Below are 288,358 nucleotides of genomic sequence, written 5' to 3' on the forward strand. Positions count from 1 at the left end.
ATTTACACCTGGGTGTACGAAAAGGCAATGGAGCAACCCAGCTGTGGCTGTCATCTTGATAGGTGTCTTTGTCCATGATCTGAAGAAACACTTGATCTTCTATGGATAGAGCTTGCTTGTCATCATTCTTTGATTTTTGAAACACTGTTGTTCCTAGCTTATCAGTCTCTGGATTGAAGCTGATGTCTTCTTGGCTGCACACAGAAGAGTCACTGAAATGCGTTAGGTTATCAAAACTTTCTTTGACTGTGAACCTGTTCTGACATGGGTTCAACAAGGTGGTACGCCCATTCGGCAACACAGATGTTCTCAAGGTACTGACTCTATTAGTCTGGTGTGTAGATCCCAGGCAAACTTCTCCTACTATTACCCATCCTAATTCAAGTCTTTGTGTGTAAGGGGCATTAAAGGGACCATTGATTTTCTCGTGCACCTTGTGTGCTTGTAAAATGTCTCTTCCTAAGAGCAAAAGTATGGAAGCCTCAGGATCAATAGCTGGTATGAGGTTAGCAATTGGACGGAGGTGGAGATGGTAATAAGCTACTTCTGGAGAAGGGATTTCTTCCTTGTCATCTGGTAACATATCACATTCTATTAATGCTGGTAAAGGGAGCTGTGTTTTCCCGTCAAAGGATTCAACAATGAAATTTGTGGCTCTTCTGCCTGCAGTCTCTGTAACGCCTGCACAAGTCTTTAAAGTGTATGGAGCAACAGTAGTTTTAATGTTGAAGATGTTGAAAAAGTCTGACTTTGCAAGAGATCGGTTGCTTTGTTCATCGAGGACTGCGTACATTTTCACTGCTCGCTTTCTTTGTCCAGAGGGGAACACAGTCACTAAACATATTTTAGAGCATGATCGGAAGCTCTTGCCTGTGCCACAGATTTCAGTGCACTTAGACATTACTGGAGGAGGTGAGCTGTCACTAAGCTCCCTGCCGTGATCTGTCCTGGCTTGTACAGTCTCTGCTGGTGGCGCAGGTAAGTCAGGATGTAAAGCTGCAATATGTTTCTCACTGCCACATTCTGAGCACTTCACTGATATTTTACAGTCTCTGGCTATGTGTTTGGTGGTTTCACAGCACTTGAAGCAGATGCCATTCTGTCTGAGAAAATACATTCTTTCACCTATAGGTTTGCCTCTGAATCCTTTACACCTTTTTAAAGGATGGGGCTTTTGGTGAATTGGACATTGTCTATCAGGGCTCTCTATACTGCCCTCCTTGCTGCTGGCTTGAGAGTGTGAGGTTTCTGTAGGGACAAATGTTTTGTGTGTGGACACAGAGGTCTTACCGTGGTATCTGTAAGGCCTTTCAGGTTTAGGTGATTGATCTCGGTTGCTGTAAAAGGCAAAGCTGGGGTCATTCTTCATCTGTGCTTGTTGCTGCACAAACCTGGAAAACACAAAGAAAGGGGGAAAATCTTCTCCTGTTTCTGCTTTATACTTGGTTCCGACAGATGCCCACTTTAATTGCATGTGGTATGGTAGCTTCTCCACCGTGGGATTAAGACCAATAGCATTGTCCAAGTATGTTAAACCTCTCAGATATCCCTCTTCTTTGGCACACTCTATCTCCAGAAGAAGATCTCCCAATTGTTCTAGTTTTTTGGCATCTTTGTTGGTCAGCTTGGGGAAGGCATCTAACCTTTTTTGTAATGTTCGCTGAATTACTTCAGGTGAGCCATATTTTTTCTCTAGTCTCTGCCAAGCCATATCAAGTCCTGCTGAAGGGTTGAACAAATGCACTCTGCGCATACTTTTTGCATGTTCGGCTGACTCTGTGCCTAGCCATTTTATCATCAGGTCAAGCATCTCTGAGGCTGAAAGGTTCAAATCTTTGATTGCATTCTGGAAGGAGGACTTCCAGGCCCAGTAATTTTCAGGGGAGTCATCAAACTTGATGAAGCTTGAGTTAACTGCTTCTTTGCGTAGCAGATATTTAGTGATATCTTGTATGCATTGTTGCTCAGGCGCACAATCTTTAGGCTGAGGCAATGGGAAACTCTGAATTCTGTCTCTTGGGTATTCTGCTGGATATTTTATAGCTGGTTTGACGTCACTGGCGCTGTAGTGCTGCCTTGGTGTACTTGTAACTGCTGCCGGCTTAGGCCTATATACTTCTGCTGGCTCAGTTTTAATCGACCGTTCAGTGGTTGGCATACTAGAAACCCACTGAATGTACTCACTTGCACGTTCTGCAGGGGAAAGAGGTTTCTCCGGCATTTCTGGGCCTTCATGGGTTCCCTCACTTTCTGATGAATATGTTTCTATGTAGACCGCAGCTTCAGCTGCTGCTGCGGCAGCTTCTCTCTGACACTGCAGAATTTGCAGCTCTGCTTCTGCTTCTGCCATTTCTCTATTCATGCTAGCCTGTTTTTCTGCGATTTCTCTTTTCACGTTAGCTTCTTTTTCTGCAAAGGCTAGCTGTACACGTGTGGCCTCTGCCTTCGCTCGTGTTTTGAGTGCTAGGGAACTCGCTGCAGACATCTTGCTAGACCTAGATGATTTGGACACATGTGACCGTAACTCATCTTGCTGGGCGCTAGCTTTCTCCCTGCCATGCTGTCTCATGGGGGGCCCATCCTCAGGTATATACTTCTTCCCCGATCTCAGACTCATGTTTAGGATGCAGTCGCTTCTGTATACAGGTCTGCTGCAACCGTCTTTTTACTGTACTGTTTCCACACTATACTGTGCCTTGCGTAATATAGGTTAACCAGCCAGCTTAACACACTCCACATAAGACTCAGCAAAGAATACTCAGACTGCTCTGTGAGTTGAATAACTTGAAAGCTTTATCCTTATGAAGAGTTTATTTTGTAAAACTGTAAAACAATATAATAACATTGCATCACAACCTGTACAACATATTTACACATGTAAACACATACAGGAAACCTAGCATCTTACTTACAGACGGTTATGTAACCAGGGCCTGTGTAAGGGTGAAGGATCCTAGGGTCTGTCCCTCTTCTTGTGAGCTGCCTGTGTGTGCTCAAAATGGATGCTCTTCCACTTCCTGTGAACTTTAGGGGGAGGTTTAACCTTGAATGATGTGTATAATTAACATATGGACAACTATCCCAAAGAGGGTCACTAGGTGGCAGCACATAACAGCTGAACTAATATTAATGCATTCAATTCTAACATTAAATTGCATCAGATAAGATATAAACAGCACAAGGAGTAAGGTTATACATTGTAAATACTAATTTTGCATTATGCATAAATAAATATATATGTAGCTACTCTTTAAAAACAATTATTGAAATGTTGTGTTACATAAGCATTGTACATTCAAAACATGGATAATAGAAAACGACCTTTATAATTGCATATTTAATTGTTTTGTATGAAAGTTTAAGTCCATTTAATATGAAAAAAACTATTAAATCTCTTACCAAAACACGTTCTTGCAGGAACTGAAGACATGGATATCCAAAATGACACCCAAGAAAGGACAACAAGCAAGGCAGAGGGAATATAAGTCTCTAAAATAAAGTAGACAACGTTCCGTCGCAGTATGAAACACAGTGCAAGCCTTGGGTAATTACCTTTTAAAACAAAAAATATTTTAAACTTTAACCATATTATTATTCTCATATCATTATGTTTATACTAATGTAAAGCAAGATAAAGATATAGATCTAATGTCTAGAAAAGGATGGCACTTATATTGTAGTGTCACCCACTGTGACCTACAGCACTTATATTTGCCTATTTGTGTCTGTAAGTTACCCTCCCATATAGATTGTAAGCTCTACGGGGCAGGGACCTCCTTCCTCTTGTGTCCTCGACTCTTAACTTATTGCAGCTGTATTTATCTGTATTTATTGTTATACTTTGTATTTATCTATTATTATCTTATTAACACCCTGTTTGTATTAATGTATGCTACTGTACAGCGCTGCGTACATAAGTAACGCTTTATAAATAAAGATATACATACATACATACATACATGTAAATGTAATTCTAAGGTAAAGATTGTTACACTTACCTTTCAAGGTGCTCAACTGATTTTGGGGCTCCTGCAAATACATTGCCTGTGTTTTATGTGTTATAAAATCCCCTAAATAATAAGGACCCCAGAAAACCACATTCTGCACTGTCTGTAAAAGTGTATATATATTTATATGTACACAGAACTACCCAACCACAAATCCTATGCCAATACTATTAACTTTATAAGCATGGAATTCTCTTCTAATTCAGTTCTCTTCTAAGAGAACTTTTATTTTTTTGCAAGGAAGGCAATCATGTAATATCTGTATTACCTACACTTGTTATAATATATGGCCTTGTTACAATATATGGCGTTAGAAAAGGTGCTTTGTTATGTAGTCTAACATTATAATAAAATACATGTGAAATAAAAATATTAGAAAACAATATTAGCAACAAATATGTGTTTGCCTGTATACTTTGAATGGATGTTAATATGCACATGTTTTAGTGTGTTTAGAACCAGGGACCGTATGTATCCTGGCTGCTGCTCCGCCAAGCTGTGCTACAGGAGGCACTGTGCTTTTGGCCTGGAGGATAATATCAATTACTTTTTTCCCCCTGTGTTTGTTTCTGGCTAACCACCTGGGATCCAGCTGCAGGCAATGGTCAAATTAAGAGGCTATTTATGCCTGCCTCTCCTATGACCTGGTGTCGAATCATTAACATTTCTGCTGTGACTAAGCCATCCTTCTTCTAGATCCCAAGATCCTGTGTTCCTGTATCCTGAAAACCTTGCTCCTGTCCTCTCTGTTCTTGCCCTGCCCTTTTCCTTCATGTTTTGATCCACTGATTTTGACCTTTCTCTGATATTTGGATTCTGATTTTCTGCTGCCTGCCTCAGACTGTATATGCCTTGCTGCCTGCCCTGACCCTGTGCCTGAACTTGAACATAGCTTTCTGCCAGTTTCTTACAAACTTCTGATGACATTGGTGTTATTCTTTATTAAATTTTTGTAAAACCTAAGTATGTTTGGTAGTAGTTAGCACACTGGCTCCTGCTGGCTAACTCAGTGGATAGCTCTAATATAGCATCAAAGTAGGTCAACTGAGGCCTAGATGTGAGGTGCACCAGAATCCAAAATTCTACGCCTAATCTTAACCAGGTTCAGGAATCGCATTGCATAAAAATGTAAGGCATGTAAAAGGAATTGTGTGCAACACCATTATCAGTGGTGAATGGTACAGTATGTGACATTTACAAATAGATTCATAAATTGGACCTATAAAAGTTGTGCAAAATGTGTGGCAGCAGCTAGAATTCTGCATTGTAAATAGTGAATAGTAAATAGTGCATAAAAAATGATGCTCGTAAAAAAAAAGTTGCAACAAATTTTTTTTGACATTTGACATTTTCACCCTCTCACGAATCTTTTAAAAGATTTGCCGAATTTTTCAGCGAAACGGGACAGATTCACTCATCACTAATTGTAAGTAAAGCGAAACTCCAAGGGGCTGATTTACTAATCCACAAATCCGAATGGGAAAAAATCGGATTGGAAATGAACATTTTGTGACTTTTTCGTATTTTTTGCGATTTTTTTCGTCGCCGTCGCGATTTTTTCGTAGCTGTTACGACTTGCGCGAATTGTCACGACTTTTTCGTATTGAGCACTAGTAAACGGCGGGCAAACCTTTCCGATTTTTTCGCATCGGCTACGAAAAAGTCGTGACAATTCGCACAAGTCGTAACGTCTACGAAAAAGCCGCAACAATTTACGAAAAAATCGCGAAGGCGATGAAAAAAATCACAAAATACCGATCATTATGAAAAAAACGCATTTGGACGCTTTCGATCCATTCGTGGATTAGTAAATCGGCCCCCAAATGACCAAATGTTTGTTCTGAGCATGTTCAATCTTACTTAATGAGCCCAGAGTGAATACAAGAAGTATATGTACAGGTATGGAATCCCTTATCTTTGAATCTGTTATCAAGAAATCTCAGAATTACGGAAAGGCCGTCTCCCATAGAGTCCATTTTAAGCAAATCTAATTTTTTTTAAAATGATTTCCTTTTTCTCTGTAATAATAAAACAGTACCTTGTACTTGATGGTAACTAATCTGCATGAATCCATATTGGGGGCAAAACATTCCTACTGGGTTTATTTAATGTTTAATGATGTTTAGTAGACTTTAGGTTGGTTAATAGCATACTACAAAGACACCTGAGATGACATTATTCTGGATTTTATTTACCAATCTCTCTTACTGAAAACTAAAACTAAGAAAATAATGTTATGGAATACATAGGTTAGAGTAACACAAGGCATACGTTTGTACTGAAATCTGTCCCGAGTGTGCACTAATGGATGCGGTGTCTGTTTATACTAAAGGCACTTTTTCCATCAGAAAACACCATACCTAGCCTTAAGCTGGAGAAATATAACAGAGAGTCTTACCAGTTTCATCTTTTCCTATAGAGTTTGTAGTGTAATACTGTTCAACAGTGTACTGAGCAAGCTGTAAATGATCCATTCCACGTACAGAGTCATTGGCCCTCATCCAGACATATGTGAGATCTTTTTCACTATAACCCCCTAAAAAAGAAAAGAAAATATAAAAAAGAAATCAAAATCTATTCCATATATCAGTTATTTTTGTATAGGTGCATAACACATTCAGTCTCAGTTTTTTTTTCTTGTTTATTAAACAGTGTGACATATAAACTGATTTTCCTTCAACTGTCAACCAATTTTTCCAAGCAGTTTTTCAACATGTTGTGGTCTTTTTATTTTTCTTTTTAAATATAGAAAATGAGCACACTAAGGCGCTTACTTCATATATTAAACATTTCACAGGAAGAAGTGTGGGAGTAAAAGACAAAACTTTATCCATTCATTGGCTGATGGGGCCTAGCAGTATGTGTGCCTTGGCTTGTTTGTGTACACTGTGAATCCTATGATCCCAGGGAGCAGCCATTATAGCAATTTTCAGTTTAGGACTACCCAATGGCACATATTATTAAATTGGCAATTTTTAAAAATTGTTTATTTACATAAAGCAAGTTTTTACATATGAGCAGTTTTATGCAATTGCTTTGGGGTATGGATTTCCTTTAAGATTGCTTTAAGCTGGATAATACTTCTATAAGAATATAGAGTATGTGCAGACATATCAGCTTTTTTGGGGAGTAGCCCCATTTTTCCTCTTTATTTTACCAGCCCAATGTCTCATTCCTGTGTAAAAACTCTGCTTTTAAAAAGGCATAAAATGCACCCTTAATGACATTAGGCACTGAGCTTGGAATGGGATTGGGGCTGTAAAAGAGCGTAGTAAGATGGCTGCAATACCTTAATTTTTACTGCATACTTATATTGATATGGAAAATATATCCTGTAATTTTTGTGTTTCAGGTGATTCTATAGAAGGAAAATAGCTAGTTTTCTGCCATATTTTCCTTATGGCAATCTATGCAGCTACCCAAGATGAACACCCCAAAAGCCAGTCATTCTGGCTTAATATATTAAGCCAGAATTAAGTGAATTTAATTTATACATTAAGGTTCAACAGCACATGGAATTCAAATACTGATCAGGCCTATTAATTATGCTGGTGAAATACTAATAACTTAACAATCTAATAAATATGTAATAAAAATAGCTCTCTGCGCTACTTTATTATTACATACAGTACAAAACAGCATTCACAGTAACAGACTATGGGCCTGATTCACTAAAGGGCGATAAAAATTATCGCACGCTTTTTCGCGTTAAAAAACGCAAAATAACTTGCGTGCGATTCACCATAGTATTATCTCGTGCGAAAAATCGCCATTTTCGCATGGGGTATTTCTCGCACTAGTTTTACCGTTTTGCGTTAATTTCCGCGCTGAAAAGAATACGATCGCATGATTCACTATAACTTTTGCGTGCTAAATATCGCATTCGGCTATACGAAAATTAACACCTACTACAGGCAGTCGAAAAATTATACAAAAGTACAGTAAATGATTTTTTTGCAATAAAATATGGGCTTACAGTGTTATTTATTCAAGTCTGTGTTTCCCCCAGAGTGACGCAGCCGCCAGTTTGCAGCGAAATGTTCATTTTTAATACAGTAATTTTCTGCAAGTATTGGCGTGTATGGCTAACATGGCGTGCGTTTATTTGCGCAACTATTTCTATTTGGCTACAAGTGATGAAATGTTTCGCCAGGCATGGATTCGCAGCAAATTTTTGGACGTGCGTTGAATTTTTTTCGCGGCGGATTTTTTCATGCATTTCTCAAAACAATCTGCCAATGGCAAAACGCATGAAAAAATTCGCCACGCAAAAATTCACCGCACATCCAAAAATTGATACAAGTGTCAAAAAATAATAGTAACGGGCAACAATTTTCGTCATGGTTCTAATGATTGATTAGTACTGCAGAATATAAAAGTATAAATAATAGTAACTCGATTTATTAAAAACGGGCGTTAATACTTACAGCTTTCTAGTTGTAGTTTACATGTCTGTCTGTCCATAGGGTATTTGGTCAAATCCATTTTACATGCCACAGTGGTAGTAATCCTACAAAAAAAAGAAAACAATATATCCAGAATAGTAAATTGGCATGGAACCAGCAGCAAAGCTATAACCATGAAATTTGTTATGCAAATAAAGGAAAACCCCAGGTCCAAAGCATTCTGGATAACATACATACCTGTATTAAAGTTTTGAGTTCAAAATATAATAAAACTGTATCTTTTTAAAAAATTGCTCTTTTAGGGGAAAACACTACATTTTAGACTGTTAGGCTTATTTGGAAATGCAATGCATGGTGCTAACTGCACTTTTTGGACACAAATCAGCATGTTTTCCCCCCACAATTCAGTGTTTTTTCCCTGTCAGTTCCACTGTTATTGCAGTGGGGCTCAATATTCACCTAACACAATTGCACATGGTGCATCAAAATGTGTACTAATTACCCTGTATGTTTTCATAAATTGTGAGCAAGTTTGGTGTGACTTTCACTGTGCATGGTGTAAGGAACAGCATTAAAATAGGGTTTGCTTGCCAGTAGACACTTGTGGCTATTGATGCACAAACTTTGTATGCACTTTAGAGCCCTTGTATTTCCTTTCAAGGCTGAAATATTTATATTTCTTTTCTAAACTTAACTTACTAAAATATAACTAAGCAGTACCTGATAGCATACAATACAGTGCCATTAGCAAAAAGCCTTACAAGGCGGTTTTCCACAGTCACATCATGTAAAAATGACTTTTTAGAGTCTACTATGTATGTGTCTGGGACCCAAAGGGATTCTACCAGCCGGGCATCCAAAGTAATGCTTCTGTTGCCTTCAAACACAAGGCGCTCATCTGTCCACCTTTGCCGTAGATTAATTGTCGCTGTGTAATCCTGTTAAAATCAGATTGAAAAATTGTTTAGGTTTACAGATAAATTAATTATTTTGTATTATTTACAGCAGAAAATCCCTTGTACGTATCCTCCATGGTAATTACTACATATATAGACAGATGGATAGAAAAAACAGCAATAAAATATAAGTAAAAACATATTGCATGCGTATGGTTCTCTTCTTATAATTACCATGAGAGGGGTAACCCAACTAATTCAAGATGACATTTCTGGGTGAGAATAGAAGATCACACCTGTTAGGAGTTTCCCCATCCCACACAACCTCCACTTACCTCTCACCTATGTGTTCTTCTCCTGTTTCCCATATAAGAAGCTATAGAAACCATGACATTTTCAGGTTCCCCATGTTTACTTTAATACAAATAAATATGGACTCTCTTGTTCTCCACAACTGCCCTTATAAACCATTTTGGTAGCGTTAACTCTCTCCAGGCAAATACCTGTATCAAAACTTTATGAGATTATATCTTCTTGATGTACCAAAGCGGAACCTATAACAGGGTAACCCTCCTCATCCATTCCAAACGTATTCATTAGTATGACCCCCGTGTCCCACAGCTGTCCCATCATATCTTGTAGTAGGCCTAATCTTTTCCAGTCTTATGAATACCATACCATTAATCACCATGTTCAACAGTTGTCTCAGCTTCTACTGATGAGCAAAATTCTTTGTCAAGGATTCGCTGGGAAACTTTGCATTTCCCCATCAGCAGTATCCACATTTTGTGAATTTTCCACCCTTTTGCTGATTTTCCAGCAGATTCACTCATCACTATCAGCTTTGTTCATGCCCTGATCCTAAATGTTCCAGTTTTCTCATGCCACATAAGGATTTACTGGTTTCCTAACCATCTTGCCAATACTGCTTGAGGGCTATAGGTGTAACGAAGGCCTGCAAGATATGTTGATTTTACAGTAAATCTGCTTTATTACCTCCTCATGGAAACCAAGCTGCTTCTGTGACCTAGAACATGAGCTCATTCTACAACTTTTCCTGGGCAACAATCAATTATGTTATTTGGTGGACATCCTACTGATGGAATTATCCAAATGGATAGCTGGCAGAAAGAAGCCATGTTCAAAGCTCCTTGACATGTTTATTGCCTATATTTTTCACCCTGAAGTTATAGTAAAACATTATTACTGGCAGTTCTTGATGTCCTTCTCTGAGGAAACTGTGTCTTGTCCTGCACCTTATGACCATTATGCCATTAAAACTTAATGACAACTATATTGAAAAAGAATATATAATAAGAGCTTAATCTCATGAAAATAAGGAAATTTCTAAATATAATCAATTAAACATTCTGTATCCTTTCTGAAATAATAAAATTACTCTTCACTCTCCCCGTCTCAGTGACCTATCTTTATGCAGCTTTTGTGTCAGAGTTGGCTGTTTTGGTTCATTGTCTAGGCAAAGGGAGCACATATCAATGTATTTGACTTACCTGTCAATCAAAATCTGACTCCTGCATTAGAAGGTAATGCTAAAGAATAACTTGATTTAAAGGACAAGGAAAGGTTAATATAAATTAAAAGTAAGTCTAAAGGCATTCTTTTTAAGTACTTACTGCATATCTAAATTCCCAGATCCCTGCTTGCTTCTCTGAGATATGGTGCTGGCAGCCTACAGCAGTGTGAAGACTACAGTGACATCACTGAAATCTCTCTCCCCTTCCTGTAGGTGCCAGCGGCAGCCTTCCTATTCTCTGAGCATGTGTAACTTGATCCTGTCTCCTGTTCTGAGCTACACATGCCCACCAGCCAATCAGAAGCGGATCTGGCAGATGGGAGGGGGGGAGGGAATGAAACACATGTGCAGTATGAAGCAAGGAGGGAAAGGCAGGGAGAATACCTTTTTAGAGATGGCTGCCTGTTCTAGAAAATGTGAAGTAAGTGTGACTGAGTAAATATTTGATTAGGTGAGCCAAAAGTGTGGCGTTTTTACTAAACAATAGGAGGACTTTTGGGCAGTATGCTTTTTAAAGTTTGACTTGCATTCTCCTTTAAGAAGAGACATAGGGCCCGATTCACTAAAGTCCGAAATAAGGAGTGCTATTTATAGCATGCGTTAAAAATCTTATCACTTCTTATTTTTCACTTGATTCACTAAAAGGACACTTGCAGAGCGCAATATATTACGCACGTAACCATTACTTTCTGAAAACCACCATTTCCCTGAAAACTGGAGGATGCATCACTCTAGGGCCAACATATACTTGAAAAAATACGACTGCAAACTCCATGTTGTGTTGCCAATAGCTCACGAACCGCAATTTTCTTTAAGTACCGCCTGCCCCAAGTAGGGTTAATATTCACACAGATTAACACGATATTTTGCACGTTTAACGCTTCATATGTGTTTGTGAATCATGCGTTAGTACTATTTCTATTCGCTAATTAACGCAATGCGTTTTTTTTGTGCATGCGATATGCGGATTAACACATGCGAAATGACTTTGATGAATCGGTACTTAATTATCGCATGCTTTTTAATTAAAAAAACTATGCGATAAGCGTTATTGACCTTTAGTGAATCGGCCACTATAACGCTTATCGCATAGTTTTTTTCATTAAAATATGTCATTGTAAGATAAATAACGCCAAGAACATCGCTTCTTAATTATGACAAGTATCCTTTTAGTGAATCGAGTGAAAAATAAGAAGTGATAAGATTTTTAACGCATGCTATAAATAGCACTCCTTATTTCGGACTTTAGTGAATCGGGCCCATAATATTTAATTGATTCTATTTAGAAATTGTTCCATGAGTTCCATGAGATGAAGCACATATTAATTTCTTTTCCAATAGTTCCCCTTCAGAGTTCAGACAATACTGGTGACATACAGCCTTGTAGGTTCACCCTCCCCCAATATCCTGTGTTCCCCAATAATAAATTCTTACAGTACTCCATATGCCAGATGCCTGCTGAAAACTCAACAACAGATTAATTGGAAGGGAAGCTGGCACAAGATGAAATATATGTGTATTTGAGCCATTAGCACATGTTCCAGTTTACTGGCAGACAGCAGGATTGCTCTTCCTTTCAGCAGGAAATCAGTATAGCCCTTGCTATAAAGAAAAAAACATTTATTCCTTTATATAAGAAATATGCATAGGCTTTAATGGACATTTATATCGTAATATTTTTTCACATTTTCATTCGTTTTATATTAATTAAAAAAATACTTTCTTTTAATTGCTCACCATATTTTCTTCTGAAACCGCATCAATGCTCGCCACTTCAAGACTTACTGCTATTTCAATAGGCTTTTCTGAAGGAGAGAGAAATCCATCTTATAGTTTAATTCGAAGGTCTATTGGTAAGTAGGGTAGCGGTAATTAAATGTGCGTATAACTGATCTGTATTTTATTTCTACAGGATTAAACTCATTGCATTATTGACAGCCTTGGTGTTCTAATTCAGTTAAAAATGTATGAATGAGAGGAGCATCTTGAGAAGCCGCCATTCATATGCTGAATTTGTATTTACTGCTTCTGTTTGCTGCTAAAGAAAGTGACTGCCAGCAGCCAGGATTCCTGTTGTAGCAAATAAACGGGTGATACACTGTATGAGAAACAACTGGCACACTGGCACAAAGCAAGGTACAAAGCCAATAGAATAACCAAAAGGGAAACACTTCTCAAATTATATTTTACCAGAATTTAATTTCCTTTGAGAAGCGTTTTTTTGTGCAAAAGATGTAGGTTATTATTAAGTGCTGTATTTCCAAAAAAAGTCACTCTGCTGGATTTAGTTGGTAAGTATCCAGTGACAATAAGGGAAAACATTTTTTTGGCGGACATTTTTATTTACCTTATTGGCACCTAAGGCCCCCTACCACTGCAGTCACTCTAGGAATGGGCCCTTGAGTGCCTATATTGTAAATACGGCCCTGAATCATTTATGAATAGAGTGCAAAATTCATACCAGATTCCCAATTATGGCAAGACATGTACCGTATATACTCGAGTATAAGCCGATCCGAATATAAGCCGAGGTACCTAATTTTACCTAATTTTAAGAAAACTGGAAAAACGTATTGACTCGAGTATAAGCCTAGGGTGGGAAATGCAGCAGCTACTTCTAAGTTTTAAAAATCAAAATAAATACCCCACGCTCATTGCACATTGGCAAACTGGCAGCAGACCCAGTCCCGGAGGGATGTAAGGGGAAATAAGTATTGCTAGTGGGAGCCTAGGCCAGGGCACTGGAGGGTCTGGTTGCGGGGGGCCTAATTTGTACACAAAGGAGACAGGGTGCTAGTCTAGAGGGACCCATGGCACCCGACTCGAGTATAAGCCGAGGGTGACTTTTTCTGCACATTTTGGGTGCTGAAAAACTAGGCTTATACTCGAATATATACAGTAATTCTTTCATTTAAAAGTTTCCTGTATTTGATGCGGAGCTATAAAGTGATAAATTACTATAGGACTCCAGGCTGTATTTAGGTTGGACTTCAGTCCAACTCTTCTGTTGGCCATCAGCTCACGTGCAGATCGTCCTGCTAAACTGCCCATGCACTGATCAGAGATGAAAGGGGCACCACCAGATTTAGATGCAAGTATCCAGTGGCATGCTGGGTTTTTTTTTTTGCAAACTTTTTTAATGGCCCTGAAAAGCCACACAGAGTAAGTTGACCCCAGAAACCCTTATATTTTGTACAAATTAAATTTGTTTCAGAGTTTGTACATTATAGTCTCTTATCTCAACATATCCTTACCTAAATAAAGAAATACACTATCATACATACAAATGTCATGGTCCTTTTAAACATTTGCATTAGAATGAATCCCATAAACCATATATTTTGTCCATGGTCACATTCTGACAAATTCCAGGCAAGGAAATGTGTTATTCTACACCAAACAACCAAACTTCGAAGCTTTGTAGCAGTTTTTATGACATTTCCTCAATTTTTAGCATTTTATCTCCCACGTTTTAGGTACTAACATAAGACTTCTTAAATATAAATGCCAGGGGTCTGCCGAACAGTTTATGTATGAGGCATGAAGTGACCCCAAAATGAAAATAATGGATAAGAATGTCGCTTAAGACTGTGGAGACTTGTTCCCTCCCTATCCCACTCTTGCCCCGATGCGCCTAGCTGACAAAAGACACCATGACACCGTTGTGTGGGTGGAGTTCGGCCACAGCTTTATTATAGAATACAACCTCAAAAAATAGTCCTTGCCATGTATTTCAACTTTTCCAAACATCTTAAAGAACTTTATAGCTGTTTTGTTAATGAATGCCGGCCACTGCAAACGCAGTGGGCATGTAGAAGCCATAAAACAACACCAGAACTTAAATGGCCAAGGACTACCCCCCCGCCATTTGCTGTGACAAATTAAATATATATATTTATATGATAATTTTTTTTTTGATCAGCATGAAACAGAGCTGTAACAAACTTACATCACATAACCGACAGCACTTCTGTACTTACAGCTCATAAAGTGAAATGTGCTTAAACAGGGAGGGGGGGAGGGGGATGCTGCTCAGTGGAAGCAGGAAGCGCGAATGGGCAGTAGCGCGGGAGATGCAGGGGGGAGGGAGGAGTGAGTGAGGAGGCTGCTCTTTCCCTGCCTGAACTAATTGGGTGAGTTAACCCCTTACAAGCACAGAGGGAACTGAGCCACAGCTGGCTCCACAGTCTCTCCGCGCTTTCATTAGTTATTTCAGCGCTCTCTAAAATGAGCACCCAGCATGCAATTTATGTATCATAAGAGCTCCTATGTGTAAGCAAACCCAAAAAAACACATATTCTCAGGAAAGTGCACATTCTGATAAATTCAAAATTGCTAAATATGTCTTTCTACTAGTGATGTCCCACGTAACGTGAAAAATGGTGTATGCAATTTTGACATCAAAAAGATTTGTTGCAAACAAATTTTTCCACTGCGAATTTATGCATTTTTTGAAAGTTGGTTTAAAGCTTGAATTTGAGAACACCATATCTCCATAACCTTTGGCCTGCAGCTTCAAGAATGGCATTTGCATGTGATTATGTGTATAGTGGCGCACTAAGGGAATCCCATAATTACAGGCTGCTCAAGGCAGTTGTTAAATGGGAACATATAATGCAATAGAAATTCCCCTGGCAAATCTTTACATGAATATAATCTTAATTTTGAGCTCCATGCAGATCCTCTATCCTTGTGCTGAAAAGGGTACTGGGTACATATTTGACACAGTTCAAGTAAGATGTCTTCACAAGTGATGCCAATGACAAGTGATGCCAATAGAACACTCCCCATGTCTACTATGTGTGCAGCATAATGTGCTCCCGTCACTTACAGTAATGCAACTAAGGGAGGATCCAAAATGAAAATACAGCACATGGCTAACACTTTTCCTATTGCAAAACCAACGCATAGCCTGTGTTTAAGTAAGTTGACCCCATAAAGCCATATGTTTGTCTATAGCCACATTCTAACAAATAGTGAGAAACAAAATATGTCTTCCACATTATGAGCTGCTAGTATAAAATATCTTAAAAATGAATGCTCTGGGTCATCTCCACAGTTTGATATATGAGGCATGTAGAGACTTTTAGATGATTTTAGATGAATTTCATATCTTAATTTTAAGCCCTGTGCAGATCCTCTCTCCTTTGTCCCTGTGTTGAAATAAGTGCTGGCTGTGTGTTTGACACAGTTCCAATAAGAGGTCTTCACTTGTGAGTGATAGTTGATGCCAGTGAAACACCCCCCATGTTGTGGGGAATCGGCAACCCCAACTTACAGTAATGTAACTATGGCAGCCCACAACTGACCTCACCCCCTTATCTGCATCCTATAATTCCCTGTGGCAACCCATTTCAGAAGGGCTCACCCCTACTCTCCCCTTGCACACAACCCCTTGCCCATTGTGCTACACTCCCTGCATGACTGACATTGTGCTACACTCCCTGCATGACTGACATTGTGCTACACTCCCTGCATTTCATATAGGGCACTTGTGCCGAGGGGGAGCAGCAGTGCAGGGACAACAGGTGTGTGCGACAGGTCCTTCTTTATATATTCCTAGGTTGCAGAGCAAGACAGAAAAAGTGAGGTGAAAAAATGTATAACTGGCATTTCTTCTACAGGTATGAGATCCCTTATCCGGAAACCCATTATCCAGAAAGCTCCAAATTACGGAAAGCCCGTCTCCAATAGACTCCATTTTAATAAAATAATATAGAATTTTAAAACTGATTTCCTTTTTCTCTGTAATAATAAAACAGTACCAGTAACTGATCCCAGCTAAGATATAATTAATCCTTATTGGATGCAAAACAATCCTATAGGGTTTAATTAATGTTTTATTGATTTTTTAGTAAACTTAAGCTATGGAGATCCAAATTACGGAAAGATCCCTTATCCGGAATACCCTTGGTCCCGAGCATTCTGGATAATGGGTCCTATACTTGTAGACAGCAGTTGATTGATGATTTAGGAGAAGCAGTGAACAAGGTTTATTTTTTGCTCTGTTTTATTCCGTGCTTATCAATGGCGCACACTTGTTTTTACCCTATATGTCCCCTTTAGTTCCCTTGAGTCCTTGCACCCTCTACTTTGTGGCTTGTGTGCATTTGTATTCACTAGAATGGGTTCACCAAAAAACTGTAAAGGAGCATGTATATGTGCAAGTGAATTGCATTAAAGTGCAAAAAAATTGGCATCTATTTTATAGGACTTTGCACTTTCATAAATGAGCCGTAACGACCTAATGAGGTAAACAGAAACAGGAAACAAAATGAAGAGAAGAAAGGGGTCAGCAACACAAGAAACAGAAAGGAATCAGCAACAGAAGCCTAATACATGAAAAACACACCGCACAGCATAAGATGAATGGACTCATTAAAAAAGGAGACAGCAGGAGGGGCAATCATCCCAAATAAAACTAACAGTAGGAGGACAATGTAGTGATAAAAAAGAGAAACAGCAGGAGAGAGATACGTCTAGTATAAAAAAAAAAGAAAAGAAACAACTGCAGGCAGAATATGCACTGTGACTAAAGCATTCGCACAAAGGACATACTGTATATACTCATATACAACACATACTGGGAAATGCTGCACAGCAACATAATATCAACAAGACAGTTATAACACAAACACAAAACAAGTAAATATGCTGCAAAAAGGCAAGGTAATGTTTGGGAACAATTCTTCAATCAACAGCCACCAGTTTGACTTAAAAAAAGGAAAAAAAAGTATACTTTAAAATCAGTCTTTCTAATAATGACCACAAGATGGAGACATTAAACCAGTAATCCAGTTTAGTCCTTTTTCAATTTATAGGAAACAGTTGTTAAATAAAGCTCAGCATGGGCAGAATCCCAGTTATTTCATTGTCAGGTTTTCAACTGGTTCATAAAACAAAATATATAAAATATACACTTATCATAAATGGATAGAAAAAGCAAGTGGGTCCAAAAACAAAGAAGGTCTCTGTAAACCTGATACCCGTAACATGTCCAGTAAAGGAGATATAAAACCGCGTTAAGAATAATGATCTTACAATGGTGGTTTCATGCGCTTTGTTAAACTTGGGCTTCTAAAAAAAAAATTCAACATCATTTTCTATCAAGGAGGATTCACAATAACTTAGTCAACTGGACTGGACAAGTAACACAAGTGCCACCAATATATATATATATAAGGAGCTGCACTCACAGGTCTTGTGCAAACTAAGGATGTTTATTGAAATGTGAGACTGACGTTACGGCTGCTCCCACAGAAGCCGAAACATTTTTCATTATTCACTATTTTATTTGATAAATGAACACATGTAAATAAGTCAATACCATTAAACTTCGGCCTCAGATATTTATTGTAGTCTTTCATAATAGCTTGAGATCCAGTTAGCGCTGCCATGTCCTCTCCATTAAGCAGAAGCATATTACTAGAAACAAAGGGAAGTAGGAAAGTGTTTAGCTGAAGGTTTCTTAAAAAACAAACAAAACAAAAAACTAGCAGTATCCCTCTGTATAACGCCATACCTGTAAGCAGGTTGTTCAAACCCATTATCCAGAATTATCCGAATTATGTCAAGGCCATCTCCTATAGACTCTATCAAATTATTAAAATTTTAAAAAATTATTTCCTTTTTCTCTGTAATAATAACACAGATCCTTGTACATGATCCCAACTTATACATAAATAATCCTGGAGACAAAACAATCCTATTGGGTTTATTTAATTTTAAATACATTTATAGCAGACTTGAGGTATGGAGATCCAAATTACTGAAAGACCCCTTTTCCCGAGAATTGGAAACCCCCGGGTCCCGAGAATTCTGGATAACGGGTCTCATAACAGTATAAGCAATTTTAAACAGCAAATATAATTTGAAACAATGTCGCCACCTGCTGTTTATTTCAGACAACAGACTACTGCTCCCATTGGTAAGCTAGCTACAGTTGGTTGAAATTGAATTTTGTGAGAAACATGATGTGATGTTGCTACATTTAGAAAATAAAGTGAGCAAACACAAAACATCTGACATTTCTCTGGTCAGTTCTAGGCAAAGCGGAGATGTTCCTTTTCTCAGAAAATTCATTTTCAAACAACTGCAGTTAACCAAAATGACCAGCAGGTGGTGATATTGTTTTTAACATTATTTTAGTACAGTTATGGGATGTGTTATTCAAAACTCTTGGGACAGATAACAGGTCTTTCCATAATTTGGATCACTGTACTTAAAGCTTAATAAAAACAATTTAAAAATAAATTAAACCCAATAGATGGAGCTTTCTGGATAACAGGTTTTCAGATAACAGACCCCATTTAATGTAAAAATTGTTAATATCTCAGAAAGTAGAAAAATAATTAATGTAAATTGCAAAATTGCTTAGAAGAACACTCAGAGCAGGACAGCCAGCCCTGGAGAAGGTTCTAGAGCAGGCGATTCTCTACAAAAGAAATGTGTTGGAATAAGCTATAAATCCCTGGTGAAGTGTATTTCCACGAAGGAAAAAAAAACCCCATAGGGTTCATCAAAAAAAGGACTCCTCATCTATGGCCTGCTCTGCCCAGTTCAGAGCTTCAGCATCCAAAAGAAATAGATTGATCAGCCTGCTCATGTTCTCATGTTCTGCTTAGAAATGATTTAGTAGCGAGACCTTTGAACAGGACCAGAGAGCCAGCGGACAAGTTTTTTTTGAAGGAGTCGCTGCCAGTAAACATAGGGTACTTGGTTCTAGCCCAGGGAGTTCCTAACACAATAGTATATAAAGTCCAAAATGAAATATCAAAAATAAAATATTCTAGACCGCCATAGGATGATTATTCCACCACTGTTCCTTTCCCCCCATTATCCAGAAAGTTCCGAATTAAGGAAAGGCCTCTCCTATAGACTCCATTATAAGCAAATAATTTAGATTTTTGAAAATGATTCCCTTTTTCTCTGTAATAATAAAACAGTACCTTGTAAAGGGTGCTGTTTTATTTCTACAGAGAAAAAGGAAATCAGTTTTAAAAATCTGAATTATTTGATTAAAATGGAGTCTATGGGAGACAGGCTTTCCGTAATTCGGAGCTTTCTGGATAATGGGTTTCCGGATAAGGGATCCCATACCTGACCTGTACTTGATCACAACTAAGATATAATTAATCCTTACTGGGGGCAAAACAATCCTATTGGGTTTTCAATATTTAAATGATTTTTAGCAGACTCAAGTTATGGAGATCCAAATCACGGAAGATCCCTTATCCGGAATACCCCAGGTCCCAAGCATTCTGGATAACAGGTCCCATACCTGTACTGCCTTTTTTATCTTCCCAAGTTGTTAATTATTAGTGAACTAAGGGCCAGTAATGGTTGTCTTTAATACCATTGCTTTCTATTCAGACCCTCCCCTATTCATATTCCAGTTTCTCTTTCAAACCACTGCCGGGTTGCTAGGGTAATTTGGACCCTAGCAACCATATAGCTACTAAAATTAAAGAGTTGCTGAATATAAAGCTAAATAATTAAAAAATTGCAAATAATAAAAAATGAAGACCGTTGTCTCAGAACAGCACTCTCTACAACATTCTAAAGGCTAATTTAAGGCGAACAACCCCTAAATAAAGTAAATACCATCTTTTGCCTTTTGGGAGAGGAAATATTTTAATCTTAGCCATATACTAATGTATGAGTGCCTTACATTATGTCACTAATCTTAATATAAAGGATTCTGACAATAACATATTTGCTGGGTTTATAGGCTTACCTTTGTAACTGAAAAGACCACAATAACAACATATAACTGGATCTCCAGAACATTTTAAAGTTCCTGTATCTGTAAATGGTCGATCTGAAGTTCAGTTGGCAGCGTGACACCAAGAGGATTTGCACTCCCAAACTGAAAGCCTTCGAGTGGCTGCACCGATTCTGTCCATCCCATTTATGATAATTCAGTTAATACCTTGCACTTTCGTGCCAAGTATGATCAGTTCCTTGCCTTGTTATCTATTGTCATTGGAATATTTAGGATCAGTATCATACATACATTGTGTAGCAAAAGCAACAGGTTATATAGTATAGAAGGTGCTCCAAGCAGGGTAAAACATGTGTATTAGCTTGAATCACACACACATATATATATGGTATATCTATTCCCAAGAATAGATTGCCCCTGGGAATAGCCACATTTAAGGGGCAGCATGTGTTAAAGTACTATTTATGGGGCATTATACATATACATATTCTCAACTCCATCAAAACATAGAGGACTGGTGTTGACTTAATTACTAAAAAAAAGTGTTATGCTGTACCCCAAAGGGGTCTTACACGTCAAACAGATTTTGTACCAACTGAAAGAAAATATAATTTGAAGCAACTTTGCAGTATACATTCTATGAATCATTTTTAGTGGTGTTAAATTGATTGGTAAATATAATTGCAGTTGAAAACAGTGTTTGTTTATCCATTTCTGTTTTGACTCTTGGAACAATGTAACAGAAGGCAGTTCTCCCCTAGGCAGCATCAGACTGGAGATTCTGACTTGCAACATCAAGGGCCCCCTCTCCATGTACACCCCCTGCCGCAGTTGTTGCTCCATATATGTTTCACTTTGCTTGCAGTTGTGAGGGGGGAGGAGCATCTGCAGTGCCACGGGGGACCAAGCCTGGATTGGTGGCGGCCAAGGAGGCCAGGGCCCACCATGTTTTTTCCTGTTGTCTCGTGGCTGCCCTGCCACTAGTTCTATTAATCCCCTGACTTGCACTTTTCTTCTTAGTTGTACTGGCCTGAGGGGTGGGCCTGAGGGAGCTGCAGTTGTGACATGAGGGGTGGGGCTGGGCCATAAATGGACAAAGTGGGTCAGATTTGGTGAGTAGGAGAGGTTTAAGGTCATAGAAGGGGGGCTGAGAGAAGGGGATCAAGAGTGGGCTGAAGGCTTATATTTTCTTTCATTCCACACAAAAAAAACCAAAACAGTTTTTTGGTGGAGGGTCCATTAAAATAAACAATGAGAGCTGTATAAACAAACCCCACTGGTCACATCAGCTACCAATGAGAATCTGAACCCACAAAAACATTTGCAAGTGTATGGCCTAATGGTAAATACAAATAAATCTTAGTTAGAGACTGTCTCAAACAAATATGAGGAAATGTGGGGTCCATGGATAGAAACACAGAGTGAATCACCTTCCTTGGGTAGCCTTGGGTGCAGCGGTCATGGTTTTACAAAATACTAGAAAGCAGAAACCTTGTTCAGCAGCCCAGTAACACTGGAAGTCTATAGTACGTGTGTTATTTCAAATGTAGGAAGTCTGAGATTCAGTACAGGCCAGATGAAGCAAGCCTTCTTTGTTAATGGCACTAATGATTAGTAAAACCATAGGGATAGCACAATCCAAGGTATTGAAACACTGTTGTGCCCACACCCACGTTGCGCAAGTGAATCCTTTCCTTCCTGTAGAAAGCAAGTTCATACATGAATACATTATCTGACTGAGCCAAAACACCCGTCAAAGGGAAGACATCATATAATTAATCAAGTTATGTATTTTACCTGCTTTTATTCAGTCTAAAAATAACCGATAAACAAGTTAAAGAAACAATGAGCTCTGATGTAGTTACAATTAGCAGCAAAACAGTTTGTCATGATGAGATTGTAGTCATCTGGTTTAGAAAAGCTTGTTTCTCCACCCTGTAATGCTGAGTGACACCATGATGCTTTTGCAGTCCTATAGATACAATCATCAACAATTACGTTCACACATTATTGGTGACGTCCTGTGAAAGTTCTTAGCACCTAATGTCTATCGGTTTCCTACAAAGGTACCAATCAGGTCAACAGGATCGCCATAGGTAAATGAGAGCAGTTCAGTTGTACTCAGGCTTCTATCCTGAACGGAACTTTGAACCAAACTAACCTTGAATTGTTCTACCCTGCAATGTCTCTCATTGATTAATGGCAAGCTCCATGAATAAGCTACTAGCTATTTCTTGAAATGGGCAGCAGCTGTGGGAAAGTGGCTGGTCAGGGGGAAGACTGTGGAGGCTTGTTCCCTCCCATTCTCACACTTGCCCCGTTGCACCTAGCTGACAAAAGACGCAATCACACCAGAGTTCGGCCACAGCTTTATTATAAAATACAACCTCCAAAATTAGTCCTTGCCATGTATATTCAACTTTTCCAAACATCTTAAACCATTTTGTTAACGAATGCCGGCCACTGTGAACGCAGTGGGCATGTAGAAGCCATAAGACAACATCAGAGCTTAAATGGCCAAGGACTACCCCACGCCATTTGCTGTGACAAACCAAAAATTTATATTGATATGATAACTTTTTTTTTTTTTTAAACAAAGTGTGCTTAAACAGGGTGGGTGGGAGGGGGATGCCGCTCGGTCGGATCCAGGAAGCAGAGTGGCAGCAGCATGGGAGATGCAGGCACAGAGGGGGAGGGAGGAGGAGTGAGCAAGGGGGCTGCACTTTCCTGCCTGCCTAGCTGGTGAGTTAACCCCTTACAAGCACGGAGGGAACTGGGCCACAGCTGGCTCCACAATTCATTATTTATTTCAGCGCTCTCTAGGAACACACAGTGAACATTTTAGCTGATAAAATCGCATATCCCATAGATCTTAAATAGAAACTCTGGGTTCCGAACCAGAATTTGTTAAAGAGCAACACACAACACAGAAACCCCTAATAACACCTATCACTGTAATCTGTACTTTTAAAATGTATGAATAAATACCATTTTTATATGCTGAAATCCAGCTGCAAAACAACTTCTCCCACAGCTTACAGACAACATGCAGGAACTACACAACCCACAATGCATTACACTGTGATGTTCCTTTCCTTATTGACATCACGTGTGCAGGGAATTGTGGGATTTGGAGGACGCGGTGTAAAGGCAGGTTGAGGAGCGTCAGATATTATGACCAAAAGCATTAATTCAGTCTAATGGGTGAGGTTTTGAGTCTGCTGTTCTCACTTGAAACCCTACTGCTTAGGGAAAAGACAGAGAGGGCACATTGCCACCTTATGCATTTTTGTGAGATTATTTGGGATTGCTCACTGCATATACTGTAAAGTGTTTTACATGTGGCAACTCCAATGAATACAAAGGTGTCGGTATTTTTAAGGTACTGTCACCCACGGGAGAGAAGATTTCATTCGGGTGACAAAGTGTGTCACTGACAGTTGTGCCCCTAAACTCTTTGACTTCTGTCCTGTTACAGAACTCGTAGTTGTGTTAGATGTGTCAGAAGAAACATGTGGCATCAGACTAGGAGCTGGGGTGCTGGGTTTGCTGGTAGGGCACAGTATGTCAGTGCTATACAATATAAGGGGTGGGCTGAATTAGGCTTTGATCATTTGGCTCCATCTTTAGAAAAAACATGTTCTCCTTTTGCAAAACCTTAGTGACACTTTCAGACGGCTTTCTGCCTTAGTTTTATAGCTACTTGTCATTTGTATGAGGGAAGGGCAGCAGTATTATTTTCCATGTTACCATGTATTGTCATTTTTGGTTTGTAAGAAGGCCTTCCTATATTTTCAATTTTAACTTGTTGTACAATCTTCAAGCTTCAATGAAGCATGACAGGGGCATACAATCCAGGTTGTACTTTATGAGCCATATGCTGTTATGCAGAACAAGGGATTTAAAGGAGAAGGAAAGGTAAAAACTAAGTATGTTTTATTAGAAAGGTCTATGTAAATACAGCCATAAGCACTCACAGAAAAGCTATCAAAAGAAACACAGGATTTCTTGTATTCTTTTGTGTATACATGTATTTTGGTATCTGACTTCCTCTCTCAGAAAAATCCTTCATTCCTGGGGTGGAGACTGCACAGCTCTCTGCTCTCTCCCTTCTCCTGCTCTCCCCTCCCAAAAGAATTCATAAGAATTCACTCCCCCTCCCATCAGATTGTGTGATCTGAGATACCAGCCCCTAGAGCTACAGCATGGAAGCTATCGAGACCAAGCTAAAATGGCAGCTGCTATCTTAAACAAAGGGATGTAGCTTCTAGGGCTCTTTACTCAGGTATGTTAATGGTTTCTGCAAAATAAATATATCGTTCTAGGTGGCACTAATGTGGCGAATCTATTGGCAGTAAAATGCCAAAATGACTTTCCTTCTCCTTTAATACAATTCATGATGTCTGGTCCCATACTGAAGTATCTGAGGCAATGAGAAACTATATATTTTGTCTAGCATAGGACTACTTAGGGAGGGAATTTAATCATTAAACTTTCTTTCTGTTTACTAGGGTTGACTTTGTGTCTCTTGTGTAAACAATAAGTTGCTCTAATGCAAATATTACTGGATCATCCTGTTCTGATTGGAAGAGTTCTGTACTCCTCCAGTCAGTGCGTAGGCGTGCCAGTAGCAGATGTACTAAGAGTGATCTAACTGTGAAATAAAATATTATTTTAATTATGCTTGGCATGCAGAGCTACAGCATTCCTATGTTTACACCTCAGACACATTGCTAATTACATGCTTAAAAACTTTTATATTATAATCTTACAGTCACAACAAGGGGGGGAATAGTCCTAAAGCCAAGTGTTGTCAAACAAATAGCTTTTAAACATCTATCCATCTATCTATCATTTATCTATCTACTGTATCTATCATCTATCTATCTATCTATCTATCTATCATCTATCTATCTATCTATCTATCTATCTATCTATCTATCTATCTATCTATCTATCTACTGTAGCTATCTATCTATCTATCTATCTATCCATCCATCCATCCATCCATCCATCTATCTATATATCATCTATCTATCGCTATCCACTCACACACATTTAACTCCTTGGACATTACCCTGGGGTTCTTTGAGATCTATCAGAATATTACATACCTTGTTCTTGGTGTGATCTTTGTTGGGTGACCACTCCTGGAAAGGGTAAAAATGGTGTTGAATTGCCTCTATTCTCTATCTACCTGACAGTGGACTGGTGGAAGGCAAAAAAACTGTTTGTTGGAGGTCCTCAGATATAATTTTTGAGCCATGACACTCGCCACAAACCTGTGTTGGTAATATCAGACTTGGATAGTGAGCTACTTACACCTGTTTACAGACATTTCTCTTCCCTTTCTGTACTATTTCTGTGTTGTTCCTGTGTAGCCCTGAGGAAGTGAGGCATGTATCATGATACACGCTGGGAGCATTTTATGTGGATTTTAAGCTATGTTTATCTCTAATAAATGAGTTGCTAATAGACTACTTTGCCTACATGCCTGCTTGCTTTGTGCTTTGCTGACTTTATTGTTTAACACAAGTTGGGTAGGGCTTGTGAAGACACTTTTCCCTTCTGGTTAAAACTTCAGACATCTATGTTTTTCTGTTATTTCATGCACTAAACAAGAAAATGAAACCACTTTCTGCTTTCTCCAAGTCACTGCAGAGGAGAAGTTAATGAAACAACATAACATTTCACAGATGAGTTCACTGTATAATGACCTACTCCTTATTTCAAACCCTAACAAAGGCTGCAGTCCTGGGTTTCTTTATACAAAGTGTGTCATCTTGCTTTTTGTAAATTGCTTATTCACTTGGGGAGACTGGTTTCAGGGAAAAGCAAAAAGGTTTTCATTGCTGCTTTATAATGGCAAAAAAAAAATAAAAATGAATAAACTGATAGTATTGAAGTAATACATTTTCAAGTAAAATTCAATGTTTTCATGTTTAGCAAAGATTATGAGATAAGAGGGTTCCTCGAAGAGCAGAACATTAGACATTTTCTTGTTTTGGCAAGAAGCCATAAGAGTGAGCAACCTCACTTACCCACCAGCAGGTTGAAGACGTGCAATTAATTCCCATCCACCTAAATCCAAGGAATTCCACATCAGTGCTTATGCTAAGGTGCTTTTTTCCCCATTTATTTGAACTCCACTCTGTTTCCTTGGTTCACTGCCATTAAATTGTCTTACTGAATCATAAATCTTTATCTAATTTTAATTCCAATGAGACCAAATGAACTTCTCTGGGTTCCTGAAAGTTTGACCTCTCTCTCCTGGACCACTTGCCTTGTACCAGGGGTCTTCTGCTCTCTGTAGCTTCTAGACACTCTCTAGAACTCTTCTAGAACATCAGTTCTCCGTTGTTTTACTATTACTATTCATACCATTTAAAAAAACGTTTTGACTTAAGCTTTATGTTGTGCTTTATTTGAAAATAAAATATCTGTTCATCATACAGTACAAAGGGCAATGAAACAAAACACTTTTTAAAGATAACAATGACTGTACATATTATGGGAAGATTTTACAATAAAATGTCAAATGATTGTATTTTATTAATGAAGCTCCATTTTTAAAATAATTAAGGAAAGACAGACACACGCGTGTCCCCTAATTACAGTAAAATGTCGATGCAAGCAATGACTTTATCAATTTTTGCTTTTGTAACCAATTTTTATTCGATTCCGCTGGCAGAAGCATTTACAGCTGACAAGCAAAATATTTATTTAGTGTCTTTTAAAATAAAAGCAACTTTTTTTTTCATTTGGCAAATTTTTAAAGGCATGCATGAAAAAGGATATAAAATCTAATGGTTTTATTAACTTTTATACCAGGGAAATTTTTGAGACTCTTCCCTATTCGGATACATACAAAACTCTTAAATCCTTTAATAATGGCTGAGATCCAAAATCCCCTTGTGTTAAAGAGAGCTGGATTATTTTCTTTTTCCATATTGTGGCTTCAGTTTTATGATATTCACAATAAATAACAAGTGTCTCCATGGCGCTACATCACATTTTCAAAAAGTTGTAATGATCTCATAATGTTGTCATCCTGCAATAAAGGAAACGTAAACATTAGAAGAATTAAGCAAAAGTAATAAGAACTATCAGAATAAGCATGTTTAAACTAGTACAGGTATAGGACCCATTATCCAGAATGCTTGGGACCAAGGGTATTCCGGATAAGGGGTCTTTCTGTTATTTGGATCTCCATACCTTAAGTCTACTAAAAAATCAATAAAACATTAATTAAACCCAATAGGATTGTTTTGCATCCAATAAGGATTATTTATATCTTAATTGGGATCCATTACAAGGTACAGTTTTATTTCTACATAGAAAAAGCAAATCAGTTTTAAAATTCTGAATTATTTGCTTATAATGGAGTCTATGGGAGACAGGCTTTCCATAATTCGGAACTTTCTGGATAACGGGTTTCCGGATAAGGGGTCCGATACCTGTACCTGTGTGTGTGTGTGGATATAATCAATAAATATTGCCCTTTTGCATCTTTTCACATCACATGGCCAGAAATAATGCAGCTCTAACTGTAACAGGAAGTAGTGTGGGAGTAAAAGACAGAATTCATTGGCTGATGGGGCCTAGCCTGTATGTGTGCCTTGGCTTGTTTGTGTGCACTGTGAATCCTATGATCCCAGGAAGCAGGGTTTTACATATGAGCTCTTTTCTGCAATATATTTTTATAGAGACCTACATTGTTTGGGGTATAGTTCTCCTTTAATATTTGACATTCTTAAATTAAAGTTACCTTTATAAAACTTAAAGGTCCATTTTTGCAAATTACATTGCAAGATTGAAAAAAAAGTATGTTTATCTTAATTTAAGATCAAATCTATAGATATAAAATTGCCTTGTATCCAGGACCATATTTATTTTATATAGGTACCGGATGGCCAGGTCCTAGGATGGCAGTTTTAGAGAAAACATTTAAAAAGAATACAATACTACCACCTGCCACTTGCAGCTAAATTCATTGGCAGAGCTAAGGTGAAGCCGAGTATCCATCTGTTCCGAGATTAGCAAATGCGCAGTCTGTAGTGGAAAGGGGTAGTTGGAGGTACAATTGGGAATGCAACATTGACTGTATCTATTTTAATATCTATTTCATATCTGTTGATCTATATGCATATATATATATTTTGCACACTCGGGATCTAATTATTTGGGCTTCTGTACCAGCCCCAATGCATGTTCTGGGCAGCAGTCAGTTACTTGAGCTTAGGGACCAATTCACAATGCTAAACTGATTACGAACTAACTGTCACATTACACAGAATGTGTAGCCAAGTTCATGAATTGTTCCGTATGGTAAAACACAGGCATTCTTTGATCAGATGATTGAGAAGATCATACTGCTGTTATCAGTGGGACTGGCACAACGGGCAGAGACATGTCCTTGGTGTGGCCAGGGGTGGCCTATGTTAGACTTAATGGAACCCTGATGCTCATATTTTATAAATGTGTTCTGCAACACATCATGTGACTGAGGGTTGGTCTGTCTAGGGGACCGTGCCACCCACAACGGTGAAGTTAATCTTTCATTGCCTTTTTTCTATTTTTCTCTGTTTTTTCATTACTAACATTTTATTTTTGGACTGTAGGTAAATCCCCAGACAATACTGTTCTCTAGCTCTGTACACTGTTATATCATTTATTCATAATATGTGTTTCTTGACACATTTCACGCTTATGAGTTCTATTTGTTTATGAGCTTTTTTTTCAAGCACCGCAAAGTGGATAGTAGTTTCCCTCTCAACTCTTATTGATGGCACCTTTCGCGGCACAGAAGGGAATGGGGTGTGTGTGTTCCTGTAGGGTTGGGAACCATGTTTGTTTGTCCCTGAGGAAGGCAAGCTGAAAGTTGTTTTTTCCTTCAATAATTTCTGCACCAATAACAAACTTCTGAGTGTGCAGCACAGTTATTGTTGCAGTTAATGTGCACAAACACACACATATTTTTTTAAAGCACAATTAAAGGAACAGTTCAGTGTTAAAATGAAACTGGGTAAAATGGATAGACTGAGCAAAATAAAAATGTTTCTTATATAGTTAGGCAAAAATGTAATCTATAAAGGCTGGAGTGGGCAAATGTCTAACACAATAGCCAGAACTCTACTTCCTGGTTACAGCTCTCTAGCGCCTCTTAGTTAGTCAGTGACTGGGGGGGGGGGGGGGGCACATGGGACATAACTGTTCAGTTAGTTTATGAGCATTTAGTTCAGATTCAAAAGGAAACTAACTGAACAGTTTTGTCCCATATGGCCCCCCCTCAAGTCATTGATTGGTTACTGACTGCTAACAGCTTAGAGAGCTGTAAAGCAGGAAGTAGAGTTCTGGCTATTATGTTAGACATTTATCCACTCCAGCCCTTATAGATTCCATTACTGGCTAACTAACTAACATTTTTTTATTTTGCGCAGTCTATCACTTTTATCCAGTTTCATTTTTACACTAAACTGCTCCTTTAAAGCTTTTTATTAGGCTACAAAACACCTCAAACTGTGCTGTTAAGGTTGCACGTAAGTCACATGAAAGATGACATAAGTGATGGTGTCACAGATGACATCAGACATACAGTATGGCTTAATTTACAGTACAAATATTGATGTCTGTTTGCCCCTACTCTGTGTCTGGTGTTTGTATGATCCTGTTCTAAAGGATTGTGGGGTTCAATTATTCTACATTTACAGTGTGAAATTGACAAACGTCTAAGAGAAGTGGATCATTTTACAAAATGTTAAATTCCAGAACTTGGTTCCTTTATTGTACTGAAGTACAGTGTAAACACTGTGCCAGCATAGACATATGCACTGTAGTGTGATGCAGATAATTCCACAATTCTGTACCTAACTAGGAACAAAACAAATTACCTCTTGGCAAGATTCAATGAACTCATCTAATGTTACAACGCCATCTTTGTTTTTGTCCATTTTCTGAAATATAAAATGCTGCCGGTGAATATTACAGATCTCCTGCTAAAAACATTAGTAAGAATACACACGCATAAAGAGTATAGTAATAAATAACACTTTTATAATTCATAACCTCTATCACTTTCCATTAACAAAATTATTTGGTTTTAGTTTTTCAAAACTTAGGAGCAGGTTTATCAAAATGTGAGTGTAGAGCTTAATACATAAAAACTCGCCCACTTTCTGTTCATTCCTATGGGATTTTCAGAAGAGTATTTAGCAATGGGTGAAAGTTATCCATTGATAAATACACTTCTAAAAATCCCATAGGAATAAATAGTATGTGGACACAAAGACTATTCTGGCTAGAAGCACTGTGTCAGCGTGGAAGCCTTATTAGTAACATCTCCCTTACAGGGAGAGCTGGACAAGCCAGCAGACAGGGCAGTTAAGTGGCAGATGAGATTCAGTGTTGATAGGTGTAAACACATGCACCTGGGATTTAAAAATATGCCAACCATGTATGGCCTTAATTGGACTAAGTTAGCCAAATCCATGATGGAGAAGGACTTGTAGATATTAAATTAGTTGTAACAATATACTGTACCTGAAAAAATACTTCTACGTGTTGTTTTGGAGCATCTTCTTTAAGGACTGGGTAGGTGTACTTCCCCATCATATCATATATGGCTTTTACTATATCCATCATTTCCTAAGTAAGAACCAAAAGAGTAAAACAACTAACTGTAACAGGAGCAAGTGTGAGAGTAAAACATAACTTTGGGGGTTATGTATTAAAAGGCACTAAGTAGTAGTAACCCATAGCAACCAATAAGATGCTGGTGACCAGAAACTTCTACCTGTATGGGTTATTGCATCTGGGCAAACTTAGTACCTTTTATTACATATAAAATACAGGTATGGGATATGTTATCCGGAAACCCGTTATCCATAAAACTATTATTGAAAGACCTCTTATTTAAAAAAACCCATGTCCCAAGCATTCTGGATAACAGGTCCCATACCTGTATATTAAAGAGCCTTGTTACTGGCATCAAGTAAACTTGATGTCAGTAACACAGTGCAGGGTTGTAACGCTTCAATAGAGATGTAGCGAACTGTTCGCCGGAGAACTAATTCGCACGAAAATCGGGTGTTCGCAAGTTCGCAAGTTCGCAAACTTTTAGCGATGTTCGCAATTTTGGGTTCGCCTTAGCTGGAGCCAAATTTTGACCTCTCACCCCAGAGCCAGCAGATACATGGCAGCCAATCAGGCAGCTCTCCCTCCTGGACCACCCCCGGACCACTCCCTTCCATATATAAACCGAAGCCCAGCAGCCATTTTACATTCTGCCTGTGTGTGCTTGATGAGTTAGCATAGGGAGAGAGCTGTGCAGGGGTTTGAGGGACAGTTTAGGTAGCTTTGCTGACTAGTAATCTACTTTCTACTGCTCTGTATGTAGCTGCTGTGGGCAGCTGTCCTTCTGATCTCATCTGCGGTAACCCAATATTCCTTGTAAGGACTGCTTTTATTTTCTGATTACTGATTACAACAACGTATTTTTCAGAGAAATTTTTGCCCTTGATCCCCCTCCTGCATGCCACTGTCCAGGTCGTGGCACCCTTTAAACAACTTTAAAATTAGTTTTCTGGCCATAAATGGCTTTTCTAGGTTTCAAAGTTCGCCTTCTCATTGAAGTCTATGGGGTTCGCAAAGTTCGCAAAAGTTCGCACTTTTTGGCAGAAGTTCGCAAACGGGTTCGCGAACTTTTTTTGTGAGGTTCGCTACATCCCTACGCTTCAATCTACTTTCCAAATCACATACCATATTTTCGATGAAACCTCAACTTAATTTAAGTAGCAAATGGGACCATTTTAAAAGCTGCCAAATATGGTACAGGTATTGGACCCCTTATCCAGAAACCCATTATCCTATAGACTCCATTTTAATCAAATAATTCACATTTCCTTTTTCTTTCTAATAATAAAACAGTACCTTGTACTTGATCCCAACTAAGATATAATTAATTCTAATTGGAGCCAAAACAATCCTATTGGGTTTAATTACTGTTTAAATAATTTTATTAGCAGTCTTAAGGTAGGAGGTCCAAATTACAGAAAGATCCCATATCCGTAAAACCCCAGGTCCCGAGCATTCTGGATAACGGGTCCCACACCTGTACTTGATTATGGGTACACGCCTGGATATACTTTGCCTCTTTCTTTCCTATATAAACTTACGAAAATAGGTTTGAAGTTTACACCAATGTATGACAAAAGTCCAACAATAATATTCATTTGATGATGTTAGATGATGTTAGAATTACTTCTGATCGCAGTAGCTAAAGGTTGAATGCTAATGGCATAAAGCAGGTGGAAGGGTGGTCCTATCTGAGGTAATGAAGGTATAGCTGTACAAGGTTGCCCAGGTAGTTTCAGCGCTTTCATGGGGTTGTTATACCAATGACCTACCACCATAGACATATAAGCACCTCTTCCCATAGTGGCTGCTGGTCACAGATACCAAAATACAGATATTTTAAAAATAAACTCTTGGAATAGTATCCATTTAAAGTCACGTGAACATTCAATATTTATTTTATAGCCATATACTTAATAACCTGTTTCTGTTTGCCTGCTACCTGTTAAATACTATGTTCATTAGTAATCATACAACAAACAGCTGTTAAAAGGATTAAACATACATTAACTATATAATTATAATTACAATAACTCATCCAATGAAATGCATATAACAAACTTAAAGAATGAATATATTCCTAATCCCATATAATTACTGTGTATGTTTACCTCTTTGTTTATATTTCCATCTTTGTTTATGTCGTAGAGGTTGAAAGTCCACCTCAGTTTTTCATGAATAGATCCTCTTAACAATACTGACAATGCAGCGACAAAATCCTGTTAACAAAAGAAACAGCTATAATTAACCTCCTAAATTCACTCACACCTGATCTATACAAAATTTTACAAATGTCTATATGTATAAAGAGAGAAAGCGTGCTAAAGTGAATTAACTTCTAAATAAAGCAGGAAACTGAGCAGTTAGAGGGATAGTGACACATTCCAAGTTTTTGGGTATATATGCCTATAAACACCCTAGTGCTGCAATCTTATCTACTGAAAATGTCTCCTTACCACCCCAGCTCACCCCTTATTAACTTGTGCCACTCTCCAACACACCTTGAAATAGAACAGCTTTTTCAGTGACTGCACACTTTGGGGCGGGGCAATGTTCTGATAGGCTGGAGGACAAACTCAGAACATTCCCCCCTCCCAAAGCAGGATGTAGCTCAGAAAGCTGCTCTAATTCAAGCCATGTTAGATAGAAAAAGTGGTTAGTAAACAGTCAACTGAAGGGACTAGAGAGAGGGCTGACTACCATGTAGTAGACCCTGTCCTATCCCTGGGCCCCCTGTGGACATTGGGTCTGCTGTATGGTTACACCACTAATAATAGGGTGGGGGTTCAGGGAGACCCTAAGACAGGTGTCGGGGAAAAGTAAAATGGCGGCATGGCATTGCATTTATTTTTTTTCTCTGTGCCAGTGCATGTTTTTCCTAAAAGGATCATCAGCCTTAAGAAAAAACTTTATATTTACTAAGCTATTATATTTACTGTCTCCAGTGTCCTTGTCCTTTAAGGTAACATGTTCTAGGAAGAAAATGGAGCTATGAACAACAGGACATCACAAAATCACAGGAGAGGGATACAAGGAGGGCATAAAAGGAAAAGAGGAATGGATCAGAAGAGGGAAATAAGGAGTAGGAGGAGATGAGGAGTGGAGAAATAAATAGAAGAACAGAAACTGAAAAGGACAGAAATAGGGGATGGGGCACTTAATATAAAAGGGAGAGAAGATGGACCATATGAAAAGTGAAGGGAAAAGAAAGGAAGGCAAAAAAGACTTAGAAAGGATGAAAAAAAGACTACAGAAATGCATTAAAAGAGAAAAGGATAAAAGAAGGGAAAACAAATGAGAGGAGAGAGAATTAAAAAGAAACTGGAGCATGAGAAAGGGAAGGGACATAATACAGGGACAAAGATACATGGTACATTATATTATTATATATAATATAATATATAATAATAATTACTATTATATATATATATATATTATTTGTATCTCAGAAATTGGACAACATTGCTTTAAATCACCTAGAATCTAGGTAGGAATTATGTAAGCAAGGCGACCTCAGCTACAATGTGACTATGTAACACATTCCAATGCTTGGGCGCTGGTTACTAAGGAGATCTGACAATTGACTAGATAGTGGTTACATTTATTTTTCTTGGAATGCTAGCACTTTCAAGCAAAAGACTCAAATGACTGAGTGAAATCAATTACAAATGAAAATCCCACAAAACTAAAATAAAATATGCAATGAAGTTCCTTGAATGCTGAAGACACGCTTCTGAGTTTTCAATTTGAGTATTCTAGATTTTTAATTTAAAGTTATTTTCTCAAAATGCAGCAAAATTGTGCTCTTAAATATTACTGACCACCCCACCTGAAGTGTTGAATGGCAGCTGGACTTTATTGCTATTAGTTATTTATTTTGGCCAAACTTGTCTCCTAGCTTATGTACCTAACTGGTATGTAACAGTCTGTGTTCCAAGAGATCACTGAACTTCAGCATTATACAACATTATTCATTAATGCTACAGTATTTACAGAATATAAACATTTAACAAAATACATGCATACATATATAGAAACATATAAAAAGTATATTATTTAAGAAGGTACCTCAAATTTTACTGATCCTGATTGTGCAGCATCAAATGCATTGAAGAGATAGTGTGCGTACATACTGGCATCTGTGGGAAATAAGGCAACAGGTGATTATAATCCTGGAGAGATTATCTTGCTGCTTAGTAAGGCAATGGAACAAAGCCATTTGATTATACTTTACTGTACCAGTACAATATGACTTTTTTTAAAAAAACCAAACATGTCAATAATAATAATCAATTGAATACATAAATTATTCCCAAATGCTTACCTGCTGGCAGGCAATGGCTCTAACTGACAGTAATGTTCGAGATATGTTCAGTGGCAGGAGCAATAACAAGCCACTCGGCAACAAGCTAATGGGGCTGTCACACTGGTGTAGTGATGAAATCGCCACTAGACTGACCCACAAACAGCAGACATGTTGACAACCACACTTGCATTATGCATTTTAGTATAGCCCCAGTACTTCCTGCAGGGTCCTCCACTGCTGCCAGCACCCCCTTTTGCTCTAAGAAAACTAAAGCATACATTTACATGCAAACAAATACATTTTTACACAAGCAGCACAGATTTTACTAAAATATTAGCTTTTTTTTTTAATCCTGCACACTTTTGCACACTCACATACTGTACATAACTTGCTATTTATCCATTTTTACCTTATAAGCTGTTATTCTAAAGTATTATCAGTGACCCAGGTATTTTGACCACCAATTACACTCTTAGATCAGTTATTTTGTAATTTCATTTCATTTGAATGATTTTTTTTATTGTATTTTCATTCCTGCATTAGTAATGGTTACTTGTTTTTTGTTTAACTAGGTTGTAGTTCTGTAGTTTGGTGTGAAAAGACATATTTGCCCATTTTGGATTTACCAGAATGAGTCTTCATTTTATGGTTCCTACAGGCTACATAATTTAGTAAATTTATACATATTGGGCATTACGCTGTCAGTTTATATTTAGGATTTTTACCTTTGCCCAATTGCAAATTTTCAGCATTTATATATTTCTACCCCAAACCACGCAAAAGGAATTCTGGGAATGAATACCAAAGAGCTCCAAGAAAATCCCATTTACATGGGTTTATCCTATAGACTAAAGCTCACCCACTGGGTTTTTAAAGCAGGAGCCAGGATAATAGCTGATTATCTCATCAGTGCAGTGTTTTCTGATTAGCTTAGGTAGAGCAAAGGAGTGTGGATTCACAAACAAATCATTGCAGTAATTGCTGGTTAGATCCATATATTTTGCCACATACACATTCTTCTGAATCCAAAATGGGTAAATATATATTTCTACTCCAAGCTACCAAACTTTAAAACTTTCCTAAAGTTAGTGGGTTTTACAGACTCTTTTTCCCACATCTCCTTAGGTACCTTTGTAGCCGTTTCTGAAAATTGCCCAAAAAGAATTTACCATAAAGCTTGCAATTAACAGCACCTTATCTTCCACAAATTATTATGTACCAAGAGTCCGTAAAATCTGTAAACCACTAACTTTAGGAAAGTTTGGTAGTTTTTTTTATTTTGTAGGTATTTAGAAGCCTAAAAAGATAATTCATGACCATGGAAGAGGGGCGCACACTGCCCTATGGAGTGAGCAAAGTGGAAAAGTGCAAAATTTGATTGCAGACTTCTTTTGCACTTTGCACACTATGTGGGGCATTGTAAATGAGCAACCTGGATACCACAGCACTACCTAAAACACAAACTCTTTAAATCACATTGTCTGTATGTATGCCATATCTTCACTAGTCCCTCAGATTTTACTCCCATTAACAACACTACCTTATAATAAATCACACAGGTTGACTGCCTTGGAATATTTCTTTTACTTTGCTTTATTTGTAGAACCCCTCCCACAGACTTGATTTAAATTCTGTCACTCTTTCTGAATTTCAACTTTAACTTGGCTTATAAACAGTCAAACATATACACACTCTCTTATTTCCAAACTAGATCCCTGCATCTTACTCTGTGATCGCTCACATTACTATTTTTCAGAATAGTATTTTTGAAGGCTATCACTGTCACTATATGGGCTGCTCCCTTATGTAGATTCCTTAACTGGCTCATCTCACAATAAATCCACACACTTAATTCAAACCCCTTAAGGCCTATATCTTAGCATTTATCTTACAATAAACTTCTTCATGCTCCATATCTACTGCTTCTGACCTTCAACTCAATACTTCTTCTCTTAGAACCTTATACTTCAAAGGCCACAAAACAAAAAAGTTGCGCAATATGGGAAAAGTTACTGCAAAAAAAAAAACGCTCATTGACAGATTCGCTCATCACTATGTTCCTACACTCCCTGAAGACTAACCTGTTTAAAGAAGCATATTTGATGCACCTGGAACCTGTGGGCTATAAGCCGGCAGGGTCATGGGAGAGTGACAGGCAACAGTGGGTTAACATTAAGTAGCAGTACAGTATAGTGTGGGGGAGGGGGAGCATAGTGTAAGGGCACGCTATTTACAGTAATTTTATTGGTAGTTAGTAGGGTCAGGTGTTGACAACGGGAAAAGCCCGGGAAAAGAAGAGGTATAAAAAGAGAATTCCTGTGGGTTACCTGTCATTCGGCGTGGGACAGCCTTGTGAAGAGCCGGAGAGGTGTCCAACCCGCCCACCCACCCTATCATTGTTAATTTTGCTTTAATGTTTAATAAAGATTAATAAAAAAAATGGGTTCTTGTATCTGAAGTTTGTGTTTGGAGGGAAATTTTGCATGGTTACAAGGCGGCCGCCTTGCTGTGTTTATTGGTTATCAGGGGCTGGCTGTTTCAATGGATGGTTTAATATGAATAGTTATATTCATTGTTATACATTTAAATCAATAAAGCTGCTTTGGCCTTTTATCCCCACCATATAAGTTTGTGTGGTCTCCATTTAATTGTGTTGTCTCCATTTATGGTTTATTATAAAGTGCTGTCTATGCTTCCCATTGTCTTTTCAGAAGTCCCCATGGTACAAGGAATAAACACCAGTTCTGTCCAACAACCTTATGTTCCAACTGATCATGTGAGCGGGTCCTCTTAACGTCCTTTGTAATTCTGTAACCATTTAATTATAATATTGTAAAGCCATGTGTAACTTGCTCGATGATATTGACGATGATATGGAGCAGGTGTGTCTGTATGGCTAACACTATTTGAATCCTAGTAAAAAGGATGAAGAAGAACCAAGAATTAATGATAAGGCTGATGCAAACTTATGTGCCAACAGATCTTGTTAGCAGGGCTCTAAACTTCCTTTTCATTCTGTAACCCTATTTGTTATATTATTGTAAAGTCATGCAAAACTAGTTGGAGCTTTATAAATAAATTACAATGATGATAATAATGATAATGATAGGGAGCAGGTGTGTGCCTGTACCTTAAACACTATTTGAAGAGCAGTAAAAAGAATTGAGTAATAGCAGGACTTAATGATAAGATGGAAGCCATAAGCACAATTTGCAAGTTATTTGTAGGAGTACGGAATATGCTGCAGTCCATTTAATAGAATTTCCTGCATGAAAATTGCATGTCACAAAATGTTATGTCTCCATGCCAAAGTTTTGCTATAGTAACTAAATTGTAAAAGGAATAAAAAAATTAAACCATGAGGAAAGTCCTTGGGTTGGGTTTGTTTTCTCTAAAGAAGAGACATTTGCGAGGGACCATGATTTCTCTTTACATGAGTATTAGAAGACATTATAGATAGCTGGGGATTTTTTTTTACACCTAAAAGCAACACAAATGTAGATGAATAAGTGAGGAAGCCTTTCCTTTTGTTATTAACACATTCATACTTATTATAAAGTCATTTAAAAATCTCAGCTGTCAATCATGTATTGCTTGCCCCACCCCTATGCCTTAGGCACAGAGGTGTTACCCTTCAGCACTTCCTAGATGTCACTGCACTCCTTCATTTTCCCCTCCCTCCTAACCATCTAATTGTGTGGCCTGCGCATGGGCATCAGGTCCCCCATTTTTCCATATAAACAACATTTTGGCATGATGTCATGTCTATTAACCCTTGTATACAGACCTGTACAAAGTTACCTCACATCTACTGACATGTTTAATGTCCCTATAGAAGCCTTGCGGGTAGCTAACAATGTGGGTTTCAACTGTCTGTTTCTCAGGAAACAGCAGCAGCACTGCCTTCTGTGAGTGCCTCTACTACTTCAGTACAAAATCTGTTTGATGTCCTTGTGTGTCCTGGTTCAAGTAAGCTTCCTAACCATAGACAGGAACACAATCCCCACTGGTAACAGCCTGGTGGAAAAATCTTTCTCCCTTCCCATTGTTCTGCTGATCAGCTGCTGGGGGGCGGGTGATATCACTCCAACTTGCAGCTCAGCAGTAAAGTGTGACTGAAGTTTATCAGAGCACAGGTCACATGGCTGTGGCACCCTGGGAAATGAAGAATATGGCTAGTCCCATGTGAAATTTTAAAATTAAATATAAAAAAAAATCTGTTTGTGTTTTTAAAAATTGATTTGAATGCAGGATTCTGTTGGAGAAGCTCTATTAACTGATGCGTTTTGAAAAAAACATGTTTTCCCATAACTGTATTCCTTTAAAGATGTGGCCACAGGCCAACCTGTGTATCACCTGGAAGGTAAAGTCAGTCATCTGGGTGAAGAACTGAAATGTATACATTTGTTTTCTTTTATTCTTAACTCTTATAATTATCTCTTTAAACTATTATACTTACCCCCATGAGGGAAGAACTGTGAATATATCAGTTTGAAGGTATCTTCATTAACAACTCCACTTGGACATTCCTTGGTGCAAACAATAAAACAAAGATAAAATGCACTGAAAAACTGTAACAGCTAAAAAAAATCCTCAATTCAAACATTATATGGCATACAGATCTGTTAAAGGAAGATAATGGCCTGCTGGTCATTTCGGCCAACTGGCAACAGTCAGCTAAAAATGTTTTCCTGAGAAGAGTCCAACTCTAGCCAAAATGACCAGCAGGTGACCTTATTGTCCATTATATTAGCAGTTTAAAAACTGCTAATATCCTGAAAACTAGAAAAAGAAATAATTTATATATACTGTGAAAGTGCTTAGAAGAGATCTCAGAGCAATTCAGTGCATGGATGTGTTTTGGAGGTTTACAATTCATTTACTTTATGTAAGAAATCATAAAATATTAACATTATAATACAAAAGATCTATCTTGTGTTTCACCAAGGCTGAGTGCTTTCTATTCATATTGTATATATTTTAGCTCCTGGGTGACCAGGTTCTGTCCCTGGTATATACTAACGTCAGATTTTTGGTTGACTTTTGTAGGGAATTTGGGGGCAGATGCTTGCCATGCAATAATTTAGTGTGGGCCATAGCCTCCCACCATCAGGAAATGAAAGGGGTAAGTCCATACATTTTTAAAATAAACACTGGTCACACCAATCATTGCCAGAAGGGCTCAGTAAAAGAGTGATGTGCAAAGGTAACATGTTTACGTAATGTTCAGATTAACTGAAGGCTTAAAACCAATGTTAACAAACACATTAAAACCATACAAAACTCTGGTATATATGTTTAGACACACACACACACACACACACACACATTATATATACAGTGGTGTGAAAAACTATTTGCCCCCTTCCTGATTTCTTATTCTTTTGCATGTTTGTCACACTTAAATGTTTCTGCTCATCAAAAACCGTTAACTATTAGTCAAAGATAACATAATTGAACACAAAATGCAGTTTTTAAATGAAGGTTTACGTTATTAAGGGAGAAAAAAAACTCCAAATCTACATGGCCCTGTGTGAAAAAGTGATTGCCCCCCTTGTTAAAAAATAACTTAACTGTGGTTTATCACACCTGAGTTCAATTTCTGTAGTCACCCCCAGGCCTGATTACTGCCACACCTGTTTCAATCAAGAAATCACTTAAATAGGAGCTACCTGACACAGAGAAGTAGAACAAAAGCACCTCAAAAGCTAGACATCATGCCAAGATCCAAAGAAATTCAGGAACAAATGAGAACAAAAGTAATTGAGATCTATCAGTCTGGTAAAGGTTATGAAGCCATTTCTAAAGCTTTGGGACTCCAGCGAACCACAGTGAGAGCCATTATCCACAAATGGCAAAAACATGGAACAGTGGTGAACCTTCCCAGGAGTGGCCGGCCGACCAAAATTACCCCAAGAGCGCAGAGACAACAAAAGACCCCAGGACAACATCTAAAGAACTGCAGGCCTCACTTGCCTCAATTAAGGTCAGTGTTCACGACTCCACCATAAGAAAGAGACTGGGCAAAAACGGCCTGCATGGCAGATTTCCAAGGCGCAAACCACTTTTAAGCAAAAAGAACATTATGGCTCGTCTCAATTTTGCTAAAAAACATCTCAATGATTGCCAAGACTTTTGGGAAAATACCTTGTGGACCGACGAGACAAAAGTTGAACTTTTTGGAAGGTGCGTGTCCCGTTACATCTGGCGTAAAAGTAACACAGCATTTCAGAAAAAGAACATCATACCAACAGTAAAATATGGTGGTGGTAGTGTGATGGTCTGGGGTTGTTTTGCTGCTTCAGGACCTGGAAGGCTTGCTGTGATAGATGGAACCATGAATTCTACTGTCTACCAAAAAATCCTGAAGGAGAATGTCCGGCCATCTGTTCGTCAACTCAAGCTGAAGCGATCTTGGGTGCTGCAGCAGGACAATGACCCAAAACACACCAGCAAATCCACCTCTGAATGGCTGAAGAAAAACAAAATGAAGACTTTGGAGTGGCCTAGTCAAAGTCCTGACCTGAATCCTATTGAGATGTTGTGGCATGACCTTAAAAAGGCGGTTCATGCTAGAAAACCCTCAAATAAAGCTGAATTACAACAATTCTGCAAAGATGAGTGGGCCAAAATTCCTCCAGAGCGCTGTAAAAGACTCGTTGCAAGTTATCGCAAACGCTTAATTGCAGTTATTGCTGCTAAGGGTGGCCCAACCAGTTATTAGGTTCAGGGGGCAATTACTTTTTCACACAGGGCCATGTAGGTTTGGATTTTTTTTCTCCCTAAATAATAAAAACCCTCATTTAAAAACTGCATTTTGTGTTTACTTGTGTTATCTTTGACTAATAGTTAAATGTGTTTGATGATCAGAAACATTTTGTGTGACAAACATGCAAAAGAATAAGAAATCAGGAAGGGGGCAAATAGTTTTTCACACCACTGTATATGTATACATGTATAACATATAGTAACCTTCCTAGTTCCTACAACAAACTATTTTGACACCAAATTCACTTAGAAATATATTCCTCCCATTCACCACTAGATGGCAACATTACAGTGTGAATACAAAGAAAACACAGTAAAGGAGATTATAGTCTTCATTGCACACCTTTGCCTAGGTTTAATGTCTCTAGAAGCAAAGTTCTAAATCAAATTCTCATATTTAATTAAATACACTTTAACAACTCTGGAGATTTGATTCACATATTTCATATCAGATAGACATACAAGAGGTCATTTATTATGCATAGGGCAAAGCACAAGTACAAAAACAGGCAGAAGCTACCATGCTTTTCACACTTTACAACCTGCCCTTTGGGTGAGGAGCATGTAGGCATCCCTTTTCACTCCCCCCCCCCCATTTGCAAGTCATTCAGACACAAATTAGGAAGGTGGGGGCTAAGGCTGCAAAGGGTCACTGTTGGTAAGGGACACCACGGCATCTTGTGACAGATTTTTTAATCAGCAGTAATAAATAAGCCCTAGAATAAGATAGACTACCTCCTTGCTATCATATGAATGAAACCTTTAAATGTCATATTTTTTGCACTACTCCCTTTCAGATAAAATACTGGCAGTTTAAATGAGGCAAGATACCATTTTTCCTGGCTAGTCCTGATAGTTAGTACAAATTGGTTTCTTCCTGTAATTTAGAGCTTTCTGGATAATAGGTTTCAGGATAATAATTTTCTACATACGGGATCCCATACTTGTGCAATAAGAGGCAGCAGTGCTGGGCCAACCCGGCCAGCTTGGCCCCCCCTTGTGCCGACAGATACACACACATAGGGGGGCCGGGATTCTTGGGCCGCTGCAGTGGGGTCACCTGGTGGGGGAAAAGTTCTAGCCCTGAGGGGCAGGTGCTTTGTGTATGGTGAAAAAATGCCAGTAGTTTTCAACTCTACTATACATTTAGAAAGCCTTACTTATGAATATAGTCACAAAAATAAATACTATATTATCCTGCTTGTTTTATTTTTAGCCAGTGGCAATATTCTTGTCAAAGCTACCAACCTCACTTCTTATATATAGTAATTATTTTACCCTTCACACAATGCATCTGCCATCGGAAGCTACTGTATGACATAGCATAGAATGTTTCTGAGGATTTTATCCCACACATTCCTGTCAACTGACTGATTCTGCTAGTTTAAAGAGATTCTCTCATGATTTTTATGGTATACTTTTTATTTCTTAACTACATGGTTTATAATGCAAATAATTCTCTCTACCATTTAACATGTTATTCTTTTTTATTCTTGAACCAATAAATGTATTTGTTTTAAGCTGTAATATTGGATATTGGTATGTAGGAAGCCATCACCATGCATTATTCTTGATTCTGAGCTTTTCATGAGCACAGCACAGTAGAACTGCTTTCAGATAAGCTATGGTTTTCTCTACTCAGTGTACTTTCCCAAGTCAAGTTGTGACCTGGTTCTATTATTTCTCCTGTTGGGGTGCTATTACCATGTCTACCACTAGGGGTGCACGTTTAGCAATGCAAACGATTTCTTAATTTGTTAATTCCATCCAGGATGTGTCATCCTTTCAATGGGATCTGACAAACTGGCATTCTGGGTAGCTAAGTGGCAGATGAGAGTCAAAGAAGATAAATCCTTGGTGAAAAAGGATCTGGGGGTACTTATGGGTAATAAATCTAGCTGGTTTAAGGAATGGCCAGTAAGGTATTGTGTTGTGTTATAAGGAATGTAGATGTATGGGAAGATAGGAGCAAAAGCTAGCCAGGTGGGAATTGTTTACACTAAAGGAAAGGCGCATAAAGGGGGAATTGGTTTTTTCTCCCTGGTTTTCAGAATGGTGAAAACTAGGCATAACGTTGTCCAGTTCTGGTTTGGTTCAAACCAGATGGATGGCAACAATACTGGGCTTCTAGAAAGTGAGAAACAAACTGAAATTAACTCTTAGCCCAAAGTCCACGGACTGGGCCAATTGCCCTCTTACAGTCAGGAATATTTTTTTTTTTTTACCTTCTGCAAACTGGAGAAACTTCTGGATCAGCTAGCAGGCACATTTCAGTTGGGCAATATACTAATTGTATTCCTGGTTCTTTAGGTACATTTTCACACCAAAAGTCAATTAATCTGTCTCTGGGATCTCTTGGTTCTTGTTTACTTAATTCAAATCTAATTCATATCATGTGACTAAACAGCCCTTTATTGTAGCTTCTCAGTGTTCGCTTGACTTTGCAAGCCAGGAAAAATTATGTATTTTGCATTCTTGAACTTTGGTAAAAAAACAACATGAATGCTAGGTATACACTACATTGAATTCTATTGGGGCAAGATTTGGAGGTTATTGATATTAGATAATGGACATTCAATCTCTAGGTAGTTTCAGTTGGTAGGGGTCATTTACTACTACTCACTATCTATAGGGCAGGATGCAAAGTGCAAAAAATGGATGCAATCGGCCATTTTTTCTCAATCTTAGCATTGCATGTAGAAGAATTGTCTGTGCTTGCCCAATGAATAGATCACTGCCTGTGTTTGGAAGTGCTGTATTCACAAGCAGCAGGCGGAGGGAAGCAAGTAGGCGCCCCCCTCTCCCCATCCCCTAACTTTATTATCATGTGCCCAGGTTAGTTGGCTGTCTTTTTAAGTGAGCATAAAGGGGGGTGTTTTTACAACCATTAAAGGGGAACTTGCGTCCAGGATCTCAGTACTTGACCCCCAGCATTTGCTAAAGGTCATTTTAATAAGGAAATATTTTGTATACAAAGGGGTGCCAACTCAAGGTATAAAGGTATATTTTTTATAGATGCATGGCTTTTTGGGGCACTGACCTTATTCCTATTGGGTACTGAAACTCCTAGCTCTAAATGTGCAAAAAAGGTACAGCTAGACTGGGAGAAGGGACAAATGTTATAAAGAAAGACTGTAAAACTGGGTTTTGTTTCTTGTGTGGAGGCATAATAACTCTTAGTTTGAGGGCAATATAGACAATTAATGAGGGATATTTTTCCACACACACAGTACATGAAGAAAGGACATGAGGCCAGTCATTTAGACTGGAGAAAATGCATTTTCATCTAAAGCAATGAAAAGAGGTTCTTTACAATGAGGGCAGTGCAGCATTCTCTGCCTGGCGATGTGAGTCTCTTAATGCCTTTCATCTTTCTTTACTGCCTGACAGTTTTGTACTAACTGCCAAGCTATTATTTAGGTATTTTGAGCTCTTTTATTTTGGGGGATTTCATGGGGTGACATTTTAAATGAATCTATTTTTTTTTCAGGACATCAGCTTTTAAAATATGTCTCCCTCTGTGTGAAATCCCACAACATCTATATCGCTAAATATCTAACAATGAGAAAGGCACATATTATACATACTACTAAGAAATATCATATAATTCACTCTGAAAGCTCATATTCTCCAAGCCTGCCACTATAAATATATGTAGCTTTATGGAGCAGCGGCTGATATAGATGAAAAAACCCACAGCAGTACAAATGTGAATACCCAAGGCACTGCCCCATAAATAAGCATACTTTAGAGTTAAAAACGCATTATCAGTTACAAAATATGTCCCTACAATTTGTTTTGTAAATGTATATCTCCAAGTGAATTTAAAATGCCATTTTATACCTGTGCAAAAAGAAATCTCTTACCAGACATATAGACATGTAGACATTTTAATTTCAGGTTTACTGCATTATTTGCATGTTCGTTATCATAAAAGCCCCTAGCATTGAGTTAGCATCAGATGGGAAGGGGAGAGAACCCTGGAGCTGCCACCTGGTCAGGAGATGGTGGTGGCTGCAGGGTTCCCCTGAGTCAATAGGCGCACACAGGGGGACGGAAGGCAGGAATGACTGCAAGCCATTCCTATTCTTACTATGCAGAGGAGCATTTTGTCACAAATACCTTTAATGTAAGTGGTTTTATGAGCAAATGAATGTGGACTGCAACATACTTGCAAACCTCAAACCTTAGTTTCCAAATGTTCCAATTTGCACATTGCCGTTACAGACAAAGCACAGCAAACATATCACATCAGAGTATACACCACTCACTTTACTACTGTAATAATTTGACAAGCAATACTGGCTAACTGGCAATATTACCTTATGGGTTATAGGGCTCATTTACATCCACAAGTGCAGTTGCGGTCACCATCATTTCACCTGCAGTCAGTTACATGCACAACCACTTTCATTAAAGGTACTTATGCCAAAATGCTTTCTTTGCATTTCCATATAGTTACGCTCTGCATCACTCACATGGCAAACACTAGAAATGATGCTAGCTGGATTTCCGCGTAATGTGTTAATTTGGGCGAATCAGACTTAATCCCACAATTATCTGATATAATAGGATGTGATATGATATACCATGCCTGAGACAGCAACCTAAATAGTCCTAAAAGCATGTGCTTTACTTCTACCAAATAAGCCACTTTGCAGTTACTTCGGAATCGTGGAAAATATGTCAGTGTAGGTTAAAAAATTAAATTGCATCGGAAATTACACTTTGCACACTGAACATGTGTTTGTAAATAAGCCCTATAGTATTTTTAACATAAACCCCTTGTTTAGGTGTTACCCTCTTCTACCTCCCAAATACTTTTAGTTAGTTGGTGCTCCCCCAACAGTGTACCAGCTGGCAGGTCAGGCACTAGTGTTACATCCCCTCTCAGGGACTTCCACATGTGATATAATACATAACAGTCCCAAAAAGGATAATGCAATTAAGCTGGTTACATTTATGGAAAGTCTCTGTTATGAAGACATGCTGGCCAAGTTGGGGTTGTTCATACTAGAGAAAAAGTCACTTATGAAAAAGTGGGGATATGATAACTATGTATAAATATATAAGGGGATCATATAATAATCTCTCAAATGTTTAATTTACAAGTAGGTCCTTTCAGCAGATACGACACAAGGGCATCCAATCCAATTAGATGAATGAAGGTTCCCTCACATTATTTGAAAAAGGGTATTTTACAGTGAGAGCTGTGAAGTTGTGCAATTCTCTCCCTGAATCAGTCATATTGGCAGATACATTATATAGCTTCAAGAAAGGGTTGGATGGCTTTTTAGCAAGCGAGGAAAAACAAGGTTATAGAAGAAAGTGTTTAGTCCAAGTTGATTCAAGGACTGGTCTGATTGCCATCCTGGGGTCAGGAAGGAATGATTCCCCCTTGAAGACTTCAGATGGGGTTTTCCACTTTCCTCTGGATCAACTAGCGGTTAGGCAGGTTTTCACTTAGACAAAAAGGTTGAACTCAATAGACATGTGTCTCCTTTCAACCTTATTACTAGGTTACTATGTTTAAATCCGTTGGAGGTTTAAGATCCCCCTTAAAAATTATATGTTTGTGTGTATCAGTGTGAAAGATAATATATATAGAGGTGTCCATTTTAGAACCGTAGCATGTATAAATAAGGCTGTGCATGATTAACTGGGAATGCCCAACCTGCTTCCTACTAGCTCCCAAAAAGTGAAGTGATACAGGTAGGACACTTATGGTTTATAGTTTTGGCTAATTGAAGTATTGTTTCCGGTGGGAAAGCATATCGGGAGAGATTTGTCACCCAGAGTAGCCCAGATTTCCCCATAATGCTTTCCCATCGGCAATAAAATAAATCGATGATGGGAAAGCATATGCGGTACTTCATCTTCCAAAGTCATCTGAAGTTTCTTGGTAAGACAACTGCCTGTACCTTATGTTGTTAATTGGTTTCTAGAGCAAAGTTATTTATTTGAGCCAAGTGTTTTATTTTAGATTGGTTTCTTTTTCTGTGCCAAATACTTGCACTTCATAGTTTACCCCACAACCAACAACCGACCTATATCAACCTATACTACAAGATAATAAATACATTAATAAAACACTCTGCTGGGATGTGGGGGAAACTGGGATAGGGGAGGGCAAAGAGAAGTGGAGAGCAGAAGAACAGGATTTGAAAGAAGGGGAAAGATGGAGAAAGTATAGGAAAAAAGTTGAGAGAAGGGGACAGGAGAAGATAAAGGTGGAATTGGGGGAAAGAAGAGAGACTTAATCACATTTCAATATGTACATAATATTTACTTAATTTGCACACTTACATTTTTGAATCCTCTGTATAGAACTTGTAATTCCCTTTTGTTAAAGTTAGTCTGTGCTTCAAGCTGTTCGAGTCCTTCTGGTCGATAACAAACTGTTGTCATCTCCAACTCATCTTCTACTTTGTCTAAAACAGACAGCATGTCATATTTTAACTGTTTGGTTCTTTTTAATCTTTTTTAATCTCCTTAAAAAAAAATACAAAGCATGATTTATTCTTATTCGTTATATGATAGGCATTAGGTTACGACTTCTGTTTTAAAAATGGGTCAGTTCTGTAAAACCTTGACTTATGAACATTGCTGATTATAAAGCACATATTTTGAAAAAAAAAAATTCCAATATATTTCAATATATTTTTCCTAAGTTTACACTTAAACCATATTTTATTAGTTCAGTTTTAAAGAATTTCAGCAAATTTAGTATCACATTTCTAATCACTCATTAGGGCTCATTTTCTTTCACAAGTGCAGTGAGCAAAGTGCAATTTTGAGTGCAATTGGCATGTTTTTTTTTTACGATGCAGCGAGTTCCCAGGCGATTCTCTTGGTGCAATTGCTCTGCACCTCCTGCAGTTTGCCAAAATGGCAAAAATTGATGCAGGATGCAGTGTCATTAGACACAGCACCGCACGATTAGGAACAGAAGGCAGAAAGGACAGAGCAGAGCCTAGTGCAACTATAAAGAGGAGCACATTTTGGCGCTACTACATAATAAAAAAAAAGGGCAAGTTGCCCACTGCGCTTGTGGATGTAAATAAGCCTCTATTATCTTGTGTAGGTAAAAATCTGTTATTTGTAAAGTTGGAAAAATAAGTTGCAGTAACCTATAGCAACAAATCAGTAGGTAGCATTTAGGGCCGTGGCAGGCGGGGAGATTAGTTGCCGCGCGACAAATCTCCCCAATATGCCATCCCACTGGCTAGAATGTAAATTTCCGGTGGGATGGCATATGCGGCACCAAAATGACAGAAGTTTCCTCTCATGGCAATTTCGACGATTTCAGCAAATCGTTGTGCCGCGCCGCGTATGCCACCTCACTGGCAATTTACACTCTCGCCGGTGGGATGGCATATCGGGGAGATTAGACGCCCGCGACAATTGAGATTTGTCGAGGGCGACTAATCTCCCCATCTGTCACGGCCCTTACTGGTCACCTCTTTAAAAGCAAACATCTTATTAGTTGTAATTGGTTACTGCACCTGGGCAAACTTAGTGCCTTTTATTACATATTGGGGTTAGTTGGACGGTTAGATACAGCTGAATCCTTTAAACAACTGAAAGCAAACTTAGTTCCAGATAATGCAATCTTTTTGTTAAAGGGGTAGTTCACCAGTAGTTTAAATAGCTAAAATGGCCTATTTTTAGCAAGTTTTCAATTGTTCTTTATATTTTAGTATTTGAATTATTTCCTTCCTCATTTGCCTCTTTACAGCTTTCAAAATGGGGATCACTGACTCCGGCAGGAAAAATAAACTCTTGTCTTGTAACTTTGCACCATTAATATTGTTGATACTTTTTATTGCTTATATCTCCTGCTCCTATGCATATTCCAGTCTTTTATTTATACCACCAGTTGCTATGGTAAATTGGACACTAGCAAATAGATAGCTGGAGAAATTCTCCAAACTAGAGAGCTGCTGAACAAGAAACTAAATAATTCAAATTTAAACCAATTGCAAGTTGTCTCAGAATAACACTGTCTACATGTACATTGTCTACATCATTAATCTAAAGGTGAACTATCCCTTTAACTGTGATCTTTTGTGTAAGGGTTTTCTTTTACCTTATATATCTCTGCATGGTGAAGCAACCAAGCCAGTGGTGTAACTATAGAGGAATCAGTCCCCATGGGGTCCCCATGTAGGAATCCCCCCCCCCCCTTGCTGCTCTCCTACATGAGAGTGAGTGGGGAGCAGTGGGTGGCAGGTAGGGCAGGTAGGAATGGCAGTATGCACTGGACCGGTGCTGGTGCAGTGTAGGCATACCATTGAACCAAGCCTTATTATTGGCTGCTCAAGTGAACATTGCTTTTTAAAAGCATTATAAAGCTAACAGTTTGCTGCATTTAAAGCAACAGTAACAACAAATTGTGCCAAAGCCTGTAAGCCTGTGCTGCACCCCAGCTAATAAAAAAGTAGTGCCAGCGCTACACAAACAAATCTATTTCTAATGTCTATATAAGCAACACATTTCTTCAGCAAATCTATCATAATACATGAATAGTAACTGAGAATCTCAACTCAAAAGCCAGACTTGTTCCCCCCCAGCAAAACCAGAAGCATTACTCTGATTAACATCTCCACACTGTGACTGGCCATGTTTTTGCCATAAAGTAAGGTGGCACGTTACAAGGGGCAGCAATAGTGACGCTATCAAATATATAAAACTCATAAAGCAGTTCCTCAATCCTGTAAAAGATAAGATCCTTTAGTAAGTCATAAGAGCCATGGTTCAGAAACTTCTACATTACCATTGCAGAATTAAAAAAGTAAGATGGAATGAAATGCAAGATTTTATTTTACTCCTATTCATATTACATTGTAATAAAAGATCGATCAGTTACCAGCAGATATGGGAGATCTGTCTTGTAAAAAAGTATGCAATTTATGAATAGAATAACCTAATGATTAAATTGGTCTCTTTTTTATTATAGGTTAAGGAGATATATGGAAATAAGACGAAATGCCTGGATAAAGGGCTATACTGTTTTCTGGTAAAAGAGGTAAATTATATAGTGAATAAAGTGCCCTCTATTGTAAAATATATGGATATTATAAGTCACTGAGGAAATCCATGAGCATATAAAGGCACAAGGCTGAAGGCTAAGTTCTTTTATACAGGTAATTAAACTCTAGGTGACTTCTAACGTTGGTTTCAACAGGGGGGTACTATTTATTATAATACAAAAGTTTTGGTGAGTCATGACTGAAATTATATCAATACGCACGATAGCAAACAAGGGAAAGTTGTGCTCACAACTAAATTTTTAAACATTAGGAGGGGTGCATTGAGGCTGTGACCACTAACTTCATACAGACAGTAACAAGAGGTCCTCTGCAATTACCTATCATCAATATATATATACAGGAGCAGTGGCCAGCTCCATGTTGTAGCTTCTACCCTTCCCAGCTACAGTCAGGTGATCCCAGTAGAGCCAATAAAATGGCAATCATTAGGGGGTTTTAACTTCGAAAGCAAGTAAGTTGCAGGTAAAACTTAGTCCCTTTGTTAAATGTATAATGAAGCAGTAGAATTCTTAATGAATTATGCACTATCATGAATGCAGCTAATCAGCTAATGTGGCAGGCAAGAGGCAGAAATGACATCAAATGGAACATTATTTTAAAGTTAAAATCATTTTTCTTGCAATTATAATAGAACATTTATTATAAAAATGGGTAATATAATTAGAAATACTGTTACTCCAGGGTAATCATACAGTTTACCCCAGTTTAATTCCAAATTCAAGCTAATTAAACTTGTATAAATTCTGTTTGTATTTTAATAAAATAAATCCCAATATGTCCCACTGAAGAGTTCAGTTTGTCACCTTACCTCTGTAATACAGTTCATATTCTGCATGGCTGAATTGTAGTGAGTACACATACTCCAAATGCACAAATGTTCAGCAGCCATCTAGCATGTACTTCCCTTATATATACATAGCATGGATATTTTAGGTGCCTGGTATTGCATGGGTGAGATGGTAACCCTTCTGCAGCATTCCTAATGATCTCCGATATGCAGCGTTGATTGCACATCAAGCCACAGGACGCACCCCCAATGCCACAGCTCCGCCCTCTGATGCCACCACTGCACCTCTCTAACATCATCACCGGCCCCTTTGTCCGGATTTTGATGTCAGCAACCCTATTTCCAGTCCAGTGAAACAGAATTGAAATTGTCACTCAGAATGTGATCAAACTGATCAAAAACAGCTAAATATTGTGGAGAAATTGCAACTTTAGCGAATGCAAGATATGTGCAAAATGCCCATGGGTGTGAATGAAAAACCTATGATGTGACTTTTCAAAATCAGAGCAATCACATACAAGCATGAAGACAGCTACTATCAACATTTAATTTACCCAGGAAACATGCATATATTTTTTTAGGGCAATATAAACTTTTTAGATGTCTAAATTTGTGAGCAAGTTTACGTTAAATGACATATAGTTAAAAATTGAAAAGAAAGGTAATGCACTTTCCATAATATACAGAAATATTATGAAAAAATCCTGAGGTCATTTATCAACACTGGGCAAATTTGCCCATGGGCAGTAAACCATGATGCACTAATTGTTCTACCTGCAGCTGGCTGAAAAATGCCAGTCGCTGATTGGTTGCTACAGGTTACTGCCCACGCACAAATTAGCCTGCTCTTCATAAATGAGCCCCAGGCTCCATTCTATTCATGAAAAACAACAATTTAAATACCCAACTACCCCAAATATGCCACTACTAAATATGTATAGTTTTACTGAGATTCCTGTATAGATTGAATTAGTGCAAAGGCTGAACACATGGTGCTTTCCAAAATGTGCTCACAACTAGAATGTGTGTTAAATTAATATTTTTTTTTCATAGTATAGTCATAGTATAAAGCACTATAGGGTTAATTTACTGATGCCACTAACAAGAGCACTGAGGGACCAAAAATCTGGCACAAATTGCAGAACAACACATGCTTAAACGTAGACAGCAATGTAATTATGGGGAAGCGCAGGTCTTCATGCTCCAAGCAAAGACTGTGATTAGGGTGCAAAGTGCGGATCAGGGAACAAAAATTAGTGCTTTGCACATTTATTTTGCAATTTAAACCCTCTGCTGCACTTTGTAAATAAGCTTTTGTTTTTCTCACATGCTCTTGAATACAAAGACAAATGTATCACATATTTGGGTATCAGGTATCAAAGGGTATCAAAAATATGTAGCTTCTAGAGTCCCCAACATTTAGGTCTCTGCCCTAAAACAAATCTCACTGATGTATGACTGATAAACACGCTGCAGCTCTCCGATTATGTGTGAAAAGTGTGTTTCAGGCACCAGCCCTTTCTCCTGAAAGGAGATGTATGACTACATGACTAACGTTCCAGCAATAAAACCCTTTTAAACCATATATTTTTCTAAAGTACAAATTCGAAATGTTTGAAATGGGTAAATTAATCTTTCAATTCCAAAAAGAAAACACAAATATTAAATTTCTGAAAAACTCAAATTTCTTATGGGTCATTATTGTCCACAAGTTCAAGTTCAACCCTTCCCAATGAACTCCAGATATATACACACACTCATACCAACCTATCTACAAACTTACATACATACAATATACACCAACATCAATACTAACTGTAGATTTTAGTGTCACAATAGCCTTGGATACTATGCTTGTTCATCAATGCCACTCTTAAAGACATTTATAGAATTTGCCATCACAACATGTCAAGCTCAATTTCCATTTTTCCCATAATGCATCATCCCCCCCCCCAGAATTCCAACATCGTTACAGTTGCAAGGAAGTGTTGCTCCTGATGCAATGTGTTTGAACTTTGATATAAATTGGAAGCAATTGTGCTGGTAGTTTTCCAAGTCAGTTGGCATCATTTCTGGTCTTCAGTACAAGAGTGTTGCATTCTTCTGATTCTTTAGATGCAAGTGCACTGCGCCTATTGATGCATGGCACCAAGGGAACCCTGGAGTTACCGCCTGGTCTCGAGGTGGTGGTAGGTCCAGGGTTTGTCTGTGTCAGTAGGTGTAACTGCACTCAGTTTGAGAAGGGAGGCAAAGGGTTGAGTGGCTCCGAGCAAAAAAATATGGCAAAGCAAAGAGCACATTTCGATACAAATACCTTTAATGAATGGGGTTTAACAGCTGACTGTAGGGAAAGTTGTGCAAGTGAGCTTGCTGTTGTAAATGACTCCTCTTAATTCCTGCATTCTTTGGGAAAAAAACATAATAAATATGATTACCACAAACCTTATATATAGTTAAAATATAAATAAAATATAAACAGTGCGTACAAATTTTCATGGATGCCACTTTAGCTCCTGCAAACAGAACACAAAACACATTTTTTATGTCTCAATAGCACCCAATAAAATGCATAATGGATAAATATAGGGGTTATTTTTAACGCAAAAGCGGGGTGCAGTGTTGAGAGCTATCCTGGTTTAAAGGGCAAAGGCCTGTCCAATATTTGAGAAGTTATGGATTATAATAAATGGCACCCTGGAATTGAAGTCGGGGTATAATCTCCCCTCTGACCTCAAAGAAATATCAACAAAAGCAGTGAATAACTGACGCATCTTGGACTATTCCCTATATAAAGGTGCAGCACACCAAACTCATCAAGGTATAATATTAATCGCTACTTTTAAATTTCATACAAACAAATACATGAACTCCGCTGGGTCATCCTGGCCAAGTGGCAGGCATATAAACAAAAATGTGATTTGCGTTTGACCAATTTTGTAATATCAAAAAAGCCTATTAAATAGCAAGGTGAAATGATTCTCTATATTTCAATAGATGCCCCCCAGTTTAGATTGCTTGTTGTAATTTTTTTGTTGTTCATAATCCAATAGATATTTCTATAGCAGAAAAGTCTTCTGAACTGTTTGATGCCACATATGAATATGATGTAAGTAATGCGACCCACTGTCTGAAAAATATTGGTGCTTCTGCTGTTAGACAAACACTGAAAATTCTGTTCTTTTAGAGACCCATTTATCAACATTCTCAATTTCGTGGTTTTAGAGGTTTTTGAAACCAGGACTAAACTCATTTACACTAAAACCACACATGTCTAGTTATTTATTAGAAGATCCTAATTGAAAAAGCACAAACGAAAAAAGAAGTGGAAAAAAACACGAAAACGTTTCCGTATTGTTGCACAAATGCAAGCGTAAAAAAACCCTGAAAATCTCTTCCCCCCGTCCCCTCCCCATGCCTCAACTTAATTTCCATTATTAAAGCAATACCCTAAAGCTGCCACATCGTAAACTAAATGGTACCCGGTGTAACCAGCAAGCACTAACTGAGATGCCAGATATGAGCAGAATTACCGATACGCGTTGTGCTACACTGTTTGTAGTCTGCTTTGTGATAACTATTTACCTAAAATGTAATTCTATCAAACCTATTGTTTACTATTCTCTTCTTTTCTAAGGAAAACTTAAACTTTAAATTAAAAAAAAAATATCTAAAACCACAAAGCAAAAAAAAAAAAAAAAAGATCTTCCAGTTGTAAAAAGTACACCTGCCATTGACTTCTACATGATCTTGACAGGTTTTAGATGGCGGCGTGTATTTGTTTCGAATTTTTCACGGTTTTGTCGCATAATAAATTGCTAAAGAAATCACAGGTTTTCCACAAATCAGATTTTAAACGAATAAATATGAATTGTGGAAAACAAAAATGAACGTTAGTAAAGCAGTGTGTAACTGTGCTTTCTACACCAGAAATCCACCCCCAGTTTGGGTAGCAAATGTTAATTAGCGTGCGTTGCGTCAAATACCGCACAAAAATAGTCTTCGCAACTTAAATAACGCAAACAGCATCGCGTCTAAATTAACGCAAGTATCCTTTTAGTGAATCGTGCGTTAAGACGTAAAGTAAATAGCGCTTGTTTTATCGCACTTTAGGGAATCAACCCTAATGTCATTCTGGATTTTCACCAATCCAAGTCAAGTCTGTATTCATGACAAACACAGATCCCTTTTTATTGTGTACCATGAACTTGGCGTCAGAGGTTGAGGAAGGAGAAATAAGTACATTGGATTTGGGTATGATTTCCCTTGTATTTTAAAGACACAGCGGCCCAGTTATATGGAAACTTTGAAACCACTTGGTTAACTGAGACCTGTTAGACACGGATATTAATCAAGCACTTGTAATTGTTCAGTTGGATCTTGTTGTTGGATATGATTTAAACATCCCATTTTTTTTCTTAACAGAGCATTAGTTAGCTAGCAATAGACTTTCCAAATGTATTACGTACATGGACTTTTCTAATCTGCTCAACCAGTTTACACGACTCTTGACCTAACCATTTTAACAGTAATCAAATTCCTCCTCTGTAGCGATGGCCAAGCTTTTTTTATTGTTGCTTTTAAAGGAAGTCTCATGTCATGGAGTTTTTCTTTAGGATAATCAACAGATCAAGTACTTGGCAAAGTCAGGCATCTCAAACTTTTCTGTTCTGATAAACAGAGGATTTTGTTGGGCCTGGTGCTTAGGACCTACAAGTTTCAGGAATGTATGGAGATATGTATGTGTTCTGTCTTCAAGGGGATCTGGGATACGATGCTCTTACTTGCCCTTTCCTGCTATAAAGATGTCACATAGTGGGTCATTTATCAGAATTTTTATTTTTGTAATTTTCACATTTTTTCTACTTTTAAAAACCTGAACGTTACCTTATTTATTAAAAAAACAGAATTGAAAAAATTGGATAAACCATGAAAAAAATAAACCTTGAATACCTGAAATTTGTGTTTTACTTATGAATTGTCATTGGGCAGACAAGCTCAAAAAAAAAAATATTGAAAAACTTGAATTGATTACGGTAGATAGTTTTTTGCCCGGGACAGCTCCCACAGCACTTCTACATGGCCTTAAAAACTTACATTTTTTGCATTTTTTCTCTAATAAATAAAGATTTTTTTTCTTAAACCGTAATACTTAATACATAAATTTGCGGAAAAAAATCTGAACATTGATAACCCCCCTAGTGTATTCACATTTGCTTTGCCAGTCTGTTGCCATGCATCCATCTGTGGCACTGTAGCACACTGAAAGCTTCTAACATTTAGGGCACAGTCACAAAAATAGAGAGAGATTAATTATCCATAGTCACAAACATAAATCCAATTCAATCCCAACCCCAGTATCCACATTCCATTTTTGGTGAAAGTTACAAGAAACCTTTCCATCATTTCCGAATGCTGTAAAGCTCCCTGACTTTTCCCCTTGTGGCACCTCAGCTCTCAGCTCTTCTGCTTGTTTCACTCATCATTTCACACCTCTTGCAGTTGCAGTATTAATGGCAAAAAGCCTATTCTCAGGGTACAAGCCCTAGTTTCTGTCTAATCCTAGAAAAGTATGTGAAGCTTTGTTGGCATTTTTATAAACACTGAATACACAGAAACATACTTTATTTCATTTCATTTCATATATAAAAAAGTACCTTCATACCAACCTACTATAGATCATAATAACACAAGTTTTCAACTTATATTAGCATTATTTGACATTTTTCTCATTCCAAGCAAGAAGGCAAGAATAATGAGTAAAAATATTTTATAAATTGTTATTTAAAGGGTAAGTAAAGCCTCTTGTAATATGTGTCAATCTGTGATCAAATAATTCTCAAATGTCTTGTAATAATGATTGTATCTTTTGGACAAAAGACTCACTGTCTCTCCCTGGCCAATATGGAATGGAAGTTGCAATTGACACAATTTTTTGTGATTTGTTCTGCGTTTTGCGAATTTTACGCTGTTTTGCGAACCTTTCAAAAGATTCCCAACATTTAGGATGAACCGAAACGGGACAGATTCGCTCATCACTAGGAATGATACTATATTGGATCTACTGATCCCTAACAAGCCAGAACAAATTACACATATGTTAGTACTAGAACTCCTGGGTAATAGTTACCATAATATTATCTAATTTAATATTTATTGCAAATAGTTGCAAAAAAAACAAAAAACATTGGGTCAACAACACCTCTATATTTCAGGAAAGCCAATTTTAGCTTCCTGACGTCATTACTTCAACGGGTAGATTGGAATATATGGTTTTCAGCCAAAAACACAGAACACAGAAATGGTTGTCACTTCGAGGAATTGTAAAGCAGAAATCATTGTGGAGTTGAAGAAAAGGCGAATGTGTTAATCAGTTCTTTTCCTCAGTTTACACATTAGAAGAATCAGAGTTACACAGCCGACTGTGTACATTTACACATGGTTCAGCTCAAACAAGTTGACAGTGGCTAACACAAAATATGACATTTAACTGTTTAACTGTTTTAAAGTGTACACCCTAAAAATACCTTTGCTAAAATAAGCACTATAAATAGGACTTGTGTTGAAATACATTTCATTCATATAAAGCAGTAATTTAAAAGTTGGGCTACTTTTTTTTTTTACTAAACTTAGCCCCTCCTTCCTTTCTAAACAGGGAAATTTGTTCAGAGCCCTCCATATCTACCTTTAAACAAACAAACAAACAAACCCTCCCTTCTCTAAGCAGGAGCCTTTAGTAGCTCATTATCAGGGGTTTCTCAGTAGGCTGGTAATTTATGTTATCAGATTCTCTGAAGTTCTGTGGGACAGGAAATGCCAGGAAGTGCTAAAGTGTAACTGGTTTCATATTCTTGTTTAGTGACAGAAATATCAGCAACCATAGATATTTCTTAATTTAAACAATATGCAAAAAGTATGTTCAGTACCTGCCTTATTCATTGCATTAATTTAGAAAAGGGGTGTATATTGTCTCTTTAGGCAATGTTAATGTTCAGTTTTAGCCATAGTCATAGTTTAAGCCATAGTTCAGTTTTAGCAGTAAATGTTTAGTTTTTAATAGTTTTTGTGTACAGGTATTCACTTTAATTCAGCTTGTTCTTTAAGGGAGACATATTGGATAAATAGAAAAAAAAACTAATTTTGTAGGCAACTATGAAAAATATATGGTGCTGGTTTCACTTTGGGCTAAACATTAATCCTATCTCTAAAAATGGCCCCTTTATTGAAGCGTGTGTTCTAACAGTCCCTGCCAGAAGCACAGTAGGAGGGGGAGAGCCAATCACAGCCTTGCACTCACACAAGCAAAGACAGGCTTCAGTTCCCTATCAGGTCTGCCTAGCTGCTGATTGGTTCCTATGCTACAGTGAGGTGTACTGAGAGCCGCCGGCTCCCCTGCACATCCAAATAATTCAGCCAGCAGGAAGTGGAACAGATGGGCAGGGCTAGTGGGGTTTTGGTGGAATTTCTCAATAAATCAGTCGGAAACTGATTGAGAGGTGTGTCCTTTTGTATAACAAACTTAGCTGTAGCAAGCAATGCCAGTTAGTATCAGAAGAGGAAAGCAAAGTATTGTCCTGTAGATACAGAGGAGGAGAGGAGCATTCTTTACCTTTACAGTTAGTCACTATCAAGTTCTGTAGTTCTAAAATGTCTCGACGGTGCTTTTATTGTTCGTATGAAAATATCGCAATTGCGTTCCAAAAGTCACAACATTTTTGGGCAGAAAAGTTCGTAAATGCCACGAAAACAGTTCTGGTTTTGAAGCCTTTCATAGGACTCAATGGCACTCGACAGATCAAACCTGGCGAAAATATAGTCCCAACGAAATTCCAAAATGTTTTGGAATTTTCGCATACATTCTGACACATTCTATGATTTAGAAAAAATACAAATTTATCTCAAAATTGTTTAGTAAATAGCCCCTAAGAGTATACCAACATGGCTAAAACACACAAACCAATCATTGCATTTTATATCTCAAAATCTAGTTTCCAAAAGGTATGGGGTTTTGCACATTTTTGCTACAGCCAAGGCACTGTAAACATGTCCTCTGGGAACATAAGACTGGTGCCATTTGATTGTGGAAATAACAATGCTGCTTACATTGGCCATATGCTACCGCAGCTGGCACAATGTGTCATTCCTTGAACCTTACCACCCAGCGATGTTACATTGTGGTGTTGGCTTAGGCTATTATTAGCTGGGATCATCTTTTTGCTGCTAATATTAGTGACAAGCATCTGTTCCCGACCACAATGTAATGTCACTTGGGCTACACACACACTGGCAATTTACCGCACTTGACATTCAAGGTACACTGCATGGAGCACACTTGGATTGCCCTTACTATCAGTGATAAATGTTGGACATATTGTTCATACAGTAAATACTGTACATACATCAAACCCATTTGAAAGCTTATATGAAGAATATGACGAGATCAAGCTATTCATTATATACTAAATATGTAGAATACCAGCACGGTTTACAGGTGAAGGATACCCCATAGACTTTAACTATAAAAAAAAAGAAGTATTCTCCGCTAATACATCTACCACTACATTCATTTCTGCATGACCCCTATTGCTTGCTTTTCTATCCATGAATATATGCCCTATTGTATCTTGATAAATTCTTATAAAATCTTTTGGAGAACTATTTAAAACAACTACTTTAGAAATGACTATATTTATACATTGATTGTTTATTAAGAGGTTGATTTAAGCATAGCACAATTGTTTTAATATGATTGAGTATGCTGGCCAACTACTATTCATTGCTCTTACGTTGTAACAAATGAATGTTTAGGAGACTACAGAACCACAAAGCTACTATATTTTTTTTACTTGTTAGGTTACCATCTCATTACTTTTCTTATTTGAAGTTCCTATGCAGGGGTCCATTTTTAGCAGAGAATATAGGTTAAGAATATATAGAGAATAATGTATCCCCTATTGTAGAATATAAGGATATTATAAGTCACTAAGGAGTGTTTATGTCTATATTAATGCACTAGGCTGCAGGCCAACATGCCAGGAAATTTGCAGTGACTTAAAATATCCTCAAATTTAGTAGATGTTACATTATTTCAATAGATCACGCCACATAAGAGATATCACTAGGCACCATTTATAACTGATAATATCAAACATACAGACCATACAGGTTTTTAGTTTATTTACAGGTTGTTAATGACTCTTGTGTATAATATACCTGTATATTCAGGGGTATGGGATATCTTATTTGGAAACCCAATATCATTAAAACTCAATTTAGGGGAAGGCCATCTCCTATAGAGTCTATGCTAACCAAATAATTCTGTTTTTGTTTAAAGGAAAAGTAACACAAAAGAAAGTAATATGTAAACCAATTGAAACATTCTTAGGAGGCTGCCGTATACCCCATATTTATGTCATTTTAAGATTAACAGCTGCTTTAAGAAATACATCCTTCTGTAAGTGGTGAATAAATAGCTTGCAGTTTTAGTCTTTCTTAGTCATTTATTGCCTCAGTCTGTTTGGTTGGAACTTTCATTTTTCTTCCCTTAGGCCTTATATTGTATCACAGTTCCTAACAAGAAGGTAGAAAGTGGCATTGTCTAATGTGAGTGGGAATAACTGGGCCTCAACTCGAACTTTCTGAATTCACCATTATTTTTATTATAAGCTGTACAGAGAGATACCACAATATGCCATCACAATTATTTCCCTCTGCTAAACAGAAGTTTTGGAAACCTCTTCTATATGTGTGTCACATATAGAAAAACATTACAAGCTGTGCATTTTTGTACCAGTTCCAACTTGAATTCATTTCACACAACCAAGCCATTATTGCTTCTTTTTATAACAAGGTCTAGGGTCTGTAAGGGCCAACATATGCCTTAACTTACATTTACATCTATGAGCAAATTTTCGTGTAGGTTATGTAAGGAATTTATTGCTTTCATTAGATCCTTACTCCAATGAGAGCAAGTAGAAAATAAGGTCTTTCCACTGATGATGTATCCTAATTGATCCTTTCAAAATCCTGCAACAACTTGAGTTGAGGCAACTGTTTAACAATAGCAAGATGCGTAACCCATAAAAACTGTCCCTTAGGAATATATTTTAGCATTGAAGTTGGGTGGCAGCTGTCTGCTCTCAATAACAAGTATCTGAAATCTCTAATATGGTTGGTAGAATCATGTAAGTAAGATGACATAGAATGTACTAATAGCTGTAGACCCCTCTTTGGCTAACAATATATTCCCTCCACCAGGAGGGTGGCACAAGTATCTAATATGTATTGACTTTGCAAACCCGGTATAGGGCATCACACTGGTAGTCGTCGCAATTACAGTATATATAGAGATATAACCACCAATTTGTTGTCAATAAAGGAGGCTCCCAACACAATTTCTTTTTGTGTATAACATTCATTTGTTTTTGTCCAAGTGCCCTTTCCTGCTCCCCACATGGGGCTTTTTAGCTGTTTAGCTGTTCAGTAACTTCCATATCCTGCAAGGGATCTCTACCATTAGCACTACCTGTTCAGCCCAATGAGAAACAGTCTCCTCTAAAGTGTTTCGATCTTATCAGCAATGAAATTTGAAGCTCTAAATCTGGATTGTGAGATTCAAGATTGGCCACTCACTCCACTACAACAGTAAACATAAAATCCCTATTGCAAATGTACAAACTGTGCACTGAATTTATTACTACTACTATTAAATTACAAAGAAGACACAGATTAACACTACTGTTCTTGCATTCCTCTCCATATTATGCTATCCATATATTTATGTTGGTCCCTGCCCCAGTTATTTATTGTTATCGGTGGTTTGTTGCAGTTAATACAGATAAAGGAACATTTCTGTTTCACCCTATGAAGCAAAGTGGCTCTAAGTGGTAGACTGCAGTAATTTCCAATGTTCTACTGACAAACAGCTAGGGTTATAAGACAAAAAAATCAGTTGGTATACTAATAAACCAAAGATTAAAAAACTATACGAAAACATATCAAACTACCATAAAACAAGTCAAGGAAAACTTAAAAACATATCATGGCCATGTTAGGTAAAAGGTTAAGCCAAAAGGTTAAGACCTAAGGGAAAAGGGTAGCGGGAGATTAAAATAGACAAGGGAAATCAATAAGGACAAATAGGTAGCATTTATCCTATTAAAGATTCCTTTTATTGAAATGCCATCATTTATCCTGCTGCTAATGTTGTCATTTTAATTTTAAACCATTTCAGTCTAAGGGGTATTTGTACAAAGGTCAAACCACTGAAGCAGGAATAGTAAACCTTGTAAACCATCTGATAAAGGTTTACTTTATGTTGATAGAGATTGGCTTTGATGGTCAGACCAATGAACAACAAGACTAATATAAATGTAAGCATTGGGTTTGCTTTTAGAAATAAAGCCTAAAACCTAAATATGTCTAAAAATCTTGTATATATTATGAATGTACTGTACCACCCCAGAGGTTGAACAGCCATATAGCAGTAATAATCCAGATGTGTCCATATTGTCCACATTAACAGCAACTGAGGTTACATCTGCCATTGACACTGATGCTATAGACTCCTCATTCTTGTCACACAAATGCTATATTGCAAGTATATTGCAAATTGTGAGTCTTCCCTTAGCTCAGGTACCTAATAGTCTAGAGGAGATGGTGTGAATTGTCAGAAAAGTAAATGGGGGTGTCAATTGAGGTGCAGATTTTCACTTTGTAGCATTTCTAGCCTCACTGTTTGTTAAGCTATAGTTCTCTTGTAAGGACATGGATTAATCAGTGTTGGTTCTTTATTAATTAATGTTAATGATTAAAAAAAAAAAAATTTTGATGGAAAAAACTTTTGATGGAAGGAGTTCTTCCTTGTAAGTCTTTACATGAAAATTGTATTCAACTGACCTTATTCTGGCCCTAAACCACACAAACCCGTAGAATTATTTGGATAGGCTACTATGTTCCTACAAATGTAAAGGATTTTCTGGAAAACTATGAAGAGAGGTTTATGTACCAGTCTTATTTTATAGTTCAATAAATATGGTCAATAAATTAAATGACAACACCTCTTTGGACAGGGTCTGCCTGATAAAATGTGAGGAAAACCGAAACATCAGAGATAGAATTATTGGGTTGACACCACATTGATGCGCTAGTGAAATATCATCTTGGATGTACTAGTTCAAATCAAATCAGATAAATTTGTTACAAGGATCTATAGAAAAAGTACTGACCGTAAAACAATACTGCATGCAAACAGCTTCAATCCTTCTGAAAGAACTTCCTTTTTCTCAAATGATCAGTGTACAGAGAATCACCTCTGAGGAGGAATCCCATAAACCTCTCTGGAAGAGATGGGAAAAAGATTTCTTGAAAGGGCATATGTGGAAGAAATGGCGGAGGAAGCTCAGCATAAGGTTATGCATCCTAAGGACACTAAATTGAAATCATGACTGTCAGTAGGTTTACTAAACATACTACAACATTGTACTATTGTATTTTGGAGAGTCACTATTTGTGCAAAAATCCTTACAAAAGCAACAATCTCAAGTATATTCTGATTCCAACAGAAAAAAAATAACTTCTCTAATGCTGAATGCTATAGGGGCAGGCGAAGTTATGCAGGCGACCAAGGCAACTCGATCGTGCATGTCCCTTCCCCCTTCCATGTGTGAGCGTGCACTTGCTGATATTTGGGGGGTCAGAGAGAGCAAGAGAGTCCCTAAAACTGAGATCCTCCTGAAGTAGCGGAGCGTAGGCACAAGAGGTATGTACCCCAAGCCCCCCACCACTTTTCACTTCTGCCTAACCCTAGTTCTGACCCAGGCTTGGTGTACCGTTCTGACTAAACATAAAAATGCCCAGCAAGCAGGACACTAGTCTCCAATATCAACATTAGAGACACCACAAAAAAACACCATAGCTCAACCAGTAGGGGCCAAGAAAAGGGGCAGTAGCTGCTGAGAGATGGGGTTGGTTGTAAGTAACCTTTAAAGGGATTCTGACATGATTTTTATGGTGTAATTTTCATTTCTAAATTACACTGTTTACATAGCAAATAATTCCCTTAACACATTTAAAATTTTATTCTTGAACCAACAAATGTATTTTGTCTAGTTGTAATATTGGTGTGTAGGTGCCATCTCAGTGCTTTGTGCCTGAGTCTGAGCTTTTCAGAAGCCAGCGCTACACATTAGAACTGCTTTCAGGTAACCTATTGTTTCTCCTACTCCCATGTAACTGGAGGAGTCCCAAGCTGGACTTGGATTTCTGATACCTACTGGGAGCTGCTATCTTGCTACCTTCCCATTGTTCTGCTGATCTTCTGCAGTAAAGTGTGACTGAAGTTTTTCAGAGCACAAGTCACATGACTGTAGGACCCTGGGAAATGAAGAATATGGCAAGCCCCATGTGAAATTTCAAAACTAAATAAAAAAAATCAACCCTGTATTTCTTAAATATCTGTAAAACAGTAATAGATATTTCAGTTCAGACAACATGCTGCACTGATCAAAGAGAATGTACAGCCATGGCACACTGGCACTTTGTGTCACTGCCATAGGTTCTACATTGAATAAAACATCAAATGATGAACTGCCTCTTCTATCAAATATAATATTGCTCTTATAGCCCAAAGTGCACCTAGATGGACACAGACTACATTCTCTAGTAATGACTTTTGTCAAACATATCCTTCTTCTGACACCAGCCTGACTGACACCCCAGAACAAACTTATCCTCAGCAATGAAGAATAAGATAAAACCTTATTTTATGGAAGGCACTCAAAAAGCAGTTGCACAACATGTAAAAAAAACTTTCAAAGGGTGCCACATTTTTGCAGGAATCATGAGCACTTTAATTAGCTTTGTATTTTGTAACAGTAATTTAGGTTAAAAAAGACACATCCATCAAGTTCAGTTGTTTTGCCTAAATAAAACTTGCCTAACTACTAGGTGACATTTTTGTGTCCTGACACAAATCAAGCACCACAATAAAGGTCAAGCACCACTTGTTTGGCATGTACTTATGTGTATTTTTTGCCCGCTACTTTTTTTCAGTTAGGCCCTAATGTATCTATGTATACACATTGATAGGTATAAATATATATAATATATAAGGGACCATATGCTTTGTTTACAAGTAGGTGCTTCTAGCAGACATGAGGACACCCATTCCGACTAGAAGAAAGGAGATTCCATCTTAATATTCCGAAAGGCTTGTAAAATTCTCTCCTTGAATCAGTTGTACTGGCAGATGCATTAGATAGCTTCAAGAAGTGGTTGGATGGCTTTATTTGAAAATAGCTCTTTCCCATATTGGAATCAGGAAGGAACTTTAAGGAAAATTGGAGAGGCTTCACATGTTTTTTTTTGGATCAACTAGCAATTAGGCAGGTTTCATATAGACATAAAGTTTGAACTTCATGGATGGAGACATGTTTTTCAGCCAAACCTCACTATGTTGCAATAAAGCGAGAGTAAGCAAGCATTGAGTTGAAAAAAGAAGAGTGCCCTGGTATATTTATTTTTGTCCTTCACACAGTGGAGGAAAGTACAGCTGCTATGTACTTGCAAATTTGCTAGGCAAAGAAGTGAAAGTAAATGCAAGCCTTTGCAACTTAATATTGTTCATTCAACACTAGAGCAATATTTAAGTAAAATAAAAATAAATTAGAAACAGAAGCAATTGTTTTATGTATCGATATGATGTAATGCAAGCTTGTCATATATTGTTTGTGTAATATGGGCTGACCACTCATGAGAACAGACATGTGAAACCAAAGAGGACTGATAAGCTCTGCAGACTTCACCAAAAAGTAGAGGATCTCCAGAACCCCAGAATACCACCAACACAAATAAAGAAACAGCTACATTTTCTGCTGTACACTGAATTACTAATAATACTGAATTTATTTCCAACAAAATTGGGAATTTAGGGATTAGTGATCATAATACGGTCTTTGTTGAGATGATGTTTCAGAGGCAGCTGCATAAGACAGTGATTAAGACACTAAGTACAAACTTATAAGGGCAGTTTAAGGGCATCTCTGCAATATATCACAAGGTTAAACACAGCAGGGAAATGGAATGTCTTAAAATGCCACTTAATAAATATACTTGTCAGTATATTCCCCTTGTAAGCAAGGAAAGACATAGCAAAGCAAAACCATCGTGGTTTGGTAAAAAGGTTAACATTGAGGCTGCTAAGAATAATGCGCATTTAAGGGCCATGGCCCACGGGGAGATTAGTCACCCACGGTTAATAACGGGTACTGCAGCCAGAAATGCCTTCCTACCAGCAATAAAATTAATCACTGTATTGCCGGTGGGAAGGCATTTCAGGGACATTAGTTGCCCGCAGTAGCTGAGATTAAACCGCAGACAACTAATCTCCCCATGGGCCATGGCCCTTAGGGGAAAGGAAATAATCACTTAGCTGATACACCAGGGTAATTTACAGTGAACACCACACAGCAAATGTGCAGTAGAGTCAAAAGCCGAACTTTAACAGAAAAAGCTGACTTTTTTTTTACTCTGCTGTGCATGAATCACCCCAGGGTATAAAAGAAAGAAGAAGCTGAAGAAGAAGAGGATTGCTTCATGGTGGATTGCACAGGCCCAGGCTATCAGGTAAGTGATTACAATTACATGGGGATGCCTAACATATTATCAACCCCCTCCCCCCCCCCGTGATTGAGGCTTTTCTTCTCCTTTAGGAGACATCCAAGTTAGCTGGGTGAAACTTTTATGAGGTACAAAGAGACCAGTAGAGGTACTGCTGTGAAGATTAAAACAATTCCCAAGTATTTTTTTTTTTTTTTAAATATATAGATAGTAAAAATACATAAGTAAGAGAGTTTGGGTCTGGTTGTATCAGAAGGAGGCAAATTGGTTGATGAAAGAAGGGAAAAAGGAGAATAAGCAAACAATTATGAATCTCTAAACCATATTATTTGGGACATGTATATGTTTTATGCTGTGTCCACTTCATATATGACACATGGGAATAGCACAGTTATTTACTTTATTGTAACGGATGTTATGACCACATGATGTATTGTATCTATCTATCTATCTATCTAATCTATCTATCTAATCTATCTAATCTATCTTTCTCTCCTGGAGATAATTTCCTGGAATGTCTTCAAGTTGATGGACACTTGCTTTTTTTTTTAACCCAGATTTTATAAGCGACTATGTAACCAAAGTGGTGCCTGTACAGTAGCCCAGAGCCTAAATGAATAGAAACAGAAAACAGGCTGACACTTTAGAGCAATTATTTGCCCCAATTATAGTTACAATGTGCATATTACTCTGTAACACTCTGCCAGGTTTCAAACCAAGAACTACCTGGTTACTGGCTGTCCTGCCTTTACCACTAAGATGAGTCTATGATTAAGTTCCCATTTTTGGCACGAAACGCATCAGGCTGTTTTTTGTTTGAGATGCTTTTTCTTTGAATAAAAAATGAGCCACATGTTTCCTGATTATTCTGATCCTTTTCTATGCCTTTCCCATTATCTCACAGAAGCATATTGCTTATTTAGGACCAGCCAATTGCAGCTGGGTATGCCCTATTTAAGCACTTCTATCATACAATTTCTTTGTCTAAGCATCGTTGTAGCTTGAGCTTTTTGGCTTCTTCCTGGCTCTTGCCCTGCCTTTTCCTACCTGGTGCTCCAATCTATGAATGCTGTATTCCGCACCAGGTTGTTCTGATTTTTCACTTGCTTTGTCCTGTCTTCTTCTAGATCTTTGTCCTCACCTCTTCTCTAATCCCTGGGCAAGACTGAAGGGACTCAGAATCCTATTAGTCTACTGGGGGGAAATTCCTCCAAAATGCCTTACCTACTCTGCACACAACATACTTAAAGGAACAGTAACACCAAAAAAATGAAAGTGTTTTAAAGTAATTGAAATATAACGTACTGTTGCCCTGCAATGGTAAAACTTGGGTGTTTGCTTCAGAAACACTACTATAATTTATATAAATTCGCAGCTGTGGAGCCATGGGGGCAGCCATTAAAGCTGGTAAAAAGGAGAAAAGGCACAGGTTACATAGCAAATAACAGATAAGACACCATTGTATTCTACAGGGTTTATCTGTTTGCCGCTATATAACCTGTGCCTTTTCTTCTTTTGAATGGCTGCCCCCATGGCTACACAGCAGGGTTTATATAATCTCTAGTAATGTTTCTGAAGCAAACACACAATTTTTACCAGTGCAGGGCAACAGTGCATTATAGTTTAATTTCTTTAAAATATATACATTTTTTGGTGTTACTGTTCCTTTAAAGGAAAAGGAAAGCTACTGGAGCAGTTTATTGCCAATAGATTAGTCACAATAGTGCAAGCTAAAATGCTATATTTATTCTGCATTAAGCTTTACCAAACCTAAGTAAACAGCCCTAGAAGCTCTCTCCCTGTTTAAGATAGCAGCTGCCATTTTAGTTTGTTCTGAGATTTTGCGCCTACATCTCTGTGCTCTGGGGTCAGATTACAGCTTAGAAAATTTAGCAGGTTTGTGCGTGCCCTGAAGGATTTTTCTGATAGAAGGGATTCTAACACAAAAGATCATGTGTACAGAACAGAAGGAAAAAAACGTGGTGTTTCTTTTTAACTGAGGACTCGGAGCAGCAGTTCTGTAAGTGTTTATGGCTGTATTTACATAGACCTTTCTGATAAATCTTACTTAGTTTTTACCTTTCCTTCTCCTTTAAATCCAAAATAGATGCCCTTTAACAAATAAAAATTCTTCCACAGACCGCAGAGCTGTCAACCTGAAGACAAGTGAACCTGGGGAACCCTGCAGCGGAAATTTTTACTTGTCTACATGCACATAAGCAAATGCCCAGCTGAATACGAAAAAAATGTCTACCTGCACATGTGCAAATGCTTTGGATGCTGTCACTGGTTACTTACTGAGCATGCACGTGCCACATTTGATGCAAACATAGGGGGATAGCCAAAAATCATGAAAATACAACTGCTGGGGGAGAGAAGGCAAAATCGGGTAACTCCTGAAAAAACAGGTGGGGGGGGGGGAGGTGGGGGTTTGACAGCTATGAGACTGCCTGAAACTTAAGTATAGCAGCTTAATAAAGTAAAATGTAAAATTGTGGAAATACAGAACTGAGCTTTCTGTAGACTGCCAGTCCACATAGGGGCTATTAAGTAGTCAATAATAGCTCTTATTGGCACCCCAGGAACATGTTTCATGCTTGTGTTGCTCCCCAACACTTTATCCATTTGAATGTGGCTCACGGGTATAAAAGGTTGGGGATCCCTGGTCTAGAGGCTAACAGACAGATGGATGTCATCAGTACTAAAGGTCCAAAAAAGAGAATTATTAGACTGGACCCCAGGCTTGCCTAGGACGGATAAGCTCAAGCAAAGAACAACACTCTCTCCAAATTTAGAGCTAAACAAACACTTTCAGTTGATAATCTTTTTTTTAACATAGAAGTTTATTTTTCTACCCCTACTTTGCATTACCATTACCTTTTTGTATTCAAATTGCTATTGGTAGCAATTTTACTCCACCCCAGTCCTCCTGCACCAAAGTTGGGCCAGCCATTTGCAAAATTAGAGCCACTCCCTATATGGCTCCCACAAAAAAATAATAAAACCACTCCTATAGGTTTATACGGTAGCACTCCTCTATCACGTAAGAAATGCCAGGGCACCCTGGATTTTATAAAATAATGATGAAAGGAGCTCTGAGGAAGGGATATAGTCTTGCAGTGGAATGTAAGCATTACAATAATTTTTATGTCTAAAAGATTCTTTCAAAATTTGTTTTTGAATAATAAATCAGAAATAGAAATGTGGAACTGGCTACTCCTGTCTAGTGATGTGCCAGCTGAGTATTATTTCCATTTATTGAATGCTGAGTACATGCCTAAGTATGATTCTACCACCTACAGATGCAGCCAAGTTCCTTTACCATGTTATGTCTCTTCCAGTTAAAAAATACCAAAATTTGCCATCGGGTGGTGCATGGTCTATGGCGTTTTCTATTGTGTTTAGCTGGCAAGTCTTTGCACTATAGCACCATTAGAGGCAGGATTTGACAATCAAACAATGTTGTCTGGACAGGGTGAGACAAAATGTGAAAACTTGCTGGCTGCATCTGCATTAGAAATAAACTAAATTCTTTAAAATTCTAGTGCTACCAGATTTTAAAAAGTATCATCAAACCACCCACATAGAGCAAACCCTAAAACTGACTTTACGTACATTGGTCCAGAAGATAAAGACCCAGCATTTCCCACCATAAAGGGATACTGATGTATAATTTACGTTCTAACATTTACATTTTTAGTTTTAATAATGGTGTGGGCAGCAATTTCAGTTCATTATTCATGTAGAAACTGTTCATTAAAGCAGCTACCTGCCTCAGTTATTCTTTTTTATCTTCCTGTCGTATATGACAGAGCATTTTCTTCTACTGACTTGCCACCATTCTGACATCTGCCGCTGACACATTAATGCATAATTAGCAGTGCAGATGATTTCTAAATTCATTCTTTAGGATGTCAAAACCTGCTCCAGCCATCAGGTAAACTGAGTGTCACGGCTCATTAGCCTTTACTGTATATGATATAATTGAAGCTAAAGTTCCCACAGTCTCTCCCTATATTTAATGTATTTGGGGTGTCAGTGCCCTCTTCATTTCACAAAATAATGTATTTAGATGTGGTGATAATGTTCTTTGAAGTCACTGTATCATTATGTACAAGTGTATGTATGGCCTTTACTGTACAAGCTGATTCAGAAGCTAAAGCTGGCCATACACGCACCAATAATATCGTACGAAACCTCGTTTTGTACGATATTCGGTGCGTGTATGGCATGTCGGCGAGTCGATCGATATCGCAGGAAGCTGCTGAAATCGGTCGACTCGCCGATCGGCCAGGTTAGAAAATTTTGATCGGGCGCCATAGAAGGAGCCTGACCAAAATCTGCCGTCAGGGCTGAATCGGCCTATGGTCGCATGAAACATCGTCCAATCGCCACATGTGTGGCCACCTTAAGACCTACAGTGTTTTTTTGACAGCTCCTAAAACCACCCATTACTTTTCCTATTGAAGCAAACTGAAACTCCCTGATACATTGAAATAATCACCAGCAGTAGTAGTGTTTCAATTAGGGCATAAATGGTGTTTTGTTCACCAGCATTTAGTTGCAACTAAATAACATTGTCACTATTCCTGATATATATAAGAAAAACACAAAAATATATAAAGCCTTTTGCCATGGAACATTTGAAAACATGAAATTTATGGCAGACAGTATCAGCAGTTCTGCCCATTTCTCTACTAGTACATGCTATTAGTATAAAGCAGAGCACTGGTAGCAGCATTTTTTCTTGTTTTCCTGTTATCTGTTCATTGTTCTAAGGCCAGGCTGAACAGGTAACAGGTTATGGTTTGATATCTTGGTTATAAGTTAAATATGAAAAAAAAGTTGCTTTTTTTAACAAAATGTATTTAGTACAGGATTATGTTGAAGTACCACTATTTAAATGGATACTGTCATGATTTTTATGGTGTACATTGAAAATATACATCTGTTTACATAGAAAATAATTCACTCTATTATTTAAAATGTTATTCTTGAACCAACTAATGTATTTTTTTTTGTAATATTGGTGTGTAGGCGCCATCTCAGTGCATTGTGCCTGACTCTGAGCTTTCAGAAGGAGCCAGCGCTACACATTAGAACTGCTTTCAGGTAACCTATTGTTTCTCCTACTCCCATGTAACTGGAGGAGTCCCAAGCCAGACTTGGATTTCTTACTATCGAATGCTATTTTGATATCTACTGGGAGCTGCTATCTTGCTCCCTTCCCATTGTTCTGCTGATCGGCTGCTGGGAGGGGGGATATCACTCCAACTTGCAGCTCCGCAATAAAGTGTGAGTGAAGTTTATAAGAGCACAGGTCACATGGCTGTGGTGCCCTGGGAAATGAAGAATATGGCCAGCCCCATGTGAAATTTCAAAATTAAATATAAAAAAAAAATCTGTTTGTGTTTTGAAAAAACAGATTACAATGCAGGATTCTGCTAGAGAAGCTCTATTAACTGATGCATTTTGAAAAAAAAACATGTTTTCCCATGACAGTATTCCTTTAAATGCAATCTCCACAACAGTACCCCATTAAATACTTTCGCCACTTAAGTTCCCCTAAGGACTACATCCAAATAATTTATTTTATCGGTTACAAATATTGATCCTAGACCTTTGATAAAAGAAGACGACTCAGCAATATTAGACATTTAATTTTACTGCCATTTGACGATCTTGAAGTAATACTTGAAATACCCTTCACTATTGTCATAGCTACAAATTCACAGCTATTATAGGTTCAACTCCTTCTTCAGAGCCAGATATTCCACCAAACTTTAGCAACATATGGTATTCCTGCAAAAACCCATACTCCATAAGTACTATACTTTATAAGTTACTAAATCAAGCTGAAACTAATTACTGAAAACAGAAAGCAAGAAGTTCTAAATCAGGTGATGTATCCCTTAAGAATAGACAAAAGGTTTTTCTTTAAAGTCAGCCAATCAACCAACCTTTCAGCAATAAGTATCGCACGCATGTACAGATAGTACTTCATGCCCACAAAAACTTGCTACAGTGCCCTTACATACTAGAGAGTGCATATTTTGTTCCAATCTCCCTACAGGGATAGCAAGTCTTGGATGGATTTAATTGATTTAATTTAAAGAACAAAGCATCTAAAACAGAAGCTTAGGGGCACATTTACTAACCCACGAACGGGCCGAATGCGTCCGGTTGCGTTTTTTTCGTAATGATCGGTATTTTGCGATTTTTTCGGAAAATTATCGCGACTTTTTCGTTACAAATACGATTTGCGCGAAAAAACGCGAGTTTTTCGTAGCCATTCCGAAAGTTCCGCAAAATCTGGCGATTTTTTCGTAGCGTTAAAACTTGCGCGAAAAGGCGCGATTTTTTCGTAGCTTTTAAACTTGCGCGAAACGTTGCGCCTTTTAAGTTTTAACGCTACGAAAAAGGTGCGATTTTTCGCGCAAGTTTTAACGCTACGAAAAAATCGCCAGATTTTGCGCAACTTTCGGAATGGCTACGAAAAACTCGCGTTTTTTCGCACAAGTCGAAATGGCTACGAAAAACTCGCGTTTTTTCGCGCAAATCGTATTGGTAACGAAAAAGTCGCGATAATTTCCGAAAAGTCGTAAAGGCGCCGAAAAAATCGCAAAAAATACGAAAAAGTCGCAAAATGTTCGTTTTCCAATCGGAATTCTTCCAATTCGGATTCGAATTCGTGTCTTAGTAAATCAGCCCCTTAGTGTAGAAAGCAATGGTTTATGTGGCACATACTGATTAATTCTTAAAACTAATGTTACAGAACATAATCTTGAATGTGATCCTTCAATACACTTTCATAAAATTTGCCTGCTCCACATGTCAGTATTGCAGAGATTTAATCACCAGGTTATGATTGCACATTATGCACTGTGGCTGCAGGTGGGGCGGAGAGGAAAAATGGTACTGAGCCAAGTACTATTATGCTTCTGTGTTCTTTACATCGCCTTCTTTGAAAGTTAGATGAGTGCCACATACACTACATGGCCAAACATATATTTTGCAAAACATATCTGGACTCTCCATCTAAAGTATAAACCAACACTGATTGCTGAGTTCCAGTCTCTTTAGGGTGCTTGTGCTTTTTATGTCAACTTTTTACAGTTTTGCAGTGTGAAGGAAAATTCTGGGTTTGGTAGATATCAGAAATTTATTTTGGTAGAGATGGAATAATGGACTGGGGCAGTTTTTTATGGTTTAATCTGTAGTCCATGAAAGCAAAACATAAGACAACAGTGCACTGACATTTTTGATCATTTTCTGCTTTTTAGTTTGTGGCAGCGGTCTGCAGAGGCTCCTTCCCGTTTCCACTGCTCCCCATGCACAAAGTCATGCATAGTGGGTTGCTAAGGGTGGAGAGGAAGAAGAGGACAGGATTACTCCAGTCCATCCATAGTTTCATAAGCTATTACCTTCAAGGATAAAGACACCTTATACTTCAGGGATACTTCAAAACCTCATAAGCTCATTTGGGAACCTTTAATTCCCCAGGATATGCAAGTTGGCTGGTTGAAATAGTGGTCTGAGAGAGACCTTGTTCAAATTAGCATTTTTACACACAGAGTTACACCAGTTAAACTTTTCCACCATCAACAAATAATGCCCTGTTTTAAATCCCCCTGGAAACGTAATATTTACTCTAGATGTAAACATCTGCATAACCTTCTTTAAAACATGGTGTTTTATATTTCTTTTGATGATGTTCATATTCAATAACTTTGACTCATGGTAAGAGCCTGGGCACTTGGCCTATGTCTTAACATATTAAAACGAGATGGGAACCCACAGTGATTTTGGAAGTGTGGGAAGTTTGGTGCTACATGAGTTGGTCCTGTTTAAGGATCTGGAGCTTCTAAACCAAGGTCTAAAACAGGATACAATCTTTAATTCATTTATTGTGACTTGCAAAGAATCCAGCTACAGAAAGTCTATAAAGTCAGGGTTTCACTAATGGTAAGCTTAAACCACTAAAGCCTCATTTATCAACACTGGGGCCAGTGCAAAAAAGCACCATTGATTTGTCCAATGGGATTTGGTCAAGATGAAGAGCTCTTTAAAAATTTGTTGAAATCATTCAAGGTACAACCCACATTTTTTTTTTTAACTAACAAGATTTGATTTTTATTTTTCTTTACCTTTCTTCACACACTGTTTGTTTTGGCATAACCCCACACACTTGCTAAACCTTGTATAACCCAAATGTTTGGCCTGTGTGTCAAATGATGAATTTGGAAAGCAAAACACTTCCCATAGAAATATTTAATAATTAACAAATACTTCATTTTTGGCACCATTTACAAGGGATTTCAATCACTAAAGGGAAAACATACCCTCTATTTTGACATAAACTCATTTAGTTGAGCTTGCATAGAAAACTTTCAGATATAAATATAAATAAGTGTTTGTTGCCTGTGTGTTTGCCAGTGCCCTCCTAGAGTCTTTCTGTAATACAACCCGTCCCTTATCTTGTTCCACTGTGAAGTGATGGACTTGAAGTCCCCTTTTAGAGAGCATGTGCACCACCCAATATGTTAAGCTGAGAAACTTCACCCCAGAACTGATCACTTCTTAATGGAACAACGTAAGGGAGGGGGTTGCACTACAAACTCAGCATTAGAGGAAATAGCTTGTGTCTTTCAAACTGTAGAATCAGGCATGTTTGTGTAAAACAAATACACAGTTATAGTTACATCTGCAGTTCATAAGCCCAACTGATACCAAGAGGTATATTTTCTCTATACGCAATGAACCTGACACTCAATGTACACTGATGATTTACAAGGTACAGTGTGTCAACTACAATTCATAAATCCAGATTGCTCATATCAAACATATCCAATTATTTATCCAGACTCACAGCTCACAGCTCTGTTCCACTTAAAGATATATGACAAAGGGAAAAAAACATGCAAGGATACTCACAGTCAGAACAGAAAAGTCTTGTGTAATCTTAACTCTCTGTGCCATTCTACACATCCACTCCAGATAGGTGAGACACTTAGCCAATTCAAATCTGGAAAGTTCAAGATGCTCTCTTTTTAATTTAATGTTCATATATTACCCCACTTCTGAAAGACTAGACCAGGGGTCGGGAACTTTTTGGCTGAGAGAGCCATAAACACCACATATTTTAAAATGCTGCGGGGCAAGGTAGGGTGGGTCCCAAGGATGCCGGATGCGGATATGATGCAGAGGAGGGCGTGGCCTGTGCTCGGTGGATAGAAGACGTGTTCCGCCGAGCGCAGGCCATGCCCCCCGTTATTTTTTTTATTAAAGATTTGGCAGCGAGCCAGATGCAGCCATCAAAAGAGCCACATCTGGCTCCCGAGCCATAGGTTCCTTACCCCTGGACTAGACTATAAGCAATTTCACCACACTCTTGGATCATCATATTGCACTTATTATTATAAAGTAACCAATGACTTTTCTTGGTTGCTGATAGTCCTTAACATAGGCCAGCAAAAGCCATGGACTTATTATTTTGGACATTCTTCTTCACCATTATAGAAAGCATCTTAATGTGCACTAATAATCACAAATATATTTCTTACAAAAAGCAGAATGGATAAATTATAAGACAGAGCAAATTTCTTTATTTAGCTGTTAATCCTATTATTGTTATTGACTCTATCTCATCTGTCTAATATTTAAATGTATTAAATTTCAACAGACTCAAAATATCAAAAACATTAACAGAAAAGAGAGAAAAGAAACAAAGCCTCCAGAATTGTCATCCACAAAATATATCTTTACAATATATTTCCATGTAAAGATGGAGCTTCCATAATACAATTAAAAAATTTTTAAACATTCTCCCTCTTATCCCAAATAACCCTAATATTTGTACTGCAATAGGTTTGCATTCCTTTGGCCTTATTTTATTTTTTTATTCTTTTTTTATGGTTTTGGATAGAGTGTTTTTCAACATGTTAATTATACTATTCATGAATAATGAACTCACACAATTCAGCACTTGAAGAGTTATTATGGCAAGATAATATACATTTTCCATACTATCAGTTTTATGAGGCTTTTCTCTTTTATAAATCTCTCTTTCTATCTCCATTAAGATGAGATAATATACTATACGAACTAACTAATTTTCCCTATGAACAGTGCAGTATTTTATTTTATCCTATGAGCAGTTATTTAAACTGAACAACACTTTAAAAGTTCCCATTAACATATTTCAAATTTGTATGTAATTAGAGCTGTGAGATAAATAACAAACATATAAGTAAGATTTTTATTTAATGTGAATTCTATCATAAGTATGATATAGGAAGTGCTCTCCTAAGACAATCTGCAATTGGTCTTCATTTTTTATTATTTGCATTATTTTACTTTTTTTTGCAGCTCTTTAGTTTGGAGTTTCAGAAGCTATCTGGTTGCTAGGGTACAAATTACCCTAGCAACCAGAGAGTGGTTTAAATGAGAGACTGGAAAATGAACAGGAGAGGGCCTGAATAGAAAAAACAAGTATAAAAAGTAACAATAACTAAAAAACTGTAGCCTCACAGAGCAATAGTTTTTTTGGCTGCTGGGGTCAGTGACCCCCAGAAAGCTGCAAAGAGTCTGACAAAAATGCATAGTATTCAAAAACTATGGAAAATAAATAATGAAGAGCAACTGAAAAGTTGCTGTTGGCTGTTCTATAACATACTAAAAGTTAACTTAAAGGGAAACAACCCCTTTAAGGCATGGAGATACAAATTATGGAAAGATCCCTTATCCGGAAAACCCCAGATCCCGAGCATTCTGGATAACTGCTATCATACCTGTATCATCATCACCCGCCTGACATCCTGACAATGCGTCAAGGGAGGCCACCGGCGGCCAGGGGAGCGGTAAAAGGGATTGAGTATCCCGGCTTCCCAGTCCGACCCTGATCTTAGCTCATGTTTGCACTACATTGTATCTGTTATTTATGGCATTTCCTCTGACTTGCAGTTGTGAAGTTTAATTATAAAAGAACATGTTACTATTGAATTTGAATGCAATACTTTAACCACTGTTCTATATACAAATAACTCACAGTTATATAATTTACCCCATTACATTTACATTACAATAAAGTTACATCAATTTTCTGGCCACGTATATTTCCTGTCTTCCATTTTCCTGTACATCTAAACATGAAACAAATTCTCCAGTTATAATGTGCGTAAAAAGCCCCAGATCTTTATGTGAGAGAAACAGGGAGACAAAAACAGCAACAAACTACAATTTTTATTAAAGTCTAATACCATTTTATTATTTGGAAATCTGGTAACATCAAAGAATATTTAATTTTCTGGAAAATTCTCCATTATTTGAGCCCCATCAAATGTTAATCTTTTCACACCTACACATTAAATGAGCCATTAACCAACTCACTTGTCAGTACATGACAGATTTACTAGTCGCTATCTAAGTTTGAATCCATATTTGTGCATGTAATATCTTACATAAGTGCAAAAATGATTATCGTTTTACAGCACTGACAGCATTAATGGGTGCCTTGCATGGTGTGTAGCCATTCCTGTCAGGGCAACAATGTAGGGCAGCGTTGAGGTTTGTTCATTCTCTTAATAATATCTGCAACTCTTACACTATAACTGATGACATGGATCAAATTTCTACATCATTTTTCATGTCTACTTTCTACTAACATTAAAGGAGAAGGAAAGTCATTTTGGCATTTTACTGCCAATAGATTCGCCACATTAGTGCCACCTAGAACGCTATATTTATTCTGCAGAAACCATTACCATACCTGAGTAAAGAGCCCTAGAAGTTTTCTGTTTGCTTAGGATAGCAGCTGCCATTTAATTTGGTCTTCCTAGCTTGCTGCTGTAGCTCTAGCCGTTATAGCTCAGGTCACACATTCCAAAGGGTGGGGAGAGTGAGTTTTATGCATTTTTATTGGAGGGGGAGCAGGAGAGGGGAGAGAACTGTACAGACTCTGACCCGGGAATGAAGGATTTTTCTGAGAGAGGAAGTCAGATACATATATAGTTACATAGTTACATTGGGTTGAAAAAAGACCATCAAGTTCATCCCTTCCAAATAAACATACATACATAAACCGTATATACTCGAGTATAAGCCGATCCGAATATAAGCCGAGGTACCTAATTTTACCTAAGAAAACTGGAAAAACTACTGACTTGAGTATAAGCCTAGGGTGGGAAATGCAGCCGCTACTGCTAAGTTTTAATAATCAAAATAAATACCAATAAAATTACATTAATTGAGGCATCAGTGGGGTATTTGTTTTTCAATATTTATTTAAAAGAAAAACAGTAAATTAGCTCTGTAAGCGGAGAAGAGGGTAATGTATGTATAGGGAATGTACTTGTACAGAGTATCATGTCATGTTTTCCAGAGAAAACAACCCCAACCTCGACAGTCTAACCTCATAGCTTAAATCTTCCATCCCCTTTACCAGTTTAGTTGCACGTCTCTGCACTCTCTCCAGCTCATTAAGAAGAAGAACATGTTTCAAAAAAGGAGACAAATCCTGTGTTTCCTTTGATAGAGGACTCAGTGCTGTGAGTTCTGTGAGTGCTTATGGCTGTATTTACATAAACCTTTCTGATAAAGCTTAGTTTTTACCTTTCCTTCTCCTTTAAGGGTTTCCACCATTGACCCAATTTGACATATTTCTGTGGAGGTGAATGAAATGGATACAAATATTTTGAGAACTATCTAATTGCTTTGCATGTCACTAATGTTGATAAATGAAAGTCTTACTACTGCATTTAGCTTCATATACTCTATGAAATATATACAGTATGAAATGTAAATATGCTCACACACAACACACAGTCTGATGAAACTCTGGATTCATATCACACCGGATTAGGTCACACAGACAGGTCACATGCTCCCCACAAAAACTGTGGTGGCTCTTACTCATATACAGGATTATGTCCAGGAAAAGGGCCAAATTCAGCGCATATGGGAAAATGGATATTTTTGCAAGACTGAAACTACGTAATAGTCACATTCACCAAGGAACAGTAAATAACCATATGCACATTCAAAGACAGAGGTCAGGGTCTCATCAAGCTCAGAAATGCAGTCTCAGCTACCTCACATTCTGTAGCAGATCAGTTAATGTTGTAGAATCCTCATTTATTTGAGAGAATAGGGGAAAAGGCTTTGAGGTACAACTGCCATGAAACACAGCTGTATTGGAAAGTTTTGTTTCATTTAAGGCAAAATGTAGAAACAAACTTGACTCAGTATTCAATGTGGAAAAGAAAAACTGTAGTACCGTGTTAGCCAGTGTCAAAAATAATAATAATAAAAAAAAACAACAACAAAACTGCATGTTGCCTGATGAAGGGGCCTTAGAGCTCCGAAAGCTTGCAATGTATTTTTATTGTTAGCCAATATAGGTATCATTTCTACAATACTCTTGTATTTGTGTTTTTATTTTATTATTATTAATGTGGAAAAGAGAAATTCTTGGCTCTTCCAAATAGATATGTGAAAAGCCAACACTGCTATCCTCAAAGAAACAGAGTAATGTCACTACAACTACAAATGATACTATCCATGACTTCAACCAGGCAAAAAAACATTTTTCAAAATTGGACTTCAAAGCAGGTTATCATCAACTTGAACTGCTTCCAAACCACATTGGGCTGAGGAGAAACAAATAAAGTATCTTCTGCTTCTTACATAACACAATGCAATTCCTGTTCAACAAACGTTCTCTGGGCTTAAAAGTATGAAAAACACCAGTGATGACATTTTAATTTATGGAGCAACCCAGGTTAAGCAAGGCAAAACAAGTTGCTTCTGAAAATGTCACAGGGACCCAGGTGCATGAACCCTCAGTCTTTTGGGCAGTCGAGCAACGATACAAGATCTATCAGAAAGCGGTTTTACTCACCAGCTTACTCAGGTGGCCCAAATGCAGATCCCCCAGATGCCACATGTCCAGACGGAACCAGGAAACAGCACTAATCAAGCCGGAGTAGTCAATTTGTTTATTACATATTAAAAGGTTAAAAAACATAAAGCCAGATGTGTTTCTTACTCACAGGTAAGTAATAAAACAAGTTTACAGTAAAAAATGAGTCAGGCTTTTATTTATTTTATTTTTTACACCTTAGATATGTAATATACAAGTTTTTTAGGATTACTTCTGCTTGACTAGTGGTGTTTCCTAGCCCAGTGTGTGAAAGCCTTGAAGGAGCAGTTCAGTGTAAAAATGAAAATGGGCAAAACTGATGGACTGTGCAAGAAAAAAAATGTTTTCAATATAGTTAATTAAGCAAAAATGTAATCTATAAAGGCTGGAGTGGCCAGATGTCTAACATAATAACCAGAACACTACTTGCTCCTTTACAGCTCTCTAAGCTGTTAGCAGTCATTAACCAAATTGAACTTATTGTAGACATGAGTCCAGTTGGTTTTGGTGCTGTTCTAACACAGAAACCCAAAGTTAAACAGTATGTGTTTTGGCAGTGTAGTATTTTATAAGCAGATATTTTTAAGCAAAGAATTGTGACAAATTATGACAAATCTGCGTAGAGGAAAGCTTTGTTTCCCATGCATAGACCAGCGAGATGACATGGTGGTGTCAGCCTACATTGCACATTAGGTGCCAGGTGCATGTAAGGAACTTTTCGATATATCTTTTTTACTAGTACTGTAGTACCATGGTGTAATGTTAGCATTGACCTAAAAAGGCTATTTTATATTGGAGAGATGGTTACTCCAGCTACCCCAGTGGTTGCAATTGTTAGATAAACTCCTTTTTTTCAACAAAGGTTTCTCCCTGCTGTGAATCCCACTGGCAACAGATTATTGCCACCTTGATTATTGCCAACAATGCATACCAATTCAGAAGCTTTGCTTTGTACCTCAGATTTAAACAGACTTTTTTTTCTCAAAATCAACAATAAAAGTGACGCACATAATCACACCAGACTTTGTAGTTTGGCAGTGGGAGTCTGGGTCTGATATAAAAAAACAGAAGGGGTCCAAACTAGATCCTTTGTATGATGGGCACAGTCATCAAGGGCTCCACGGTCACAGTAGAAAATGCTGAGCAAAATCTTATTCAATCTGCCCCTTATTTGAAAAGGATTCTTGAGAATCAGTTGATACTGATAATTACAGTTTGTATTTACAAATAATGATTGGTTCACAGAGAGAAGATCTGTAGAGGAAAATGCATAAGAAATACAACCACAGTGCTCACCATCAGATACCCAATGAGAGTGAAGATAAACATATTACATTAAATACACTGTATTTAATTTTTCATTTTGTTAATATTTGCCTATAGCAGCCTTTCCTGGATATATTGTTCATGTTTTTTGTGCTTTGCTTATTGCTGTAGTGCACTGCTGACATTAGATGGCTATATGGCAAGAAATCTATGTGTGAAGCCATTCTAATGAAGGCATGTAGAGCCGAAACTAGGTTCCTTAATCCTGGTGATAAACTGTTCAATCCAACCCGCATATGGAACAAAAGGGATAAAGTTTGCCCAGGAGCAGTAACCAATAGCAACCAATGAGATATTTGCTTTTAAGGGAGAAGGAAAGGCTAATAAAGAGTTAATCTCAAGCATATCTTCAGTTGTCTCAATAGTGCCCTTAAGTCTCCCCATACTTCTCCCGTTCAGATGATCAGAAGCCAAACAGGAAGAAAAAACACTGAGCTGTGTAAAGAAAGTTCCCATAATGCCTCACTCCTGCACCAAAAGCAAGACCGGTGTACATGCTCAGTTAGTTAGACTATGAGGAAGCTTCTTGCTGATTGGCTCAGATCCACATTCCTAAGGGGGGGGAGTGAGTTCTTAGCATTCTTGAGGGAGGGGGGAGCAGGAAAGGGGAGAGAGCAGAGAGCTGCGTGACACAACAAATCTTTTGACAGATAACTCAGTGCAGTGTTTCTGTGAGTGCTTATGGCTGTATTTACATAGACCTTTCTGATAAAGCTTACTTAGTTTTTACCTTTCTTTCTCCTTTAAACAAGTGACCAGTAAATATTACATGCTGATTGGTTTCTATGGGTTACTGCTCCTGGGCAAATTTAGTGCTATTTATTACATAACCCCAACATTCTTTTGTTTGTTCCTGGGTCAGGACATTGCACACATTATAACATATGTTTTTTTTTAATGTATACATTTCCACAATTCAAGAAACATACTTTTTTGTAATCAAAATACAAAACAATAATTAAAAAAACTTTTCTTGATTTTTGATAAAACGAAATACATTGCTCACTTATTAGGGTAATTCTCTCTTGGCAGTCTGGGGAAAAGTACAGCTCTGGATTTATGATCGCATTTTTTCAGAGAGATCAGGTTTGATGTTCTGCTGTTGTTTTTTCTTGTTTCCTTTAACATACACAACTGCTTTCTGACTTATTCAAACCTCTAGGATAGCTTCCTTGGTGGCCTATTCCTGCTGCTTCAAAATACTGTAGAAGTGGATGATTGGCATCAGTAATATTAAAGGGGATGTAAAGGTGAAACACAATATTGCAAGCACTGCATGTAAACCTAAATAGCATATTTGCAATGTACTTCAATTAGAAATGTTGTACTGTTTCTTTAACTGATTCTGTGCAGCTAAATTCACTGCTTGTCTCCTCTCCCTCCTGAAGCTGCGCACAGGAATCCTTTTCCGGTTGGCCGGCCAGAATAATAAGGAAAAGATCAGCGCTGCTCTGCATTCTGAACGGCAGAGAAGCAGAGTGGGGTTGTGTCATTTGTTTATTTATCATTGAGGCTAATCTCAGTAAGAAACAACCCCGCTCTGCTTCCATGCCCTTCGGAATGCAGAACTGTGCTGATCATTTTCTCACTACTCGGCTGGGAAAAGGATTCAGGAGGGAGAGGAGCAGTAAATTCAGCTGCACAGAATTGGTTGCTTTAACCAACGTTTCCAACTGAAGCAGTACAGGCGATATTGTTTTTGCCTTTACATCCCCTTTAAGTTAATAGTAGAGGACAAAATACGGTGCAGGTTCTCACAATGTTTTTCGGTGCGGAATTGTTAAATCCTCTTTATGATTCCAAAATATGCAGTAATGACCAAGAATGGTAAATTAAAATCGGACTTTACACTTACAAAGTCATAAACTAAACTTTTCATGGATTTTACTTCTTCCTGGTGAAAAATTATATTAGCAGCAATCAATAATCCAATATAATTTCAAATTATTATATATATAAAACACAGTTTTTATAGCACATATGCATATGCTTCCATGCATTAAAACATGAAGAGAAGCAATGAAAACATATGGTAAATAGCAAGCCATTTATTAGTTGTATATATAAAACGTGACATGTATCCACCACCAAGCCATGATCCCATGCAATATAAAGAATTCTGGATTTAAAGTCACTGAGAAAAAAGACTAGCATGTTACAGAACCTAATTTACAGTCTTTATGAATCATTTATTACACATTTGCATAGAACACATTTATGTTTTCTCAGATATTTGGAGCATTGAACGTATTACAAATTCCCCATGCAGAATAACCTAGCAGAGTACATAAGAGGAAAAACACAATGACTGTTTTTGACAGCCATGTAACAAGGCAAAACATGAGAAGCTGACAAACTGCTATGAACAAATGCAAATGGTATCTTTATTTCATGGGGTGATTCTGATGCCAATGCAAAAAGCCAGCCAGAAGTACAGAAATTCAATACCTGACTTATTTTGGGGGATGTAATCCATAACATACAGTTGACCTGTAAAAGAAATAATTTATAGTGGAAGATAATTTTAATTTGGGACCAGAGCCAAATTTAATCCATTGCTGTGCGGATGCCGTGGCCTGTACAGACTTGTGAAACCAGATGTGCAGTCACTACTATAATTATGGCTATACCAGTGTAAGCTAAATTATACCCAAAACCTGTTTTAGGTGGCCTATAGAACTAGGATATGTCTCATAGAGCCCATAAGATTTTGAGATGTGTTAATATCTTTAGTAACCAGATGGTCTCCCTGCGTAAATTTGTAGTATAACTTTCCCTTAGTATTTGTGCAGCAAATAGTCACCATTTTAAGCATGAAACAGGAGTATAGTTGATATGGCTTGTACAGTAGAACTGTTGGAAAATTTGGAAAAATTGAAAATTTGAACATGGCAGTAAGAGTAGAAAGTTTGTGTAGTTAGGAGCATGGTTCTCACACTGATTAACTTAAAGAAAAAAAAAAGAAAGAAACCAAGCCACTTTAAAAAAACAAAACAAAACAAAGCTCCTTTGCCCCTTGGAATCTTCCCCCCTGACCCCTTCTGTATTTGCCCCTTTTTTATTTATATTCCTCTTGTACTCCCCCTTTTACCCATTCCTAAAAGGAAAACTATAACTTCAAAATGAATACTTAACAACAGATAGTTTATATCACATTAAGTGGCCTATAAAAGAATCTTACCAAAATGGAATATATACATGGTCGGACTGGGCCGGCGGGCCCAGACCCGATCCTGGCCGACACTCCCCCGTCTGTAGAGGCATTAGGCGTGTGGAGGCCATGGCGGGGGCCCCTTGGGGGGTGTGGGGCCACTGGGGCAGCAGCCCTGGTGCGCCCAGCACCCCCTATTCCAACCCTGAATATATATCAGTAAATATTGCCCTTTTGCATCTTTTCCTCTGAGCCTCCATTTAGTGATGGGCTGGGTGCTCCCTCAGAGATCAGCTGACAGGAAATAATGCAGCTCTAACTGTAACAGGAAGTAATTAGGGAGAAAAAGATAGAACTCTGTCCATTCATTGGCTGATGGGGCCTAGCATGTATGTGTGCCTTGGCTTGTTTGTGTGCACCATGAATCCTATGATCCCGGGGAGGTGGCCCTTAATACTGTTTTATGCAATATATTTTTATAGAGACCAACATTGTTTGGTGGTATCATTTTCCTTTGAATTTTCCTTCCTTCCCCTACCTATCCCCTTTATCACACTTAGTTGTTTTAATGGAAACCACTGTGCTTTAGACAACTTTTTATTGAGATATCTGTATGTTATCCTACCCATTAATAATAAAGAAAAAGGAAACAAGAATTCCAGTACAGCAGTAAAAAACAATTAAATAAACCTTATAAGTGTATTTTACGTTCCCTTTTACAGTATGCAATATTCATTCAAATTATGCTATACACTGCAGAACCATATATTTAAGAACACACTGTACATAGAAAGAAGATGGAATGAGTCATCAATGTATTTTGAGATATATATATATATATAACAAGAACAAACGGAGCACACCCTATTGAGATTCAAATGCCCAAGGTGCTAGCAAAAAAATATACAGCAAGAGAATGAGCTGCACACACCAGGACTTGGCAAAAATATAATAAGTTTATTTAAGAAAAGAGATCCAACGTTTCGAGCACTAACTGTGCTCTTCCTCAGGGAAAAAACCAAAAGTTAGTGCTCGAAACGTTGGATCTCTTTTCTTAAATAAACTTATTATATTTTTGCCAAGTCCTGGTGTGTGCAGCTCATTCTCTTGCTGTATATATATATATATATAGAGAGAGAGAGAGAGAGAGAGAGTACCACACACTCAAGGACTGCAAAAGAAAAAAAGTATATTGAAAAAACTCCAACGTTTCGAGTACAAACAGTACTCTTCTTCAGTGGGAAAAACCCTTTGTATATCTATATCTATAAATATATCATAAATTTTGGCTAAAAGTTCCTTGTATTCTAACTGTTCCTTGTATTCTAACTGTATTCTAACAGTTCCTTGTATTCTAAACCAGCTATGATTTTTTCTGAAGAGACAACCATAGAATCTAGAACAGGTATGGGATCCATTATCCAGAAATCCGTTATCCAGAAAGTTCCGAATTACGGGAAAGCCATCTCCCATAGATTCCATTATAAGCAAATAATTCTAATCTATAAAAATGGTTTCCCTTTTCTCTGTAATAATAAAACAGTACCTGTACTTGATCCCAACTAAGATATAATGAATTCTTATTGGAAGCAAAACAACTTTTAGTAGACTTAAGGTATGGAGATCCAAATTACGTAAAGATCTCTTATCTGGAAAACCCCAGGTTCTGACCATTCTAGATAATGGGTCCCATACCTTAGCAGTTTCTGACACGTTACTTTGTAACCTGAGCCGATGCCAAGGGATTGCGACCATGAGTACGATGTGAAACTTTATCAAGGTATATTCTTTATTAGTTTTAGTGTTAATTTTTTAAAACATTACTATTTTTAATTTGTTACTGTTAGCAATTACACTTATTAATGTTAATAGTGTGCCAGATTTTATCATTATGGTTGGAGCAGGAGCATATTGCACAGGGAAATTAAGTCTTAAAAGTGAACCCCACACCTACTGCCTGCTTCAGGGCAGACATCTGGAAGGTCAGTTAGGTTACATTGATTTACAGGAAAAAAAAATGTTTAAACTGGAAAAAAAACAGACCCACAGATGCAGGACAGGTATTGCCAGTTTAATTCCATACTATGTCGTTTCCAGCAAGCACTGGCTCATTATAAAAAATGGGAAATGATCAATGTTAGTGTGTAAGAAAATTTTATTTTGCAGAACTCTAAAAGATAACATTGTCAAGACATCCCAGAAGCCACATGGCACTGTTACAGAAATAGATATAGATATCTAACATCACAGAAGCACAAAAGTAGTGTGGCTTGGATATTACATGCAGCGTTCCCTGGAGTTGTTTATGTATGGGCTAGAAACTTCAGTCACATCAAGGGCTGTATTAACTGAAATAAACTTGGGGGTTAACTGTGTGCTCTGTGTTACTGTGTGTGCAAGGAGTAAGGTGAAGTTGGCTTGGGTGTTCTTGGTAGGGATAAAGTGGCATTCGTTGAATCCATAGGTGGAGGGTTGCAAATATTGTTTTTATAACCTGCTGTACCTGGGTTATTTCTCACTTCTCTTGCATGCTGGAACATTATGACCAGCCTGTAGATACATATTATTGTACATGTCTTGTCTGGTAAAAAATTTACATAGGCCACTTTGTGAAAGTTAACAAGGGGTGAGTTAAATTTCAATGCTGGAAAAAAATAGCATTGTGTGTCTTAATAATGATAATGTCAGTATACCTCTCTTTTCATCCCTTGTGTACTCCTTGAAATTAATGTACTAACTGTTAACATATTTTTATATATTTAAAGAGTTAACACAGAAATTCAGAATGTTATTTTATTTTAAAATTTTAATTTAAGGTCTAGTTTTTTTTCTTTGTTTCCTCTCTCCTATACCTGCACCTTTATCTACCCCTATAATATCCAATTAAAATAGGCTTCATTTACTGGACAGAATGGCATTGCCAAAGCACACAGGGGAAAGTCCATGCATTGATATATGGGTATGCAGGACGTGGTATTTTTTGGCAGGGATTATTTTTCCCAAGAGTATTTGGGATATTAGGGGGTGTTTTGAGTAAAGGCTTATAAAGTTAATTCTATGGTAAGTGCTGAAATTAGTTCCAGAGTTGTTTTTTATCCAGGTAAATCACTCCTTATTGTAATGTTAGATTTTTGTTCTAAGTCTTGAAAAAGTGAGAAAAAGTGAGAAATGATCCCAATGAAATGGATCACAAGTGGGTTTTTTCCTACTTCACATTCGTCACTGGTACAGTGGGCTCTTCTCTTTATCTGTGTTTTCCACTTTCTGCTTCCAAGCTCTAGTCTGTGTGCATCCATTCTGTATACCCTGTCTGTGTTTTAGGTGGTTTATCTTTATCAGGTATCAGGCTGACTTTTAGTTCTCTGTGGGTTATGCAGTTTCTGTGTGGCCTTGATTTCTTCTTTCAGGAGATTATCTCTGTCATTTTCATATGTTTAGGTTTACTAGAGGTTGTCTCTGGTTTATATGGAGCTTATCCTTCTTTGATACTGACAAAAAAAAAACCTGATTGCACCGGGGATAGTTAGTTAATGTAGGTAGCAGTAATTTGAAATTCTTATAACATAGATTAGTGAGTCTATTTCACACCAGGCTGCAATGAATGGAGGTGTGACCTGGCATGCAAGTCATTAATATTTTTTGCTTTAAATACGGCAGAGGAGAAATGGAGCTGCAGTAGTATCAGGTAGGTCTGGTAGGTAGGTAGCAATTTTCTTTTAACTCTTACTTTGTCTTACAGGAAACAACTCTTGCTGGCCAGAAAGCAGACAAGTAAAGGTTAACAACAGAACCAAAAGCTATTTACAGACACAGAGGCAGCATGGAGACTGATTGAATCAGTTAGCAGTGTGTCACAAGCTGGCCAGGTAATGTACAAGAAACAGTCCAGAAGCGCAGTAAATAAGGGGCAGACAGGAAGCTCAATGTGAAACAATGGTCAAAACAGTCAGGGAACCCAGTGTTCAGAGGAGCTGAGACTAGAGTCAATAACCAAGCAAGGTACTTTGGAAGGGACCAGCCCAGAAACGGAGGAAAGTTTAAAAACAGACTTTGGACCGGATCACACCAAGGCTGGGTCGGATTGCTGACAGTAGAGGAGGGGCTGGAAACATGCTCTACACTGCAGCCTACCAATAATGCCTACCAATAATGGATTTCTGACAGTGTGTGAAGGTATATATATATGTGTGTGCCCACGTGTGTGTTTTTTGTCTAATGTGGGTCATTGATGCTGGTAAACACAAGGCAGGGTTGAACTTTTTACTTTTTTCAAACCAAAGAACTAAGTCACTGTCATTTCTCATGTAATTGTTCTATTCCTTTTACCATTGGGTTCCTTTTTACCATTTTGCACTTTTCATATAGTTACAGTTGCCTATTTGCAACTATCTAACTTTCTTTCTGTTTTTTTGGAGTATATATATTCAGTAATTTTTTAATTTATATTTTTAGTGAGATCTGCTAAAACATTTCTCCTTGGTTTCAACCAGGTCAAAGCAAAAATGAATTTAGGAAAAATAAAAAAATAATTCTTCTAAATCTAGTTAGACCTTTGGTAGGGTTAGAAAGAAATGGTGGTTGTTTTCTGCTAACACCTATTAAGGTTGATATTTACTGCTCTGCATAATGAAAGTAGTTAACCTATGCAATTTACCAAAAATCTAAAACAGTACAATGAATATTTAATATTTAAAGTCTATTGTGGATTTTTTCTTTTGAAATTGAATTACTGGTGATTTTCAGGAGCTGGAATCTGATATACACCTGACTTAAGTCTGAGGGTGGGGTATGAATTATAATACACGTTGTAAGTGATTTTTGTCTGTTTTTTGTAGCCTACAGTAAATTACACAGAATGTTGCTGGCTAATAATGTCTAAAGCTGCACAGTCTGTTATGCACAATATCCCCCAACTCCTTAATCAAGGATGTCCACAAGGCTGTCATATTTATTTATAATAATAAATCAAAATATTTTGTAAAATGTATTCTTGTAAATTATATGATATGGTTATAATTGTTACTTAGGGGCAGATTTACTAAGGCACAAACACTTTGAATGCGTTTTTTTCGTAATGATCGGTATTTTTGTGACTATTTCGTCGCCGTTGCAACTTTTTTGGATATTTTCCGCAACTTTTTCGTCGCCGTCACGAAAAAATCGTATTGTTGTGCCGAGTACAAAAGTTTTGGATTCATTCAAGCTTCAGTATCATGACTTTCCTTGGGCCAGATTGTAGCTGCAGAGTGCCATTGAGCCCTATGGGTGACTTTCCTTGGGCCAGGTTGGAGCTGCAGAGTGCCATTGAGCCCTATGGGAGACTTTCCTTGGGCCAGGTTGGAGCTGCAGAGTGCCATTGAGCCCTATGGGAGACTTTCCTTGGGCCGGGTTGGAGTTGCAGAGTGCCATTGAGTCCTATGGGAGACTTTCCTTGGGCCAGGTGGGAGCTGCAGAGTGCCATTGAGTCCTACGGGAGGCTTTCCTTGGGCCAGGTTGGAGCTGCAGAGTGCCATTGAGCCCTATGGGTGACTTTCCTTGGGCCAGGTTGGAGCTGCAGAGTGCCATTGAGCCCTATGGGAGACTTTCCTTGGGCCGGGTTGGAGCTGCAGAGTGCCATTGAGCCCTATGGGAGACTTTCCTTGGGCCGGGTTGGAGCTGCAGAGTGCCATTGAGCCCTATGGGTGACTTTCCTTGGGCCAGGTTGGAGCTGCAGAGTGCCATTGAGCCCTATGGGAGACTTTCCTTGGGCCGGGTTGGAGCTGCAGAGTGCCATTGAGCCCTATGGGAGACTTTCCTTGGGCCGGGTTGGAGCTGCAGAGTGCCATTGTGTCCTATGGGAGACTTTCCTTGGGCCAGGTGGGAGCTGCAGAGTGCCATTGAGTCCTACGGGAGGCTTTCCTTGGGCCAGGTTGGAGCTGCAGAGTGCCATTGAGCCCTATGGGTGACTTTCCTTGGGCCAGGTTGGAGCTGCAGAGTGCCATTGAGCCCTATGGGAGACTTTCCTTGGGCCGGGTTGGAGCTGCAGAGTGCCATTGAGCCCTATGGGAGACTTTCCTTGGGCCAGGTGGGAGCTGCAGAGTGCCATTGAGCCCTATGGGAGACTTTGAGTGCCATTTATTCCTCTGTAAGGCTTCCAAATCGGAAAGGTTTTTCCACCGTTTCCGATTGTTCAATACAATAAAGTTGCGACGGCAACGAAATAGTCGCGCAAAATACGATAAAGTTGCGACAGCGACAAAAAAGTCGTGAAATTTTCATCTCCAATACGAATTTTTGCTATTCGGGATTCAAATTCGTGGATTAGTAAATCTCCCCCTTTGTGTTCCAGTTTGTGTCGCATAACTCACTTAAGTTATGTATTGTAAAAATAATATACCCTGTGTTTAAAAATGTAAGAATATTAGAAATCAATGCAAAGTTTCTTGACCTGTAATAGAGGTTGCAGCCTTGTGCCTTTATATGATAAAAAAACTCCTTGGTGACTTTTAACATTCTTAACACTCTTAACAATAGTGTGTACGTTTTTCCCAATATAACTAGTATTTGTGAATTGTAATGTATATACTGTATATTTGTATTTATAAAAAGTCAATCGACTATTTAGCATCTAGGCTCCAAAATTGTATTTAATGATGCCTGAAATATCTTGCATGGAGCCTTTGTTTTGCACAATTTAGAATCATTAACAAGCACAGGAACAACTTACGATCACAACCTCAAGGTCATTTGTGAATATGTCAAGAAGCACTGAACCAAAGACAGGCCCCTGGGCACTGCTTCAAATAGTATGTTCAAGGCCAATGGTCCTTAATTTAATCAGCAACCTTCTGTGCAGTGCTGTATCAAATGCTTTAGCAAGTAAATCACTACACCTCAATGTCTAGGTTTCTGGGCACATTCTGTTACATGGCAATTGGATTTATATCCACTCTCTGATGTGATATTGAAAAGGGTGGCTAAAGTCACATAGGAGGACATTGGTTCCTGACTTCTCATGTCAGAATCTGGGGCAAGTCTAGGCTCCCCGTAATGCATCGTCAAACACCCATGTACAAGAGCTAAGTGTAAAATTAGAAGGCATCTTACAATATAGAAATTATTGCCACCATTATCATTTCATAGAATTTTATTTCTCCCCATCTAAAATAATATATTTGCAATCCTGTGGCAATGCTGAAGGTTGGGCATGGCTTTTGTTCATTTCCTGTTGGCTTAAATAAATGTGTCAATAGTAATGAGCAACATTTTGTTGGCAAGCATTAATTCATTGCAAATTCTGCATTTTGCCATTGGCGATTTTTTTTTTTTGCAAAATTGCCATAAAAATTTGCCAAGTGAGGAAAAAGTTGTTGCGGAGTCAAATAAGTTGCATGCATCAAGAAAGTCAGGTGGCAGCCGTGTTTCGCAAATTTTTCACTAAATTTTCAACTTTTTAATTTTCGCTAATTTTTCGGCAAAACAGGACATATTTGCTTATCACTATGTCAGAAATTTGGCATATTTATCAAATCTTATATTTTTGTCAGTTCATCAAAACGGATTGAACTGCTCTGGGAAGGTTGATGCCAGGAGTGCTGCGCAGCATTTAGAATTTTATCACCTTGATACAAACTGCAGCTGGAACTAAAGGATTTAGATGACTGCTTCCACCACAGAAAATAAACTACTAAATCATTACGATTAAGTAGCATTGTCCCCATGGTAAAAAGTGTTTTTAAAAAAATTAAGTCAATTTGAACAATATTGTTCCCATTCAAATTTCAAGAGCAATACCTAATAAAGTACCTACCCATTGGACTCAAAAACATCTTTTCCTTAGAATATTAACCAGACTTATTACTGGATTAATGTATTAGATATAATCTCCAATTATATACACACACCAAAGGTTTTATTAAAGGTAATCCCTGTATCTGTCAGTAAAGCTTCACTGCAGGCATTTCAAGTTAGTCACATTTTAAACATTATAACAAAGCAAAACAACACAACATAGCCCAGCGAACTAGAATATATGATTGCACTAATGGCAAGTAATGGCGAGGATTATATGTGCTTGACCTATTGTTGCCTATAATTTCTTTTTGGCCACGTGCACAAAATGTATATTTTATGCACACTTTTGAAAAACTACATAATGTGTTCTCAGAGAATATTCTTTAAGTGCACTTTAGTTTGTTCTGTGGGTGTAGCTCAAAATTGGTTTTTGCTCATGAGTGCATGACTTTGAGAGAACATTAGCCTGACCTTCTAGAGCAGAAAGAGCAATTTCTAGCAATGCAATAAGTACTGTGCAGGTCAGTGGGTCTGACAACCTTGCAGAAGGAGTTTGTTGGATAAATGGTGCATGCATATTATTATCATATTCCACAACACTTTACAGAGATTATGCACCAGGGATTTAGTCCCTGAATTTGCTAAATCCCTATCACATTCACAAAAAGTATTTATCAGGAGCCAATTCACCTGTATGTTCTATTTATGAACCTTGGGGCAGGGTACAAAGTGCAAAACACAATGATTTTTGCTCATAAACACTGGTTTCTGTGCTTCAGAATGGATTGTTAAGACTTGTGCATTACTCATGAATACATCTGCAATACAGCTGTATTCATGAGAAGCTGGCTGAACGGTGATACCCCTTAGTGCCCTAGTATGCTATGTCATGCTATGTGAATTACTTTTTAGCACCAGTTGCAAGGGTTGTGAGTCCATGGAAGTGTTTGAAAGGGGATGTTTAAATGTGGTAAGTGTATAAACAAGGGTTAACATGTGTGCTGTTTTTATTGTGCACTTCTGAACCCACACCAACAGGGAAAGACAAGGTAATACATATAGGCATTATAGGATATTTTTTGTTTGCTTGCCATTGAAGCTCTTTGAGCAAAATGCATAGCACTGTGCCTGTACATTTCATTTTGAGGGGCTCCTGGTATTAAATGACATAAAATAAATGATATGGAATAAGCAGCAAAAAGCAGTATATTGGAGTGGACCACATATTTCCCACATAGGTGGAAAGTCCAGCCATATAGGAAGTGATGGGTGGAAGAAGAGAGCTTCACCTTGTTTTAGAAATTGTACCTTCAGTGTGAATGGGAACCCCAACATGTAAAGGCAATGTGGTGGTGCTAAGTGACTTTGGATATGCTTTGTGCAATGTGCTGACTGTAATATTCAGTGGCACTGAACAAGTTCCTTTGAACTGTGAATTTCCCGATACCCCTGGGAAAAGTGCAACAACTTCAGCATGGCCTTTTAGAACTGTGCACTGCAAAACCAGTGGGACAATTTTGGACTGGTTTGTGAAATAAATGCTTATTGCCTGTTACTGTTGCATTCCATTAACTGCCCTACAGAGCTGCTATTAATATTGAACACTGCCTATAAACATCTGATTTTCTATGAACTCCTTTTAGTATTGTTTAAAACTGAATGAAATTATGACTAAATGTTATGCACAATTGTAAATGCGTGTTTTTAGGAGCACTGAACAGTTTTTATGTGTTAATTATACTTTAATACATACCTCCCAACATTTTGAAAATGGAAAGAGGGACAAAAAGAACCGCTACGTGTAGAGACAAAATTTTTTTGATCATGCCCATTTTTCACCCCCTAAATACCACTCCTATTTGACTAAATTTGGCAGGTTATTTAATGTTTGAACACATTTCTGGGGTCCTGTTTTATGTGTTATTACAGTTTTATTAAAAAAAGGTGAAATTGCCCTTTAAGCTGCAAGTCTCAGTTCCCCCAAGAGACCTGTTTAGCTTATTAGTTACAATTGTATCTCAGTGCAGGAGGGGGGGGGCTTTTTACCTTTCTGTGCCGTCTGCAAAAAAGCCACTTATTTAATTAAATGTGTGAAACAATGTATCTAAGTGCAGGTGACACTCGTTAAGATTTCTGGGCTTTCTGCCAAAAGCCACTTTTTAATTAAATGTGAGAAACAATGTTTCTAAATGCAGCTGAAGCTTGTTAACTTTCCAGGCTCTCTGCCAAAAGTTACTTTTTAATTAAATTTGTATCTTTTTTAGCTTCAGTTCAGAAGATCAGGGAAATGAGGGACTTTTCGGTAAGATTGGGATTGCAGGTTGAGCTGTCAAAAGAGGGACTGTCCCATGAAATTTGGGACAGTTGGGAGGTATAGGCAGGTTTGCGATCCATGGGGTTAATGTGTTGTTAGTAATAAATGAGCACTGAATAACACACTGTTCTAGCCTTTTTATGAGATGATAGTTACTGTCTCTAAGTAATCAGAGAGGTAGCCTTAAAGGAGCTATAGCTTGAAGAATCAGGGTGAAAAAACTAATTAACTGTTTACCCATTTATCATAATGGTATCCCTTGTGCACTTTTTTTTATCAGAGGCATTAATAAAACCTGCTCTAATTACATTGCAGTCTCCAGCAGGGACATATTAGGACTACATGCTACTACTGAATCTGAACACTAAGGGGCTGATTTACTTACCCACGAACGGGTCGAAATGAGTCCGATTGCGTTTTTTTTCGTAATGATCGGTATTTTGCGATTTTTTCGGATTCTTTACGAATTTTTCGTTACCAATACGATTTTTGCGTAAAAACGCGAGTTTTTCGTATCCATTACGAAAGTTGCGTAAAAAGTTGCGCTTTTTTTGTAGCGTTAAAACTTACGCGAAAAGTTGCGCATTTTTCGTAGCGTTAAAACTTAAAAGGTGCAAAGTTTCGCGTAAGTTTTAATGCTACGAAAAAAGCGCAACTTTTTGCGCAAGTTTTAACGCTACGAAAAATCGCCAGATTTTACGCAACTTTCGTAATGGCTACGAAAAACTCGCGTTTTTACGCAAAAATCGTATTGGTAACGAAAAATTCGTAAAGAATCCGAAAAAATCGCAAAACATACGAAAAAGTCGCAAAATGTTCATTTCAAGTCGGAACTTTTCCAATTCGGGTCGGATTCGTGGGTTAGTAAATCAGCTCCTATGACTACTGAATGTGGTCAGATTATTTCATTTATACTTTTCAGTGACATTTTACATGCTTTATTTAACTTGAATTTGCTAGATCAGCCACATTGGATCACACTGTTATATAGATTGGAGTTGTATGGAGCCATCAAAATGGTCAACAAGATGCATCTTATATTGGTTCTTTTAGGTCTTTGCCACAGAAGTAACATGCAGCATATACAGTAACTATCCCAAGCTGGCAAACGTAGGTTTCATTGTTTTATCTGGGGCAAAACTGTTTTACAAATTATAGCTGTGGCTGGCCACATATCTGTAATCCCACTTTTTTTTATAAGACTGCACTTAGTTACTTAAGACATTTATCAAGTTTTTTCTCAAATAATTCCATCTGGTATAGATGGAATTATTTGACCTGTATGACTTTCTGTAATAATATTGTTTTCGCTAGCTAACAAAATGGATTCCTGAAATCACTTTTAAATGTAAGGGTCTTCTAATAATTTTTATATTTCTAATATAGTACTTTCAGGTAGGTTTTATTTGAGTACTGTTCAAATTTTAAAGAGTAATTATGTGATAGGTTGGTATCTTGTAGCTCACATCCATGCAATCCAAGTTGCTTCAGGAGTTGTGATGAGCGATTCTGTCCTGTTTTGTTGAAAATTTAGCAAAAGTCAATAGGTGGGTTTTTGCGGAGACTTTATTTCATGCGCAATTTTTATCTCACTCCAAATACATAAGTCAGTGGACATTTTTTTCTAACTTCAAATGCATTAAAGTCAATGTGTGTTTTTTCCTTACTCCCACCATGTTACTTTTTTTTACACGCAGCTTTTTTTCACTGCGGAAAATATTTGCAGCAGTTCCAGGGAAAAAAAACAGCTATGGTAAAATGCAGAATCCGTGCACTTTGACCATATGAAGGTGAACTACAAGATACCACCCCATGTCATTTACACTTTCCTTGTCGTCTTAGATGGCAAGTCTTAAACAACATATATATTATTACAATAATAGAAACCGGATTCCAAAAAAGTTGGGACACTAAACAAATTGTGAATAAAAACTGAACACAATGATGTGGAGGTGCCAACTTCTAATATTTTATTCAGAATAGAACATAAATCACGGAACAAAAGTTTAAACTGAGAAAATGTACCATTTTAAGAGAAAAATATGTTGATTCAGAATTTCATGGTGTCAACAAATCCCAAAAAAGTTGGAACAAGTAGCAATAAGAAAAAAGTAAATTTGAGCATAACGAAGAGCTGGAAGACCAAATAACACTACTTAGGTCAATTGGCAACATGATTGAGTATAAAAAGAGCTTCTCAGAGTGGCAGTGTCTCTCAGAAGCCAAGATGGGGAGAGGATCACCAATTCCCACAATGTTGCACAGAAAGATAGTGGAGCAATATCAGAAAGGTGTTACCCAGCAAAAAATTGCAAAGATTTTGCATCTATCATCATCAACTGTGCATAACATCATCCGAAGATTCAGAGAATCTGGAACAATCTCTGTGCGTAAGGGTCAAGGCCGTAAAACCATACTGGATGCCCGTGATCTCCGGGCCCTTAAACGACACTGCACCACAAACAGGAATGCTACTGTAAAGGAAATCACAGAATGGGCTCAGGAATACTTCCAGAAACCATTGTCAGTGAACACAATCCACCGTGCCATCCGCCGTTGCCAGCTGAAACTCTACAGTGCAAAGAAGAAGCCATTTCCAAGCAAGATCCACAAGCTCAGGCGTTTTCACTGGGCCAGGGATCATTTAAAATGGAGTGTGGCAAAATGGAAGACTGTTCTGTGGTCAGACGAGTCACGATTCGAAGTTCTTTTTGGAAATCTGGGACGCCATGTCATCCGGACCAAAGAGGACAAGGACAACCCAAGTTGTTATCAACGCTCAGTTCAGAAGCCTGCATCTCTGATGGTATGGGGTTGCATGAGTGCGTGTGGCATGGGCAGCTTGCATGTCTGGAAAGGCAGCATCAATGCAGAAAAATATATTCAGGTTCTAGAACAACATATGCTCCCATCCAGACGTCATCTCTTTTAGGTAAGACTCTGCGTTTTTCAACAAGATAATGCCAGACCACATTCTGCATCAATCACAACATCATGGCTGTGTAGGAGAAGGATCCGGGTACTGAAATGGCCAGTCTGCAGTCCAGATCTTTCACCTATAGAGAACATTTGGCGCATCATAAAGAGGAAGGTGCGACAAAGAAGGCCCAAGACGATTGAACAGTTAGAGGCCTGTATTAGACAAGAATGGGAGAGCATTCCTATTCCTAAACTTGAGAAACTGGTCTCCTCGGTCCCCAGACATCTGTTGAGGGTTGTAAGAAGAAGGGGAGATGCCACACAGTGGTGAAAATGGCCTTGTCCCAACTTTTTTGGGATTTGTTGACACCATGAAATTCTGAATCAACATATTTTTCTCTTAAAATGGTACATTTTCTCAGTTTAAACTTTTGTTCCGTGATTTATGTTCTATTCTGAATAAAATATTAGAAGTTGGCACCTCCACATCATTGCATTCAGTTTTTATTCACAATTTGTTTAGTGTCCTAACTTTTTTGGAATCCGGTTTGTAATACTTATAATCATAAATAACAGTAAATAAATAATAAATACACTTATAACAATAATATATGTACACTAAGGGGCCCATTCATTAAAGTACGACAGGTCCGATTACTAAAAATTCATATTTTTTCTAAAGATTAGAAATTTTGCGTATTTTCTACTATACGAAAGTTTTGGAATTCATTCAAGCTTCAGTATCATGACTTTCCTCGGGTCAGGTTGGAGCTGCATAGTGCCATTGAGTCCTATGGGAGACTTTCCTTGGGCCGGGTTGGAGCTGCAGAGTGCCATTGAGCCCTATGGGAGACTTTCCTTGGGCCAGGTTGGAGCTGCAGAGTGCCATTGAGCCCTATGGGAGACTTTCCTTGGGCCAGGTTGGAGCTGCAGAGTGCCATTGAGCCCTATGGGAGATTTTCCTTGGGCCGGGTTGGAGCTGCAGAGTGCCATTGAGCCCTATGGGAGACTTTCCTTGGGCCGGGTTGGAGCTGCAGAGTGCCATTGAGCCCTACGGGAGACTTTCCTTGGGCCGGGTTGGAGCTGCAGAGTGCCATTGAGCCCTATGGGAGACTTTCCTTGGGCCGGGTTGGAGCTGCAGAGTGCCATTGAGCCCTACGGGAGACTTTCCTTGGGCCGGGTTGGAGCTGCAGAGTGCCATTGAGCCCTACGGGAGACTTTCCTTGGGCCGGGTTGGAGCTGCAGAGTGCCATTGAGCCCTATGGGAGACTTTCCTTGGGCCGGGTTGGAGCTGCAGAGTGCCATTGAGCCCTATGGGAGGCTTTCCTTGGGCCGGGTTGGAGCTGCAGAGTGTCATTGAGCCCTATGGGAGACTTTCCTTGGGCCAGGTTGGAGCTGTAGAGTGCCATTGAGCCCTATGGGAGACTTTCCTTGGGCCGGGTTGGAGCTACAGAGTGCCATTGTGTCCTATGGGAGGCTTCAAAAATCATGTACCGAAGGTTCAAAATCAGAAAGTCTTTTGTGCTGTTTACAATAGTTTGGACACAAAAATTTCGTAACTTTCCGATCGTATCACAATATTTTTGCACTTGTACCACTGGTACCCCAAGTCTATTAGTTTAATCACTTAGCAAGGGGTTTAACCAAAGCTATGAGGTATTTAATATGTGTATTTTTTCTACTGTGAATAACCTTGATATTTTAAAAAATGCTGATGGCTGTTTATAAAAAAAAAAGTGGGGAAATTTTACATTTAAGTTTTTTTGCTCTTTTAGCATAATAAATATTGAAAATTCTTCATTATTTAAATTCAAGAAGAATCATAAAAAAAACCCCAAAGGAATGTTGATAAATAACCCGCTTAATTTAACAAAAAATAGCTAACAGAAAGGATATGTGAAATGCAAACAATTTTTTCCTTTGTGCAAACCCACAAAAGTATTGAGCTGCCCATCTGTCATTATAGAAAAGGCTACACATACAGCATTACAGTTTGTGTCTGTGCACTTATAATAAAACTTCTTACTGAAAACTCATTATCTTTGTGCCCGAAAAATACTCCAAATTCAACCACATTTTACATAATACGCTATGCAGAACTACAATTTGCAATGTAATAAGCATCTAAGAAAGAATATTACATTGTCATACGCCAATCTTTCCTTATTTATGGATTCTTTTTTCCATTACAGCTCTGATTTAATTACCACATAAATCTAAAAAGAAGAAAGAGAGTTTACATTATTGATTTTGCATTCTGCTCATGAAATAGGAAGACCACACTACATAAGGAGGAGAAATAGAGGTAAGGAGTAGTTCCTATGGAAACCTGTAATCAACCATTTAATATGTGTGTGGTAACCGTTTACATGAGATCAAAATAATGACATGTAATTACAAAAAAAAAGTCTTTATTGGAAACACAAATGAAGGCATCTTATTTGCATACTTATGTAAGTGTTGACAAATTTAGAATAAGTATGCATTAACAGTGATCTGCTGTGTTTCCTCTTTGGCACCAGAAGTTGAAGTGCAATATTAATTAGGTATTTATTTGCAAATGTTGGTCTACTCAACATGCTAATATCATGTAGTATGTCATGGTATATCCTAAATAAAAGGTCATAAACATATGGCACAATGATTTATTTATATAATTGTGCAATGGCAAAGGAAATTATTATGATGAAGGATTGCGTTTCATGAGCAGGGGCCAGACATCTTGCTAAATAAGAAGGAAGGATTAAATGTAAAAAAATTAAGGGTTGATGGTGCAAATTGCTCCAAAAGAACATGCCTTTAGTCAGCAAAAAGACTGAAGATGGGGGGAAATCTTATCTTTCAGTGGGACAATGAACCCAAACACAAGGCCAATGTAACAATGAAGTAGCGCTTATTATTATTTGGATAAGCTTGCTGAAATAACAGCAGGTTGCCTTCAGTAAGAAGAACTCTCAAGACATGGTTTATCTCTTTAAGTATATATATCATAATTCTGTTTTTACATTACTGTAGTCCAGGGGTGTCAAATTCAATCTAAAACACAGGCTAAGTTGCCGGGCAAATTTTTTATTAAGATACTGCACAGTCAGGTACAGTCACCAGGGGCCACAAAAATGTGCCGTATTTTGCCCGCGGGCCTTGTGTTTGACACATGAGCTGTTGTACATAGGGAAACCTAATGAATCCAAACAAAAGCATCTCTCATCAAATTAAATCTAGTCATGGAAGATCCTCAATATGGAGGCTGCCTGGGACAGCTTTGAAAGCATGTTTTTTTTTTTTACTGCCACAGCGTTGTTTTATATCTGGGCTCATACAATACATATGCCTAGGTTCATACAAACAAGGCTCCCACATTATGGAAACATCCCTAAAATCCCTTATAACTAAGCTCTAGAAAAATTCCTAATTACAGACCCCATACCTGAATTTCCCCTCAACCCAAAAATACAGAACAGGAATTATTTTTCCCCAGCTTTCTGGGTTTCAGGTCCAGAACATATAAAAGCAGAAGGGGCTTGATCAGTACTAGGAAGATATAATCCCACCCCCCCTTCTATCTTTATGTTGTGACTATTTTGTTGTTTCTCCTTGGACCCCAGTGAGTCAGAGGATTTCCCCTAATCTCATTCTAGATTTTAGCAAAGCTTGTCAGGTTATGTGTTAACAACAGACATTTACCTTGTGGGCAAAGGGGCAAAGTACTCATTAAAACTTCTACTTATTTTTCTTTTTTAGAAGGAAGTCATTTATTGCAATTTATGTTGGATACAACTAATGTGTTTTAAATCTCTCACCCTACTCTCCCCCACCATAGATTTGCAAAATAACCTTTTTTTCACTTTATGAAGTAAAAAAAGCAATAATTATTTATGCAAAAGGTTGAAAAGTAGGGAGCCCAATGACCTGAATGAAATAAAAGGGAAGAAGGGCATGACTAAGCTAGGAGGACAAACCCCCTTCCTCCTCCCCTTGTAGATCCCAGCAGTTATAGGCTCAGGGCAGGGAATAAAAGAAGGACCCTCCCCGGATGTGAGCTCACCAGCTTTCGGCGGGCAGGAGGAGCATCCCTCCCTAATAGGTTGGTTTCAATAGTCACAGTGCAGGGGGTGGGGTTGACTTTAAGCCCCAGAGGAAATTAAAAAAGGTACAGTTGGTAAAGTGAGTGGGTAACTGGGTAGGCCTGGGTCCCCAGGGAGATGGATGATCCTAGAATGGGACTTGGATAGTAGACAGGACACAGACTCCAGGGCTGGGCTCAAGGTCAGGCCTCTTTGGAGGATATAGGTCATTTCACTGCTGTTTAATGTTTGGATTTACAAACGGCTTAATACAAGTTATAGTTGTTTATAAATATATAATTGCTGATTTATATTAAATAATTTGCAATAAACAACTGCAGCCTTCTCTCCCCAATTAAGTGGTCCTTTGCTATTATTGTGGTAACGGGGGAGGGTAAAGGGGCACAACGGGCTCGACGGTGCATTAGTCTTGGATACGTAATTGTTCAACCTCACATACCACTTAACTATGGTGGGCTTCACTCAAGTGACAGAAAGGGCAATACCTTTTTCAGAGGAAGTGAAAGCAACATCTGGTGTAATTTCAAGCAGAAATGCTCCTGTATTTTATTCATATCACATTTTTTCAATCCAGAAAACCTTGTACAGCGGATCTCCCTAGATTCCATCCTTTCATCATCCTTGCAGTCTCTTCTTATCTTCTTTGCTCCCTCCTGCTGCTTCATCTAAACATTTATATCAGCTCTGCAAAGCAATGCTAATTCTCTTGCAGTGTTACATTTTCTTTATTCCCTTTTTAACAATGAACTCGATTTTTTTCCAGCTGTTAATTTAAAACTTGTTTAAAACTTGCTTAACATACTGATAATTAGAAATTAGGATGAGTCACTTTATGAGTCAGGGCGCATTTTTAGACCACATGTGTGTATGTGTGTCCCTTACCTGTATATATATATACACAGGTATGGGGTTTTCTGAATAAGAGATTTTTTTCTATAATTTAGAGCTCCACACTTTAAATCTACTAAAAAATACTTGCTTTGTCTCCAGTAAGGATTAATTATATCTTCACTTGGGTCAAATGCAAGGTACTGTTTTATTATTACAGGAAAAAAGGATATACATTTTCAAAAATTAAAAGCCTATGGGGGATTACTTCCTATCATTTGGAACATTCTGGATAATAGGTTTCTGGTTAATGGATCCTATTAATATATATGTACATATATATATGTGTGTGTGTGTTCTGGGGGATCATATGGAGGGGGTTAAACATTCTGGAGAGTATTTTTTTCAACTCAAACTATATAACTCTGCAACCATATCATGCCCATCAAAATGAAACTAAACTCATAGGTGTCTGCAGTTTTCAGAGTAACAGTCAGACAGATTCTGGTGGCCATATTCGGTCATCTGAGTTCATTTTTACTTTGCTGGAAAGACAAACAACCTTTCCAGCATCTATTTATTGCTTCTCCAGGGCAAAGCACTATGACCATCTAAAGACAAATGTTCTGCTGATGAAGAAACATCATCTGTATTAAGATTTGGGAGCAATTTAAAGGGAAAATATACCTCCCATTTTTGACATGAGCTCATTCAGTTGGAGTTATATAAAAAAGGTGCATAAACACTAAACTGCCAGAAAATGAATAGAAATTAATTTTTCACACACCTAATTTTACATGCCTAATTCCACAGACTAAAAGGAAGCCAAGTTACTAGAAACAATCCTTTCCAAACTCTCCTTATGCTCACAGTGTAATGCAACCCCTCCCTCAACTTGTTCCATTGGGAAGAAATGGATTCTGGGACCTGAAGTCCCTCTGCTTTCTATAGTGGGTGGTGTGCTCTGAAAAGCAGAGACTCAAAGTCCCAAAATCCATAACGTCACAATAACAAAGGTGAAACAGAGGGTTTAGTACACTGTGAACCTAAAGGGAATAAGTAACTGGAGCAATGTGGCTGCTTTTTACACTTTGCAGACAGCCTTCTGCTATTGCCGCAGGCCTCTGCTTTCTGTTTATGAGCACAGATACCTGCGGATACCTCCTTGAATAAAGCACTGTCTGTGTTCGGAAGTGCTTTATTCAAAGATTATATAAAATATAGTGCAGCCCCTTCCTTAACCATGCTAATAAAGTTAAAATTGCCCTAACAGACTGAGAAAAATCAAAGTAGCTGTGAGTACTTCCAGGCACTTAATCATCCCAAGAGTACAGAGTTGTGTGCTAGTCTAGTGCTTCTAGCAGCTCATGATCACACTGACCTTAATGTTCATATTTCTTCCTCAGTCTGTATAACTTACTTTGCTGAATCACAACTTCCTCAGAGCTGTACTATTAATATTTCAGTTTGTTATTACTAATTTATTTGCTAGTAATTAGTAGCACTATCCTCAGAAGTCCAATTTGCCATCAGTGCATTGGATGAGAATAAGTTACTACGTCTCACCATGAATACAAAGAATGGGCTTGTTGTTAACATCAGCTGTCGGGGGTACAGTGACTTGTGTGACATGCAACCATTGTGGAATCATTGTACCACTGTTCTGCTTGGCCGCCCACCCAACCATTATTTCTGCTCAATGAATATTTTTTTTTTTCACTCTACAAGCTTAGACACAAGAAGGAGATGGAATCAGGATTTTAGCTGTTTGCTGCTCTCTGGCAGAGATTGAGAAGCTGAGTGATGTCCAAGTTGAATAAAACTCGACCCACACCTGATCCTATAACTCTGATCTTGCCCATTCCCACACCTTGGGGCTGATTTACTAAGACACAAATTCGAATCCGAATTGGAAAAATTCCGATTGGAAAACGAACATTTTGCGACTTTTTCGTATTTTTTGCGATTTTTTCGGCGCCTTTACGACTTTTCGGAAATTGTCGCGACTTTTTCGTTACCAATACGATTTTCGCGAAAAAACACGACTTTTTCGTAGCCATTACGATTCGCTCGTATCTTGTCGCGACTTTTTCGTATTGAGCGCTCGTAAGCGGCGGGCGAAACTTTCAGACTTAGCATGATTTTGGAAGCCTCCCATGCCCTCAATGGCACCCTGCAGCTCCAACCTGGCCCAAGAAAAGTCACCATACTGAAGCTTGAATGAATCCGAATGCTACGAAAAAATCGCAACATTTTGCGCAACTTTCGGAATGGCTACGAAAAAGGCGCGACTTTTCGCGCAAGTTTTAACGCTACGAAAAAATCGCCAGATTTTGCGCAACATTCGGAATGGCAACGAAAAAGTTGCGATAATTTTCCGAAAAATCGCCAAATACCGATCATTACGAAAAAAACGCAATCGGACGCATTCGGCCCGTTCGTGGGTAAGTAAATGTGCCCCCTTGTGTCTCAACCCTTCCTCCTTGTAGATTGTAAGCCCTTTTGGGCAGGGCTCTCTTCACCTCTTGTATCGGTTATTGATTGCTTTATATGTTACTCTGTATGTCCAATGTATGTAACCCACTTATTGTACAGCACTGCGGAATATGTTGGCGCTTTATAAATAAATGTTAATAATAATTGCACATTTATTGATGGGTATGATTGATTTTATGTATGCAGTAATATAGATTTCCAAATAATTTAGACAACTTTTTAGGGTTTGGTAAGGAATGAATTAATATATAATGTACAGAACACTTTATGATCCATATAGTAGATTGCCCGTACCATTTATAATCCTACTGAGGAGGCATCTGTTCTCATACAAGTAGTTTTGTTTTTTATTGCATTTATTTTATAACTTTTTAGAGCACTCTCTTCACAGTTCATTTTATTTTATATTAATGTATTTAAAGGGGGTTTGTCGCAGCAAAACGTATTTATTAAACTCGTCACTTTGCTTAATATTCCCACATAGCAGTATATGTTGATTGAGGTTATTGAGTGATTGAGCTCTGACTTCTTGTTTTTTGTTTTAAAGGGACATTCTACTGATGAAGCGAATACTGTATAGCTCTAACCATCACAAGGTAATATGAAAGTGCGTTTCCTCTATGATTAAATTACATCATTTTATAATTTTTAATTCTTTAATTTACATTTTTTTCACATCACACTAAGGGGCAGGATCATCAAAGTACGAGTTTGAATCCTGTAAAATTCAGATTAGATATGATAGATGTCACGAATATGCTTACAAAAATATCAGAAAAGTCACAAAATTTTCGTATCCGAGCGATTGTAAACAGCGGGAAAACCTTTCTGACTTTGATCCTTCTGTGCATGATTTGGGAAGCCTCCCATAGGAATCAATGGCACTCTGCAGCTCCAACCCGGCCCAAGGAAAGTCTCCCATAGGAATCAATGGCACTCTGCAGCTCCAACCTGGCCCAAGGAAAGTCTCCCATAGGGCTCAATGGCACTCTGCAGCTCCAACCCGGCCCAAGGAAAGTCTCCCATAGGGCTCAATGGCACTCTGCAGCTCCAACCTGGCCCAAGGAAAGTCTCCCATAGGGCTCAATGGCACTCTGCAGCTCCAACCCGGCCCAAGGAAAGTCTCCCATAGGGCTCAATGGCACTCTGCAGCTCCAACCTGGCCCAAGGAAAGTCTCCCATAGGGCTCAATGGCACTCTGCAGCTCCAACCTGGACCAAGGAAAGTCTCCCATAGAGCTCAATGGCACTCTGCAGCTCTAACCTGGCCCAAGTAAAGTCTCCCATAGGACTCAATGGCACTCTGCAGCTCCAACCTGGCCCAAGGAAAGTCTCCCATAGGGCTCAATGGTACTCGCAGCTCCAACCCGGCCCAAGGAAAGTCTCCCATAGGACTCAATGGCACTCTGCAGCTCCAACCTGGCCCAAGGAAAGTCTCCCATAGAGCTCAATGGCACTCTGCAGCTCCAACCTGGCCCAAGGAAAGTCTCCCATAGGGCTCAATGGCACTCTGCAGCTCCAACCCGGCCCAAGGAAAGTCTCCCATAGGGCTCAATGGCACTCTGCAGCTCCAACCCGGCCCAAGGAAAGTCTCCCATAGGGCTCAATGGCACTCTGCAGCTCCAACCTGGCCCAAGGAAAGTCACGATACTGAAGCTTGAATGAATCCGAAACTTTCTTACTCGTCGTGACAAATACGATTTTGTCGCACAAATTGTTCCAAAGTACGAAAAAGTTGCTCAAATTAACAAAAAAGTCAGAAAAAATACGCACAGTATGAAAATGTAAAAATTTTTTGTATTTGGAAGCAATTGTACTAATATAAATATGCCCATCACTACTTACACCACAAGCATATTTATCTTATCGCAGCCAACTAAGAATTCCACATTTTTTATTATGAGCACGTGGGGGAAGGGGGGGCAAAAATTAAGGCAAACCACCTAGAAAAAAGAGATGTCCCCCCTTGTCATCACTTGTTTCTGTAGTGCAGGACGGAATCCTTTTTTTATGTTGTTCAAATGAAATAAAAGAATCCCAGCAAAAACCTAACATAATCAGAGCAGAGGCACAGAGGTCATCGTGTAAACAATCTTCTTTATCTCCAGAGTACAATCCTCTTTATCCCCACAGAAACACATCTCTGTGTAAATCTGGAAAACTGTAAAGACTTTCTCATTCCCAGCACTAGGTAGGATATGAAAACACAAATGGCTTTACTACAGGACAATATATCTTTCATACCATTTGCTGGTAACAAATGAAATATGTATTACAAGACATAAAATGAATGAGGCCACCATCAATGATACATCTAAAATAAATATATACTGTGGGACTGGAACAAAAATAACCGTTCATTACGCAGGCAATAAAGAGGAGGCTTTGCATGTGTTGCATGTGTGTACACAGAACATTAAATGAAACATTCTCTAAATATTTGTCTGAATCAGTATAACCTGTCGTATTGTAAAACAAATGCAGGAACGTTATCTATGGTGTATGTATTCACTATCTTACCATGACTGATTATACTTTGAAACTGCAGTACAACTATGGACCTACATTTATTAGTGTCTTAACACACACATTGCAATACTCCACTATGGAACTACTTCACAAAAACATAAAGGCGTTCATACTACAGGTATGGGATCCCTTATCCGGAAACACATTATCCAGAAAGCTCTGAATTATGGAAAGCCCGTCTCCCACAGACTCCATTTTAATCAAATCAGATTTTTAAACTTGATTTCTTTTTTCTCTGTAATAATAAAACAGTACCTTGTACTTGATCCCAACTAAGATATATTTAATCGTTATTGGGGGCAGAATACTCCTATTGGGTTTGATTAATGGTTTATTAATTTTTTAGTAGACTCAAGGTATGGAGATCCAAATTACGGAAAGACCTCTTATCCGGAATACCCTTGGTCCCGAGCATTCTGGATAATGGGTCCTATACCTATACAAATTTAAAGATTTCTGGATAACATGTTTCCAGATAATGGATCCCATACATGTAATATAAGAATATTTTTTTATTTATTTGCAAAAACATAGTTGTTTAAAAAGGCCCATTATCACCTGAGTGAGACACAAAGCACAGCACCCACCTTAACTAAAAACACTGTAACATTATAAACCATATGGGAATAAACTAAATAAATATAATTACATGTAGTAAGTAATGTAACAGTGTTTTTATTTAAGGTGGGTGCTGTGCTTTGTGTCTCGCTCAGGGGATATGGGTCTTTCTAAATCAACTGTGTTTTTGCAAATAAATAAAAAAATTATATTCTTATATTACAGGTATGGGATCCATTATCTGGAAACCTGTTATCCATATGCCATATGCCTTGACTCCATTATAAGTAAATAATTCAAAATTTTCAAAAGATTTCATTTTTCACTGTAATAATAATAATAATGAGTACCTTGTACAGGTATGGGATCCGTTATCCAAAAAAAAACCATTATCCAGAAAGTTCAGAATTATGGAAAGGCCATCTCCTATAGACTCCAGAAAATAATTCTAATTTTTAAAAATGATTCCCCTTTTCTCTGTAATAATAAAACAGTACCTTGTACTTGATCAATCTTCATTAAAGGCAAAACAATCCCATTGGGTTTAAATGATGTTGAAATTATTTTTTAGTAGACTTAAGGTATGGAGATCCAAATTACGGAAAGATCCCTTATCCGGAAAGCCCTGGGTCCCGAGCATTCTGGATAACAGGTCCCATACCTGTACTTGATTCTTACTAAGGTTTAATTAAAAGTTTTTGGAGGCAAAACAATATAATTGGGTTTAACTAATGTTTTAATGATTTTTAGTAGACTTAAGGTATGGAGATCCAAATTACTAAATGGTCCCTTACCCAGAAAACCCCAGGCCCCGAGCATTCTGGATAACAGGTCCCATACCTGTACTTGTCCTTGTATTACAAAAAGTATACAGGTGCGGGACCTAAATTGGATGGCATTTTATGCAAATGAATATGGAAAATCATATGGTACTGAAAAGGTTAACCAAATATAAGTTACATTTTTATGTAAACACATACTAGGGGCAGATTTACCAAAGCACGAATTTGAATCCTGAATAGCAAAAATTCGGAACTGTTTCGTATTTTTCGCCACTTTTTCGTTGCCGTCGCAACTTTATCGTATTTTGCGCGACTATTTCGTCGCCGTCGCGACTTTATCATATTGAACGATCGTAAATGGCGGAAAAACCTTTCCAACTTTGCATGATTTTGGAAGCCTCAAGGAGGAATAAATGGCACACGATTTTTTCGCGACGGAAAAGTTGCTAAAAATATATGAAAAAGTCGCGACGACGACGAAATAGTCATGGAAACTACGAAAGAGTCGCAGCGGCGACGAAAAAGTCGCAAAAATACCGATCATTACGAAAAAAGTGCATTTGAAGCGTTCGTGCCTTAGTAAATCTCCCCCTAGGTATTGAGAAATAAAAAATGTGTTCTAATAATTGTAAAACACGTTATTGTTAGAGCATTGTGATTACATAATATTCTAAAAGCAGAATTTTGTGATTTCACTTGTTTTCTTTTTGTGATTTTCACTTGCTTGAACTGTTGTGACTGTATTCCTGATATTATCTGTCTAAATATACTTTTTTACAAAAAAGGTAAAAAAAGGAAAAAGGCGGCAAGTTGTACATGAATACCCTTTGTAAATCCCTTTTGTAAGTTGTGCCCAAAAATATAACTGTTCATGAATCACTGGTTTTATGCCCTCAGCATTCTCCAGACATGTTTATATCAGCACAACACTAAAAGAGTCAGATGGATAGAAACTGACGGAGAGACAGCATGCTAAAAACAAACACGCTCAGTTTTCCATCCAGTATAGTCGGGTTGGTTATTCCACATACTGAAGGTGACTGGAGTTTATTTTCAGTCTTGCGTGTTTATATTTATTATTCATAGGGTGCATTTCCAGCCCTGTACAAATATAATACATAGGATGGCCTACAGTATTTATAAATCCTTATACAGCTATGGGATCCTTTATCCAGAATGCTCGGGACCTGGGGTTTTCCGGATAAGGGGTCTTTCCGTAATTCGGATCTCCTACCGTAAATCTGCTAATAAAAATATTTAAACAGTAATTACACCCAACAGGACTGTTTAGGCTCCAATAAGGATTCATTATATCTTAGTTGGGATCAAGTACAAGGTACTGTTTTATTATTACAGGGAAAAATTAATAATTTTTAAAAATGTGAATTATTTGATTACAATGGAGTCTATGGGAGATGGCCTTTCTGTAATTTGGGAACTTTCTGGATAATGGGTTTCTGGAATAAGGGGTCCGATACTTGTACAATGATTTGTCCTGCCAAATTGCTGTTTATTTCTACTCATAACCCAGAAACCTTCCATTTAAAAGAACTAGTTACACTATCTATAAAGATGCCTTTTTTATGCCAATTACTTAAACCATCTGATACCTGGCATAACCTATTAAAGGGGTTGTTCACCTTTGCGCTAACTTTCAGTATGATGTAGAGAGTAATATTCTGAGGCAATCTGCAATAAGTCTTCATTTTTTAGTATTTTTTAAATGATCTCACTTTTTGTTCAGCAGCTCTCCAGCCTGGAATTTCAGCAGCTATCTGTTTGCTAATTACCTTAGCAACCAGGGAGTCATTTGAATGAGAGACTGGAATATAAATAGGAGAGGGTCTGAACAGAAAGATAAGTGATAAAAAATAACAGTAACATTAATATTAAAGCCTTACAAAGCAATAGCTTTTTGGCAGCTGGAGTCAGTGACCCCCATTTGAAAGCTGGAAAGAAGTAGTGAAGGGTGAAATTATTCGCCAGGCATGGATGCGAGTTGAATTTCTGGGTTTCGCCATTGGCCGATTGTTGCGCAAAACGGGTGTCAAAATTTGCGTGTAAAAATTTGGCGCACGGCAAAAAAATATTGCCCGTTTCACAAAAAATTGTCGTCTCAAAAAAATGTTTTTTTGACACTCTACATTTTTACTGTTTCACGAATTTTTCGTCGTAATTTTTCAAACAGATGCTTGCTTTTTATACATGAGTTTTACACTGAATATAACAAAACAGCCTGATAAATATGGCAGTACTCACACTTCATTGACGGGGGTCCCCCTTCCTTAGTAAAGATGGGGTATATGGAAATAAACAGAAATGAAACACTTACAACTATATCAAATTATACACATCTAGTACTTAAATCGTTATTTTGATTTTGTTTCTATTAATCTTAGTTCCTTTCTATAATTAAGTGCTGTCAAGTTCGATCTTCTGCTAGCAACAATATACAGTAAATAGTGACCATAAGGATTGTCTCCAGAATCTCCTCCCTTCTACTTGGGTCTTCAGGCTCTTCAGTTGCATGGTACTGATTGTTTGTGACTGAGTAGGTAGTTCTCTTTCACTTCCAATCATAATGACTTACAATGGATGTTCTTATACCATGACAGCTTCTGTCTTTGTGCTTCTAGTGGAGTCTAGTTGGATTTTATCATCAGCATATAGATTATTGTTCATGATTCTTTTACCAGTCTTGAATCCCCAATCATCTTCCTCCAAATGTTGCTCTCTTATCATATGTTTATGTGTCTGTACATATATTACATGTTTAGGATACAGGCTGAAAAGTGTGGTGATAGTACACAGCCATGTCTAACTCATTTGCCAGTCTGAAGCCGGTCAGTTTTCCAGTTCCATTAAGACTGTTGTTTCTTGTCCAGCATAGAAATTCTTCATGAAAACAATGACATACTTAATATCATTTTCCTGAGTATAGTGCTTAATGTTTTACAGTACAATAATAGGCTTTGCTGTAGTCAATGATGCACACTTTTACGTCTTTTTTGTACTCCAATGCTTTTTCCAGTTACCTATAATACATTATCTATAGTGTCTCTTGTTTTTCTGCATTTTCTTAATCCTGAATGTACTTGACAATTGTATTTCTCTGTAGATTTCTAGTCTATTTTGAATGGTGTTTCAGATCTTTTCAGTAGTATAGATATAGGCCTGGTGCATCTACAACTTAGGGCCAGGTTGGCTCTTGTAATGTCCGTACTCTGTTCATATACCACTGATGAACTGTATAAATGTCATTCATGTGAGTACAGGTATGGGACCTGTTATCCAGAATGCTCGGGACCTGGGGTTTTCCAGGTCCCGAGATCTTTCTGTAATTTGGATCTCTATAGCTTAAGTCTGCTAAACATCATTTAAATATTAAATAAACCCAATAGGCTTGTTTTGCCTTCAATAAGAATTAATTATATCTTTGTTGGGATCAAGTACAAGGTACAGTTTTATTTTTACAGAGAAAAAGGGAATCATTAAAAAAAATGATAATTATTTGCTTATAATGGAGTCTATGGGACGATGGCCTTTCCGTAATTCTGAACTTTCTGGATAACAGATTTCCGGATAAGGGATCCCATACCTGTACTCTATTTCAAAGCCAAGGGCACTGCCAATTTAAAGTAGAATTAAACCCTAAAAATCAGAATGTTACATTTTATATACTGAACTTATTGCACCTGCCTAAAGCTTCAGTCTGGCTATAACAGATCCAGGACTTCATAATTTGTCACAGGAGCTCACCTTCTTGGATTTTGTTAGAAGTCAGTAACACTGCACATGCTCAGTGAGCTCTGGGCAGTTGTTGAGAAGCTTAGAGGTTGTCACAAATCCTCAAGCAGAAAAAGAGGTTTGTCTGTCATAGAAGCTGATGCTACAGGGATGATTATTAAATTCTCTTACTAATTGCACATCTCTATTATTTACCACTCAGCCTTATATTGTTATATACTGTGTATATACGCACTCTGCATCCGCTCCTAAGCTCAGACACTAACAGCAGTGAATCAGCAGAAAAGAAAATGGGGAGCTACTGGGGGCATATTTGGAGGCACAGATCCTCGCTGCTAAAGGGCTGTGGTTGCCTTGGGCTGGTACAGAACAGAAAATAGTGGATCTTAGCTGTGGCCTGATGGAATTCCTATACAGTATTTCCCCAGTATTCCCCTGCCAATATCACTCTGCATGGCAATTTAATAAAGCTGTGCCTTTCAGATGCAAAGATATTAATCCCTTTGTAATGGAAGGGGAATTTAAGCCTGAGCTACACAGCAGCCCAGTTCTGCACTATGAAACAAGCAAAAGTCTCTCTTGCAGTTGAGTACTTAATTTACAAATTGAAATTGTCCTTAAAAATATAAAATAATCCTTGTAACATGGTTGTGAAGTGAACTACAAATATGCGGAATAATTGTTTTTTAGGAGCAAAACCCATGAAGCTTCCCTTTCACCAAACAGTTTCTATAAATCCCACAACATTGAGCTCCTATAATACTTTTCCTACAAAGCTTAGAATGGATGTCTCTATAGCTTGAAATGGATTTTTAAATTTAACCCATTTTCTATCTTGTTTCCGCATGTTAAATATTTAACGTATGTGTCTTAAACGAATGTCTTCTGATGATTACCAGTTAATTACCCGGGCACCAGTCAGATTGCTAATTAGGTTACTTCACTGCAGACTGACTTAAAGAGCTTTAAACCTAATTTATTTGATAAACCACTGACAACTGTTTATGTTTTTCAAAGCCTGATTCACGAGTCTCTTATGTGCTGAACTGAAAGTATAGATAAGACATTTTATGTCTCAGGCATAAAAGATACAGTTCTCATAGGAGGCTTGCCGGACATAAATGTCTTCATAAGACTAATCTATCTTTTAGCATTCTAGAACTACATTAGTGTTCAATGGGGCGGCACACATACTAAACATTACGCTCTCCATCTGTTAAAGCCTTCAGCAAATAGAATAGCTAATTACTAACATTCGGAGAGAAACATTTGAATTTTCTGTCAGTACAAAGTTTTTTTTCTATTTTTATTTTTTTAGGTTTGGTAAAAGTGTGGATCAAAGTGGATCAGGCAGTAGTTATTCAATGGACGTCTTTAAAATTGCATTAGCGATGCCTGTAGTGATGAGGGAAATTTTTCACCTGGTTTTGTCGCGAATAAATGTCCATAGATTCCAATGGCTGTAAAAAAAAAAATGTTGTGCGGTAGAAAAAAATGTTTTGATTGTAATGCATTTGGCTAATTTTGGTCATTTTGGCAAAGCAAATCTGGGCAGATTCGCCCATCACTACTGATGTGACAGAGGAAAAATAGAAGTTTAATATATATATAAGGGGGTAAAGGTTTTGCCAATGGCTAGCTAGATTTGGGGCTATATTACAGTATCAGAGCTTTCAACCCTCCTGATTATTCTGGGAATTACCCGTTTTTAAAAGTCCATCCCCCAGTCTCCTGATACTTGAAGCAATTCCACTGATATTTTAGCAAAACCTTAAAAATGTGATTTTTAACAAGCAGGATGTAATGTGCATGCACAGGAAACCTAACTTCCCAATAGAATGACTTTTGCACATGCACAATGGCATCACAGATGATGGCCCCGCCCCCAAAATTTACGAGATCTCCCGGACATCTTCTCTCTAAAGTTGACAGCTCTGCAGTAGGGAGGGGATCCCTTGGCAGTGCAGTATTTGGCCAAGGGGTGTCAGGATTCCCCTAGTTTAGCTTAAACAGGTGTGATGAGTGCTAAAGGGTCTGGAATGGAGGTAGGTTCCAGTAGGTGAAGTGCTAGAAAATATTTGTAATAGCTCACTCTAGGACTAAGAGGCAAGATTAGGGTGGTTAGTAGAACAGCTAAAGGCTCCAACGAGGAGACCAGTAAGGGTTAGTTCCCTGCCATGTTAATGCTGCCAGTATAGGGGTTCAGGAATAGATTCCTTTTGTAATAAACCATTGTGGGCTTGGTCTAAAGCTGGGGATTTTCACCAAGGCAGGCAAATACTATCTCTACCATACCTGGGAATATGTGAATAACAGAAAGTATCTGAAGCAATTACAGATTTGATCTCGTAGAATCAGAATTAGCACCAACCAACCTAAAGTGTGTCCAATAAGACATTTAGCCTGTTTTTAAAGAACCACGTGCACCCAAGTTATTTAAAAGATTTGTGTTTTGTGGTGGAATACAGTGTGGCGGGAGCTGAGACCAACCTGATTGAATCTGAGGTAATCTATCTGGAGTAACTGAGATCTTACCACAATGCCCTAAAACCTTTTCCACATATTAAAAACACAAAAGGTTATGCTCCCTTAGTGAAAATACATAAAGATATTTAATACATAGATGTACAAAATGTGCTTACAATTTTTCTACCATATATTAGCTTTTTATGAGGTGGATTTCCTAGTCAGTTTCTTATTTCCTTTGTAGGCTCAACATCTTTGGAATATTTGGACCCCTATATGTAATATATTCTTCATAATGACAATTCTTAAAATGAAAGTTTTGATAAATTTAACAGATCTATTGGGAGGAATATATTTAATGCTTCTTTGTCCAGTTGATTTGGAAATTACTCATGGCCCTGTAGTGGGCTGCAGTTCATGAAAGATACAATACAAACATTAATAAGTAATATATAATCAAAAATGTGTTTATATTTGCTTGTGCTTGGCTCAGAGTAGGGTTTAATCAATACGGTGCTTATAATTGCTCATGCTGGATTATAATCAATAACGTGCTTAATGATTACTTAAGCTGAAAAAACATGAAGGCTTAATCAAATACTACAAAATGTGAGTTATGTATAATTCATAGGGTCATGAAGTGAAACCAGCGGTTCTCAGAACAGACAAGGAGATAAGAAGATAAAAGATCCAAAATTACACATAAAAGTAGGAACAAAGGTACATCAATCAAAATACCTCTTAGAAACCAAGTTGAAAATCACTGATAATTCCTTATAGGAAAGGCCTATGCCTGCTTAGTAAGAGGGATGATTCAAGTCATTAATAATAAGAATAATAAGATAATTATAATCAGGGGAAAAGAGAAGATGATTGGGACATACATATATATATATATATATGGCATTAGCAATCAAGAGCAATTTCATCCTATTTGGCTTAATTTATGAGCTTAACTCTGAATAAAGAACTGCTGCAGGCTTTGTATGAACTTTAACAGACCTGGAAGCTCCTGGTGTGAGCTGATTCATACACAAGTCATCCAGACTTGCAGATTCAAGCTGTCATTTAGTCATATAGTTTTCCAGAGTTAAGCTGTCACTTCCAAGTCAAATTTGTTTAAGGCCATTCCAATGTTAGGTAGGTATTCATAATTATTAAAAATCAGTACATTAGTCACCCCCCACATTGCACTGTCAGTCCCAAACTATTATTGTTTTGAGAGTTTCTATTACTAACAAAGCAAACAGGGTCCACTTTGCTTGTACCTTAGCAAAGGGTATCTGGTATGATGCCATATATATTATCTTTCTATTAATTATTTTGTTGGCAAAATAAAAAATGACTTTTCTAAATCGCCCCGTTGAGCATCATAGGAAATCTTACTATCTTTTTCTATCTAAATAAAGTTCAGTAGTCAATATATTATCTTTCTCCTCTCTTCCTTGGACAAACCCCATTTGAGCAAAACAGAGTCTATAAGAATAAAGAAAGGTCCATAGCTCAAGCAGTTTCTTGGCTTTAATTTGGCAACTGTACTGTTACATTCTTGGGCTTTTTTGTGACTAGTTTGTAACTGGTGTTTCCACAGTGGGAAGCTTTACCATATCTAACACTAGTATTGTAATTCTGTATATATAAATAAATGTCCATGTGGAATCATATATTGTGGAAAAGCAAGTACACAATTGAGGGAATAAGTGATCATGCATCGATTGACAATCAGAGCCACCCTTGATTCTAAACCAATAATGTTCTGCAGGATATCTCTAAACAGCCTGTGGTCATCAATGGTCGGAAACGTAACACTTGAAATAGACTGTGTGGCTCCTCGGGGAAAGTGCTACCCTATGAAAAGTATTTTAATTTCTATATACTTCTGTAACGTGTAATTTAGTACATCGGTAGTATTATCCAGCATGTTGATGTTATATACAAGGTGTTGAACATGTTGTCATATAGGTAGCTAGGGTAATAGCTTGACTTATACTGAGTCAGAAGTTTAGGGTACTGCTTTAACTGACTTGTACATTTGTAACCTTTTATGTGTTTTAACATATGCATTTGATATGTTTTTTATGTATATATGGGTATGTATGATTGTAGCACATATAGGTATGTGACCCTTTATTCAGAATGCTGGGGAACTGAGGTTTTCTGTATAAGGGATCTTTCCGTAATCAGGATCTCCATACATTAAGTCTACTAAAAAGCATTTAAATGTTAAATAAACCCAATAGGATTGTTTTTCCTCCAATAAAGGTTCATTATATCTTAGATGGGATCAACTCCAAGCCATAATTCGGAGCTTTCTGGATAAAGGGCAGGGCCAGAACTAGGGGTAGGCAGAAGAAGCACATGCCTGGGGCACAATGCTGGGGGATGGGGGGCCATAGGCACATACCTCTTATGTACCCCTATTTCATGCCCTTGTGCCCCCCACAATCCGCTCCTTACTAGAAATAGTGTGGGTGTCATGCTTGTTGTAGAGCACACAGCAAGTTCCCTATCCCCTCGCTGCCAGTGTGCATGCATGCGTGCTAATGGGGGGGGCACACGACAGGATAGGGGCGGTGCAGCAGGAAGGTGGTGCCCAGGGCCTAGGGCCGGCACTGATAAAGGGTTTCCAGATAATAGATCTTATACCTGTATGAGACTTTAAAAACCTTGTTTTAAATTTAAATTGTTTTGCACTGGATGTTTTCTTGATGTCCTTTGGTGACTTTGATCATGTATATGTAAATTGTTATGGTCAATTCCTCAGTTAGTAGAGTGTTATTGCCAGTTTATGTATGATTGTGGTTTGTAGGTTTGGTTGCCTTGAAAAGATCCCAACTGGGGCTGACATGTCCAATTGGCATTGCTTTCATGAATATATTGTACTTATCTGAATTTCACAAATCCCTAGTGTTGCTGGTCTTTTTGATACATATATATGCACAATTAAAAAAAAATTGTAATAATGTGAGAAACCACTGACCTTCTCTACTTCCTACATCTCTCAAATAGATTCTCTGTATGATGTTTAAATAGACTGTTAGCCTGGTGATTGCTTGGGAACCATTGACGTTAAGGATTTTGGAGTTATCCTTCCTCGTGACAATTAATGCTGGACATATCCAACACATCTGATTTGTGAGAAGCCTGGCTGAGCTGCTCTTCTACTTGCTGCATCTGCTTTAGTGTGTAGTACCACTTGAGTGGTCCCAAAGGTCCTGATCGATAGTATTGTCAAGTTGTCATTAGTAAATTCTGCTATAATGATGGCTATGGTCAGCCCATGACAAATACACATAGTAGTATTGCAGCATCAGGTTAAGATTAACAGTTATAAGATATACTGTACATATATAGATCCTTAGATTTTCCCATTTTGTATGTATGTTTCTTTGTTAATGAGTACACGTATGGGATCTGTCATTCACATTTAAGGTATAATTAATCCTTATTGGGGCAAAACAGTCTTATTGGGTTTAATTCAAGTTTAAATTATTTTAGTAATCCAAACTGGTGATCCAATTTACAGAAAGGAAATCCAATAGGTCCCGAACATTCTGGTTAATTGGTCCCAAACCTGTATATGTATGTAATACCAGCTTCATTGCAACATTGTTTACAGAAGCTATTCTTGTATTAGTCCAGTACAAGCTGGTTTTTACATGATCTAGGTTTATAATACTGTTGGGAACTTAATCTTGTGTATTAAAGTCTTGATTGCAATAAGCAATTGCAATATACTAGCTGCTTTGCAATAATGCTCATAATGCCATTATGTCTGGAATATAATCTGTTGTACAGTACCCTTGCTGTTAATTATTTACTGACTCAGCACATGTTGTATATGAGTTGTTATTTTATGTGTGATTGGCCAGATGTGTGATCTACCTTTGCATAAAGTTTGTCTGATGATTCTTTAGTGTTAAATCTCATCCTTGGTTCTCTATGGGTCAGCTTCAGTTTAGAAAATAAAGTATTATTAGGTATTTTCAAGTATAAGTCTTGTTCCTCCCATGCTGTAAGACAGAATGAGTAGTTTCAGGTAGAAGTGATATTATTGTAAAGGAGAACTACACCCTCTCCAGATATAAAAGCCCTCACCTCTCCCTTCTCGCATAGCCTATAACTTTAAAAAAAGGTCCTATAGAAATCTCAACCTAAAAAAGCAGAGCAGCGCAGCAGCGTACCTGGGTGTGCCATCTTCAGTTCAATATAAAATGCTTTGGGTCTCACTGTCGATATGGACCCTGCTTGAGCATGTGCAGTTGAAGCTGATTTCTGGCTAGCCCCAACTGTGCATGTTCTTTCTTTGTAAGAAATATTTTGTACTGTTCTCAATTTGCATAGAATTTCTTCTGTGGTTTTACCCTTTTACCCTTTGATAAATAAAACATCTTATAGAAATGAATATTAAGTAGAAGAATTTCACTCTGGAGAACGTGGCAAGCTCTAATTTTTACTTTTTGATGAATATGCCCCGCTAAATTCAAATGTATTTGAAAACTATTGCATAGTTTATACAAATGATCAATTAATTGTTTTCATAGAGTAATTATTACAATGTTATCAATATATTATCAAATTCAATCATGGCTAATTAATCAGTTATATTGATTTTTTACTGTATGACTTAGTCTCAATGGATTTGCTAACAATACATTTATACGTATCACGCTTCCCCACTTCAATTTACTAATGATTTCTGCTTGTGTTAAAAACTGACTGTTTACTTCAAATCTCACCCATTATACAGTTTTGTGGCATTAATTCACATAACATCAATCTCAGGGCAGTGATAAAAGCTGCCGTGGCTAAGTGATAGTTCTGGTACTAGACTTCGGTGAACGGCTGTGAAACAGTGTATGTAGCATGGATGGGATTATAGACAAAACATAGGTTATCGGCTCTGGCATTTTTTTTCGGGATACTTTTTATCACATTCTATCGGTCTTTGACTTAGTCTTCACCTTATTGGTTTTCTAGGTCTTCTATTATTCCATTAAGTTTGTCTTTCATATCTCTTTGTTGTATTAATAGTTATCTCCTTTTTTAGGATTAATTATCCTGTCAGTTTCTAGGCCCTTGATCCTGGTCACAGTGGGGAAGATGTCTTTGAGTTCCTAGACATTACCTCCTAACCATCATTCTTGTAATCTCTTGTGATCAAGTTAAGATTGAATGTTAAGTCTTTGGCTCTTTACGGTCATAGTCTGAATTGCAGGTTTTGACATTGTGCCTTTCTCTAGGGAGCTCCTTGCTATTTTACTTATCTTGCTTAGGTCTCTGTTCTGCTGTTTATTTTTGTAGGAAAAGGAAGCTACATCCGTCCAAGTCATATTTGCTGCTTCATACTCTTTTCTGAGTTGCTTTTTTTTTAAAGACTGTTCTGTTTGTCCATGTTCCCATTACTTAGGCATCCATGCAAGGCCTCTGCATGACACAACCCTTGTTGTATTTTGTAGATGACTCTCAGTCAGCTTTACTAATCTTATTTTTTTTTTATAATTAACAATGCATATAATTTTTAATTGCTTTATTATTAACTGATTTTAATTAATTTATACTAAAATCTCCCCAGGAAAGGGATGTCATACGTTTTTTAACTCGTTTTGCCAGTAATGCTATACGTCAGACAACACGTTTTTCCATTAATTTATCATTTTTAATAAGCCGTACTCAGGGTCTTTGAGGTTGCTACACATTTGATATGAAAGTGAAAACACAGTGGGGCTTAATTAATTAGTAATTAGCTTTGAACTGTTTGCAGCTATTTCTGAGGGCTTATTCAGGCGTCAGTGTTAGTAAACAAAAACCAATACAGGTATGGGATCTATTATCCAGAATGCTCGGGACCTGGGGGTTTCTAGATTAAGGTCTTTCTGTAATTTGGATCTACTTACCTTAAGTCTACTAAAAAATAATTTTAATATTAATTGAACCCAATTGTCACCAATTAGGATTAATTATATCCTAGTTGGGAACATGTACATGCTACTGTTTTATAATTACAGAAAAACAGGAAATCTGAATTATTTGATTAAAATGGAGTCTATGGAAGATGGCCTTCCTGTTATTCAGAACTTTCTGGATAACAGGTTTCCGGATAACGGCCCCCACACCTGTATAGTGTAATGGAAAAGGTCAACTAATGGCTCCTACATAGCACCCCTGTCCCAACTAACCATCACTCTTTTGGATTCTCTGATATAGGGACATAAAAAGGAATGGAGCTTATGTCAAAGTGAATACCTAAAAACCCCAAGGTGGAAAAATAGTTGAGGATAGAAAGAAGTGAAACTTGTATTCACCAAATGATTATCAGTGTTGTTGCACTTCCTCAACACTTAGGGGCTGATTTACTTACCCACGAACGGGTCGAATGGAGTCCGATTGCGTTTTTTTTCGTAATGATCGGTACTTTGCGATTTTTTCGTATGTTTTGCGATTTTTTCGGATTCTTTACGAATTTTTCGGATCCAATACGATTTTTGCGTAAAAACGCGAGTTTTCCTATCCATTACGAAAGTTGCGTAAAAAGTTGCGCATTTTGCGTAGCGTTAAAACTTACGCGAAAAGTTGCGCATTTTACGCGTAAGTTTTAACGCTACGCAAAATGCGCAACTTTTTACGCAACTTTCGTAATGGATACGAAAAACTTGCGTTTTTACTCAAAAATCGTATTGGTAACGAAAAATTCGTACAGAATCCGAAAAAATCGCAAAACATACGAAAAAGTCGCAAAATGTTCATTTTCAAGTCGGAACTTTTCCAATTCGGGTCGGATTCGTGGGTTAGTAAATCAGCCCCTTAATTTACTTAATGTGTTTTGTTATTTGTTTTTCTTTTAAAAAGACCACTAGTTATATTTGCACCATCAATGTACAACTCATACTATCTTTCCCACGTTTGTCAGCCCCCCAAAAAACACAGAACAGTGTCATGGTTTTTTTCTTGACGGTGTTACATTTTAATGTGAACACAGTAATAAAGTCTAACTCCCTGCCCAATACTCAGCCAGCACGGCAACCTGGAGCTTTTTTTTTTTATTTATATATTAAAATTATCAAATAAAAAAAGAATCCACGATTGCCCAATGGGCACTACCTTTGCTAGTGATTTTATTCAGTATTGTCTCTGTTTGATTTGTATGTTTATTGAGCAAGTTAATACACTACACTCCTTTATCAATTATACATCTTCGTAAAATCCACTGCTTATTCCAGAAGTCCTATTGCTGTTAATGGGTTACACCAGCTCTGAGGCAGTGTAAAGTTAATGTTGTACATTTCTGGAGTATATAACAAAAACCTTTATAAATATCGGGGGAGCTGCTGCAATGAGGCGAGTTGAGACCAGCTCTGGCACAAAAAAAACCTGGGGGGCAACACCAGCTAGGCTTCCATAGGACAACACTCAGTGCTGAATCGGCCCTCAGAAATATCACCAGCTATAACTGTAATGGATTCTGTCTGGTGACTTTAGAAATAGTGGCCATTTTAAAATTACCAAAGGAAGAACTTTACAAATATCACTTTTACTTTATTTTTCAAATGTTTTTGTTTCAATGTAGAATATGTTTCCCGCCTTTAAAAAGTTTACCAACAGTCAAACGCCTCCAGTTTTTCTCACTGTCGATGAAAGCCCAGTGTGAGGATTAGGTTCTCTCAAACCAATTTCTGCCATTTATTTAAGTTCCTGGGAGACAGCATATCTTACATTATAGGATGAAAGTCTCAATTTCTGATGCACTGGCTTCACATTTGGGTGCATTTTAGATTTAAACTGAAGTAGTTCTTTGCACGGCTGAGTGGCGGAGTTATTGACACTGGCTGCGTAACGCAAACTATGGTGATCTAAAAACATGCAGGAAGGTCAATTGACTCCTGATAAAATTGACTGTCTGTGTGTGACTGGGACCTTAGATTGTAAGCTCCACTGGAGCAGGGACTGATGTGGATGATGTGTTATCTCTGTAAAGTGCTGTGGAATATGTTAGTTTATACTATACTTGAAGCGCCAAACCTACAGTACAGAACCAACATCTAAGGAGGCTTGGATCTTTTTCTCTGGGTATCTCGCCCAAGGCAAATAGCGTTGCTGCTTGGTTCCCCACCCCGTCGTATCCTGCATCTTTGCACACAGGTTTTGCATGGAACGTACATCTAAAGGTCTCATAAGTGTTTGAAAATGAAAGCTTGAGTGATATGTACAGTAATTGGTTCCTTAATTATCAGTAGTGATTAGACTAGACTGTAGATTGCTGCCAAATCACTGCTATAGGTCTTAAAACGATTAAAAGGCCTATCATCAATTTTGTCGTTGCTGAAAATATGTCTTACATAGCGTGCCGTGTAAAGCGTGATTACCCAAGCAAAGGTCACCTCTATGCTTTTTTTTTTTTTTAAAGCAACTCTTAATCCAGAGTCCCAGTTCTGCTGCCAAAAGATTTAAGCTGAAGTGACATTTACTGAAGTTGAGCTAGCTTTGCTTTTCAATTTTATGCTACATAATGCACATATCTAAAGAATGTGCTTGTGTCATCACTCAGCATTGTATCTATGTCAGAAGCTTTAAAATGGGTTACTGCTACATTTTAATCAAAGAGAAATATCTAGAAATTCATTTATGCAGCTTCTCTTTCAAATATATCACTGCTGTTTTACTGTAGTCTTATGTAAATCCATTGGTCTTTAAAGGACTAGTAAACCAAAGTATTAAGGGGTTTTCTTGCATTTCAATAATATGTTATGTTACTGCTCTCTGGTGGAAACTGTGTGTTTGCTGCAAAGGCTGGAGTACAGTTTATAAAAAACAGCTTCTATGTAGCCATGGGGGCAGCCATTTTTTATTGATATTAGACAATAGAGCGAATAACAGATGTTTTTAATACACACTAAAATAGGAGACAGGTTTTAATAGCAAACAGCAGATAACATGTTTACTATACAACTATATTTAACCAGGTAGACATCCAGGGGTCTAATTCATAAAGAAGCTGCTTCTTTGCATGCCCTGCTTATACACAGAAAAACTTACGGTGTTTTTAAAGATATAGAAACAGATTTAAAAAAATTCAAACTGGGAAATTCCAAAGGATTTTCATAGAATTGATAGCAGTTATCACAATTAATAAAGTTACTAAAGCCTTTTCTGCTAGCATTAAAGTGACCTATCGCCACCATATTGTTTCCCCACCTGAGGTGAAATAATATGTGAGTGAGGACAATCACTCATAATGCGCATACACGACAAACAACATGGCCACCTGGTGCGTGCAGCCTAGTGCTGACGGGGGCTATTTTTAAAAAAAACAAAACAATTTTTTTCCCCCAACCAGAGTGCAGACTCTATTAGCCCACACCTCTGGCATGGGAAACAATATGGGGGTGATAGGTACACTTTAAGGAATTCACACATTTATCAAAGCATGCCAATGTGTCCATTCATTGGAATGTGTCAAACTGCGTTCACGTGCTATTGATTGTTAGAGCACAGGGGCAGCACTGAGATCTAACACCCCACCAAATTGTTACTCCTTTAAAAATACTGAGCATTACATTGAAATCAACACTGTGAGTAAATGGGGTAGATTAACAACTCAAAAAAAGCTTGTTATTTCTTAACTGATCGGTATATTTTTCCCAGGCAGCAACTATTGGTAACAGCTCAATAAAAATTACAGATCGTTCATAATCTGCTCCTAAAGCATCTACATTTTCTGTTGGCCTGGCATTTACTGTACTTTCCATACAAAGTACTAATTATATTCAGGTTAATCATTCGTTATCACTGGTGCATAATAGTGATGAGCGAATCTGTCCTGTTTCGCTTCGCCATAAAATTCACGAAACGGCAAGAAAATTTGCAAAACGGTGAAAAATTAACAAAATGCATTGTCACGTGATTTCTTTTGTTGCACATATCAATTTTTTTGTCGCCCACACTTTTTTTAATGTCCACTGTTGACGCGATCGCGCCCAATTTGACGCAACAAATTTTTCTGCTGAGAATTTTCACAGAAGTTTCCCGAAACAATTCGCCAATGGGGAAATGTGGATATTCGCTGCGAATCCATGCCTGCTGAAAAAATTCGCTCATCACTAGTGCATAAATATTAGCGCTCTCCCTTTTTTACTCCAAATATAAATTATACCAGTTACCAATGCTACCAGTAATTAGAGGTGTCTATACATACATACTGTAGCTTTGGTTGGGCAGTATAGCTGCATCTGATCTTACTTACAAAACATTTGTGTATAGGTATTATATGAGATATCATTTGGAAAGACCATCCTGCAATCTCCTGCTGGTTATCTCCTTGGTGCATGTATGAACCATCAGCAGATCTGAATGTGTGAGGGGCTGTAATTCTTTAGCTAATGTGGGTGGCTTAATGAGATATTGACTGTCTAGCCCTTTGCCCTATGTTGGAGATAACCCAAAGATGGTCGTTAATGTGTAAGCAAGCACACACATACACCAGATCTCACCAGGCATCACAGCATAAAAAATGGCATACTTATCAAGCTGTGTATTGATTTTCAGTAATCATGTGTACCTTCATGTAAACATCTGATGGAAACAGAAGCACCTACTTGAAAATGCTATGGGAAAACAGGGCGTTCATCCTTCATGTTTTTTTTTTTTTTACATAGGGCCTTTCTCTGGAACTTATTTGCCACTTGAATTTTTCCCATTGATAGTAGGTTACACAAGGTCTGCCGTGGTGTAAAATAAATGTGTCAAATCTGGTGTTCAGGCGGCATAAAATAAAACACACGTCTTGATAAAGTCGCTGTTTATTTTACACTGATTTATCTACAGTATGTATGGTGTGGAATCAAAAATGGGACTGTGCCTTGAACTGTAATGAACCTATTGTATTGAACCTGCTAATAAAAGGCGCTGGCCAGTTTCCTTAAATGGCTGCCAATACCTTCTGCAACATTTACTTTTCCTTCCTTGTTTGCTACATGTGGCCTCAATTTAATCAGGGGAACTATTTAAGCTTGCCTCACACCACATTGTATTGCTTGATCATTGAGGTCCCCGGCCTGATCCAGCCTGTTTCTCTATTGAACCCTTGCCTGCTCCCTGCCTAGTTTCCTTCCTGAGCCCTTGTCCAGTTCATGTATGATCAATTGATGTTGACTTCAGCCTTTTCACTGGACTTTTTTTTTGTCTTCAGCCTTCCCAGACCTTGGCCTGTTCACTGGACTTTTTCTTTGTCTTCAGCCTTCCCAGACCTCAGCCTGTTCACTGGACTTTTCCTTTGTCTTCAGACTTCCCAGACCTCGGCCTGTTTAGCAGACACTTTTTGATTGCTGCCATCCCAGACCTTCTGCTTGTATCATGGGCTTGTTTGTGTTTGCCGCCTACCTCTGACCACTGTCCTGGTATAAGGACTCAAGTATTTCGTTTTACTTTGCACTGTATGTGTTGTGCTGGTTTCTTGTTTCATCATTATTAAATCACCCTTCTTTATAGCAAAATATTCCCTGCCTATCATCAAGTCAAATACATGTATAACCCATGTTATTCAGAACATAGGCTCCTACCTGCCACCTGTTTCCAGACCTGATATTATCATTTTGCACAGTATGATAAATAGGCCCCAAATTGTAAAGGTACCTCTCTATATAAAAAATACAGCAAGGTACAACAAGATGTAGAGCGCAGGCTTCACTGCAATTATATTAAATTCACATTTTCTTTTTACAGTCAACAATATTTTGTGGGGGGGAATGTATGATTCCTAGGTAAATATGTGAATACAAATCAAGAATTCATCTAGGCATTTTGACATATTAATCAATCATGCTGTGACTCTTTTATCTGACATCAGTCTCTTTTACATTTAGTACATTTTATCCTATAAACCATAGAGTATACAGTATAGACTCATTTAGGGAATAGAGGATGTAGGCCACAACATTTGTGAACAGAGAACTAAATGATCTAAGAAATGGGACCCGCTGGATAAGAAAAAAAATCTGCCCTTAAAAAATAATTTATTTGTAAATGTTACAAGTGTAGATGTAATAATTTCCATTTTTGTGTCTGTTGGCTTGCAAACGATGCCAAAAATCAATGAACATCAAAAAGGAAGTCAAGCATCAAGTTCAATTATTTGGTCTAGTAATCAGAGCTAGATCTGGAGGGGAAAATATGGGAAACGCAGCTATATATGACATAGCATGTGAAAAAAAGACAAATGTGTTTATATGTTTGACATATAGTAATCTAGTAGTTTAGGTCTTTGTGGCACCACTTACCCTTTAGTTGTTGACAAAGTGGGCTACTGTATATACTGTATTTTTGAGTTTAATAGGGGGGGTTTCCATACTGTAATTTTGCTGCAATTATTTGGTGATTAGAAACATGAAAATACTGAGAATTTTCTTTTATTTAAATGCTTATGAAGGTTTAAAAATATAGCCGAAAAAAAAATTTCACACTAATATTAAGCACAAGAATTTTTTCATACAAGCCAACCAAATAAATATTTAATTATAGCACATACATAGTAAAAGATAACAAAAAAAAGACACTGCAGAGTGCCATTGAGTCCTATGGGAGACTTTCCTTGGGCCAGGTTGGAGCTGCAGAGTGCCATTGAGCCCTATGGGAGACTTTCCTTGGGCCGGGTTGGAGCTGCAGAGTGCCATTGAGCCCTATGGGAGACTTTCCTTGGGCCAGGTTGGAGCTGCAGAGTGCCATTGAGCCCTATGGGAGACTTTCCTTGGGCCGGGTTGGAGCTGCAGAGTACCATTGAGCCTATGGGAGACTTTCCTTGGGCCAGGTTCGAGCTGCAGAGTGCCATTGAGCCTATGGGAGACTTTCCTTGGGCCAGGTTGGAGCTGCAGAGTGCCATTGAGCCCTATGGGAGACTTTCCTTGGGCCAGGTTGGAGCTGCAGAGTGCCATTGAGCCCTATGGGAGACTTTCCTTGGGCCAGGTTGGAGCTGCAGAGTGCCATTGAGCCCTATGGGAGACTTTCCTTGGGCCGGGTTGGAGCTGCAGAGTGCCATTGAGCCCTATGGGAGACTTTCCTTGGGCCGGGTTGGAGCTGCAGAGTGCCATTGAGCCCTATGGGAGACTTTCCTTGGGCCGGGTTGGAGCTGCAGAGTGCCATTGAGCCCTATGGGAGACTTTCCTTGGGCCGGGTTGGAGCTACAGAGTGCCATTGAGTCCTATGGGAGGCTTCCAAAATCATGCACAGAAGGATCAAAGTCAGAAAGGTTTTCCCGCCGTTTACGATCGTTCGAAACAAACATTTTGTGACTTTCGGATTGCCAATATGATATTATCGTGACTATTACGATTTTTTCATAAGCATTTTCGTGATATTTGCAATCATCTAATCCGAATCAATTGTATCTAATCCAAATTTTTCCCATATCAGGATTCAAACTCGTACTTTCATGAATGTGCCACATAGTCTATGAGGGTTTCATTGTATCATTATTTTATTTGGAATTGTTTATATTTCTTTCCAGGTCCTTGTCTATTGATTGTTCTGATTCTGACTTCTCAACTGCAGCCTTGTTGCTAGGGTAATCAAGCCCTATCGATTATGTATCAGTTGAGACTTTATACCTGACAGTTTAAATAATTTATAAATATCAAAGAATAAAAAAAACAAAAAAGTATGACTTTTTAAATATTTTTTAAACATTTTTTTTGTTAAAGACATTTCTGAAAGGATGCAGGAACAGAATGTTCAATTACATTTAACTACAGGAATACTTAAGAATATACGCTGACAACTGAATTATGTGTTTGTGGTGCATCTGCAGCAGCATCAGAGAAATATTACACAGTGTCAAATTCATTCAAAATTGATAGAATGATTTGTAAAATTGTCTACATAATCTACATTTGCTTATTCTGGGCAAAATTAAAGACTATGCAATTAGATCATCTAAATTACAATCCAGGTTTATTTTTTTTATAATTATTCTTAAAAAGCCTGATTTCTTTTTCCCAAAAAACTAAAAGCTCTGAGGTTGTATTAGAAAGAAATGTGAAATTCTACTTAGAAGTCTTTAAAAGACCATGGGCATTTGTTATTAAAAAAATGATTTTGGTAGCCATAGAAATGTATGGCATTTATGTACCCACCTAGTGATCCTATAAGTTCAGCTTGTTAATGTATGCGTTGACCTGATATAAAAGATTTCATGACTTCCTTGGATCCAGGATAGGTAATACATTATGTATGGCTGATACTTGGTTCTATTGTGATTTGCAGAATCCCCCCCCCATGTTTGGCAATCTCGCTTTAGTTAATTATAGGCCTGCCACAGCTCAATTACAGACAGGAGTTTAGTTCAACCTTAGAAATATTAATCCTTTGGGCCTAGTTCTGTTAAAAAGCATTTCAATTACGGATGGAGTAGGGTATTATAAGTTACTGCTCAATGCAATATGAACAGGTTATCTAAGACACATTCACAGGGGGTGTCTAATCCACCTATACACTGATACATTTATAGGCATTTTTTTAAAATAAAAAAATATGAAGAATAATAACTTACCACACCAGAAAATCAGTATAGATCTTAGGTCACATATTAAGACTGTTGAAGTGGGCTCTTTTTGCCATTCAAGCCTAAATTTGCTGTATTTGGTCTATCCCATTATAATTATTATTTTATGTATAGCTTTATATCATTTGGTGTTTTTATTGATGCCTTGTTAACAACATGCAAATGTATCATATATGCTGCACTATAATAGTGTTTCTTTAGACATTGGAGGCCAACACTGTGATGTTAAAAGGCTCCCCCTTTTCTTTATGTAACTGAAGCAGCAAGGTCAGTGTTGATTATTCCAGGAGAAAAGGAAGATTCAGATTTCCAAGGCTGATACAACAGACAACTAGTTTCCCTCAATAAGAATATAAGGGCCATTTTAGCCATAAGGCAAGGAGATAACCTTGTATCCTTAAGAGACAAATTTCATTTTTTTTTTTTTTTAGCAAGAAAATGTTTAGGGCATCTCTAGTGTAGAAAGCTCTCTGCTTTAGCAATGCAGCCCCCCCTTAACCTGCTACTAATACTTGAAGTAAGTGCATGGTGGGGGTGAGTTAAGCGGGGCAGTATAGTGACTCCCTGACTACCCTGTGGCACTGGGTTCCTCAGATCTGGCACTGTATACAATACTGTTGCCACCTTTTGTGGCTTGGAAGTCCTGGTGGCAGGCAGGGTGGATGACATTGAGGGCAGGGTGGATAGTGTTGGGGGACAGGATGAGTGACATTTTGGTTGTGTGTTTATGACATCAGGGGGTGGGGTTTACCACATCATTGGCTAAAAATTCCTGTCTGGATTTACAAATGATTGAAAACCGTGCTATCCAGATAAAGACTAGACAGGTGGCAAGCCACCAATCTTCAAGACACTTGTATGTTCTCTGTGTTGGTTTCCTCTGGGTGCTCCACTTCTCTCCTACGTACCAAAAACATACCTAATAAAATTAAGCCTACTGTGTTTGGGACCTTAGATTGTAAACTCTGCTGAGGCAAAGACAGATGTGAATGATATATAATGTCTGTAAAGTGCTGCATACATTTGTAAGTGCTATATAAATAACATATATTAAATAAATAAAAAAGGTGGTGTCATTTTGTCTGCTGCAACAGATGCTCAAAGGTCCCTGAACCTAACCTGTATATAAGTCCAGCTATTTGAGTTACAGTATATTTATCTAAAGCTTTAACATAAATCCGGTTTCAACATGCTAAACTGCTAATCAATCTAAAGATATATTCAGCATAAACGTTTTCACATTAGAAGTAAAGAAAGGTATTTCCTGGTCTATTTGAAAGCCAACCTTTGATTCCTATGGGTTACTAATCTTTGCTTATGTTATTACAGTACTTTGTACAACATGTTCCTTTCTATGCAGAACAATGAAAATGGTAATTATGCCTTGTTTTTGTACAGAATGTGTGCCTCTTTTTGTCTGTCATTCAATATAAAAATAAATTAGTTATCACAATATTAGATCACGCTAGTAGACTGTGACTTTATTGTTTTCATTTGTGGTTGCTGGTGCAGGAGTCCCAACCTTCTGTTTGCGGTTTCTTTCAAACTGCTTTCAAAGTGGATTCTATATTTTTCTAAACTCTAGAAGAAATTATATATGTTTCTTACATTTAACTTTGTAGACAAGTTCATGGTTTCTGTTCTTCTATAACAATGCACAATCACTTTGTTAAATTATTGGCTCTTTTCCTTACACCTACAATTAAGTAACTCCTGCAGATGTTCATGAGCTCAAAGCCATTATTACTTGGTGTGTATAACTGTTATCTACAAATACAATGTATGTGCTTTGTTCTGACATTTGTAGTTTTATTACTCATTAGATTAACTTCCACATATCCAGTAAACTTAATATTCAGGACATTATCTGTATATTTATTTAGTATCCCCCCATTGCCATTCCCAAAAGATCGGGGGACATATAAATACACTGCCTTTCTTTATATGACATGCTATATATGTAGTTAAAGGTATATACAATATATATATATATATATATAATATGCCACCTCTAAGTTTTGTGGAATCATGGAACTCTGAGGTGACGTCCAATATCTTCCTATTTTACTACAGGGGGCACAGATTTTATTATAAAATAAAATAATAAATAATTATAAGTTTCAGTGACAGAAATTGCATCACTAAGCAGTAAACTAATGTGTGCATTTATTTGAGTTTGCATGTACTGTAATGTGTTGTTTGTAATGCTCCTCATTTCTTGTACTCATCTGTCAATGAGAGTCCATAGACCCCAGTGGCCTCAAATTCCTCTTCCTTTTCTCTTTCTTCTGTCTCACAGTGACTGCCCTACATACACACTGTATAGGTAACATTCTGGATCTTACTTTTTCTGTTCTCACAATATTTTCAACTAACGATTACTAATCGTAAGAATAACCATAATCTATGCATGTCCTTCAGAATAAACTATGCAATATCAACATATGAATCAAAATCTCCAGGCACATAATGAAAAATGCATGACCTAGACATACAGCTATTATCAGGATCCCTTGGCCCTATTACTGCTCTTGCTGACACCACAGATTGCCCAGACAAAGTAACTTAAACATACACATCACACAACTTATCATTTCTATTGATACCACATGCCTGGAAAACCCCTGAACAGAAGTCCATATGAAATGTCACACCTGCACCTGACATTTCCCTAACTGTAAACAACATTTACGTAAATGATTTCTATTAGGTTTTGTCCCTCTATTTAATTTCCCACATTCTCTTTACCACCAACCCCTGTCACCTTTACATGCATTACATTACAAGAACTTGATCTTGATTCAATGCAGGTGCCACATAGAATCTTGCCCATGTCCTTATTATATCTCACTACACCCATATTGAAGCGGTACTTGTGTGACTACTCCAAGTATCTGCCTTTCAACTCTATTACACTTAGTACTACATGCATCCCTCACACTCACCTTTCCAGCCATTTCTTTCCTAATTCCCTACTCCCCACTCCAATTCCTCCACTAATAACAATCCCACTTACATTCAAAATTATCCACAGTCCTGCTACTTTGTATGTATCTGCTCCTGTTGAAGAAAAACAACCTCTTAGTTCCATCAGTGATACCCTACTTTGGCCCTCTCTTATTACCTTCTCTAGCACTCACCATTGATATTTCCCCAGAATAATAACAAATCTCCCTTAATTGTTCCCCAAGAATCTGCTTCTCTTTACTTGCTTTCAAACTGATATTTGAAGAAATGCAAATGTCTTGGTTTCATAACAGCTCTCAACTTCACCTTACTTTTACAATACTCCTTATAATGCAGAACCATGGCTTAGCAGTTAGTTTTGCTGCCTTACAGTGCTGGTGTGCTGAGTTCAATTCCATTATGGTCACTATGTCCATGGATTTCATATGTTGTCCTTATGTCTACATGGGTAGAGGCAGGTTAATTGGCTCCAGATCCAATTGTCCCTAATGTGTGAGTGCAAATCTGATAGGCCTCTTAGACTGTAAGCTCCAGTGGGGTAGGGACTGCTGAGAATGATGAACAATCTCTTTAAAGTGCTGCATAAATGTCAGTGCTATATAAATATAGCATAATAAAAAATGCCCTTCACAACTCTCTTCAATTCTCAACTCAGTTCAGTTTAATGTGTGCTACTGCACCATTACCTGTTGTGCAACACTGGCAAGCCTATACTACATATATAACATTTGCTCCCAACCATAGATTCATTTGGGTAGGGGGCAGGGCCTATGTCTTAGTTTGAATGGGTTTGTGTATGGATGTTCCAACGTTCCTTTCTGCTTGTTCTCCCACAATCCATTGTACAGCATTGACAAATATGTTGGTTGTTTATAAATAAATAGTGATAGTAATAAAGTAAGAATCTTGGTTTTAACCACAATGGGAATAGTTCATTCACTGTCAAAGAAATGATTAAGTTTTATTCTCCAACAATTCTTTTTTCTGTCCAATTACAAGTAATATATGATGGCCCTTTCATTTTGGATATGTTCAGATTTAAAAATATATATTTAGTAGAAAACCAAACCCACTATAAAAAAAAGAAATTCTAAAAATGTTGCTCTTTAGTTTTCATAGACAGTGACTCTTCTAAAGCATATAAACACCTAATGTGCAACAGGCATCTGTGCCTGACAGGATTGTTTTCCTTGCATGCCACTGACTTTAACACAGACGCTACAGTGATGGAAGCAACAGTTTCCAGGACCATTTCTTGTTAAATGATGCTAGCAAAAATATTAAGAAGCATCATATCAAGAATGTCCAATTCAGATTAATATCTTGATCATGAATATCCCTTTTTTTAATTGAAAATCTGGATTAAATCTAGTCCTTTTGTTGTTTTTGGGTACAGTTAGTAAATACATAAAAAGATACATTTTTTATCACCTTATAATTAGGTTTGGAAAATGAAATGGCTGTGAATTCAGTTGCTGCGAATTCTATATAGCCGCTAAATTATTCTGATTGGCCTTAATATACGGAACAAACCATGACACTACCTATTTCTCTCAGCCATTTCCCTTGTATTTTTTTTTCCTAAAATCCCATTAATATTTTAGTTTTTTCAATTTCACGCATTTGACTTATCCGCCCCCCCCAACCAAAAAAAACAAAACCAAAAGACATACACCTCGTAAAGAACCATCAGTAGAAGCTTTGTATCAGTTTCCTATGCCATGTTTGTTTCATGCAAGACCATGCCAAGGACTGTGTTGCTTATTATGAGATATTATGGTTACAGAGTTCTGTGCTGAGGTTTGATGTATTCTATTCTTGCAGATTTGTGCAACATGTACCAGCCCTCCCCTTTCATCCTAGCAAATGAAAGCAATATACTGTGCATGGAGGGAGCATTGCAGCACCACAGCAGCCCCTATCTTTCCCCCCTGCCTTTCTATCAAACCGACTGTATATCCGTGTTTCATAGCAGCAACCTGTGCAGCAGCAGCAGGCAGCACCATGGGTTAATACGAGGCTGGCTAGAGACTGCACATGGTTACACAGAGATCAGTGGCATTCATGTCAGGCATATTTTTTTTGAGAAGAAGGGAAATTGTTCTTACCTTTTGAGGGTCTTCTTTGTTTAGTCTGCAAGGAGGAGAACGTGCCCATCACTGCACCCATATTGAAGCGGTACTTGTGTGACTTTTTTTTGTTTAATCTCCCTCGAATACAATTCAGGTTTGGACTGGCAACTCCAGGAGGAAAAAAACACACTGCAGCTCTGCTTTCAGCCAGCGTTATGCACTGAGATTTTCTTTTACCCTCTCCCCCTCTCTCCCTCTCTCTCTCTCTCTCTCCCTCTCTCTCTTCCTCAATCAACACACATATACTGACTCACAACCTTCACAGTTATTATTCAAAGCAGCTCCCCATCAAAATTTAAATGCTAGGTAGATTCCCTTAGACGAGGGCTGGCAGCAGATTGCATCAAAACATCTCCTGGAGCACATCCACATGAACACACAGGATTGTTATTTTTTTTTTTTTCTGCTGTTCATTTATGACTCCCACAGGCTGACTATATAAAAAAAAAAAAAAAGAACAGTGGAAAGAAAAAAGAACCACATCAATGCATTGGTTCTGGTGTGAAGGCTAAACTGCACATCTGTAGGCACAGTGTGGCTCCCAAGGGATAAAAGGGGACTTGCACTGGGTACCAATAACGAATGAATGGAAACCTGTCTTATGAAATGGAAGCAGAGAAGCGGCGTAAATCACAGCTTTGAGGAATGTACAGTACATTTCCACACGTTAATTTACATTTAGATTGTGGCAGGCAACATATAAGCTTATTTGTCTGAACAGACACATGCATTTTAATTGCTGCTGCATTCAAAGCCTGCTTTGCCTTTATTCACATCCATGTAATTATATAGCTGTTTGTAAAAGCATTTCATCACCTGAGTACCAAATGTTTTGTTTTTTTCCCCACACATTTTATCTGGCAAACAAAGGGTTCCTCCTGATTGAAACTGACTTCTTGTCATTGTCGTTGCAGCCTGCAGCAAGTCTCTTTTCTGATGCTAAAGAAGCACTGGCGGAATTGCATAATTGTAATGGCCATTTGAACATGGAAACAGCTGTGATCGGAATGTTAAGTTATAGTTTCAGGCAAGGCGCACTTGATAGCTCATTTCACAGCAGATAGCTCTGTGGATTATGATGTTCACTTGTATATGCAGTAGTAAGTTAAAAACATAATACCAGGGAAATGGGAACCTAAAATGAAAGTAAATATCTCCATTTTGTGCCCATGTGGAAGTTGCAAATGTAAAATGCAGTTTTGAGACTTTACCTGCACCCCCTCCCTAAGCTGGAAGCTTGAGTTGCAGACATTTACCTATAGGGTGCTGCAGGGAGCTGGAGTCTCCTTGGGGTATGCCGGTAGGGCACTCTATAAACATAATTTATAAGGCAATGATTAATGAGGGACCATGCTATAGTAGTTACACTGAGTAGTGAAAAAAAATGCATGGAGTTTAGAGGGAAATCTAAGGAGATTTGAAGAGATGCCCTTATTACATACAGAATGATACACATTTCCCCTGTAAGTGTTAACAGCTTGTTCATGAATGGTTGGTAAGTGCTATATAGTCATTACTATCTGTGTGAGGCTTAATGGTAACTAAGGCTAATGTCACTGCCAGCTGATATTCTGCCCCTACCATCCCATGTGTGCAGTGAGAGCAACACAATCCAATTTCGACTAAAATCTTACCAGTGTAAAGTGTCACAGCACACATACAGGGGTGGTAAGTGGTCAGATCAGAAGTGGTTCTACCCTGCTGGGTACAGAATTAGCCTTATGTCATCTCTGGCTTGTACTTGGACTTTCTTTCTTCAAAAATACCCCCAGAAAGTTGTATTTATTTATTACCCTTTATTTATAAAGTACCAACAGGTTTACTCAGTGCTTTACAGAGACTGATCCTGACTCCCATCAGTCCCTGCCCCATGGAGCTCTATCTAAGGCTGCTTTGACATTCACAAAACACACTACAGTCAGTTTCTTTAGGAGCCAGTTAACCTGCCTGTAAGTTTTTTTGGAGTATGAGAAGCCAGAAAACCTAAGTAGTAAAAACAGGCAAGCTGCCCATTCAGAATAAAAGTCAGGGCTCCTACACAGCAAGGCAACATTGACCCACCCAGTTTTTAATACTGCAGTAGATTTGTGTGTACTGCTTATCTTTTGTGGCCTCTGTGTGCCACATTATTTTAGTAACTTATTTGCTCTTGGGATAACTTGGTGGTACATTGGCATTAAACAAGAATATAACCATTTTAAATTGTTCAATATGAGTAGATTTTTTTTAAAAAATGTGTGGTTTTAAATAAATGTTGATAACTTTTATACTAAACAAGCAGTGAGGCTCATTTATAAATACTGGGCAAATCTGTACATCATTTGCAGGTAGAACAATGATAGCGAATATCTGATTGGTTGCCATAGGTTACTGCTCAGGTACAAATTTGCCCATTCTTTATAAATGACCTCCAGTGTGTTCTGTTGCCAGGGACACAGGGAAGTGTCAGCCATGGAAAAACTTTTTGGACTATTTTGGGATCGCTACATTTCACAGTGTTTGGGTAATCATGTGCATAGTGGTGTTCATAATAGGAATTCCTATTTATATTGTTTTCCACTAAAAAATTAGTGGGTGATTGCCGCTCACCTCACGCATTCGCACCGCCTCGCCACAAATCTGGGCCTGTACATGTATTAAATTTCTTTCGTTTTTTGTGTTGCAAAGGCATATCTACCTAGTTATGTTGTTTTCTGGGTTTAATATACAGGTATAAAATCCTTTTTTCCAGAAACCTGTCATCCCAAAAGCTCCAAATTAAAGGAAGGCCATGTCCCATAGGCTCAATTATTATCAACTAATTAAAAATGTTATTAAGTAATAATCTTTTTCTTTGTAATAATAAAAAAGGTGCTTGTTCTTCATTTTAGATAAGATATAATTAATCCTTATTGGAGGCAAAACAATCCTATTGGGTTTATTTATTGTTTAAATGTTTTTTAGTAGACTACTTAGTAGTATGGAAAGATCCCTTATCTGGAAAACCCCAGGTCCTGAACATTCTGGATAACAGGTCTCATACATGTATTATTTAAGTGCTTTTTGGAAAACATTAGGGGGCCTCTTTATTATGCTGTGTAAAAAAGAGATTCACTAAAATAAATTATGTAAAAACCGTGTAAAATAAATGGTGTTTTTATCAAGGTGTGCTTCATTTTACGCTGTCTGACTGCAAGATTTGATGCCATTATTTCCAGGCGAATTGGCCAAAGAAAAAACTCAGAAAAAATGATGTTGTATTTGTGCAGTGAAGCCTGTCGATATGTGGCATATTTTGCTGCTCTTTTTTACACTGCATAATAAATTTGCTAAGGGTGATTTTTTAGCCATGAAAATTTGGATGTACATTTACATTCTGGGGTCTCTGCATGGCACATAGTTAACTAATTCTATACATACTGGGTATGTCAAGTGAGAGCAGATACCTCTCTCCTAAGATCCCATGCCCAAGAAGACTACCCACGCCTTTGTGTTTACATATAATTTTTAAATAGTACACCACTGATTTTTCATTCCTTTATTTCACATTTTCCAAGATTTTACATTTTTTTACAGTCCCTTTGTGTTTTACTGCATGGCAAGGGGGGCATTTCCAAATTTTAAGTTGTTCTCCCACATTTTACATCATCATTTTGGCCCATTTTCCTTTTCTTTGTTTATCTCCCGTGAACAGTACTTTCCCAGCACTGTTAAGGTGGCCATACATGAGCTGATTCTAGATGCAGATTTCTGTCCTTTAGACCAATTCAGCAGCTTATCTGCCCGTGTATAGGCAAGAACGACGGGCCTGCCCAACTGACAACTTGGCTGAAATTGGCCAGATCTCTATCGGCAGGTTTGATTTTTCAGGGACACATCAGCTCATTGATGCGGTCCCCAAACCGATGGCACCTATACCCACCTATACCCACCGAATTAGCCCTATATCGCCCACGCATAGGTGGGGATATCGGGAGAAGATCTGCTCGCTTGGCGATCTTACCACGTATGGCAACCTTAAGTCATTTGTTTTACAGTTTTCACCACTTTTACAGGAAAACTTAAATTTTACATACAGGTATGGGATCCCTTATCCGGAAACCCGTTATTCAGAAAGCTCCAAATTATAAGTAAATAATTCAAATTTTTAAAGATGATTTCCTTTTTCTCTGTAATAATAAAACAGTACCTTGTACTTGATCCCAACTAAGATATAATTACCCCTTATTGGGGGCAGAACAGCCCTATTGGGTTTATTTAATGGTTAAATGATTCCCTTTTCTCTGTAATAATAAAACAGTACCTGTACTTGATCCCAACTAAGATATAATTATTCCTTATTGGAGGCAAAACAATCATATTGGGTTTATTCAATATTTAAATGATTTTTAGCAGACTTAAGTTATGGAGATCCAAATTACAGAAAGACCCCTTATCCAGAAAACCCCAGGTCCCAAGCATTCTGGATAACAGGTCCCATACCTGTACTCCCATTTTACGATTTCTTGAATTTTACATATTTTTCCCCAGTCACCTTGAAAATGTAAAATCAGGTTTTGACTGTACTACAAATAATGACTTCTTTCAATTCTATTTTATATTTTTACTATGTTTAGGAGGATTTAAAAATGCTTTGGTTTCATTATACTCTCTCATACAAACTCTGTAATTTAAATCGCTGACCTTCTTAAATTTTACATTAGATTATTAGTTACCATGAAAGAAAAAGGTTCACAATTATATCAAATTTTAATAGCTGCTGAGAAATGTATCAACTGAAGTATCAGTATAATTGCGACAGGCCTGGCTTACTGAGCTGCTACTAAAAAACATGAGAGGGGGCAATAAAGCTAATCAAAAGGGTCCCCCACCCAACTGTTTTTTGCACAAATTCTATTTTGTAACCGACTTCCCAAAGCACATTCAATTAGTTATTTGTAAATGAAATTGCTATGGAAAGCAGTGTCTGTCTGGCTGTTTGTATTCTCTGCACTACTGGCTCTGACTCCTGAAACAATGTTGCCTGCTAGCTGATTACAGAGGATTTATAGACTTGGAGGAGAAGTGACTCCTGTTACATTAAGAGCCAGACCCAGAGAACAGAGAAAGATAAACAAGCACTGCCGTCAGTAGAAATTACATTTACAAATAACTTTAAAACCATTTTAAAAATGTATTTAACGTCCATTGGAAAATTGCTTATAATTATATTTTCTTTCATTATAGAAAAAAACAGTTGTTGAGTTTCATTTTTAACAACTGAGTTCTAAAGAATAATGCAGAAAATGGAAAGCAATTCACGTTTAAACTCACAAACTGTGGCGAGGATTTCTTATTCTAAGGGGTAGCAATAGGAAAGCTTATAATTAGGGAGTGTGTGCAAGTTACTTTCCATGCTGCACTGCTTCCCATAAGGTTCTATTTCCTGGCAGTGTGTGGAGACGCCCTGATATTCCTAAACTAACAAACATAACGCAGTTTCAGAAAATTCATTCACCCCCTCATCCTAGTAAAGCTTATACAGACTCTCACTTAACTTCAGCCTGACCCCCTTCTCCTACTTTTCACTACTAGGTGCAGAACCATGATCAGTGTTAGACTGGGGGTGCCAGGGGCCCACTGGAAAACCTTTGAACACAGACCCACTCTCAAAACTATTTTTTCTTCTGTCTTCAGTGACTTTTTTATACTCTTAATCACTTCTCCTTACATATTATTAGTGATGGGCGAAATGTTTCGGCAGGCATGGATTGGCGGTGAAAAATTCGGCGAGCGTCCAAAAATTGTCGCCCGCGACAAAAGAATAGCTGCGGGCGACAAAAGAATAGCCGCGGGAGACAAAATAATAGCCACGCGACAAAAAATTAGCCACGGGCGACAAAAGAATAGCCACTAGACAAAAGAATAGCCACACGACAAAAAAATAGCCGCGGGCGACAAAAGAATAGCCTTGCGACAAAAAAATAAGCATGGGCGACAAAAAGATAGTCGCGGGCAGCAATTTTTTTGACGTGTGACATTTTTGCTGTGTTGCGAATTTTCCGCCGTTTTGCGAATCTTTTGAAAGTTTCGCAAATTTTTTGGTGAAGCGAAACGGGACAGATTCGCTCATCACTACATATTATTTATCCTTCCCTCTATTTTTTTATGTTTGTTTTTATATCGAAAACACGGAATGGCCAAAGTGTAGACACACAAGGGAAGTGGCTAAGTGAGCAAGAGGGCTCACTGACACCTGGGCCCACTGGTAGTTTTCTTGGTGTCCTAATGGGCCACTAAGCTCAGGGTGCAAAGTGTGAGAAGGAAAGAGATTCATATTGCTTCAATGCCCCCGAGCAATTCCACAGTGAATGAGCCCTAAGGAGTATGACTGCCTTAGTGCTCCTACATTAGTGTCATTGTTAAACAAGGCCTGACAAATTCACAATGACTAAAGAAAATGATGTATGTTGAGCCCCAGACACATGCCACTGACAAAACAGTAGCCACTCCCTGACAATTCGGGCAAGCCAAGCCTACATTTAAGAGACATACAACAGAACTGCAACACAGGCAGCAGCGGCGGCAGCAGTAATACAAATTATAACTTAATCAGTTAGAAAGTGAATAAGTGACCATTTAACTTCTAGACCCCTGGGGTAAAGATGTCAAGTGAGAGCCAGCCACTATAGAAAGGAAGACAGAACACCTGTCTCCTGGGAGAACCAGGACAATGTGACAGACTCTTAATGCTAAAAAGACAGTGTCAATCCAATTTAATTAAGCAGAGAACTGCTGCCACCATTTCACCTAACTGTATTTTGCCTCAGGGAATAATTTACCATGTTTGGGTATTATAGAGTAAAAAATACCATAGTGTCAAACTAAAGTGAAATGACTCCACTCCAAATACATAGGAACCAGTTTCAGCACATGGAGTAAGGGGAATCTGGATCTTTAGCATCATTCCCAGTTCTGTAGAGTGGCAGGGAAACATCACACAATAGGGCTGATTCACTAAAGTGCATTAAAACGAGCGCTATTTATAGCATGCGTTAAAAATTTTATTGCGTCTAATTTTTCGCGTCTTAATGCACGATTCACTAAAAGGATATTTGCATTAATTTAGACGCGATGCTGTTTGCGTTATTTAAGTCGCGAGGACTATTTTCGTGCATTATTTGACGCAACACGCGCGAATTAACGCAAAGCGCTACTTGTCGCGCGTGCTAATTAACACACAAGCGATACTTTTCGTGCGCAGGCCATATTAGCCATACACAGCATTACGCTCGTGAAACTACTTTTTTTTAAAATGCCCATTTCCCTGCAAACTGGAGGCTGCATCACTCTAGGGCCAACACAGACTTGAATAAATCCCACTGCAAAGTCCTTATTGTGTTGCCAAAAGCTCATTAACTGTACTTTTCTATAATTACCGCCTGCCCCAAGTAGGTGTTCATTTTCGCATAGAGTAATGCGATATTTAGCGCGTCTAATTGTTTCTGAATCATGCATTAGTGTTATTTCTGCGCGCTAATTAACACAATGCGGTAAAATTAACGCAATATGCGGCTTAATGCATGCGATGATACTATAGCGAATCCACGTTTTTCCACGTCCATTTTAATGCAAAAAAGCATGCGATATGTGTTATCGCACTTTAGTGAATCAACCCTAATGTATATCTGTTTTAATATAACTTCCTGGGGGGGGGGGAGAACTGAAATGTTAATGTCACAAGGTTGCCATTGTGCAGCCATTCTGTGACTCTGACTGTGATTTGTGACCTCAAGAAATGTAACATAGATTGTATATTCTTATGAAAAATATTCAGGGGAAATGGCCTTGATGAATGCAAGAAGGATGAAAATCACCATTTTATAAATACGCCCCTGTGCACCAATGTGTTGGCCAGTGGGTACCCAGGGAGGCACTCTCAGCAACCCAAAGCTGCAATCTCACTTTACTATCTCAAATAAACATGTATTCGAAATGCCTTATATTTGCTCTTAACCCCTCTCGGTACATTTTATTATCCTAAAAATTTCTGAATTATATATATAAAAATATAACAGAAATTCATTGTCTATAAAAATAATGTAATTGTCTAGCCATTAACTATTATGGCTGTAAAATGTTTTTATGTTGCTTCTTGTACTATATTATAGATTTATGTATAAATTATGTCATTATTTATTACTTTAGTATTTATTACACCCTAGTTTGCTTTGCAAAACACCATTAATGAAAAATGCAACCATAAAATACCCTTGTGAGTAAAAGTACAGGCCACTTTAACCAACAGTAGATCGAGAGCCATCTGTAGTTCCCTCTTAATATGGTTCCTATGTGTGTCATGCTATAACAGGAAATATAGTTGTTCAATCATTAAAGGATGGGGTTCTATGCTGAGAGACTTTGTATGCAGGATTTTAGTAATTTCTACAATGATGCGCACTGCAACATAAGTATAATAAATATATATAGAATGATTGGCATGCACCTAATCTAGGATTTGGTTAGGTATTCAGCCTAATCCTATTTTTAAATACAAGACTCATATTCAACCAAATCCTCAGATGTACTAAATCTAAACTGAACCAGATGAATTTCCTTTAGCACAATTTTTTGTTAATTGTGATCAATAGTAAGGAGTGGGTGTTTATTTGGTCAGGGACCTGGACCTAGATTTCTGCCCCAATTTAGTATTAGAATAATCTATAGTAACATTTACTAGAAACAATGCTTCCTTTAGAATGCTTAGTGAACTATCTGCTGCTCAGGAGGAATGCATATCAGAGCATGCTATGCTGTAGATTTATATATATATATATAATTTAAGAAACATTGCCATCAGAAAGCTATTTGATGTACCATACAGACAATGTAGGCTCGAGGCACTGAAGCATACATCAGTCAGATGTCACACAACAGTAAAGTAGATCCTGTATCATAAAATGACATATACATTTTTAAAATTAAACTGAATTGTTTTATACCATGTTGCTATTTTCTCTGATTTGAATAATATTCATATTTTTCTTATGGTATGCCTGTAGTCAGGACCCACACATGCTGAAAGACTGCCACAGCCAGACATGTTGACTGACTGATGATAGATAGATAGATAGATAGATAGATAGATAGATAGATAGATAGATGATAGATAGATAGATGATAGATGATAGATAGATAGATAGATAGATAGATAGATAGATAGATAGATAGATAGATAGATAGATGATAGATAGATAGATAGATAGATAGATAGATGATAGATAGATAGATAGATGATAGATAGATAGATAGATAGATAGATGATAGATAGATAGATAGATAGATAGATAGATAGATAGATAGATAGATAGATGGATAGATAGATGATAGATAGAAGCCATTTGTACCCCAGAGGATACCATCCCTCTGGAGAAAGTCGGGGACAGAGTCCCGTGAACGAGGAATTAGCCAGCACAGCAGATTTTGTAATAGCACTATCTTGGAAAGTGACATAGTTAGCTCTAGCAAGCAAGGGCAGCCTAATAGCCCCATCAAAGGAGAGTTTAGTTCTAGGAGTATTCTCCTATCCGGCAATGTTGCCTTAGTGTAGGGCCATGGAGTAGAGATAAAGACAGGCCAGAATAAACCTTGATTCTACTCACCCAGAGGACTCATATGCTAGGGGTTATCAACCTGAAGGAGCAGATATCTACCCAGACTACCTCCAAAGGGGTATTGGCTGAAAGGTGTATTTACCCTGCCCAGACTCTACCAAGAGGTGGGATAAATCGGTGTACACTCTCTCTTATTCCTCAGAGTGTACTTTATTATACCATTTGCATCTGCTTGTGTGTCTTGAACAATAAATCTGTACTATAGTTTACCACAAGAACCTTTCTGGCATCAATTCTTACCACTGCACTACACAGCTACAGTGAGTTGTAGTTCAACCACACCCTCAGCTCCGTTCAAGTCTCTTCCACCTAAGCGAAGGCCCATCCTAAGAAAGAGAGTCACATGTAACACATGCTCTCATATCACTACTAGCCTGGTTTAACCATTTCATAGCCAAAATAGTTTTACAGTATATAGATAGATAGATGATAGATAGATAGACAGATATAGAGAGAAATAGTTAGAGATTAGTGATGAGCGAATCTGTCCCATTCTGCTTTGCCAAAAATTTCAAAAGATTCGTGAAATGGTGAAAATGTTGCGCATCATAAAAAATTGTCAAATAAAAAAAAAAGATGTGCACGACAATTATTTTGACGCGTGGCAAATTTTTCCGCTGTTCGCAAAAAAAATTCGCCACAAATCCATGCCTGCCAAATTTTTCCACCCATCACTATTAGAGATAGATACAAATAGAGAGAGAGAGAGAGAGAGAGAGTAGCCCTCTATTTTCTTCCATGCTAAAAAGATATCCAACCTTTTCTTAAAAACTGCTTTAGAAATTCACCACAGCTCTCAGTGTAAAAAACAACAAAAGAATAATCTTTTGAACCTTAAAATGGAACCTTCTAATCTCAGTGGATGGGATTAATTATAGGAACAACTCATTGAACATGAGCCCAAAATGGCTGTCCTGTAAACCATTCCAGCTCTCCATTTGATCCTTTAAAAAAGAAATCTAAAAGGACATAGAACTGACCTATTTGGCTGAAGTCAACTGGAAGGAAAGAAACAGAAAGCAAGAAAAATAACATTTAAATTCTACAATTCAGAGGGGACAGAAAATGCTTCAGGATCTATAAATATTGCAAAGCAGAAATCAAGAAGGAGAAAATAGAAAAAAAAGAGTGAATTGTTTCTCTTCCAAAGATTCAACTTAAAATATTGTAGGTATAACAACTGTAAAATAGGTTAAGGGGGGAAAAATGTATTAATAAATTTATATATATATAAATATGTGTTTACAATGGAGAGTAGATGTTTGGAGGTTCTATCTACTCTCCATTGTAAGTAATCACAACCTACCCATTGTGTCTTCCTATTACAAACCCTTTCTGAGATTAGTTGTTGTTTCTAAATTTAATGACATTTTTGTGTAATCTTGTTGCGATTCGATGGATCATTGCCCCCACCCCATAAGGACAAGCGGCGGGGGCAATGACTAAAAAGCGCGGACTAGGGGTAGGCAGGAGAGGCTGCCTGGTGCCCCCCAATCGTTGCGCCCTAGGCAGCTGCCTCTTCTGCCTACCCCTAGTTCCGGACCTGCAAACCAGTAACTTCAAAGTGTTCTAATCCCTTTCTTTTTCAATTTTTCTACACAGAAAAATATGCTCATTTGGCCATGTAGCAAAACAAGTAAATATTTCCCTGATGTGCTCACCTAGGGGCAGACCTTCCAATCATATGGTGCTCGAGCCAAATGATTAGATCTCAATTACGGAGATATAGGATGTCGGAGTGAAGTCTGCATTAAACCCACCCAATCTACATCTGGCTGATTTTAGGGTGGGCTCATTAAAGGACTCCATGCATGGGCCCAATAAGTTCCCTACCTGGGCTATTGGCAGCTTTTATTGGGTTTTATTGGGACCTGGAGTTTTACAGATAAGGAGATTTTCTGGGAGTTTTTGTCTACTAAAAAAAAATCCCAAAAAATTATATAAAAGATAAATGAACCCAATATGATTGTTTTGGGATCGAGTACAAGGTACTATTTTATTATCACAGAGAAAAAGGGAATCATTTTTAAAACTTTGAATTATTCAATTCAAACGTACTCTATGGGAGATAGCCTTTCTGTCATTTTGAGCTTTCTGAATAATGGGTTCCTGAATAATGGATCCTGTACTTGTACACAACTGTACGCTAAATATACAGGTTCTAGAGCCTGTGGTGGTATGTAAAGTTTAAATAAATAAATATATAAATATATACACACAAAGGATCCTTTACAAGATTAATTAACCTACTTCAGACTGAAATAATAATTATGTTGGAAAAACAGAATGGTAAATGATAATTTATGCATTAGAAGAAATGTGTGGCATTTATTTATGTATCTAGCACAAAAAAGTATAAAAGGTATACACACAAGCAAACAGAGTTATTAAGTGGTTCAATACACAGATTCACAGGTGGAAATAGGTCCCTGCCCTGAAGAGCTTACAATCTATTGTAAATATTTATTCTCACTGTCTAATTCATGTAATATTTGTTGTGGAAAAAGTGGTCACAGAAGTACTTTAAGATGCTTTTAACAGTAATAACTATTGCGAATCTTTATTGTACAGTTTATTCATTTTAAGACAATCAATAACAATTAAATCACTCCTTGTGGTTTCAAAGGTAAGCCCAGCTTTATAGATTTTTTTTTTTTAACAATCTCTTGAAAGTGGTGGTATAAGTGGTTTTTTAATCTAATGCTCCATTAAAACTACTGCCAGTTGCAAAGGTTGCACAAGTAAATGAAGATATCAGGCTTCCCTTACAACGTGCAAAGTAGGGTGCTAAGTACAAAAACTATGGGACACATTTATGCATTTTACACCCTGCCCTGCAAGCTAAATGAATACAGGTAGGCCACCCCCTCCTGCCCCCTACCCATTCAGTTATACAAGTTAGGTAACGGGGTTGGACGTAGGTTACAACAAAACCCTGTACTTAACGATTATCCTAGGGACAAGGGGTGAATTGCATCAGGGCTGAATAAGCACTATAAGTTTTACATTTGCACCCCTTAGTGCTAGGGTTGCCAACATTTGCGATGAGCTATTCTGGGCTGGGGGCAGGGTGGGTGATGTAGGGGTGGAGCAGGTGACGTTTCAGGGTGGGTTAGTGGGTAGGGCAGGTGGGTGATGTAGGGGAAAGAACAAGTGACATATTGTGGGTCTATGGTGTCAGGGCAGGATTATGAAGTGGCGATCAGCAACTGGCTGATAGCCACACTGTTCATATCAAAGTCAGTTTTCACCTGGACAGCCCTTTCGAAAGATAGACTGTCCAGATGAAAGTCAGACAGGTGACACCATAGTGGTCTTGCACATCTGACCAGGGTCTTTCTAAGTGACTCCTATAGACTTTGAAACTGAAATAGCCTGCAAGATCCAATAAGGTTTAAATAATGCAGGTTCGTATTAGTGTACCAAGACGGGTGAGATGATATCTGAAGTTGAAGTTTACCAGTAGAAACATGGGGTCAGGGTGCACATGTCCCAGGCCTGCAGCATGAGGAGGTAGGCCACAACCCCCCCCCAAAGCAAACACACAAACCCCCGATGAACAGGTAGGAATAAAAGAAAACAATCATTTATTGCAACAAATATTAGGTACAAAAATAGGCATTTTAATTGGCAAGACCATTAGAATAATGTAACTACAAGAACATAACCTTTGCATATATAGAAGATGTGAAACACATTAGTATGTTCATTCTAACTGCCCACATATCAGACTTTAATTGATTTGTCCAACTTAGTATACCTCTGTTTGATTCCTTAGACGTTACCACTGGGCTAATTATTAACTGATGATATATACTGAATTCTTATTTATTAATGGTGCCCTAAGTTCCCACCTCCTGTGCTAGAAATTGATTTGTCCAACTTAGTATACCTTTATTTGATTCCTTTAGAAGTTACCACTAGGCTAATTATTAACTGATGATATACTGTATACTGAACTTTTATTTATTAATGGTGCCCCAAGTTCCCACCTCCTGGGCTAGAGAGCTTCCCTATTATAAGGAATATATTATTTGCTATGAGTATTGTATGGAGTCCCACAAGCAAGTGAACCACTGCAGTACTGGAATTAGCAATGCTTCATGTTATCTATAATTAAATGATAAAATCATATAATATTGTTTCAGATGACAGAATAAAATGAGAAATGCCATTTTTAGGAATTCATTCTTTGCTTCATGCATTATATTCTAGTTATAATATAGCAAAATAAAAAGCTTATACTGCATGTTAGGTCCCAACATATTTTAATTTATGCAGAGAAGAAAGAAGGTTCTCCAGTTATTTGATATATTATGACGTCCTTCATATAAATAAAATGTTTGCAATATCTTTAAATTGACATAAAAGTGTAGCTGTACAGAAGGCCTCATTAAGCGATGCCAAGCAGTGATGGTATGGAGCGTTCCTGAGCAGCATGGGGTCTGGAAGTACAAAGTCAATTCTACCTCAGTTAGATTTCGAGTATGGGAAGCCTTTGTGCCCCCTTCCCTCATTCATCTGAGAGAAAAGCTGTTACATGAATAGGCATAGGAACAGAGATGGGAAGATGTGTTTTATAATAAATGGTAATAATATTGTTTAAGATGCATTTCTCCCCCAGAGGACCCTCCTCTGGGGGGCCTCTTCCTTACACTGGACGACATAGACCACATTACTTTTCATGTGCTTTGGTGTAGGGTCTTTAGGGTGAACCAACTTCTGTCTCAGAGTACTAAATTAATTTATTTTGTAAGAGGATCCTCAACAGCCAAATTACTATGATTTTCTATTTTGCAATGGCAAACTGTACATTGTGATTAGATGTCTGTGACTGTACTACCCTCAAGGGTTTAAATGCCGGGGAATTCCCTACCTGTCATTTGAACTGAGGAAGCCACTCGGATGAGAGGTGAAACGTGTTCAAGAAAAACTTAATTCTACTAGATACTGTATATAGTGACCTGGATGAAGGAGAATCTTCATAGACATCATTTTTATAATTTTTATATTTAATGTGTGGTATATTAAGAAACTTTCATACTATTATCCAAAAAAATGGGTTTATACAACAAATCTTAGAATTAAAATACACGTAGTAAACATGGGGCCTGATTCACTAAAGGGCGATAAAACGTGCACTATTTTTATTGTGCGCTAAAATTTTTACCGCGTCTTAATTTTGGCGATTTTTCGCACGATTCACTATAAGCATACTCGCGCTTTTTTACGCGCGATATTGCATGCGTTATTTAACTCGCGAAGACTATTTCAATGCGGTATTTGCTGGTACATGCGCTAAATTACGCCCGCGAATAGTCGCCGCATATGAATGGTAGCTTAGAAATAGTGTATAAAAATTGTCGCCGCATATAAATGGTGTATATAAATATTAGCCACATATAAATGGTAGCATATAAATGGTAGCATATAAATGGTAGATGCTTATAAATAGTAGCCACTAGTGATGAGCAAATGTGTTCTGGTTATCTTTAGTGAAAAATTAGCAAATCTTTCGAAAGATCCACGAAACGGCAAAAATGTTGTGCGGGCAAAAAAATTGTTGCCCATGACTATTATTTTTTGACGCTTGTATAAATTTTTGTATGTGTGGTGAATTTTTGCGTGGCAAATTTTTTCAGGCGTTTTGCCATTGGCAGATTGTTTTGCGAAACGCCGCAAAAAATTCAACGCATGTCCAAAAATTCGCTGCGAATCCATGCCTGGCGAAACATTTCATCACTTGTAGCCAAATATAAATAGTCGCACAAATGAACGCACGCCATGTTAGCCATACACGCCAATACTTGCAGAAAATTACTGTATTAAAAATGAACATTTCGCTGCAAACTGGCGGCTGCGTCACTCTGGGGGAAACACAGACTTGAATAAATAACACTGTAAGTCCATATTTTATTGCAAAAAATCATTTACTGTACTTTTGTATAATTTTTCGCCTGCCTGTAGTAGGTGTTAATTTTCGCATAGCCGAATGCGATATTTAGCGCGCAAAAGTTATAGTGAATCATGCGATCGTATTCTTTTCAGCGCGGAAATTAACGCATGCGGTAAAACTAGTGCGAGAATTAACCCATGCGAAAATGGCGATTTTTCGCACGCGATAATACTATGGTGAATCGTGCGCAAATTATTTTGCGTTTTTTAACGCAAAAAAGCGTGCGATAATTTTTATCGCCCTTTAGTGAATCAGGCCCATGGTCTTCTTATTTTCACCAGATAAATGATATCTAATAAAGCAAAAGCATTTGGTTGATACAACTTTCCTTCTCTGATATTAAGGAAAACAAACTGGCAAACTGACAGAGTGCGGTACCGCATGTACATCAAGCTGTTCTGGTGTGAATTCCTGCCATCCAGCAATTATATTAAGATGCCGTGGCATCACATTTACAAGGCAGTTTATTGCAAAAGTACTACAGAGTATAGATTCAAAATGAAAATGATCAATTCAAATCAGTTACATTTGTCTGTAGTAAAGCTAGTGGGCATTTTAAAGGGGAAAGGTTACCCAAAAAGCGTAGGAGAACTTCACGAGAGGGAGAACTTCCAACTACTTACAAAATTTGTATCAAGCTTTGTACCTCTAGATTAGTGATCCCTAACCAGTGACTTGTGAGCAACATGTTATTTACCCCCCCCCCCCTTTGATGTTGCTCCCAGTGGCCTCAAAGTAGGTGCCCATTTTTACATTTCTGGCTTGGAGGCAAGTTTTGGAATCACAGAGACACAGTTTCACTCCAAGCTGAGTCTCCTGCAGGCCAGAATTCCACATGGGGCTACCAAATAGCCAATCACAGCCCTTATTTGGCAGTCCCAAAGAACTTTTTTTAATTTCTGTTTGGCTTTCTACCTTTTTTACATGTGAATGTGACTCACAAGTAAAAAAAAAAGGTTGGGGATCCCTGCTCTAGATTATAAGTGACCAGTTCAGTTATAAATGGAAATCAATAAAAAGTGTTGAAGCAAAAAAGGGTTTGGCAGTACTTTATGTGCCAAGTCTGAATAATATATGCTCCATTTGTATAAGCACCAGTTCCAGTGCTGTCAATAAATATAGAACGCGACAGTGGCGCCTGGCCTACGGCTTGAAAAACGCCAGTGAAAAATAAACCCAGTTTACATAGCAGATAACAGAAAAGTTCTGTAGAATAGAGAATGTATTTTATAGAACAGGTCTTGTCCTTATACCGGTACAGAACCTCTTATCCAGAGTGCTCAGGACCAGGGCTTTTCTGGATAAGGGGTCTTTCCATAATTTGGATCTCCATACTTGAATTTGACTAAAAAAATTATTTACACGTCAAATAAACCCAATAAGATTGATATCAAAAGGAGTAATTATATATTAGTTGGTATCAAGTACAAGGTACTGTTTTATCATTACAGATGAAATCAGAATTAGAATTATTTGATTAAAATCAGAGATTACCTTCCTGTAATCAGAGCTTTCTAGATAAGGGGTTTCTGGATAATGGATCCTATATAGCTGCACAACAATTTATAACATTTTTTTTATGAAATATCTTATAAAACAGGACATGTTGTCCAACAATAGTTTATTTGTTGATGCTAAATGAACGGATACAAAATTTAACAACAGCCGTTCTTTATCATTAAGATCTGCCAAACCTTTTATTAGCTGGATTGCTCTTCTCTAGGCCCTGTCTACTTCAATAATGTCCCTTCTAAGCACTGGAGACAACACTGCAGCGCATGCCCTAGAGGGGGCCTTACCGGAGCTTTACCCCCTTCTCCCAATCTATACTCATTAACAAACAACAATAGCTTTCTGTTCCTTGCTGGCTGACATTGCTTGCTGCAGCTAAGTTTATTATTCACAAATACCCCTAGGTTTTCTTCATTACAAATTTGCCTTTTTCAGTGCTATTAATGGTAAAAGTGACCTGCATATTTTTAAAACCCAGGTGCATAATCTTACATTTATCAGCACTGCATCTGCCCAACCCTCTGAAATAAGGACCCTTAATGAATGTATTTAATTGTTCTGTATAGTCTTGTGTCTTCCGCAAACACAGATACATTTCTTTCAATACCCTCCTCAAAGTCACAAGTCACATCTGGTTGTCATGGTTACCCGTTAGCAATGTAACTAAATGGGTGGCATGGACCATTCGGGTCTATACTAGGTACGGTACTCTCCACAAGTGGCACCCTCTTTGATCATTTTTCTATTCTTCGTCTCCTGGCCTTTTCTCTTCTTTCTTTCTTCACACTATGGGGCATATCACCGGTGATGTTGCCCAGATTTGAATGGTCACCTACAAGGTAGAAAACAAAAGCAAAGATCGGATTGCTTGCTATGGGCAATATCACCAGTGATGTTGGCTCACACACTATAATAAACATGACTTTATACTTTAGTACATTACTTCACTACTTGTGTATGGCCTTTTGTATTAAATAACCATTGTTATGGGCTATGATTTTATACCTTGATGGATATACAGTTCTGTACACTGTTTATTACTATTTCTTTCTTTCACTTCCATAAATATGATGTCACAGGGGGTGGATTTGGCGCCAAATATTGAATTCACTTGGGCTATTTAAATCTGAGAGCATTCTGGGTGGTTCGTTGTTTACAAAAATAGTTCTTCACACAACAACCTTGGATATTATGCTTGTTCAAAAAGTTATCCAAGCCACTCTTAAAGGAAAAGTGAAGGCATAAACTTGGGGTGCCAAAATGTTAGGAACCCCCCTGTGATTATAATTGCTTACCTAGGTCCCCATGCTGGTGCTTCTGTTTGCTGAAAACTGCACTGGCCCAGGGTACCACTCTTTAATAGGTCACTTAATATAATATAAACTATCTGTTGGTTAAGTATTCATTCTGAGGGTATAGTTTTCCTTTAACATGGGCCCATAGCTTTGCGCCATGAATCAGCTGGGAAATTCAGCAGACAGTCCGGCTCATTACTGATGTGTAGGAAGCTGATCTAGCATCAGCTGAGTTCGACTTACAAATTACAATGTTTGTCAGGGGCGGGTAACAGCTTGACTGTAGGAGATATTCAGAGCCTTTCTTCTTGAGTAAATATTAGGTGTATTTCCTTACTTTAAGCGTTTAAAAAATGGAAAATGTATTAGTCTTTGCAAAAATGCTATTGAAAAGTATTGTGATGGGCAGAATAGACAGACAGAATGTGAGAATGACATATAAACCTGCCCATTCCATGTCAGAGAAACTAATCCTGACAAGTAAGAGCTGCTGTACAAGAAATAAAGGCAGAATTCCCTGCTGAGTTTTGTGGCTGCAGCTGTGCACAAACCCTGTGTTTTTAGCTTGCACTCCTCCCTCAGTTTCTGAATATCAGATCCTTTCTCAATGGGATTTGTTCTGAAGTCATATTTAGCTGCAGAAGGTTTTCCTAAACATAAAAATCCAGCAAAAGATGCTCAGTGGTAAAGCAGATGTGTATCAGTGGTCTCTGTTGGATTGCATTCACTGAAGTAGTTCTGGAAGAATCACTCACCCCTTTATCAACATATGTTTTTATTTATTTATAGAGCACCACAACTGTACACAGTGCTTTACAAGGTGTGTACACAAACAGGGGTATAGTTATATTAACTTATACAGTAACATTGCCAGAACAAAGAAAATAAAACAATGACCCAGGGAACTGATGCCTGAGGGTAAATCACACTTGGGGTGTTGCTGGATCTTGCATGGTTTTAGCATTTTAGGTTCTTGCTTTGAGTTTATATCAAAGAGGAACCAAAGTTTATTTAAGAGCCCCACACAACACAGGCACCCCTAATTTACCTATCGCAGTAATCTGTTCCTTCAAAAAGTACAATTTTTAATGCTGAAATGCAGCTGCAAAACAGGTCTTCTCTTTCTGCATCATTTGAAATCCTGGCAGGGGAGGAGAGCCTAAAACACTGGTGTTACAAATTGTAAAAACTTCTCCACAACTTACAGACAGCATGCAAGAACTACATAACCCACAATGCATTGCACTGTGATGTTCTTTTCCTTATTGTCATCATGTGTGCAGGGAATTGTAGGATTTGGAGGATGCAGGCTGAAGGTAGGCTGAGGACAGTTGACAACCATACCATTTTATTTGTTTCTCGAAGTAGTCAACCAGATGAGTAAGAGAACAGTTGGCCAGGCTTAGGGAACTGTTCCAAACCATATTATTACATTAAAAGTCATAATTAGGTTGCATACTTTTTAGCTGACTACCTTTTGAATGACCAGCATGTAGGCTTCCCTTGCAGCCAGTGATCCCCCTCATTACTCCATGCCAAAGGCTTACACATTGTTCAGGCAGGCTTTCAGGACAGTACTGATGCCCAGGTCAGCAGGAATGGCTCAACAATGTGAACTGACGGTCAGGAATGACAAAAAGCTGGCAGAGCAGTTTCCAGGATGGGTTTGATGATGTAGGTGCAGAGGAAAGAGGAGCTTATGAAGACTTCCATGTGGAATGGAATTAAAAAGATGGCCCTGAACACTGACATATCCTTCAAAGCAGTATAAAGCAGGTCAGGCTGTTAAACTGATTCCCCTGCAACGTTTGAATTAAATGCCCTCCAGGAGAGACTTTTTGGCTGCAATCAATGCAGTTGCCATGGCAAAGCACTGGAGCCAGTGTGAAGCAGATTAGACTGTTACTCCAATTCCACTTAAACATATGTATTTAATACACTCCAACTGAGACTTTTTGAGTGCAATGGATGTTGTACCCTAGAATTCTGATTCTATTACTTGCCAGCCTGGGCATGCTGGATCAAAATAAATGTGCATTACACCGCAACAGGCCTGTGCAATACATTGATTGAATGATGTTTGTTACATGTTTTTTTAATCATGCTTCACTCCTTAAATTTCCATTTTCACAAAATATTCTATACATATACTCTATTTGTTGATCACAAAAAATGCAGAACACTGTTGAGCCCAAATGAGAGCAAAACTAATCCTGTAGTTGGGATCTAAAACCTGTTGGGTACGCATGAGCTACAGATGTTCTGTTTACGAGGAATCCTTAGCTCTGTTCACTACAGTGATGATCCACAAGAGTAAAGAGTAAAAATGGTCTGTAGCTGAGATCTAATCAGCAACTACTATGCAGCCCAGAGAAGATGAACCAGAGGGGTTTGGGGATGGGGGGGGTGATCTATACATTTGAACATTGTAGGTCTCTATAAACATTTTTTTTTATAAAATAGCCCTTATGTAATTGTCTCATATAAATGCAGCCTATTCCTGAAAAATGATAAATATCTCCTGATAATACATTCCAGTGCTGTCCAAATTGCTGCCTGCATCCAGTCCATGGCCCCTCTGTGTGGCCCTGCTGTGACTGCTTTCCTTTGTGTAAGCTTTAAATGGTATCAGTACTGAAATACCATACGCTACCTGTGTGTGCCATCCCCTGCCTTCCCTACACTGCCTGTGTGTGCCATACTCTGCCTGCCCTATGCTGCCTGTGTGTGCAATACTCTGCCTGCCATATGCTGCCTGTGTGTGCCATACTCTGCCTGCCATATGCTGCCTGTGTGTGCCATACTCTGCCTGCGATATGCTGCCTGTGTATGCCATACTCTGCCTGCCCTATGCTGCCTGTGTGTGCCATACTCTGCCTGCCATATGCTGCCTGTGTGTGCCATACTCTGCCTGCGATATGCTGCCTGTGTATGCCATACTCTGCCTGCCCTATGCTGCCTGTGTGTGCCATACTCTGCTTGCCCTATGATGCCTTTGTGTGCCATACTCTGCTTGCCCTATGATGCCTGTGTGTGCCATACTCTGCTTGCCCTATGCTGCTTGTGGGAGGTGAACCTGACAGGGGTTTGTCCTGTGAGTTTGTTAGCATTTAGAAATACATATCTCCCAACTGTCTCAATTTTCGCAGGCCAGTCCCTCTTTTGACAGCTCAACCCGCACTCCCGAATTCTCACCGAAAAGTCCCTCATTTCCCTTTGATCTCTTGCACTGAGCTAAAAACAATACAAATTTAATGAAAAAGTAGCTTTTGGCAGAAAGCCCATAAATCTTAACAAGCTTAACCTGCACATAGAAACATTGTTTCACACATATAATTAAATATGTGACTTTTGGCAGAGAGCCCAGAGAGGTAACAAGCTACACCTGCACTGAGATACAATTGTTAGGCTGATGCCACACCAGGCGTAGGGCTGATTTTTTCGGCAAGCGGAAAAACGCTTGCCGAAAATTCAGCCCTACGCCTGCTACTTGTGCCTGCACCCGAATGAATGGGATACGCTCGGGTGCAGGCACATGTAGCCGATATACGCACGAAAACGCGAGACTTTGCATTCTCTCGCGTTTTCGTGCGTATATCGGCTACATGTGCCTGCACCCGAGCGTATCCCATTCATTCGGGTGCAGGCACAAGTAGCAGGCGTAGGGCTGAATTTTCGGCAAGCGTTTTTCCGCTTGCCGAAAAAATCAGCCCTACGCCTGGTGTGGCATCAGCCTTACCAATAATCTAAACAGGTTTCTTGGGGAACTGAGACTTGCAATTTCAGCTTCATCAGCAAAACTGTAATAACACATAAAACAAGACCCCAAAACCCACAGAAATGTGTTCAAACTTTAAATAACCTTCCAAATTTAGTTTAATGGGAGTGGTATTTAGGGGGTGTGCTTGCAAAAAATGGGCGTGGTCAAAAAATTCCACCGTGATGCGCACGCAATTTCTTTTTTTTTCCTCTTTCCATTTTCATAATGTTGGGAGGTATGGAAATAGTCATTTTATGGTCCCTAAGGTGTGTAATTATTATGTGCTGGGGGTTACTGTGCCTATGGATTTAAGGGTGTGGCTTAATATGACTTAATAAACTTCTTTCACATATTGGTGAAGGGTGATATCCCTGCAGTGAGCACTTGTATTTGTACAGCATTTGTAGCTGCGCTAACACCAATAATGTGGGCATGGTCTTAAAAAAGGGGGTTGGTCAAAACTGGCTTCCAATATCGGCCCTCCACCATGTAGGCCACAAAAATTCCGGCCATCAATACCACAGAAGTTGGATAGCAATGATGTATGCCATTGGCTAATCCCATATAGAAACACTGCCATTTTAAGGATTACAGGCACTGTGCTCACACAGAAAGCAAGGGCACAACGTACTACATGACTTGCCCCCATGCTCCAATGCCCCAGAATAGAAAAGCTAGGGGTCATTTATGTCTGCAAGTACAGTGGGCAACTTGTGCTTCTCCCCACAGGGAGTTGTGTGTTAAACCACTTTCATTAAAACTAGTTTCACTCACTTGCGTCAAAATGCGCTCCTTACACTTCCTGGTAGTTGCGCTTGGCACTGCTCAGTCCTCCCTGCCTTCCATTCTGATTTGGGTGCTGCTGTGCCTATTGATGTAGGGAAACCCTGGAGCTGCTGCCTCTGGAACAGGCGTTAGCTCCAGTGTTCCCTTAGCACCCTGTGTCAATAGGTGCACCATACTCCCACTAAAAGAATAGCATGTCCTATTATGTTTTGGGCTTCTGTACCAGCCCAAGGCCCACACAATTCTTTAGCATGGAAAGTCTGTGCCTCTAAAATACCCCCAACTCCCCATCTTCTTTTTTGCTGATTTACTGCATATAATCTGTGCTGCTGTCACTTACCTGAGATTAGGGACCCACTCACAATATACTATATATATAGAATATAAATGTCACAATGCAAGGCTGATTAGTAGTTAATTCACATTCAAAAAGCTTGCAACCCAGTGTATTCTGCATTAGAATTATCAGACCTGTATCACCAGCTTTACGTCAGATAAACCTCATTTTTTACTTGATAATTTGGGACAACCACTAAGCTTGGCTTCTCAACAGCTGCCCAAAACTCACTGAGGATGTGCAGTGTCACTGACACACCTAACACAATCCAAGATGGGGATAACCTGTGAATATCTTGGAAGGCCTGGATCCTTACTGTTATACAGATGTAAAACCCATAGGTTAGTACATTAAGGTCACTACAAAATACAGAAGCCAATCAGAAATGCAAGAAAATTATCCAATTAGAATCATTATTACCAGAGCTTGTCAATCATCTTGCTGGCCAAGTTTTAAGCAAACTTTGGGCGAACATCTTCAATAAGACTTGCTTGATGCTTTTCTGTTATAACAGGATCTGGGCCTCTTTCTCTTCATTTACACTAGGCAAATGGGGGTTGTGGCCACAGGGGGTCATGGGGCATAAAGGGCATTGCCAGGGTTATAGTGGCCTGACCATGAGGAACCTGATATGAATAAAATAAATGCATTTACTTAGTGAGCAGTTTTTCATCTCAAGCTGCTCCTTTACTTTGTGTAAATTTGATTCCAAAAGGAAAAATCAGATGCCCAGAAGCCATATTCCCTTGAAGCAAAACAACAGAGCAAACAAAGCAGTTAAACAGTTAAATCTCTAGTGACAGATTAACAGAACCATTTCTGAAATCAGTGTACCTATATAAATACAAATATATATAATTTGCACTGAAATTGTTTGCTGTTGATCTACTATTCTTGCAACTTGCATCAGATTCTAAATGTTGCAGAAAAATGTAATTCCATGAAAACCAAAGTGAGCATTTTTGTCCACAGGGTGGCAGCATCAACCAAAAGATTCAAACTGCTAATTTTACAGTAATTTTTCAGACATTAAATCAAAACAGAATCTTCAAAGTAATCATGCAGCTGTTATTATCTATTAAAGCATGTCTGAGAAAGCAGTTAATTAACATCCAAACCATTTAAGCACACATTTCATTCAAATGATTGTTTACACAAGGCCTGAATGTACAAATATTTGCTTACTGTGTATAGCATTGAAACCCTTTAAAGTGGCGCAGATCAGAGATTCTATAATCTGTGAATAAAGGGACCCAAGCGCCATGGAATCATAGACTCTACAATCTGTAGCCCTTCTGGGGAACACAGGACTGGCTTCAAAGCCATTTGTTTCTCCCCTCTCATTCCCTCGCCCCTAGGCAATAAGCAGAGGGCCCCAGAGGCTCGGGACACCCGCAGTTTTTCAGAAATGTAATTTTAAAAAACTCTAAATCGAGAATTAGTCGCTGCATAACAAATCTCCCTTGTTGCGGGTGACTAATCTCCCCAATATGCCATCCCACCGACTAGAATGTAAATCGCCGGTGGGATGGCATACGTGGCGTGGCGATTTGGCAAAATTGGAGGAGTTGCCTTGCGAGGAAACTTCAGCGATTTTGGCGCCGTGTATGCCAGCCCACCGGCAATTTACATTCTAGCTGGTGGGATGGCATATGGGGGAGATTAGTCGCCCGAGACAAGGGAGAGTTGTTATGCGGCGACTACTCTCCCCGTCTGTCACAGCCCTAAAGCTTTACGTACAAGAATGTGGTTATTAAAGGGGCTGATAAGGGTGTAAGGGGGTGGAATTTCTAGCTGTGGCCACAAGGTGGAGTTAGTGGGTCATGTAAAAAGGGTCTAGTTGTAATTACAAGATAGGGGCCTCTAAAGGAGCTAGAGGGAGTTAGTGAGTGTTGGGAAAGTCCCAGAAGGAGGAGTTGAAAAGGGTATAAAAGGAAGGGAGCGGCAGCTCAAGAAGGGATGCATCATGGGAAACAGGCACACGCAGGAAGTCATCTGACTGGCAGAAGGGACTGAAACAGGAAGAGGTAAGCAAACTAGCTAGCGAAAGCCTAGCTTGTGTTATAGCACACTGTAACGGTGTGAGGAAGCCCAGGTTAGTGAGAATGGGCAGTTAAAAAGCCCCACCAAGGAGTGAGTGGGAGTATCTTCCCGGCGGGTACCCCGCCAGTCAGGGTTGAAGTGGATAGTGAGGGTGTAGGAAGGCCTTCTGGGATTCGGCAAGTAGTGGTGAACAGTTTTGGACTTCCACTGCAGAGCACCTGGCAAGGCTGGTGTTTTGGGCTAAGCCCTGTAAAGGGGGCGGGGGTGGTGCTGACTGGACCCCTAGGAAGGCACTGGAGGCTGAACGTGAGAGTGGAAGGGAACACTGGGGGGACCAGTGAACTTGCCTGGGGAAAAGATTTTTCAACCTGACTGTTACACTAATCTGGCATGGGTAACTGTAAACTGCATCCTGTTGTGTTATGATCTGTGTGCCTGTGGTTGAAGAACAAAGGCTTTATTGGTGTGCACTTTGGTGAAGAAAGAAATAAAGTGTTGATTGTTACAACTCCCAGCACCCTTTGTGTTTCCTGGTTTAGGTGACGTGATTAAAGGGTAATTACTGCCTATAAGGGGGGATTGATAGTGGCGCTGGATGCAGAAGTAGCCAATGGATAATGATACCTACACCCCTTACCTGTTATCCCTCCCACACAAACAGAAACAGAAACAGCTAGGGGACTTCATGTTGGAAGGATATAGTATGGGAATAAGTAACAAAAAGGAATATGAGTTTTTAAACTGTACACATCCGGTGATCACCATATATCATGTCTTTCCAAAGGTCCATAAAACGATGTTAAAGGATGCAGATTGCGGTTGGGATAGGGGCTTTAAATGAAGGCCCTCTCAATATATGGATAAACTCCTAATGCCTATCATTTTTCAACTTCTGACTTATTTGGGGGACACCATAAAGTGTATTAATAAACTGGGTGATTTGGTGTGGAAACCCCACCCATAGCTGGTTCTTGACGGGCATTATGGCTTTATATTCATCCATCAGTCATGATGCTGGTCTGCAGTCTATACAATACTGGTTTGATCAGGAATGAAGGTTCCCTACTAGTCTGATTTAATTTGCAGTCATAGTATTTTTTACTGCATTCCAACTACTTTCTATTCAATAGTACGTTTTATATCCAGAGAAATGCATCCGCCACGGGGGTTTCCTTTGCTCCCACTTATACCATCTTTTTATGGGTTGGTGGGAGTTGCTCCATATCTTTGATGATGAAAATCCATACAAGGGGCAGATTATTAGATTTTAATGTTATGTTGACAATTGTGTTGGAGTGTGGGATCGGGATGAGGGTTCCCTACAATGTGGAGTACTGTTACAGGGTTGAAGGCAAAAGATTCACCTATGAAGTGGACCCAGTTGAGTTATTATTTTTGGATGTTTTTTTTTAATTCAGGATAACATGGTGGAAACAAGTCTTTATACTAAAGCTATTATACGTAATACCCTTCTAAATACCCAGAGTGAGCATCCAGGTGCTTGCATGAAGGGCAAGTTTTTATGCCTTGAGATGTATTTGCTCCTCAAGGGATGCCTTTTACCATCAGGCAATGCAACTCTGGGATAGGTTTAATTAGAGAGGATATGATATGGAACTGGTTAATAAACTAATCAATAGGGCAGTTGCTTCAGACAGACAGGATCTCTTGGGTTATGTATCTATATGTAGAGAGCAGAGGCAGGGTTCCCAGACTAAATTAAGGCTTTGCATTACATATGGCTGTAATGTACATAAGATACAGAAAACTGTAAGTATTGGGGAGTTTTATTAGAGGACCCCATTGTGGAAAAAAAATCTTGACAAATAAAACAACTTTTGTGTTCTTGTGTTCTGATGTGTTTCTGGTAGAAATCTGGCATCTTGGATCGCAAGAAACCTATATATATGGTGAGAGTGGGAATCAGGCTGGTTATGATATAAGGGAACATTTAAATGTGGCCGAATGAAATCAGTGTACCTACACAGGTCGAATTTATTAATCAATATTTCAATTGCTAGTCTAAAGGAATATAATTTACAAACCAATATGGATAGCAGGCACATTAGATTTCTTGAACACATATCTGCTATAGAGTTTAACTCAGCAATTGCTAAACATGTAGTGGTGGAACATGAGAGTGTAGGGTCAGTGACGTTTCACCTTATTAATAAATTGCAATGGAACATTAGGAAGGTGATACAGATGGAAAACTGTCTGAAAAAAGGTTTTTTTGGTCTATCATCTAAAAATTATAGAGCTTTATGGAAGTCTCAATAGGGAGATATCCTGCTATTGCTAAAAAGATATTTAGAACTGTCTGGTGTGTAATGTTTAATATTTAATGCTTCTATATTTGGATCTCTATACCTAGGGGCTGATTTACTAAGACACGATTTCGAATCCGAATTGGAAAAATTCCGATTGGAAAACGAACATTTTGCGACTTTTTCGTATTTTTTGCGACTTTTTCGGCGCCTTTACGACTTTTCGGAAATTATCGCGACTTTTTCGTTACCAATACGATTTGCGCGAAAAAACGCGAGTTTTTCGTAGCCATTCCGAAAGTTGCGATTTTTTCGTAGCGTTAAAACTTGCGCAAAAAGTTGCGATTTTTTCGTAGTGTTAAAACTTGTGCAAAACGTCGCGCCTTTTAAGTTTTAACGCTACGAAAAAAGCGCAACTTTTCGCGCAAGTTTTAACGCTACGAAAAAATCGCAACTTTCGGAATGGCTACGAAAAACTCAAGTTTTTCCGCAAAAATCGTATTGGTAACGAAAAAGTCGCGATAATTTTCCGAAAAAATCGCAAAATACCGATCATTGCGAAAAAAACGCAATCGGACGCATTCGGCCCGTTCGTGAGTAAGTAAATGGGCCCCCTAATGTCTGCTAAAAATAGTTTAAGCATTAAACAAACCAATAGGATTGTTTTGCTTCAAATAAGGATTAATTATTTCATAATTGAAATCAAGTACAAGGTACTGTTTCATTATTACAGAGAAAAAAAGAATATGTTTTAAAATGTTGAATTATTTGATTTAAATGCAATCTATGGGAGATGGCCATCCCGTAATTTGGAGCTTTTTGGATAACGGGTTTCGGGGTAAACGATCAGATACCTGTATGTGTTAAACCAATATTAATATGATGAGTTCTGTTCTATACATATTTGGGATTTGGCACTATTAGGGGTCATCTGGAAGAATATTTTGAACATTTTAAAGGTCAACTAAAAGTCCCCAAGAGTTAAATAGCATAAAATGTTAAAGGAGAAGGAAAGGTAAAAACTAAGTAAGCTTTATCAGAAAGGTCTATGTAAATACAGCCATAAGCACTCACAGAAATGCTGCACAGTCCTCTGTCAAAAGATTTGTTGTCTTTGTTTTCCTGTGCCAGAGACACACAGCTCTCTCCCCTCTCATGCTCCCCCCTCCCTCAAGAATGCTAAGAACTCACTCCCCCCCTTAGGAATGTGGATAATCAGCAGGAAGCTTCCTCATAGTCTTACGCACTGAGCATGTGCACCGATCGTGGTCTTGGTGCAGGAGTGAGGCATTATGGGAACTTTCTTTACAGTGCTCAGGGGTTTTTTTTCCTATGAGGCTTCTGATCATCTGAACAGGTGAAATATGGGGAGACTTAAGGGCACTATTGAGAGAACTGAAGGTATGCCTGCAGCTTGAGATTAACTCTTTATTAGCCTTTCCTTCTCCTTTATAAAAAGTCTAGAATTTTATGCATGAATTTTGTAAATTATCACTGAAGGGTTAAAAGATGCGTAAATCAAAACTGAAGTGTTAAATGTTACGAACAAGATTCTCCTCTATATTCTCGCACATATATTACCATATTTGAGTTGCTGTACATTTTTTCAGTCTATGCAGCAGTTTGCCTTAAATATCAATGTAAATATTTAAACAGTCAAAAGATTTGCAAATCTTTGAAGAAAACACTGCAGTGAAAAACCAAATTCTTTATCAAAATACTAAGCAGCCTGCCATGCAATATTTTCTCTTTTATTTGTTTTGCCACATAACTACACATTTGCCTATAATACCCCCTCATTTCTACCCTACCATCTAGAGGGGCAGTTCTGACCAAAATGGCACCAGAGTTGAAGGACCCTATGGCACACCAAGCTTATCTCTCTGGTGTAAGAATGGGGGCCGCATTGCTGGTGCAGAGAGCACAATTGTGATCTAGATGAGCAGAATAATTCGATTCTTAAAGAGATGGCTTTTTGCAATGCCCCAATGTGAAACTACTGGACACTATTGACTGCTATGCTTTTCACAGATGTTGGATAGGAAGTGCAGATGGCTGTTGGTGCTTAAACACCATATGATTTGGTATTTTGGTGGCCACCCTGATAAGCTAGGTTTCCTCCCTGGTTGAAAATTACATTATAGGAACATGCCACTAGGAGTAATCGCAAAATATATTTCTGGCCATGAAAGAAGAGGACAACCAATGAGCCATCATGTCTTACTGCTGAGATATGGAATCAATCCTGCATGCCCCTTTAAAGTATCTCAGCCACTATAAAAATTTACCAAAATCAATTTATGTAGGCAGAAAGAAAAGTGCCTTTGGTAAAGTCACCTGACCAGAGGAATGGATCAGCCTCCAGCCAACATGCCAAAGGGAGGGAATCAAAGTCACTATTATGAGGTTATTGTCATGGGAACTGACCTTGAGAGCATCCAAGCCATTATTGTGAGAGTATTGGCAGGCAAAAGAAACCAGTTACAGTATGTTGTGTCTCTGCTATGTGCACATATGTAGTAAAGGAAAGGTACTTTGAGAACCTAGCACTGCCAATTTACTAGATCTCCTGGGAAGCAAATTTCTGCATGTTCTAAATCTGCCAATATAATATTGGCCAACTGGAATAATAAGGACTTTTTTGTCAGTCCGTTAAACCTGTTTGTATTTCCTGGAAGGGTTCCTGGGTACATATATATAGATATATATATATAGATATATATATATATATATATATATATATATAGATATATATAGATTTATATATATATATATATATATTGGCAGTATTCAGGTAAAGCTATGCATAAGTGAGCACATATCTTTACTCTTTGGATATTAGCTGCATAGCATCAAACAGCACTGAGTAATGCATCTGTACAGCCACATCACAATATATAAGGCCAACATATGGCAGGCTGCCATGTGAAATTGATTACCAAGACAGCATATTATGATCACATTACTTAGCATAGCAGTAATATTATGCTTACTTGACAGTTGTTTCCATTTGGGAGCCAACAGAGAATCGATAACAGGTATCAATTATTTATTAATAACTATTAATCATGACAGCAGAATTAGACAAGGCTGCATACTTTACTAAACTTATTCAACTTTGATGCCGAACACGAGAGAAGCAAGAAAAGGGAAAGCATATCAAGGATTCAAAAAACATCAACAATCACAATCACAGCTGAAAACCTAAAGAACCCTAATATAGATAGACTTAATGGGGGCACTGGTAAATTTGAAGAAAACCAAGCTTATAAAAATAGGGTATTCCGTAATAAAGGCTTGGTGCTATATTTGGCAGTCAGTGGCAGGAGGCTTAACTTTATAGAGGTCACCAAGACCACAGATGGAAGTACAAGAGCACCGTGGGGTGCAAGACAGTGTTCTAAACATTGCAGCGGTAAGGGAGGTCCTGTTTCGGCTTGTGTCCTCTGCTGTTCCCGAACTTGCACATCATTTAGATGGGTGGCACCTACTTACCTCCCGCTTCTCATGACAATAGCCCTGCAAAATGCTGTGGGGGGGGGGGGGGGCAGCCTTCGGCAATATAGCAACAGGCAAAGGCAGTGGGCACAATCCAAAACAATGGAGAAATGCAGCCATTTTGTTGCAGTTTGCACATTGCCCTTTCTGTAAATGACCCCTTAAACCGGCTAGCAAAATAAAATGATAAATCAAAGCAGCCCACACAATTCAAATAGTGTGAACTTCAATACTGTATGAATAACTCTAACTACTATTGGCGCTCCCCAGGGCTAGAAGAATAATTGGTATAAACTTGTATAAAAATCCACAGGAAGGTGAGGAAACTGATATGGGGGCTCACCAAGTGAAAGAACAGATTTTTCATTGTTGCTTAGTAGATAAAAAACACAATTTAAACATGGTGCAAGGCGAGATAGAGCCTAGTGTGCCTGTACATGCCTCAGCAGTTCACACTTTATGGGTGTGAAAGAAAGATCTTTTAAACAATGCAGAATCTCACCCTACACTTTACAGCTATGCCTGTGAATGTGCCCAATTTAAATATATTCTAGGTAATCGGAGAAGTAAAATCACACCAAGGCCATAAATAATTCATAAGCAACCACGGGAATCATGATCGCCTCGGCCACTTATCTACTACGTTCTACTTTTAGATGAGCCTTGTAGTCTATCTGTTTTCACTGCAATCAACACAGAGCTGCTCCCAAGTGCTACCTAATCTTAAACCTGATGTCAACACCTGAGCTTATAAAAGTAAGAGCCAGAACCTGCTGCCTCCTTCCGCGCTTCTCTCCTCTTCTGCTAGTCATGTGCTCCTGCTCTCTGGAAAATTTAACGTTTAAACTTGTTCATCTTCGTTTATAAAACCTTGCTGCTTCTTGTCACATTTCAATACTTGTAAATCCCCCAAAAATGAGAATTTTAAATACTTTACCCGTAAGAAAAAGTTTTAGTGCACTATAAGAATTCAAATAAATGTTAAAATAATATATTATTTGAATGACATTGGCACAAGGCAAAGGCACAGGACTGTAAAATATCCAAGTAATAACTCCTATTATTTTCAGAAGCTGTTTGTCTTATCTGCTATAAATTGCCAGTAAAAAGGTTTGCACTATTATGTAAGAAAACAATATGATCGGTGTTCCATTAGAGAGCGAGTGTGCTTTCAGTAAATATTTAGACAGTGTCTTTTTTTACTGGCAGTTTCAGTTCATTTATTTACAAGGCAGTTTAAGGGCCTTCACTAAGTTCATACCTTACCATTTAAGGTTAAAGGATGATTAAAAACCTTGTGATGAGCTGAACCATGCAAAGAAAGCCCATAACACTATACTTAAGTTTTTTGCTGTGCTCCATTGCTGGATAAGAAGGCGAAGTTTCTTTGAATCAAAGCTGAAAACGGATATTTAAAGACGGCATATGCTCATCCATTGTGCTCTCTGTAAGTATAACTTCCTCTTGGTTTTCTTTTATTCTAAATTAAACAAAAAAATACTATGATTTTGAAAAATGTTTGTTATTGAAGCCTTTTTAATGTACCTTGTATTTGTTACCTATCGGCTGCATGCTTATTAGTAATCTTTCCTACTTTAAACTTGTTTATACAATAAACGTGTTCTAAGTATATAATACATTTTTGCATTACTATCGTTGACATTCTCTATATAATATACATATACTGTAAGAACTAAAATGTATATAGTAGTCTATATTCTTATTTATTATAACAATGTAAAGTAATGTGTAGAAAGTGTTTGCTGTACGGTGCTGTAAATGTAAAGTTCAGGGTATTCTGCATGGGGAAATCATATATATATAATATAAGGAGTATGTCATTCCTCCTAGCTATTGCTGTGATTTTTAGTTTAAAGGACTAGTAATTACTATAAAGTGAAAAAAATGTTTTATTTAATTTGAATTTTGTGTCTGTTCATAACCTCATGGAAACAACTCTCTACTTTATATGAGGCAGATTTTAGAATAGTTTTGTAGAAATACATGAGAATGACATGTGACTGCTGGCTGTTTAGATTCTTGTATTCCAGACATAGTATTTGTAATGTGCTACATAAACTTATACCCTATAGCTCAGTTTGCCTTAATTGGCTGCTCCCATGGCTACACAGTAGCATCTTTACTGTATATGAACAGTAGCATTCTGAAGCAAACACACAACTTTTACAAGTGCAGGATAACAGTAATAATATGTTTAAAAGCATGCAAAGCCTCTGTATTTCTGGTGTTACTGGTGTTTCTGGTGTTACTAGTGCATTAAAGGGGCCCTGGCACCCTAAGAAATATTTCCAAAGCCTCTTCTATCATGTTAGTTGATCAAAATATAGAAATGATTAGAAATTATTTAAATCTTGTTTACTTCAGTCTTGGAATTTACAATCACAGCAAGCAGGAAGGGCATTTTGTGCAAGAATAGAAGACCTAATGCCCATGCAGAGGGTACACAATTACAGATAGGGAGAAGGGAGGGGGAATGAGAGGGGTGCAGTGACATCTTGCAAGTGCTGAATGGAAAGTGAAAGTAATCAATTGCACCACCTTTATGAGGTGTAGAGGTAGGGCAGGCAATATACAACTGAAAGCTCAAATTTGTAAATACCTTTATAACAGATATGGATGTTTTAATAAAAAAAAAAGAATTTGGGTTTTATGTTTAACTTTCAAAGGACTTTCTTATCCATTAATACCCTTTAGCCCCTCCTTGAACATTACAATTAAATCCATCCCTGCCAAGATTGTATGTATTTGCATCTGCAGATATGAGGGTATGTGTAACACGAGGAGCAAGAAAAGGTAAACTGTTTTACCAGTTGTGATTCAGATACAAAGGTACTTTTAGAAGTTACAGTATGTTGCTTGCCCTGTAGGAAATTTAGAGTCGGCTTCCCTTGTGTTCTTACCCTAACCCAGTCCCCAGCCGGGGTTACCTGCTTTCTCAGACACTCTTGGACAGCATGACTGACAGATTTATAGCACTGACCCAAGCCTAGCATGACTGACAGATGGTAATGTAGGAGTGCTGGATGGATCTGTCAGTCATGCTAGGCTTGGGTCAGTGCTATAAGCTGGAGTATCAATGGAAATATATAGGTAACAAGCAACTAAGACTTGGGGGCACATTTACTAATCCACAAACGTCCGAAAAGCGTCCGAATGCGTTTTTTTCATAATGTTCGGTATTTTGAGATTTTTCCGGAAATTGTTGCAACTTTTTCATAGCCGTTACGACTTTTTCGCAAATTGTAACGACTTTTTCGTAGCCATCGCGCCAAGTACGAAAGTTTCGGATTCATTCAAGCTTTGGTATCGTGACTTTCCTTGGGCCAGGTTGGAGCTGCAGAGTGCCATTGAGTCCTATGGGAGGCTTCCAAAATCATGCTAAGACTGAAAGTTTTGCCCGCAGTTTACGAGCGCTCAATACGAAAAAGTCGCGTCAATTCGCGCAAGTCGTACAGGCTACGAAAAAGTTGCGTCAATTTACGAAAAGTCATAACGGCGACGAAAAAATCGAGAAAAATACGAAAAAGTCTCAAAATGTTCGTTTTCCAATCGGAATTTTTCCCGGATTCGTGGGTTAGTAAATCAGCCCCTTGGTGTTGGGTTGGCTATGGAGATGTTTCATTCTTAAAAACATTATTGCAGTTCTGCACAGGACATTCATTCAAAATGCATAAGGATATCAATGTAGGAACCAAATACACTTGGACATTTACATCTGTTTTATTTTGGGGGTGATATTTGAAGAAATGGAGGGGGTAGATGGATGCTTAGTTGCAGAGGGAAAGAAGCAACTGGTATTATGCCACAATTTGCAAGTGGTCTTTGTGTTTTTAGATCTGCAGCTCTACAGTCTGTTATTTATAGGACTATTTGGTTGCTAAGGCTCACTTTTCTATCATATTGTCACAGATAATCAGTTCTTTGTTTGGCACCAGATATCTTACTAAATATCAACCTGGAAAGAGACAGATCAGTAACTTGTGGGTACATTATATTACGATTGCATATTCTGATGTATTACAGATGTATTTAAAAATCTTAATAAAAATGCATGGTTAAAAAAAGAAGCCTATGGGGGTGGAAGAAGTATAAATAAAAAGAAACATTTGGATATAACAGTGTATTATTATTCCTGACAGTTATTTATATGGCAGATTTTTATTGCGCATAACACACTGGTGCAAACTGTGACCTTTCTTCCACTCATGAGTTCACTAAATACTTGCTGGGTTCACAAAAGCTATACTGAATTCACATCATTATTGATATTATTACTATCATCACTAATGCCAACCTCCCGCGACAGGGGCCCTGAAGGTGCCCCAACTGGCCGCGTCCCCTAACCCCGCAGGGTCCCTCCACCCAACGTCCTCCCCTTAGCGTACATAAGTTTAACGCATCAGGGGAGGAACCATTGGCTGGGGGAGCGCCGGCAAGGGATTTTTTTTCCGGTGTCCCGTCGGCCCAGTCCAACCCTGATCCCCTCTGACACAACAACCAGCCCAGGGTTACCTGCATTCTCAGGTACTGGCACATAACATATACCATGTAGTAGAATTGCTTCAGTCATGTTCGGGCAATGCTATAAACTTGAACACAAATGGAACTATACCAATACACTGTCAGGCTGCCAGTGGAGGACTTAAACACAGCAACATACTGTATATACTCGAGTATAAGCCTAGTTTTTCAGCACCCAAAATGTGCTGAAAAAGTCACCCTCGGCTTATATTTGAGTCAGGTGACATGGGTCCTTCCAGACTTGCACCCTCTGTCTTTTGTGTGCAAATTAGGCCACCTACAAACAGACCCTCCAGTGCCTTGGCACGCTCCCAAATTCATCTTCATCTACCATCCTTACCTGTCCCATTCTGCACTAGACATTGCACTTTATATTCTATATAATCTATATATAGTTTTGAATGATTTTACCTCTTTGTGTTTTAGCTGGGTTGCTGATTGAGCTAAGGGGGTAGTACCGGCTTATACTCGAGTATATACGGTATATGTCTATTTTATATCTATACTCCCAGGTTGTGTTATTTAAAGTGATACTGACATGACAAAAACTACTTTTTAAATATGAATCTACATAAAAAGTTACCTATAGGTCATGTTAATCATGTTTTGCTGATAGGGCTGCTTTTGTAAGTAATTGTTACTTGAAGTTCCTAACCCTGACTGTTATGCCAACCTGACTGTCCCTTCTCAGCCTGTCAGTTATAGCTTCTAATGCTAACGGCCTCCTGCTGCACAAATATGGCAGCCCCCTCATAGAGGGACATGGGGGATTAGATAGGGAATGTAAACGCATTGGACAAACACTTTTATGGCAAAATTATAAATGGATGATAGATGTAAAAAAGATTTCATTTCTGGTGTGAGTATCTCTTTAAGTGAAACCTTTTATCCTCCTCACAAAGCAGTGTGTATTTGCTGCAAAGTCAGGGATAATATATTCTCTGTCCAGTAATTCATGTAGTTCATTTTCGTGTACGACAGTGCTTTTAGTAGTGCATAATTACCTATTTGGACTTTTGAGACTTCTTTTGGAGTCATTTATTTTTGTGCAATAAGCTACAGCAGCTTGTACCCTTTTCTAGTCTAGCTTGTCTCTTGTGTCTACATCCCGTATACTGCTTTCTTGGCATTTAGCAAGGTATTTTTTTTTATAAGCCATCCATCTAGAAAGCAAGTCTTATTGTCACGTTTGTGTTTGTAAGGATTACCTTGGCAAAGTTCTTGCCTTGCCAATAATGGAAAAGGGCTTAGTGTTTAAGAACAAAAAATAATCCAGAAATATTTGTTCTGAATTATTGGAAATGAAAGAACTTTCTGCCCGCTCGATCTGTTCCGTTATTTTTTTTCTTACTTGATGATAGCATGAACGGTAGTAAAAACCTTTGGGGTATTCTTATTGATCAGCTGATAATATATTCTTTCTATGCTCATCTTGTATACAGGCATATCTATTTACTGAAATCAGTGCAATACCATGGTTTGATATTAGAGCTTATTTAGATACATAAGTGCAATGCAAAATGTTAACAAAATGTTGCAAATGCACAATACAGTGGTTTTTTTTCCAAATTCAAGCTTTGCATTCATGTTCTATTGGCATCAGTGAGGGAGTGAACTGCTGAGGTAACATGTGATTCATTAGGTGCAAGTCGTTTGCGTGAAAAGGCAAAATTAACAATGGGTGCCCTTATGGTAGCACCTCCTCAAGGAAAGTGTTAATTCTAATGACTCTGCTCAGGCCCCCATTGTAAAATATAAATCTCCGCCCACTCTCCTACCTGAGAGCCGGCAGGAAGTAGAAGTTAATATGCAACGATAGAGGAAGCAGACCCTGGGGTATGTGCACCCCCTGTCACCCTGCGAAAGTGTGGCCTGCTTCCATTATTGTTAAGCCATTGATTCTGGTGGCTTTCTTATGTCCATGCACCTTGCACCATTTTTAGCAATGCAGTAGCCATATAACCGAGTACCTACATACAGCATCTGATACAAAATACTGCAGGCCATCAGCATTACAGTATAGATCTTTAAAATGAAGGCCTATGTGAGGGGTCTGTAACTGTTGAGGTTGCCACCTGGGTGTAATTACAAATTTACCAGCAATGTACTTTCCAATATAATTATTCCATCCACCACTGCCCCACCTCCTATCTGCTCTAATCTCCGCTCTAATCTCCATTACCAGCTTTGAGTGGCCATACACGGGCCGATTCTAGCTGCCGATATCGGTTCCTTAGACCCGTGTAGGGGCACCAAAGACAGGCCTGCCCGACCGATATCTGGCCTGAAATCGGGCAGATATCGATTGGGCAGGTTAAAAAATTTAGTCAGATCGGGGACCGCATTGGCTCGTTGATGCGGTCCCCGGACTGACTTCTCCTATACCGGTCGTTCTAATTCGATCATTTGGCCCCAGGGCCAAGCGACCGAATTAGCCTGCATTCGCCCAATATCGCCCATCTAAGCGAGCGGATCTGAAGGTGTATGGCCACCTTTAGGGTGAAAACACACAAAGCTACTAGTAGCAGCTACTTGTCACTGCTACTAAAATAGACAATGCTGATCATTTAATGATAATTGCCTCTGCATGTATTTTAGCAGAGGCAATTCTCAGTATTGTCTATGGCAGGATATTTTATGGAGTGAAGCAGCCATGACAAGCAGAGGGGCCTGGATAAGTTTTTGAACAAGCAGAATATCCAAGTCTATTGTGATACAAATATCTACAGTTAGTATTAGTGGTTGTATATATAGTTTATGTATGTGAGTATATAGATTGGTAAGTATAGGTTGTGTGTGCTGGGTTTACTTGGAAGGGTTGGACTTGATGGACTATGGTCTTTTTTCAACCCTATGTAACTATATATGTAAGCAGCTACTACTAAGTAGCTCCATGTGTCTTTACCCTTCCTCACCAAATGGCCTCCCAGTTTGTAAGCAGTAATTAACCTTTAATCACGTCACCTACACCAGGAAGTCACCTCCTGCGTGTGCCTGTTCCCATGATGCATTCTCCTTGCTCTGCCACTCCCCTCCTTTTATACCCTTTTCAACTCCTCCTTCTGGGACTTTCCCAACACTCACTAACTCCCTCTAGCTCCCTCTAGAGGCCCCTATATTGTAATTACAACTAGAACCTTTTTACATTACCCACTAGCTCCACCTTTTGGCCACAGCTAGAAATTACCCTATAATTATACTAACACTCTTTTCCACCCCCTTACAAGTTTAGCCTTCGACACAATGACACTGCCCCTTGACATCACAACCATTCCCCTGTTTACATCACATGCCAACCCATTTTTCTTACTACCTCATCCCCACCTCTGTCAGTAAAATAATTGTTAAAAGGTGGCAACCCTAGTAACTGTGTTTGTCTTTTTGTAACCTATACACACTGGGTGTCTTTTTAAATAATCATTATTTTTTCAGAAGTATTATTTTGTATATTGTTTTATAGTGTTGCAAAGAAGAAAAATGTAGTGTTACCTGAGGATAAACAACATCAAAGATGGATCTAATTGTACCAGAGATGCTCCATTAAACAGAAAGAGGTATGTAAATGCAGAAAAAATACACATTACAAGCATTTGGGGTAAAAATGAATTAGTCAATTGCATCACGGTACAGTTTGCTTGTTCTCTCCATGACTGTGTAGGTTTTCTCCCACGCTCAAAAAACAGGCAGGTAAATTAGTCCTACTGTCAGAGAATGTGATGGGGACCTTAGATTGTAAGCTTCTCTGGGGCAGGGACTAATGTGAATGATTTATTATCTCTGTAAAGAGCTGCAGAAAAGTGTTATATAAATACTAGAAAATAAGTTGCAGTTGTTTTTTTGTTAGTTTTTCCTAATTTATTTTAGCCAATTAACACAAACTGTTAACTACTGCAAAATTGAATCCAGAATTCTAGAAGTAGCACATTACAAAAGGCACATCAAAGTAGCTGAAGCTATATTTCTTCAAAAAAAATATACTTTGTGGGGTATATTGTGCTAAAAGTACCTTAGTTATAATGAGTAAATGATCACTCTGGGACCAGCTTTCAGATTTTTAGCCATTCATTGCCATACCCTGCAATGTGACTGTGGAATTCTGCATGGAGGAAAACAAAGACAGTATGGGTAAATAAGGATGGGTATACAGGTATAGGATTCATTATCAAGAATGCTCAGGACCAAGGGTATTTAGGATAAGGGGTCTTTCCGTAATTTGGATCTCCATACCTTAGGTCTACTAAAAAATCAATAAAACATTAATTAAACCCAATATGATTGTTTTGCCTCCAATAAGGATTCATTATATTTTAGTTGGGATCAAAACAAGGTAATGTTTTATTATTGCAGAAACAAAGAAAATCAGTTTTAAAATTCTGAATTATTTGATTAAAATGGAGTCTATGGGAGACGGGCTTTCCGTAATTCAGAGCTTTCTGGATAATGGGTTTCTGGATAAGGGATCCCATACCTGTATATAATACAACTTGTTACTACATTTAAGGAAAGGGATCACCAGAGAATCAGGTTCAGTGACTGAATGTAGGTTTTCTGGGTGAACTGGATATTCTGGGGCTGATTTTTCAATTCCAGAATTCTGTCTGATTCCCCTTTTAAACTCTTTGAATACCTCTCCATCACACTTGTGTTTGCTCCTGCCTGTTTCTCATATTTTACGACCATACGATCAAATACCCGTTTATGCCCTTCTGTTGGCAGAAAGAACAATGTAGTAATAGTCAGTTCTCCCAGTTCTGTTAATCAGGTCGCTGGTGCTACATTGTTTCAGCAGTCAGAAGCAGAAGTGAGAAGAAAATAAACAACAAGACAACCCTGCTTTCAATAGCAATTACATTCACAAATAACATTAAAACCATTGAAATTTTGAAGGGAATTGGAAAGTGCTTAGAACAGCAAAATATTTATATAGTAAAATAAAATCCTTTTACACTCTTTAATAAAGTCAGTGAAATGTATATCTCCATAGTATGGTTCATTTTATTAGTAAGTCACTGCTGGGATACAAATAAAGCAAATTTTATATAAGAAAATGTTTACGCATATCTGTTTTATTTTCAATTTCTGACTCTAATTTCAGGCTGTAATGTCATTTTTAACAACTTTACAGGTTCATGGAAAACTTCACTTTTTTTTTTAAATTAAATAAACTCTTCATAGAGAAAGGATCCCAGATGTAGTGAGGATGGAAAAAAAACTATTCACAGTACAAAAACGAGGAGAAACACGTGCCCTTTGTTGGGGGATTGGAATGATAGTTTGCGCTGTTATGATGTCCTCTGTTTTTGGATTCACAGTGGTGCCAAAATTTTTAAAGAGGTACTTTATCTTATACTTAAATATGATTATGTTATATTGTTTTTATTTAGACATACTTATATACACTGTACATTTACTGTACATACTTATATACACTCAGCCCTGTATGTCAGTGAGGCATCTGTAAGCACGCTTATACTGTATAATAAAACATTTGATTCAGCTCTTGTTGCAAATAGAATAGGCTGTACATTTGGGGCAAGTTTTAATAATGGGGGAATTTTAATCATCTACATGCTGCCAGCTGTTAATAGAAACACATTTATAAATGTGACAATTCCATGCCACACTCAAATGGGGCTCACACGGGGCACATAGTAACTTTACTATATTGGGCTTATTTATTTAGTCCCCAGTAATATTTACCAACTGGTAACTATCATTGTTGCTTTGTGAAACATTACCGAAGGTTTACGATTTAACACTTTTTTGGGAAAAAAATAAAATATGTGAAAAATAATTGTCCAAATCCTTTCTCCCTGCATGGGGTACGAGGGTGCAGAGATTCCGACCACTGCTCATTTTAATTAAGTGAAATAGATACGTGGTTTGAAAAACATGTTGGTTTATATCAAAGCTTTTCTGTTATCATCAAGAATGCCAGTGAAGAGTGAACCAGGAACTGGGAACAATAGGGCCATGACAAGGCTAGGAAGGAGGGAACCATAAGAGGGTGTTAGGGATTATGGACATTGTAGTCTTCTGGGCTGCTGTGGGGATAGGAAGAGACACGAGGGGTTAAAAGGGGAAGGAAGTATAGGGGAGTGTTCTCTTTTTACCTTGAACAGCTCCCACCCGCCTTCCCCAGAACAAGGAGGGTAATAGTGTGGGGGGGGGGGTAGGTATTGGAGTTGTGTCACAGCAGATATTAAGAGTAGGGCATAACAGGGCTTAGGCCTTGGGCGAAAGTGATGAAAGGGGCCTAGTGGAAGGGATGTGAGGTAGAGAGAAAAGCCACTTTTAGAAAGGACAGCAGACAGGCCCTCACTCTTGGGTACAATAGTTTGCAGCCTTCAGCGGCTATCAGATGTTACGAAAGTTAATAGGTAAGATTATATAAATATGATTGTACATTGCCCTACACTTAAAGCTGGCCATACACGCACCGATAATATCGTACGAAACCTCATTTCATACGATATTCGGTGCGTGTATGGCAAGTCGGCGAGTCGACCGATATCGCAGGAGTCTGCTGATATCGGTCGACTCGCCGATCGGGCCAGTTAAAAGATTTTGATCGGGCGCCATAAAAGGCGCCTGAGCAAAATCTGCCGTCAGCACTGAATCGGAAGAAGGAGGTAGAAATCCTATTGTTTCTACCTCCTTATCTGCCGTTTCAGCCCTGAACGGTTTGTGGCTGATTGTACGATCTTTCCTGCGACTGATGGTCGCATGAAAGATCGCAAATCGCCACGTGTGTGGCCACCTTAACTATTGTTGGTTTATGTTGGTCGTTATTTACGTGATTTAATAAACAAGCTGTAGCTTTTTCACCCAATATATCACATGTGGTTTGGTTTGTTATTTTAAGAAAGGCGGGGAGGAGCTTGGTGTTATTGGGAAGGCCAGGTCAGATTGACGCTGCCCTTGTGATGAGTTATGATGCTTGTTAAGTTTGGTGTATTTATTTACTTAAACTGAAATTCAGTTTGGGAATGTGTTACTGTGATTATGAAATGGCTACATACTCTGGCACCATTTATCATATTTGATTTTTCCATTGATGGAAATCCCTCTTCTCCTTTATGGGGTCATTCTTTTTACTTCTTGGGGCTCAGCTGGCTGCTTGGCAAGCAGGGTCAGAGTTCACATGTAAGAGTCTGATGTTGCTGGAAAAAACATGATTTGGATAAGTGTTTTGGTGCAGACAGGACTCAGGAGTCAATGTCAGGACCTAAGGGTCAGTACTGCAAAACTGTATGTGTTTGATTACATTATCTGTGTTATTTTGTCTTAGTTTAATTATCTGGGTTTTGTGCTACAATATATCTGTAAAGCTGGCCATACACGTGGCGATCTCACGATGTTTCGTACGACCGTCGGTCGCACGAAACATCGTCAGATCCGCCACACACCATTAGGTAAGGAGGTAGAAACAATAGGATTTCTACCTCCTTCTGCCGATTCAGCTCTGAAGGGAGAATTTTGGTCAGGCGCCTTCTATGGCGCCCGATCAAAATTTTCTAACCTGGCCGATCGGCGAGTCGACCGATATCAGCAGCTTCCTGCGATATCGGTCGGCTCGCTGACATGCCATACACGCACCGATTATCGTACGAAACGAGGTTTCGTACGATAATATCGGTGCGTGTATGGCCACCTTAAGTCTTTGGGACATATTGATCAAGGGTTGAATTGTTTTTCCTACAGAAAATGTGATTGTTGAAAAAAAATGTTTTCAAGTTTTCTGAAAAGTTCTCACAACTTTTTGTCAAAGCAGAAACAAACAAATAACCATCTGACTCATTCATCAAAGAATGTCCCTGCTTCACTCATTGTTTTGTCTCCAAAATGTGTTAGTCAGCTTTTATTAGGCAATAACCATTCTATTCTGTTTCTAAATCTCGCAAATCTAAACCTTGTTCGCTCAACCAAGGTCAAAAGTTTTTCAAGGCACAAGAAATACAAATCAATAAGATACTTTGGAAGCTCATATATAAAAAAAATATATTTCCCATCTATTTACGCTTGAGAAAAGGCTAGAAAAAGAACAAGAAACGCTTCCACTAACAGCTCAATTTTTATTCTACTGGTGCTAAAACATGAAAAAGGAATTGTCATTTTCCAACTTTTATAAATATTTTATAAAACTCCGCCTCTATTTTGGAATGTTGCATTTTACACTCTGCCCTTTATCAGCATTATTTTTTGGACAGAACTTTCACAGAGTTTCAAGAGCCTGTATAAATTGCAGCTCATGTGAGAAGATGGTGTGAAACTAGCAATGAGAAAAGGTACCGTAGGGACTGGCTTCCTTGGAGATAACTCCTGAGGGACAAGGCACCAATTCTGGTGCAGATTACATGTAACTGACTGGCAGTTGCAAAGGGGGCATCTGCTAATTTATATGACACTAAATAAGAAACATAACTCCAAAACTTTTAAAAAGACTCCCTGGATAAGTCACTACAGGTATGGGACCCGTTATCCAGGATGCTCGGGACCTGGGGTTTTCTGGATAAGGGGGTGTGTCTGTAATTCGGATCTCCTACCAGATAAGGGGTCTTTCCGTAATTCAGATCTTTTACCTAAAGTCTGCTAAAAACATTATTTAAACAGTAATTAAACCCAATAGGATTGTACTGCCCCCAATAAGAATTCATTATATCTTAGTTGGGATCAAGTACAAGGTACAGTTTTATTATTACAGAGAAATAATCATTTTTAAAAATGTGAATTATTTTATTAAAATTGAGTCTATGGGAGATAGCCTTTCCGTAATTCGGAACTTTCTGGATAAGGGGTCTGATACCTGTATAAAGATAATATTTACATTTCCTAATTCCAAAATTATATTGTTTGCAAAAATAACTGGTTAAAGTCTCCATTGTTTTTACTTTGGTTTTTAACAATATGTTACGGGAGACATACTAGGGCTGATTCACTAAAGTGCGTTAAAACGAGCACTATTTATAGCGTGCGGTAAAAATGTTATTGCGTCTAATTTTTCGCGTCTTAACGCACGATTCACTAAAAGGATATTTGCGTTAATTTAGACGCGATGCTGTTTGCGTTAATTAAGTCGCGAAGACTATTTTCGTGAGTTATTTGACGCAACGCAGTGCGCTACTTTTCGCACGAACGCCATATTAGCCATACACACCATTATGTTCGTAAAATTACCTTTTTATAAAATGACCATTTCCCTGCAAACTGGCGGCTGCATCACTCTAGGGCCAACACAGACTTGAATAAATCCCACTGCAAAGTCCATATTGTGTTGCCAAAAGCTCATGAACTGTACTTTTCTATAATTACCGCCTGCCCCAAGTATGTGTTAATTTTCGCACAGACTAATGCGATATTTAGCACATCTAAGTGCTTGTGAATCATGCGTTAGTATTATTTCTGCGCACTAATTAACGCAATGCAGTAAAATTAATACATGCGGTTGCGCGCTAATTAACACACGCAATATGAGACTTAACGCATGCAATAACACTTTAGCGAATCGCACGTTTTTTTGCATCTATTTTAACGCAAAAAAGCATGCGATAAGCGTTATCGCACTTTAGTGAATTAACCCTACTGTATTTTGTAAAAAAAAAACAAGAATGTGCCAGTGCATTATATTTATCTAAATATAGAAGTAGTGTTTTGGCCTGATTTATTGCAAATTTCTCCAAAAACCTGACTAGTCCCACCCATAGGATAGGAACCAATCAACAGCTAGGCTGACCTGCTAGGGGACTGAAGCCTGTCTGTGCTTGTGTGAATGAAAGGCTGATTGGCTATCCCCCTCTCACTGTGCCTCCAGCAGGGACCATGGGACACACCCACCCTGAAATACAGACAGGCACTTTTTGAGATCCAATAAAGCAGCTATTTTTATTGATCATTTTTAGCCCACAGTGAAACACCACTCCCCAACACATTTTTGTGATGAACTCGCACTAGTGCGAGCGTAATCACATTGGTGCGAGTGCCCAGCTGGCCCCCGAGGAGGTGTGGACCCGGGTGCACCCTCTGCACCCCCGGTAGTTACGCCACTGATGGCATGTATGTTAAATGGCACTAGGAGCTTACTACAGGTATGGAATCCATTATACGGAAACCTGTCGTACAGAAAGTTCTACCATAGACTCCTTTGTCCATAAATGTTTCACCAAATGACCATGGTACCCATTATTTAGAGTGTAAATACTGCTTCAGAAATGGATGGCATTCATGTAAATACATTTTTTTATTCTGTATACTTTTTTTTCCATATTTTACTAAAAGTAGGCCCCTCAATGTAAAAGTCTTTTTGCGTTTCCAACCATAGAGCTGCTCCGTTCATTTAGTTGTGGATGGTGCGAGTTGAAAATGTTGCACCTTGTGGCTGAAGGTCAATTTGTATCTTGTAGTTGATCAAAGTTCAGCATTATTATGTTCAGTTTTTTTCCCTTGCATTCACATTCAAGCCTGTGCCCTGAATCTGAAAGATCCTGATAACATTGCATGCAGGGAACACATGAACATTAGGTTTTCGGGAGATGAACTTATAGTTTTAAGATTGTCCATGCTTTCCTACAGTCACTTTTACCAGTTAGACAGTTATAAGCACTATATATACTGTAAATGTAATTACAGAGAGAGGCAGTCAGCAAGTTATTCTGGGTACATTTTGCATAATCCATTGGTAATATGAAAAATATAAAAAACCAATATACTATATAATGCTTTTTTAACAGTGTCTGGACAGAAGAATCTGTTTGTACAGTGGTCAATTCTTCCTTCAAAGAGAAAGTCAGCTGCACTTATGATACGAATGCAGAATGTGATAAAAGCTCATATTATCCCTGCCTCGAAGTGCTTGTGAATGTGAATTTCTCACAGCATATATACATGTTATATCACACAGAGGAAACACCAGAGATGAACGATCAGGTACTTTATTTTATTTTTTTTATTTTTACAGTAAATGTAATTGATTGTGGCAGGAAGTGCAGTCGCATTAATATAGACACAATCATTGCATGTATTGATGCGCCCAAACTTGCTTCTTGTGCGTCTGCATATTTGCTATTGCACCCAACCTCTGATCTGATGAGCTGTGTGCAAACACATGCAAACATCATATAAACCCAGAGAATCAGAAACAACACAATCCTGACAATTTTGACTACAACCTGCATCTGGAATTGTGAGAAAAATGCTGCCTTTTGGGTAAAAAACATAGGAATTTGTTTCTGCCATTTCACTCAGCACACTGCACTTAAGGTGTTAAATGACTCCTTTTTTGTTTGTGGTGTTGCAATAAATCCATAACATGTTGCACAGCTTTATAACTCTATACAACTTGCCTAAATGTTGCTTTATATGTTTGTATGATGCTTTTATAAGTTTTGTTTTTCATTTTTTCTGAGCTCTAGTGTCACCATGGGGCAGTTCTGACTGTGGAGACTTTTTCCCTCCTTTACCGTAACTTAGCTAACTGAGCATAACAAAAACACCAGGACACATTAGTGGTGTATAGGTCGGCCACAGCTTTATTAGAAAAAACACTTCCTCCTTAGTCCTTGCCATCTATTTTTTCCACATGTACCAAAACATCTTATTGACTGCGAATGCAGCGGCCATGTAACAGACATCACTTAACACCTGAAATTAAATGGGCAAGGACTATCACCCGCCATATGCTGTGCCAATTTTTCAACAAGTATAAGAAACAATGTTTTATACAACAATATATAGTTTAACAGTTATTTTCCAGTTGTGTTCAGAACAGGGTGGGAGGGAGATGCAGCTCAGGTCTGTTGCAGTGTGGGAGCAGGCACGCAGCTTGGGAACTATGAGCGGAAGAGGCGGGGGCAGGCAGTCAAGGAGGGGACCATTCTCTATACGCTGCATCTGCACGGGAAAAGAGGGCCGGGTGAGTTAACCCCTTAAGGCATGGAGCTCGTTTGCATATTGCTGGCTCCCCAGTCTCTCAGCGCTTTCTCAATGCTTTTCATCGCTCTCCAATCTTATGTGCACCCTCGAAGCAGCTCCTGCGGTGCCACCCCCCTGCCCCCCAGCACTTGCCTTTGCTGCACCGGAGGGGAGGCCACATTGCTAACGCAGAGAGTGCAATTGTGCTCCCTGCACTAGACCAGTCAAATTGCCAGTTCAGTGAATGGAAATTTGGCTTTTTGCCACCCCTGCCAGTGAATGGAAATTTGGCTTTTTGCCACCCCTGGGGTGCTGCAGCCTGAGGCGAATTTTTCAACTCACATCGGTTGTCACATATCTCTTTAGTTTCTGCCAAACTGCTGCTAGGATGGGCAGTAATCTAGCCTGCACCCAAATGCACCATAGTCTTTACCCTGGGGTAAGGGCAGTGAAAGCAATAAATAATAAGTAAAAAAAAATGTTTCTGTTTTCCTGCAGAAACCTATCATCATCTCAAAAGCCTAATAAAGGGCGACAAGAGGTAAAATAACTATGCAGAAAGTCCTCTCCTGAGCACTTTTGAATTTTTGTTTTTAAATAAGAACATTTTGAAGCAAAAGTCTGATTTCCTTGCATCAGCTTTTTGTGTCTTAGAAGATGTAACACTTCCATGTAGGTGAGAATAATCACGTCTAATTTCTGTTAACACTTTCAGATGTTTTGTAAGTTACTGCCTTACAAATTCTAACAGCTTTCTCTAAAGTTACATCATTTTTATTCTTGAAAAGTCCCTAAAGAAAGAAATTACCACGGGGAGGGTACGGAATCCCTTTGGGTAGAGATTTCAGCAGGGCTAAAGGTTACAAAGAAAATTGTCATTGGTGTATGCTATAAATCACCCTGTGAGGAGTAGGGATGTAGCGAACTTTGCGAACCCCATAGACTTCAATGGGAAGGCGAACTTTAAAACCTAGAAAAGCCATTTCTGGCCAGAAAACTGATTTTAAAGTTGTTTAAAGGGTGCCACAACCTGGACAGTGGCATGCAGGAGGGGGATCAAGGGCAAAAATTTCTCTGAAAAATACGTTGTTGACACAGCATTGCGTAAAAACGCAAGCTATTCCTATGTATACGCAAAGGCAGAAGCAGACCTAGCGGAAATACGCTGCATTTTTTGCTATTTCGCACTATTAGCACCATGGAAATGGGATTTGCTTACTAGGCTGAAAAACGCCATGTATAGCTTGTGCGGCGTTTTTAGGCCGAGAAAAAACGCAGCAGAAAAACGCCTAAGGCGAACCCAAATTGCGAACATCGCAAAAAGTTCGCGAACTTGCGAACTTGCGAACACCCGATGTTCGTGCGAATTAGTTTGCCGGCGAACAGTTCGCTACATCTCTAGTGAGGAGGATGAGGCCCAGTTGTTAGCTGGTACAGATGAAACTTTATCAGGTATTGTACAAGGAAGCAAATAAAGCATACAAAAAAGAGATGGAAAGGAGTATTGTAGAAAGGAGTAAAAGGAATCTAAAATTATTTTTTTAATATGTAAATAATAAAAAAAAATAAGCAAGAAGGGGTGGCACACTTATTATCACAGGGGGGTCAGTTGGTTAATAAGAACAGGGGGAAAAGAAAATTCTGAACTCTTATTTTTCATCTGTCTACACAACTGAGGAGCCATTTAATCAAGGCTTCCATTTTAATAGACCCAGTTCTAGTAATTTAGCTACTGACGTATGGGTCACTAAGGAGGAAATTCAAAAGAGACTTGAACTTGTAAAGGTAAACAGAGGTCCAGGGCCAGATGGTATTTATCCCCGGGAATTAAATGAGCTGAGCGCTGTGATTGCCAAACCTCTTCACTTAATTTTTCAGGATTCAATGAGGTCTGGCATGGTGCCGAGAGACTGGCGGATTGCTAGTATGATGGTTCCGTTATTTAAAAAGAGATCCTGTTCTCAAGCTGAAAACTATAGACCTGTTAGTCTGACATCAGTGGTAGGAAAACTTTTGGAAGGGGTAATAAGGGATAGGGTACTTGAATACAATGCTAATAACAATACTATTAGTTTGTGCCAGCATGGTCTTATGGTAACAGATCTTGCCAGACTAATTTAATTGCCTTTTATAAGAAGGTGAGCAGGAACAATGGAATGGACAGTGGATGTGATATACTTGTAATTGGATAGAAAACTGGCTGAAGGATTGCAAAGAGTGGTAGTAAATGGAACATTCTCTAATTGGGCCAGTATTGTTAGTGGAGTAACGCAGGGGTCAGTCCTTTGTCCTTTTTGTCTGGCTTTTTAACTTTTTTATGACTGGAGGTGGGCATAAAAAGTACTGTTTCCATTTATGATGATATTAAATTGTGCAAAACTATAAGTTCCATGCAGGATGCTGCCACTGCAAAATTGGAAAACTGGGCAGCAAACTGGAAAATGAGGTTCAATGTTGAAAAATGCAAAGTTATGCAGTTTGGTAGAAATAATATAAATATGAGCAACTTTTTTTCAAATGCATGTAGGAATCTTTTGTTGCAGTTTTTCTTAGATAAGCTAGTATTCAAGCAGAAACGTTGCTCAAGTTTTGTAGCAGTTATTTTTTTCATGTCTGTGTTTTTTTTTCCCCCACAAACTTGAAAATCTGCCCCTAAGAATTACTTGGATGATTTCTTAAATATGCTTACTATCCAAGGCTATTGTGAGCTTAAGACCTACAGTTAGTTAGTATAGATATTGGTATAAATAGTTTATATATGTGAGTATATAGATAGGTCGGTATAAGTATGTATATATGTGCACTGGGGTTATTTGGAGGGGATTAACTTGATGAACGTTAGTCTTCTTTCAACATAGCTTCACTATGTAACTAAGTAAGAGAATAGCTCATTTGCATCCACAATGACTCTGGGGTTCTGAGGGAAAAACTCTGCATTGTACGGAAAAAATAGTGCTGATTGCTCTCAAAATTGCACTTTTTACTTTGCGTCAAGTTAAGTGAATGCGCCCTAGGGCATCTTCTACTTTGCCTGTTTATTGTTCCACATGTAGGCTTCACAGAAAGAAGAAATCATTATTAGTTCTTTATTGTCATTTGTCACTGTGCTCTCATTGCAGTGCTCGTACATACCCAAATGTGAGAAAAATTACACTGAAGTGAAAATGCACGTCGACATCATTCAAGAAAACTTCATGAAAAACCAGCCTTTCACTTGTTTCTATGACCCCAAAGGAGGACAGAAGAGTATCATTTTGTCACGGAAATTTGGCTTGAAACTGTTAATTTCATATTTTTTCTGGCCAGCTTCCATGTTCACTGTTGGGCTATGTATTGTAATTATGGTAAAGATAAGTCAATATCTGGCCATGGTGGCTGTGCAATCCAACAAAGTTATCATTAGATAATTGCACCATTTGCCCTCCTCCTGAATATTCCAGGGGCAATTATGTTTACTCTAAGGACATACCACTTTTTTACTTAAAGTGCAATATACAGGAGATTCATAAAAATCAAAACACTGTTGGGTAGCAAAAATAAAAAGTCATCATACATACAAAGGGGGTTATGAAACAAAGTGCCCAGAAACAGTAACCCATAGCAACCAATCAGCAGGTAGAATTTACTGGTCACCTGTTTAAAAGCAAAAATCTTATTGGTTGCTATGGGTTACTGCCACTGGGCAAACTTAGTGCCTTTTATGGTTGTATATGTAAATAAAATATAAGCATAAAGCTGGATGGAATTCATGAAGAGATTGAATTCCATATTTGACTTATTGTTGTTTCTATAATATTTTTGACCAGTTACATTGCTCATTCCAGTAGGATGCTTCTCTGCCCTGGTTGGGATCATCTGTAACCAGTTAAAATAATCCCCTGCGAGTAACATTGCTCTGACCAGATATATTACTCTGTATATTTTATCATATTATTCTTTGGCTGGGTATGTTAGCTTTGGTCCTCATGGGTGAAACTATAGGTCCCCTAGGTGACTTCTCAGTGGTAGGGACATTAAGTGAGGTGGCCTGGAATCTGTAAATATGCTCCCCCCCCAAAAAATGAAAACTAAAGTGAAACTATATGCATATGACCCCCTTAAAGGTGCTCATATTACCCCATTTAGAACAGATATTGGCTGTGTGCATATTACCTCCTCACTGAGCCCTACCATTGCCTAGCCCAATATCGTTCAGCACACAAGACTTCTGTTTGTCAATGCCGGAAAGGTTCTTTCGGGCAGTATTAGCAGGAATGCTTACTGGTTCTAGTAGTAACCTAGTAAAGGCTACCAACAATATACAGTGGTCTTGGAATGGAATGTCGAAGGGGAGAGAAAAGGCACAGCACAGGGAGGAGACAGAATGTGCATCAGTGGTGTAATGAGATGTTACTGGGCACCACAGCAAATTCAATTTAGGTCGCCATAACATTTCTTAATTGACTAATTTAACCAAGATATATGGAAAGTGTGCGTTAAATAGGGGCTTACACTACTTGACCCCCCCCCCCGGAATCGCAGGGTCTGCTTCCTCTGTAGCTCCCAATGTGCATAGCCCATCTGTTATAGTGTCTCTCTCCTCCATTATATTATAGTTTCCTCTGTACTTTCATTTCCATGGGACTGTTCATTGCAAACTGTGTGATAAAAATTCTGATTCACACAAAATGACTTTTATATCTCTACTTTCCAACACCACAATGTTTCATAAACAGGCAAACAATGTATTTAATTGCAAAGTAAAATTGCCGGCGCTGACTAAGCATTTTGTACACCTTGATTTTGTATTTTTCTTTCACTGAAAGAATAAAAATTGAAAGTTTAGACTGTGATTGTGATTGATTTATGTTATAAAATCCTATTTCTTGACTTTTACAGGCATCACAGGCCTACAGTAGAATCGTTTGCAACAAAGGGTAACTAAAGCTAAAAGGGGTAGTTCACATTGAAATCAACTTCTAGTATGATGTGCCCATGCACTGGCATATAAACTGCTAAATCAGTCTGAAGGACCCGAATCGGCAATTGAATTCTGCCCGTGTATGGCCAGCATTAGGGGCATATTTATTATAGTGTGTAAGCCAACATCAACGGTAATACTGCCCATAGCAACCAATCAGATCTTTGCTTTTGCTTTCTAACTTGTAGGTGACCGTTCAAATTTAATTGCTATGGGCAACATTACTTATACTGTTGGCTTACACACTATAATTAATATGCCCCTATATGTTAACATAAGGGTGAAACTCCCCTTTAAATGTTTGTTATATAGTGCAGGATGAATAGACATACCATCTTGCCAGGTTTTAACAACATTTTCAAAATCACTGTATTTTTAATAGTGTTTACCCACAGCATATATAATGCTAACCCTAAACAGCTGGGGAATAGGAGAATAAATAATAAATAAAAAGAAGCCAGTAGCGTATATATTGAGTTGAATTTGATCTAATTTGCAGCTGATATCATTGCAAGATCCCTTGAGGCTAGATCTTTTAATACTATGGTTTGCCAGTTAAAACTGCTGAGTTATTACACTGATGTTCCACATTTACAGAGCACTAAGAAGCAGAATAACCCTTACATTTCCCACTGCATTGAGTTTATGCTCACTTGGCACTGCAATGGGATGAAAGTCACTCTGCACCTCTCACAAACACCCCACCGCACACCCACAAGTACATGGGGCAATATAATAAATGTTTAAATGGTTTGCTGACCCACAGCAACCAATAAGATTTGCTTCTAAACAGTTCCCAGTAAATGCTACCTATTGAACTGGTTGCTATAGGTACCCAGACCTGTAGAAAACTTTGCACATTTTATTACATAACCCCTTTACCTGTGTGCAGGTGGGATGAACAATTGAACAATGTAGTCTCTGCAAATCCAGAGCAAAGCCATTACAGAGGCACACAGTCTGGAATGTGAGGCTCAGCCAGTTGTGTAACTATAGAGGAAGCAGGCCCAGGGGCCCGAGGAACAGGGGGGGGCCCAGTACCAAGGGGTCTGATTCCTCTACAGCAGTAAAGAACTCTCTCCTCCCCAATCTACGAGCAGGGAGTGAAAACATAAGTGGGTGGAAGGCACTTGTAAGGAAATGTTAAATGTGAAATGTTAATAGTTAATACAAATTAGTTTAGCACTAGGTGGCAGTGTGTTCTAAGGTGAAATAATAAAGTTGAGTAAGATAGTAAAGTGAATAAAGGAAGGAGGAACAGGAAATAGAGCAGCCATTTTGGCAGTGAGAAGGTGAGGGAAAGAAGTCTTTGTCAGGGGAAGTTTAGAAAGGAGAAGAGTGCAGTATTGAAGTCACACAAATAAAGTTTAACTGGTTTACAGGAGAGTCTTCCTTCACTTGTGTCTTAAGGTAAAACTCTGGCAGGGGGTGGGGAGTGGGCCGGTGGCCAGTGGGGCGAGAAAGGTTACTGAGCGCTGGGCCCCTCTGAAGATTTATTTTCTGCGGAGGGGCCTGTTATACAATAATTACAACACTGGGCTTAGCAATGAGATGGAAAGTAGGAAGAGTTTCAGTGGAGCAGTGCATGTCTGGTGGTAACTGGGCATGGCTATGGAAGATTGTTGGGAGGTATACAGAGTTAAGTCTTTTTGCTAGCACTGTTGGCTTGGCACTCTTTTTTCTATCTGCCCTTATCATTGTTCCTTATCCATTTTTAGAGCAGTGGCACACAGGGCAATTCCCTGCATTCAGGCCTGGATTTGTGCAAAGGCCACAAAGGCTCTGGCCTAGGGTGACAAGATCTTAGGGGTGGCATGCAGCCCAGCTGCATCTAAATTAGTACTGGAAGCACTGGGAACATGCAGGGGATTGATAGTTCTTTAAACTCACCACATGCCAAATCCCCAGTGCTCAGGACCCGACAAATCTCTGCAGGGGGGCGACAAGCTATGACAGGGGCTGTCTGGCCTAGGGATGCCTGCTTTGTATATCCTGCACTGCCTGTGCAACTTTCACCAAGCCATCAGCTGATAAAACGTCACTGTTACAGTGAGATCTGAGATTGCAGAAGTGTTGAAGAGAGGGGAAAAAGTTGGGAAGAGCAGAGGAAAATCTGGAAGTAGAGAAAAAAAGGAAAAGAGAAAGGGAATGGTAAAAAATAAGAACGTCTAGAAAGAAAGAAAAAAAGAGTAGAAAACATAAAAGACGATAAAAGTGTAAGGCTGGGAAAAGAGAAATAGCAGAAGAGAACTAGAAAGGGAAGTTTGAGAACAAACTTCATGTTGGGTTGAAAAACATGAAGTCACTGAATGAAATCTGATCTGTTGTTGGCTCCGCCCACTTTCTCTAACCTTGGACCACAGTTATATAGTAAAAACCACTGTGCAAAGTTTGGGGACCCTGGTTTTAATAGTGTCTGAATGGCAGCAACTCAAATTTCCCCACTGAAAGTCAGCAACATCTGATTGGCGGTTGGTGGCTCCACCCCCTTTTTCTAACCTGGAACTGTAGTTACCCAGTGACTAACTCTGTGAAGTTTAGGAGCCCTAGGATTAATAGTTAAAGAACGGCAGCAATTAAAATTTAAACCAATAAAAGTCAATAGGTGAATTGTGATTGGTGGTTGGTGGCTCCACCCACTTTTCCTAACCTTGAGTCGAAGTCACCCAGTGACAAACAGTGGGCACCCCACCGTCACACCCACCCACCCACCCCATCACCGTCACACCCACCCACCCACCCCATCACCGTCACACCCACCCACCCACCCCATCACCGTCACACCCACCCACCCACCCCATCACCGTCACACCCACCCACCCACCCCATCACCGTCACACCCACCCACCCACCCCATCACCGTCACACCCACCCCACCCCATCACCGTCACACCCACCCACCCCATCACCGTCCACACCCACCCACCCATCAACCGTCACACCCACCCACCCCATCACCGTCACACCCACCCACCCACCCCATCACCGTCACACCCACCCACCCCATCACCGTCACACCCACCCCATCACCGTCACACCCACCCACCCAACCCATCACCGTCACACCAACCCACCCACCCAACCCATCACCGTCACACACCACCCACCCCATCACCGTCACACCACCCACCCCATCACCGTCACACCCACCCACCCACCCACCCCATCACCGTCACACCCACCCACCCCATCACCGTCACACCCACCCACCCCCATCACCCCACCCACCCCATCACCGTCACACCCACCCACCCAATCACCATCACACCCACCCACCCCATCACCGTCACACAAAACCCACCACCAACCCCATCACCGTCACACCCACCACCCACCCCATCACCGTCACACCCACCCACCCCATCACCGTCACCACCCATCACCGTCACACCCACCCACCCACCCCATCACCGTCACACCCACCCACCCACCCATCACCGTCACACCCACCACCCACCCCCATCACCGTCACAACCACCCACCCACCCCATCACCGTCACACCCACCCACCCACCCCATCACCGTCACACCCCACCCACCCACCCCATCAACCGTCACACACCCACCCCCCATCACCGTCACACCCACCCACCCCACCCATCACCGTCACACCCACCCCACCCACCCCATCACCGTCACACCCACCCACCCATCACCCGTCACACCCACCCACCCCATCACCGTCACACCCCACCCACCCATCACCGTCACACCCACCCACCCCATCACCGTCACACCCCACCCAACCCCATCACCGTCACACCCACCCACCCACCCCATCACCGTCACACCCACCCACCCACCCATCACCGTCACACCCACCCACCCCAATCACCAGTCACAGCCACCCACCACCCCATCACCATCACACCACCCCATCACCGTCACACCCACCCACCCACCCATCACCGTCACAACCCACCCACCCACCCCATTCACCGTCACCACCCACCCCCCACCCCATCACCGTCACACCCACCCACCCACACCCACACCACCCACCCCATCACCGTCACACCCACCCACCCATCACCGTCACACCCCACCCACACGTCAACCCACCCACCCACCCACCCACCCCAATCACCGTCACACCCACCCACCCACCCCATCACCGTCACACCACCACCCCATCACCGTCACACCCACCCACACCCCATCACCGTCACACCCACCCCATCACCGTCACACCCATCCGCACACCCACCCCATCACCATCGACACCCAACCCACCCACCCCATCACCGTCACACCCACCCACCCCACCCACTCCCAATCCACCGTCAACACCCACCACCCCACCACCCCATCACCGTCAACACCCCCACCCACCCACCCCATCACCATCACACCCAACCCACCCACCCCATCACCATCCACACCCACCCACCCACCCACCCCATCCACCAATCACACCCACCCACCCACCCAACCCAGTCACCATCCACCACCCACCCACCCACCCCATCACCATCACCATCCACCAACCCACCCCCCACCATCCAACACCCACCCACCCATCACCGCACACCCACCCACCCCATCACCGTCACACCCACCCACCCCACTCACCGTCACACCCACCCACCCCATCACCGTCACACCCACCCACCCACCCAATCACGTTCACACCCACCACCACCCCATCACCGTCACACCCACCCACCCACCCACCCCATCACCGTCAACACCCACCCACCACCATTCACCGTTCACACCCACCCACCCCATCACCGTCACACCACCCACCCACCCCATCACCGTCCACACCCACCCACCCACCATCACCGTCACCCACCCCACACCGTCACACCCACCCACCCACCCCATCACCGTCAACACAACCCACCCACCCACCCCATCACGTCACATCACCGTCACCACCCACCCCATCACCGTCACACCCACCCACCCACCCCATCACCGTCACACCCACCACCCCACCCCATCACCGTCATCACCGTCACACCCACCCACCCACGCCCATCACCGTCACACCCACCCACCCACCCCATCAACCGTCACACCCACCCCCCACCCCACACCGTCACACCCCACCCCCCCACCCCATCACCGTCACACCCCACCCCCCACACCCAATCAACCGTCACACCCACCCCATCACCGTCACCGTCACCCACCCATCACCATCACCCCACCCACCCATCACTCGTCACACCCACCCCTCCCCACCCCAATCACCGTCACACCCACCCCCCCACCCCACTCACCGTCACACCCACCCCCCCACCCCATCACCGTCAACCCACCCCCACCCCATCACCGTCACAACCCACCCCCCCACCCCATTCACCGTCACACCACCCCCCCACCCCATTCACCGTCACACCCACCCCCCCACCCCATCACCGTCACACCCACTCCCCCACCCCATCACCGTCACAACCCACCCCCCACCCCATCACCGTCTCACCACCCACCCCCCCCACCCCATCACGTCACACCCACCCCCCCAACCCCATCACCGTCACCACCCACCCCCCACCCCATCACCGTCACACCCACCCCCCACCCCATACGTCACACCCCATTTCACCGTCACACCCACCCCCCCACCCATCACCGTCACACACACCCCCCCAATCCCCATCACCGTCACACCCACCCCCCCACCGTCACCACCCCCCCCCAACCCCATCACCGTCACCACCCACCCCCCCATCACCGTCACATCCACCCAACCCACCCCATCACCGTCACAACCCACCCCCCCACCCCATCCACCGTCACCACCCACCCCACCCACCCCATCACCGTCACCACCCCAACCCCGCCACCCCCATCACCGTCACACCCACCCCCCCACCCCTATCCACCGTCACACCCACCCCCCCACCCCACCATCACCGTCACACCCACCCCACCCCATCACCCGCACCCCCCCCACCCATCACCGGTCACACCCCACCCACCCACCCCAATCACCGTCACACTCCACCCACCCACCCCATCACCGTCACACCCACCCACCCATCACCGTCACACCCACCCCCCCCCACCCATCACCGTCACACCCACCCCCCCACCCCATCACCGTCACACCCACCCCCCCACCCCAATCACCGTCACACCCACCCCCCCCACACCCTCACCGTCACACCCCCCCCCACCCCATCACCGTCACACCCACCCCCCCACCCCATCACCGTCACACCCACCCCCCCACACCATCACACCCACCCCATCACCGTCACACCCACCCCCCCCACCCCATCACCGTCACACCCACCCCCCACCCCATCACCGTCACACCCCCCCCCCACCGTCACACCCACCCCATCACCGTCACACCCACCCATCCCATCACCGTCACACCCACCCCATCACCGTCACACCCACCCACCCCATCACCGTCACACCCACCCACCCCATCACCGTCACACCCACCCCATCACCGTCACACCCACCCACCCCATCACCGTCACACCCACCCACCCACCCCATCACCGTCACACCCACCCACCCCATCACCGTCACACCCACCCACCCACCCCATCACCGTCACACCCACCCACCCCATCACCGTCACACCCACCCACCCACCCCATCACCGTCACACCCACCCACCCACCCCATCACCGTCACACCCACCCACCCACCCATCACCGTCACACCCACCCACCCACCCACACGTCACACCCACCCACCCACCCATCACCGTCACACCCACCCACCCACACCGTCACACCCACCACCCCATCACCGTCACCCCCCCCCCACCCCATCACCATCACACCCACCCCCCCCATCACCGTCACACCCACCCCCATCACCGTCACACCCACCCACCCCATCACCGTCACACCCACCCACCCCATCACCGTCACACCCACCCACCCCATCACCGTCACCACCCACCCATCCCACCCCATCACCGTCACACCCACCCACCCACCCCATCACCGTCACACCCACCCACCCACCCCATCACCGTCACACCCACCCACCCACCCCATCACCGTCACCACCCACCCACCCCATCACCGTCACACCCACCCCCCCACCCCATCACCGTCACACCCACCCCCCCACCCCATCACCGTCACACCCACCCCCCCCACCCCATCACCGTCACACCCACCCCCCCACCCCATCACCGTCACACCCACCCCCCCACCCCATCACCGTCACACCCACCCCCCCATCACCGTCACACCCCACCCTCACCGTCACACCCACCCACCCCATCACCGTCACACCCACCCACCCACCCCATCACCGTCACACCCACCCACCCACCCCATCACCGTCACACCCACCCACCCCATCACCGTCACACCCACCCACCCACCCCATCACCGTCACACCCACCACCCACCCACCCCATCACCGTCACACCCACCCACCCCATCACCGTCACACCCACCCACCCACCCCATCACCGTCACACCCACCCACCCACCCCATCACCGTCACACCCACCCACCCCATCACCGTCACACCCACCCCCCACCCCATCACCGTCACACCCACCCCCCCCACCCCATCACCGTCACACCCACCCCCCCCCAACCCCCATCACCGTCACACCCACCCCCCCCACCCCATCACCGTCACACCCACCCCCCCACCACCATCACACCCACCCCATCACCGTCACACCCACCCCCCACCCCATCACCGTCACACCCACCCCCTCCACCCCATCACCGTCACACCCCCCCCCACCGTCACACCCACCCCATCACCGTCACACCCACCCATCCCATCACCGTCACACCCACCCCATCACCGTCACACCCACCCACCCCATCACCGTCACAACCCACCCACCCATCACCGTCACACCCACCCCATCACCGTCACACCCACCACCCACCCCATCACCGTCACACCCACCCACCCCATCACCGTCACACCCACCCACCCCATCACCGTCACACCCACCCACCCCATCACCGTCACACCCACCCACCCACCCCATCACCGTCACACCCACCCACCCACCCCATCACCGTCACACCCACCCACCCACCCCATCACCGTCACACCCCACCCACCCCATCACCGTCACACCCACCCACCCCATCACCGTCACACCCACCCACCCCATCACCGTCACCCCCCCCCCACCCCATCACCGTCACACCCACCCCCCCCCATCACCGTCACACCCACCCCATCACCGTCACACCCACCCAACCCCATCCACCGTCACACCCACCCACCCCATCACCGTCACACCCACCCACCCCATCACCGTCACACCCACCCACCCACCCCATCACCGTCACACCCACCCACCCCATCACCGTCACACCCACCCCCCCACCCCATCACCGTCACACCCACCCCACCCCCCCACCCCATCACCGTCACACCCACCCCCCACCCCATCCAACCCGTCACACCCACCCCCCCACCCCATCACCGTCACACCCACCCCATCACCGTCACACCCACCCACCCCATCACCGTCACACCCACCCACCCACCCCATCACCGTCACACCCACCCACCCACCCATCACCGTCACACCACCCAACCCACCCCATCCACCGTCACACCCACCCACCCACCCCATCACCGTCACACCCACCCCCCCACCCATCACCGTCACACCCACCCCCCCACCCCATCACCGTCACACCCACCCCCCCACCCCATCACCGTCACACCCACCCCATCACCGTCACCCCCACCCACCCCATCACCGTCACCCCCCCACCCCCATCACCGTCACACCCACCCCCCACCCATCACCGTCACACCCAACCCCCCCCACCCATCACCATCACACCCACCCCCCCACCATCACCGTCACACCCACCCCCCACCCATCACCGTCACACCCACCCCCCCACCCCATCACCGTCCACACCCCACCCCCCCCACACCCCATCACCGTCACACCCACCCCCACCACATCACCGTCACACCCACCCCCCCACCCCATCACCGTCACACCCACCCCCCACCCCATCACCGTCACACCCACTCCCCCACCCCATCACCGTCACCACCCACCCCCCCACCCATCACCGTCACACCCACCCCCCCACCCCATCACCGTCACACCCACCCCCCACCCCATCACCGTCACACCCACCCCCCACCCCATCACCGTCACACCCACCCCCCCACCCCATCACCGTCACACCCACCCCCCCACCCCATCACCGTCACACCCACCCCCCCACCCCATCACCGTCACACCCACCCCCCCCACCCCATCACCGTCACACCCACCCCCCCACCCCATCACCGTCACACCCACCCCCCCACCCCATCACCGTCACACCCACCCCCCACCCATCACCGTCACACCCACTCCCCCACCCCATCACCGTCACACCCACCCCCACCCATTCACCGTCACACCCACCCCCCCACCCCATCACCGTCACACCCACCCCCCCAACCCCATCACCGTCACACCCACCCCCCCACCCCATCACCGTCACACCCACCCCCCACCCCATCACCGTCACACCCACCCCCCCACCCCATCACCGTCAACACCCCCACCCCCACCCCATCACCGTCACACCCCACCCACCCACCCCATCACCGTCACACCCACCCACCCACCCCATCACCGTCACACCCACCCCACCCACCCCCATCACCCGTCACACCCACCCACCCACCCCATCACCGTCACACCCACCCACCCACCCCATCACCGTCACACCCACCCACCCATCACCGTCACACCCACCACCCCATCACCGTCACCCCCCCCCCCACCCCATCACCGTCACACCCACCCCCCCCATCACCGTCACACCCACCCCATCACCGTCACACCCACCCACCCCATCACCGTCACACCCACCCACCCCATCACCGTCACACCCACCCACCCACCCCATCACCGTCACACCCACCCACCCCATCACCGTCACACCCACCCCCCACCCCATCACCATCACACCCACCCCACCCCCCCACCCCATCACCGTCACACCCACCCCCCCACCCATCACCGTCACACCCACCCCATCACCGTCACACCCACCCACCCATCACCGTCACACCCACCCACCCACCCCATCACCGTCACACCCACCCACCCACCCCATCACCGTCACACCCACCCACCCACCCACCCATCACCGTCACACCCACCCACCCACCCACCCCATCACCGTCACACCCACCCACCCACCACCCACCCATCACCGTCACACCCACCCACCCCACCCCATAACCGTCACACCCACCCACCCACCCCATCACCGTCACACCCACCCACCCACCCCATCACCGTCACACCCACCCACCCACCCCATCACCGTCACACCCACCACCCACCCCATCACCGTCACACCCACCCACCCATCACCGTCACACCCACCCACCCCATCACCGTCACACCCACCCACCCACCCCATCACCGTCACACCCACCCACCCACCCATCACCGTCACACCCACCCACCCACCCCATCACCGTCACACCCACCCCACCCCATCACCGTCACACCCACCCCCCACCCCATCACCGTCACCCCCCCCACCCCATCACCGTCACACCCACCCCCCACCCCATCACCGTCACACCCACCCCATCACCGTCACCACCCCCACCCCATCACCGTCACACCCACCCCCCCACCCCATCACCGTCACACCCACCCCCCCACCCCATCACCGTCACACCCACCCCCCCACCCCATCACCGTCACACCCACCCCCCCACCCCATCACCGTCACACCCACCCCCCCACCCCATCACCGTCACACCCACCCCCCCACCCCATCACCGTCACACCCACCCACCCACCCCATCACCGTCACACCCACCCACCCACCCCATCACCGTCACACCCACCCACCCACCCCATCACCGTCACACCCACCCACCCACCCCATCACCGTCACACCCACCCACCCCATCACCGTCACACCCACCCACCCATCCCGTCACACCCACCCACCACCCCATCACCGTCACACCCACCCCCCCACCCCATCACCGTCACACCCACCCCCCCACCCCATCACCGTCACATTCACCCCCCCACCCCATCACCGTCACACCCACCCCCCCCACCCCATCACCGTCACACCCCCCCACCCCCCCACCCCATCACCGTCACACCCCCCCCCCCACCCCATCACCGTCACACCCACCCCCCCCCACCCCATCACCGTCACACCCACCCCCCCCACCCCATCACCGTCACACCCACCCCCCCACACCATCACACCCACCCCATCACCGTCACACCCACCCCCCACCCCATCACCGTCACACCCACCCCCCCACCCCATCACCGTCACACCCCCCCCCACCGTCACACCCACCCCATCACCGTCACACCCACCCATCCCATCACCGTCACACCCACCCCATCACCGTCACACCCACCCACCCCATCACCGTCACACCCACCCACCCCATCACCGTCACACCCACCCCATCACCGTCACACCCACCCACCCACCCCATCACCGTCACACCCACCCACCCACCCCATCACCGTCACACCCACCCACCCACCCCATCACCGTCACACCCACCCCATCACCGTCACCCCCCCCCCCACCCCATCACCGTCACACCCACCCCCCCATCACCGTCACACCCACCCCATCACCGTCACACCCACCCACCCATCACCGTCACACCCACCCACCCCATCACCGTCACACCCACCCACCCACCCACCCACCCCATCACCGTCACACCCACCCACCCACCCACCCCATTTCCGTCACACCCACCCACCCCATCACCGTCACACCCACCCCCCACCCCATCACCGTCACACCCACCCCACCCCCCCACCCCATCACCGTCACACCCACCCCCCCACCCCATCACCGTCACACCCACCCCATCACCGTCACACCCACCCACCCCATCACCGTCACACCCACCCACCCACCCCATCACCGTCACACCCACCCACCCACCCCATCACCGTCACACCCACCCACCCACCCACCCACCCCATAACCGTCACACCCACCCACCCACCCACCCCCTCACCGTCACACCCACCCACCCCATCACCGTCACACCCACCCACCCACCCCCTCACCGTCACACCCACCCACCCCATCACCGTCACACCCACCCACCCACCCCATCACCGTCACACCCACCCACCCCATCACCGTCACACCCACCCACCCACCCCATCACCGTCACACCCACCCACCCCATCACCGTCACACCCACCCCATCACCGTCACACCCACCCACCCACCCCATCACCGTCACACCCACCCACCCACCCCATCACCGTCACACCCACCCCCCCACCCCATCACCGTCACACCCACCCCATCACCGTCACACCCACCCACCCACCCCATCACCGTCACACCCACCCACCCACCCCATCACCGTCACACCCACCCACCCCATCACCGTCACACCCACCCACCCCATCACCGTCACACCCACCCACCCACCCCATCACCGTCACACCCACCCCATCACCGTCACACCCACCCACCCCATCACCGTCACACCCACCCCATCACCGTCACACCCACCCCATCACCGTCACGCCCACCCACCCACCCCATCACCGTCACGCCCACCCACCCACCCCATCACCGTCACACCCACCCACCCCATCACCGTCACACCCACCCCATCACCGTCACACCCACCCACCCACCCCATCACCGTCACACCCACCCACCCACCCCATCACCGTCACACCCACCCACCCACCCCATCACCGTCACACCCACCCACCCCATCACCGTCACACCCACCCACCCCATCACCGTCACACCCACCCCATCACCGTCACACCCACCCCATCACCGTCACACCCACCCACCCCATCACCGTCACACCCACCCACCCACCCCATCACCGTCACACCCACCCACCCACCCCATCACCGTCACACCCACCCCACCCACCCCATCACCGTCACACCCACCCACCCCATCACCGTCACACCCACCCACCCCATCACCGTCACACCCACCCACCCACCCCATCACCATCACACCCACCCACCCCATCACCGTTACACCCACCCACCCCATCACCGTCACACCCACCCACCCCGTCACACCCACCCACCCACCCCATCACCGTCACACCCACCCACCCACCCCATCACCGTCACACCCACCCACCCCATCACCGTCACACCCACCCACCCCATCACCGTCACACCCACCCACCCACCCCATCACCGTCACACCCACCCCATCACCGTCACACCCACCCACCCCATCACCGTCACACCCACCCACCCACCCCATCACCGTCACACCCACCCACCCCATCACCGTCACACCCACCCACCCACCCCATCACCGTCACACCCACCCACCCACCCCATCACCGTCACACCCACCCACCCCATCACCGTCACACCCACCCACCCCATCACCGTCACACCCACCCCATCACCGTCATCAAGTACAAGGTATTTTTTATTATTACAGAGAAAAAGGAAATCATTTTTAAAAATTTGAATTGTTTGATTAAAATGGAGTCTATAAGAGATGGCTTTCCCATAATTCAAAGCTTTCTGGATAACGGATCCCATACATGTACCATATCTATAGTGTATTGCAGTAGTATAGCGCAGATTTTTAGGGGAAACTGTTAGCTCTCCTGACAGCCAGTTAAGCACTATATATGTCCCTGAGCATTCCTGGTACAAGGGCAGTCTTAGTTGATATTCATTCGGCCTTATGTACATTGGGTCCAGCAAAGCAGCATTTTATTGCTCAATCAACTGCTAATTATGGTGCATACTGTGAGCACATACAATGGGGGCTAATGTGATAGCAGGCAAATAAAACAGGGACATCATCCCAGACATAGCGGAGAATCACAATAATAAAGTATTAAAAGATGTATTCTGGTGTGCAGTGATAGCCTTTTACTTTGGTTTCTAGAAAACGACACTTATGGGAACACTTTTTTCGACTTTTTCTATCAAGCAAACTGAAAGGATAATACATGGTGGCTATTCTTTGCATCGAAAAAAAAGTACTGGCAGAGTCCCTAGAATAGCTTCTTAACATCTTCATTTAGTAAAGTCAGCCTTAAGTATCTATTACAACTAGTGACACACAGGGTGTTAATATATCTGGCCAGTAGATGCCACTCTGTACCAGATATAATTATAGTTGTTGTACTTTCTATTTTCTGTGGATTTTCTAAAAACCCAGAAATCTGAGAAATATAAAAGTGCTACTTCCCACAGTGCCCTATTAAACAGTTCTTTTTAACAACCCCTTTATTAAAAAAGCCTAAAACCAATCATGGGTCTTGTATGCCATCACCAATTATCTTGTACTTACAACTTGCGGTTCCGTTTTACAGGAAATAAAGGGTTAAATTATTCTTTACTGGCAAGTAATCTTGTAATTGCCATTAGAGTCAATGATGCTTGTCTCCCCATTGCCCGTAGGTTCCCCCCCCACTGCCTGAATGCCTCCCTTCCCCGTCATGCATGTGCGCTTATGTGGGGGGTGAGGCTGGCAGGGTGGTCTAGGGTTCCCAGCAGGCTTGGCTGGCACTGACTACACCTCCCTCATACCCCAGCTCTTATCTTTCTTGCACCAGAGTGGGTGCAGGGGGGGGGGGGTGCATAGAAAGTGCAGAGAGCGCAACTGCAGTTTTATAAATAGAAATTTAGTTCTTAAAGTTACCAGAAATTTAATTTCCAGTAATGCGTTGGACCCATGATGTCAGGTGATTTTTCCTTCCTATTTATGCTTTTACACCTCACCTCTCACAAATAGAATACTATTGCATCCCTTTCTTCTAATCACTATTATTGGTGTTATTCAATATTTAAATGATTTTTAGCAAACTTAAGGTATGGAGATCCAAATTACGGAAAGATCCCTTATCCGGAGAACACCAGGTCCAGAGCATTCTGGATAACAGGTCCCATACTTGTATTAATAAATAAAATACCTATATGTTGTCACATCTTTCTGCTGCTGCAAAGATAAAGAGATGAACCTTCAATGCTGTTCTAATGCTGTACTGAAATACGGTAATTGCATATATCAGGCCCCACGGCCTAGATGTATGAAAGTACCAAATAATTCAGCACTCCAGTAGTTTAATTTGTCTGTGATGTATATTTTGTCTGCTTCCTCTATAGCTTGCTAGCATTCTGCAATTTACTCCATAATTTGGAGCCTCCTAACTTCTTATTTAAGTCACACAGATGAGAAAAGGCAAAGCCAAGTAAGGTGAAAGAAGATAACCAGTTAGAATGTTTAGATAATTAGAAGCATATCTGAACAAAGACCAGGATTATTTGACCATGTACTTCCACTGTCTGCAGAATTTAATAGAATGCCTTAAAAGGTTAATTAAATCTATTTTCAGCATGAGATCATGTTTAATGAGATATTGCAAAATCCTGTACTTTCTTAAGGAAAATGAAACTGTTTTATTATCTTATCAAAATATTTCAGAAGCCACATTATTACATGCTTATCTGTGTCTGGAATGGATGGGAATGGGAGTTGTTAGAGAAAGTAGCTAAAAACAGGGTAAGGAAGATCAAATGAGCAGATAGAATGTTTATTCAATTTTAATGCTAAATATTATAATGTATGAATATATATATTGATTTTTCAATTAAGAGGGAAAAATAATGTTGAGTCATTGGTCTATTTGTGTAGAAATATAAGGTGCTAAGAGATACAGATATAAGTAAATTACACAGCAGACTTTGACAATTATTGAAACTTTGCCTTTTGCCCTACAAAGTAAATATGTGTTATCTAAATTTTGCTATGTTTTCCACACTATAACATGGTCAACAACTTTTAAACAATGAGAACAGAATGATACTTGAACAATCAGTGATATTTTAGGGCTCTGGTACACGGGGAGATTAGTCGCCCGCGGCAAAACTCCCTGCTCGCGGGCGACTAATCTCCCCGAGTTGCCTTCCCTCTGCCATCCCACCGGCGAACACCGGGATGGCAGACGCGGCGGGGCGATTTCGGGAAATCGCCGAAAAAGCCTCGCGAGTCTTTTTCGGCGATTTGCGCGAAATTGCGCTGCCGCGTCTGCCATCCCGCCGGCGACTTACATGTTCGCCGGTGGGATGGCAGAGGGAAGGCAACTCGGGGAGATTAGTCGCCCGCGAGCAGGGAGTTTTGCCGCGGGCGACTAATCTCCCCGTGTACCAGAGCCCTCAGACTTTGGTTATAGCAAGAAGCCCTGGACTGGTAAACAACATAAAACCCTAAAAGGAAATAGCCCGATAGAGCAAAAAAGTTATGGATTGAGTAGCATTAGACCGCAGCTACAAAACTGGCCAGGCATGTCATCCAAATAGAAGGGTAACAAAAATGTAGTGTTGAAAAACAAATAAAGCAGTATCAAGCATGACTAGTGACAAATGAAGTAGTAGCTACAGTAGGTACATTTTTTTAGAACCTATAAATACTATTGTAAAGCAGCAATTAAAAATGCAAACATAGAAAATGAGGAACAGATTGGTTCACCTGCAAAGACTTATCCCACATTTATTTTTTAAGTAACAAGAAACAGATTGAAGCTCTGACTCCATTAAAAATTTAGATATTTTGGTGACAGGCAAGCAAATGTGCTTAATCTGTTTTTGTCCTATTGTTCTTAATAGAGTAGTCTTATGCTTAGCAGGACTGACACATGGCAACAGACACATTGCGTTTTTAGTGATAGTTTACTTCAGTTTTAGCCAGACACTTTTTAAAAAATTTTCAGACTTCCATTCATTTGATATGGTACCAATGGCTTCAATGGGGATCTTCACAAACTGGCATCTGAGCAGCTTAGTGGTAGACCACTCATATCCTTAACAGGACAATTTAGCAAATCCTTGATAAAGAAGGACCTGGTGGTACTAGCAAGCGATGCCAGGCAGCAGCAGGAAAGGGCCAGCAAAATATGCCCTGTGTTAAAAGGGGTAAAAATTGAAGGGGAAAAGGGGTTATTTTTAGCACTTTGCAAAGCTCTGGTAAGGCTCATATTTACAGAGAGACAGAGAGTGCCTGAGATGATATAGGGTAGGGAACCTATGGCTCGGGAGCCAGATGTGGCTCTTTTGATGGCTGCATCTGGCTCTCTGCCAAATCTATAATAAAAAAAATAACGGTGGGCGTGGCCTGCGCTCAGTGGATAGAAGACGTCTTCTATCCGCCAAGCGCATACCACACACTCCTCGGCATCACATCCGGCATCCTTGGCACCCACCCTACAAGGCACAGAGAGGAACAGTCTACCCCAAAACAGTAAGGAAGGTAGGTTCAGACTGGGATCAGGGCCGGCAATAGCGCTCTTTGCACTAGCGATGCGGCCCCCTCTCAACCCACTCCAACGCTAAAGTTCTAAGCACGGAGCGGGAGAGAGGGGGTGGCATCGGGGCTGCTGCCTCGGGTGGCAGCTGCCCCAGAATCGGCACTGACTGGGATTCAAAGTATTCCCTGGAATATCAATTACAGAGGCCCAAACAGCCCCCCACCAGTCTGAAAAAATATTGACTGTCTATGGAATCTTACAGCAGCCCCTCTGGCATTTGCCTGAATACACAGATTTATACAGATTTACAGATTAAGGAAGGTTACCAGGCAGGGCACTATCTGCACACATGAATGATTACTTTCATCACCCTCTCTCTCTGGTTATTCTAGTTTTCTCCTGAACCCCAACAACATACAGGCAGGTTCATTGGCTCCTGATAAAATTGTTCCTAGTGCATGTAAATGTGATAGGGATTTAGATTAAGACTGAGCAGAGACTGATGTAAATGATGATGAATCACCTCTTTAGGGCTCTGGCACACGGGGGAGATTAGTCGCCCGCGATTTAACTCGCTGTTCGCGGGCGACTAATCTCCCCGAGTTGCCTACCCCTGCCATCCCACCGGCGAACATGTAAGTCGCCGGTGGGATGGCAGACGCGGCGGCGCGATTTCGCGCAAATCGCCGAAAAAGACTCGCGAATCGCCCCGCCGCGTCTGCCATCCCGCCGGCGACTTACATGTTCGCCGGTGGGATGGCAGGGGTAGGCAACTCGGGGAGATTAGTCGCCCGCGAACAGGGAGTTAAATCGCGGGCGACTAATCTCCCCCGTGTGCCAGAGCCCTTAGAGTTCTGCAGATTATATCGGTCTAATATAAAGAAATGATAATAATTATTTAATTGCCACTGTCTGATATGGGAACTACACTAATGATTCCAGGACAACCAGAGACATATTTGCAGGCAAGCTCTTCATAATACAGATGCAGAGCCAGTAACAAGGTTATCAGTGACGTGATAAAGTAAATGGCTGCTGACTCTACCCAGACAACATCTTCTGTATCATTAGTCATTGCGTGTACGGGATGTACCTTGAACCAGTGACAAGCCGTGATTACATTTTAAAGCCACATTTGGAACAAGTGTTCTTCTACTGTATCAAGAGTTTTAAATCTTTTATAGAAAAAGTAGAAAGAAAAGGCACAGAGTGAAAATCAGATAAATATAGCTAGAAAAATACATAAACTTAGACCACATCCATTGATGGAAAGTCTACATTTCTCTCGGTTTCTTGACAGCTTAACCCTCTCACTGTTATATTAGGTTATGTTTGAAGTACAGAATGATTACAATATAGGGCAGACCTTATGATTGCACATTACATAAAGCACAACTATTTATTATACTAGTGGGAATAATGTATTTTTAGCAGCTATTTCTGCAATACCTGCTGCCCTGTCTGTAGACACCTTCAACTTTTCTATGGATACTACAATATAGTAATCTTTCCACATAGTCTGAACATTTATGTTAATGAAATATCATTAATCTGGGAACACTCACCTCTGCTAAGCGTGTTTTTTGCTGACTGATATTTTTCAGATGACATTATAATTTCTTGAATATGATATGCCAACCAATATTATCAATAAGGGGAAAAGACAGACAACCCTTTTTTTGGTTAATTATCTTATATACACCATTTCTAATAGGCTATAAAGTTTTTTCTACAACATTTAGTCACTTGCCTTAATTCAATAAATAATTATTTTCCAGTTGCATAAACTCCTTGGTTAATCAAATCCCACCAATCATTCAGTAGGTCAGTATTAAAAACCATTACTCAAAGTGTAATCACTCGCTGCAAATTCATTAATTATAAAGAAATTAATAAAGTGCTAATAATTGTGCTATAGAGTGATAAGTGCTGTTTCTAAAGTGCCAGTGCTACTATCTGATTTGGAAAATGAAAAATGGTGGAGTCCATAATTTACCTTTTTCTAATCTTGCTCTATATCACTGTGGTTTTTAAAGATTCATTTTCACTTTCATATCAGTTATCTAGAATGCAATCATTAAATCCAAATTAGCACTAGTCACTTTATATTTAAATGAATCAGTTCTTGGTTTGTCAGTGATGAATTTGTAGTGGTGAATTCAGCAAGTGATTTTCATAAATTTGTAAGTAATCAATTGCTGTGGTTGCAGTGATTGGACAGTAGCACTGGCACTTTAAAAGTAGCACTTATCACTCTATAGCACAATTATTAGCACTTTATTAATTTCTTTTTAATTAATGAATTTGCAGCGAGCGATTACACTATGGGGGACATTTACTAATCCACGAACGCTCCGAGCATATTTTCGGCAACTTTTTCGTATTTTTCGCGACTTTTTGTCGTATTTTCCGCAACTTTTTGTACTTTGCGACAATGGGAGGCTTCCAAAATCATGCACAGAAGGATCAAAGTCAAAAAGGTTTTCCCGCATTTTACGATCGTTCGGTACGAAAATTTCGTGACTTTCGGATCGCCAATACGATATTATCGTGACTAATATGATTTTTTCGTAAGCATATTCATGATATCTGAATTTATCCCATTCGGGATTTGAACTCGTGTTTCCATGAATGTGCCCCTATGTGTACTAGTTTTTAATATTGATCTACTGAATGACTGGTGAGATTTAATTAAGCAAGGAGTTTCTTCAATTGAAAAAGAATTATTTATTGGATTAGGACAAGTGACTACATGTTGTAGGAATACAATTAGAAACAGTGTATATAAGATAATTAACCAAAAAAAAAAGGGTTGTCTGTCATTTCCTATTATCAATATTCATAGTATACTCGTATTGGCAATAGGGTTGTTGGGGAGCCTTTGGTGATAAGGGTGTGACTTACAGTTCCAATTTCCCCTTTTCCCTTTGTAACACCTATTTGACTTAAATAAGGCAAATCCAGGCTAGTAGCGTAAGGTAGAGCATGTGTTACATGCGACCTTAATACTTAGGAGTGGGCCTCCGCTATGTGGGAGATAAATAATGGAGCTGAGGGTGTAGGTGAACTACAACTAGCTGAGGTTGTGTGGTGCAAATAGTAATAATGGACGCCAGAGGATTCTTTATGGTAAACTATAGTACAGGTTTATTAGTGCAATATATAAGATGAAGTTGTGCAAGCAGGGTATTATACTCACAGACACAGCAGGTATAGATGGTCACAATGGAGAATGGTGTGACCCTACAACATTTCTGGAGTGCTGCTGTTTTTTCATTTTATCCTGGATATTGTTTTACCCTGGCTGAGGGTTCAGCTTGCACCTGGGGCTACAACTAGCCGGTTTGTCCATTGTGTAGCACACCTTAATCAATTTGTTGCCTAAAGGAACAGTATAGCCCAACTTGAAGACTGTGCAGAGTATTAGCTGAATACCTGAGATGAATACCTTTGCAATAACGGAGTACTCCAGAGACGGTGGTCCAGGGGCAAAGTACTAACCTTAATCCTGTGTCTACTGGTCCCTTATAAAGGCAAACAGAGCCGGGGTAGGGCTAATGCTGGGGCTAATGCTGCCCTTTCTAGCTAAACTGACTATGCTCACCACTACTAGAGGGTGCTATTAAGTAAAACTGACTGTGCTGGCTTGGTCTCATTCACGGGGGCCCTGTCCCGACTTTTCACTAGGGTATGAGGTCCCCTAGGGTACAAAATGGCTTCTGGGCCTATGTCCGGTCCAGGCTCAGTTGGAGCTCTGCCCAGGACACAGCATGCAGCCAAAAGAGGAAGACACTCCTCCTTGCAAGACACTATATAGTCTCCAAGGGGAGTGGTCAACCAGGCTAAACCTATTAAGGATAGCTTAAGAACTGTAACCTTAGTGTAGAGGGCTCTGCCCTATAACAGTACAGATAAGAAGAGGTAGGGAAGTAAAGCCATAGGGAGCTTAACCCTATGGGTCCCTATACCTTTTTTTTAGTAAACAATATTATCAGTCTGTTTGAATCATTTAACCATGCTATTGTATAATCTTTCCAGAAACTCATAAGTAATATCAGCAGATCTTTTTTTAAAATACAGAGCAAAAAATGTAACAACTCCCACTTTGCAAATGCAGAATTTAGAAAAGGTGGCAGCTAGAAAGGGTAAATTAGAAGGTCTTGCAATATGTCCAAAAAACAAACAGGCTATTGCCCCCTCAGATTGAAAGTTTTTAGCTCACCAAACAGTTGATCCCCAGAATAAATATGGTTATGTGTAACAGAAAGAATATTAATAAGAAAGACCATTAAAACATGTGAAGGGCTTGCCTAAACACTATGCCCCATCTGATGTGTGGCTGGCATATGGGATGAATACAGGTATAATATTAGTGCTATTGATTGTACAAAGTACTGGGGAGTTTAAACATGGGTCCTTTATGAGATGTACAAGCTGCTTCCTGCACAACTTGACTTCATCTGGAAAAGGGCCTCCGTTGAACCAGCACTTTGGAACCCTTAACCCTATAGGCAGAAACACATGCCTCCCAATGTATTTGATACCTAAAGCAACTTAATTTTACCACAATGAAGTGAAATGATTGTGTTTGTGCGGCTAGTACCATATAATCCTTCCCTGGGTGTTTATTACCACAACAAACTCATCAAAAACTGTGGCTGGATTAGGGTAGTGTTATTAGAGCTGTAACTAGTGATTAACGAGCAATTATCTTACCATGCTAATGGCTTACCTAAATTCATTATATTGGAATAAAAGGATAGATTTGTCTTTCTCCTCTTCTACATCCATCATTTCTCCCCCAGTGAGAGAGAGAGGGGGTTTAAGATGTCTTATTGCTCTACAACAAAAAGTGCTTCTCTCAGCTCAGAGGCCTGTATGTGTCCATAAATACAGCTCTATGTGAGTTTAGCAGAGCTGCATTATTAAGGGGTAGGAGGGGAGGCTCTGCTCTTTACCTACAGTTTTTTAAATCTGGCCTTGGGTCCAGAGTGAAGCCTGACCCAATGAAAAATCGCTATGCACTTCTAAGTTCTCTAGCACTTATTTATTCTATATATTTGATTATAAATGTAAACATTCTATCACAAATACTATACAGTGCCACTCCGACTGACCGGAGTCAGCTACTTGTCACGGATACTAAAATAGATCATTTACTGATATATGTCTCTATGTGTTTTTTCAGAGGCAATTCTCAGTATTGTCTATGGCAGGCTATTTTCTGGTGTTTAGTAGCCATGACAAGTAGCTGCATCTTTTGAAAGATTTTGGCAAATACCGAACCAAATCCGAATATCCGAAATTAGGATAAAAAAGGGTTAAAGAGAACCACACACGCAAAAAATGTTGACTTCAATGTTTATGACACAAAAAGTCACGTGATTTTAAAGATTAAGTTCGACCAGGAGCGTGGATTTGGAATCCCAAGCCGAATCCTGGATTAGGTGCATCCCTACTACTAAGTAGCCCCGTGAGTCTTCACCCTAAGGGACTAAGGGGTGGGTTGTCTATGTGGGTTTATGTTGCTGCATAATGCATGTGTATAGCTAGTTAGGGAATAAATTATTTTGCAGTATGCAGTAGGCCATCTGGTTCTATGGTGGGCCAAGGCTCCCACTAGTCTTACACTGTCCATACAGACAGGACCTTGTTCAGCGTCAGACAGGGTAACCCAAGGGAGAAAAACAAGACAGTGCAACCATAATTGCCCTATAGTGCTTTAAATTGTTTAATCACATATGGATTTTGTTTATAATATTTCTGAAATAAGACAACACACTGCCTATCAACCAAGTAATAATGTGACTGGGAAACAGCCTTGTTAGAATCAATACTTCATTACAGTTAGAGGGAATAATGGGTCTATAATTAAGAGACAAGGAGGATAATTAACTTAGATGCCGTATGTGAGTTGCATGAATTGTAATGATAATTAATATGTACCGAATTTTAAACATATTTTGAATTTCAATCAACCTTTTCTTGATTGTTTTGAATTTTTAGCTTTGTCACTGTCAATAATAGTCAGATTAGACTAAATCCATAAAGTTGCACATAATGGGATCTGTCTTTGTAAAGAAACAAAAGTAAAATATATAAATGACTTTGTGGAGCGCAGTGTCTGCTTCTTGATAGCACCGGGGCTCCCTCATCAATGTTTCATATACACTGTTACCAACAAAGAACATCCAATGGCAGGTTGTAAAAAAGTGTCATGGTTTCCCGGTCATACACATATAGTAGGAAGGGTTTGTAGAGGTATTATGGCAGAACCACACTGTTCGGCAATGTTTTACTAGGGATCCTAATATTTCAACTAATTCCTGTACCCTTTCCTAGAGACTTAAGAGGTACATTTTTGGCTAAAAAGAAATGGTGCATATTTATCATAGAAAGTCATAATCTGGATTTGGTGAAAGGAAAATCTTCTGAAGCAGTACAGATATCGAGTTTATATGGCAGTTCTATATTACTATATTTACTACATGTGGGATTACTTATAATTTTATTAATGACTGGGTGTATCACTGACAATAGGCCAGCAACAATATCAGCAGTCATTTCCACAATAAATACAACAGAAGTGGTTTTTATAGTCAATACCCACCACTCCTATAGTATACTATAAAACACTTAAGCTTTGCACCAGCCAGATGTTGCTGTTTTATAACAAACACTACTTCTTGTCAATTAACTTGTCAGCTCAGTGACCAATTCCAACTAGAAAACAGGGAGAAATATGCTATGTCTTCTGAATACAGGTATAGGATCTGTTATCCAGAATGCTTGGGACCTGGAGTTTTCTGGAGAAGGGATCTTTCTGTAATTTCGATTACCATAGCTTTAGGCTGCTAAAAATCATTTAAATGTTAAATAAACCCAATCGGATTGTTTTGCCACCAATATGGATTCTTCATGCAGCTTAGTTAGGATCAAGTACAAGGTACTGTTTCATTATTAAACAGAAAAAAAAGGAAATCATTTTTAAAAATAGGATTATTTGCTTAGAATAGAGTCTATGAAAGGTATTCCCGTAATTTGGAGCTTTCTGCAAAATGGGTTATCAGATAAGGGATCCCATTTACATTTAAAACACTGGGTTATGTTATGTAAACCAATGCATATAATATTTTTATCTAGTAACTCAGAGAAAAGAAATTGCACGCTACTGAATTAATCACCACTGGCTTGCAAAATTATCACTGCTTTTTTTAAAGGTAAAGCCTCTTATAAGCCCAGGGCAGGTCTTTTGGCAAAAGTGGCAGAGGCAGTAACCAGCTGGAAGTTAGATGTTGTATATTCTGCTGTGCAGTGCCTTTTAATTTAAAGTGATACTGTCATGATTTTTATGGTTTACTTTTTATTTCTAAATTGCACTGTTTACATAGCAAATAATTCACTCTACCATTAAACATTTTATTCTTGAACCAACAAATGTATTTTTTTTAGTTGTAATATTGGAGTGTAGGCGCCATCTCAGTGCATTGTGCCTGAGTCTGAGCTTTCATAAGGAGCCAGCGCTACACATTAGAACTGCTTTCAGGTAACCTATTGTTTCTCCTACTCCCATGTAACTGGAGGAGTCCCAAGCCAGACTTGGATTTCTTACTATTAAGTGCTATTCTGATATCTACTGGGAGCTGCTATCTTGCTACCTTCCCATTGTTCTGCTGATCAGCTGCTGGGGGGAACTTGCAGCTCAGCAGTAAAGTGTGACTGAAGTTTATCAGAGCACAGGTCACTGTGGCCCCCTGGGAAATAAAGATTTTGGCTAGCCCCATGTAAAATTTCAAAATTAAATATGTAAAAATCTGTTTGTGTTTTTGAAAAAGGATTACAATGCAGGATTCTGATTCTGGAGAAGCTCTATTAACTGATGCGTTTTGAGAAAAATGTGTTTTTCCATGACAGTATTCCTTTAAAACCTGCACTTCCTGTTTTTACAGGAAGTTCAGGTTTTTAGTTTAGAAGGGTGGGGGTTAAATAAATATAGTGACCACATTTTCAGTGAGGCACCATTCTGCATTTTTCCCATAGGCCATCTGGGGATTTTAAAACTGTACTGACAGCTGGAGAAAAGTGACTGCTCCCCTCCCTATAGGTCCTTTAATCAATCGCTCTCTGGTTTTAGAAAAAATTTTTTTTTGGGGAATGCACCAACTGAATTGGAGACCATACATGGTGAAAAAAGGTTTCACTGTAGTTGCAGTGCCCAAATGTATAAACCACAATAAACGAATAGGTCAAAAGACCATAAAACTGGCACAATATCAGGTGTTAGCTAGAGGACTCAGCTTAGCAAATAAAAAGTTTAAAAAAATATTCCTGACTATTCCATACTCAAACTTTCATAATTAAACCGCATATATAATCCCCTGAAGTTACCTCAAGGCCCAAAATGAGCACCATACAAATTCTGTAGTACTAAGGGAGCAAAATGGTTCCCCTTTAGAGCTCATGTACACCAATAGTCTCACAGGCCTCAGAGTAGGTATTTCAGTCTCAGAAGCATCTTGTGCTCTTTCTCCTTTCTTGCATCTCCTACATTACATACAATGATAGGGTGCCAGGGGACACCCTAATGCCACACATCAGCATACCTCCCAACATTTAAATCATATAAGTAAAAAACAAGACAACACCCAGTTACCCCGGACACCAAAAATGTGCTAAAAAAATCCCCCTCGGCTTATCCTCGAGTATATGAATGTGAAGATGTAACTCGCATTCCCATCCTATAAAGACACTGGCATTCGTTGGCCGCACCACCCCCCCCCCCCCCCCGAGGACGGACGTGCGCGCACAGAGCAGAGAGCAGCTATCTGATAAGGGACAAGATGCTGATAAAGACTGAGCTGGAACTGGTATTTTACTGAACTACTATTCTTGGTTACATATTTATATTAACTTTAACCAGAAATTCTTAACCCATGTGTGCCCATTGATTTTAGCAAGGATCAGCATGATATCAGAGATTTTCCATGAGGTTCAGTATACATACCTTGTGCCGTTCCCTTCCTATAAAGACACTGGCATTCGTTGCGCACCCCCCCCCCCGTGGATGGACGCATCTCCGTCCACGGGGGGGGGCGCAAGGAAGAGTTCACAGGGGGTCACACTGAGTGTCCTTTTATTATTTATTTGATTATTGAAACTTAGCAGTAGCCGCTGCATTTCCCATCCTAGGCTTATACTCGAGTCAATAAGTTTTTCCAGTTTTCTTAGGTAAAATTAGGTACCTCGGCTTATATTCGGATCGGCTTACTCACAAAGCAAAACCACTTTTCAGGTCCACAATGCAGTACTGTCTGGCATGAAATGGAACCACTGGAGCCTCTAGCAGTTGCAAGTCCAGGGGGGTGTTGTTGCATTATAAGCAAAAAACATCTTTTCACCTGATTTACTTTGCCCTCTATAATAAATGAGATGTTTTGTGTAGAGCTATTCATGCTGATTATTTTGTAAAACTCCATCTACATATATTCACCGGCTAAACTGAGAGTTATTGATGTTAGTGGGTAATTTAAGCGTGTAGGATTTCTCCCCTGTGTATTGCTGCCTTTCAAATATTGTAATGATGGATCCCAAGTCAATGGGAAAGAAAAATCACATAACCATAAGCAGTCTATCAACACTGCAGCTCAGTAGGATGGAATACTCAAATGCTGCTGTTCAACATCCCACTTTTATTTCATAAAAACATAAAAATGGCATCTATAAGAATTCTTCCTCTAGTGTAGCTCATCATTATCTGCACCTATCATTATGTAATTCTTCCCAAGTCAGCTAGGCAGGAATTTAGGGTATTCCAATTTGGGCTCTGTCAGGTTAATTACTGTCTCAGTCAATACTGCAGATCCTTCTTTTGCTGTTGAAACGGGAGGACAAAATTGCACTGTAAGGAGTACAATGTCAGAAAAAAAGGAATAATAAAAAAACATTGCAGAACAGGTCCCATATGTATCATTCCAACTCCCCTGGTATTTGTATGTGGACATCATGATGACTGATACAATGCTATTCATGATTACAGGATGCCATCTAGGTACAGGTACAGAAATGATTATTATATTAAAACAACTGCTCGCAATACACTGTTTCCTTTCCTTCTGCTAAAATGTTTGCAAGGTCACTGATTCTACTAGAATTTTCAAATATTATATTTTCAAATAACAAATATTTAGGGGTATATTTTTCAAGCTGTGTAAAAAATGGAGTGAAACATTAGCGGTGATGCTGCTCAGGAAAACCCAATCAGATGTTTTGCTTTGGTTTTTTAACTGTTGAAAATTGCTGATTAGGAGAAAACAGCACCAGCCCGGTGTACCCGTAGAGAGCGGTTCTCTCCGTACAGGGGCACCAGCCCGGGGTAAAAGGTAAGCGATTAAAGTCACTTGGGGGTGCCTAACATTTTGGCACCCCGAGTGATTTTGCCTTTCCTTGTCCTTTAAAAGGGTTGTCTATCTTTAGTATGATGTAGCGAGTGGAATTCTGAGACAAGGGGCAGGAATATGAATAGGAGATGGCCTAAATAGAAAGATAAGTAATTAAAAGTAACAATAACAAATGAGTAGCCTCACAAAGCAATAGTTTTTTGTCGGCTGGGGTTAGTGTTATTCTTTTACTTTTGGGGTCTGTGAACCCCCGTTAAAAAAACTGATAATGAGGAAGAGACATAATTCAAGAACAATGCAAAAAGATTAATACTTATTAAATAGTTGCTAAGGACAGGGACATGTAAGCCCAATTAGCTAAATAGGGTTGCCAATTTTTCTATAAGAAAATACCTCTGTTCCCATTAAGGGTTGCGCAGTGACAGGGGCAAATCAGGGCAGATTGCTGTGAAGGTATCAGGGATTGGGTGGGGTAACTTGGCGGGCCTGGGGGAATTGGCAGATTAGGGCATCGGGCTGCAAATGCAACAAGTGGAGCGTTCTAAATTTACCAGCATTAAAGGCGATTATTTTACCAGCTAGTCTGATGAAATACAAGCCAGGTAGAAGTCCTATAGCTAACTACCCTTCCCAGGTCATTGCATCATTGACATTAGTAATCTGTAGGAAAAGCCCATTACAGTGTTTCCAAACATCAAGGTTAAACTTACAGTTGAGGCTGCTAAGAGCTGGCCCAGAGCTCAGATGTCACTGGAACTCACTATTCCGGCCTCTATCTCCTTAACAATGTTTTCTATAATTCACTACTTTTATGAATCATCTGTAACCATACATGCATGCTGGCTACAGACTGGTTGGGTTGGTTTCTGATCATTAAAAACGAAGTTTTATTATATTCCCTTGATACAACACAACTAGATAAGAAATTGGTCCTTAACCAATTACATCAACTCATTGCATTAACTCATTGCCATTAAATTGTCATTTCCTAATGTATGATAATGTATGCCATATACCCTTCTCTGCTGAATGTTGAGGATATGTATTCCCGGATGAAACCTATAAAATGCATCTTTAGAGTCCTATTATTGGTTTCTTTAAGCAGCCACGGGTTATGTTGTGATAAGAAATAGATGGCTCATTGAAAAGCAGCAGCGGGGTTTCTCTATTAGCTAACGCAATGGTGTCATTTGGAAGGAAAGTGCTTCTCTGCCTACTGACGTGTATATCACAGTCTTGCTTTAGTGATCTCAAACAACAGTATATCTAATGGTTATTGGGAACAGAGATGGCCAGCTAGTGGCCCATGTAGGACTTAGCATTGTCAGCTCACCAATCGCAGCATCTTTAATTAGAACTCTTTTGCAACAATAGATCAGATTAATGGATCTAAAATAATCATTTCACTGTAAGATGCTAAAGAAATAGTAGTAGCAACTTCAAATATAAAATATGAATAGTTTTACATGGAATGAAGTAGAAACAAAAAGGTGAATGAAAATCCAGCCAGCTACCCCTAGACCTGCAGTCTGCCACATCTAGACTTGTGGTTTCCCCAATGAGGCCCAAAGCAGTGACTGTAAGGGGCCCAGCCTGAAGTTATGGTGAGATTTGTAGCAAATACATATCTGCTGTTATGTGCTTAAGAACGGCCTATTGGAGAGAAAACACCAATTTGCTGTGTACAAGTATGCATTATTGGATGGATCTGGACTGATCAATATTTCCTCTGCTAATAGAGCTCATTTATAAATACCTGCTAGAGAATCCCACCAGCCCAATAAATAGTGACTGTCTATGGCCTCTTACAGCATCCCCACTGGCATTTGCCAGAATCCCCAGATTGCTAGTCTGGGCCTACACAGGTGCATTACATTACTTCCTACTTACAACCCACCAGGTATCTCATCCCCCCCCCCCTCTACCACTGGATATAGTAGAAAAGTATTCGGTGGCACCGGAAAGAGTTACTATTTTAAAGCTGGCACCCTAGTATCAGGCCATTGAGTGCCTATATGAGAAATACATCCCTGAGTTAGGGAACAGGGATGGGTGAGAAGTGGGCATCTATGTGCTTCCCTCCTTCTACCAATCATGAATACAGTGCTCATGGAGACAGCCACAGGGGTCCAAAATGGAGTAAGGCATATGTCAATTAGACAGCATAGCAAGCAGGGTGCAAAGTGCCAAAGAAGTGCATATTTTTTTGCACTTTGCACCTTGTCTTCCACTTTGTGTATATCAATGAAATGGAACTAGTTCCAGTTCATAGTTAGCTAGTAATAAGTAGCTTTGTATCATATAAAACTGTTAGGTGTCTGAAAGCTATACCTTTGTAAATTACACGCTGCACAGATGATCAGCAATAAGTTAAGCACCATTGTTGCTTATAAGCCCGCAGCCTATATTCGTATTAGTGTCATTATACCATGTAAGATTCAGCTGATGAAATAACAAACTAGAATACAGCTTGTATACTTCAGTCTTCTGTGATTAAAAGAATGACCTGGCAACCGTGGCCCTTATTTAAACTAAGCACGTAGTTCAAATGTTGCTTAAAAATGAGTGTTTTGGTGTGGAGAGTAACAGGTCCTGCAACATCTGGCTTTTATAGGTGAATCCCTTCAAAGGGCAGTGCCAATGGCAGCTAATACAGCCCTGCATGGAACACTCATCATGGCCCATGTACCTTTATCCGTAGGAGGGAGAAGAATGTGAAGGAACACTCTCACCACTCTGGAACACCTCAGCAGAATGGATTCCTAAGAGGCTTCCACTAGAGGGAAGGCAGCCTGAGTCCCTTTCCAGCTGTGGTCCTACTCCCTTCTCTAGGTGGGTATCACCAGGGGACTAGTCGTCTCATACTACTACGCTTCAGTGGAGCAAAATGCTGCTTTTGCTCAGTTGTCTTGCTTAACTCACATCTCCCACGTGTGTGCTGTCTTTACCTGTCTGACCTTAGAGATTGGTCCCATGGCCTTCTGCCTCAGCCTCCTTAGTACATCCACTCATGCTACCGAGTGGAGACCAAGGGAGTGGGCCATTTGCTTTCATTTAGAGACAGAGACAAAAGACTGGAGAAAGAAATTAGCCACACAACCCATAGGCCAATATGGAGCCTCCCTTCCACAGGGCATAGATTTTAGACTAGGGAATTCTGAGCATCAGGACAAGTTAACCCTTTCAGCCCCCCTATTTTGCAACCAAGCCTGATAGAGCAATCCAGCATAGCTTTGCACTTTTTTCCTACCCAGTACATGGATGAGTTTCTGGAGGTCTTTGCACTCCAAAAGAGACCTAGACCCTGGACAGATCGTCCGCTGTGTGACCCCCTTATCTATCAATGTACAGCTGGCCGATAAAATAAAGCCATTTTCTGAAGTTTAACAAACAGAAGTATATCTAGAAACCAATGAAAATAATTTACAAACATAGTGAAACAACCAAATAGAATTTAGAACAGGGTAGATTAATTTCTTTTCAGGGGACCCAGATAAAGTCTTGGAATTTGCATCAGGACTCAAAAACTGGTTTAAAAGCAATTATGCATATTATTTAATATAATATATGGTAGGGAGAAATGTAAATGTGTTAGTGGATCATGGGGATCCACTTTTGTGTTATTTTGGGCTTGGCTCATATGTTAAAGTAGCTTAAAGAAGCAGTCCACTGAGAATCCTCTGTTAAAGTTGCTCCTTATGTAAAAGCCAAAATCTGGTGGAAGGGAGGAGTTTGTTTATCCAGAGGCTTCTCAATGGACTACTAACTTGTTTTGATTGTCCTTGTTAAAACCTGAAGTAGAATGGGATTTTTTAATCAAAATTTTGATTTTGACCTGGTTATTGCAGGAAATAACAAAAAATACTTATTTCCTTTTGAGTTGAATCAATTGGCAAAAATTTATTGAACTAATGTTAAAAATGGGGTTATTGTGCTGCCCCAGCAGTTAATAATGTATATCATGTTTTAAAGTTAATGGGTTATATGTGTTTTCATTGTTATGCTGCCACCTAGTGACCAAGGTAGCATTACAACATGTTTACTTCTAAGCCTGTATACCCTCCCATTCCCTTCCTTATGTGTGATGTCAGTTCCTCCCATCATGCCATTCATGTTCCTGCTTTCTATGTGTGAGGAGCTACTCCAGGGGTTGGGAAAGCATATTTCTTTTGACCTCCAGCATTTGTCCATCCACCCCCAACGTTTGTTAACCCACAACAAATAAACAACCTTTTGTGGATCCCAAGTGTCTGGTGAGTTCTGCTATCTGGCAAAGATTGCCCACAGTGACTGTGCCCAGCTCCATACAGGCCCAGGGAGAGGGGTCTCAGGAGAAACTCAGCCATTATCACAGCAATTGGAGTCAGAATAGTCAAAAGAAATAGAATTCCATAACCTGCTGTCAGAGTGCCTGTTCCATCAAGTCCCCACTCACAGGCAGCTGTTTATATTCAGTCTGCATCCAAGCTTAATGCCAGCTCACAACTCCCTGCAAGCGCCTGATTGTACAAGCGCAGTCTGTACCCTGTGAATATTAAGGTGCCGTATATCCTTTATAACTGGCTAAACACATTATCTTGGTCCTGCTATAACACTACTGCAGTTTGTCCTGCACACCTACCACTGCTATAAGCATCTTAAAGAGACAGTAACCTTTTTCACCAAAAGTGCAAAATGTCCCAGCAAGGCTCTGTGCATTCGTTTGCAGGTGAATCTGAGCAAGTACCCCATGAACCAGAGCTCACAGACATCCAGGGAGAAAATCCCATACATACTGCAGAGCAAAGTGTTAGATCCAAGCGTATAATAAAACCATCTCAAAAGTCTAGAGAAAACTATGAGGCTACAAGGGATGAGTTGTCAAGCAGTTTATCAGACCTATGGAATAGAACTGTACGCTGCATGTCAGTTCTTTCATATTCTAATAATGACGCAGCTGATTTAAGAGACTGTATAAATCGCTTATCTTCCACCTATGAGCGTTATCAGCGTCTGTCCGCTAAGTATACTTCCTTCTTAAAGGACACTAATATAGTGGAATCCTTAGCAGAGCTGAGCAAAACTGAGGCCTTAGATCAAGAGAGAGACCTTCTGGTGCTAAGTGCTAAAGAGAAGGCAGAGCTCAGGATTGCACACCTGCAAGAGACCAGGTCTCACAGATCCACGTCATCAAAGCTTACATCAAGATCTTCTAAAACCTCTCACTCTAGGAAATCAGCACTGAGTGACAAGCTTATAGAGGCCCGCGCCAATGCAGAAGCAGCTAAGGTGCAAGTTTCCTTTGCTAAAAGAGAGGCAAGTCTTAGGGCTGAAGCTGCAACTGAGACCGCACGCCAGCAAGCAGAAGCTGCCCGTAAAAAGGCAGAAATGGAAGCCGAATTAGAAATTCTTCAAATGGAGAAAGAAAAGGCTTCAGCTATTGCGAGGTTAAAGGTTCTTGAACAAGCACTGGGAGGAGTACATGATCAGGACTGCCTTATTCCAACAGAGTCTGAAGATCCTGTTGAACGCACAAGTAAATATGTACTAAACCAGGATGCATCTAATGCCAAAGAACCAAGCTTGCAACGTCCAGGGACAACCCCTGCAACCCACAGTACAGGTCAGTCTCTTATACCTGTCACTTCTAATACCGCTGTTCCTTACAGTGCCCAACCTGCAGAGCTGCAAATGCCGGCACAGCAACAGGTCAGCCACACAGACATTGTCACACAGCACAAAATACTGCCTCCTACCATTACTCAGGTGGACTGCAGCAGTAAGCTACAGCCAGCAAAGGCCTTAGAGACTAAACCACTGCTGAATGCTCATGCCACTTCATTCTATCCTGGTTCATCTCACCTTTATACGCCAGAAAGCTTATACAACCCCAGGGTTCCACAAGTTACTCAGGCACCAAAGAGTGAGAGATCAGACTTATCTGACTTCGCCAGGTATATGATACGTCGTGAGCTCATAAATATCAGTCTCTCAAGGTTTGACGATTGTCCAGAGAGTTACAGAGCCTGGAAATCAACCTTTAAAGCTGCTATTGCTGACCTCAACCTCACTGCCAAGGAGGAACTTGACTTACTTATTAAGTGGCTTGGTCCAGAGTCTGCTGATCGTGTAAAGAGACTTAGAGCTGTACATGTTGACTACCCAGATGCAGGCCTTGCTGCGGCCTGGGGAAGGCTTGAGCAAACCTATGGGAGCTCTGAAGCCATAGAAAATGCCTTGTTTAAGAGACTGCAAAACTTCCCAAAAATAACTAACAAAGACAATCGCAAGCTGCAAGAACTTAGTGACCTTCTGATGGAGCTAGAGTTAGCTAAGGCAGATCCTCGCCTGTCAGGGCTCAGCTACTTGGACACTGCACATGGTGTAAACCCAGTAGTATTGAAGCTGCCTTATGGATTGCAAGAGAAATGGGCCACAACGGGCTCAAGGTACAAGAAACAATATAATGTATCTTTTCCTCCATTCTCATATTTCTGCAAGTTCATCAGTGACTATGCCTGGACCAAGAATGATCCCAGTTTTAGCTTCAGTGAGCCTAACCCTCCTGCTTCATCATTTTCAAAGCACGACAATGCAGCTGCTAAACACAAAGAGTTGCGGAGAACAGTGTCAGTCAGAAAGACAGAAGTTCCTCCAACCACAGTCTCTTACACTGACAAATCTTCCTCTTTTGGGAAAACTGAGGATCCCAATCGTCAGTGCCCAATTCACAAGAAACCACACCCGCTTAAAAAATGTCGTGGGTTCAGGGCAAAGTCTTTACAGGAGCGCAAGGAGATTCTCCAGAAGTGTGGGGTCTGCTATAAGTGCTGCGCTTCCTCAGACCATTTTGCAAAAGACTGTAAGGCGGTTATTAAGTGTGCAGAGTGCAATAGTGACAAGCATGTTGCGGCGATGCATCCAACTCCTCCTCCTGATAATCTGCAGCCTCCAACCCCTGCCTCAACTCATGGCGGGGAGGAACAGGGGCATGTTCCAGCTTCACCAAAGATTTCAACTTCATGCACTGAAGTCTGCGGGGAAGGTTGCAGTGCCAAATGCTGTGCCAAGGTATGCCTAGTACAAGTATATCCTGAAGGACAACCAGAGAAGGCGATCAGGATTTATGCCATCCTTGATGACCAAAGCAACAGATCTCTTGCAAGACCACAGTTCTTTGAGATTTTCAACATCAAGGGAGATGCATCACCATATACCCTCAATACCTGTGCCGGTCGCATAGAGACTCTGGGCAGAAGGGCTAACGGGTATGTCGTCTCTTCAATCAAAGGTAACATTCATCTACCTTTACCTACTTTAATTGAATGTGATGAAATCCCTAACAACAGGGAGGAGATTCCTACACCAGAAGCTGCATACTACCAACCCCACTTAAGGCACCTGGCCAACCAAATTCCTGCCATGGACAAAGATGCTGATATCCTGCTCTTGTTGGGTAGAGACATTCTTAGGGTCCATAAGGTACGCCAGCAGTGCAATGGTCCTCATGATGCTCCCTATGCACAAAGACTTGACTTAGGCTGGGTAATAGTGGGTGATGTGTGCCTTGACAAAATGCACAGGCCATCTGAAGTAGACTCCTACAAAACTCATGTATTGAGAAGCGGACGCAGTACTCACTTCAGACCATGCCCTCATCATTTTGAGGTGAAAGAGAATACTAAGGATATGATCCCAGCAACCAGTGTCACTCCTACTTCTTGTGATGACAGCTTTGGGATTACAGTTTTTCATACTACAAATGATGACAACAAAATTGCACCTTCCATTGAGGATAAAGAGTTCATCAGAATAATGGACAATGAATTCTTCAAAGACAATTCCAACAGTTGGGTTGCACCCTTACCATTCCGTACTACCAGAACCAAACTTCCAAACAATCGTGAGCAAGCCATTTCCAGATTTGCTTCACTACAGAGAACTCTTAAGAGCAAGCCTGAAATGAAAGACCACTTTGTCGCATTTATGAAGAAAATATTTGAAAATGATCACGCGGAACCAGCTCCACCACTACAAGAGCATGATGAGTGTTGGTACCTACCTTCCTTTGGCGTGTATCACCCCCGCAAACCAAAACAAATCAGGGTGGTATTCGACTCAAGTGCCAAGTATCAAGGTATGTCTCTCAATGATGTTCTTCTCACTGGTCCCAACCTAACTAACAACCTTGTGGGAGTGCTCATGAGGTTCAGAAGGGAGCCAGTTGCAATCACGGCTGATATCCAGCAGATGTTCCATTGTTTTATCGTACGAGAGGATCACAGAAATTTCCTCAGATTCCTCTGGCACCACGACAATAACATCAACAGTGAAGTGATCGAATATCGCATGAAAGTGCATGTCTTTGGTAACAGTCCATCACCTGCTGTTGCAACATATGGCCTAAGAAGGACTGCTTGCGAAGGTGAAAATGAGTATGGTGCAGATGCACAGCATTTTGTAGAAAGAGACTTCTACGTGGATGACGGCCTAAAATCTTTACCAACAGATGAAGAGGCTATCGACCTGCTTAAGAGGACACAAAGCATGCTCTCTGAGGCCAACCTGAGACTCCATAAGATTGCTTCAAACAGCACTACCGTAATGAAAGCCTTTCAAACTGATGATCATGCCACAGAATTTAAAGACTTAAATTTGGGAATAGACAATCCACCCATTCAAAGAAGCCTTGGCTTAAGATGGGACTTATTGAACGACACATTTGGTTTCCAGGTTACCACTGCAGACAAACCGTTTACAAGGCGTGGTGTCCTGTCAGTAGTGAACAGCCTGTATGACCCACTGGGGTTTGTAGCACCCATCACCATACAAGGTAAATCTTTACTAAGACAGTTATCAGAGACTGTTAAAGACTGGGACACTCCTTTACCAACTGATAAACAAACAAAATGGGAGTCTTGGAAGCAATCTCTAAAGGACCTAGAGGAACTCCACATACCTAGGTGCTACACTTCAACTTCCCTTGCTGAAAGTCAGAGGAGAGAGATCCACATTTTCTCAGATGCATCTACTGAAGCCATAGCAGTTGTGGCCTACCTGAAGGTAAGAGACACCTGTGGTCAACCTCATATAGGTTTTCTCTTTGGCAAGGCTAAGTTAGCACCAAAACCTGAGCACACCATCCCAAGACTTGAACTTTGCGGAGCTGTGTTAGCAGTTGAGATTGCAGACTTTATTTTGTGTGAGCTGGATATTCACATTGATGCTGTTAAATTCTACACAGACAGTAAGGTTGTTCTAGGCTACATATACAATCAGACAAGACGCTTTTATGTGTATGTGAGCAATCGAGTAGAAAGAATCAGGAAATCTACCAAACCTGAACAGTGGCATTATGTACCATCTGAAATTAACCCTGCAGACCATGCAACCAGGCCAGTGTCCACAGCTGTCTTTGCAGGTACTTCCTGGCTAATGGGTCCTGAATTCTTACTGGATCACTCAGAGGCTACAACTACTGCAGATGTCTTCAGTCTCCTAGATCCTGACAGAGACCCCGAAATTCGACCTAAAGTTTCAGCACTTGCTACAAGAGCTGAGCAACGATTCAACTTAGGTTGTCAGCGCTTTGAACGCTTCTCCACGTGGACAAGACTTGTACGCACAATTGCAAGGTTAGTTCACATTGCACACTGTTACCATACACAATCCAAGGATGCTAAGGCCTGTTATGGCTGGCACTTATGCCACAAATCTCCCACTGCAGCAGATATTGCTCAAGGTGAGCGAATCATCATACGCTGTGTGCAACAGCATGTATTTTCTGCAGAAACCAGATGCATTCTTAAAAAGGAAAACATTTCCAAAAATAGTCCTATTGCCAACCTGAACCCAGTAATTGACAGTGATGGCATGTTAAGGGTTGGTGGCCGCTTGAACAAGGCCACAATACAAGGAAATGAACAAAATCCTTTGATAATACCTGGTCACCATCACATTGCCACATTGCTTATTCGCCATCACCACGAGCAAGTCAAGCACCAAGGCAGACATTTTACTGAGGGTGCTATAAGAGCTGCAGGACTTTGGATTATTGGTGCAAAAAGACAGATAAGTAATGTGATTCTCAAGTGTATCCAGTGCCGTAAACTAAGGGGGAAAATTCAACAACAACAGATGTCAGAATTGCCAGCTGACAGGTTGAGCACTGATCCTCCCTTCACTCATGTTGGCCTGGATGTCTTTGGGCCATGGACAGTTATGGCACGGAGGACTCGAGGTGGTGAAGCATATAACAAACGGTGGGCAGTGTTGTTCACCTGCATGAGTGTGCGTGCAGTACACATTGAGGTCATAGAGTCTATGGATACCTCAAGCTTTATCAATGCTCTTAGGCGATTCCTTGCAATCAGAGGGCCAGTGAGACTGTTGAGATCAGACTGTGGGACTAACTTCACTGGAGCCTGCAGAGAGCTACAGTTTGACACTCAGCCTGTCAAAGACTATTTAGCCAGCAATGGTTGCACATGGATCTTCAATCCTCCTCATTCTTCCCACATGGGTGGATCTTGGGAAAGAATGATAGGCATCACGCGTAGAATATTGGACTCCATGTTGATGGATTTGAATTCCACAAGGCTCACTCATGAGATCCTTACTACATTCCTCGCAGAAGTGTCTGCCATAATCAATTCAAGACCTCTAGTTCCAGTGTCTACAGATCCAGAATTTCCAGTCATCCTTACCCCAGCCACTCTTCTCACCCAGAAAATGGGGAATGCTCCTGTTCCACCTGGTGACTTTGCAGCTGGGAACCTCTACCAGAGTCAGTGGAAGCGTGTGCAACACCTGGCCAACTACTTCTGGAACAGATGGAAGAAGGAATACCTCACCCTTTTGCAAGGACGCAGAAAGTGGCAAAGACTGACTCCTAATCTACAAGTAGGAGACCTTATCCTACTAAAAGACCAACAAGCTCAGAGGATCGATTGGCCATTGGGACTTATTTCAAAGATCATTCCCAGTGATGATGGTAAGGTACGTAAGGTGGAAGTGAGGGTTGCCAAGGATGGTACCACAAAGACTTTCAGTCGTCCCATCACTGAACTTATACTGCTCTTACCTTTTGAGCATTGAACTCTTAATGTGCTTGAAGTAAGAGACTTACATTGATACCCAAGGGAACCTGCTATGACATACAGTTTAAAATGCCATGTTTGTTGCATTGCATGCTTGTTTCTCTCTTTTGTCTTCCAGGTCACAGGAAGGATCTTCAAGCAAAATTGCACTTATGTTTATTTTGCAATTTCATAACTACTGTAATGTTTATGATATAGTGGTACCTAAAGATACCAGACGGGGAGTGTGCTGCCCCAGCAGTTAATAATGTATATCATGTTTTAAAGTTAATGGGTTATATGTGTTTTCATTGTTATGCTGCCACCTAGTGACCAAGGTAGCATTACAACATGTTTACTTCTAAGCCTGTATACCCTCCCATTCCCTTCCTTATGTGTGATGTCAGTTCCTCCCATCATGCCATTCATGTTCCTGCTTTCTATGTGTGAGGAGCTACTCCAGGGGTTGGGAAAGCATATTTCTTTTGACCTCCAGCATTTGTCCATCCACCCCCAACGTTTGTTAACCCACAACAAATAAACAACCTTTTGTGGATCCCAAGTGTCTGGTGAGTTCTGCTATCTGGCAAAGATTGCCCACAGTGACTGTGCCCAGCTCCATACAGGCCCAGGGAGAGGGGTCTCAGGAGAAACTCAGCCATTATCACAGCAATTGGAGTCAGAATAGTTATACTGCCCCTTTAACAAACCTTGATATATACAAAGATGTCTAGAGACATGCTTTTTACATTTAGCGTTTTATATTCCATCAAATTTGATAGGCAAGCAATATCTCCTTACAAATATGCAACTTTAGCACACTATCACTACTCAGCATATCCGTACCAGATCAGCCTTCTGCAAGTTTTATAGAGTGAAATCTATAAAAAAAATTCATTATTGGCAAAGGAAATGGAGGCAAAATATAAACGGTGGATTAAAACCGGGTATAATATAAATATCTTGGGCAGAATTACCGTTATAGTAAGTAATGTGAACAGCTAGAACTACTGTAACTGTTACCCATGCTACATACAAACAGTGTGGCGCTGGGGGGCTGCCCATGTTACAGCAGTATCAAAGTAAAGCCCTATTCCAATGTATGTAGATACAGAAGAGTACAAGGAAAGCACATACTTTTCCAACCACCCAATCAAGCCATTATTTAAATATACACTCACAGTGATGCAAAACAGTGATCAAATGGAATCAGTATAAAAGTCTATCTAATCTTTGGACACTTGCATGACTGCACAGGTTACTTCCAGGAGCTGCCAGGAATCTCCACTGATATCTAAAGCAGCTCACACCATGGCAGCTAAAACACACACACTGACACTTCTCTTATGCTCACACTTAGATCCAACCTGGAATCAGAACCAGTCCAGGTATTTGTATAATAACATTTATGTGTACTGTGTCCAACAACAAGGGGTATCAATTTAACAGCATGTTTGTTAATAAATGAACTAATACACAGTCCCACCGAGTCCTCAGATAACTGAGAATAAGAGCATATAACAAGTGATTGCCCCTCACACAGCTGTAGTATATCCGCTCATGGTGTTCACTCATGCGACTAAGCCCAGAAACACAGCACTGCATCTTGTCTTTGTGAATAGAATTATATACATATATACCTATAAAAACCAGTCCTGACACATTACAGTCCCTTCCTGACAATGATCTCCCCCAAGACGTGAGAGCAGAGGAGAGGCTAAACTAAGGAGCACTGCGCCAGATGCACCAAAGCGACCACCTAACGCCGCAATTGCAATACACACCATTAATTTTACAACCAAGTCTCTCTTACTTTTTGTTGATACTGTTCATTTTGGTTTGCAACATGATAAAACAGTCCTGACAAGACAACAGAGTCCTGTAATCATATCCCTGCATAGAAGGCTTAGCTGCCAGCCCATACCATACCTGCCCACACAGTGCCACTGCCGCACGCAGCGATGCGCTCCAACCAGCCACAAGTAAAAAAAGCGCTCCCCTTACCTTTGTGCAGGGTACCTGTCAGCAGCTTAAACAGCGTCTGGAAACAGCGGAATATTCCGCGCTTACACCTCTTGGAGCAGCCGCTCATGGCTGGCAGCCGCTATCCCCCCGGCTAAATCTGACAAAAGTCTAGGAAAAGTTTATGGAACTGCTGAGGTGCGTCTGAAGCAAAAGAAGTCACAATGTTGTAGCCAAAGACAGCTGGGATAGAGAGCAAGTCGGCCAGGTGTGTGATGGAATTTCTTTAGCTGAGCCCCTTTTTCTGAATAGTAGCTGGAAGCTTAGTGATGTATCCCTTTGCTTTGGTTTGTCTTGGGTAGAACTTGATAGATGCTGGTTCCAAAGCGCAAGAGAAGCGCTAGAGAAATACAGGCTCCTAAGGAGAAACGCTAGAGAAACGCAGGCTCCTTACTAGAGAAATGCAGGCTGCTAAGGAGAAGCGCTAGGGAACGCAGGCTCCAAAGGAAAAGCGCTAGAGAAATGCAGGCTCCTAACTAGAGATATACAGGCTCCCAACTAGAGATATACAGGCTCCCAACTAGAGAAATGCAGGGTTCCCAGCAGGAGGAACGGTTGGAAGATGCTGGCTCCCCCAGGAGAAGCGGCAGAGAGCGGGCAGGAGCTGGTAGGGAGGAGGAGGAGGAGCGGGTGTAGTAGCTGAGCCGTTCGCATCGGGCGCTAGGAATTGTGCAGAAGACGCAGAGTCCATGTGGCTGCTGCTGACGACTGCAGAAGTGAGTGTGTGCGGCAGAGTCAGTGAGCGTCTCCTGTGCTCCAGTCAGTCCCTTTCAGGGTAAATGACACACATTGCGTGTATTTTAGTGTTCACAGGCATCAGGATCTCTCTGCGGGGCACAGACTGGATTTATCTGACATGAGTTTTATGACTGCAATCGCTGCAGTGATATGAGTGCTGCCTGCGCTAGTAGCTGCTACTCCGTGCTACACTGTATGGCTTTTATATTCTGCATTCTGCTTGTACCTGATCCATGCTCTGTTAAACACAAGCCTGTAGCAGTTTCTGTGTCAGCATTTACACACTCAGTAAAGCTTTAGGATGTTATGATAACCTCTTCTACTGCCAGGGGGATGGCATCACCCTCTATTAACTCCCAATTAATCCTTGTCTCCTGGGAGGCCATTAGGGCAGAATAAATATGATTATTATTACTAATCAGTTACCTACTTTTTATGTATTTCTATTTATGCTATAGAGTCTGGACATGCAGGATATCTGCAGTTTTGTGGCTTTCCTTTTTCTCAGGGTTTTAGTTAAACTTTAATAATGCCAGAGCATTCCTTACAAGGTGCATTAGTTACAAGGTGCATTATTACTGAAATAGGGATCCCAGGCCCAATGTGCCCGGTACGTGCACGGCATTCTGCTCAGCTCTGAGCCCAAACACTTGACACACAAGGCATGCCTACACCTGGATGGAGTTAGCCAGGCTATGACATAAAGGCCCCTGCTGCTCATTCTCTCTGTGTCTCCTTGAATGTTTTATTTATTTTAAGCCAGTGCTAGTTTCTCTCCTCACATCCCCGCACCTGCCAAGAAAGTTTTACCCACTTTTTTGTCCCTCCTGCTTGGTATAATTCTTTTCCTATTTGCCTAGCACCGGAAGGTCAACACTGGCTTCTCTTTGCATTCTTTTTACTTTTTTTCCTCCATAGAAACCCAAAATACTGATAGTTCGAGCACTGACAACTTATGGGCTTGTGGGTGTATAGCATTTGTAATGATACTACCAGTTTGTACATTGCTTATATACCTTATGGCCCTTCCTTCTTCATGCTAACCCCATCACCTTAACCACCCTATTTGTCCCAGTGTTTCACACAGTCCCTCTTTCCCTCTTCTAGTCTATTAAATACAGGCTATTATTATTAATACTAAAAACAACCCAAAACAACTTTACCATCATTAACAGCTTCCATGCCAGCAGAAAAATCAGCCCAGATCTGTAAAAACTCTTTACCCTACACCACTAAAGTAGCACATAGCATGGGGAATGTCCCAGAGGTATGTATCAGGGAAGTCCTTGCTTTCAGCCTTTTACCTAGTTTTCTGAAATCTTAATTTATCATATAAATATATATAGATGGATTGTTCCTAGATCCTGAAGCTTGTTCCTGGGCAGCAGTACTGGCAATAAAGTATGTCACCGAGAAACATTATAGAAGGGAAACATAGAGATCAATGTTGGAAGGGGGTAAAAAAGTAGGCACTGGTTTTAGGTGGAAGTGCGATCAGTACAGAGATTAGAGCAACAGCCACTGACCCTTTACTTACCTGGCTTATTTTATTTGACAGATGTAACCTTACTTTCTGATTAGTATTTTATTTTCACACAGTGCCACAGCGTGGGGTATTTAAGTAAGCTGAAGAGGGGACAAATGTGAGGCACTTATTGTTGCAATCATTGGGGTGTTGTGAAGGGAAGCGCACCAGGCTGAACAATTTGATTATGCATGTATTGTGATACCCATATAATACCATCATTATAGTTAAAGACACTTACAACATATAACAGTATTGTGTACTTGGTACTTTGATTACTATGTTTCTTTGGCAAAGAGCAATGGTGTTGTGTCATAGTAAGGAACACTGTGCTAAAGTATAGTGCTTCAGTCAGATATGTGCTGTGTTATATTATATACAGTATATATAATTGCTGCCATTTCTTCCTTAGGCATTTTCAGTTACACACTGTAACCCTGGCAGCTGTTCTTCCCTTCATCTCTCTCTGCTTATCATAGTCGTGCATTATAAACAATTTAAAATAACATTATAGCAGGGATAAACAATACTCATGTCAAGTTCAGGCCTTCACTGAAATAAACACTTACCCCCCCCCTGACCCTTTTAAAAGGGTAAAAGGAAATTACTAGCTACGGGTAACTTTGCATAAACCCCGAGGCTACAGAGGCCTGTGTTAGACTATTCCACCTGTCAGTACGATCACATTAGGTGAAACATTCCACAGCTTTATTGCTCTATCTGTAAAGTATTAATAAATAAATTCCAATGAACAATGAAACCTACTTTCTTTAAATCTCAAGGGATGTGTTTCTTTTTGTATTACTCCGCTGTACTGCAGAAAACATTGTCCCTGAACACATAAGAGATTATCTCCTTCATTTCCGTGCCCTGGAGGTAGGTGCGAGAGCTTGGCGCAGGACAAGGCTGCCCAGGCTACTTTTACCTATGTTTCACAAGCTCCTTGAAGCCAACACAAGTCCCTAACCCTTTCTGCGACAAATAAACACAATACTGCATATATCTGCAAATAATACTGTGTTGTATTTACAGCAATATCCTGATAGAATGCAGTGATTTGACACATTAGGCTCTGTGTTGGGGAAGCAGAAGCTACTGCTGACTATGAGGAATGAGTCCATTCAGCTGACCTCACACTTTGAGAAAATCTTATCTAGGGAATCCACTCCGTTTAATAAAATGTGTTCTGCCTTCCACAAGCAGTGTGAAAACATGTACTAAGTATTGATTTTTGTCTACCTCCAATCTTGGGCAGCCTTCTTACCTCCCACTATACACCCTTCATAAGATACACAGGAGAAGCTAGTGGAAGAGTGGCAATTAGATCTGAGATCTGGAGTATATAGCTGCTTGATCCTCAAGTGGTACCTGAAAGCTTTCCTGGAATGGGGAGCCTTCAGCCGGAGCAATCGTCTCTTGATGCCTTCAGCCATAAGCTACAGGCTAGTAATTATCTTATTGCAGCAGTAGAGCAGGGGCACCTTTATTGGTTTCTTTCCACTTGATACCAGCTGTAATAAATATGACAAAACTGCCTGTCAACCATTAATCCTCTGTGAATATAAAATCCATAAAACTAAATATTAGCTGTTTCCCCCTACAGAAATTTCTGGAAAGGCCATCTTTGGTTGTTAAATATCTCAGTTCTCTTCCTTGGACCTTTGTTGACCTGTGTCCATTGTTATTACTATTTACTCATAAATCTTTATATTGACTTATATAAATATCCAAAGTAAGCGGCCAACTGCTGCTGCACTGTATTAAGGTGGCCCTACACGTTAAGACCTCGCCAAGCGAGTGGATCTTCTGCCCTGGGGCCAAACGATCGAATTATAGCGGCACTAATGGGTGAAGTCGGTTCGGGGACAGCATCAACGAGCCTATGCGGTCCCCGATCCGACTAAATTTTTTAACCTGCCCGATCGATATCTGGCCAATTTCAGGCAGGCCCCTCGTTGCTGCCCCCACACGGGCCGATAAGCTGCCAAAACGGTCTATGGGACTGATATCAGCAGCTACAATCGACCCATGTAGGGTCGAGCTTGGACTTAGGTGCCCTCCTTAGGTAAGGGAAGTCTTCTTGTTTAAAAACCATCAAATCACTATTGTTTTGAAAATTGCATCTTTTTGCCAATATCCTGCTATCAATCATAATACTTTCACATTTATTATATTTGGTTATATGGAAGACACTAGTTATGTGAGATACATTTTAATGTTTGGTTCCAAAAGAATTATCTGATCTGGGCAAATAGATTTGGTTATAATGGAACAATATAAAAGACATAAAGCTTGGCATTACAAGCGCCTACCTGCAAAGTTACATCATTCATTTGTGTCTATCTCCTTCAACCCCTCCAAATGTTTCCCAGCACATATATACAGTATATATAAGGCCCAGCGACTTCAGCACTCCCTAGCATAGAGATAATTGTTTAACATCGTGAACAAGGTCCTAGACCAGGACCGAAATGTTGATGTTTTTAATTATGCAGTAATTCATTAATAAAGAATTAAAAAAAGCTGGAGTGCGTATAACTACGATGAATGGATATATATATATATATATACGGATAAACTCATTAGAAGCCGCACTCATGGGTCTTATGCAAACAAAACAGATTTTTTATTGCCAGGAGAGTGAACTAACGTTTCGGCTGTTACACCAGCCTTTGTCAAAGTTGAAGCAACCAATGAGAACAAGCCATAAATACCGTGTATGGCGGGAAAATCAAACAAAGAAGTGAAAAAAATGTACATGACGTGTGCAATACACAAAACCCGTGATCCCACCCACAATTTTAACACTTAATAATACGGTGGTAAAACAATGAGACCGATACCCAGATGTCAGGTATCCGTTTTAACACTTATATAACATTCATTAAAATGCTGATTATACAGTGGTAAGACAATAAGGCCACACTTACCACTGTATAATCAGCATTTTAATGAATGTTATATAAGTGTTAAAACGGATACCTGACATCTGGGTATCGGTCTCATTGTTTTACCACCGTATTATTAGCAATTTAATGAATATTGTATAAGTGTTAAAATTGTGGGTGGGATCACGGGTTTTGTGTATTGCACACGTCATGTACATTTTTTTCACTTCTTTGTTTGATTTTCCCGCCATACACGGTATTTATGGCTTGTTCTCATTGGTTGCTTCAACTTTGACAAAGGCTGGTGTAACAGCCGAAACGTTAGTTCACTCTCCTGGCAATAAAAAATCTGTTTTGTTTGCATAAGACCCGTGAGTGCGGCTTCTAATGAGTTTATCCGTGTACACTGTTTTTGAACTCTGCACCCGGGCGATCAGTGTTTTTGGTTTCGTGAGTGCCGGCAGCTTCCATATCTATATATATATATATATATATAAAATGCCAAATGGAGAGCACACCAAAGGATTTTTTGCACTACCTTGGTGCCCGAGCGGCGTTTGTAAAATAGCATAGAAAGGTGTCGGCACTCAAAGGGTTTCCACGATCATATTGAAGAGAAAACTCATGGGTAAATGCAAACGGTGAGGTTTATTTAGTCCTACGTTTCGGTTCTCTACTGGAACCTTCGTCAGGGAAGCAAGAGTGTGTACAGAAACAGAGATTAAATGCATTATTTGGCGCCAAGCTACATGTTGCTAGGCAACCAAGGAAGTAAACAAATCCCGAGAGAGAAGCTAAAGGAGAAGCAGACCAAGCAAGACAACAAATAAAAAATAAAAAGTATTTACAGAAGTGTGTATGTTTTCGTGCAAGTATCCGATCGTACCCACATATAGGTCGCAAAACGTAATGCCCGTAATGCCCAAAATGCCGAAAAGGAACCGCTGGGAACACGCCTGTCAATCACAGGGAGACGCTGCCCACGTAACTAACTACGAGTGCTTTTTAGCAACCGTTTCAAATAGTGTAGCTTATAGTGCCCAGAGGAGTTAGCAAGCATCCACATTACAGGCCGCTTTAGCATAGGGAACACACCCATCCAACCGCTACCCGACTTCAATTGTGCCCGGACTTCAGGAGGAAAGGCTTAGCCGGCCATCGCCAGAACCGCCCACCACCATAAGTGTCTTTCCGTATACTGGCATAACGGGTCATATAGATTAGCGGTGGAGGGTACCGCACTGTACCTGTAGTCGGGTGGCATTTGCTGCAGAGACTGGAGCGCTAGTAGAGTCAGTATACGGGGGGTAAGCGTCAGGCCCCCCGCGGGGCCGCCAACCAGCGCGTAGTTCCATCAGCTTCCTTGTCCTAATGTGCATAAGGTGGCCGGGGGCAGAGGAAGGTACATATGCTACCTTAAAGTTCAAAACCGAATTGTCACGATTGTGGGGAGTGTCAGGAACATGAGCATTACATACACAGATAAAGAAAAGGAAAGTACCGAGAGGAGAATAAGGGGGGAAAATTAAGTAACATATTTCAAGCAGTAACGGGTTTGTAACAAAATAGATAAAGTGCCAACAATCACTGAGAGCTGATATTCAATAAAGCAAGTATGAAACAAAATGGATACAATGCAACAGCAGTCTTGATATTAAATAAAACATCCCAAAGGTAAAGTTTCATTGAGGCCTCTGGGGCTCACACAGTCCAGTCTATGGATCCATCTTGATTCCCTTTGAAGGAGGGCCAGGTCTCTGTTGCCCCCCCGCAGTAAAGGGGGTTGAAAGTCTATAGCCATACATTTGAATGTTGGTAGGGAGTGCTGCATACGAAGGAAGTGTCTAGCAACGGGTTGATCTGCTTTGCCCTCCTTGAGGGCCTTACTGACCGCGGATCGATGGTTGCCTATACGTTCACGTAATGTGGTAATAGTCTTGCCTACATAATAAAGGCCACACGGACATGTGATAATATAAATCATGTAAACAGAGGTACATGTGAGTCTGTGATTGATCTTAAACCTTTTACCCGTATATGGGTGTGGGAAGTCGGGTCCTGTCAGCAAGCATCTGCATGTGACGCAATCAGGGCATCTGTAACACCCAAGTTTCCTCTGTGAGGACAGCCAGTTAGTAGAAGTGGTGGAATAGCCCTTAAAGTCAGTTTTTACTAGCAAGTCTCGCAGGCTACTGATCCTTTTATAACCCATCATTGGTTTCTGTGCTTCATACAGGGAGAGGGTCTCGTCCTGGCTGATCATTGACCAGTTGTTCTAAATGCTGTTAGAGAGTTTAGATGATGCAGAATTAAATGTTGTGGTAAATATCAAGGGACACGGTGCGATCCTATTAATCTTAGCCTTATTCAGTAGTTCCTCCTGTGTATGAAGAAGTGCTCTCTGGAGTTGAGCTGAGAGTCAGTATAGCCCTGTTCCTGAAATCTCTTATACATTTCATTCAATTGGGTTTTTGCAGTCTCTGGTGAGCTATTATTTCTGATGACACGTAGGAACTGAGAAAAAGGGATACCCCTAATCGTAGCCGGGGGGTGATGGCTAGAGGCGTGTAGGATGGAGTTGCGGTCTGTGGGTTTCCTGAAAAGTCTTGTGCCCAAACCAGAGTCAATTTTAAAAATATTCAAGTCCAGGAACTCAATGCTATCCTGGTGGTAGTTAAGAGTAAATTTGATTGGATTATCTAAGGCATTCAACCTCTGATGGAATCTAAGTATACTGTCCTCATCATCAGTCCAGATCATGAATAGATCGTCAATATAGCGGAAATATGTGAGAATTTGTCCCCCAAGTAGGGGTAAGATGTGCTCTGTTTCAAAGTCCTGCATAAATAGATTGGCATAAGAGGGTGCTAGCGAACTACCCATTGCGGTACCCGATACTTGTAGATAGTAGGAGTTCTCGAAGCGAAAATAATTTCTAGTCAGAGTCAATTCAAGAAGTTGTAAGAGAAACTCGGTGGGGGTATTGGCCGGTGGGTTGAGGGTAAGGGCCCGTCTGATGGCACAAATTCCATGATCATGTGGGATAACCGTATATAGACTCTTAACGTCCATTGTAACCAGAAGGCTGTTAGGGGGAATATCACCTAAGTCCTTTAGTCTGCGTATCACATGTGTGGAATCGCATGTATAGGAAAACATGGATTTGACTAGGGGTTGTAAGAACGAATCTACATAAGTGGATACCGGTTGGTAGAGTGAGCCCACTGCAGAGATAATAGGTCTACCCGGGGGTGTTGTCAGTGATTTATGGACTTTTGGTAGAGTGTAGATAATGGGGATACGGGGGTATTCTGTCTGCATGTACTGTACCGTGTCCTCCGTTACCCAGCCTGCCAGCAGAGCTGCGGATAGGATAGTGTCCAGTTCTTTTTTAAAACTAGGGGTGGGATCCCCCGGTAAGGGTCTGTAAGTGCCCGTGTTTCATACTTGCTTTATTGAATATCAGCTCTCAGTGATTGTTGCCACTTTATCTATTTTGTTACAAACCCGTTACTGCTTGAAATATGTTACTTAATTTTCCCCCCTTATTCTCCTCTCGGTACTTTCCTTTTCTTTATCTGTGTATGTAATGCTCATGTTCCTGACACTCCCCACAATCGTGACAATTCGGTTTTGAACTTTAAGGTAGCATATGTACCTTCCTCTGCCCCCGGCCACCTTATGCACATTAGGACAAGGAAGCTGATGGAACTACGCGCTGGTTGGCGGCCCCGCGGGGGGCCTGACGCTTACCCCCCGTATACTGACTCTACTAGCGCTCCAGTCTCTGCAGCAAATGCCACCCGACTACAGGTACAGTGCGGTACCCTCCACCGCTAATCTATATGACCCGTTATGCCAGTATACGGAAAGACACTTATGGTGGTGGGCGGTTCTGGCGATGGCCGGCTAAGCCTTTCCTCCTGAAGTCCGGGCACAATTGAAGTCGGGTAGCGGTTGGATGGGTGTGTTCCCTATGCTAAAGCGGCCTGTAATGTGGATGCTTGCTAACTCCTCTGGGCACTATAAGCTACACTATTTGAAACGGTTGCTAAGAAGCACTCGTAGTTAGTTACGTGGGCAGCGTCTCCCTGTGATTGACAGGCGTGTTCCCAGCGGTTCCTTTTCGGCATTTTGGGCATTACGGGCATTACGTTTTGCGACCTATATGTGGGTACGATCGGATACTTGCACGAAAACATACACACTTCTGTAAATACTTTTTATTTTTTATTTGTTGTCTTGCTTGGTCTGCTTCTCCTTTAGCTTCTCTCTCGGGATTTGTTTACTTCCTTGGTTGCCTAGCAACATGTAGCTTGGCGCCAAATAATGCATTTAATCTCTGTTTCTGTACACACTCTTGCTTCCCTGACGAAGGTTCCAGTAGAGAACCGAAACATAGGACTAAATAAACCTCACCGTTTGCATTTACCCATGAGTTTTCTCTTCAATATGATCGTGGAAACCCTTTGAGTGCCGACACCTTTCTATGCTATATATATATATATATATATATATATTAAATAAATAAAATGGAAAGTTGTGCTCACCTTTAAATTTTAACTATTAGGTGGGAGAGCAGTAAGGGCTAGCGGTCACGAAATTCATACAGATAGGAACAAGAGGTCCTCTGCACTCACCCATTATCAATATACTGTATATATATATATATACAAAAAGCAAAGAAGCTGCACACCATAAAACTCGAATGATACCTGAGTGCCAGTGCAGAGAAAGTTAAATATACAGAAGAGATGACGGCACTCTCAGGAGTTTTCGCAAAGGAGTCAAAGTTTCAGAAGAAATGAGCTGAAGATCTTTATTTGTCCGACGTTTCAGTTCCCACTGGAACTTTCATCAGGGACTGATGAAAAGTTCCAGTGGTGAAAGTGATGAAAGTTATGAAAGTTCCAGTGGGAACTGAAACGTCGGACAAATAAAGATCTTCAGCTCATTTCTTCTGAAACTTTGACTCCTTTGCGAAAATTCCTGAGAGTGCCGTCATCTCTTCTGTGCATATATATATATATATATAGGACATTAAGAATTTGGGGGAATGTAATAAAAGTCAGTAATGGTAAAATTACTTGCAAGGCAAAAATGTATGCCTCTGTGTGAACAAATTTGTTTTTAGGTGAATTTAATATGGACTTTGTGAACGCAGAAACCACTTCCGACAGTGAAAGAAGGCTTGTGAATTTTATTGTTTGTGACAGTGTGCAGTGTATGTAATAAATTAATGAAAAAGTTATGTTTGCTACAAAAGATTACGCCACCTTCAAGCATACTCTTACTTGTGAGCATTTTTTCTTGTTTATGACTTTTATTGCATTCCCCCATTTCTGTGGATTAAGCTACTAGGAAATTCCCTCCTCTTTAAACAGGGATTTTTGTCTTTTGTCTACTTCAAGCTGGCCAACCACATCTAAAGGTGCCCATACACTATAAGAGTGATATCGCGATATAAGGGCGATATCGGGTAGCAAGGGACTTGAAAAAAAAATAATCCGATCGTTTGGCCCGTTTGGTTTGACTACATTTGAGCTTAAGGGGCAGTCGGTTCGGGGACCGCATCAACGAGCCGATGCGGTCCCCGATCCGACCGGATTTTCTAACCTGGCCGATCGAGATCTGGCCAATTTCAGGCTAGATATCGGTTGGCCAGGCAGCTCTGTTCTGCCCATACACGGGCCGCTTAGCTGCCGAATCGGTGCAAGGGACCGATATCGGCAGCTATAGTCGGCCCGTGTATGGGCACCTTAAGTCATCTCCGGTCTGGCCTACACTCACTTTTATCTGATTCATTAAGAATTCTACTTCTTCGTTTTATATTTTTCACAGAGAGTTTTACCTATAACTTGACTTTTAAGGTCAAAACTCCCAAATGGTTCTCTTTTTATTGGCCACCATTGGGCTCACCTGAGCTGGTCGTTGTACCTGTATAAACAGTAGTAAAAAAGGGTAAGTTGTGCTCACCTCTAAATTTTAAACCATTAGGAGGTGTTGCTATTAGGCTTTGACCACAAAATTTATACAGACAAAGAAGAGAATTCCTCTGCATTTTTAAGTAGTCTCATGAACCTCATGCCTTTGAAATATATATATTTGTCTTCTTATTGTGTAAATCCTACACAACTCTCCAGGTGCTAACCCAAAATATCCATATTAATAAATATGTAAGCACTCACTGGTTCTTGTGATCTACAAATCACAGACAAAGATCAAACAGTATGACACTAATATGACAAAAATGTGTACTGAGTGATTTGATCTATTAGTATAAGTGACTTGCAGATCACAAGTGTCCATGAGTGCTTACACATTTATTATACTATATCTTACATATACTCACCTATACATACACCAATGTTGCTTTCCACAAGAGTGCTGAATGGGTTAAGCTGTGTACAAACTGTAAATTAGTATATCACTATTTTTCCCAGACAGTTTATTCAATAACCTATAAATCACTACACAGTTTAGGTCAACTCGATACACCCTTTAGTCAATGAAACAAATGCCCCTCACACTCAGCGTTAATGGGACAACAGATTAGTCTGGCATTTTTAGCCTAGTAACCTCCAAAATAAATCTGAATTCAAACCACCATCTCCTCCACAAAAAGAAAAAAATATAATTATTTCTGTTTATTTCTTATATACTGATTAGTTGCCATTGTTGCAGCCAATAAAGAAACTCCTGAGCAGGCAACACCAATAGATGGAATGAGTAAAAAAAGCAATTGAATAAAATGTAAAAGCAGCTCTGATTGCCAAACCTTTTGCTGGAGAGGGCCACGGGGTGACACAATTAAGGTAGGTGATCCTTGAAAGTGTTTTGCAGATAAAGTTTTTATTACTCAGAGTAACAATGCTTTTGGTTCTGCATACTGAAAAGTCTCAGGTCTATGGGCTAAATGAGAATATAACCTTGTTATGCTTCCTTGTTATATTATACAGTATTTGTACAGCAAAATCCAAACCTTGCCTTAAGATTTAAGGGTTAACACTCCCGACTGGTTACGTTTAAATTATGTGTGAAATGATGATTTTTCAATAACACAGGTCATTACCCTTTTCGTTGTTGGTAGATTCTGGCTTAATTGTTACTTTGCTGTATGACTTTAAATAATGAGGCAATAAATTTGTAACATGGTAGAAGTTAATTTGTATCTTCTAATATCTAAAAATGTGGAGTCTCAGCTGAGAGCAGCACAGAGCTGCACACAGTTCCCCATGGAAGGAGCGGGAGGAGCAGGCTGGGTGGCCGGGGGACACAGGGCCAAAACTTGGGCAGATTGGTATGTCACCAGTCAATGGAGCAACAATCTTATAGATAAATATAGACATGTAGAAAGCACAGCCATACAGTGTTAATGTAAATGGGTAGACCTCATATGTACAGTCTGGCATGGATCCCAGCCCTTGTTCCCACCATACCTTGTAATATTTCTTTTTTAGTACCTCTGGCTTCATAGGTGAGTTTGATTAGAGGAATGGCCTTGTTTATTTACTTTCCCATAGTTTTTAAGTCTCACTGAGATTAGATATAATAATATCTAATATTATTATATAATAGTGAAAACGTTTTCAGTGACTTATCCTGTCCCTGGTAGATGTTAATAATGTTAATAATATCAGTCAGTTGTATATATTGTCTGTAGCTTACTGGAAAGCCCAGTTATGAGACTGAGATACTCTTTGGCTGCCAGCTTGGTTGGAGTTCTGCAAAAATGTATAAGGTGTCTGATCTGGCAGAACAAAAAATAATGGAATGTACTTTGATTTAGATTGTTCCTGCACAGATGTTAAGGTCTGAGAGTTATTCGACATTTTGAGTTGGTAAATAGTAAAAGAAAAGTTTGATAGATTAAAGTTACTCTAAAAGGAGAGTATTCCCCCGCCCGATACATTTTAGGCCAATAACACACAAGAAGATTAGTCTCCCTACGATTAATTTCCTCTAGTGGTGGCGACTAATCTACTTGAATGCTTTCCTACCTGCAAGAATGTAAATCGCTGGTAGGAAAACATATGTGCCGCTGCGGCTTTTCAAAATTGCCTATTGCTCCTACATCAGGTACATGTGCATAATGAGCAAATCCGGAGACTCACTCATTATGAATGTGCTCACTATACAACATGGCTGCCTGCAGTGGGAGTGCCCTCCTGGTGTGGCAGGCCTACTGTTTGCATGGGTCCCTGATAATTATATTGTATGGGGCCTATGAATTCTGATGGCCGCCCTGAAGGCAAGTATTAAGGTGGTTAATGGGCATCAATGGCAGGTCCCTTCCTCAAGGCTAATGACTTAGAGTTTATTTGATTAAACTTAAATAAACTCAGTTGCAGTTGGTTGTTGATAGAGCGGCTTGATCCAGAAAATAAAGTGGTTGCTTGGATTAATGTTGTGGTGGACTTCCCATAGGTAGTATAATTCAATAGAATGGAATGATTTAGTGGAGTCTAGAGAAGCCAGCACTCTTCGACCTCAATTTGTATATGGCATGAGATCTATATTAGCGGATCTGCCTGGCATAAATCTGGATTGAGCTGGGTGAGCCAAGTCGGTAATAAGTTGCTGAAGTCTAGTTGCCAGGACCTTGGCTAGGGACTTGTCTTCTGTGTTCATTAATTCATTTCACACAGCTTTTAACAATAAGCAAAAAAGAGACAAAGAGACCTGGACCCAGCATTAAAATGCTGCAAGTGCAGTTCATTAACACAACATGTTATTGGCTTCACTGGCTCTTTAACTTACTTTTTTCACTATTGTACCTGGCCGAGGACTATAGGAGTACAAAGCAATGCACTTACTGTAGGTGGGGATTTTGTTAGTTTTAAAACCCGCTTTTACATTAATTAAGCAGGGCTTTCAGTTCCTTAAAAGTTTTTTTTATTCATTTTACATGTTGAGATCTGGCCTTTTGGCGAGTTCATACAAAGAGCCCATGGAAACCCATTGGATGAGAATGTGTCAACATGGTCCTTGCCTGATGGGATTTTTAAACCTGCCCAACTGATATTTGGAAGATTTTGGCAGGTCAGACACTCCTGAGGGCTACATTCACCCATTGAGCTGATAACTCAGTCTAGATGGATGGAGCCAGCAACTTTTATCTGTATGTGTAGGGCCAGCCTTGCAATTTGAATTCAAATATTGTGACAGGACTCTAAAATATGACCTAAGTAAAAATGAGGTAATATACCAAAAAGCTAAAAGGTCAGCGCTTGATATACAGTATAACAATTTGGGCTGCATGTTGGATTAAACAAGACACACATCTTCCTGCTATCTATTGCTACTTGTCTTCACATTCCTGTTATACTACACTTTCCCCAATATGAATCCAGGTTCTCTTTCCTTAGGCCCATGAACATGATGGTTTTCTCCACCAATGTTTCTGTAGCTCATTCCATCCGTGCTTCATGCTCTTCCTTTTACTTCCTTCTCCACTTCCGCTACATGTTTTTAGGCAGGCATACCAAGTTTCTTCATCTTTTGTTCTTCCACATCTTTCATATCAATCACATTATGTATATATTATGCTTCCAGGTTATGTGTTCATGTTACAGTTGCTTTGTGTTAATTATCATAGTAACATAGTTGAAAAAACCTGAACCTTTTATATCTATATATAACCTGCCTAACTGTGAGTTGATCCAGAGGAAGGCAAAAAAACCCCATCTGATGCCTCTCTAATTTGCAGCAGAAGGGAAAATAAATCCTTCCTGACTCCAAGATGGCAATCGGACCAGTCCCTGGATCAACTTGTACTAAGAGCTATCTCCCATAACCCTGTATTCCCTCACTTGCTAAAAAGGCATCCAGCCCCTCCTTGAAGCTATCTAATGTATCAGACTGACTCAGGGAGAGAATTCCATAACTTTACAGTAAAAAGCCCTTGCTGAATATTTACATGGAACCTCTTTTTTTCTAATCAGAATGGGTGCCCTCAGGTCTGCTGGAAGGACCTACTGATTATTAAAGAATTAGAAAGGTTATTATATGATCCCCTTATATATTTATACATAGTTATCATGTCACCCCTTAAGCTCCTCTTTTCCAGCATAAACAGACCCAATTTGGCCAGTCTTTCTTCATAACTGAGACTTTCCATAGCCTTTACCAACTTAGTTGCCCTTCTCTGGACCCCCTCTAACTCAATAATGTCCTGTCTAGTGGTGAGTGAATTTGTTCCGTTTCACTTCGCCAAAAATTTCATGAAACTGCTGAAAAATGTTAGGAACTTTTTTGATGTGACCGCAACTTCTTCACTTGACAAAATTTTGATGCGCCAAATTCTTGCACCAATTTCATGAAAAAATTCAGCGATGGCATAATGTGGAATTTCGCGGTGAATCCATACCTGGTGAAAAATGTTGCTGATTATTTATCCTATCTGAGCACCGGAGCCCAAAACTGTGCGACATATTCTAGATGGGGTCTTACCAGCACTTGGTAAAGGGGAAGAATAACCCCCTCCTCCCATGAATCTATACCCCTTTTAATACAGCTCAAAACCTTTTTTGCCCTTGCAGCTGCTGCCTGACTTCTAAAACTGACACTTGACATTATTAATGTGGATTGGTTTGCAGATCCCTGTTCAGTTGGCCAGTATGTTGTTTAACCACAAAAACCTTGGCACACTTGGTGCAGAGGCAGTTCAAATGGCAGCCACATAGTAAATCAGACTCATACCTCCTTCAAATCAATTCCCCCCCCCCAATCATTTATTGAAAGCAAGCAAAAAATGCTGAAAACATTGTTTTTTTTAATCTCCTTTTAAATCCAATACAGTAATTTAAAGTCTGGTCAATAAAATCATTTTTGACATTTCGTTTATGAATAAATAATTCATTTAAAATAGCTTTGTTCTAATTTCTTGTAAAGATATTGCAACTTGTCAAATACATGGCCTTTCTATTGTCACGTCGTGGTTATTCCATAAAGAAGTATTTTTAGCGAAACAACAACAGAAATATATGCAGCTCCGTATTACAGTACTGATATTGGCAGGGGTGATCTTTGTAAGTGCTTATATAATGATTTTTTTTGGTTTCCTATTATGGGAATCAGATGTCCCTTAAGGATCATATATTATGTAAGTTAATATACGAGGATTAGTGCTTTCCTCTGTTCTTGCTAATGAGTATAACATGCTATTTTTACTTACAGTAATATCATTTGTGTTACTTGACAATGCACAGATTTTTACAAGAAATTATTAGGAAATATTAAGCCTTGGTCCTTGTCAAAAAAGGGAATCAAGCTGCTTAAATCAGAGTCATTGGAGTTAAACCTTGACCACCCAATTGCTATTGAGGCAACCAAATCATTTTTATTTTGAAAGGTCTTTATGAAATAGACAAGAATAAGGTACCGCAATGCTCTACTTATAGGGAATTTCTCCTTAAAATGAATAATTAAATAAACTTATGTAAAAGTTCCAAGCCAATCCCTGCTTATTGGAGTTATTGGACATATAACAAGCAGGAAAATAGTGTCAAATTCCTTAGTTTAAAGGAATACTGTCATGGGAAAACATGCTTTTTTCAAAACGTATTAGTTACTTCTCCAGCAGAATCCTGCAATGAAATCTGTTTTATTTCATTTTAAAATGTCACATGGGGCTAGCCATATACTTTATTTCCCAGAGTGCCATAACCATGTAATTCTCTAATAAAGTTCAGTCACACTTTACTGCTGAGCTGCAAGTTTGAGTGATATCACCCCCCCTCCCAGCATCCAATCAGCAGAACAATGGGAAGGGAGCAAGATAGCAGCTCCCAGTAGGTATCAGAATAGCACTCATCAAAAATGTGGCACCCTTTGAAAGTTTTTTTTATATGTTGTGCAACTGCTTTTTGAGTGCCTTCCATAAAATAGGGTTTTATCTTATTCTTCATTGCTGATGATAAGTTTGTTCTGGGGTGTCAGTCAGGCTGGTGTCAGAAGTAGGTTTGACAAAAGTCATTACTAGAGAATGTAGTCTGTGTCCATCTAGGTGCAATTTGTCTGGGCTATAAGAGCAATATTATATTTGGTAGAAGAGGTAGTTCATCATTTGATGTTTTATTCAATGTAGAACCTATGGCAGTGGCACAAAGTGCCAGTGTGCCATGGCTGTAGATTCTCTTTGATCAGTGCAGCATGTTGTCTGAACTGAAATATCTATTACTGTTTTAAAGATATTAATGAAATACAGGTTATTTTTTTTTGTTTTTTTTTTTTATTTGATTTTGAAATTTCACATGGGGCTTGCCATAGTCTTTATTTCCCAGGGTTCTACAGTCATGTGACTTGTGCTCTGGTAAACTTCAGTCACACTTTACTGCAGCAGATCAGCAGAACAATGGGAAGGTAGCAAGATAACAGCTCCCAGTAGGTATCAGAATTTCACTCAACAGTAAAAAATTCAAGTCCAGCTTGGGACTCCTCCAGTTACATGGGAGTAGGAGAAACAATAGGTTAGCTGAAAGCAGTTCTAATGTGTAGCGCTGGCTCCTTCTGAAAGCTCAGACTCAGGCACAAAGCACTGAGATGGCGCCTACACACCAATATTAAAATTTTAAAATGGTAGAGTCAATTATTTGCTATGTACAGTAAACAGTGTAACATAGAAATAAAATTTATACCATAAAAATTCATGACAGTATCCCGTTAATAAGGACTTTGCCCTCTGCCCTGCCTCTTGTGACCCCTATAGTCCACTAATCACTCGCTTTTATTTTGTACTCCTTTGAGGTTTTGAGATTATCTTTCCTATTATTTGTATACAGTATATAGTAGTTATGGTCTAAAAAAAGACACTCTAAGTTCTTTTTGCCCAGATGAAACCAGCTACTCTATAATTCTTATTCTTTCTTTCATTTTCCCAACTGTTTTTCACTTCTCTTTTTCCTTTCTGCCACTCTCTATTCTTTTGCTCCCCTTTCCTCATTTTTGCTTGTTTCATTTGACTGTTCTTCCTTACCTCTGGCCTATCCTTTATTGAACCCTCTCCTTTGGTCTTTTCCATTTTTCCTACTTTATCCTGTTTCGATACCATCTTTTCCTTCACTTCTCCCGTAAATGCCAAACTTTTCCCATAAACATACTTTTATGTTTTGCCATTCAGACCCAGAGTTAGCATATGAACAACTTATGTGCACATTGGAACTGCAGAGATGTCTTTCAATCCATAATAACAAGACAAGCTCTACATGTTAAACAAATAGATGTTTTGTTATCCCAACATGTTACAGGGAGAAATAACAGCATCATTATCCACTCTTAGAAGACAGATAGTCTTGGCATAAGGCCTATAAAAATCAGGGAAAGCAAGTGTCTGGAAGAAATATGTCTCATTTAACAAGAGGAGTTGCTGCAACATAGACAAGAGAAGCAGGAACATTCAAAGGACAATAACCTTAAACACTTACTGTACAAAGCATTATAGATCAGATTTATATTAAAAGGTTCTTGTTAAGATAACTCTGACTCAACATATTTTTCCAGCACCCACAGGGTAGTGGAGGGCCAATTAAAAGGGCTATAAGGTGTTGATGGGTCCAGGGAAGGATTAAGGAGAGATCAGGGAAGAGGAATGTTAGATTGGCATGTGTCGAAGTGGGAGGTTCAGGGGCTAAACTACATTACTGGTAATTTTATAATACCGCCATGGCCTTAGCAGGTGTTTTATTGGCTAGGCCAGTGAAACCAGGATGAGTGACAACCCTATTCCTTACTTGATGGCAGCTTATTGGTCCATGTATGAGGCCTTCTCATGGGTGCATTTACCCCAAGGGGGGCATATTAGGTAAACATTTTTTCATTTGGCAAGGTTGCAAAATTAGTGACTCTTTGCCCACCTTAATTGTACAACCAGTTTAACAGTAGGAACGTTTGCAATAAAAATTGGTTGCTATTTGTTACTGCAAATATGCTTAGTCTCTTTACATGAGCCAGAGCATTAAAAACATTTGACCAAATGTTGCTCAAAAAGTCTAAAAATCTTTTGCTGTACAGTGTTAAAGGCATTTTTTCTGCTATCATGCTTTCATACTATCCTGTGTGTAAAGCAATACTGCACTGTTATGTTTGATTCATTTGTTGTTTGTTTTGCACAGAGAGCAACACAGCAGCAGGTGAAACGGTTATTGCCAATTACTCGAGATTTGGAATATTGAGCTGTGGGCCAATTGTGGCTTGCGGTTTGTGAATACTATTCCCTGCCAGGCTATGGAAACATTTTTAGGCTTCCTATCTTAATTCCTTTTTTGCATGGATGTGAACTGCTTAAGGGCTCTTACCGACGGGTGTTTTTTGAGTATTTTTAAAGCATCAACTAATTGATTCTATTATATTCAGCCTGATTGTTGTCATGAGCGTTTAGAATTTTGTTTAGTTGCATTCACGTTTTATCATGTTATTTTAGGTTTATTTGCAAATAAATTCCTCTCCCAGAATGCTTTCCTACCTGTGGGCAGGGAATAGAAGGGAGACAAGTGGACAGGCACAGGTCTGGATTTGCTGGCATGCCACAAAGGGCCAGGCCTAGGTAGGCTTGCCACCTGTCTGGTTTTGATACAGACAGCTTGGTTTTCGGTAAAGCTGTCCAGGTCAAAACTACCTGTCCAATTTTCCCAGTTTGGAAAACCAGACAGGATTCTCTAAGATTGGTGCTGCGATTAGCCCCGCCCCTGTACTGGTGCGGCCCACCCCCATGATATAGTCACTCCCCACCCCATCACGCCCCACCTCCCTGCCTGGAGTTGCGGGGCAAGAAAGGTGGCAACCCTAGGCCAGCAAAGATCTGGGGGAGCATGCCGCCCACTGGCCACACCTGCACTGGGGACGGGATGAAAGATTTACCCCAGGGAAGCAGACTGGTGCAGTAGCAGCATCAGGGAGGTCCAAGCAGGTGGGAGTGGTGCGAGGGGTTGTGGGAACAGAGGATGCAAGTGGGGGGTATGACTGGCCTAGGGGCACACTGGTTTTATATTGAGCCTTGGGTGGGCAGGGACACTAATGGGGAGTGGGAGGGTTTGAGACCCTGTTCACAGGGCTCCTCTGAAACTTTTCTGCACTGGGGCCCAGAGAAAACTATTTATGCCACTGCTGCTCAGCGTGCGTCTGTACACACATTAAAAAATGCCCATGTTTAAGTGCTTTTTTTTTTTTTTTAAAACGTATCCACGTTTTTGTGAATTTAGCATGTGTCTCCCTATTTTATTATTATGGACACTCATTGACTGTATAAAAAATGCAGCATCTTGCATTTCATAAAAAAAGAACAATGCTTTGCTAAAACATAGGTTTTGATGGAGAACCCTAAAACATATCACGTTGATAACTGCCCGTGGTGCAGCAGTAATGTAATCCAAACGCAGGGGGCAATTAATGAGAACTTCAGGTTTTTAGGGTAAAGACACACGTAGCACAAGTTTAGGAGTAAAGACCCACTGAGCTACTTGGTAGCAGCTCCTTGTCACGGCTACTAAAATATACAATACTGATCATTTGCTGATAATTGTCTCTATGTGTGTTTTAGCAGAGGCAATTCTCAGTATTGTCTATGGCAGGGTAATTTCGGGTGCTTAGTAGCTGTGAAAAAGTAGCTGCTACTAGTTGCTCCGTGTGTCTTCACCCTTACACTTCAACTGAATTATATTTGCACAATATCTGATAAGTTGCATTTTCCTTGGTTCAGCATTTTAACATACTTTCTAACAATAATAGTTCTGTGGAACGTGTTTTCAAGGGCGATTCGTGTAATTAATTTGTGAAATGAAATAAATTCGCTCACCATGGTTTACAAAATGTTGCACAATTAAACTTCATACAGTTGAAAACATAAAAGAAAGCAAAACTTTAATAATACAGGGAAAATTCAACAGGGAAATCAAAGTCTCAGCGTGTTATATCTGGGTTATTTCTACATAACGGTTATATATTAAGGTTAATTGTGTTTTTTTTTTCTACTCAGGTTCTTATTTATAATTGATATTTAAATGTGAATATTCAAAATACACTACAAAAGGGGCCGTATAAGTGAAAGGGAATAGCTTCAAAATTGAATTTGAAGTGTTATATTGTTATAATGTTAATTTGACACAACAGAATGTATGCACACTGGTTTAAGAAACTGAGGAACAAGTGCAAGTTTCAGCACAACTGTGCGTGCATTTCATCACAAATCAGACACAACTGCATGGAATTCTATCTGGGATCCTTTCCGCAAGGCACAGTGCTTCCTTTACAGTGCTACACACTACTCTATATTTTCCCTTTGCCCCCACAGTAAATGGCATTCACTTTAGCTTTGATCAGTTAGGTGCATGGTATAAAGTAACAGGAAGCTTGTGCACGAGGTATCCCCTGAAATTAAGACCTGTCTTGATCAGATGTTACTTTCAGGGCTCCCTTTTCATGTTGCACCAACACAACACAATTTACTTGCACCTCTCTCTAATGCCATTTCCAGTCACGTTGCATTGCATTTGTTTCCTAACTGAGTCCTTAAATCCAGGTACAGGATCCCTTATCTGGTCCCATACCTGTACCTGTAACTAGGGATGCACCAAATCCAAGATTCAGCAACGATTTGGCCTTTTTCAGCAGGATTTGTATTCAGTCGAATCTACGCTCCTGGGCGGAAAAAATCCGAGTTGAAAATTTTTCACTGAGCACATGGTTCTCTTTAACCTTTCCTTGTCCAGATTTTGATTGATCTTTTACAAAGGATTCAGGGTTTGAACCCCAAATATATGGATTCAGTGCATCCCTACCTGTGACCTATGGGGAGGGATGTGTTCCCATATGCCCAGGGGTGGTGTGAGAATTTCCTCTCCTTTATTTTAAGGGGAGGGAGCATATTACTTTTGCTTTTTTTAGACTCTACTTGGTGCCAGCAGTGGATGTGCTGGAGAGCCATAAAGCCCCAGAAAATAATTTAGCTTTAAGTGGACCAGTACTTAGTACAGTCATGAAAAGGGACCCTGTGACGTAAGTGTAAACAGTTTATAGTGGTTCCTGTCGTAGCACACTCCTAGGCGGTAGGTTGCAGAATAGCTATAATGGGAAGTTCATGCTCCACCAATGAGGACTAATGTGGGGTAGTTCCCCAAGTGGTAATCACCAGGTGTAGGGACTCCAGCTGGTAGGACTTAGGGAAGTCTGTGTGTAACCCCTTAAAGTTTCCAAGGGGGAAGTCAGGGACACTCAAGAGCCAGTACCTCTGGAATGTGAGTAATAACCCCAAGTGAACTTGGTTGTGTTGTCACTGTACCAGAACTATTAAATGTACCTAAGAAGTACTTTGTTTTGTTAAATAGATCTTTCATTTGGTTAAGAGCCAGTGGCATCCATTCTTTTTATCAAGTATCACTATAAAAGGGGCAGTAATTTGGCAGACAAATTGGTTAAGTCAAATTTACTGAGAACTGAAAAACGAACCCATTTCCTTGGCCCTCCAAAATATGGGACTTTTCCCTGCTTAGGGTGCAGTAACTGCAACTCTATTATTAAAGGTGATTCCATTACACATCCTTATAAGGGCCACAAAATACCTATCAGGGGGTACCATACTTGCAACTCTGAGTCTGTGGTATATGGATTAAAAAGGCTATGTGGGAAAATGTATAAAAGTCAAACTGCTAGACCAGTCAAAACACGAATACGGGAACACAAATACTCTATAACGGCATATGATCCTGAGAAAAAGAAAACACAGACACCCGTGGGAAAACATTTTTATTTGAATAAACACAGCCCGGCCTCATTACGTTGGTTAGTCTTAGAAGATGTGGCCGTCCCAAAGAGGGGGGGAGACAGAACACGTCTACTATTGCAAAATGAGGCAAAATGGATACATATAATGGGAACCCTTGAACCACTGGGTATGAATGAAGCCTTGAGCCTCAAATTACATAGTTACATAGTTACATAGGGTTGAAAAAAGACCAGTGTCCATCAAGTTCAACCCATCCAAGTAAACCCAGCACACTTAACCCACACCTACCAATCTATACACTCACATACATAAACTATAAATACAACCACTAGTTGCTTTTTATAATGCTATACTTCTTACTTACAGGTTATAAAGCTAAGAACTTCTATTTTGATGGACTCCTATTCATGTGAAAAGAGCAAATGTTCTCTCAATTTACTGTCTGGTAGGAAACTGCCTTTTCTACATTTGTAACTAATCTATATACAATGTATCTTTATATTGCTACTAAGGTGCCATTTAAAGGTAGGCCACTAGATGGCAGTACACTTTCTTTTCATGATAATCTATACACCTGGCCACACTATGGAGCTGGTGGAACTTGTTGGTGGGGTGTTAGGTATTTATTCTGTTTGCTAATGTCACTCTTAGATGCACCTGAGGAAGGCTGTTAGCCGAAACATGTAGTGCGATGATATCTCAATAAATTACACTGTTGCACTGAAGAACATGTGTACTCTCCAGGTTATTTGGATTGAATTTGAACACTGTACCAGAACTATTAAATGTACCTAAGAAGTACTTTGTTTTGTTAAATAGATCATTCATTTGGTTAAGAGCCAGTGGCATCCATTCTTTTTATCAAGTATCACTGTGTTCCGAGTTACAGTCAACATACAATCCTTCCTTCATCTATTGTGAAGGCAAAGCACAGAGGCAGGTCCACAAAATATAATGGGGTTCTGCCTGTCAGCATCTTAAGTCCTTAGAGCATTTTAGTTTGTGAAAGCTAGATGCAAATCCAGCACATACTAGAGGTGGGAGCTCCAGGGAAGTGATTCCTGCAAAAGTGATAATAGGTGAGCATTAGAGCACATCATCCAAAATGGCTGCACCATGATGGAACTCTGACCCACTCAGGCACAACAGCATGGAAGAAACCTTTATTGATCTAATGAGGGTCATCAAATCTATAAAATTATCCTAGCCAAGCTCCTACTATTGAAATTTTGACCTGCTGACCTTAAATCAGTTATTTTTTTTTTATCGGAAGTGCATGCTTGTACAAGATCGACTCACTGCCAAAGAGTGATTGTAACCATTCATTAAATAGCTGCACAAACAGGCTTACCTACTGATAAACCAGTAGCCTGATATCTCTGATAACTCTGACTGGTAACTCTGATTACTCTGATTACTGACGGTATTCCTTATGATGGACTACTGGAATAAAATCCTCTGCTGTGAGAACAACTCAGTGGTTGCTTATTCCACTGCTATCTCTCCAGAAATTGCTTTGGAGACCAGAGATATCGCAGCCAGTGAAAAACATAGCAGTACAAAGTCAATACTGTTTTTTACTTAAATGCTTGCTTTTCTCTTTCAATTATTATTTCAACACTGGCCCAAAAGCACTGAAATTAATTTTCACTTGCGTGATTTAACTGCGTAAATTGGACTTTCTTTTAAGGTGCCATTCTTTTTTGTAAAATATTTTTATTGATTTTTGGGAGGAAAAAACAAAAAGACAAAACATACAAAACATAACACAAGCTCTGCTGGATTCAGTTATCATGAAATAGTGGTTGTTATTATTTTTATTATTATTATTATTAAGGTCCTATTCTTTTTTTGTAAAATATTTTTATTGATTTTTGGGAGAAAAAACAAAAAGACAAAACATGGAAAACATAAGGTCTGCTGGTTTCAGTTAGCACGAAATAGTGGTTGTTATTATTATTATTATTATTATAAAGGTGCTATTCTTAGCTCTAGTTGCATCCTTGGTTGCCAGACATCATAATTGCTACAACTATTAGACATAATGAGTAACTCCCAACTTGAACCAAGGTCTAAATGACAATATCAACCACTGTAAATTATCCCAGAATATCCTTGGGCATAAATTAGTCAACGTCTTTTACAGTAAGGAACAACCTTTGCTTCTGGCTGTAACCAAAGTTACAATACATCAGGCTTTTTCTACAACCCTTAGTAGAGACTATACCATTTTTGAGATAACATCTGAAACAAGACCAAAAAAATTAGGGCACCAGACCCACCAGCCAAGTTGAAACCTATTTATCAGTCATCAACCTGTCATCAACCAAACCTAGATCAGATGTATATCTTTATTTGTATATCTTTATTTATAAAGCGCTACTTATGTACGCAGCGCTGTACAGTAGAATACATTAATACAAACAGGGGGTTATTAAGATAATAATAGATAAATACAAAGTATAACAATAAATACAGATAAATACAAGATAAATACAGTTGCAACAAGTTAAAAGTCAAAGACACAAGAGGATGGAGGTCCCTGCCCCATAGAGCTTACAATATAGATGGGAGGGTAACTTACAGACACAAATAGGTAAATGCAGTATAAGTGCTGTAGGTCACAGTGGGTGACATTACAATATAAGTGCTAGTTCCCAGATCAGGTGCTGGGCGAGTGCTCCAAAAGAGAGTCTTTAAGTTTAGATATTTCCAGTGAAGAACCTTCACAACCATGTTGATGTAGGGTCTACAGTATATGACTATTTATTCAGTAAACAGATCGATTTTCCAAATTTTTTTACAAATTTTGAAAGAGGCTCTGGTAAATCCCTCATATTAATTCCCACAAAAGAATTTCAATAAAGATCATTTTCCTCTGGCTGAAATATGAGGAACATCCAGTGAGCTGAGGGGATACAAGGCCATGATGCATGGAAGTGACGTCATGTGCTGTCTGGAAGTAATGTCGCTTCTGCCGACTAGGGGGGCACATTTAGGTCCAGTGGGGCAGCATACCGCTGTCAATAGGTGCAGCAGTACCTGATTTGGAATGGAAGGCAGGAAGGACTGAGCAGCACAGAGGGCAACTATAGGGGAAGTGTAAAGAGTGCATTTAAACGATTTGAATGAAAGTGATTTTACACACACTCACTGCAGGGAAGAGTGCAAATTGTCCATTGTGGTCACAGTGGTAAATGAGCCCATATATATATATATATAAATCATATTGAATGAAAAAAGAAAGAAAATCATTTTGCAGTGGGGAACTATTATGTCAAAATAAAGACGCAGAGGGACTATAGATACTATTACTCATCTCCACTATACACAACTGTAAAATTGTAAAGATACTGAATAATTGGCACCCATTTGGAAGGCTAGCAGAGAGAACCGAAGTGTAATTGCTTAGGAATAGCACAATGATAAAGTGACATTTATGCAGACAAGCTTTGTAAGGATACACAAGACTTAATATAAAACTGGTGGTGGGGGAAGGATTGATTGCGGTCAAAGACAAGCAGGGTTGTAGTATATTGGCAGCAGAACAAAGCTGAAGAAAATTCTGTGCTGGGAAACAGATTAACTGAACAATGATCATCAGAATAGATATTGAAGTAAAGGGAAACAATTAAGAGAAAAGAGAAGGCAGAAATCCAGAAATTGAAACAAAGCTTAGGGGAGAACTGAATGGATTAAGGCAAACTAGAGCTGCAGGGACCTAAAAAAGAACGATAGATCCAGATTATTGGAGCAGTTTGTACTAACTATGTTCAGACAGAAGTAGCTAGGGAATTAAATGGGCGAAATATTGACAGTTATGGTGCATGAAAAAAAACAATGTAAACGCTTTAAACAATAGTAAACCAAAGCATTAATAACCAATCTTTCCCAAAATAATTTTTTGTTGGAGACAGGGGGCGGTGACGTTTTTTAAACAAAGTAAACAGCCCAAGTCCCTTGTTACTGAGCATACTGAGTAATGAAATGATGTTCAGTATATAGGCTCTAAGCAAGGCCTGATTATTGATTATAAAGGAAGAAAAATAGGCAGTGATCAATTTTATTTTTTACATGAGCACAAAATTAGCTTTCCCATCCACTGTATTACTTCTACACTGTCTAATCCATAATTTGTAATAAGGGGAATTCCCACCCAACATGTTCATGTTTAATAAAAGAAATACTAATTCTGAGCAACTTTACATGTACGTTAATTAAAATTCAAGCAAGCTATTAGTTAATGTTGTTGCATTTGTAATTAGTTGTTTATTCCCTTCTGTTTATAAGTTCTAACCACAGTATGTATCAGAAGTCATTAGCTGACTTACGCTACCTTAGTTCATGAGTCAGAACCACCAGTACAAAGAATACTAAGAGGCAGACAGAAGCTGCTTGTTACTGAAAAAATGTTACAGGTATGGGATCTCTTGTACAGAGACCCCACATGCAGAAAGCTTCAATATACAGTGCCTTGTACTTGATGGTAACTAAGCTGCATGAATCCCTATTGGTGGCACAACAATTTTATTGTGTTTATTCCAGGTTTAAAAGATTTTCAGTGCACTTACCTATCATAGAAGTATTGTTTCCTAGAGCATGTAATTTGATTGGGGAAAACCAAATTATTTCCAGTACAGGTAGAATAGCATTCCCTAGGTGCATTTTTTGGCAAGAATATTATTGTTTCCCCCCAACCAGAGTCTGCACTCTTAAGGTGGCCATACACGCACCGATAATATTGTACGAAACCTCGTTTCGTACGATATTCGGTGCGTGTATGGTATGTCGGCGAGTCGACCGATATCGCAGGAAGCTGCTGATATCGGCCGACTCGCCGATCGGACCAGTTGGAAAATTTTGAGAAGGCGCCTGACCAAAATCTCCCTTCAGCGCTGAATTGGCAGAAGGAGGTAGAAATCCTATTGTTTCTACCTCCTTACCTACCGATTCAGCCCTGAATGGTGTGTGGCGGACCATCGTCAGATCACCACGTGTATGGCCAGCTTTATATATAAATTACTACCACAATAGTTGTATAAATAGTCAAACAGACACTGTCCAATTACTTACTTAAAGGAACAGTTCAGTGTGAAAATGAAACTGGGCAAAATAGACTGCGCAAAATAAAAAATATTTCTAGTATAGTTAAGCAGAAATGTAATCTATAAAGGCTGGAGTGGGCAAATGTCTAACATAATAGTCAGAACACTACTTCATGCTTTAAGCTCTCTAAGCTGATAGCAGTCAGTAACCAATCAATGACTTGAGGGGGGAAGGGAATATGGGACATAACTGTTCAGTTAGTTTGCACTTGAATCTGACCTGCGTGCTGAAAAGTTATGTCCCATGTGCCCCCCCCCCCTAAAGTCACTGACTATAAAAGAGGTTACAGTTAGTGATGAGTGTTTTTTTTTGCCAGGCATGGATTTGCAGCAAATTTCCTCATCTCGCCATTGGCAAATTGTTTTGTGAAATTTCCACAAAATTTTGCGGCGAAAATCCATGGTTCATTTCATTGAGTCCAGATGCCAGTGTTTAAACTGCACTTAAAAGAGCTCTTTATCTTGATGTGGTTGGACCAAGTTCCAGCAAAACACATAGGTAGCCATTAGGCTAGGGCAGCAAAGGCATCCCACTGATCTAACCCATCTGTGTAGCATGCCCCTTCTCTGTGCATTGGGGGATTCATTTGTCTGTATCCCCCTGAACTGCTTGATGAGATTTTGTACTTTACACTTTGTTCGTGCAATTTTAAACACTTTTAAATAAATGTAAATTATTGAATGATACACACTGTGGGCCTGCGCCCCTATTCTTTTATGTATTCACACCCTATTAACCCATTTTTCCATGATAGGTGATCCAAATTACACACCTACCTTTAAAAAACTAGAGCATTGCAGATAAATGATAGATCCCATACCTGTACTAACATATATACACAATACTAAAACCGCTGTTAAGTCAGAAGCATACATTTTCTTTTGGAAAAGCAGAATGATAAATGTACTTCCACTATCTTGTTCCAACAGTATTCAGAGAAATGGCAAAATACATACATATTGTAAAAATAACCAGCACGTCTGAAAGCATTTATATAAATTATTATACTGTATACAGGGCTTCTGTTCCGAGTAAATGTAGTTGTAAATATGCAACAATCAAATGCATTGGCATAATATTCTTTGGTGCAATGCAGTTTCTCATAATCAAAAAACGAGAACTCAGCTTCCACGATGCAGAATAATTAAAATAGTGATTGATTTTGTACTCTTGTAAAAATTGTTACCGTGACTGAATGAAATTATTCCCCATGAATGTATTAAATCAAGATTGGGGTTTAAATGCAATTAGCATTGAATGGATCTTTTATTACATACTGAACATAACTTTGGCGAAAGCTGCTCAGAAAATGTTATTTTACAGTAAATTGACTGGATCTCTTGTCTAACGCAAATGTATTTAACAGTCAGTTGTTATGGTTTAGCTATGAAATATAATAAGTGCAAACAATATTTGTGTATAACTAACATTTATATACAGGTATGGGATATGTGTATCTGGAGACCCATCTTCCATACAGTCCATTATAAGCAAATAATTCTATATTTTCTAATGGTTTCCTTATTCTCTGTATTAATAAAACAGTACCTTGTACTTGATGGTAATTAAGCTGCATTTTTTAATATTGGTGGCAAAACCGTACACACCATACACACATACACACATATATATTGAACGCAGGGTGGCACTCTGCTTCAGCTTTTGCGTCGGGTGCAAGGTAAATCATTCAAATATCCATGCGGTTCATGCGTTTTTAATACACAATTGATTTTTTTTAAAATAAAACTCGGTGTTGCTGGTCTTTTTTGGATATATATATTGCTGAATAGCACCACTTAAGTGTATATGCAAAGGATCTGGGGATTTTTGTTGATAAAAATTTGTCTAATTCCAGGCAGTGTCATTCTGTGGCTACTAAAGCTAATAAAGTGCTGTCTTGTATAAAAAGGGCATTGACTCAAGGGATGAAAATATTTCATTTACTTAGTAGCAGCTACTTGTCCGGGCTACTAGCCGCCAGAAAATATCCTGCCATAGACAATACTGAGAATTGCCTCTGCTAAAATACACACAGAGACAATTATCAGTAAATTATCAGTATCGTCTATTTCTGTAGCCGTGACAAGTAGCTGCTACTAATAGCTCTGTATGTCTTATAGGTCTCTGGTAAGGCCTCACCTTGAGTATGCAGTGCAGTTTTGGGCTCCAGTCCTTAAGAAGGATATTAATGAGCTGGAGAGAGTGCAGCGACTGCAACTAAACTGGTTAAGGGGATAGAAGATTTATGCTATGAGGTTAGACTGTCGCGGTTGGGGTTGTTTTCTCTGGAAAAGAGGCGCTTGCGAGGGGACATGATTACTCTGTACAAGTACATTAGAGGGGATTATAGGCAGATGGGGGGTGTTCTTTTTTCCCATAAAAACAATCAGCGCACCAGAGGCCACCCCTTTAGATTAGAGGAATGGAGCTTCCATTTGAAGCAGCGTACGTGGTTTTTCACGGTGAGGGCAGTGAGGTTGGGGAATGTCCTTCCTAGTGATGTTGTAATGGCAGATTCTGTTAATGCCTTTAAGATGGGTCTCGATGAGTTCTTGAACAAGCATAGTATCCAAGGCTATTGTGATACTAAAATCTACAGTTAGTATTAATTTTTTTTATATATAGTTTATATATGTGAGTGTATAGATTATAGTCAAAGGTTGGTGTGTATATGTGCCCTGAGGTTTGCTTGGAGGGGTTGAACTTGATGGACTTTGGTCTTTTTTCAGACCAACTTAACTACATAACTATGTAACTATGTAAGGCACTATATTTTAGAGATGAAGTTTTCCTCCTCAATTTCTGGTTTATGCGTGCCTTAAATATGAGGTAGAGTTTGCTTATTTTATGCCAAAAAAAAAAAAGTATTGAAAATAAGCAGAAAACAGCAGAAAATGTTTGGAGAGCCGGCTGTGATGAAAAGCTTCTAGAAATAGCAAATGTCACTAGATGGAATTTTAAATGGAAATCATTATACTAATTGTATAGAAGTGGCATGCATTTGTCTGCAGCAAAGTAACAGTAATTTACACAGCAGCGGTGTTGAATGAGCTATTGACTGACTAGCGTATAATAACCAATTCTCTAAACAAAATGCAATAATATATGAGATGGACTTTAAGTAAATGCAAGTGCCTAATGTCTTATTATCTTATTTGGAACAAGGTTTTTATGCATTTCAACTTGCTTAGACATCAGTTTATTTGTTTTTTTAATCACCTAATATTTATTAGTAATATAAGACATGCACACTCTGAAATGACCTTTATATTCATTAGCGTGTACAGTATGTACACGCCTGTACAAACAGGCTTTTATGAGTGAATACAGTTCAGTGTGACTACTACAAGTTTCTACTGGCAATTGCACTTGTGCTATTTAGCACCTATATTAGTATATAAGCCCTACAGTATGAAATGCACTGGTGTATTTTAGTTTAACAGTATTCCTCTTCCTACATGAGTTTTGTAAATCATCTGCATCTAAATGACACAGTTGGGGGACCTCTAGGGGGCAGGGGTCTTTACCAGTTAACCCCTTCATAAGTGCTGTTACTAACAAAAATTCTCTAAAAGACAGGATAAGGGATGCCTCTGTTCCTCCTCCCTGCCCATCTATCATGAATACACTGCTACTGAGAACAGGCAGTGTTGTATATATGAGGGGGACTCAGGTCTTTGTGGTCCATTTATAGGGTTTAACTGTATTTGTTATAAGAAGCACAGATAGGGTTGATGTCCCAGGGGGTGTTGAGGAGGCAGGACTGTGATGTCACAGGGCAGGGAGGTGGCAGGACCATAACATTATCGGGGCGGAGCTATGACTCTGTCCTGCCTGGTTTTCCTAATTTGGGAAGCCGGGCAGAAGGTTTTGACCCAGGCAGCCCTTCTGAAAACCAGACTGTCCGGGTCAAAACCGGACAGGTGGCAACCCTAAGCACAGATCTGCATGTGTCCGTGTAACATGTCTTTCCTTCTGCTAATCAGAGGGAGGACAGGAGGGTGCTAGAGTTATACCCCTGTCCATAAAAAGAAGCAATGTCATAGACTCTGAGTTTCACATGTGACAGCTAGTGATGGGCGAAATGTTTCGCCAGGAATGGATTCGCAGCAAATTTCCGCCTATCGCCATTGGCGGATTGTTTTGCGAAACGGATGAAAAAATTTGCCGTGGAAAAATTCACCACACGTCCAAAAATTGTCGCCGGCATAAAAAAAAGAATAGTCGCGAGCGTCAAAAGAATAGCCGTGCGACGAAATAATAGCCGTGGGCGACAAAAGAATAGCTGCGGGTGACAAAATAATAGCTGGGCGACAAAAGAATAGTCGCGGGCGACAATTTTTTTTGCCGCACTACATTTTAGCCATTTCGCAAATTTTTCACCATTTCGCGGATCTTTTGAAAGATTCGCGAATTTTTCGGAGAAGCGAAACAGAACAGATTCGCAAATTTTTCGGCGAAGAAAAATGGAACAGATTCGCTCATCACTAGTGATAGCAGGACCCACCACAGATTAAGAGACTTAATGTAGCTCAGTCTTCATCCGTTAGTTAGAATACCTTGTATTTTCTTAGTAGGAGAGTGGATGGGCCATGGCTGCCGGGCCATTCCATAAGGGAAGGCTGAATTTACACTATATTTAAAGCAGCCAGGTGGGCCGGATTTGGCCCCCGGGCCTTGTGTTTGGCATATATGCTTTAGTGTATCACACGCTGAACAGTTTCAACTGGTGTCCCATTTGCTGATTCTATCCCTGACTGTGACAAAACTTTCCTCATTAATATTACCCTGTGACGTTTTGACAATAAAGACTTTTCATTTAGTGTCCAAGAACCTCTGTTACCCTATTTTTATTTCTTTACAGCAGCAGAGAGGTATAGTTGCAAAACAACATCTCCCTACATGTAGCAAGTGCCTATCTGTGTAGGAGAGTCCTGTGTGACCCAGGTTCTGCCATCACTAGCTAGAAAGGCACTTTGATGCCAGGATAGGGTTACAAGTAAATAAAAGATAAGATTTTATTTATTTATGCACATCTCAGTGGGGCTTATAATGCTTTTTGGATATTCAGGGATATTTTTAGGTGGTTATGTAAATTGTTTGCAGTACAGTGGTTACAATGGAGCAATCCACTATGAGATTTGAATTTAGTATGTGGGTTATGCATCGAGTTGCAGAGGCATTGATGTGCATAGGAAAGTAGGAAATCTTCTTTTGCATATTAGGTATATTATAAACTACATTTCCCTTCCCATATGTATAGTTATTGGAAAAGTAACATGCAGTTCTCTACTGCAATCTCTGCATCCATACATCTGCCTGTATATTGATATATACTTATGGGAAATAGCTGCGCACAACTGTGCTAAAATCTCTGCCAGCCCTCAATCTAATATAGCAGCATTAGGTGGAGTTTCTCATTCTGTATGTCTTTTTGTGATCACTTAGGTATGTTTTATATATAAAAAAAAGTACTGCAGTTAATGCATTGTAATTCAAGACATTGTGTTTGCAACTTTTCGGCTTGTTTTAAGTTTTAGGTCATAAATTGAAAAGACCCTGAAAAGCCTAACAGTGCAGAATGTGTATTTTTTTGAAAATATATATTTAAATGGCTTAGCCATGGGCGAAAAACTGCAATGCTGTTAAAACTTCTACACCAGTTTTTTTTCCCCCCAAACTGCTGAGACTTATTTGCGGAAGATTGAACAGAATAAGACTGCAAATCTATTAAGTCCAAATGTCTACTTGTAGGTGCAGTAATATTGGCACAAATAAATGCTAAACAATGGCATTATAGGAAAGGCGACGCTTAGTCATTTTAAAGCAAATTGTTTTTTGGAACTAAGTTGTTCCTACAGTTGCCACCTGGTGGGTATTATACCAGCCTGATCCCAATATTATTGGTAAGGGATACATATATAAGAAAAGATGGTGGGGGGCGTGGCTAGCTGCCAGACAGGATGGAAGCAGACTAGAGGAGCTCCGTGCAGACCCGCCAAAAAACTGCAGTAAAATCAGCCTAAAAATATGGGGAAACACGGCAAAAGTAAAGAGCACACCGGAGAGGAAGGGAAGACACCCAAAGCATCCGAAAGCCAACGCTTACTGAAACAATTTTTCGCTCCGACGGATCCGGACCGAGAGCAACAGGCTTCCAAAATGGCGCTGAGACGGCCGCGCAGCCCTGTGGAGGAATCAGACAGTGAATCGGTAAACTCCGATTGCATTACCCTCGCATATCTAAAAACATTACCAACCAAAACAGACTTTGTGGACATGGTTACACAGATAAAAACCACCTTGAAAGAAGAGGTAGCCACCCTCAAAAACGATATAGCCATGCTACATACCAAAGTCTCAGACATAGAGACCAGAAATGGCGCGGTAGAAAACACAGTAGAAGCACTAATTGCTGCCACCTTAACACAGGATAAAGCCATTTACACGCTACAAAGACGTCTAGATGATCTAGACAATAGGGGCAGAAGGTGCAACATAAGAATAAGGGGGCTACCGGAACAACCAGAAGGGGGAAATCTACAAAATATTGTTATGCAACTATTTAACCAAATTTTGGAAAGAGAACCTACAAGCCAGATCAACATAGAAAGGGTACACAGGGCATTAAGACCACGTGGCCTACCAACGGATAAACCAAGGGATATAATATGTTGTCTATCCCACTTCCCAGTAAAAGAGGAACTAATACAAAAAGCAAGGAAAATAAAACCGCTAATGTATATGAATGTGGAGATTATACTACTGCAAGACCTTTCGTGGTATACATTGCAACAAAGGAAACTAATAAAACCTTTAACAAGTATTTTGCAGGAAAAAGGAATAATGTTCAGATGGGGCTTCCCCTTCAGTATTCAAGTAAACAAAGATGGAAAACAACTTACCCTCAACTCACCAGAGGACATAACACCGTTCTGCAGAGCATGTGGCATCGAGGCACCAGACCTGACGGAGTGGCTGAACTTCTCACAAACACCCCAGATCCCACGGATGGATCGAGGTATCCACACCTAAAAGTAAAAGAAGAAGAAACAAACAAACCCCAGATAAGAGAAACCCTACAGAGGACATATAAAGCAAAAGTGACTCACCTAAAACTCGGAACTCTGTAGATAAGTATACAACAATGGCTGATCTACTTACTTATATGACTAATAAGAGATATTTGGCTAAAGGGTCGACGTAAAGTGGAGAATTTTTGTGACTGCTTCCTCCCTAGGTACAGCACCCCCCCAGGGGCACTAGCAGAGGATCTGCTATTAAGTCTGAATACTCAGACAAATATAACCCCATTGATAATTGATCTACAACAATAACAGTTAAAAGATATGCTTCATAAGAAGCAACAGGTTACTATTTGTTTAAATGGTTATTACAATGTTGGAAAGTTTTTTGAAATTGGTAGATTGTATAATGAGTACAAAAGTGCTACACAAAGGGATACTAAAGTGTATGGTATAATACTTCTTACTTACCTGAATCTATGATGCATAATTTAAATGTGATATCCTTGAATGTAAATGGGATCAATATACCTGAAAAAAGAAGTAAAATAATAAGGGAGATGTATAAGAACAAAGGGGATAAACTATTATTACAAGAGACACACATTAAAGGTACAGAAACACCACTTAAGAAATTTACAAACTATAGTAAATGGTATACGAGCAACAACCCCACACAGAAAGTTAAAGGGGTAGCAATTGGTATACATAAACACACTGACTTTCAAGAACAAGAGATACTAAAGGATGAAGAGGGCAGATATATTTTGGTGAAAGGATTGCTATACCATACAAAATGTACAATAGGCTCTGTATACCTTCCAAATAAACGCCAAGCATCTAGCCTAAAGAAGGTCATGCGAAAACTCAAAGAGTTCGCAGAAGGTCTCTTAATAATAGGTGGAGACTTAAACATGGCCCTATACCCGACCCTAGATTCATCAAATGGTAAATCCTCCCTACCCTTCTCAGCACTAAATATGGCAAACAGAGAAATACGACATAACTGTATGATAGATACATGGAGATACTTCAATGGAAAAGAAAAAGATTTTACCCATTATTCATATGCTAAACAGGTATATACTAGGATAGATTAGATATTTTTATCACAACACCACTTAAACTGGCTTAAAAATGCCAAAATCCATAATATTTTATGGTCGGATCATGCGGCAGTACAGATCCAACTAGCAATACCGAACAAAGTAAGGGCAAATTGGCAATGGAAATTGAACAATAGTCTACTAGAGGATAGTGATTGCTTACTGGAACTTAAGAAAGTATTGATAGAATACAAAGAGAATATCAAAGATAATACCTCCTCAAATATAGCAAAGTGGCAAGCCTTTAAGGCTCTTGCCCGAGGAATCTTAATTAAACACGGCTCAAGACTAAAAAAAGAAAAAAATGGGAAAATTAAAAAACTCCTAGAAGAAATACACGAATTAGAATCTAAACACAAACAGAACCAACGAGAGAATGATTTAAAAAATCTAAAGAAGTTGAGACTCCAAACACTACTCAACTTTCAGATAAAACAAAATTTTGCCAAAACACGCCAAGCATACTTTGAACAAGGCAATAAAACAGGCAGAATGTTAGCAAAAGCTCTCAAAAACAGACAAAACAATTTAAACATCCATAAATAACGATTATCCCCAAACCAGGGAAAGATCCAGTGAACTGCGGAAACTATAGGCCAATATCCCTATTGAACCTAGATTTGAAAATACTTACAAAAATCACTGTTGCCAAAATGTATCCATAGAGATCAAGTAGGGTTTGTTATGGGAAGGGAAGCCAAAGAAAACACAAACAAGGTAATAAACTGGACAATGTGGTGTGCAAAAACAAATAAGCCTTCTCTGCTCCTAGCCATGGATGCAGAGAAGGCATTTGAGTTAAATGGGATTTTATAGACATGGCCATAACAGCACTAGGAATCAAAACCAAATTTAAAGAAAAAATAATGGCAGTTTACACGATACCCTCTGCACAAATAAGAGTGAACGGCCTACTCTCTAATCACTTTAATATTGGCAATGGGACAAGACAAGGATGCCCTTTGTCACCCTTGCTGTACGTACTATGTATGGAATACTTTCTTAATGCCATTCGGCAAAACACAGATATAGCAGGCCTAGAGATAGGCCAAACAGAATATAAAGCGGCAGCCTTTGCAGACGACCTGATACTAATAGTAACGAAACCGATCATAACCTTGCCAAACATAATGAAAGAGATACAAAAATTTGGGGAATTATCTAATTACAAAATTAATATGGATAAATCTGAAGCCCTAGTATTGAACCTAAAGAAACAAGAAGAAAACAACTTGAAAGCAACCTTTAAACTTAAATGGCAAACTGAAAGCATAAAATATCTAGGCATACAGATCCCAGCCAACCACCTTAAATTATTTGAACTTAACTACAAACCACTCCTAGAAAATACTCAAAACACTTTGAGAGAATGGAAAAACAAGACCTTATCATGGACAGGCAGGATTAACTCAATTAAAATGTCTAGATTGCCTAAGTTTATATACCTATTCTCCACTGTACCAATAGCAATTCCGAAAAATTATTTTGCACAACTGAAAACAATGTTAGATATATATGTAGGACAAGGTAAAAGCAAAAGGATTGCTAGAGCCACAATACATAAACCAAAAACTCTAGGAGGTTTAAGTATGCCAGACTGCAAACTATATTATCAGGCAAGCATTCTATCTAAAATCATAGAATATAATCAAGGTAACTCATTGATGCAATGGCGAAAGATTGAAAATGTATGGTCTGGGGGAATCCTGGAATCTCTGCCTTGGAGACAAAAAGCAACAGTAACCGATCCAATCCAAGGTAACGGGCTAATAGAAGCATGCATAAAAGTATGGTCTGAAACTAAAACTAAATATAATTTAGCCCCTTACCCATCACCCCTAATGCCTTTGGTTACAATGCCGATTTTATCCCTGGGACTATAGACAAGGGATATGTAACTGCCTTTGGTATACAAAACCTAAGACTTGCACACTTAATGAAATCAACAACTGGGAAAGACCCGGCCATACACCAAAACAAAGCAAACTGGGCTCAAATTGACCACTGGAGATATAGACAAATACTTACCTGGATGAAAGCCAATGCACTCAGCGATTCAACCACGTCTAGAGAACTGACAAAGTTTGAAACTCTGTGCGCATTACCCTTTCCAATACGACATAGTCTAGCTACTTTATATAAAATACTCTTAGAAGAAAAATATAAAGCACTACCTAAATATACCAAGGCATGGGAACGAGAGCTAAATATAACAATAACAGAAGAGGATTGGAAACAAATTTTTAGAACTATAGCAAAAGGCTCAGTGAGCAGCAGATTCCAGGAGGCCTCCTACAAATTAATATCTAGGTGGTATAGAACGCCAGTAGTACTACATAAAATGGGACTGACACCAAATGATACCTGTTGGAGGTGTAACCAATCAAAAGGAACATTAGAACATATATGGCTGACATGTACAAAACTTACCCTGTTCTGGAACCAAGTAGAAGAGATCTGCGAGGAAGTCACAGGAAGCCGGATAAATACAAATCCCTCAGCAATACTCCTATTTCACCGATATGAACCTGCAGATTGGACTAAAAAAGATCTCACACTAAAACTACTCATGACAGCCAAGTCCATCATACCAGTACACTGGCGGTCAGACAAAATTCCTACAAAAGATCACTGGTTTAAGGTAATCAATGAGTTATGCCTAATGGAGGAGATAACAGCTTCAATTAGAGATAAATACCAGGACTACCTAGCAGTCTGGCTACCCTGGAAAGAATATATTAACAAAAAAGACACAAGTGGAGAATAGGTAATATAAACAGAGCAAATAGAATCATTGTATAAGTTCCTTTTTTATTGTTGGTATGTATAAGAATATGATGTTTAACTAAAATAATACAAGCAACAAATGTGCAGATATGTATAGAAAGTACATGGAAATGAGAAGAAAATCAATGTACAAAATGTATATTTCTAAAATGTTTTTGCTTCTGTCTAAATAAAGCTTGAATAGAAAAAAAAAGAAAAGATGGCAACTAGTGATGAGCGAATCTGTTCCGTTTCGCTTCGCCGAAATATTCGCGAATCTTTAAAAAGATCCGCGAAACGGCGAAATATTCGCGAAACGGCGAAAATGTCGTGCGACAAAAAAAATTTGTCGCCCGCGGCTATTATTTTGTCGCGCTGCTATTGTTTCGTCGCCTGCGGCTATTATTTTGTCGCGCGGCTATTGTTTCGTCGCCCGCGGCTATTATTTTGTCGCACGGCTATTGTTTCGTCGCACGCGGCTATTATTTCGTCGCCTGCGGCTATTATTTTGTCGCGCGGCTATTGTTTCGTCGCCCACGGCTATTATTTAGTCGCGCGGCTATTGTTTCGTCGCACGCGGCTATTATTTAGTCGCGCGGCTATTCTTTTGACGCCCGCGACAATTCTTTTTTGACGCCGGCGGCAATTTTTGGACGTGTGGCGAATTTTTCCGCGGCAAATTTTTTCATCCGTTTCGTGAAACAATCCGCCAATGGCGAAACGCGGAAATTCGCCGCGAATCCATGCCTGGCGAAACATTTCGCCCATCACTAATGGCAACCATAGATTACTCAATACATGCAGGGGGAGCTTCCATTATTTATCTCAATTAGTTGAACTTTTAAATCAACTTTTGGTCAACAGTCATAATATTGGCATCTGCCTATCACTGTGCACACAGGGAAGATTCAGGCATACTTTTTATCCAACCAGGGCTAGGTACAGTAGGCAGCCAGACCCTGCTTTTTAAATGAGCTCTTGCATCCAGGATCGCAGTATATTATCCAGCCAGCTATACAAGAGGGAACACAAGAGATGTGGGTTTGCACAACAAGCAAATAAAATATATCAGCGTTCTGCAATCATATAATAAATCATGCTGGTCATTAAATTTAGACTCTGTGCCTGTTGCTTTTATTGAAAGGTAAATATAACATTCAGTCTTAAACTGGGATTAGGGTCTCAACTGAATGATTAGACTTATTATGCAGCATAGCTCTTTTCTGACATTAATGCTGAACCCATACTGTGAGATTTGTTGCTGCACCAGTTATGGAACAGTGAGAAATAAGACACAACTACACAATTTAGTACAGATGTACAACCTCCCTTATATTTCATGTTTAAAAGTAGAGCATAAGTAGAAGACTAGCTGGTTAAGTAACCTCTTATCTAGACACTGGTCCATCAATTCAACCAATACAAAACATCCTACACAGGGAAACAAACACCCTAATGATACAACTGTGAGTTCACATAGGGAGTGCATTTTATTTCATGGAGTGGAGGAGTCAAATATATATATATTTGTATAGAAACTCAAAGGGCAGAAGGAGAGCTCTACTTGCCGATATTCACTGACTAATGTCATTTTAAAACCAGGGCTTTTGGTCAGCGTAACAGCAGAGCACCGAATATCCCAAGGGTACAGTTTAAACTAGATAGGAGGTCAGGGCAGACAGCAAGCTTATGGGGCAGATTTATTAAAATTTGTGTTTGTGTAATTTTCCTGATTTTTTTTAAACTCAATTTTGAAAAAAGCATGAATGTCTACTAGTTTATTAAAAACTGCAACAAAAATAAACACAGATGAGAAAAAACACAATTTTTTTTATTGTTTGTAAGAATTTTTGCGTGCTTACAAATGAACAAAAAAAAAAATCATGAAAAACAATAAAACCACAAAATAAATAAAAAATTTGCCTAGGACAACTTCAATTGATTTCAACATGACCCTGACAGCTTTTAGATGGCATATTTTTACTTTTGGATTTTTGGCATTACATGTCCATTAATAAAGGAAAGGTGGCAAAGCTTGGGAATCTGTAATAAAGGTCAAAATGAGAGCAATATCCACTGAGTGGGCACTCAAGAGGTACAATTTGTCTTCAGCAAGTCTTGGGTAGCCTAAGTAATGATAAACTCAAGAAAGTCCCTTGAAAAGTTTGGCATAAAAAATTGACCTGTGTGCTACTCGTGAGCAAAAGTCAAATGTAAAATGACTTGGAGAGCAACACAAGCATCATAAAAGTTCATGGAGGTGCCAAATAAGGGCTGTGATTGGCTATTAGGCAGTCTCTATGCACACTATCAGCTTACAGGGGGCTTTATTTGGTAGTAAATCTAGTTTTTATTCAACCAAAACTTGTCACCAAGTCAGGAATTCAAAAATAACTCCCTGGTTTGGGGGCACTGAGAGCAACATCCAAGGGGTTGGTGAGCAACATGTTGCCCCAGAGCCACTGGTTGGGGATCACTGCTCTACATCATACTAAAAATGTACTGTGTGTTTGCTTCAGAAGCTCTAATACCGTTTATATAAATGTGCTCTTATATGCGTGTGTCGTACTTTGCAGGATAATGATGTTCATTAGACAGTTATTACATTGTAAAATGTAATTGCACAGGCCAAACAATTGCACATTGCAAATTAAGACCTTTTTTGCCTATAATAATAACTGCTATTTCAGTATGATGTTTTGTTACATAGACTGCGCACTGGCACAAACAACAAAGTATTCTCACACTGAACATATTTGCCCTGCCCGTGTATATTTATAAAGCTGGACAAGACATGATTGCGAAATTTTTATTCACAAATTGTGCATATTTATGGGACACTCTGCATTTGAGTTACGCCACAGCTTTAGTGGCAGAAAAAATATTTGCTGATTTCGCAAAGTTATATCTGCAAAGAGAAAATGTTGCTGTATTCACGCATAATAAAGGCGCATAAAGGGCATGGTCATGCAAATCGCAAACTCATTTGTAAATTTTTGTGCGCATTTCACTGCGATTCGCAAAAAAAGGAAAGACCGACACCGCAGTACAAAATTTAAGTGTTTAGGGGAAAACAACCATTTGTGAAAAAAATATGCACTGCTCGAACTAAATAAATGACCCCCGGAACGTTTTTCCCTTTGGCAGTTGAGTTACAATGTGTTAGCAAAACCCATTATTCTTATCTAAGCGCTAAGGGAAAAACTGTTTGCATTGAGCATTTTTTCCACTGACACTGTTTATTACATACTGGGGAATGGTTTTACTACTTAAAATTGATGGGCCATTGCAAACGTTGCTATGTATGGCATGTATGTGTTCTTTTCCTTTGGCTAAAGTGTCATCTGGGCCCGGACTGGCAATCTGTGGGTTCTGGCCAATGCCAGAGGGGCTGCTGTAAGATGCCATAGACTGTCGCTATTTATTGGGCCGGTGGGGGCTGTTTGGGCCTGAGTACCTGAAATACCAGGGTCTATTTTATACCTGACCTGGGGACATCAGCTGTTGGAGCTGGCTGCCCCTTTCCCTGAGAGCGAGCGCAGTAGTGTAACTAGATGATACTGGGCCCCACAGCAAATTCAATTTAAGGCCCCAAAAACATTAATGAACATTAGTAAATTGACTTGTTCTATCAAGATATATTTAAATTGCTCATTTATTTAGGACCCTACTGTGCCCCCTACACTCCAGGGCCCCTCTGCAACCGCAGGGTCTGCTTCCCAGTTACACCCCATGTGCATTTCTGTGTACAACCTAGTTACATAGTTACATAGGGTTGAAAAAAGACCAGTGTCCATCAAGTTCAACCCATCCAAGTAAACCCAGCACACCTAACCCACACCTACCAATCTATACACTCACATACATAAACTATATATACAACCACTAGTACTAACTGTAGATATTAGTATCACAATAGCCTTGGATATTCTGATTGATCAAGAACTCATCCAGGCCCCTCTTAAAGGCATTAACAGAGTCTGCCATTACAACATCATTAGGAAGGGCATTCCACAACCTCACTGCCCTCACCGTGAAAAACCACCTACGCTGCTTCAAATGGAAGCTCCGTTCCTCTAATCTAAAGGGGTGACCTCTGGTGCGTTGATTGTTTTTATGGGAAAAAAGAACATCCCCCATCTGCCTATAATTCCCTCTAATGTATGTGTACAGAGTAATCATGTCCCCTCGCAAGCGCCTCTTTTCCAGAGAAAACAACCCCAACCTCGACAGTCTAACCTCATAGTTTAAATCTTCCATCCCCTTTACCAGTTTAGTTGCAGTCTCTGCACTCTCTCCAGCTCATTAATATCCTTCTTAAGGACTGGAGCCCAAAACTGCACCGCATACTCAAGGTGAATGCTTGTTTCACAGGGTTGCAATTTCTTCCAGCAACCGGGGTAGCCTGTACATGATCACATTAATCAGAATTAATAACTTTCCTAAAAACCATAAAGTGTATTTAAAGGAGAATTAAACCCACCCTAAGTTTTTAATTGAAAGTCCACCCTGCAAAAGGGCTGCTCTCCCACTGTATCACCACCAATGTATAGAAGTCCAGAGTGATATGTACCTGCTTTCTAACTGCAGCCGGATTGGTGGCCGCCATCTTTGGCTGCATCACATACAGCGTCTGTTTCCCTGGCAGGCATCTCCCAGCAGGAACATGTGCACTGGAATCAATCTAATTCTGGCTTCCAGTGTGGCCATTGCTGCCAGAAAGGCATATACTAATGGGCAGATCTATCTATGTGAGATTAGAGCGCTCAACAGAACAAGTCATCCACTTTCTATTCATTCCTATGAAATTGTTAGACACGTATTTATAAAATGAAGTGAAGTGAAGTGATTTATTTGGGAAGGCAGGGGCCATGTGTGGAGACGATCTATAAATTAAAATGTTAAAGGTATAATATGCATGTAACTGGGACTGTGTATCCTCAAACTAATTTTGGTGTGATTACATTATATTTCTGTACTAGGGATCAATAAAAAATATGTTTTGAGACTTTCTTGAACATTATTGCAAAGAAATTGGATTTGGCTTTCCAGCTGAGCAGTTATTTCATAGTTAGTTAATGTGGCAGTCGACTGTAACTGATCAGTTTGCAATGACAGATAAGCTCCCTATCTACACTACTCTAACATTTACATCTTTGCAACTGCTTTTGGGCGAAACATGTTGCTGGTTACAAGGCTCATTTACAAATGCAGCACAAAGTGCAAATTCATGTACAAAGCTATAGCTTTCTACCCACAATATAGGGTTTAACCCCAGAATTCTAAGGTAATTGCTACCGTATGTCTACAAAATTCTGTGCAGCATTTGTATTTTCCCCAAAGTAGTGCTGGCTAGACAAACAAGTGTACGTGCCAGAAACAAATGCTGAGAGTAAGAATCATTACTATAAATGAAATCAGTTTTTTTCCAGATCAGCAATATAACCAGCAAACTCATGCTGTGCACCATGGCCTTACAAACACCGCAAAATAAGAAAACAAACACCTGTATCTAATAGAAAGCACTAGGCTACAAGCATTATTATTGAGTGCTAAATATGCCATAAATACAGACATTTATCAGAACCATTCAGTTTGTATTGCGCTTTATCATTTTGATAAGGCCCCTTTTTCCAGATAACTGTAGAGGAGCATCAGCGCTCAATGACTATGAATTTGAAACACTAGAAAGACCCTATTTCAACTCATTCTGGGGTAAGGTTAATGTGAAAAAATAAAAGGGTTTCATAAAATAATTTATAACAGGTCCGATCCTCTAGTTATCTGTGTTTGCCGGTGATACAAAACTTTGCAGGCAAATTAATTCCATGCAGGATTTGGCATCCTTGCGTGGGTAACCAATGGACTGGGAGGCTCAGTGGCAGATGAGATTCAATGTTAATAACTGTAAGGATATGTATTTGAAACACAAAAATTTCCAAGTCACTTAGTGAAATCACTTGGGAATATTGAGATTGACTTAGACATCCTCGATGAAGAAAGACCTGGGGGAGCTTGTGGATTCTAAATGTAGCTGTATCAGGCAGTACCAGCCAGCACAAGGGCCAGCAAGGTTTTGAGCTGTATTAATAGGGGTATAGACTCAGGGAGGAGAAAGTTATTCCTTCTGTTTAAAATCACTGGTAAGCACCATCTAGACAGTGTAGTTGTGTCTTCAATGCTTAGAAAGGATATTAATGGATAGCCAAAGTCCAGAGAAGAGCAACTAAGTTGATAAAGGATTATCGAAAGTCTCAGTTATGAAGAAATGCTGGCCAAGTTGGGATTGTTTACAATGGAGAGAAGGTGCTTAAGAGAGGATAGGATAACTATATATAAATAAACAAGGGGCCATACAGTAATCTCCTGATGCTTTATTTATCAGTGGAGCCTTCCAGTGGGCACAGGGGTATCTATTCAAATTGAAAGAAAGATTTTATATTAAGATGTGCTAAGGGTGATGACACACAGAGCTACTAGTAGCAGCTACTTGTCATGGCTACAGAAACAGACAATGCTGATCCTTTACTGATGATTGTCTCTACGTGTGTTTTAGAAGAGGCAATTCTCAGAATTGTCTATGGCAGGGTATTTGCTGGTGTTTAGTAGCCGTGACAAATAGCTGCTACTAAGTAGCTCTGTGTGTCTTCACTCTAAGGGCTCTGGAACACGGGGAGATTAGTCGCCCACGACAAATCTCCCTGTTCACGGGCGACTAATCTCCCCGAACTGCCATCCCACCGGTGAAAATGTAAGTCGCCGGTGGGATGGCATACGCTGCACAGGCGATTTCGGCAAACCACCGAAGTTGCCTCGTGAGGCATTTTTGCGATTTGCCGAAATCGCGCCGCCGCGTGTTTCGCCGGTGGGATGGCAACTGATGGCGCGGGCGACTAATCTCCCCGTGTGCCAGAGCCCTAAGAAAGCTGTATAGTTGTAGCTTTTGTACTGGCAGATTGTTAGATATGGGCTGGATGCCTTTTTAGAAAGTGAGAAAATACAAAGTTACTGAAATTTACTCTTACTACAAGTTGATCCAGTAACAGGTCTAATTGCCCTCTTGGATTCAGGAATTACATTTGAGGCAAATAGGAGAAGCTCAGAAGGTTTTTTCTCCCGCCTTCCTCTAGATCAACTAACAGCTAGCAGGTCACTTAGGAGATAAGGTTGAACTTGACGGACATTCTTGCAACCTCATCTTCTATGTTACTATGTTAAACCCTGCTGCCAGGCATATTCCTCACCAACTTCTCTTCCTTTGCTATTCTACTCTGTCAGTCCCTAAAATGGCTTCTGCTACCATTGAGGATAACATTCAAATTATAGACCCTGACATTCAAAGCAGTTCACAATTCAGCCTAAAGTTATCTCTTAACTTATCTGCAAGTACTTGCCAGGCCACTTCTTCTAATGATCAGCTTATTCATTACTGCTTCACATAAACCTAGTCAGGACTTCACTAGAACTGCATTCCTTCTCTGGGAGGAGTTCCATCAGACTTTCTACCAATCTCTCTGCCTTTAAACAATCTCTTAAACACAAATCTTTAGGGAATGTTATCCTCATCTAGCCTAGAATTCCTTTATGATATTCTTACTATATGCCACTGTTACTTGCTAAGTGCAATACTCAATGCTGAATCCTGATCTTGCCCATCCCCACACCTTATTTTTCTTACTTACATCTCCTTTTACATTGTAAGCCCTAACCAGCAGGGTGCTCTTTACCTCCTGTATTGGTGAGTGTTTGTATATAAGGGCTCTGGCACACGGGGAGATTAGTCGCCCGCGGCAAAACTCCCTGTTCGCAGGCGACTAATCTCCCCGAGTTGCCTTCCCCCTGCCATCCCACCGGCGAACATGTAAGTCGCCGGCGGGATGGCAGACGCGGCGGCGCAATTTCGCGCAAATCGCCGAAAAAGAGATTAGTTTGCCGTGGGCGACTAATCTCCCCGTGTGCCAGAGCCCTTAATTGTATGTTTTCTAAATACACCCTTCTATCATACAGTGCCGCAAAATACCATAAGTCATCTTTGCTTCTGGTTGCAGTTGGTAATGCAGTTTTCATTAATAACATTTCTGGCAAATGCTTCCTTAACAGAAGTCCTTTTGACCCTATCAGCTTAAAAAAATCTATGCCATTGAAGAATATTATGTAGCCATAAAAATATTTATAAATATGCATATAGCAGTGCCTGCTGGCTGAGAGTAATAGCAAAGTATTGTTTATGCTGCAAAAAGTTTTTGATTAGTGATGAGCAAATTTGTCCCACTTGCGTAAAAATTTGCGAAACAGTGAAAAATTTGAGAATCAAGGGTACCATGTAACTTTTTTGACACAACTGTGGCCTTTTTTTACGGTTTTGGATGTGACCGTGAATTTTCCGCAGCAAAAATGGCGAAAAGCGGAATTTCTCTGCGATTCCATACCTGACGAAAAAATTCCCTCATCACTAATTTTGATTTCTAAATAAGTAATATAAACATGCCTCTGAGCTGTTATTAAACAGGAGATAAAAAATGGCATATATTTTTACACAGAGGCATTTTGTTTTTATACTGTAGGGCATTTTGGGAACACAACTGAAGTATAATAAAAGCCCTATTGACCTACACAAATACTGCGACAAATGCACAAAGCAAAAATCAATGTCCATTAAGTAATGCTACTAATTATCAGTTCTTTACATTGTCTGGGGTTAAATAAATCCAGGGGTTTTAATGATGTATGTACAGTATGTATGATCAGAGATTTATCCCAACAAATTGGGAAAAAGGAAGATGGTGTCCATTAAGAGAAGGGTAAGTGTAGATCCCCTTAATGGAATTTTGTTTTACCTTTATACAATCTAAACTTTTTGCAATACCATTTTTGTGTATTATTAACTGTGAGTGAGCCAAAACTATAACACTGAGAAATGATCATTGTGCTCTCTGCGTGTGAATGAGTATTCTCAGTGCAGGAAGAATTTGTTTATTTTTACAGTGTTCTCACTCAGTTTCCCAACCATTTAAGCTTTTTTGACAATTTTGTCATATTTTTAGCATATAATTTACAACCAATTAACTTCAAATCAAATAAGGTAATTTGTGTCTTTCTACAACTGAATTATGATTAAACACATGCACTGCTCATGCCCAGCCTCATGATTCTAAATGGGTATATAATGCAAATACATGGCAGTCCAGCTGCCTGCCTCCCAGCCACATCCAGCCCCTAGTCCAGGCTTTTTGGCCTCAGTGCTATTCTGTCTATGTTATTATACAGTAATCCTCAGTCACCATTCACATCAATGGTTGCACTACTGGAGCTTGTCTGTATGTCTAACTTTACTTATATATACCTACTACAGGCATGGGATCTATTATCCTGAATGCTTGAGACCTGGGCTTTCTGGATAAAGGGTCTTTGCATATTTTGGTCTGCTAAAATAATCATTTAAACTTTAGGATTGTTTTGCCACCAATATGGGCCCATGCAGATTAATTACCATCAAGTACAATGTGTTGTTTTATTATTACAGAAATTTTTTTTTTTATAGGGATTAGTGATGAGCAAATCTGTAATGCTTCGCTTCACCATAACGGCAAGAAAATATGCAAAACGGTGAAAAATTTGCAAAACGCATTTGTTGTGCAATTTTTTTTTAATGCCCGTGTCTATTTTCTGTCGCCCGCGAAATATACAGAATTACAAAAAGTGCCATCTGCTAAGAAACATACTGTAGGACGTCCCTGTCCTGTAATACTATCATTTGTTCCCAGTAATGGATTAAGTAAGTGTGACATCTTTTGTAGGAAGGCCACTAAGCGGCACTTGTTAACAGTTTAGGTTAGGATAATATGTAATGTAGCTTCCGGCCACCAGAGAGAGTGAGGTTTTGGGAAAGTGTACTTCCCAACCATGACAGTAAAGGGGGATAGAGAATTTGATGCAGAGCTCCAGTGGAGGAACGTGGACAGAAAATGCGCAATGTGCCACTGTGCTTGCTACCTCAGGCCCTATTACATTTAGGGAATGTCACCACTGCAAATGGACCATGTGAAACCAGAACCCAACTTCTGTGGGTCAAGAGGATAAAATGAGAGCTGTATGCACCTCAACAATGTTATCTGAGAGATCTACCTGGGAGGAGTAATGGGCACCCTTTTCTCTAAAAAGAGTGTTGCCTCCAGTGTGGGAGGCCGAGTCTGTTAACTCTGCAAATGACAGGGTTCTACCAGCTGCACGTGTTATAGCCAAACCATCACCTCTTACTAGGGCTGGATCTGTGGGGGCTATTTCATGCCATTGGCCTGCACAAGATGAGGCCAGTCTCTGGGTTTTACCCGGGCAAGCTCCAGAAAAAGAGCTGTTTTCAGGGTTCAGAAAAAAAAAAAGATTAATTTTGAAGATGGGACTTCTACATGCCCCGGAGTGGGTATTTCTGGAAGTGGAGTGTTATTTGCTTAGGTTGCAATTTTTGATTGGTTCAGGTTTGTTCATCAGAATCTCCCATTGAAGTTATATTGACCAAAAGCCCAAGGGATTTTAACTTGATGTAAAGACTGCAGCTCTTCAGGAAACCTCTTTTGAACCTCACCACCTCACCACCTAAATTAAGCTATTAATGAAGTGTTAAGTGTTATAATTGTTTTATTCACTGTAGTACTTTTAGTACTTAGCATTTAGTATTGTTTAGGATTGTTTGTTGGTAGCCATTTTAGTTAGTAAAGTAGCATGTGTTGAAAAGTGTAATTTCTGAACTGAATAGTGCTATAGCACTAAATGATTTTATCGGTGAGACCGGAGATTCTAATAGCTGTCGAAATCTCCTTGCTGCCTAGTAATGTTAGTCAGGTGCTGAGCCTGATAGTACCATTGTACATTTGCAGTTTACTTTAATGTTATTATGTTTTTAAATATAATTTTGTCAAGATAAACTGAGATTTGGCACAGCAGCTCTCTTAAGGTTTGCAGTGCCAATGGGTATGTTGAACATGCACGTGGTGTCCCCATTCAGAAGCCACTCTGCAAATCTTTTGTTCTTTTCTTAAAAAATGTTAAAGTTGTAGTGGGTAGAGAGAGAAAAAATCTGCACAGAAATATAGGTCACTTTCATAATTCTTTCTTGTACCTATCAGCAATCTGGCCTGGAGCCGATCCTCTCACTTTGAGAAGAACATTATGATATTAATTAAATATTTCAGAATTTGCTTGCAAAAGGAAAGCTAAATCCTTTATATTGGAAGGATGCATAGATATTTAATTTATGTTCTGTGAGAAAATAAGCTGTAAACTAAAAAACTGAAATGAGATTATATGTTACATTTGATATCAGTGTGTGCATTGCTCTAGGTGCTTCTTGATACTGATATTAATTTTGCCTCTGTAAGGCAAAATGATGAATCCTCACAGTAGGACTCTTAATATGCTGCGGAATTACAATTACCCAGCATGTTATCAATTAAAAAGCGGGAGGAGTAAACCAAGATATGGCGAGTAAAATACAACATTATTGCTTATTAATACGACAAGTTTATTGTTCATATTTATTATGCCCATTATACAAGCCTTTGTGAAACAAATACATTGTGTTTTAATTGTCAGTTACTATACCTTTTTATTTTGAGTTTCGTAAAGATTTGCTTAGTGTCTTTCTTTGCTTCAATATGTGCTTTTCTAGCATAAGGAATATGCCCCTGATGCAGCCCTTGTGTTAGTGATGCCAAATATAGTGCCTAGTTACTTTCACAAAACTACTATTGCACTTCAGTACAAAGAAATGACCATTTCATATCACTTTAATAAATGTATTTATTTATATATTGGATTTTTATTATATATCTAACTCTGATTAAAGGATCCATATGAACTAAATCCTAGAAACAAACATGGGTAGAACTTGCACTAGTTTAAAGTTTTTAGCCTCTTTATAATGATAATGATCCAGGTTTAAACATTGTGCACAGGAGCTCTCCATCTTGGATTTTGTAAGAAGTGTCAGGGACACTGCACATGCTCAGTGTGCTCTAGGCAACTGGTGAGAAACTAAGATTAGGGGCCATCACAAATCATCAAGCAGAAAATGAGGTTGGTCAGTCATATATCTGACACTACAGGGATGATTATTCAATTCTGATGATAATTGCTTTGGTTTCTGAGCTGCCATATAACGAGAATCTGAATTAATTACTATTCAGCCATATATTATGTTGATTTTCTTTACATATAGTATTATTAACATTTATTTATAAAGCACAACATATTCCGCAGCGCTGTACATGGTGTGAGTCGGTCCCTAAGGGCAGGTGACAGCAGCACAGAGCATGTGCAGTGAAATGGCAGAAAACAAGATGGAGGTACAATGAGGCTGTGGCCACAAAATTTATACTATAGGTCCTCTGCACCCCTGCCTAATGGTTAAAAATGTAGTGGTCAGCACAGCATGCCCTTGTTTGTTATAGTTTATAAAGGAACATGGCCAGCTTTATGTTGTAGCTTTTACCCTTCCCAGCTACAGTCAGGTGATCCCAGTGGGCCAATAAAAGGGCAACCATTTGGGGGTTTTAACCTTGAAAGCAAGTAAGTTGCTAGTAAAACTCAGTCCCTTTGTTAAATGTATAATGAAGCAGTAGAATTCTTAATGAATTAGATGAAAGTGAGGGTAGGACTGGCCAGACCGGGGATGACTTTGATGTAGTTGGCCAGCTTGAACTATATTGCAATGTATGGACAAACAATCCCTCTTTTGCTTAAAGGGAAGGGCATTTCTTGGTAGCTTAATGCACAGTCTTAATGTCTTATATATATACAGTATATAGATAATGGGTGAGTGCAGAGGATCTTTTGTTGTTGTCAATACTGACAGAAAGTGTGGTTGGGATGAAAATAAAGTTAGGTTGAGAAAGCCACACTAATAATCTGTTTATGTCTCAAATATATAAGGAAAAAATAATACATATTATCTGTGTAAAAGATTTATTATGCATATGCAACATTTGATTTCTGTCACCATTTGGAAAGCAAAGACCTAGTATTTGGGACACAGCTACTGGGGTTGCAGGGGTTGGAACCAACACTGAGAGCAGAATAGAAAGGGCTTCATGTATATTTGCCCTTCTTCCCTTTAATGGAAGACTAAAGTTTAACTAAAGTAGGCTGTTGAACAGCCTATGTCTGTACCAGCCCAAAGCAACCCCAGCCCTTAAGCAGGGAAGGTCTGTGCTCCCAAATATGCCCCAGTAGCCCCCCATCTTCTTTTCTGCTGATTTCCTGCACATGCTCTGTGCTGCCGTCACTTACCTGAGCTTAGGGACCGACACAATTTACTGTATATATAGAATATAAATTTTAGGATATAAATCTGATTAGCTATTAATTTAGATTCTCATTACTTGGCAGCTCTGAAACCAGTGCAAATAGCATCAGAATTCAATAATCAGCCCTGTAGCATCAGCTTATGCTATAGGACAACCTCATTTTCTGTTTGATAATTTGCAACCCCTAAGCTTAGCTTCTCAACAGCTGCCCAGAGCTCACTGAGCATGTGCAGTGTCACTGATACTTCTAGCAAAGTCCAAATGGTGAGCTCCTGTGACAACTGTATCATTACATGTATAGAGATGCTGAAACTTTAGGCTGGTGCTTAAGTTCAGTATATCAAATATGGCATTCTAGCCGTATTCATTTTAGGGTTTAGTTCTCCTTTAAAACAATAATATTTATTTAACTCTAGGCAGCATATTTAGAAATTTGCCATCAAAATGTGCAGATATAATACACTATACAAATTCGCTAATACAATGATACACCATATAAAATCATGGGTAATGAATTTTTGCAAATTTGAGTTTAAAGAGGGAGTATACTCTTTTGTTCAAAATGAGTTTAATAATAGGGCTTATGCTGAACATGCTTTTTTTGCGATCTGCATTTTGGTCCTGTGTTTTGTACTAAATATTCTAAATATTTGCCTCACAAAGACTAACTATGGAGTAGCTTCAGGTTTCCTATTTACCATGTTTAGCTCAAGAAATAGCAAAAACTATACAAAAGTATGTTTAGTACATGCACTATTCATTGCACACACGCTGGACTAGCAGTATGCTTTAAGGCAGTTGTTAGCTTTAAACAAGTTGTCAGGAACCGTATAATAAGCAAAAGCAGGACAGCTTAGCAGAACACCCAAGAACTTAAAAACTAAGACATTTATTCAGGCATTAAATTCAGGTGCAGGTGGACTTTTTATTTTGAATTTGGAGGCATATCGTTGCTTCACATTAGCGTCATGTTGTGGCTCAGGGACAACTTTTCAATTTGCCATAACATATTTTGCATACCTCTATAGATAAGCCTGTTACCTAAAATGTAGTGTTGTTACCTCAGGAGATGCACTAAATCAAGTTGTTGTGTATATTTAGTTCTTAAATTAAGAGTACAAAGGACACATTAGCTATGCAACCTAGTTCTGAATATGTTAATACTAAATCCTTCCTTTCCAGGGGAATAATGTATCCAGGCTTCTCACTTTCGGGTCTGCTCTGTATATAAATATCTTGGAATTGATGTTAGCTGGCTAATATTAGCATACTGTCCCTATAATCTAAACCTGATTTATTCTTCTCATTGCAGCATGCATATTTGTCATGCTATGGCACTGTCCCTATAAGCGATATCAAACCTGATTTATTTGTAGCTTCTAGTGCAGCATTTTTCATTCGCTGAGTCTTATGCCAAAAGGGATCCCCAAGCCATCAAGGAGAAATATCCCTTTATCTAGTTTAATCTTTTAGGCTATTTAAATGCACATTTATGGCGGACTAATCCGTTTGTGCTCCAGCTGTGTAGTTAGATGTTATTAGGGTCAGTAGGTGCAACATAGCGGCTGTGTTTGTTAATGACCCCTATAATCTCTGCTATAGAACTGCTTTGTCCCCAGTTAGGTTGTGGCTGTGCTGTAAGGAGCTCATCTTGTGTCGATTAACAGATCTTTAACTTTTCACTCAACAAAAAAACCAAAATGATGATTTTGATCGCGATAGTGTTAAAATATCTTCTGTGAAAAAGAAGTTTTGGGTTTTATTGCAGTGTGTTAGTTTTCAGCTTTGTTTTCTGCAGACATTTTTATTTATAGGCTAAACACAGCCCCAGCAGATAAGGTTTGTTATAGCAGCTGATAGTGGGTCCTCAAGAAGGCAAAAAAAATGTGTTGCTGATGCCAAAAGGCCAATCTTAGATTAAAGGGAGGGTAGGACTGGCCTTTTAACCTGAAAGGGTTCCCAAACTACCATTGCCAACACCCCCCCCCCAAGGAGGCAATAAGGACAACCAGGTTGGCATAAAAACAGGCCACAGCTTTATTAACAAATTACTGTTAAGATTTTACAAGAATCAACATTGTATCAACATTATATCCCCACCCGGAATGCCCACCAGAAGACCACCACCAACTGGGCTACCTGCCATGCCGGCCGCCTGTCACAGGAGCAACAGGTGGGCAAGTGGGAGCAGGTAACCATAAAACCAGCGTCCTGGGACCCTTGTCCGAGGAAACCATATCCACCTTGGCACACTTGTGCCTAAAACTGGGGCATAACAATCCCTGTTTTGCTTAGGGAAGGGCATTACCTAGTCGCCTAATATACAGAAAGGGGAACTCTACCCAAACTCAAGCTTTTTGAAAGTAATAATATTTATTCATACTTTTGGAAGAAACAGGTTACAGTGAAAGGTACTGTATATTAGGGGTTTCTGTGTTGTGTGGGGTTTTTTAGCTAATTTTGGTTTCGGAAGCCAGAGTTCCCTTTTAACGTTCTATATATATTGATAATGGGTGAGTGCCGAGGAACTCTTGTCTCAGTTGCGCAGTGTTTGTTCTGTGTCACTCTTATGTTTATAATGTATGGATAGAAATAAAGCCTGGGCTGCGGGTTTTCACACAACCGTTACAATTATTTCTAATTCTTATTGCAGTGAAAGTACTGGGAAAGTATGCTGCATATTCATTTCAGAAATCAAATCAGCAGCAAGCATGGGCTATAGCCAAGCTTCACATAAATGAGCAAGTTATAAAATAATCGGCAAGCCCTCTCTGAACGTGATTTACTTGCTACACTTGATTAACCCGCACTTTCGTTTATCTCAAAGAACACTTATGAATTTGCGGTGTTTTAATCAACCTTATCCTGATTCATTCATTTAGGAGTGAGATTCATAATATATAGGAAACTACGTGGAACTGAAAATTATGCACTTAGGAGATAATAAGTTTTCAATTCATTACAGTTGTCAAAGGCACTCAAGCAATGATACAGAACTCTCCACTTTGCTGATTAAATGCATTCATGCGCCTTCTTCCAATCCTCGCTAGAAAAACTCAAAAATCTACTTATAAATATGTTTTGAGCACAGGAATCTTACACAGCAAATATAGTGTCTTTATAAACATGAAGGAATAGAGAGTTTTTGGAATGACTTTACTTGGGAGCTGATATTTTTGAATGTTTCTTACTATGTTAAATTAATTTATAAAAGGTAAACAATGTAATTCTCTATAAAAACCTGGGGTTTTCCCGTAATTTGGATCTCCATACCTTGAGATTACTAAAAAATAATTTAAACACTAAATAAATCCAATAGGATTGTTTCATCTCCAATAAGGATTAATTATATCTTAGTTGGGCTCAAGTACAAGGTACTGTTTATTCCCTGGGATCATATGATTTACAGTGCACACAAACAAACCAACATACACAAACCCCTAATAGCCTAAAAGACAGTACCACCCATACACAGTGCCCCCATACACAATGCCCCCCATAGAAAGTGCCCTCAATTGCCCCCATACACAGTGCCCCCATAGCAAGTGCCCCCAATTGTCCCCATAGCAAGTGCCCCATAGACATTAACCCTCATAGAAGGTTCCCCCATAGACAGTAACCCTCCATAGAAAGTGCCTCCAAACACAGTACCCCCCATACGCAGTGCCCCCCATGCGCAGTGCCCCCCATGTGCAGTGCCCCTAACTGCCCCCATAGACAGTACCCCCCATACACAGTGCCCCCAATTGAGACAGTACCACCCATACACAGTGCCCCCAATTGAGACATTTCCCCCCATACACAGTGTCCCCAATTGAGACAGTCCCCCCATACACAGTGCCCCCAATTGAGACAGTACCCCCCATACACAGTGCCCCCAATTGAGACAGTCCCCCCCATACACAGTGCCCCCAATTGAGACAGTCCCCCCCATACACAGCGGCTCCTCTGTGTATGCGGCTCCTTGTGCGGCGGTGACAGGCCCTTTTATAAGGTTGCGCCCCTGGGTACGTCAGACGTCAGTACGCACGGGGCACAACCTTATAAAAGGGCCTGTCACCGCCGCACAAAGAGCCGCATACACAGAGGAGCCGCTGGGGAAGAAGGACCGCCAGCGCATCACGCTGTCCCGGATACGTCAATGAATGTTCCGCATTTCCGTAATTTATTACGGAAATGCGGGACATTCATGGAACTATCTGGGACAACGGGATGCGCTGTCAAAACCGGGACTGTCCCGCGGAAAGCGGGACAGTTGGGGGGTATGTATACATGTTAGGTCACATCAGCCAATGAATAGACAAAGTTCTGTTTTTTACTCCCACACTACTTCCTGTTACAGTTAGAGCTGCATTATTTCCTGTCAGGTGATCTCTGAGGGAGCACACAGCCCATCACTAAATGGTGGATCAAGGGAAAAGATGTAAAAGGGCAATATTTACTGATATATATATATACAGTATATATTCCAGTTTGGAAGGATTCTTTAATTTACCACTTAATATGATATAAACTATTTATAAGTATTCATTATGAAGGTATAGTCTTCCTTTAAAAAATGTTAGGCACCCCCAAGTGACTTAGATCGCTTACCTTGTACCCTGGGCTGGTACCCCTGTTAGGAGAAAACCGCACCAGCCCAGGGTACCTGTAGGAAGCGCTTCCTCCTTCCTTTTTCTTCTCCCGGCGAAATCCGTCGGCCGGCGCATGCACAGTAGAGTGAAAAGCCGACTTTGTTTTTTAAGTTCGGCTTTTCACTCTACTGCGCATGCGCGCGCAAGCGAATAGGAAGTAGGAAGCGCTCGCTGCGACCCCGGGCTGGTGCTGTTCTCTCCGTACAGTGGCACCAGCCCAGGGTACAAGGTGAGCGATTAAAGTCACTTGGGGGTGCCTAACATTTTCGCACCCTCAAGTGACTTAGCCTTTCCTTCTCCTTTAAGCTCAGTTGCACAGAGTATTTTCATTGTCTGCCTGGCATCATTTACAGTGTTTGCTGGTGTCATTTTCTGCAAACGAGGTCTATACCTAATTCCTTAGGAGCAAGTGTGCTGTGCCTACTGACACAGGGAGCTGGAGGAACCCTGGAGCCTGTCAGGGGGTAGTTGTAGCTCCAGGGATCCCCTGCATTAATATATGCAGCAGTGCCCAATTCGGAATGGAAGGCAGAAAGGATTGTATGGTGCCGAGCTACTATAGAAAGGTACACAGAGCACATTTAGATGCAAGAACCTTCAATAAAAGTGGTTCAGGTGCAACTCACTGTATGGGAAAAAGCATAAGTTGCCCACCGCACTTGTAGACGTAAATGAGCCCTCCGGTCAGTTTATTTTAAAAATATATTTGGAACAGCTAATAAGCACTATGCTTATCACATGTTTTTTTGCGTTAACATGCAGTGGGATTTTTTCAAGTATGTGTTGGCCCTAGAATGATGCAGCCTCCAGTTCTCAGGGAAATGGTCATTTTCAGAACAGTAGTGTTCCGAAAGTGATGGTTACATGCGTAAAATCGTGCGCTAATATAGCAAGCGGCGAAATATATTGCGTGCAGCGGGAAATAATGCACATGGCGGGAATTAACGCAAGAAAAACGCTCATTGCGAGTTAAATAACGCAAAGAACATCGCGTCTTAATTATGATGCCTGTCCTTTTAGTGAGTCGAGCGTTAAGTCGCAAAAAATAAAAATCGATAAAATTTTTAACGGATGCTATCAATAGCGCTCGTTTTATCGCCCTTTAGTGAATCAGCCCCTATGACTCAAGCACCTTGCATTTATTTAAAGAAGAAACCCTGAACCCCTCAGTATAGGTAGTTTGCAGTTTGTTTTAGCTGGACGAATTCAAATGATTGATAATGTAGTTTTTTGTTGTTGACCTTTTATGATAATATGATGAGTGGTTATTATTGTGCCTGCACAAATGCTTGTTGTGGCTTGTTGTGGTTTTACCATGGTTTACCATGACCTCTCTACCTCTGTAATGATATATATAGTATATATCTGTGTGTGCACCAGGGATAAAAGGCACTACCCCACATTATATTTTTTTATTTTTCTGAATCTCAAATGATTACATGCATTAAAAGAAAGTAAGTACACCTATAGTTAGGTATTTATACTTTTTAATATGTTATGTTGTTTTTCTAGGCATTCATTGCCAAAAACTGCACCATGGACTTTTTTCTGTCCCTCCTTGCAGATTCTGTATCGATTGCAGAGAATCAGACCGAGTGCTGTGTTGTCAGGCATTCACAAAAGCTTTCAGACTATTTTCTCCCCTGGACTGAAGCCCAGCATTAAATCTATGTTGTTAAACTATCACTCACTTTTAATAAATAAGTCATTCAAAGTTGTGTTATCATAGCAATATATTAAACAGCAATGAGATTTTGTTGTGCCATTGCAAACAATATATACTTTTAGACTGGATTATTACAGTGTTTTACTGCTGCAAACTCCATTCAAGTCATTAATTTCAGTTGCTCCAATTCTGCAGATGAATGAAAAGTTAAGCCATCTGTTATTACGTTCTAAATGTTGAGCTTGGCAATTAGTTTCCTTTGATTAACACACAGACTCTTGGCTCTTTCATGCCATAATGCCTATGGCCCTTCCATTTTATCCATTTCCGACAGAATATTTTGTTCCAGTTATCTGGTGGCTACAGACTTCACAAAAGTAACTCCATCCTTGGTCTTTTAGGGATGCTGACACTTTTCTTTACCCACGCTGTGTCATAC

General features: G+C 40.0%; 4 protein-coding genes across 7 annotated transcripts in view; 1 reads left to right on the plus strand and 3 right to left on the minus strand.

The window, feature by feature from the left end:
- LOC116406505 overlaps nt 1-3,149 on the minus strand; it is a 6,356-nt gene extending 3,207 nt beyond the window's left edge. Inside the window, exons 1-2 of the mRNA XM_031898092.1 lie at nt 2,913-3,149; nt 1-2,823 (exon numbers count right to left, since the gene is read on the minus strand). The exon at nt 1-2,823 is cut by the window's left edge and continues 837 nt beyond it. Of these exons, the coding sequence (XP_031753952.1) occupies nt 1-2,617 (2,617 nt within the window). The 5' untranslated portion in view covers nt 2,618-2,823; nt 2,913-3,149. The remainder of the gene's footprint in view (nt 2,824-2,912) is intronic.
- gabrp (gamma-aminobutyric acid (GABA) A receptor, pi) overlaps nt 1-18,260 on the minus strand; it is a 24,800-nt gene extending 6,540 nt beyond the window's left edge. Inside the window, exons 1-6 of the mRNA XM_018092630.2 lie at nt 18,171-18,260; nt 12,581-12,648; nt 9,134-9,351; nt 8,435-8,517; nt 6,406-6,543; nt 3,400-3,552 (exon numbers count right to left, since the gene is read on the minus strand). Coding sequence (XP_017948119.2) covers nt 3,400-3,552; nt 6,406-6,543; nt 8,435-8,517; nt 9,134-9,351; nt 12,581-12,648; nt 18,171-18,240 — 730 coding nt within the window. The 5' untranslated portion in view covers nt 18,241-18,260. The remainder of the gene's footprint in view (nt 1-3,399; nt 3,553-6,405; nt 6,544-8,434; nt 8,518-9,133; nt 9,352-12,580; nt 12,649-18,170) is intronic.
- An 8,709-nt stretch (nt 18,261-26,969) lies between these two features.
- Nucleotides 26,970-230,325, minus strand: kcnip1 (Kv channel interacting protein 1). Of its 4 annotated transcripts, XM_002937724.4 has the most exons (9): nt 136,243-136,654; nt 85,421-85,462; nt 48,580-48,704; nt 39,965-40,034; nt 35,268-35,338; nt 33,311-33,418; nt 31,107-31,211; nt 30,458-30,520; nt 26,970-27,618 (listed from the first exon to the last, which is right to left on the minus strand). In XM_002937724.4, exons 1-9 carry the CDS (start codon nt 136,301-136,303, stop codon nt 27,571-27,573), a joined length of 693 nt encoding a protein of 230 aa, XP_002937770.1. In that variant the 5' UTR covers nt 136,304-136,654; the 3' UTR covers nt 26,970-27,570. The 4 variants fall into 4 exon arrangements, with proteins under 4 accessions (XP_002937770.1, XP_031754646.1, XP_002937771.1 ...); XM_031898786.1 differs by lacking the exons at nt 85,421-85,462; nt 136,243-136,654 and adding an exon at nt 229,431-230,325; XM_002937725.4 differs by lacking the exon at nt 85,421-85,462 and having other exon boundaries at nt 136,243-136,653.
- On the plus strand, nt 168,619-188,625 carry kcnmb1 (potassium channel subfamily M regulatory beta subunit 1). The gene is made up of 5 exons (XM_018092192.2): nt 168,619-168,799; nt 175,355-175,448; nt 177,020-177,228; nt 182,622-182,817; nt 186,921-188,625. The coding sequence occupies exons 3-5, from the start codon at nt 177,095-177,097 to the stop codon at nt 187,206-187,208; spliced, it is 618 nt and encodes a 205-aa protein (XP_017947681.1). The 5' UTR covers nt 168,619-168,799; nt 175,355-175,448; nt 177,020-177,094; the 3' UTR covers nt 187,209-188,625.
- Nucleotides 230,326-288,358: the final 58,033 nt, after the last annotated feature.

The sequence above is a fragment of the Xenopus tropicalis genome, chromosome 3 (genome assembly GCF_000004195.4).
Source record: "Xenopus tropicalis strain Nigerian chromosome 3, UCB_Xtro_10.0, whole genome shotgun sequence".
Taxonomy (NCBI): Eukaryota; Metazoa; Chordata; class Amphibia; order Anura; family Pipidae; genus Xenopus; species Xenopus tropicalis.

What these genes read in the sequence shown, in the direction of transcription:
- kcnmb1 (XM_018092192.2), top strand. Translation starts at nt 177,095, where the DNA reads ATGGAAAAAAAACTATTCACAGTACAAAAACGAGGAGAAACACGTGCC. An exon ending in GTGCCAAAATTTTTAAAGAG is followed by an intron (nt 177,229 to 182,621) that starts GTACTTTATCTT and finishes CTTTTTTAACAG; the next exon opens with TGTCTGGACAGAAGAATCTG. An exon ending in CACCAGAGATGAACGATCAG is followed by an intron (nt 182,818 to 186,920) that starts GTACTTTATTTT and finishes CTCTCATTGCAG; the next exon opens with TGCTCGTACATACCCAAATG.
- kcnip1 (XM_002937724.4), bottom strand. Translation starts at nt 136,303, where the DNA reads ATGGGTGCAGTGATGGGCACGTTCTCCTCCTTGCAGACTAAACAAAGA. An exon ending in ACAAAGAAGACCCTCAAAAG is followed by an intron (nt 85,463 to 136,242) that starts GTAAGAACAATT and finishes TTTCTTTTACAG; the next exon opens with GTCAACTGTATGTTATGGAT. An exon ending in CAGGATCAGTAAAATTTGAG is followed by an intron (nt 33,419 to 35,267) that starts GTACCTTCTTAA and finishes TTTTGTTAACAG; the next exon opens with GATTTTGTCGCTGCATTGTC.